Raw genomic sequence first — 256,626 nt, 5'->3', positions numbered from 1 at the left:
CTGAGGTCTTTCACTGTTTTCACTGTTAGGAGTCTCAGAACATCAGTGATAGTTATGTCTGGATGCTGCCAGGATGTTTTTATACCAAAAAAACTCCCCAAAACAGGTGTGAAACTGAAGGTAAAGCAGCCAAAAGCATCTCATCTAATGGCGTCTAACAATTCAAAACCTAAAGGTAAGGAGATGAGAAGGTATGTGATAAAGCCCTTTCCAGGTCTGCATTACAGGTAAGATAATGTTCTAGATTTTTAAAGGGTCTTACAGGTTTCTTTGAATGAATACTGTCATTTTGCCTCATCTGAAAGTATTGGAAAAAGACTGTGCAAAGGGGAGTGAATTTTTTGTCTGGAAAGCTGGTGGTAGAGGGAGCTGGTGCTCCATGCAGTGCTGAGGAAAGTCACCTCTCCTTCCTCAGCAGTCTCACCTGAGAGGAGCTCACGTTCCCAGCCTGGCAAGAGGGCAGGCTGACAACAGCTACATCTTGTGTGCAGTAAAAAAACAACATGAGATTTCTTGGGAAGCATAAAGAGGGCCGTGAAACTGGTCACTGAAAAAAAGGCCTCACAGCTCTGTCAGAACCCCATATGTTTGATGCAGGAAAATGGCTTTGTTAGATTTGCAGTTCTTCATTTATTTATGTTTATTTTAGACCCTTTTTACCTTATAAAATTACACCCAAAACCTGCCAGTGTGAGTTAAAAGAGAATAAGGTTCCTCCAGTGAGTATATTTGGTGGTGGATTTCTCACAGCATTATTTTAGATCTGGAAGAGGGTTGTTGGAACACTGCATGTACTTAGGAGGGAGCCTAAGCTTAAGGAACTGAAGTCAGGCAAGTACAAGTTCCCTGAATAGGTTCTGTTCAGAAGCTCTGAAATATTCTGGCTGGATAATTACGTGTTTCATCCTCTGTCTTGAAGTTGCAGTGTGAACTTGGAGAACAGGGCTGTGATGCTTGTTATCTTTGGTGGTTGTGCCCTGGAGAAAGACACTGTGTACCCAAAAGCTTACCTCTGCTCCCAGCCATAGTAATGACTCCATTCAAATACGTTGTCTGGCCTTAAATCCTTGTCTCAGTGTTTGGTGCTGTTTCTAGGAAAGAGGATCGGAGCTTTGCTGTTCGCCTTTGTTTGGTAATGCAATTACTTTGTTGTCAGTCCATGTTGATGAGACAAAGATGGAACAAAGATACGCGTGTATGTCAGGTCAGATGAGTCCTCCTTGACTGTGGAAGGGCCAAGGGAGGTTTCTGGAGAAAAAAATTAGAAAAAAACTGTTGCTGTGTTCTCTGAGAAACCCTACTGAAGTGTCTTTTAAAAAGCCTGTACAATATTCTTTGTGAATGACACTTCATTGTTTAAGTAATGTCATCTATAGTTCTGTTTGGCTTAACTGTGTCTCCACCTCTCCTGTTTGCTTCCTGTTCTGGCTTTGCTGAAAACAAAGAGATTGTAAGTAAATGAGCAAAACCCAGTAGTGATAAAAGAATTGTGGTTTTAGAAAGGAGGGCAGTTTCCTTCCTAACTTCCCTCTGATTATTAGCCTGAAATGCTGTAGGTGAGGTGAGCTGACCCCCATCCCATTCAGGAATGAGATGTCAGTATGATCCAACACCTTTTACAGGCTGGTGGAGGGGATGCTGCTGTCTGCCAGAGAATTTGACACCTTGCCAGTCCTCCTGGTTGTTCTTTGGGGTTGTTTTAGTGGGGAATCCAAACTCTTCAGCCACACCTCAGTTACTAGGGTGGATTCCTTGAAGTGCAAGAATTTTTTTTTCCTGGACTAAGTGTCATTTTTGGCACAGTTCCATGGTTTCTGGAAAGGAAGAAGCTGTCAAAGTACTGTTGAGTGCGCTGCTGTACACACGGGGGTGCTCCAGCTCCTGTCAGCTGCAGGGCTGCCAGGTTCTGAAATCCAGGACAGGCAGGCAAGCATTGGACTAAAGCTATTTTCCTCCTCTGTCTTTCATCTTGATGCTGTTTCAGAGCTTAATCAGGCTCTCCTTCACAGTGTGCACTTCTTTTCCACCTCGCTGCCATGCCCCTTTGAAGTAATCCAGTGTTCAACACTGCTGAGCTTGAAAAAATGGAAAGAACTGACTTGCTGCTCCCTCTTTGTGGCTGAGGATGCCGAAGGGAAGCGGGCAGGTGTCGGAACAATCCCTGGTTGTCTTTGCAAAGCCCTCCGTTTGTGCAGCCGTGTGGCCAGCTGCCAGCAGGACTCCTTTTTTCACTTGGTATTATTAACCTACCTATATTTAATTAATCTGACTGATTTCTAATGGTAAATAAGGTATTCTTCATTCCTTTGAAGCTCAGCATAGTACTAAAAGCAGCAGCAGCTGCTGCTTTCCTGAGTGAGGTGTTCTGTTCTATTTTCTGGGTTTCAGGGACCACAGAAAAATCCACAGTGAGGGATTAGTGCTTTACATCAATGGCACCTTGATGATTTTGATCCATTTTTGCTGCACAAAACTGGCGTTACAGGCTTTGAGTTTAGGTAGTTTGAAGAAGCCTGTATAAATTAGGTTCATCATTAAGGTGGGTGCACACATCCCTATGTTCCTTTATTCAAGGAGTTGAGCTTTGTGGATTCATTTGTCAAGGTACCTATTCATAATTTGATGGCCTTAATTAACTTTGCAGTTAGAGTAAAAGTAAATAACTTTTTTTTAGCCTGTTTTACTTCATATAATCCCCTGCTTTTGTTTGAAAGCAGAGGAGACCGCTACTGCCTTATTTGTAGGGACTGGGCTTCTGGAGGAAATCTTCCAGCTCCCAGAATCCCTGATACTCAGATCCCTCATGAAAATAAGGGGTATTGTGTTGTGTGCTCTGAGGCTTAATATTACCTGGCCTTTTCAGGCCTGGAGAGAGGTAAGGAAAGCATTTCCCTGTGCCAGGTACCCTGCCTTCCTGCAGGGAAATGACATTCTTGTATTCACACTCGAGCAGTACTTGGTTTTGGTACTTGTTGCTGAGAACAGTGGAGAATTTGGAATGCTGTCACAAGCATTGATTTTGGCTTTACGAGTCCAAGGCTCAAACGTGTGAAATGGAGGGGACAGAGAGGTTGAAAAGCCACTTGGAATGTCAATGGCTACCACACAGGCTGTAACTGGGAAGAATGTTAATTGGAAACAAATGCCGGCCTTCAGCATCATCCATTCCTGAGGAAAAGGGCCCTGTGGAATCAGGAGTTTGGGGCTGAGTATGTTTATCTTGAGTTTTCTGGGGTACTGTTGGTCAGTGGGATGCATTTCTTCCAGAGGGGGTGGAATGCCAACCCATGGTAAATGACGGATCCTTGGAAGTGCAAGAGGGCAAGAAGGTCTGTGGATTGTAGTTAAAATATGCTCTTGGCAGGCAAGTAAAGCAAGCCAAGAAGTGCTTTTCCACTCTTGTGTTTTCAGATGACCTGAGATGGGCCAGGAATCTTCAGGCAGGGACATGGTAAGTTTTGAAATACTTAAACGTGAGCAGGGGAGATGATCTGCTTGGCTTTAGTCCTGCTTCCTGTTTGAGGGCTGTGATGGATTCCCATTTGTCCACAAGTGTGTTTTTCACTTTGGGAATGTGAGTAGGAAAATGGTGAACTGTGAACCTTATCTGACAGGATAGCATTTAAAATATGGATTTCCTGGAAGTTTTGAAAGGCTGGATTTGATTTGAGCAGTCTAGTGGAGGTACCAGAACACTCAAGTGCAGTGATTTTCTTTCAGCACCTGAGCTTGAACAGAAACTGACCTCTGTCCTGCTGACAGAGGTTTATCAAGCATACCTCAGTGGGAGCTGCTGCAGGCAGAGAACACGTTCTTCTGGACGAATTCCTGACCTTGAGCCCTTTCTGTCTAGAAAATAAATTATAAAATCTTCTGCTGGGGGAAATCAGTTGCTTAGAAATGTAGCTAATAAAATATAAATAGTGGCGGTACTCTCTAGGCACGTGCTTTGAGGACGAGTTGGAGATTGAAAGTTGGCTGACAGCAACTTTTTGGGGTTTTCATATCAATGTAGCCTAAACCTTGTGGGTACAACTAAAGGGATTTTAGCTTAGATTTAGTTTAGAACTCAAGTTCTTTGTGCATTTTGTTAAAGTCCAGCTGGACACATAATGAAAAAAGGGGTTTTTTTTTTCTTTGAAGGGTCTGTAAAGAGGTACTTGATACTCACTCAGCTGTTTGGAAATATTTCTGTTCCTTATTTTTAGGACTTTCTTTAATGCATGGCCAGAGTTACAGTTGAGCACTAGTTGAGCACTAGGCCCATATTAACTTCTGTAAGTGGAGAAAGTGCAACTTTGAAAGTGCAGAAGGGAAATGGGGAGGACTGCAAGTGGGTCCATTGGTTCCCAAGTGGGGCCATTTACCAAGAGTCCCTGATTTTTCTCTGTAATCGCTGTGCACTTCATGGTTTTTATTTCATTACTGCCTAAGTGCTTGCTCCAGAGTGCAACCAATAATTCTGTCGTATTTTACAAAGTAAACAAGCTCAGATTAATTTGCTAATAAAACCTTTGCTAGTCTTGCATTTTTCCACTTTAAATGCTCTTGCTGGAAGGCTGAGAGATAAGCTTTGTTTGGAGATATTTAGAGTAATGATTTCAGCAATAAGTCCCCAGAGACTGACTATCACATGACAGCAATCTTTAAAAAAATATATGGTGACCTTTTCCCCTTCAGATGCAGATTGTTTAGAGTGAAGTAATTGTAGAAGTTGAGAGAAAATAGGAGCAGAGATGGTTTGAACTGCTTTAATGCAGCATACCTGTACACTGACAGCTGATCCTGCAGGTAACTCCAGTTCCCAGTGCTGTGTTTTGGTTATTTCCCAGTGTTTCCCGTTGCTGCAGCATGGCACTGTTGACATGAGCATGTCAGAGTGGAGCAGAGTGGAGCTGGCAGACCACAAGAGCTTGGAGCTGCGGCGTGTGCGCTTCTCCAGGGCTGCCAGCTCCCCGAGGACTGGATCCAAGATAAGAATAGTCTGGCTCAAGTGTGAGTCTAGATCATGTTGTTTGCTGCCACGAGCTGTTTGCTCTTGTGGCAATGCAAAATTTGGATTGAAGATGTTGGTGGAAAATCACACTGAAATCTGGGAGGTGCTGAACTGCAGAAGTGAGGCCTTGACTACTAAGCAGGTTCTAAAAACCCTAAAGATAGGAAATACTGAATATAGGGAAAAGTAACTCCATTATTCTGGCCAAATGAAATCTGTTTGGTGCTTTAGCCTTTTGTAATATTTCTCCTCCAGGTTCTGTGAGGTGAGGGGATGTTCTAACGCTGTTAAATAATGCAAAACACGGATTTGTGGTTCAGGGCTGAGCTGAGGAGCTGTCGTGTTCCTGTGCTGTCAGCATCTGTGGATTTGGGTTGGTTTCTGTCTTTCCTCATTGCTCTTTGGATGAGCATCACTGGGACTTGTTGTGGGCCAAATTTTTTCCAAATTTTGGCCAAGTGTGTTATTTTTATGCTTCATTTGAGTGAATTCATCTGAATTCATCCTTTCAGAGAGTCTCTGAAGTCTCAAACCTGCTGCTGCCAGCAGGAATTCTGTGACCAATTTCAGTGGAATAAAGATTTCATTATTTTCTCTGTTTTCTTCCTCCTGAGAACAGAATGATATGAAGATTGTCTCTTTTTTATCCCTTTGCTTATGCCACAATTTGGATGTGTATTCGGACAAGGAACATGTCTCCTGCTTTTTCTGTAAAATGACTGCCAAAAATACTGAAATGATTTAGCAACAAACACTTGTTTCTCTCCACAGTGTACGGGTTATGGCTGAGCATTCCAGCATGCGTGGTAGAATCTTTTCTGACTCTTTCCATCTAAATATTTCTGGTTTATGGAAGGAAGCTGAGCAAATAAACTGCTCCTCATCATAGATCTTTCCAAGTTTAGAATATCCTTCAAATTGCAAAAGGAGACCTCTGAGAGGTCAACTGTGTGAGCTCTGTCTGAAGTTTATCACTGATTAAACCCCCACAGCTTATTTTATGTAGACTTCTTGCTTTTTTTTGGGAGCAAGCCTAATTGCTATTCCAAGCTTGCAGCCTCTGTTGCCTTTTATTACTAAAATTTGGTGCTGGAATGCTGAATATCTTTGTAAACCCAAGGATATACCACCCCAAAGGCTTGATTCTCAAGCCATAAAAGCTTTGTGTAGGGAAGTATAAACAAAACTGATTAAGGAATTTTGAAATGCAGGTTTTATTTATGGATTTTGTGCTCCTTCACACCCTGAGGACAGCCATAAGGCAGGTTTTACTATTGCATGTCACAGGAGTTCACTGAGCCCTGGAAACAACAGGACCTGACCCCTGAGAGCTGTTTTCTTGAGTGCAGAAGACATTTTTGCTCTAAGGAATTTACTCAGGGAACCTCATTAGTGTTACATGTGACATGAATTCACCTCCAGAGACATGTAACAATCACCCTGGATCAGTGCATCTGGATGATTGTAAGATTCTTCTTTAATAACCAGGTACAGCTTGGTTTTTATAGAATTTTACTTTTTTTTTAATTTAAAGACTGCATGTATGTCTGCATCCAGATGCAAAGAGAGTATGTGACCTAAGGATGTACATTTATTTGCCAGAACCTGCTAAAATCTCCTCAGTTTGCAGAGCCGAGTGTTGAAATCGCAGAATTGAAGGTGTCAGAGCCGTTTTCCTCACGCCTGGGTCTGTGTGTCACAGAGCACTGTTAAATGGCCACAGGCAGTTTCATTCCTGGCAGCTGTGCCTCTGTAATGGGGTAATGGATGTTCAGAGGGTTACGGACTGCATGAGGCTCTTGAATATGCTGTAGGAGATGAAGTTGGAATGAGCTCCTGGTTGGGGTTCTAGGATGGCTTTCTTAATGCTCTCTGCCTTCCTTGAGGAGCCATAGGTTGTTTAGCAGCCATCTGGCCTTCAAGCATTACATTCTTTGCCTTAAACTGCTCCCATCAGCTTTAGCTTCATCTTCTAGGAGGAGCTGGTGTGGTGTATTTTTACTGTCTAGATGCTGGCAGCTGCTCCTCACGAGCTTATTGGGCTCATTTAGACCCAAACAGGAAACACTAACTTGCCATTTGGAGTTTCCTTCGTGCTGCTCGTAGAAAAGTCCAGTGCACTCTCGGCTAAATGTTTCATTTGCTGTGGGAATTTGCTTTGGCTAATGCAGTTTTTAAGACCTGTTGGTTCATTCAGAGGTCGAGGAACATTTATGTAAGAGAGTCCTCAAAAACATTCCTTTAACTTGGCAAGTTGAAAAAGCACAGCACCAATTTTTTCTCCTCTTCGGAGTATTAAATTTTTTGCATGGATCCTCTTGATTTCCAAAGAGTAAAATTGCTTTAAAAGTCTGGGTACAGCATCATGTAAAGGTAGAGACAGGCAGTATGGATTAATTTCCACTGATCACCCTATCTCCCTATTAATGAGGGTTATCCCAAGCCCCAGCACACTAGGTTTTCAGGTAGACAGAGGTAAGATTTGGCTAAGCTTCCACCTTTCTTGCTGTTGGGATTTTTCATGCATCCAAACGTGGTGGAGGTAGCAGATGTGAGGGAAAGCTCCGTGTTCTCTGCGTGCAGCTGCTTCTCTTCACTGAAAATTCCACAGTAATTTGGTGGTTTCTATCTCCCACTTGCTAGGCGAATAAATCCTCCAAAGCATTTATCTTCTCTCAAGTCCATTAAAAAAGCCCTCACTTTTTGGTAAATTCCACACTGAAAGCATCAGGTTAGGAAACTTTTGTACTGATTTCTTTCCCTAAAAAGGCAGAAAGATGCAGCAAAGTAGGTTGGAGGCTGATTTTCCTGAGCTGCCTCATGTGAGTTCAAGCAATAGGAAAATGAAATGTCTCTCCAGAGAGGTTTGTTGGGTTTTTTGTTTTCTGGGTTTTTTTACATTAAATGTTCTTTCTTGCCCTTTCATATGCAATTATTTGATTGCGTGGGCACAAAATTCATGTTGGGATTATGTAAAGCTGAAGGATGAAAACCAGGGTCACTGATGAGACACAGGGGGAGATTCCTGGCTGCCTCCTATGATTTCAGGTGTCATAGAAACACTTGAAGGAAAGCTGCCCTTAACTTTATTTGCCTCCTCCTTGCCATTTCCTTTGGGACAGAATGATACTGATTGTTTTATCACCCTGTTTTATTGACAGATCCTGTGCTCTGCAAATGTGAACCCCTGTTTAAAAACAAAAGTGTGTTTTATTGTGGAGTGATGGAGTTGTGTCAAAGCTGTCTTGTTAGGAGAGGTTATTCAGGTTTCCTGAATCATGCTGGGACATTATTCTGTAGAGGGATAGCTGACATGGCAAGGACCAGGGTGAACAGCTATGTGCCAGTGTGTGGACTCTCCTCCTGGAGAGACCACCTGGGCAAGTGAGGCAAATGACACGGGGAAGGGAATTTGAATAATAAAAATTTTTTAAAAATGAATTGGTGAGATGCCTGCATTGAAGAGGGTAGTTCTGGAGTAATATTCAAAATGACTGTGTGGTCAGCTCTGTCACTCCACCACTTCTTTCTCAGGACTAGTACTTTTTACTCACACAGGATTTTTATGATTAAGAGAAATGAGGATGCACTTGTTGGGTAATTCAGTGGCATCACAACATTCCCACTGCTCCAAACTGAGAAGCAATGATGCATGTTTGATATGGCCAGAAAATAGCCAATTCTGTCCCTTATCCCAGGCAAGTTACCTGCTAAAGCTGCTGCATTTTGCAGATCCTATAGGGGGAAAAAAAGAATGGAAAAAAAAATAGACAGTAGATGTCATAATTTCATGTGAGAGAAACCCAGGTGATGAGAAAAAGTTGTTTTGTAAAGTTCTGAAAAAATCTATTTTGACCTTGAAACGTGTTCAGCCTTTTTTGTCTTACTGCAGTCCTTGCAGTTATACCTGTGGTGAATTAATCTCTTAGTTAGCTACGTCTGAGTGCTCAGGAAAATGGATCCCTCAGCTAGGCGAGCATTCCAGCGTTGTTTTTGTGCAAAGAGATGTCACCATTTTTAATAGCACATCCTGGGAGGGTGGCTAAAGCTTCTTACTGCTGAGAGGGACATGGCTGGGCTTTAAATGAGGGTTGAGAACACTGGCACAGTAAGTATATTCTAGTGCCTAAACACATACACATTTGTACACACACAATTCTGTCTCTGCCTTTCTTTTACACGTGTGAACCTTAAGAAAATCTGCAGTTTTGCTGCTGATCTAGTAGGTGATTTTCTGTCTGTAACAGGAAAAAAATGTGATTTTTAACTGTATAGGTGTGGAAACTCATTTCTCTATCCAGAACAGCAAGTGCAAAACTGCTATTGTAAAGAAGGGTAAATTGCAGCTTCAAAATACTTCATACATTTATCCTTTTTTTTTCTTTCTAAAATTTTGACAATTTTGATAATTGCTCTCAAGCCCTTTCTAAGTGCTTTTTTCTAATGACTTTGAAGTGCTTTCTCAGATTCGTTTTCAATATGTTTGTCTTGTAAGCAACACTTGATCCAAGTATTTGACTCCCTAGAAAAAACAAATCCAGGTTTTCAGTAAGCATTCCTGATTTTTTACAAAAATTTCCATACTGCTAGTGTATTGGAAAAACTGCAGTTCTCATGGTTCTTTTTGACTTTAGGCCCTAACATAAAGCTATAATAAAAAACTTGATTTTTAGTTTAGACTTTTACGTGGTTGACCTCCAAATTTCAGACACTTTGCTGAAATTGAGCTAAACCTAGGCAAAATGTTGTGGTAAGTGATGGGAGTAAAGTACTCATTGTGCTTAAAGCTTCTTCCTTGGATGGTAATCAGTTGGCCTCCTAAGATTATTAATGAGGTAGAGAAATTGTTGCTGAAGCAATCAGGGTGTCTGGTTTGCTCTCTGGTGAGAGAATTTGGAGTCTTAAAAAAAAACAAAACACAACCTACATCTTTTTAGACTAGATGAAAGTTGCTGATGATCCTGGCTGATGATGTTAAGATGCTGCTGCCTCATTTCGGCACTATTTTTATCCACTGGAAGTGAGCTATGCTGGCACAGGTGTGCCAGCAGGTAGAGCTCACACATTGCCAGATGTGCACATCTGTTTGACTCTGTGTCACTTCCAGGAGTTTTCAAACTGAAACAAGCAGCTTTCCAAATATTTTGTGGCACCTCAAAACTTTTTTTTTTTTTTTTTTTTTTTTTTTCTCCCAAAGCTGATAGCCTGAAGTGCCTTTTACTGTTTCACAGAATTCTTTGAGCCAGCTGCAAGTAATTTGCCTTTTCTTTCTTCCTGCAGCACCGTTTGGGGAAGTTTTGAAGTAGAGGAGAACTCCAGTTGGAGTCCAAAGTCCGGTGCTCAGGAGAGGGCAGCCCTGCCCAAACGTGTGGGAGCCTTCAGGTGGATTCCCAAGGAGTATATGGGAAATATGCTTTTTTTTTCCTGTCATGGACTCATAGAGTTTTCAGATTGGAGAAACCCTCCAAGGTCTAAGACCACCTATTCCCCCAGCACTGACAAGGACACTGCTAACCCATCTTGTAAGTGCCTCATGCCACAAGTGAGCCAGGAGTAATGCACCTGGTAGCACTAGAGTGGGATAAAAGGCAGTTCTCTATCAAGAGCCATTTAAAAGATGAGATCTCCTTTCAGTGGGATCCGGGTTTGGTTTGGTTGGTTGTTTTTTTAAGGAAGTAATTTGGAATTTAAGATTATTATGCCCTAATCTGCTGTGTTTAGTTTTATTTACTCTGGGCAGTATACAGAGGAAAAAACAAGTTCTCAAGAGGTTCAGTAACAAACTTTTATTTGCAAGCTTGCAAAGGTAAAAGAAGGTACTAAGCGAATTTTAAAACAACATCCAGACAAAGTAAGATGCTTTACAAGCTTTAACTTAGCAAAGTTAAACTCAGCCAACTTTAACTTAGCCAGACACAACAAGGCACTTAGTAAGGTAATGACTGGATTTTTTTTTTGTCTGGCTTACATTATATTTTATTATATTATATTTTGAGAAGAAGAAGGTTGGAGAAGAAAGAGGAAAGGAAAGAAAAAGATAGAAAGAAAAAATATATATTGATCACCCCAGGATCCCATGTGGTCTCAGCTGCTTCTAAATCCAGGCCAGTGGAGTGTCTTAACCCATGTGTCACTTCCTTTTATCTGCTCTGGTCTCCTGGGGCCTCCCCCAGGTATGGATGCACTTTAATGTTCACTGTGGGGCCCATGCAGTCACCCACGGCCATTCTGGGGCTCTCAGCAGCCCGTGGGTCAGTTCCTGCCATTTTGGGGTTCTCAGCAGCCTTTTTGGGTCAATTCCCACCATTTTAGGGCTCTCAGCAGTCTGTGAGTCAGTTCCCACAGTTTTGGGGCTGTCAGGGGGTTGTGGGTCAGTTGCTGCCATTTTGGGGAATTCAGCACGCTGTGGTTGAGTCACAGCCATTTTGTGGCTCTCTGCAGGCTGTGGCTGAGTCACTGCCAGTTTGGGGCACACTATGGGTGATTCACAGCAATTTCGGGGCTCTCAACAGTCTGTGAGTCAGTTCCCACCGTTTTAGGGCTCTCAGCAATCTCTGTGGGTCACTTTCTGCCATTTCGGGGCAGCCAGTCGCCACCATTTTGTGGCTCTCAGCAGGCTGTGGGTCAGTTGCCACCATTTTGTGGCACACTATGGGTCATTCACAGCCATTCTGGAGTTCTCAACAGTCTGTGAGCCGGTTCTCACCATTGTGGGGCTCTCAGCAGTCTCTGTGGGTCAGTCATTTTAGGGCAGCCTGTGGGTCAGTCGCTGCCATTTTGTGGCTCTTGTTCGGCTCTGGTAGGCTCTTGTAGTCATTGCCTTTTTGTATAAGGACACAGTTCCTGCCATTCTGGGGCTCTCAGCAGCCCGTGGATCAATTGCTGCCATTTTGGGGCAGGTCACAAATGAATTTGCCCTTTTGGGGCAGGCCATGCATTCAGCCTCTGCCATTTTGGTGCGGACGAGGGGCTGACAGTGGCTCAGAGGAGCGGGGTGGAGGAGGAAGCCCCGCTTCCTGCCTGGCTTTTTTGAGCCAGTCAGCCATTCCTCTGGTTGCCTTAGAGCCCATGGCTCTAAGCAGTGACCAGGACCTGAGTGATGGGGCCTTTTTTTCCTGTGTTGCTGGTCCTAACCTAGGAGACATAGGGAGAAAAAAGAGAGGAGGAAGAGGAAAAAAGGAAAGAGGATTGTCCTACAGTGACAGGCGCTATTCCTATAATCAAAAATATAAGTCCAGTTAATACAGGTATTCTGCTCAGCTTCTGCTCAAGATTCCAGCTTTGACCATAAATCAGTTCTTCTTTATCCAACACTGTTATCCCCACAAAAAAAAAACCTCCCCATCACTTCTTGAAGTAATCCTCTCTGTGAAGCGAGTGTTAATGCTATGACCTGCCCCTGAAGGTGGGGGTAACTCAGGTTGTTAATTGATCCCTTAGGGTGGATTTGATATAAATATAAATATAAATAAATATAAATATAAATATAAATATAAATATAAATATAAATATAAATATAAATATGTGGGGGTTATTTTAGAACAATTTGCTTGCAGTGGGAAGGAGGTATGTAGCCATTTTGGTTATTATCTGTAGAAATACAGCAATATAAAAGCATAAGAATATATTCCAATGAAATATATAATGAAGAGAAAGAAAGGATAGGAGTAGAAAGATATCCCCACCTGTGGATCCAGCAATGACACGTCATTGTTGTGTTTCAAAAGTTTGTTGGTCAAAGTGGTGCTCCCAGTTGTGAATCCATCAGAGGAGGGGGAAGTCCCTGAAACATAATGTTTGAGTAGTCTGTGGTTGCTGCCAAGTTTTGAAGACAATCAGACTGCTGAATTGGTGCAGGTCCCTGGATAATCACAGAAATTTGACAATTAGTAGGCATGTTTTTGATGACATGAATCTCTGCTGCAGGAGCAGGTGTGTATAATACTTATGAAAGAAAAGGTCCACCAGAAAACTCCACTCCGTGCTCGAAGTGGAATTTTCAGCGCCGTACCCAGTAATCCCAACTCTAACCCAGATTTCTTAAACCTGAGGTGAGAACGGGCTCACTCCACGAGGCCTCGGTGCTGGCTGCTCTGTATCTGTGAAAGCAGCACCGTGATTTATAGCCTTTCTTCGGACATATTTTGGTGCATCCAAGATCAGCTTCCTGCCTGAGTCGCTCTAGACAAGTAGAGAAATCAGGAGATATTCTGACAGTTTTCAGAATGGAAATAAACTGTGTTTGTTCAGGTGGGAAAGGGATGGGCTAGAAGGTGCAGCAGAAGGAGGAGAAAGGCGAGGAGAGGCTGTCTCAGGTGGGAGGGAGTGAGGAGATAGGCAGGGAGCCAGGCAGGAGGTGAGCAGGGACAGAAAACATCTGGAGGGGAAGTGCTGACACATGCTCTTGTTTTACGTGTGTCACCTGGCTGTGAATGTTGCAATAAAAAATAGTCTCTTACAGTCAGGTCAATAAATACCTTTGAAATTGCAGGCTTTATTTCTCAACAAGTAATGCTCCATGTATTTTCATGTATTAAGGATGTAAACATTTTTCTGATTATCATGAAGCTGTTTCTCCAATTCAGAGCAGTTTCCAAGCCGTTCCAAGCAATTTTCTAACCTCTGCTAGAACATTTAGCAAATGTATTCTACATCAGTACTTAGGCCAGCCAGACAAGATATTTACATCCTTCCCCAGCTCTGAGCTTTTACCACTGTCCAGAAAGAGCACAGCAACTAAATCTTGTCGTGAGGAGGCAGAACTATCCCAGCCAAGGTTTTGCCTCTTTGTCTGGCTGATGTCTCTGCAGTAACAATTATTTAAAGCACTGTGAAGTGCTGTAATTCACATGTCTCTGTAAATAAACGAGTATCTTGGGGGAAAGGCTGTGGCAGCGAATGGGGAATGAGAAACTTGGAAAGGACCTTCTAGTCAGTATATTTCTGACTTCAGCAGGACAAAGAACCTACCCAAGAGGTACATATGCAGATTTTAAGAAAAAGGAGAGGAGGTAATAAAAGTTGCAAATGAAGAACAGTTTGATATACATTGAAAGGGGAGAAAACAGATATAAGGTGCTTTATATTTCTTTATATACATTGTGATGTCAAGCTTAATCATTTACATGTTTTAAAATGCTTTAGAATACAGTTCAAAACTTAAAATTAGAAGTAGTTCAGCAATGTTTGTTTTGTAGGCCAATAGCTGGTATAAGCCCATAGTCAAATGAGGATTTCAGCAAGAGATTTTGGGGGTTTTTTTCCCCTCTTTTTTTTTTTTTTTTTTTTTTTTTTTTTTTTTTTTTTTAATAACAGTACATTGGTGTAGAAAATAATCTTAATACCTAGGATCATAGGCTGGTGTATGTTGGAAGGGACCTTAGAGATGATTTAGTACCAATGTGTGTGCCCCTGGGTGACAAGGAATTGGCAGATGTCAGTGAGGAGTCAGGAATTCTCCTTGCTATGGAGAGTTATGATGTAGCAGAGAGAGAAGACTTGGCTTCAAAACTACAGGTGTCATCAAGTGCAGTTCTTTACTAGATCTGCCAGAACTCAGGATTTGGAATAACCTGGAAAGTGGGTAAGAGACAGAATTCTTCTTTCCACTCTGGGGATCTGGCTTGATTGCTGGAGCTGCCTCCTCAGGCTCTAGCCAAAGACAGCAGATGATTTTTAATGGCCACACCTCTTTAGGATTGTTATTTTTTTGTCTCCTCCAATAAAGGATGGAAGAAATGTTGTTCTGTTTCCGAAAAATACGATGGGCATCGTAAGTGCTTCCAAAACTAACAATTCTTTAGATGAATAACCGTGGTCTGGGGAGTAGTGGACTCAAATTCTTTGTAAGTGTCATGTTTGCCTAACAGGACCATTATTAATTTTATTAGTATTTATTGTGCTGACCCAGTTATAAAATGTATACCAGCTTCTTCTGGTTTTTAGCCAGTTCCAAGGAAAAGGAAGCAGTAAGTTCTATCACGAATCACAGAATGGTTTGGGTTGGAAGGTACCTTGAAGGATCATCCCATTCCACCCCCCTGCCATGGGTGGGGACATCTTCCACTAGACCAGGTTGCTCCAAGCCCTGTCCGAGTCGACCTTGGACACTTCCAGGGAAAGTGTTTCTGCAGATTATATTGCTGCATGACTAAAAGTTTGTGTTTACATGTGTTGAATTTACAGATTTACTGTATCAACTTACAGCAAGGAGTTTTCTTGGCTGGTTTCCAGCATTCGTTATGGAATTGTGCTGGCATTCCTAATCATTGAGAGAGCCTGAATTCAGACTAGCACACAGGGTGTTAATTGAAAAATGAAAGCATTCTTGATTTTTCAAGTATTTTTTTGTATGAAAGAGTTTCTGCTTTAGAATGTGGTTAGAGGCTCCTTGGTGTCCTTGCAAGAGCAGGCTCCAAAGCCAGGCAAGCTGATTTAGAGCCTATGGAATTACTGCTGTCCCCCAAACTCCAGCCAGCGCCAGGAAACCACAAGAATCGAACAAACAATAGGATTTGTTGGTAGAAAAGATTTTTTTCCCAACCCCGCAAGATGTCATTTGTTGTACATCAGGGATTTATGGGGAGGGAGGAGAATTCCACTTCTTTGAGCCCAGTCTCAAGGGAATGTATGAGCATGTCTTTGGTCCTGTGAAGAACTTCTGAACTGCTTCAGGGAAGGCACACACAGCTTAGGGACTGGTCAGATCAGCTCCCAGAAGTGCTGAGGAAGTTGAGTGCAGCTCAAGTGTGACGTGACTTCATCTCTTTAGCTTCTGAAATGAATTTTGCTTGTCCTGTACTCATCCAGCACAGTGGTTAAAGGCTAACCTTTCCCAGCACTGCATACACGATGCCGTTCCCTGTATGCATTTCACAGCCTGCTGGAGGCTGTGTGACCCAGAACAGCTTGGAGCTTTCTAAAACTTCCAGGATATCCTGGAAAAGTTTTACGTTGCATGACATAACTTGAATGTTTCCCAGGCATTTTTCTGAAAACATTTTGTCAGATAAAATAGCAGTAAGCAGATACTTATTTTGTGCTAAGGAAAAGAAGATAGTTTTCCTAGAAGCAAATGTAGCTTGAAAACTCCTGTCCCATTTTATACAGAATTAAAGGCAAGCGTTATTGGGACAAAATCGAATCAGATTTCTGATGAATTCTTGATAGTTTTTACTACTCAAAACCCACGTATAGTAAATTCTCATTGGAACTGAACAGCCAAGAAAGACTTAAGCAGCTGGGAGTTTTACCGTTTGGCTTCAGTTTTACCTTTTTAAAACACAGAATTGCTCTTTCAGTTGTCTGAAATTAACAAATAAGTGACAATTAGCAATAATATCAGTGAGATGGTTCTGGAAAGAATCAACCTTACTGGAGCTTCTCCCGTCATGAAAAGGTGGAATTGAAATCTTTTAATACATTTCTCTTTTAAGAAACAGGAACTGCAGTTGCTTTCTGTGGTATCAAGTGCAGGTGAGCATTCCTGGGACTCTGAGGTAGGTGGTTTTCATTTCTACTTGGGTGACTCTTCCCTTACAGACTTTTTGTAAATAATTAAGCTGATAACTGTTTTACTGCTGTATCAGGCATTTAGCAGAGACTTGCCACAGTTAAATGGTGCAAAACCTGAAGATGTTGCACCTGAAATACTTCAAAATAATGGTAAAATACTGGAAACAAAACTTGCGCAGTTGTAGAGGAAAAGTCATTGGCAAGACAAGCTCTTTGCCTTATAAAAAGCTTGAAAATTTAGAGGTACCAATAAAATCTTTAGAAAATGAAAAGAAAGAAATAACAGATTGGCCTAGGAGTTTGGTGTGGACCCAACAGCTTTTGGCTGTGTACAAATTCTTTCAAAGAAACATTTGGAAATGTTCTTTGCAGCGTTTTTATTGTGTTTTTCTTCATCAGTTTTGTTGCCAAAATGATTTAATGTGGGTTGAATACTCACTGTGTCTTATTCTCTCAAAGTTCTTTGACACAAGCATCTCAAAAAAAAGGCAACTTTTCTCTGTTAGACAGCTCAGGCTCGCTCTTTGGAGCAGAGGAGCAGCAGCTGTAATGTACGATAATCCAGATGGATTTCGGAAGGCCTCAGGCCAAGGCTCTGCGTCCTGGCACGCAGGAATCAGTTTATGGCTTTGCCATAGCAATCAGAGATGGTCTGGTTTGCAGTCATGATCAGTGAGGGTGGCAGGAGAGAGCCTGACTTTGAGACATCCCAGGAGCCGTAGGTTGTAGTAAAACCACTGAAATGTCAGTGGTTCAAGTGGTTAGTGATTCATATGGCACCGAACCCAGGAATAATTGGGAATTTCTGTTGAGCAATGGTGTATTTTTCTAAGAGTAGAAAAGTTGCATTAGTTGAGCAGATAACTGTCCATCTGGCCTAATATCCCACTTGTGCATATTTTAAAGCAAGGTGTTAATCTGCCTCTCCTCAATATCCTGTTAATTATCCAACACTATAGCTGCGTTGGGCTTGGAGCAGAGGGGATTTCTTCGTGATCCCAGCTGGTGATCAGCTTATGCCTTGATGGTATGGACTGATAGCCCCAATAATTCTTATATAAGCCAGCAGCAGTTTCAAATTTAATCCTTTTCATAATGGAAATTGCATTTATGCTTTGTAGGCATCCACCAGGCGAGGCAGAATCTTAAATATTCCAGCAGCCTTTTGGAAGTTTGCTGCCTAGTTTGTCTCAGTAGCCTCATTCAACCTCCTGTGAATTTGGTTAAACCACAGCTGCACTTATCCGCTCCCATAACAGTAGGAGCCGAATCTTTTCATCTATAATGAATAAAGTCCTATTATGTCTAACAAGATTGACCCCAATCCTCCCTCATAGGACAGGCAGCGCTCCATCTGTACAAATTTCAGTCACTAATATTCCTCTTCACTCTAAAAAGTCTCTGGTTTTGTGGATAGTTTGAGCAGCCACGAGGTCATGGTTTTGTTATTTGCCGGCCCTTTTCAAGGACGCCCAAAAGTTGTTGTGGGCTTTTGCTGGTCTACAAAGGCTCCAGGTGTTCTTTGTAGATGCCTCCCATTGGTCTGGAAGAAATATTGGTAGCTGGGATTAAATATTTTGGATTTCAAAGCTGGGATTTCTTTACAGAAGCAAGCTCTTGATCTCTCGTTCTAATTTACTAAGGCTCTCACTTCCTTCTGGTTTTTGGATTGCTTCCAGTCTAGTCTGAGCAGCAGCTGTGACCAAATGTGTTTCTTCATTAAGCTCATTTTGCAAATCATTTGTGCTGTATCCCTGTTTGACTGCTGAAATGACATTTGGATCACAGTTGTCTGTTCTAGATTAATAGGCAGCGTGTCTATATTGGGAGTTTTTCTGTGATGGCATGTAAGTGGACAAACAGAACTTGATTCTCTCTCATTTTTGCTTTTGGCTGAAGCATCTGGGCAGTTCCATGTGTATATTTTAAAAGCCCAGTCAATGCCTTCCTTATCTCCCAGGGAATGTAGGGTTGGACAAGGCCCTGTGCCACTGGAATCTAGCACTGCCCTGGCTTTGTAAGAGAAAAACAGGTTCAAAATGTGGCTTTGTAGCATTGGCAGCACCCACTTCAGTCTTGCCTTACGTCACCAAGATCAAAAGAGAGAGCTGTCAGTGACAACCATATTGTTCATGTCATTGCACTTCACAGGCAGCTTCCAGCTGCCTGAAGGGAATCAAAGATGGAAGAGAGAAATCTGGCTGTCTCCATCCTGGAAATTCAACTGAGCTGATGTGGCTGCGGTGTCCGTGAGCCAGCCACATGTCCCTGGGGGTAAGTATTCAGGTTTTTTTTAATTGGTGGAATAAAATGGGAATGTCCATATTGACAGTTACCATGTCTCTCCTGTGGACAAGAGCTTCTCGGGGTGTCCTCATGAAATTCCCTGTAACTGTGCAGTAATCCCACTATACCTGTGTCTGTTAACCTTATAGATCTGATTCTGAGTTGAATGTTTGTTTCTTGCTTGTAAATAGTCACAAACGGGCCTGATTTTAATTCCTGGGAATGTTGACAAACTCTGGTGACAGGCATTGTCAGCTTTCTGACAGAAAACAGGTACCATTTCTCACACCTAGTTTTTATTTTCTATATTTTGCTTTCCTGTATTGCAAATTCAATTCCAGGGAGCATGTTCCAACCCACAGCAGGATTCCATCAGGGCCCAGGCCCATACTGTGTTCTTCTCTATTCCTGGTGCAGCCAGTGTTCAACAAGAACTGGAAATCCGACGTGAATTTGTACCATGGCTATACAGAGATGTCTCTAACTCAAAATGGGGCCCACCATTGTTTGTACATAGTTCTTCAGTCCCCTGCCTTTCTGTTTTATCTTTTCAAACAAGACCCACGTGGGAGGCTTTTAATTTTCCATGTCAGACACGGAGATGGGATCAAATGTCAGTTGTTTGCCTTTTTCAGTGTGTGTTGCATTCATAGACCATGAGAAGTCTGTGTTCCACCAGGGCCATGAGAACCATTGCCAGGTTTGGACTTGATGGACCAATTCTCATTTTCACTGCTATTATCAGAGTGAAAAACAATCCTTTTAGATGCCAAACCTGGCCCTTGCTCGGATTGCTACTAGGGTTGGCAAACTGTCCATGGATCTCATGTTCTGACTTAATTCCAGCATTCCCCAGCGCCTCAGTTATTTCTTAGAAAAACATGTTCCATTTGAAATTAAACACTGGCCATGGTAGTGTGCATTTCTGTAGCAGGAATCACCCCAAAATCTCCCAGTGGATATGTTCCTGATTGTATGTCCAGCATGGAGTCCTCATGGGATGATGGAACCCAGCAGGAAAGCAAGACAGTGCAGTGCTTTGGAAGAGGAAGTAGGAATCTTACAGAAAAGCAGAGTGGAGAGGCCAGGGGTGACCTCTCCTTCCCCTCTCTGTATGATAAGTGCAAGATGGTTTTTGGCAATTAAATGTGATGAGAACCAGTGTTATCCCAGCTCAGCCATCTCCCCTACTTTTCCATAGGGTGTACAGCTGGTTTAAGCACTGCTTAAAATTAAAATCCTTGAGTTTCATGAACTTCCACAAAGTCCAGTCAACAGGAAGTTCAAGGTTTGTTGGGAGTGTGACCTTTATAGAGAGTAAAGAAATAAAACATTCTCTTAATAGTAGGTACTCCTAGGCTGGTCTTTGTTTCTTCCTATTGATTTCTCTCGAGTAGACAAGAAAAATGCCTCTTATTTTGTAAATAGTAAATTCTTTGTCAGCTTTCAACTGTCAGCAATACACTTCTTTCATGCAAATTGCTTTTATATTTAGGGTGATTGATGCATCCATTTATCCTGAGACTGACACCAGCCTGAGGTAAAACATGAAAAGGTTTGTAGCAAATGATTCCTTTCTTCTCAGAATGACGCTCATCACTTAAACACTGCTGCTCTCAGCTGTACCATTTGCAAGGACTGGCAGGATATGGAGAAAAAGTACTGCTTGCTTTATGTGGAAACTTTGCTACTCTGGGGATCAGCTCGAGTAAAGCTGGAAAATATGATCATATTTTCCTAGCCCAGTGCAAACTAGGCCAGCCCAGGTGGCACCAGGAGCCGTGCACAGTGCCCAGTGGCACCAGTGCCAAATAGCGTGGAGCTGCTTCTGGCTGCTGGAAGTGCAAGGGAGATTCAGGGCAGAGCAAATTCCTGCTCCATTGGTGTGCCCGTGGTCTGTCCAAACACACCAGTGCCTTTTGTGTGGGATGGGAGATGGAGCTGCAACAGAGCTGTGAGCTGGTGAGGACCTTTAACAATGCCTAACACTCACACATTATAAGAGGGAAATGGAGTTTAAGTGTAAGTTAATACAAATACCTTGTTTCTCTGCTACATTAGCAATTGAGCACCAAACCAAATAGTAATTTGCCATAAAGCCCCAGAGCTTCTTTGGGACACTCTTCATGTTCTTTACAGAGGAAAAGGTCCCAGCAAAGGTGGGACCAGCATCTCTTCCCCTGATACCCCAAGCCTCTGGGGTTTTTGCTGCGCTTGAGAGAGATTTTATTTAGACTGCAGGTTTGTTATCAAATTGCAAATATGCAAGCTGTCTGCAGTCCTGCTCCTCTCAGGCATTTTTCCTGTTGGTCCTGGAGAAGCAGGAGCTGGGATGGCAGATCAGATATGGACAAAGCATTCTCTACCCCTCAGGAGTGTGTTCTCAGACCCAACACCTCCTCATGGCTTTAGGATACTTGCAAAGGTGAAACACCGCCATCACACATCCTGTATGGTGAACTTGATAAAGATCACAACTTCATCCTCCCTAAAAATGGCTTTCCCTCAGTTTACATAATATTTCCTCATAGATTCTCATTTGAGAAGGCTTTTGGCATTAAGAGAAATGTGTAATCTTTTCTGTGTCATTGCTGGAGCAAATCCAGTAGCAAATTAGATCCTTGGGAAAAGGTTTTGTGGGGTGATGTTCAAACCTGCACAATCTAATTAGTTGTTCGATTTGTCAAGATTTTATCATTTCTACAGAGCCTTTTTAAATCCCATGAACAACATCTTGCTTTCATTCCTCCTAGACTAGATAGGTCTAGGTTGAAAAGGTCCTATTGTGCATAAGGATAAAATCACAGAATCACACAGAATCACTAGGTTGGAAGAGACCTTCAAGATCATCGAGTCCAACCCAGACCTAAATGAGTTGATCTGTTGGAACTTCTGCACTTAACAGGCAATTTCCATTGATTTTGGCATTCCAGGGCAACAGACTATGGCAGAATTAGACAAATTAGACCAGAATTGGACAAAAATATTGATATTTGTCAGTTTAAGGAACACATTTTCAGATTTTTAGCACCATTGCTACATTTTGCTATTGATAAGAAACCTGTTTCAATAAAAAGTTGTTTAAAAATAGCTCTACTAGATAAATCAGGAACATCTAATATCAGGTGAGTGAGGGCAGAGTTTGTATCCCATTATATTTACATGTTTTGGTGATGGGCACACTTAAAATCATGTGGGTCTTTACACTTTAAATCATTGAAACTGGCTTTGGACCTGTTCCCTGCTCTTTGGCTGCCTGAGCAGCATGGTGTGAATTGAAATACTTGGGGTTCCACCTTAGGCAGAGCAGAGCTGTGCTGCCTGGAGATGAAGACATACCAGGAGACACAAGGTTTTAGGTGACTTCATGAAAAATACACACATTAGGTCTTCAGGTTGTTTTCTAAATGCATTTGTCCCTCTGCACCCTCCCCAGCAATGACTCTGGAACATTCCTTTAGCTATTACATGAGGCAGGATCTCCTTTCCAAAGTGTTGGAATGTGCAGTTGATCCAGACATCTGATGGCTGGAAAAAAAGCAGGGGCACTGTGCGATTTTCATTTAAATCACAATAATACTCTGGGTCTGTGGCCTCCAAACCGTTTGTACTCCCTGCAATGAGCAGAGAACTTGTAATTAATGAAAGATATTAATGCAAATCCCAGTAAAATGAGCACATATAAAATTCTTGGGAAACACTGAAGTAAAAACTCTTTCCCTTGTGCTCTTGGAGCATGTCAGCCATCAAGGGATTGATATGATATAATATAATATGTTGACACAGTGAAACCTAGTTATTAAAAGAGGATTAAAGATTCTCTGCTTGAAGACTGAAACATTCTGCCTTGGTTTTTTCAGTCAACAGACAGTTCCAAGATTTCAGAGTTAATTCTAAATGTCATGTTTTGCCACTATTCATTGATGGTTGCAAATAGCTAAGTTGAAAAAAAATAGAAAAAGAGAACAAAAGAGGTTTCAGATATCCCAGTATACTCCAGGAAAGCCTGCCAAATCTCCAGAAAACTGAACTTAGTAACTGAAGCTATTAAAATCAAAACTCTTTGTAGAACTTTCATTTTATTTTGCGTTTGTCCTAAGGTATTTAATAGAAAATGTTGTACATAGGATGTTGTACACTTCCCAGGCTTTATCTTCAAGGTCACTGCTGGTGTGAATACAGCAAATTCACAGCAGATCCCACTGTCATGGAGCAGCAGTGCTTCCCACTGGAACATTCACCGGGCACTCAGGAAGGAGTAGGGAGTAAGTCTGGGTGATCACTTGTTCTCCCCTCCCCACATCAGGAAAACTCTGGGCTCTCACACTGATGTTCCTCACAGCACAGATTTTGGGGGAAGGTAATAAATACAAGGGCTGCAGATGGAGTGTGCCACGCGTTTTTTAATAGTGGTGAAACAAAGGGAATGAAACAGTTTTGGAAAACATTGCTCTTGCTCTGACTGCTGGTGCTTCTAGTAATGCCTTCCTTTTGTGGGAGAGGGGTGTGGGACAGGAGAGGAAACTCTGCCTCTAGGTACAGTAAGTTTTGCCCCTAAGCAGTTCTCTCTGCAAGTTAAAGGTAAAGTGGTAGGAATTATTCTGAAATAAATCCCAAAACAGTGTAAGAATGAAATGATAACCAAGTGGGAGATGGTGAGTAAACAGAGCATGCGACAGACACTCCCTATTGGATTCTCTCCTCTGTCCTGGTGCATCAGGATTTTGCAGTTAACTGTTTGAAGGGAGGCAAAAGTGATTTCCCAGGAGTGGACCTTTCTCCCCATTTGATGTTTGATATTTCGTATTGCAGTGGGCGCAGTTGGAAATGTAAATGTGTAAAGTTTTACTGTCCCACCATGCATAAGAGACCCCAGTCCCCCTCCCTTCCCAAAAAAAGCCTCTGCACATGTCGCAGTGTATCTCCCCTATCCATTTATGGGCAGAACCATGGCTGGAAGTGCTGTTACTTGGTAGTTTGGAAGGACAGTTGCTCGGAGAGATGTTGTACCTTTCTGTTACTGCTCAGAAATGCTCAATGCATGGAGTTTTCAATGATTAACATTTCTGTGTTAGTGTGAAAAACTAAAAAACAAATTTCAATCACAACATTCTGACATTTGCCATTATTCAAAGTAAAGAGACTTGTTTCTTTTAACTTACTTCCCCTTGTCCTGTGCCCCTTATCTTTGACTTATTCATCAGGAAAAGTTTCCCTAATCAGCTTTGCTTCACCTTAAAATTTGTTTGGAAAACTGGTTTCAATTTACAGGGGTCCTGTGCTACCTGGTGAAGTTTTTGTCTGGGCAACCTCTCTTGTGAAGGAAACTCAAAAACAAAAACAGGTGGGTGTGACACTGTTGCTTTGGATGGCTTTGGAACAACCTAGTCTAGTAGCAGGTGTCCCTGCCCATGGCATGGATGAGCTTTTAGGTCCCTTCCAACCCAAACCATTCCAGGACTCTGTGATTATTTTTAAATATTCCCTGTCCATTGCCCACCACTTTCTTACATGCTTTGAAACACCACTGATGTGTAACAGACTCCACACTGGGTGACATCTCCAGTCTTCAATTCAGGACAACCCCAGGGTGCAAAAAATCCAGAGGAGACCACGAGTGTCCTGGGGCACCTCTAGATATCCTTATCTGAAGGGTGGGCGGTCAGTGGGCTGTTCGTCTGCTGGGAGTGCAGGGAGGAAGAGGGAAGCTGAGGAGTTCTGTTGGAAATGTCAGGTTGTTTTGAAGCGCTGTGTGTGCAGTATGTAGGTCAGGGCTGGAGGGATAGACTGGCTCTGCAGAGGTGCTGAGAATGATTAATTTCCCTGGGCAGAATTCTCTGCGATTTTTTTTTCACTGTGCGCTCAAGTCAAGCTGCAATTTCTCATGGACAGTGGGATCAAGTTTTGGACCATCTGCCTAAAGGGGAAATTTATCCTGGCAGCTGCTGAAAGGGAAGCTCTTGTGGATTGGTATCAGCTTGTGCATTAAAAAAACGTAAATTTTTGCTGCATATTGGGAAGCTTTTCAAGGATGGTTTGTTTATGTTGCTGCTGTGTTCTCTGCCCACTTGCATCAGTGTAAGGTGATATTTGGGTGCTTTCCAGCAACTGCCAGGCACCACGGAAGGTGTAGACCAGGCTCCTTTCACTGCCTGAGCAGCAGTACCTAATTTCCTGTGGAAAACTGTGCCCTTTCAGTCCTTAGCCCGTTGTCTGATGCCCAGCTCCAGTCTGTATTGCCAAACCAGAGGTGCTAATGGGGTAGTATTGTTTCAAACACAATAAAATCCAGCCTCATTAAATACTTAGAGATGACTTAATATCTCACTAACTCTTCCTTTGTAAGAGCACAAGCCTTGTTGTTCTTCTTCCCCTTTATTCCCAAGCAGCCTGATCTTCTGTCTCCAGCAAAACATACAAAAATTGGCTGATAAGTAGTTTTAAATGTCAGTAGAAAAAAATCTGGAAAAATTGCTTAATGTTCTAAAATACTAACTTTAGGTATCCTAAACTATTAAGTAGCATTTTGTTGTTTCTTTTTTGCCACTTTGGTGTTCATGCATGCAGGAATGGATTTTTCAAACGGCTTCTGTGATTGTTGCCCAGCCCGTCTTCTTGTGCTTTACAGATGAATAGTGGTCCTGAGATTGTCCAAAGGAACATGTCTCCAGGGCTTGGGTTTTATTGGCATTGCAGGATGCCTGAGCACAAGCCCTGCCTTGCCTCCTACTCGCTCTTTATATTGTCACACACTCCAGAGTCCCTGAGAGATGAGAAGCAGGTGGAGGGATTATGCATAGGGAAGACATTGGATGTGTTCTGTGCTGCAAAGACAGTTTAAAGATGGGTTTGCTCAATAATTATCTCAGCCATGTTTTCTGACACAGCTTGGCAAATTCCTCCAACACTTCTGGTATAGGTGCACGTGTGACTTGTACATATCCTCGGAGTAGAGCTTCATCATTTGAAAGGAGGTTTGCAAACGGTGCTATTTACTGAATAAAATGTGTTTTCCTGGAATCCCGATGGATTGATTTCTTGCCTCTGCAGTTTTTTTCTGGCAGCTGCCCCATAATGGAGTTGTGCCTTCTGGGTCAGAGATGAAAGGAGCTGGCTGCAACCCTGTGCAACTGAAACCCTTTTTCCGAAGGTACAGTAAAATTTTAGCTGTTGAAATGCAGCTCTGCCTGCTCAGTGAAGCCTATGAATTCATATTTTTGTAGCAAAGAGAATGCTTGGATTCTTTGTTGCTGGACACCTTTGGTTGCTGCTGGATTTTTGAGATGTCTAAGTCAAAAATACTTTCTTTTCATTTTGACCTCTTTTTCATGAATCATGGAAAAACCCCCATGATCTGGGCTTCTGTTTGTGGATAAGTGTATAATTTCCAAAGCATTTCTTCCGATCCGGTAGAATCCTGTTATACGGGGAAAAAAATATTGGTAAGGATACTTACAGAGGTTTTGCATTGAGGACTGCCAGTTTTTCTCAAACCTACCTTTAGAAGATTGTCACTCTGCTGACAGCTCTTGGGGTCAAGTTCATAAGTATTTTCAATATTTATGGTGCGAAACGGCATCACAGTGTTAAGATAAATTCATCCATCCTGAAGCAGAGCTTGGAAGTGAAATGACAGGAAAAAATACTGGGAAGTAGATGAGTTTTGTATGTTTTTTGTCACCGCTCAGATCACACCCAAACCTGAGGGCTTTCTGATTTTCAAGCAGAATTTTCAATTCTGCAATACCCTTTTGAAATTCCAGTTTTCAACTGAAACTCAAACTATTAAACCAGTATGAAAGAATCTGTGCTGGAGAGATTTCCAACCAGCTTGAAACACAATCAGTACTGGAATGTTCCTTTGAAAAATCTGATCTTGCAAAACTTCTCTGTGTGTTTCCAGGCCATTACAGTTTGGACAATCTAAGATGAGCAACTAAACTCCACAGATTTCTTGCAGCTAAATCTGACTTGCAGGGACTCACACCACAGGCAAACCTCCCATGTTAGAGGCTTGCAGAGACAAAAAAACTGCTCTCAAAGTTGTTTAAAAGCACTTCATCTGGTTTTAAATATTTTGTTTTTTTCAGTTAGGAACACCCATTTTTTTTCTATTTTTTGGATCAAAGAGTTTTTTGTTATTAGTAGTATCTGTACATGAATTTAACTATTATAAATTAAGATTTTATTTTTTTTTGTAGAAACCACAAACAATTTTATTCATTTTAGAGATTTCAGAATTTCTGGAACTATATTCAGAAATATAAAACTGGTCAATTTTTCATGGATTTGAGTCTCCTCCTACCAGTCAATAAGGGAAAAAATTCTCACTGAAGTACAGACCTGTCCATTTTCCAGGGGATTGAGGAGCTGTGGATGTGTAATCACTTTGATCACATCAGGGTCTGAGTGCACATTATCAGGGAGGAATTCCTTTTTCTCAGAAGTGACTGACATTCCCAAAAAGTGTCCAATTTCCCCTCATTTTTAGGAGAAGATTTTGAAAGGCAACATTGTGATTATCCTTTTTGATCTGCTGTTTCATTGATAGAGGTAAGAGTGGTCATGGATCTCACAACTGGAGAGAGGAAAGTCCTCCAGGAATAGGATATGATGTGTTGGCCTCTTCATTATGGAATTATCAGGAGAAGCAGAAGGAGGGCTCTTCTTCTAGTGTGTTAAGGTGGTTTGTTGGGTGGGGTTTTTTGGTTTGGTTGGTTCAAGTTTTAATTCATTCAGGTTTTGCCTTCCTCTCCTTCCATGACAACAATCTGGAGTTTCTGGGGAGGGGTAGCAGTGTGGAGGCATGGCTAGCCTGAGGAAAACTGGTTCAATTTGTGAACTTCTCCAATCTCCCTTGGTCCATCTGTACAGTGAAGCATTTTATGATTGTATTTACCAGTCTTTTGCGTTTTGAGGGGAACATTCAGAATATCCTCTGAATAGCCTCTGAATGAACACCATGACTTGGAATGTCCCAGTTTTAGGGAGGTGAGTGGTTCTGCAGGTATGCTAGCATTTTTTTTGCCAACAGCCATAACAGCAAATTAAACCGATTTACATTTGATTCTTTCTTCTCTTGCTTTGAGATCAGAAGACATTCCCTGAAATGTCCCTTGAGGAGCTGCATCCAGACAAACCAAGGAACTTTGGCACTAAGGGTTTGTGTAGTGCTGTTGCTTGGGGAATCCCTTCCTCTGGCAGGGCAGGTTCCGTTCTGAGCATCTTGCTTGCTTGAGTCTTTCTGAAGTTCATAGTCAGAGGAACAAGGAGAAATTGCAGTTTATTATGCCCACATAAATCTAAGAAATGACTGATGTAATAGTGTCTAATTTTTATGCTAATTTTTGGGGAAATATATCAGAACTTTGAGAGTTCGGTTCTTGACTCTAAATTTGATTAACCATTTTTCTCACTCCTTGCCACAAAGGAATATAGAGAACCCTGATTATTTTATCTGAACTCGCGTGTTGTAAATTAAATTTGCTTTCTACGGGGAATCCACACCCTAAGTTCCCCCGTGTGAAAAACCTTTTTCTAAGGAAATAAAGCATGTTTTTTAATTCTTGTCCTCTTCAGTGAAGGGCCAGGCCATCATCAAAGCTGCAGTGAAGAGATGTGAGCACCCTGAGCTACCCCAAAGGCAGGGCACGGCAATTGAAGAAGTGATAGATTCAGAAATGTGCTGCTGAACATGGGAAATCCTGCAAATACTGAGATTATTGCGTCCAACAGATATGAAGTGTTTATTTTGCATTTTTTACTTTAAAAGAAGAAAAAAATGAGCATGAAAGAAATCTCAATCTGAATTATGCATCTCATTGTCCTCAAAAGAGTAACCACTTCAGTTTAGCCAGAGAAAAATTAATATTTCCTGCTAAGGATTGTATTCTTGAGATACTCATCAGTGCATGCAAGAATATTACATCGCTGTCCTCTGGGAATATCCATTTCCATCTTTTTCCATCCCATTCAGTAAAACACTCTGTGAGAATGAAACTATTCCCTGAATGAATTCTCATTTTCTTTGACCTCTTCCCTGCTGAGGAATCCTATAAACACAGAACAGAATTAAGTTGCACAGGGGAAATGAAGATATACTTTTATATTAAAAATGTTATTAAGGCCTCTGCATCTGGGGATGTTTATTCCCAGTCTGGAGAGTGGTGCTGGTTTTTGGATGAACCATGTCCCTGCTTTTCATAGGTGTGGCATGTGAGTGATTATCCCTATTGGTTGGCCTCTTCATTTTTGAAAGAAAATATATCCAGAGCCTGTTGAAAGAAAATGGAGCATGGTCAGGAACAATGAACAAGCGTGGTCAGCTTGCAATGCACTGTTCCTTTCACTAGACCACGATGCTCCAAGTCAGAAATGAAGAGTTTAAAGCATGGGTTTGCTTGGATTCTGGGACTTGGGGAGCTTCTGCATAACCAACATGAAATGAAACTAGTGGCATTGCTGTTGCATTTCACTCGTTCTGCGTTGCTGGCACCAAAATGTCACTTTATAAAGAGCAGGTGTTATTGCTATTAGTAAAGGATGCCCCTTTTCACCTTATTTAGCATTCAGGATGTTCCTAGGGCTGGAGTCAGTTAATGGCTTTGTTGTTGTTTTAAAGTTTATAAACACTGGCCTTTAACCAAACCTTACAGCAAGAATGTTTCTGTACTGGATGAAGAGGGGAGTGAGTCAGGCTGTCTGTATACTTTTGTAAGTATTACTGGAATATGATTGTAAGTTGTTCCTGCTGACATCTGAATATAGATAGGATGGGAATGTGGGAGGTCTGATGTTGAGTGGGACCCCGCCTGTGCCAGGACTGTAGGAAAAACCTGTTTCCTCCTCTGCCATTTTTAAAGCACCATGTTCCACATGGAAAAATAACTGGTTTTTTTACGGGATTCAAAGAGAATGGTGAGCAAGAGTTCTAACAACTCCTGGTTCTAACAGCCTTGGAAGCATAAGAGGAGTAGCCTTCCTGGTTTCTTGCATTCCTTCAGTCTTCAAAGGGGCTTTTTGTCATTTTGGTTTGGCTTTTCAGGAGAATATGAACTCCAGTTCTTAATTCATTTGGACTTGGTGTACCTCCTCAGAGTCTGTTCTGTTGTTGGAGAAAGCTTGGAGGTTTGATTCATATGACATCTCTTTTGTACCTCCTTTTAAGCTGATATAGGGACAATGCTGAATAATGCTAAATTCAGAGTTTATGTCTGGCTCCAAAGGTCTCTCTGAACTTGTTTCTAGAACAAGATCTTCTCTGAGGGTCACGTGTATGGGGGTAGGTGTGAGCAGAGGCTGAGGCACAGCACCAGTACAAAAAAAAGAAGGCAGAGTCTATCCCAAAAACATGAGAGCAGCTGCCTGTGGAAGCTGTCCTGGCCCAGGACAAGTGGATAAGCATGGAGAACCTAAGAAAACAAGGTATTGTTTCCTTAGGAAGGTTTGTTTAACTAATGGACTTAATTTGCCAATGGTTATCTAGAAATTAGAATTTACAATGCCTTGCCTAATTGCTTCAAGATGTACTTTGGTTTTTTTTCTTCAAGGACTCTTAAATCCCAGGAGAATCCATCTGTTCTGGCTTCTCTAGAGATAGTGATGGGTGGCTGCTGTGATACTGTAATTAGATGTGGCTCCTTGATTAACTGTGATTCTCCTGTCCACCTGGTAACACCTTTGAAAGGGAGCAGAAAAGTGCATCCCATAAGTGAAAGAACTGCATCTGTCAAAATGTTGAAATGAAATTCAGGGCTTGTTTTATTTACATATCACTTACATTTTGTACTTGTAATTATCTAAGCTCTTTAGTGTATCATCTTGGGAAGTTACCACAGGTTAAGGTCATGGTTTAGTGTGAGTACAAGTGCAATGATTTATGTGCATCCAGTGAAAATTATTTTACCTCATGAAGCATAAAATTCCCAAAATTCAGTACTGATCTAATACTGCTCTTATCAAAGTTGCCACAGGTTTGAGAGACCGTTCTTGTAAACCTGTGTGTCCTTGTGTATTATTTCTTCTTTATGTATTTTGCAAAAACATTCTGGCCATTTGGTTAAGTGCACGGGCCTGCTGGTGTGTAAAACAGCAGCCTGGCTTTATTTAGCAGACCAGGCTGCTGTCGGGAGTGAAAGGAAAAACAATATTTTAAGTCCTGGACAATTATAAATGACAGCTGGATGTAACAGCTTGTCTTTGGATTGACAGGCCGAGTCTCAGACCCCTCAGTTCCTGTGGCTTAATCTATAGATTGATCTGAATGTGTCTGTTCTTGGATTTCAGGTCTGGACCTGAGTCAACTGAACTTCTCCAGTGTTTGTGATCATTAAATTGGACTTAGAGTCATGAGAAAAAGTGCTGGAAAACTTGGAGCCGGGTCTGAATTGCCATTCAAGCAATACATGTTAAAAAAAGGCTGCCAGGCATTCACACTTGACATAGCATCACTTTTTTTTGCTTTGCTGAAGGAATGGATTCCAGGGAAGTACCAGATCACCTGTGCTAATGCCAATGACCAATTTCCATCATAAAGAAAGAAAAATAATACTCCAGCCTTACTTCATTGTGATGGTGGTTGTGATGGGGCTGGTGACAAAGGAGTTAGTTGTGACTTTCTTTTCTGCCGAAGATGCCACTTAGAATTGAGTTTGAGAAAGGATGAAATTCTGAACTACTGGCTGAATCCTCTGCACAGGGAAGCTGGGTTTGGAGGTGAAACACTGAGTTTGTACTCTTCCCTCTCACTAATCATTAAATACACACGAGGAGCTGTGACAGATGGGCCACGTTCCACATTTTCAGAGCATATTTCAGAATTAATTGTGCTCACAACATTTTAGAAAGAGCAGCTCCAGACCCTTCTCTTTGGCAACAGTGGCTTCTGGCTGCTGTCAGGCAGATGAACATGTTTTTCTGGGTTTATTATTTTGGGTTTAGCTCACATGCTCACTGTACTGATGATTAGGGATATGGGGGGGAGCATTACCTATGTTCATTAACCAGGCTTCAAATACCTGCAGCCATCAACAGCTTTTTACCTGAGTGCCTGTGGATTTGGGAGGGGGAATAGCTCTGGGAGCAGATAAGGAAAGGTGGGAGGGAAGCCTAGAACAGGATCCACGCTGTGTTGTTGCTTGTGGCCATTAGAGATGGCTGTCAGGGATCCAGAGGGCTGAGGTCTGGTCTGCAGAGAATTCCAGTGAGGTTTAGTCTAGACTAAACATTTTTGGATGCACTGAGTCTATCACTCTTGTTCAGATTCCTTTGCCATGGACTAATTGGAGCTGATGATCGCCTGCCATGAGAATTGCAAATTCCTTTTCCAAGGTGGTTTTTTTTTTGTTCTTTTCCTTTTTTAAAAAGCAGTTTACAGGTTTTGGCAAGAGGCTGTTTTTGGCTCTAAAATTACAAAAATGCTTCCAGCATCGATTTAGGCATAACTGTTAATATTCTCCAGATTCCTTCATTGAAAAACCATGCCAGTTACAAACAAACAAAAATCCACTCCTCTCTCCAATTTGGTTAGCCAAATATACTTTCTGTTCTTTTATTTTCAGCCCATAAAAGCTCTTTCCTTCAAGCCTTGAAATGCAGAATGCATTCTTTCATTCTGCTTTTGACAGACATCCGTTATATGTTTCTCCCACTAAATTTGCATGCCGTGGTGGGATTTCCAAAGCATTCCCCCTCAGCCTCAGATTTCTGTGCTTGGAGTCAGCAGGATCAGTATTAGACTGACTCTGGACGCCCTGGAAATCTGCTTCTTGCTCGGACACTTCGTTTTTTGTTTGTTCATTTCTTAAAACACATTTTACCTGGATAGACCTTGAATACCTTTACTTCATTCTGAGTTTTCCACGTATATTACTTGTCAGTATGAACAAAAGGAAGATGATATGTAGTGTACTAAGATGGATGTTAGGAATTGTTGACGTTTTTCTTTAATTTTTAGGAGTTTTGAAGCATATTCTCACCCAATCTTCAGCTTTGTCAGGAAGAAACCTTAAGGGCAGATATTTTAATGGCGGCCAATCAATCAAAGGCTTTTTTGAGAAGAGATATCAAAAGCCAGTTGCTGTTAAAATTAAGGTTTGGGGTTTTCTTATGAGGTTTTTTTTTTGTGTTCCCATAATGCTAATTCAGAAACAAGCTGATCTTGTAAAAGCTGTGAAGTTTTTAATAATGCAATTTCATTAATGTACATTTTCAAATTCTTTTAAAATCAAAGCCAGAAGCAGCTGCAAGAAAGCTGCAGAATGGCTGAGAAGGTGAACAAACACAGACTTTGCAGAGGAAGATGACTTATCTGCTGCCTTAAGAAACAGTGTTTATAAGCATAAGGTAGAGACTGGGATTGGGATCAGAATAAGGGTCTGACTGGGATAAGATGAAAAGTTTCTGCTTCTCAAAAATCCACCTGAAGCTAGTCAAGGTTTGAGGACTTGGATTTAAAAGATCTAATAATCACCCTTGCATGCATTACTGTAATAATCAGATAATTATTATCTTCTCTTTGTGTGGTGGAGTTAATTTCAGTATTATTCTGAAAGTCCTAGCTCAGCTGTCTGGCTGGATGGGAAGAAATGCAGACTTCCAGAAAAACTCTCCTCACTTACTCATGGTTTTTCAATGGTAAAGCCTGTTTTGTGATGACTCAGGCAGTTCTGGCTCCCATTTTGTGGGATAAAACTCCTGACATACTGTATTCCTCCTGTTGCAGTAGCAGCCCCTAGAAATCTTGGGAACCTCCAAGTTTATTCCAGCTCTCCTGAGATTTCTGCGGGGTCTTGGGAGCAGCCGAAGCAGATTTCTCTTTGCAGAGAAATTTCTCTCTTTGCAGAGAAATCTTCTCCTGGAGGGCCTGCCTTCTGTGCCCTCGTATTCCTTGGAAAGGCTTCTGAGGAAGTGACAGCTGACTGACCCTAACAGGATCACAGGAATTGGACTCCTTGATGTTCCTCCTATAGCTGAGGGAAACTGTTGAATGTTAAGTACACACAAAGAAGTGAGATGCAACAAGGAATGGTAATTCCATTTTGAGACTGTCGCCTGTCAGTCCAGGTGAAAGTCAAGATAAAAAGTTTTGGTAATTGATTTTGGTTTTTTTAAGATCCAAGGCTGATCTTTAAATAAAGCATTTGCACTCGCTTGTAGGACTTAAGCCAGTTGTGTGCCCTCTAATTACATCAGCCCAGGAATGGAGATGTTGGGAACAGCACCAAATACTACAGGAGCTGCCAAGAGTGATTTATTCCAAGCACCCATGCGGAATCAGCCTGTGCTGAAGTCACAATGTATTTCAGCAGTAATTCTTGGACTCTGTGCTATGGTGTTCTGTCATGGCCTTGTAACAGGCTAAGTGGAAAATGCTGGAGAAATGCCATGTTAAAACACTTAATGCCAGAACTGGAAATATTGGGTTCTTATATTATTGTAAAAATGAGGCTGTAACAGACCTAAAGCAAGAACCCAAATAATTTCTTGTCAAATCATAGAAGCAATAAGATAAATAATATTAAATAGCATCAGTCCATTAGTCAATGATTTTGCCTTGATTTACACCAGCTTAGAGTGACAGCACATTTCTTACCCTAAGACAAGCTGTACCTGGGAGATGTGTGAAGGATTTTTCTCTTAAAGAAACCTGGGATTTAAAAAAAAAGAAAAAAAGTAATAAAATGTAGAAGAGGCCTTGTCACATGGTTTAAATTTACCTGGCCCACAGCCACGAGCCATAGGTTTGATTTGTATCCCAGCAGGTCACTGCAGATCATAGCATTTCTGTTAAAATGTGCTCAAATTTGTTAAAAGGCAGCATACACCCACAGTGTGTGATCAGTTATCAATTTTAATAGTATTTCCCTACAAAAGTCAGCAGGAAAACTGCTGTATGCGTCCCTGTGGCCTGCTTTGCTCTTTCTTATAATACATTTTTTCTTTTTACTGTACTTAAAATAATTACCTATTCTAAATTCTTCCCGAATCACAAATGAGGACATTTTGCATCATTGTAATAAAAGGTGAAATACATTGTAGCAGAATTAATCCACTGTTTAGAAAAATGGTTTAAAAATCAATCAATATAATTATTTTAACTATGTCCCTAAAGGATAAAGGCTCTTTCTTGGCTCAAGTGAACAACCTTACAAACCTATAGCAAGTTTCATCTCTTACCTCAGAATAAGTCAGAGTGAGTAATCTCTGTTTTTTCTTTAAATGCTCAGCACACTATTTGTTTATTGTAATTTCTTAATTTATCTCTGTTATTAGTGTTTGAAATCCTTCAGAGTTTTGCCCTTCACAGAGGGAAGATTAAACCTGCTAAAAGCCAGCAGTGATATGAAAAAAGAGTACCAGGCAGCCTTGAGCCTCTTGGGAAAAGGAATTCCAGTAAGGAGCACTACATCTCAGAGTATCATAAAACCTTCCTTTAAACTGCTGCAACTGATGGAGATTTTGGCACTGTCTCAGGTGATCAGCTCCCCACAGGCTCTTCTTCAGCCTTCCTGCCTGTGCCTTGATTAAATTGATGGATTCTGAAGGGAAGCCTCAGAAAACCACCAAATTAGCTGTATTTATGGCATGGTATTTTTTCAGAAACCAGTTGATGGTAATTAACAGAGCAGCAGCACTGTGCTTCATTTTTGCAGAATAATAACTCCTTTCAGAAGAACCCCAAATTTAAGGCTGATGACAGCATTGTTGTGCAGAAAAATGGATGTGTCAGTTCTCTTCCATCTCTCAGACTGGGAGGGAAATCATTTGGTGCTCACAGCAATCAGGACAAAGTCATTAACATATTAATAGAGAAATAATATTTCCCTGTCTCTGTCCTTGGCTGAGTTTTGGTGCCCAGCCTACCCAGGCTCTGGTGATTGCTGCAGCTGAAGTCCAAATTCAGCCCTAAGGCATGATCCAAGGCGCCCAAAAGTGACAAAATTAGTTAGAAAATAAATTAAAAATAAACTAGTGAGACCTGAAGAGGCTACTGCTGTTCTCTGTTCCTGGTCTGCAGGATTCAAACACCGAGGGAGAGGAGTGAAGGAAAGGATAACCTTGAGTTTACCTGCCTAGTCTGGGAAAGATAAAGAAATGGTCTGCAAGTGATAAGGTATAAAGTGATCAAATGCTTCCTTTTTGGTTCTTTTATCCTTTCACAGGTGATGAGAATAAAGACATACCTGAGAACATACAAGGGGCTTTGAACAGATGCTGACTCAACATCTGTGGGATGTTGAGGAGCTGACTTCAGCATCATGTAATGAAAGGAAATGCTGAGGTTAGGGTTTCTCATGGGATTTTTGGGTGGTTACTGCCTATGTCTGTACCACTGTGATGTGGGGGACAGCTCAGACTCCTCTTTAGGGAATGCCTCGGTTACTTGTGCGGTGTGTGGATGAAGGGTGGGTGCATTCCTTGTCTGGAGTATGTACTGCTCCATTTCCCCAGCAGCCAACATGAGCAGAGGACTGGGAAAATCAGTTCTGGGAGCCAGCTTGGCAAAGTCAGAGTTGGTGTTAATCAAGGCTGCAAACTTTAGAATAAAAGTGACTTTGTGTTATTAGTAGGATGGGAGTTATGGGTGGGATATGTGGTGTTTGTGGGAGAGGCACTGAGAGGAGTTACCTTGGGACAGAAACTCCTTTCCATGTTACATTGCAGAATGTTTATGTCATGTGAGACAGTAAGAGCACTTCAGTCTTCACCCCTTCCCATCCTCAGTCTTTCCAAAGACAGTCCACTCTGCACTGTCTCGTGTCCTTCCCCAGCAGAAAACATCCATTTTCTGTTTGTGCCTTCTTTGGGAGAGGAACAAATTTTTGTGACTGTCACTGCTTCTTCCCTTTGTTCTGACCTGATGCTGTGGAGAGAGGACTAGGATGGAGAAGGACGACTTCTCTTATTAACCTAAGAGAAAAAGTCATAGCTGGCACCAGAAAGGAGAGCAAATCAATGGCTGTGTCTGGTGTCAAGGAAGAGGCAGGAGCAGAGAAGCTGCCTCAGCAGCTCTGCCCTACCTCAGTCTGTAGTGCAGCCTGTGTTGGTGCTGCTCTCTGCCTTTGGAACACTCATTTTCCAATGCACTTGTGGTAAAACTGAGCTTAGCACATGTGGAGAAGGTCAGTGGATTTGAAAAAAATCCAGAACTATCCAGAGTGTACTGGAGTTTGCTGCACTGAAACCATCAGGTTGATCTGTGTGTCTGTGTGAGGTATGAATTTTGCATTAAATAGTCCATTTACGCTGGGTAAGTGGCAGCTAAACACAATGCATATCTAAGAGCAAGCAAGCCTTTTCCAATTTAATGAGAGTGAGGAAATTCCACTATTGCCATTTATAGTCCAACCTTCCAGTAGTCTGATAATGCCCTAAGTAGTCAGTAGTCTCTGAGAGAAGTATCTCATGTTTCAGAGTCTTCATCATGGTACAGGAGCACTTAAATTGTTTCTGCCATCTCTATTTTATTTTAGTGTGGAGTTGCTGAGATCATACCTTTATTTAAGGGATATGAAGTCAGAGTTAAGGAAATCCCAGCTTTAGGGGCTGTTCAGATATTTGAATGGATTCCCTTTTATATAATTTCAGTTGGAGAACTTTGGAAAATACCAGCTGTCTCTCTCCTTATTTTATTTTTCTATGTACTTTTTTTTTGTTTCATTTTGTATTCAGGGTCTTAACTTCTAACTGAGTATCTCTGTCTTTTTCATATTTCAGTCTCTGCTTTGCTATTTCTGTTTCCCTGCCATTCTCTGCTTTTACACTCCCTTCCTAGGGAAGTAGGAAAATTCAGGTGTTAATACTGGAATGATTTTTAGTGCTGTAGTTTCAGCTTTGAAGCTTGCAGCTTTCCCTTGCTTTCCTCAAGCTGATGAGGTCTTCTGTATGAGAGCAGTGCCACGGATTTTCTGTGTAGATCTCAGAGTGAGCAATTATCCTTAATACATGCAGAGTAAAATCCACAGTTTTATCATTTCAACACAGCTCTGTGTCATTCCAGGAGGAACATCCAGCTGAAATAGATCATACTTTGCCAGGATGCAAAAGGAACCTTCCTTAGGACAACATTTCTCCTTCATCTGAAGTTGTTCCCTTTTTTTATTGTATTAGTACAGGTTTTTCAGCTGGTTGTTTTAACTCATTTTTTCTGAAGATCACCAAGATTTCTGTATGGGGTGTTTATTTTAAGTATTTTACAATATATGATATACAGATCCAACTTGAGCCTCATTAAAAGAATGTTGCCAAAAATTGAAGGCCTTCAGAGGCCTATTAGAGTGAATTATCCTAATGAGAAGCATGAATTCTGTCCTGGCAGCTCAAATTGCTTCAGTGGATCTGGAATTCTCCCAAAACCTGCCAGAATTTAAGGACCCGTGTCTGTCTGGCTTCCCTTGCCTTGTAACCAGGACAGAGAGCAGCCAAGTGCTGTCTCTGCCAGCTGTATATCCAGAATATAATTTAAACAAAATACTTAACTAACAGCAGAAACTGTTTTGGCTTTGCTTAGCATGTGTAAGATATTTTTAGATAGATAAAAATTCTCATTATAATTTCTGACAGAAAAAAACTTGCTTTTCTTCCTGTAAGAATTTCCTACAGGTGAGCAATGGGAATTAAAGTCCATACCTAAGTCTCTGTTGTGAGCCATTCAGGAGGATGAAGAGCAAAGACATGAAGGTCCAAAGCAATCAGAACTGTCAGTTTGAATGTATTCTCTCCACTGTTCCTGGCCTAAGGTTTTAGGTGAGTGTTCCCAAGAAGAAATAGTCACTTTGTGTAAAGTATCTCTGCATTGTCTGCTTTAATTGTAAAAGCATCAAGTGGCATTTCCTTCCCCATGAAATTCCCTGGCCTTGTATTGCCAGATGTGGCCATAAGTTATACAGCTGTAAATCAAACCAGTCCCTTTCTTCATCTTGCTGAAAGCTGCTGTTCTCAGATGCTCGTTGCTGTTGGTTCCCCTTCAAAATGAGAAGGTATTGTTACAGTGTGATATAGAAACTTCATCTCCAGTTCTTTTTCCATTTTTCTGACGCTGATAAGCAGTTTGGAATGCTGATGTGTTACTGGCAGGGCTCATCTAGAGCTGGAATGGTGCCCTGGAACTGATTCCCGATGCACCGGAACCCTAGCCCTGGCCATATGTGTAAGTCTCCTGGCACCTCCTTCCTTACAAAATGAAGTAGATTTTTGCCCCTCTGCTTTAATGCTGTTTTAGGTACTGCACATGCTGATGGCATCCAGCTGGTGAGTTACTGTGATCCTGAGACCTATAAAGAGCTGGATATAAAGCTGGAAAGGTAACTAATCCTTTTGAAACCAGGCACCCGCTTGCAAGTTCAAATGACTTTCCATGTAGGGTTGCTGGATAGGCCAGTTTTTCAATTCTAGATTTAACATGGAAACCTCATTTCTTATTTTCAAAATTAGGATGGTGTGTTTTACTTCTTGATTTGCTCATTCTGTGCAGAATAGCATTCTTTCTTGCTGCTGCTTTGGTTTTTTCTCCTGGGTGGCCACTTGCAAAGTGCTCATCTCAGAAGTCATTTTCACCTCTTAGTTGCCAGAGTCTTCAGGGAGCGTCCAACTCTTCCTAAGGCATAAGTGAATCCAGGTTTTCTCTTGAATTCCACCCATGCCAGCTGAGGGTATCTGAGTACTCAGTCCTTCCTGAAGAAAACACTGGTAGCTATGTAAAGCTTTCTGTGCATTAGCCAGATATTGTGTCTGAATCTGGGATCAGGTAGAAGACCTTTTTTCCAGGACACTCCCTTAGTTATGTTCCTTTTGCTGTGCAGTTTTTACTAATAAACAACATTGCTCATGCCCAGTAGTTATAATAATGATAGTAAATTTTTTTTCCCCTGGGTCTGACATTTGTAGAAAAATAGGTTTGTTGCGTTTTCTGTCAATGCTGTTTTAAGCAGAAGTTCTTGATTTATTAAACCATAAGGAGTTAATGGAGAAGTTTCTTCAATTCTATGTCATGTTGGAAATGCTGTCCTAAAAATGGGTGTCTCTGGAAGGGATTGAAGTGATGTACAAGGAGGAGCAAAGGTGCAGATAAATGTAAGAACGCCGTTTTGTGACTGAATGCAGCAGCTATCAAGTGAGTTAAATAGCATTTCTCAATGCAAAAGCTGCTTGGAGCTGATAATTATTGTGCCATTGAGAAAGCACAATAATTATGAATATGTAATGAACTATGAATCCCCGTCTCACACAAAACTATCTGAGATTAGATCTTCTTCCAATTTGCATTGTTCAAATAATTATATCTAGCTAGGGTCAGAGTTTGGGTGGTGCATTCCCAGCCCTCGGGTTTATCCACTGGCTCCAGGACCAGACCACAATGTCAAACAGCTCAAAGAGGTTTCCTATTGACTCTGTTTTGGCTGTTTTCAGATGTGCTGCTCCTTCCTGCAGTCTCACCGATGCAGCCCTCTGAGAAGTCCTTCTCCATTCTGTGCCTTGCCTTGTTTCCTGAAGCTTTGCTTTCCAAACAGAAACATCCACTTAAAATGCAGAGTCTTCATTTAAACTGCATTCCTCAGAGTGATCTCTTCCCAATTCCAAACAGTAAACCACAGCTAAAACAGTAACAGAGAGCTGCTGTGCACAGTGAGGCTCAACTCGGAGAGCAACATCTGGATTTGTTAGGATGAGCAGGCAAAGCACTCTGGAGGGTTTAGGAGCAGTGTTCTCTGTGTATTGAGCTCTTTGGTCACCCTGCATAAGGGCATCATCATTATTCATCCTGGTCAGGTGACAACAGGATGGCCAGGAGAGCAGGGTGGGATGATAGCAGATGAAACCTGGGAAGGGATTACAAAGGGCCTTTGCAAATGCAAGTCCATGTCATTCCCAGCACCTCAAAGATGCCCTGAGGCAGCTGCCTGGAATGCTTGATGATTTCAGTTTGTGTAAATCCATGTTTTACACAAAGGAAGGCCACTTCCTCGAACAAATTATTCTTTTGAAGTACGTGCAAGATTTAAAAGATTTTTCCTCCAGTTGTTTCATTTGGGAAGAAGCTGTTTTCCTCTGCAGAGCTGTGCAGTGATGTCCCCTATGTCATTGTTCCCCTCGTCCCTGTTGGCAGTCGGAGCTCTGATGTTAGAAGGATCAAGGATGCATCAGAAGTCCCCTCACTCTTTTATTTGATCACTTTGGGAGTCACTTACCTTTGGATGGCGTGATGCTGCATAAATGTGAGATGTCACCCAGTGCTGCTTGTGCTGGTGACAGCTGTGTTCTTCCCAGACCTGCCCTGCCAAGCCACTGGAAGTAGCTGCAGAGTAATGAGCTGCCTGTGTGTTTCTGGAAGTGTAACTTGACCTGGATGTCATTTGCTTTTATTCAGCAGCCTGTGCACATGAACTTCCAATGACTGTTCTCTTAAAAAAAGAAAAAAAAAAAAAAAAAAAAAGGAACAGGAACTGGAAAACCAAACACATATGGAGTGAGATTTGGGTTGTTATGCAAATGGCCCAGCATTGGATGAAACTTAAATTCTGTGCACTTCCAACTACATTTTCTTTCTTTTTGTGTCTCTTCCCTATAAATTTTGCAGGGTTGTCTCTTGTCTTTTCATACAGAACCTTGCACAGAGTCATCAGCTGGGCTCACAGGATGAAGAATCACTTACTACCTTCTTCATGTATGGTTAAATGTCAGTCCAAGTACCTTTGCACTGTCAAAGTAGATTTCTGATGAACAAGAGTTAATTTCCTCTCTCGTCCTGCATGTGCTGGAGCTTTTATATGTCTGGAAACATGCATGTTTCCTCTTCCTAGAACACAGATTTCATGGCTTACGTCATCGAGTGACATTTTTTACAGCTGTTTTTGCTCTTTAACAATTCGTTTCTTTCCTCTGTAGCTGAAGGAAATTATGGAAAATGAGCCAAAAGCATCGTGTGAGTCAAGAGGCGCAGAAGTGCTGCCAAGCATTGGTTCCCACCATGGCAGGAACGACTCCTGGGGTGGTGAATTCCAAAGAAATGGCTCTGTGGTGGCTGGCACCGGCTGCAGCAGGGAAGTCACGCAGAGACAGGAACAAGGCAGCAGGTAAGGATCTCAGCGTCTCACTCATGCATCCAGACGCTTTGTGGTTTCCCAGTCTGTGGTGTGGGAAGCATGTCAGCAGGTCATCCTTGGAACACTTGGGCTGCTGAGCCAAGTAGGAAGAAGGTGAGCGAGGAGCGGGGAGAGAGGGAGTTACTGATTTGGGACTGCAGCACTGAGGAGGGAGCCAGGCCTCTGACTGCAAGGTTTTTGCCTCCTTCACTGAAATAAATAACCTGAGGTACAAGATTCTTAACACTTTGGCAAGGTTCCTCTTTTTCTTCTGTTTGCTTCTTCCAGCTTTAGACAACTATCCTTATCTAATTCCAAACTAATTCCAGCCACCACCGCTGCTGTATTGGCACTGTTCCAGTCTATCTATGGCTGTATGTGTCCTGATAATTGCATGACTGTATAGCTCCAAAGGGCAGAAACAACTCCATCACCCTCCACCCCCTTTGAAATCACGTACTTGAAATAATCTTTAGTTTGGTGAGAAGTAGAGAATATTGGATAATAAAGTCAGGCTCTGATTTCTACATATTTATTTTAAAGACAATACCAGCCCGGTATCTTTCTGTGTCCATTTAAATGGGAAACTGTAAAATCAGGCCTACCAAGACTCCTTCACTCACAGGCATTAGCTACTGCACAAAAAACAGTGGTTTCAACTCAGGATTTTCAAGTCACAGTCTTAGCACCAAATTTCTTGTGGTAAAACCTTTTTCATGGCTTGGACTTCACCCAACACTGGGATTATACCCTGAGTAGCCTATTTGAAAGGGCAGAGCATATTGTACTGGTGCAGAAAGAGCAAGTCAGCTTTGCTCTTACATGATGAAAACTAATTTTCTGGGAAGGTAGCTGTACATTTTTTCAGAACTTTAGGCAGTAGAATATTCTGGACACACAGGCTTAGATTTCATTTTTCTTTCTGCTCCTTCTTGCTTGGTTGTAACCCTAAACTTAAATTCAATTCTATGAATTCAATTTTAACCAGTATTAAAATTCAAAAAAGAAGCTCAAGAAATGTCCAACAAATTAAAAAGGAGCTTATCAGTTTGGAGTCCCAGATTAATTGGGAAATCCCTCGGACAGGGTATAATATCAGTAAGAATTTGATGGGCATTTTTCCTGTTGTTTTGCTCCTGGGATAATTCTTAATAAAAAAACTAAACAGAGTTGTTATTAGTATTTGTTTTGCTTTCCTTCATCTGATGGAGGAGCCTTTTTCTTTTCAGTGCAGGTAGTTCAGTCCTGAAGCACCTGTAGAACCTCGTGGATCCTGAGTTTATCAGTGTTGTTTGCAGGTCTAGCTCTTGCCTTTCAGATCTGACAGGTGTCAGATGCTGGGCACAAACCTTGAATTCTTTTGTTTGATCTCCAACCCTTTGTATCTTTAAGGCAGTGTCTTTAAAAATGGTTAACAGTTAAATCATTCCTTTTTCCCATTTTCTGCTTAATTACACTTTGAATTAAAATGATTTGCACACAAATCTCCCTGTGAAGCGCCCTGAGAAGCTAAAAAAATAGGAGCACTTATATGGGATTATAGATGTTTCAGGTTCTTCATGTGCTTAAGTGTTCTACTGTAGCACAGGACTTAAGGAAACATTCTGACAAGTATTTTAGGGATAATCACACTGAGCACTTTTGGCTTGTAATTCAGAGTCATTATTCAACATGTACCTGTGCAGTCAAAAGCAAATCTTTGTATTTTTCACATAGGAAATGTTCCTGTGCATGTGATGACATTGCTTCAATAAAATGTAAGGACTTCAATTATATAATGGAAGAAGCAATTTGGGTATTTCCTTGCTGTATTTTGAAGGATTTTTTTTTTTTTTCCCTGTGAGGCTGATATTGCAACTTTTCTTTTAGGCCACTTGGATAGTCTTCTCCTTAACCTACTGCTTAGACTGCAGAATTTGCAGGAACAAAATCTTCTTAACAAGGAAATTGCATCTTGGAGATCTCTACCTATTTGCCAATTTTTTTTAGAATTGGACAGCAAAAACACACTAAGGAAGCACATATGTACGCACACACAAAAAGTAATTTAAAAAGCCTTCTCTCTATTGCAAATTAGCAAGAAAAAATACAATTATTTGCATTTTTCCATCGTTTAGTGTCAATTTAATCCATTTTCAAGAGATCTGAGTAGCCTGTACATTATTTTCTAAAAAATGGTAGCAGTTATAAAGAGGAAGAGCCTCAGGATACAGCCTGTAGTGACAGATCTTCAGTCCCTTGATTCTTAGATAAATCTGGGAAGTGAGGGAAAGTGACCTTTTTCCCCTAACTTTAGACTTTCATGTTGGCAGCAGTATGGAAAGAGGTTAATTGGAATGTCTTAAAGGGAAAAAAGGCTTCCCCTGTGCAAAATAATGAAGCTTACTTTAAATTGAGATTCTTTTAAACAAGAAGTGAAAGGTTGCTTAGCTTATCAGTCAGACCAAGAAAACCAAGGGTCCTTTGATAAGGACTTTCACAGACCAGTAGTACATTTTCCAGAGGCATTAGCTTGGGCTCTGTGTTTTTTAACTGTCTAAAGAGTCTTCTTTCCTACTTTTCACTCAGAGCCTCTTCCTTTTCTTTCTTCTTGCTGCAACAATATCCTTTTTGAGTCTGTATTTTAGGCTAAAAACCTCTTATCTCTTGCATGTGCTGACCCCTTGGTGCCTGGTAGCGACCCCATGACTTCTAAGGAACTACACCAATTTATACTAAGGATCTCTCCTTTTTCTGTATCACTGTATAAAAATGTGAGTGCTTTGGAATAGATAGAGTGGGATGAATCTAAATAGGCTTCTGTTTGGAAAAGGAGCCTAGAGAAGAGCAGTGTTGTGCTGTTGATTCAGGCAGGATGGGCAGTCCCAGCACAGGCCAGCACAGATGGGGCACATCAGTGGAAGCTGGGATGAAAGAAATGCAAAGAAGAAAGGCTGGGAATGATATTATAGCATAAATAAAAATGGGAATAAAGCATCCTGTGCTGTCAGCACTTAGAACCATCAGGAGGAGCAAGTCAAAGCTCAGGCAGTTCACAGCCTCAGTCACCTGCAATGGTCCTTGGGCTGGACCAACCAAGGGGACTCACTTTTACTTCCAGTGGCTCAGTATAAAGGCACCTCTTATCCTCCAGCTATTTTAGAGGATATTTTGGGCAAAAAATGACAAATATTTTATTTTACAAATGTGATTGTCAGCCCAGAATGTTTCAGGATATTTTCAATGCTGGTTTCCCTTTCTTTCGTGTCGTCAGAGCTCCCTTTGAGCCTTTGAGATATTTTTTTTGCCTACTGGAATTTTTGGGCAGAGAGAGGAAAAGCAGTTCTCTTTTCAGAACTGGGGAGTGGGCTGCTTTTTCAGGAAGATTTAAGGTAGGTTTTAATTTTATGTGGAGCCTCCCATCCTTGAGGTACACTGTGGTGTTTTATACAGTGATGTGATAAATATAGAAAGGTGACCCAGTAGGCAGAACAGAGCAACCACTCAATCACTTCACACATATAACACTGGACAGTAAATGAAGGGCTTCAGTAGCAGCAGGGCTGGGATTCCTGACCTCTGGCAGCTCCCACTGGGGTGATTTTAAGGAGTTACTGATTTCTTTCCACTCTGCCCCTTATCAGAGGGGACAGCTCACTGCTGGCACAGGCAATGGAGAAAGGTAACTTTAAATCATCCCCACATGCCATTCCTGAACTCAGGAGTTAGAGCCAGATTGCAGTGTAGGAAAGCTTTCCTCTAAACTTGGTCCAGCACTTAAAAAACCTTTTAAATGACCTGAGCTGATGAGTGGTTTTGCTGTTTAAATCACATGTAATAGAGACCTTTACGGAGCTGTAAAGAAAAGCAGAAAAAATTCTGCACTTTTTATTGTATTTGTCTGTAAGGTGTTAGATTCAGTAAAACCTGCAAAGGACAAGGAGTTAATCTACTGCAGAAGATAAAAGTGGTATTACCAGAACATGCTGTTGCCAGCCCAAAGGTAGCTAAAAATTCCTGAGAATGACCAAAAGGTACTGAGATTTCAGTCAAGTTTTAGTATTCTGTGTGATTGTTTTTTGTCTTTCCCTAGAAGGTTTTAAGATGGTTGAAGTAATCAAGTTGTAATGTGTGAGCCTAAAGTCTGGGAAGTATTTTGTTTTTAGTAAGGAAAATGGAAAGTCTGCTCCTGTATTTCTTGTAGGGCAATTAGAAACACGATGTCCTATGGGACTGAAGGATGGCTTAATCCTTCATGGGGAACTTCCTAGTTTGCTATGGGTCTGAGGATGACTGAAAGGCACTTGATTTGCTATTTGATACCCACCAAGGAAATTCTACATCACCTGCTCCTGGGATGTTTCCAGGTAAGATCTCTACTCTGCTGGGGAGTGAAAGGACACACCAGGAAGCAGTGCCTAGCACTCAGAAGTGGCAACTTCTATTCTTTTTCCTGGCTGAGTGAGCACCTAGCCTCACCTCCTGCTAGGTGAAGTGACACTTACCTGTGTTCTGCTCTCTCTTCCCATTACCTGGCTGGCTTAGACTCCTTATCTTCTTGCTCCTTTTTTCCATTCCCTCTGGGTTTCTTTGCACTGCCCTGGTTGGTTCACGTGCACCTGCTCCAGCAGCTGAGGCTGGACAATTCCCTTCAGCAAAGTCCACTCTGCCACTGTTACACTGGAGAAACAAGACTGAAGTGTAAGCAGGAAGTGAAAGGGATCAGCCTGTGTCCCAGAGATGAATTACAGAATATGTCTAGTCTGAATGTGGAATCCACAAGCTGTAAGCTGCCACTCACTTTGCCCAGGGTTTGAATTCCCTCTCTCTCCTGTACTGAATTCAAGTTTCAGTTGTGTGTAGAATGAAGCCTGTGAAAAGACTCTGGTATCAAGTGTCCCTCCCACAAAGCAGCAAGGCAGCAAGTAGTAAATTAAGAGACTAGAAAAAGTTTCATGCTACATGGCACTCTAGGAGAATCATTAAATGAGAGCTATTTTATTTTACACTGAATAGTGATAGGCTAAGTCCTTTCTTCATTTGAAATTAAGACAGATATTTTTTCTCTAAAATGCAGTTCTTTGCTAATAAGCTTAGAAATTTCAATTATTTGGATATTTCAGTGAAGGACTTGGTATTCTTCCTCAAGCTTTGACATGGGATAACCGGGTGAAGGATGCTGGCAGGGAGTGAAGCAAACAGGTGATAGCAGTTATGATAATTTAAATTTGGCTTGAATTGCCTCAGATCATGAACTTCCCATTTGAGGCTGAATGCTACACTTGAGTTTTGTACCTTGTCCTGTAACTTGTCCTGAAGTCAAAACCAGCTGCACAGAGTGGGAGGCTGAGGAAAAGGTGCAGAAAAACTGTGGGGAAAGCAAAGATTCCAAATTAAAGCTGGAACAGTTAAGAAATGCAGGTAAGGACTATGCTTTAACTATAATTGGGTCATGATTACTTCAAGTCACTGAAAGCAGCAGAATGCTTGGGCCCCTGGGCTCATGGTTGTTCCTCCATAACTGCTGAGTTCATTGGCTGAACTCTGCCCAATCAATTAAAGTCCCACAGGTATCAGAGCCCCTACAAATGTGTGACTTTGCACACAACTTGAAGCACAAGGAAAAGTCCCAGTGAGGGCTCACAAGCATGTGATAGGAACCTGCAAGGATCGGGCACTTGCCTTTCTTCCCATTCTTCTCTCCTGCTTTTCCCTGCAGGTTGGAGAAATAACAATGTGAGAAGAGACTGCTGAGACCAGACAGTTTAAAACTGCAGTCTCTTGCTTCTAGCTGTTGTTGCAGCTCTCTGAATTTAAACTGAGCTTAAATGAAGCTGCTGGGAAGAAATGCAGGTGAAGCCTAGGAAGTCATAACCCTGATGCATGAGGCTTTGGCTTCAAGGGGAAAATGGTATTACTGGTTAGACTTTGCAAAATGTGCCATGATTTCATTTGGGAAATAAAATGGAATGAGGAGAGATTGAAATGCCTTAATTATGCTGATCTTGACAGTGTGTATCCTATTAGAAACTATACTGGACAGAAGGAAACCTGAGTGTTTCTTAGTCATCAGATGCTTTGCAGTTTTTAATTGTTTTCAAAGTGAAATGTTGTGCTGCTGGGACAGCTGTACAGCACCTCCTGGAGCCAGAGGCCATTAATACTGAATATTCCAGTCTGGATAAAGGTATGCAAACCACATAAATTGATAAATAACTGTATTTTTGAAGTACTTCTCCATATAGTTATACAAAAGCAAAAGTGCAGTGTAAAACCCCCAAAAGAGGAAGGAGCTAGGACAGAGATTACCCCCATTAAAGTGAGGAATTTCAACAGAAGCTGTCTTCACCTTTGAAATTTAGTGCTTAGCTTTTAAAATGGATTTTAATCATGCCTCTTTATAACAACATGGTATTTTTGTATACTTGTCTACTGTGTTTGAGGTCATAAACACTGATGACCTTGACTAACCAATAGAAAAGAAGCAGGAAGCAACAAAGAAAAATATCTTTATACATATTTCCCCACATGGTTTCATGTGCATGCTTACCTATGTGTAACTACACCACAAACTTGAGGTGAATTTCAGGTATTATCCTACAATTTGTTGCAAACAGGCAGGGATGTAAATGAAATCCTAAAATAATACCACATGTAGTGTTGTAGTCCTTTTTTAAAATGCAGATCAGGATGTTTGGCCATCCTGTGCTGTCCCAAGTGTTTCTGGAGCTGCAGCCCCTGTGCCATAGCAGAGCCCTGGATAATGCCAAGGTGGTGCCACACACTGGAACTGGAGCTCTCAGAGCAGCCTCCTTTAACTCCACTGGGATTTCTATCTACATTTATACACTTGAAGCCAAACACGTGCGTGTTCCATCTGCACAGGGTCTCCCTTTTCCTCCTCCTTTGGTGCACAGGACTGGAAGTCCCTACTGCTTCTACTTTTCTTAAAAGTTGCCTAGAAGTTGAGTAAAAATATTGCTGTGGTCGTTTCCCCTCTTAAGCAGCATCCAAGGTATTGTTTCCTCTGCTTTTCCTTTTCCCAGGAACAGCAAGCTGCTCTTTTGAATGGATTTCTCCATGAGGTTATTTTGCAGGTCAGGAGGTTAGCTCACTTTTGTCTTTTTACTCAGCTGCTGCAGAAGAAATCCTCTGTGTGTTCTCCTGAATTGTAAAGGCTGGTAAGAAAGAGAAGCCAAAGTCATCCATTAATCCACAGGCAAAGTCCTATTGAAGCTGCTGCAGTGAAAGCACTCACATGCTGCCCTGGAAATAACCCCGGCCGTGACGTGGTGAGATGACCCTAGGTAAGGTCAGAAGCTCAGTTCTCATTTTCATTTAAGCTTCTGTTTTTTAAACAGTATTTGGGATTGTGCCTTGTGGTTCTGCTGAGCCCTTAAAGCAGCTGGAGCACCCTTGGGAGGGAGCAGAGAAGGGGACTCCGGGGAGGCAGGGGTTTATCTGCTAAACTTGCTGCTCTCTCCTCTCAACTTACTGTTGTTTTGGCTTAAATATTTAATGACCATGACCCCATGTGAGAGCAGCAAGTGGTATCAGGACTTGAGCTTAAGCTGCTTTGCAGAGACAAAGCACCTGTTTTAATTCCTTCTGGAAATGGAAGTGATTTGGAAGTGTCCCAGCAAATTGAAGGCAAAGTGGTAATTCTTGACTCCCTGTACACTTTCTCAGGAAGCATGTGAATTGGAAGGATCTGTGCACACAGCTCCTGGCCAGGATTTTCAGGAGGGCTAAGAGAGCCAGGGGTCTCCGTCCTGGCATCCTTTGCAGGGTTGCAGCTGTAATGCCAAGATGCATTTAGTGGAAAGATAAAGTGGCATCAACTGTTTGTCTCTTCTTTTCATAGACACTGATACAATAAAATGTGATGTGTAGGGTTATGGTTAGGTGGGATGCAGTCTGCATCTTCCCCTGGTCCTGGGAGCAGCTGGCAGCTTCCAGGAGCAGCATTATCCCTTGGGATCCAGCTGCAGTGCTTATTCAAGTGCTGACCGAAGGTGCTGCTGGCAGCTGTCCACTGCTACGTTTGTTCTTGTGTCGTGGAATGACCTTCTGGAATAAATTCAAGGAAATAGAAGTGACAAAAACTACTGACAGGATGGATTTGGAGTGTTTTGTGGGATAATCAGGTAACATGGTAACTCCTTGGAGTAAGGAGCTGTGATTTGGAGCTGAATCAGCCATTCCCATTGACTTGCTTAGGGAACTGATTTTCAACAGGATATTACTGATTTTTACTTTTCATTTTTCATTTCTGTGGTGCAGCTTTTGCCTTTTCTGGGTTTAGGGAATCATGCCAAGCAAGTTGATTTTCATTGCATTTGAGAGGTAAGGGAGTGCTGAAGTGTGCAATCTCCTTCCCTCCCTCCCTCCCTCCCTCTGTATGGAAGTGTGTTTTGTGTGAATCAATGACAGAAAAGCAACCACTGAAAATATATTCCCTTTCTTTCTCTGCAGTCATCCCCAAAAACATCTCTAAGAATGTGACTAAAACCAAAGCACTTTTTAAGTTACAAAGGAAGCGTGTTGAGCTGGTGAAGCCAGCTGGAAATGAACATAGAATCCCAGAATTGTTTAGGTTTGAAAAGACCTTTGAATCACCAAATCCAACTATTAACATAGACCTGGAACAGGTTTATCATTTTTTTGAAGATTCAGGGTGAATTTAATTGCATTTTATTTGGCACACATGGTTTTAAAGCTCATCACCTCAGAGTAGGAACAATTTTATGGCATGTGCTAATTATACAAAATTCACAAACACTGTTTCTTTTAATTTTGATTTCACAGTGTCTTTTTCAACTATAATTTTCACATCTCACATTTTTTCTCTTCAGTTTCCTGTGTCATGTGGTTAAATCTTGACCATAAATCTTGTTCTGCTTTGTTAAAAATAATAGGTGTGCTATATTTTTTCATTTAACAACCTGCTAGATTAATAGTGGCTTTAAAACAATTAAATATGGTTGTGTGGTTTAATATTCCCAGTTTTAATGCACCATGAAGGAGAAGTGAGAGGCACTATCTTTTATGGAGTGCTTGGGTTTCACATAGAGTCTGACAGTTTTTGGCAATCTTGGTACTGGGATCTTCTTCTTACACAGATCATGCCAAGAAAAGCTTTCTGTGCAGATTTGGAAATCAAATGGCAAGTGACTGGATGGCAAACAAGGCTCAAATTTGAACGGTGGTATCGCAGCCAAAAAGGCTTTGGGACCTTTGGGATGCACGGCTGGAACTGTCACACGGAGCAGCTGGAGGAGGTGGGTTTCCGCATTGCAGCGGCACTGTTTTAGAACATAAAATTTGGATCTCATAAATTCTCCTTGTCAGTAAGGCTGGAAACATGAGAAGGTCATGGTCACGTGTTGTGGTGTGTCAGAGAGCAGGATCTGGGTCTGCAGTCACCCTGCCTCACAGGGGATTCCATCCTTGTGTTATATTTCCATCCAGGTAGGCTCCATGGAGAAGGAGAACCCGAGGCATGAGATCTCGGTCATTCAGGGTAGTCAGGTTTTTGACACCAAAGCCATATTTCAGCAGAAAGAACAAAATTGATGCCTTCCAAACTGCCTCCTATTAAGAAAGGTCATCAGATGCATATGTAAATCCAAAACTCAATAAAATGTAATGATTCCTAAATATCAGGAAATGTCACTGCAAAACTGAGCATTAGAACATGTGTGTGGACAGGATCAGCAAAGACTAGGATTTGTCTGGATGATAGCTATTATTCCTAGGTGTTGTAGTTAAGTTACACTATAAATATTCCTGATAGATGTTATAGTAGAGTTTACAAGGGGCTTGTCTCAAAAAATGAATATTTGAAGCTTGGATTAAATAGCATTGCAAGAACTCTTGATCAGTAACTTCTTGTGGTTTCACAGAGCCGATATTCTTTACATTTTCTCAGTTTGAATTCTTGCTCCAATTAAGCCTGACTTTGAAATTGTTCTGTTGCAGACACCTCTGCTCTGAGAGGATGTGGGACCTCATGGAGATTATGTTCCAGATCAAGCAATGCCATGTTTTACTCCTCTGAGTATTATCCCTGCCAAATCCTTCTCCCTGGCCCTGTGCAAAGCCTTCCAGACAGAGTTCAGTGCCTCTTTGCTTCAGGCCCCAGTCTAGGTTCATAAAATATTTGTGGCTGTCAGTCTCGTGCATCTGCCAAAGTTGCACAGATGCAGGAAGCCCGTCTGAGGGATTTTAGAATTGCAAATGCCTAACAGATTTTTAACAGCTCTATATATGTATACACATATGTAAATACATATATGCATATGTATGTGTAACAGACTAGAAATACACACAAGAAATCTATGATTTCTCTGGTAATAGTGTGCCAAACTGGGCTGTTGGAGATGAGAAATGTCTGTACTTGAACTTTCAAATACTGCCTTGATATACGAGTGTTACAGGAGTGGCACTTGCTGTGGTTTCTTATTAGAAACAATTGGCATCTCATTTTAACACCTTATTTTTTCTTACAATTCTGTCAAGCCTTTGGAAGATGACAAAACACAGTATCTGCCCTGGCCCCCAGCTCTGTCAGTTGTGTATCTTGGTTTCTCTGACATTTAGAAACTTTTAAAGCCAGTTTGGCAGAGTTTAATGATTTAAGAGGTCACAGATTAACACTTGCAATAATGTTTTTAAGAGCATAGAAACAGCTTTACTGGAGGCCAGAACTTTGCATCCCTGTGCCTGCGGAAGGTGTCATGACCATGACCAGGGATTGGAACTAGATGAGGTTTAAGGTCTCTTACAACCCAAACCAGTCTGTGATTCTGTAATTCCCTAAAGTGCCCCTGTAATTAGCCTGAACAAAACACCTGGGACTGTGCACGTTCATCGTTTCACCTCACAGAAAACAGGTGGTTTGCAGCACACAGCACTCAGGTGTGTCACGTTACAGAAAACGCACAAGGACAACGAGGTTGTGTGCAGGGTCTGAACCATGTGCAGCAAGGTTGGAGGTTGCCTAGTGAACATCCACGAGGGAAGTAAAACAGGGAATAGCTGCATGGTAAGTGAAATACTTTTTAATTTAGAATTATGGAGCTGGCACCTTACCGTACCTCAGCCTTCCCGATTCTGGGCTTTCCCAGATGTGGCTCTGTGCGGGCTGCTGGTGCTGAATGTGACAGGCTGCTTCATGTTTTATGTGCAGAAATTACTGTACACTTGTAATAACAGATGCATTCCCACTCTCTCAGGAAAATTCCTTTTGTTTTTTTGCTTTGTGAGGGCATATCATGCAGTTCAAGACCTATGTCCTCAAAAACAGCGGGGCTGCTGTGGTTGGAATATTCAAGGTATCTCCTGAAAATCAAGGCTGAATCTCTCCTACTCTTTAATGTTGCTCTGATGGAATTTGGATTTATTAGAACCAGTATTTTCTTTTTCATGTTGATACAATGATTTCTGGCAGGGAGGTCAACTTAAAAATTCTAGTTAAGCTGTCACATGTATTCTGAGAACATTTAGCAGCAGCAGATCATGTGTTTGTGCTACGTGAGGCCAACAGAAACTGATAGCGGTTGGTTGTGATGTTTCACAGGAGTGGTAATGCACAAGGTACAACACAATGGTTTTTAATTGGATTTTAGGATCCAGATCTTTATAACACTGGCTAATTCTGACCCTGAAAAAATTCAGGCTCAGTTGAACCCTGCTGGTGTTCAAGGATGTCAGAGTGGTTGATCTCTGCCTCCTGGAAAGTTGCTTCCCCCTGGGGGATGGCCCAGTGGGGTCTGTTACCAACTGGTTATGCATAGGTTCAACTGCGTAGCATCTCTGGGCAAATGAAGGTGTACAGAGTGTGCTTGTGCAGATTTCTGTCTTTGGAAGGTGCTGTGCAAGTGGATTTTGGGTTCTGCCCAGGCCAGGCACCATTTCCTTTTGTGTCGTGTGCCGAGCTCCCGGCTGGTGGGGAGAGAAATGGCTTTGTGGTCAGACTCCAGTCTAGTGGGACCCTTGGGAACTGTTGAGAAAGGACACAGGGTGATGCTTTTTAACTGAATGAGCATCAGTTTAGGTTAGATGTAGGGAAAAAGTTTTTTTACCATGAGAATGCTGAGGCCCTGGCACAGATTGCCCAGAGAAGCTGTGGCTGCCCCATCCCTGGAAATGTTCAAGGCCAAGTTGGATGCGGGTTGAAGCAATCCAGTCCAGTGGCTCCCATGGCAGGGGGTTGGAATGAGATGAGCTTTAAGGTCCCTTCCAACCTAAACCATTCTGGGATTTTAAGACTGTAGCTGTTGCAGTCTGCCTTGGGTTCATGAGAAATATGGAAGCTTGAGGATGTGGTCCCGGGCTGGGGGATCTGCTCTGGGAGCGCCTGCCAGGGTGTGATGCAGGCAGTGATGGTGCGTGGGATGGATGGATGGATGGACGGCCGGCCGGACAGACAAGAAAGTTTCTCGGTGGATTTCAGGCGCGGGGAGCGCCGAGGATGCAGCGGGAGCACAGCGATAGGATCTGTGCCTCGGTGTGTCTGTGCGCGGAGCCGGGCGGGTTCCCCGGCGGTTCCCCGGCGGGCCGGGCCGTGCCTGACGTGGAGCGCCGGCTCGGCCGGAGGCGGAGCTGCCGCGGGTTTATCAGCGCCGCGGGTCGCGGCGGCCGCACAGCAACAGGCGGCGCGGGGGACCCGCCGCCTCTCCGCCCGCCCAGCCGGCCCCGGCCCCGGGAGCCGCCGCCGGAGGCAGGGAAGGCAGCGGCAGGAGGAGGGAGCGGGCGGAGCGCGGCCGGGGCCGGGGCGCGGGCGGCCGGCTCGGGATGGTGCTCCTGCCCCTCTGGCTAGTGGCAGCCGCGCTCCTGGGGGCCCGCGCTGCGCCCGGCCGGCAGGTGAGTGAGAGAGGGAGGGAGTGCGGGGACCCCTGCCCTCCCCTGCCCTCCACGCTGTCCCACGGGGTCCTCCCTCGTCCCTCCGCTGCCCCGGGGTCTGCGGGCGGTACCGGCCCGGGGCGAGGAGAGGCTGAGATGGACGGGCGGCTCTCCACTCTCTGCTGTGCTGCTGCAGACCGCTGCATCCAAGCAGCCTGGAACCGGACACGGCATCTCCGGCCCGGGCTGGCTTCTGCAGCGGCAGCCCCCCTGGATCCCTTCCCTCTGGATCCTATACCCTTAGGTCCCCTGTCCCTGGCAAGAGCAAGTACCAAGCCGGCTGTGAGCTGATCATGGTATCGGATCACTGCCACCGTCCCTGTGGTCACTGTAGTCCAGTTGGCTTTCCCATTCTCTAGCCTAGATACAAAGAGCTGTCAGCTCCCTGCTTCCTCTCTGCCCCAGCACCCGTACTTCTTGGAGCTCATTGCTTTCCTGCTATTTAATCCCCTCTTTGGCCACCAAACTTACTTTTTGGCACAACGTATAGAACGGGTCATTCAGAATCAGGATTGCTTAGCAGCTCTATTTCTGCTAAACTTGCTGTTAGTATATTGGTGGGAACAGCTGTTTATTCAGTTAAGGAAGAACTGGCATCCCTGGAAACCAAATGAAGGAACATATAAAATAGTGCAGCACAGACCAAGTGATTTTTCAGCCTTCTGCCATTCCCCATTGCATAGTAATTATACTAACAACTTTGTGCATGTGTTTCTTCTCTCTTCTGCAGGCTGGTAAAGAACAGCAGATCCAAAGAGGTAAGTCTTTTTAGCTATTATTCCTGCTATCAAAACAGAAATAAAAGAAGTTAGCTCAAAGACTAGTTATTTCTGGAGAAATGATCTGTATGCAGGCAAGCATTCCCCATGCACCCCCCACCACTGCCACCCAGAAGGGTTTGTAGTTGCAGTGACGTGGCACGGCTTGAATTTGCATGCCCTCTCGTGCTGCAGTTTTGTATCTTTATGTGTCTGTGCTTCCCTTCTGAAATGCAAACCAACCAAAGTTATAAAATCTGTAGCTGCTCACTGTTGCCTTGTAAACTGAGAGACCTGGGTAAGAAGGTGCTGTACAGCGAGTTCAGGGTCAGTGGCAAATGAGGGAGCTGAAGGGAAATGTGCCTCTGTGTGCCCACGGGGTGCTTCTTACTGAGACTTCAGCCTCCAGGACTCTTCCCAAAGACAGGAAGCTTTCTTTAATTGGGAGGATGCACACACAGTTTAAATTTCAGGAGATCTGTATTCATTTAGAGTAACTGGCAGTTGGGTGCTCCACAGGATGGAAGAGGTAGTGGAAGGATGTGGAAGCTGGCATTCCCAGGGCATTAGTGGCAGGGAATGCCATTCTATGTGCTCCTTCCCTTGGCCAGTGTGAAATGAGTCTTTTACCATCCCGGTACTGAGTGCGTGTCCCTGCACACAAGTGATCTCTGGAGCTCTTCTGCAGTGGGAATGGACCCCAGGCAGCTCTGCTTCCAGCTGCCGTTGGACCTCCAGCCCTGAGGTTTTGGTTCAGCTTTTGTTCAGAAAAGAATTTCAGGCATTTCTGTGAATTTTGGAGGTCTTGTCTCAACTTCAGTTCTGGCACTTCTGAGCTTCTGGGCTTAGGTTGGTTTCTGCCTCGATCAGTGAATAATGGGAACAGAGACAGCAAGGTACATTTAAAGCTAATTGGCAAACAGAGGGTTTTTCCAGTGGTATGCTGATCCTGTCTTTTATTTCTAGTCCTTTCCATGAGAAATGGATTGTATTTGAATTTCAGAAACCATAAGCTATATAGGAATGTGTCTTTTAAATTACACAGTACATCAGGCAAAGTTCCTGAATCTGGAAAATAACTTTTTGTCCTTTAACGTCTTCCTTTCTTCCACAGCCCTGGCACTGCTGTAGTCAGGAACATTTGGGGCTGAATTTGATCCTGTAAATTCTGATTCAAAAAGTACAGAACCACAGAATCCTAAAATGGTTTGGGTTGGAAGGGACTTGTACGATCATCTCATTCCAAACCCCCTGCCATGGGCAATGATACCTTTCACTATCCCAGGTTACTCCAAGCCCCTTCCAACCTGGCCCCATTCCAGGAATGGGGCAGCCACAACTTCAAACCATGGCTTACTCAGTTGAGAGCTATAATGACTTGGAGGTAAAACCTTCATTGGAATTGCCTGCAAATGCACTGTCCTACTTCTGGGTCTCCACAAAATATCATTTTGCATTGGTGGTGTGTATTTTGAGTTGGCCCAGGGCTGCCTTCTGACAGCAGCTGATCTTTTCTTGTAGCCTGAAAAGTCACCTAGGGAAATTATGGCACCTAGGGGTTTATTTTTGTTAAATATCATCACAGGCTGCAGTACAGGGATAGCAAGTTAGCACACTTAATTGCCTGCATTCATGCACAAAGCGCTGCAGTGCCAGGGAGCTGTCAGGAGAAAGTCGCTGTGTGTCACTCAGCCAGAAGGTGCTGATGCTGTGCTGCACCTTCGCCTCCCACGCAGCAGAGCTCTGTCCCTGCTCAGTGCCACTTCTGGAAGAAACCTGTGGCACAACTGTGCTGGGCCCCACCGCCTGCAGGAAGCACCTGCAAAACACCTGGAGCTGTGCAGAGGCTGCAGAAAACACCACACCGACCATCTCTTGAGCTGTCTGTATCTCTGGGACAGGTGACACTGAAGTAGAGGCATGAGGTCACCAGAGAGGTGTCCCACATCAGCCTCTCTCCTTGCTTTCATTCATCCAGCTTACAGTGTCCAGATCCCATACAGCCTCATGCCTTTTCAGGTGCAGAGCTGAACGGGAATTCTTAAGGAATCTGTCCCCCTTTCTTGTCTTCTCTTTCTTTCTGGGCATTCCTGCCACCTAAAGGCAGCCAAACAGAGAGCAAATGGTAGTTCTGGAGTGACACAGGTTGTTGAGAGGGACCAAAACTGCTCTGTTGTTTCTGGAAGCCACTAGCCAACAATGAAGCAGATGACAAAACTCCTGCTGGGCTTGTCCAGTTGTCTCCACACCATCCTCTCTTATTAAGCATCACTTTGCTGAGTGACCAGAGCAGCTCTGTGCTCATCCCAGTGTGCTTCTCTGCGGGACAGAAGCGTGATCTCCCAGAACATGTCACAGTCTCTTTATGGAAGCTCTGTCCTCTTCATCCCTATAGCAGCAGGTAACTGGTTTTTCTCCAGTGCTTCCACTGCAGAGCTGGATGTCTGCCATCCACCAGTTTGGTTGTGTCACAGCTTGTGAGTTCCAGGCAGAAAATTCCGTGGTGATGCTCTGGAGATGTCACCCTAGACCCAGTCCTTTTGCTGAGGTACCTGAGCTTCCTGACCCTCGCATCCAAATGCATCTTCCAATGGGGAAGCTCTGGAAGATCGCTGGTCATCCCATCGTGTCCTTATGGAATGGCCTGGGACTCAGCAATAGGACCCTGTGCAGGGGCTGTGTGGATGGGATGTTACCAGGAGTACCCACATTTCTTTTCTTGGATAGTTTGGTCTAGACATAGAAAAGTAATTTGCACTTTGTGAAGTTCTTCCTTTTCCACTGATGCCACTGATTTCCACGTAGACTGAGCCTTTGAAATCTCCTCAAGTGGATGTTTAGGCGTTTGGCATTCTGCTGTGGACAGCCACCTGAACGATTTTTGATCTCTATATTTCAGAGATTCTTATGCATAAAAAATACTGGTTTTCCAAATGTAGGTGATAAAAAAACTTTAGGGTTTTTGAAGCTCTGTTGAGCACAGCTGTTGTACAGTGCAGAGACAACTCCTGTGAGCCAGTGGTGTTAATTCTGCAGTTTCACGGGGTTTTGAGAGGAAGGAAAGCCTGGACAGCTCTCTTCAGAGGCATTCTCTAGCTAATTATGTTTTGGCACAAAATGAAAGAATGTGATCTTCCTTCTTAAGTGTTTCCTTTCAACCTAAACATTGCGCAACTGGAGCGGCATTTTAAGGCCAAATTAAAAAAAGGATGAAGAAAATTTACAGTTAAATGCTTTTCCTCTTGCTCTGGTCAGCGCTGTCAGCTTTGAATTAGCAGAGCAGATCAGCTCTGAAATTTTAGCTTAGGAAAGGGAACACCTACAGCTGGGATAGCATTTCCTCAGAGCATGCAGTTTGTGGAAAAAGGGTAATGTAAGTCAGCAGAAGAGTTCAGATGTCTTTGGGATTCAGTCATGTCCCATTTAATTTTAATTGCCTTTGAACAAAAGGCATTTCCTCTTCTAGCTCAGCATTTACAGACTGGCAAAGGCTTTCGCTGACTCAAAACCTTGACAGTTCTTATTTTCCACCCTTTGTTCCTACCTTCTTGGGGCTAGCTCTTATTAGCCAAATAGCCAGGTTTTTTAACCCCAGCCTGTGGAAATGTGGGAATTCTGCTGCAAGATGTGCAGAGCAGTTTCTCAGCCGTGCGGTGAGCACTGAACTTGATCGCCAGACTGTGGTCTCTGGCACTGCATGTCCTGCTTGAAAGAAAAAAAGCCATGAGGAATCTCAGCAAGGTAGAATGCAGAATGTCAGCCTGGGAATGAAATCCCCAGTGATGAAGCACTGGGAATGTGAGGATCTATGTTTTTACTTTGACCCAGTTAGAATGTACAACCCAGCAGCTCTGTCTCCTGGGCATGACGTGGTGTCTAATTAATAAAAATGACATTAGAGTTTTAATTTGGTCCCTTCTCTAAGGAGACAGATTAACAATCCTGCTTAGAATTCCCAGTGTTTAAAATGGGAATTATCCTAAGGATAATGACCTAATTAGGATGCCACTTTTAGAACCTGATCTTGTGGGTGAATGGCAAAATAGGTGGAGGTGGCTGCTGCTGAAACTCACCCTGTGGCTGCTGGCTGTAGGATGTGGGGTACCAATGGGCTTCAAAATGACTTTTCAAATTCCCAGGATATAGTATTTGTATAGTAAGATATTTGTAGTGCAAGAATTTACATGTGTGCATCCTACTAGTACCATACATTGTGTTTCTGTCAGATTCCTCAGTTACTGGCTGGAAGAATATTAAAAACAGTTCTGTGAAGCCAGTAGGAGCATTTTCCTACTGCAGGTACTTGTTGAACGCGTGAGTCTCTTAAAACCAGCAGCTCTTGCTGCGAGGAGAGAGGAACTGGCTACTGAGCTTCTCCTCTATTTGATTCTCATACCAAGTGTGATGCACACTGGGAGCAGGTGAAATTTAGCTCACTTAATTAAGTATATTTATTTGAGGAATTCTCAGTGGCACTTGGCACTAACATCAAAGCTACCTGATCTTGAAGCCGATTTTTGAATGAAATTGTCAGTAGTATCACTCTGATACCGCTTGCGCCAGCTCTCCCAGGAAGAAGGGAATAAGGAATAACTATTTTTGTGGAAGATGTCTTTTTAGCTCTCACATAGTCCGTTAGAGAGGCTTAGACTTGGGCCTAGGACCCATTCAGAGCAGCGGTGTGGCTCACAGCTTGACCTGGCTCTTCCCTTACAGCCTGAAAATTGGACACCAAATATCCTGATTGCTGCCAGATTACAGAGGTCTCACTGAAAAGATAAACTCATTTGAATGGATTTATTTTCCAGTGGTGTGAAATTACTTGAAGACTTGTTGCCTTAGCTGAGGGTTGTGCCATTGAGCTTCTCCAGGATTACAAACAATGTGGCTTTGCTGGGTTTATGGCTTCTCTCAGCTGCACTAAAGTGCAAGATTTAGGGTCAAATTTGTGCAGATCTGTGTTGGGTTTTTGAATAATTAGATTCTCTCATTAGTTTTGATCTCTGTTATTCAGAGGAAAGGGAACAGCAAGTTGCTTGGTAGGGGGATTTGTAGAGGGAAAAATTACTGCCTTGACCGGTGCTGACATGGATTAATTTATCAGCAGCATGTGATCCTCTGTATTTTTTTCCTACTTTTATTTCCAGAGAAATCAGTATGCAAATTGTGCTTATACCCAAGTTTGGCACTTCATTTTCAAAAGTTTGATGGAAGTCCTGGCACAGAAGCAAGTTCTGTGTCAGGTGCACAACAGAGCTGTGTGGCATTCCTTACAGGATAATTCAGAAGGGTCTGTGCCTCTCCTGGGGCTGTTGAGCAAGCCTGACACCCACAGGAAACTCCCCAAATAAATGTCGGTGAATATTTCAGGCTTTTCTCTGTAAGTTTTAGGAAAATAATTTTTATAATAGCAATTGATAGGAAGAAATCCTTCCCTGTGATGGTGGTGAGGCCCTGGCACAGATTGTCCAGAGAAGCTGCAGCTTCCCCATCCCTGGAAGTGTCCAAAGCCAGGTTGAACCGGGCTTGGAGCAACCTGGGATAGTGGAGGGTGGTGTCTCTCCCTGTGGAAGGGGGTTTGGAACTGGATGGTCTTGAAGGTCCCTTCCAACGCAGACCATTTTGTGATTCCATGATAAAAGAGGAGCAGTGGCACGTGCCTTACATTTCCCCACATTAGCTGAAAACAGGAATAGCTAGCTGAAACAGGAATCCTAAACCGGAATTTTTGGAAGGGGGGGTGTGATGCAGAGGCGTCCTTCAGTCTTTGGGCTCATTCCATGCTCCTGTTCTTACTTTGGTTTTGTTTCTGGGCGTGTTTCTGGGCAGAATTCCGACAAAGCAGAGCCAGGCCGTACGGGTTAGTGATTCCCATCAGCACCGACGCAGATGGAAGCTACGTGTCCAACATCCTGTCGGCGAGTCGGCAGCGGCGATGGGCGCGGGAGGTGCCGCAGAGCCCCAGAGAGCTGTACTTCAACGTCAGCGCCTTCGGGAGGGAGTTCCATCTCCGCCTGAGGCCCAACACTCGATTGGTGGCTCCCGAGGCCGTGGTGGAGTGGTACGAAGACTCTGTGGAGGCTGGGAGCAATGGTGGTAACGCGACTCGGACTGGAAGCGCTACAGAGCGGTTATGGAAGAGAGAGCCCCTGTGGACCAACTGCGCCTACGTGGGGGACATCACGGACATCCCCGGAGCCGCCGTGGCCATCAGCAACTGTGATGGGCTGGTAAGGCTGGTTTCGTGGCATTTGTGTCTCCTGTCACACTCTGGGCACAGCTTTTGTTGCTTTTAGCCACACGTTCCTAATGATGTCATTTGCAGAACTTTATTTCTTAAATCCCTTAGAAAATATTAATGCTCTACTGCTTTGCTTTGGAATAATTTCTCTGAGGTTGATAAGCAAAGTTCTTAATGTCTTAGGTGTGAGAGAGAGAACTCAAACCTACATGCTGTTTGGTTTCCTTTTTTATTTGAATGAGGTGTTACAAATGGGAAGATTAATAATGAAGGCGTTTTCAGACTTAAAAGGTGACCTTTTATTAACTGAATTTAGAATTTGGTGTCCAAATCGTCCCTCTTTGCTTCTCAGGTACCAAAATGATGGGCTGCCCTGTTATCTAAGAATAGCAGCATTAAGTTTTAAAGGATTCCTTTATAAAGTGTGCATGCTTTTTGTTCTCTTAGAAGTAGTTTTATTTCATCGGGAGGTGTTATATGAGAATTGAGTAACGGGTAACGGGTTTGTTTTCAATCTGTCTGCGAACACGCAGGTTTCCCTGTAGCTGAACAGATGCCCAAATCCCAGAACGAAAGGCTGGGCATGTTTGGAGCCCACACACCATTCCTTGGTTCGCTCAGGCAGCAGTGAAAGCCAACAATACCCACCTTGTGCTCCGTCACTGCTGGAACACGCCCGCGACACCCAGGGAGATGGATGTCCTGGTTACCCTCCTGCTGTCTGGGACAGGAACCATATGGAAAAGTCTGCAACAAGCATCCTTTCTTGGAAGTGGGTTTCCCACTTCCCATAGCTGCCACGTGGTCATGATTTGATTCCATGTTGAGATAAGTCCTGGCTAGGAAAGCTCCCACCTCAGCAGCAGCAGCAGTCACTGTGGGAGTACTGCAGAGATGGCTCAGAATCCCCATTCAGACCAAAACTCCTTGAATTCCCTTGCTTAGAGAAAAGAAATCCTGGTAGTGGTTGCATCGGAGGTGATAACTACTGTCAGTTTGGTGTGTTGTGGGGGTTTTTGGTGGGTCTTTGAGGAGAATCTGTTGCCAGTGCACTGTGTTTACAAAGGCCAAGCAGACCCCTGGCTGGCTAGATGGAGCTTCCAATAGAATAGTTCTGATGAATGAGACCCTGGCAGCTGGGTTTTGGCAGTAAGCCTGAATGAAGCTGTTGTGTTGAGACAGCACATGAAGACAAGAAATTGGATTAAATGGAATGAGATTAAGGAGTGTAGCTCCGTCACAGATTGCCGTGGGGCTGGCAAGCTGCTTGTGGTGTGTTTTCAGGTAAATGAAAGCCAGAGGGGGACTTCTGGAGGGGGAGCAGCTTCACAGTGACAGAGGACAGGGTTGGATGGGATATTGTGAAGAAATTCTACGCTGAAGATGATCAGGTGCTGGCACAGGTTGCCCGGAGAAGCTGTGGCTGCCCCATCCCTGGAAATGTTCAAGGCCAGGTTAGATGGGACTTGGAGCAACTTGGGCTAGTGGAATGTGTCCCTCTTTCCCCACAACATTCCCTGTGCTTTACATGCTTTTGGTGGTAACTGGAGCAGGAGAACATAGGCTTTTTCTTTGAGGAGTAGTGGGTAAATGCTCCTGGGTCACTCTTGTCTCTCTGTTCATTTTAACCTTCACTGTTTTGACATCTCTTGGAGCTCTAATCATGTGAGTGTGAAAGAAATAAATAATCCTGAAGATTTGTTTTATGCTTTTTTCCTCCCAGCATCTCCCAGGGTAGCACAAGGAACTTGCAAATACTGTCTCCGGCCTCTCTGCTGCTGTACTTTGTGTCTCTCAACCCAGCTAGAATATTTGATCCTCAGTGTATCCTAAAGACATGAGGAGTGAGATAATATGGGTTAACAGAAACTGGAACAAGAGTGAGAAATTCTAGGGGCACGTGTGTGCTGGAAGGATTTATTTTTGACTTCAAAGGAATTTAGACACTCTCCAGAGCAGCCAGCTAGGTTCTGAAATCGTGGAAAGAAAGTGAAAGGAATCACCAGGGTAGCAGTTTGCACAATGTATAATTTGTAGAAGAGTTTGGATATCGTAAGTAAGAGAAAAAGAGCATTTGGTGCTAACTTTTGATTGTTTGATAGTAAATATGTGGAATAATTGGCATTTGCACTAGTAAAGTAAGATCTTGTCCACAGTCTCTTCCTGAATCTAAACTTACATTTAAACCCCCAAATACTGGAACGCTTTTGTTTTGAAATAGTTTGCATATCTACTTTTGCAGTGGAAGTTGTCTGTCTGCCATCAGTTCTGCAAATTCCTATTTTCACATCTGCTTAATCTCCCTTGGAAATGACCCTGTTTATTTAAAAAAACCCACATGCATGTGCCTGCACTTGTCATGGCAGAAGAACCCTTCATTAGTCACGGAGGAGCTGCCTCTTGTCTCCCTCACTGTGTGTCAGAATGCTGGTGCTTCCACGGGTTTCTGCTGTTGTTTGGTCAAACTAGCAGTATTTATTGTCAGAATCCTTCAGGAGTGGAAGGTGCCAGCCTCGAGAAAACATTACAAATGGTTTAGATTGTAAATAGAGAGAAGGCAGCAAGCCTAACATGTAGAAATAGTGGCTTAAAACACTTTCTACCTGTTAATGTATAGAAAATCACCTCAGTTTCTCAGTTAGCTTCCTGCCTTTGTAACAAATTCTGAGCAGGTCTTAGTGTGTGGTTCCTTTAGCTTGTACTTCCACTCTGGACTACATTTCTGTAGATGTGTGTCTCTGTGTTGGAGCTGGGATCTGGTTTATGCTCACATCTGTGCAGCCCCAAGGGGCAGTGCAGGTCTCTGTTTCTCCTGGAAACCTTGCTTGTTTCACATGAAAGGGCTGGGCCCAGGACATTGAACCTCTAATCTTTGAATTCAGATTCCAAGTAAAATGTGACTTCTTTTTTGTTTGCTGGAAATTATTTGGAGTATTTTTGTTTATTGAAATTCCATGGCCTTCAAGCCCAGGGCAGCATATGGTTGTTGGAAGTACAGCTGTTTGCAAGTGGAAGATGCTCAGGAATCTGCCTGCCTTGTAGTGTTCAGCTGCCAAACCAGGGAAATCCTGGAAGACAGACCAACCATGAAGAATTAAAAAAAATACCCAAATGTGCTTAGATCTGTCATTTGTGACAAATTATTCCTCACTTGCTTATTGCCATCCCTTTTTCCATGGCTATAGAGACGTGAAGAAACATGTCTGTGCATGTTCACAGCTACTTTCCTTTGGCAAATCTTTTGGAAATACAGGCTGGAGTATCTCAGACTAGAGATAATTGCACAGGCTTTAAATTTGGTTCGGGAAAAAGCTTTAAAAATCTGTAGGAGTTGGGGCGTATGGGATCCAAGGAGTTTCAGGGCATTTTGATTTGTTTCAAATCATTTTTATTACCATTGTTTCATCAGGACTGAACTATTAAGGCTTATTTCTTGTTCCTGTGTTGGTTCTAGAGGTACTATTTCAGTATGATTTCCCCCGAGCTAGCAAGACAGGGCTCCTAAATGGAGAAACATCTTTCTAGGATCCAATGGTGTTTTATCCCAGAATAGCATTTTGGAGACAAACACTTGAATTGCTGCAGAGCATCTGATTGTAGAAACTCAGAAACATCGGAAACTCCTCCTGAGTTTGGGATTGGGACTGCGACTGTGGAAGAAACCTGGAGGTTTCTTCCAGTCCAAACTGGGAGCTGTGGTCAAGGGGATGTCTGATCATCTAGGACTTCCTTGGGAGGGCAAAGCACAAGGAAAGCACAACAAACCCCAGGGAGATGGAAGGCAGAGCAAACCCCGGGGAGATGGAAGGCAGAACAAACCCCGGGGAGATGGAAGGCAGAACAAACCCTGGGGAGGTGGAAGGCAGAGCAAACTCCGGGGAGGTGGAAGGCAGAACAAACCCTGGGGAGGTGGAAGGCAGAGCAAACTCCGGGGAGATGGAAGGCAGAACAAACCCCAGGGAGGTGGAAGGCAGAGCAAACCCTGGGGAGGTGGAAGGCAGAGCAAACCCCGGGGAGATGGAAGGCAGAGCAAACCCCAGGGAGGTGGAAGCGGCTCTAGCCGCATGCTGCTCTGGGCAGATGGCAGTGGTATCTTAGGCTGATTTAACGCTCCGATATTCCTGCTCCCTTGCCCTACTGCGCTCTTCCCACAGTAATTCCCTCCTTGCCATGAACTCCCCTGACCTGCTGTGCCTGCTCTTAGCACTGGTGTTTCACTGTGCTTGGCAGCGTGATGAGCTGGGCGTGATGGGTTGCAGCTGGACTCCATCCCCGTCACCTCTCTGCCGTGCAGCACTTCTCACAGCCATAGTAATCCTTAGTAAAGAGGATTTCTCAAAGTTCAGGAACTCCAGAAATTTGGGAATGCAGTCCCTCATTCGGGCCTTGGGGCTTCTTGAGTAAAACCCAGAGGGGGAGGAGCACTGATTGAGAAGGGAGGCGATGGGGACGGAAGTCAAGTGTCACTATAGTGTAAAATGATAAACTCTAGAAATTCTTTAATAGAATTGCTTCTGGTTTGCTTCTCCCTGAAATTTATCACTCAAAGCAAATGAGTGCTTCACCTTCACTTCATAGTCAAAGTTTATGCAGATGGTTGCTCAAGCTCCATTTATTTATTCTTGTTTGTTTTTATAAATACTTCTAACAGGGCTAGATTTGGTCTAATGATAGGTTTGCCTCATTTCTAAGCCCTTGTGTCTTCTCCTCTCTCTCCTGCCTACCTTCAAACACAGAGTTTCGGCCTTAAAAATTATGCTTTGGTCCCTTAAGATGAGCCTTTATACCTCAGAAGGGATGTTTGGAACTTGTAAGGGTTTGTACCCTAAAAATGAGGTTTTTAATCCTAGAGGCAAAGTTTTGAACTCCAGAAATGAGGCTTCATGACCCAAAAATGAGTTAATGAGTTTCTTAGGTCTAAAAGTGTGATTTAGACCCTATGTATGAGGGACTGGACATTCAAGATGTCTTGGACCCTAAGGATTGATTGGATGATAAAAAATGGAGCTCTGGACATGGTAAATGAGGCTTTGGGCACTAAAAATGCAACTTTGAGCTATATCTGTTCAAAAAGGTGGAGGAAGTTTAGCTCTTTTTGGCTCATAGGAAGTGTTTGTAGGCACTTCTTGGTAACTGAAATTAAACTTGTGCTGTTTGTCTCTATCCTCTGTTGAGGAGCAGGTGGCAGCAGGTTATCAGATAACTGAAAGCAAAGAGGAAAGAAAAATCAATCCCATGTGTTCTGACCATTCTGCAGAATTCCTCACCCTCCAAGCTGAGGAGAGATGCAGTGAGTGACCTGTGATGTCACCTAAGGTGCCTTCTAGAAAAGGAGGACTTCTCTGTGGGGCCTCTCTGGAATAATCAGCAGGAATAATCAGCAGAACACCTGAGCTGTGAATTTAACAACTACCCCAGGCTGGGCAAAATGTGCACGTGATACGTAGCCATGAGTGGAAAACATGGTGCTCAGGAGACTAGGGTTGATATTACTCTCTTTTTTCCTGTCTTTAGATTGGAGACAATATTTGAAGGTAAATTAAGAAACCTGACAGTCTAGTGTGGGTGAGGCCAGCTGAGGAGAGCATCCTCTAGGAAGGGGTTTAGGAACAGGCAGCTGGAGAAAGTCTGCCTGGAGACGTTTCATAAAAAGTCTCCACTTTGTTTGCCACAGCTTCAGACTTTTATTTATAGTTTATTTCTGATGTTGAAAAATCGTTCTGTACAGCAAAGCACAGGTTTACATGTAATCCCTCTCTTTTAAGCAATATATTTAGGGGCTGAAACTGCTGTTACAGATCAGTGTGTGGTTAAAAAATGGTCTGGAACAAAGGGCTGGTGGCTGGGTTCTGCTCTGGATATATCTTTTGTAGCTGTTATTTAATCACACCTTGTAGTCCTGGTGATGCATTTTCACAAAACACTGCTTTTAGGGCACTTGGGCAAAGAATTTCCTTTCTGGATTTTTCCCTTTTTGTTTCCAAAACAGCAGATGCTTCTTAAATTTTTAGATTCCTGGAGGCTCACAGCTGACAGTTTATAAAATAGCATAAGCTTATTAAAATGACTAGGTACAGCCCTTTTTTATAGTTTCAGTAATAAATCCCAGATTGTATAACCTGTGTGGACCCCTTGATAACACCCACAGAGTGTATGAATTGGGCTCTCATTCCTCATTCATGTCCTGCCTCCACATGTCACCTGTGGGAAAGTGTGTGTCCCAGGAGAAGAAAGTAAACAGGTACTGAAATAGTCAGGGTTGTCAAAATTCAATCCTTGTAGCCTCTCTCAAAGTTCTCACTGGTGGTGGAGTTGGTGCTGAATTTGTAACTGCATTTGGTAGGGTTGGAGGTACAGAAGCAATATTCAGCAATGGCTTTGTTGATGTTCCATGTTTATTCAGTGTTGTACGTACTTGGATCTGGAATTTAGCCTGCAAGGCACACGGTCTGATGTTTGCAAAGGGGCAGTAAGCAGGACAGGAGAGCAAATACTGTGCCTGGTCATTGAGGAAAAGCGTTGGTCTGCTCTTTCCTGTTCTTAGTTTTCTTGCAGGGTCACACTGCAACTCTAAACGTTTTGCTCCCATCCAGGCTTTGAAAGAGTCATGGAAAGAAGAGTCAGTTGGTTCCATCTCTGGCCCCTGTGTTTTCAGCAGGAGCTTCTTGAAATGATGGGCAAAGTGCAGCACTATTGTTACCATTAAATCAGTCTTTGCTTTCACTTCTGTTTTAAATAGATACTTAGTTTTCATTGAATGCTTCTGCTGCTTGGCTGAGAACTTCAGTAAATTACAGCCGTGCAGCACTAAATCAGCTTCCCTGCCTCATAAAAATCCCTTTGTCATTTGACTTTCTTGGTTTATATGTGGTCAAAGGTTTAAAACTACTACTCCTTTTCCTTTGAGAGATTTTACCATAGTTGTTTTTCTTTTTTTTTCCTTTGTGCAAGGATGTAGAGCCAATCTAAAACTATGAGTTTGATGGAAGTATTACTAGCTTTGGTGCTTCCTAGCTTTTGATCTGCAGAGTATTTCCATTCAGAGGAAGCTGCATCAGTTTTCTGTCCTACTCTGACTTCTCTCCGAGGAGATGACTCCTGCTCACGCATAGTTTGGGCTGAGTTTTCTGTTGCCTTGGAAGAGTGATGATGCTGCAGCAGCATTCTTGACTGTTGTGTACAGGCAGCAGATAAATCAGTATTTCTTTTGTGTGCCGCTGTAGAAATGGTGCTGCTGACATCCAGACCATGAGATCTTCACATTTTGGCATTATTTATTCGCTTTATACTTTTGGCGTATTCAGCACTTGAAGGTCTCATTTCCCCTTCTCTGAAGGTGATCAGATGTCCTCACTTTTTATTTTCCTTTCCACATTTTAGAGGAATCTATGACTGGTGTCATCCCATGACTTCTGGATCTGGGAAAACACCACGTTTACTGCAGAACTGGCAACCTTTGCCGCCTCCTGTACCATTTCTCCATGAAATAGTTCCCAGCAAAGACCTGCTGTAGCTGACACAAAGACAAAACTTGTGCTCAGTAAATATTTCTACAGAGATTTGCTGGGACCAGGGAGGTGCCTGACTGCTCTGAGCATGTTCCATGCATACTTTTCCCTCTTGAATAACTGATATTTTAAACCCACAGCTCCTTCTTTAAGGACAAAGCATTTGGCCTGCCAGCTCCATGAGGCAGTTTGCTGCTAAAATGAATCCTGGTAGGTTTTCCAAGAACAGAAAATAGAGACATATTTTTCCACATAAAGTTTGTTTTTTTTTCTCTGTGCTTTCGTATAACTCTTAAGGGCTTCCATTGATTTTTCTTAGATTTTCTGAAAGGGGGAAAAAGAAAACCCAGCATTTGGATCAAAACCAAGGATGAGAAATTTTAGCATAAAGGAATTTTCTTATGGATGTTTATAGAGGAGACAAAAAAACTTAATTCCAGTCCTGTGCAGTGACCCAGTAAATGCTGACATTTTCTTCTGTGCAAATTCAACAGGGTCTTGGATAATTTGATGGTTCTTCCAAATGCCTTTTGCTCCTTAAAGTGATATCAATTAGTATGATGAGAGACTTCAATTCCTCTGGGCAGATGATTTCCAGTATTTTAGTAAGAGCTTATCTAAGAACCTTATAAGTATTGGCCGTGGTTTGGAAGAGGATATTAAACATTCCTACCTTTTCATCCTGTTTCTGAATCTTCTGAACAAATAAGACTTCTCTTGGCAGAAGATTTTTGTTTTGATTTAAAAATCTGGTATTAATGATTGGTCACAAACTGGTGCTGGGTTAATAATTCAGTTGTCAAGTCTCTGTGCTGCCTGTGTTCTACACCCTTCAAGGATGGAGCCTAAAATGATACAGGAGCTCTTGCTTTAATTCTGAGATGCATGGCCAGGATAAAACATGGCCTAGAACATGGATTTTATATCACACTGATCTTCCACAGATGGAAAATGAGCTGTGGAATTTCTGCTTGCTCCTCTGGGAAGCACTCCAAGGGTGCTGGAGCTGGAGGGTTAGTAAATGAGGATGTTTTACCCCAAAACCATGGTGTTTTCCCAAAGAAAGACACCTCCATGGAGACTGGAGGCCCATCTATGAAGGAGGAGGAATTCCATCTGCAAAGCTCCTCTCTAGGTACCCGGCAACAGGATCAGTAACATCTGTTTCTCTGAAATGCGCGCGGTGCTGCAATATTACTTTTTTCCAGCATTCCTCTAATGTGTAGTATTTTTTCATATGCCCAGTATGTTGAGGCCATAAATACTTTAACATGCAGAAGATGTGAAAGGAGGGAAGTATGTCCATTTGGATGCCTTTCCCACTCCCTGCCAGAGGGACCTGTCGGAGTGTGTGAGCACGGTGGGACTTGGGATGAAGGCCTGGACTGACAGGACAACGGGATTGCCTTCAACTGACAGAGGACAGTTTAGATGGGATATTGGGAAGGAATCCTTCCCTGTGAGGATGGTGAGGCACTGACATAAACTGAAGAGTGGCATCATGGGCAAGCTCAACAACTTGAGAAGCTTCTAGAGGATTTTTGAAAAGAAACCCGGAGAATCAGTTGATTTCTTGCCAAAATACAGAACCTGTGTGGCATGAGAAATAATACCCACCCAAGGAACTGAAGGTATAACCCTGGAGTTACACAAACTTAGAATCAGTGTCCACCCACTATGGCTCAGTTTTGGGGGAGGCTGGCAAAGGGAAATGTGCTGCAGGCAAAGCATACTTCTTTGCTTTTATTTTTCTTCCAATAAATCAACCAGTGTTCGGTGCAACTCCAAAAGCTTTTTGCCTTTGGATTGGAAAGTGGAGCAGCAGGTAGGTGTGACGCAGGTTTTGCACAGTCACCGAAGTGAACCCACCTTAAGCCAACAGAGAGGGTGAAAGGTAGCAGTGTTTGGGGGCTGAATCGGTGTTTTCAGACGAGGCAGCACCTCTTTTATAAAAGCATGTTTCTATCGACTCCTTAAGAAGTTTAGACTGGAGGGCTGTCTCCAGAAGCTGCCCCCTCCCCGTTCCAGGTCCCAGGTGTTTGTCTTGGCAGGAGGCAGTGTCTGCTCGGCCGGGGCTGGGATATTAAATGGAGGGAACACAGAGCTCTTGATGCTTTTCAATAGGGCTTCTATTTAGGTAGGGGCAGGATGGAGCTGTCAGGCACCTGTGATTGTCCAGCGGGGAAAAAAAGGAGGGATAAGGAATGGGGGGGAGAGCCCTGGAAATGTTTTCCAATTCCATCAATAGAATGGTGAGAAGAAAGTGTTTTCTGGGAGGTAGAGCCTTGTGTTGGTTTGTCTGCTGAGTCCTTTGCTGCAGTCCAAGCATTGGTGGATGGAGAAGTCAAGGATGAGACTGGCTGAAACGGTGTGGAACACGGGAAGCACGAGGAACCTCCTGAACTGAACTTCCCACATGTGGAGAGCCTTGTAAGAGATTTAGCTACAAGCTGAATGATCCATGTGTGGCCCAGGTATCCTGACTCTGATACTTGGGATAGTTCTTATTTTCCATATATATTCCAGATATGTATTTCTGCATTTAATTTTTAAGGTGTGTGGGATGGTTGATTCATTTAGTTTCCATAGAATGGAAATGCAATTTCAGTGGCCTTAAGCTGAAGGACAAAAGGTTTGGATTGGGTATTAGGAAGACATTTTTCTCTGTGAGGGTGGTGAGGCCCTTGCACAAGCTGCCCAGAGAAGCTGTGGCTGCCCCTGGATCCCTGGAAGTGTTTGAAGGCAGGTTGAACAGGGCTTGGAGCAACCTGGTCTAGTGGAAGGTGTCCCTGCCCATGGCAGGGGGTAGAACAAGCTGGTGTTTAAAGTCCCTGCTGACCCAAACCAGTCCATGATTCCATGATTCTGTGTGGGAAACAAGGGGAGCCCATTTTGGATGCTTGTAGGAAATGCAGGTGGAAGCTGAAACCAGACCATGGCAGAGTCCCTCTTTATTGGATAAACCAAACCTCTGTTGATCTTCATGAGAGTGAAGGATACTCAGCCTCTCTTAGTCAAATAAAGGCTTCTTCTGCCCTTGTTTTGAAGAATGGAAGGGGGGAGAGAAAGCATTTGGAGAAATCTCCAGGCTTTGAAATTCTTGATGTACAGATCCTGTCTGTTTCCCTGTGTTGGTGCAGGTGTTGGACTTGATCTTGTTGTTTGAAGCAAGTAGGTTCATCCTCCTGAGCGTAGTCTCTCCCATAAAACAGGACACAGGTAGTTCTCCCTTTTCCCACTGAATTTTTCAGTGTCCTTGGATTGGAAAGTAACTGCCTGGCTCTTCTCACGCAAGCCCGCTTCACTCTGCTGAGAGCTGTGATCTTCTCATGCTTCCCTTTTAGGCAGAGTCCAACACCACAGTCCATATTTGCACCTGTGTGTGACTGAAGGGTTCACAAGTTGGAACCACCTTCTGGAGCGGAAGGGGATTTTGGCATCCTTAGATCCCTGTGTTCATTCCTGATATTTTTCTTGCTTGTTTCTTGATAAGGATGACCATTTCATGTAGCCTATGTAGCCTCCTGCTGCTGAGCAAGCTCCAACCTGCTTATTAATCTGCTTCCACTGGTTGGCAGCCTGCTATGTTTGGAGATGAATGTAGAGCCTTGAATGTGATGTTAAGTTTCAATTTTTTAAGCTTATATCTCCAAGGGGAGATATAAGCTTTAAAAATTGAAATTTAACATCACATTAAGTTTAATTTCAAGTCTTCCCAGTGAAGACCTAGCACATGGTGTTTCCAAATTACTGTGTATGACAGAGGGATGTGCACATCCTGAGACAGAGGATGTCTGTAATACAAATGAAGATTCTCATGTAGAGAGATGCAGGGAAGCTCTGTGCATCTTGAATTCCCATATTGTGTTGCTGGTTTGCTTACAGCAGCTTTACAGATCTGCTCTCCCACTGTTCAGAGCTGGTTTAGGAGAAATAGCTGCTAATTAACGCCTCGGCTCCCCAGGGTGTCACATCAGTGTTTGAAAAACTCTTTCTTTGTTGTACAAAGGCATTAAGGACAGCTTAAAAACATAACTTATAACATTTTCTTCTTTCTGAGACATTCTGTGTCTTACAAAGTGTTCCCAATACAGATACCAGCAGAGTTTGGCATGGAAACTGGGAGCAGAAGGTGAGAGCATCCTTTGACCTCGTGGTGTTGACCATGGGATGATAGGATGGGTTTAACACCCAAAACCTTTCCTACTCTCTGGTGCTCAGTTTTAGAAGCATTTGATAATGGCCATCAGTGTGACTGCTGAACAAACTTCCTGACATTTTGAGGGTGGCCTTTCCAAAGCTCACCTGGGAATTAACTGCCTCACCCATACTGCAAACCGCTAGAAAAGGGGGCATTTGACTTCCTAAAATACTCTTGGAAATCCCACCCATAATGTTTAATACTGGAGGTAAATGTGGCCATTAATGGACACTTCACAGCTCTCCGTTGTGCTCTCTGAATGAAGGGCTCTTTCCTCTTTCCCTACAAACACCCCATGCATATTTATAGGGAATCATGTTCCCCCTTAAATACTGTTGATTTTGGCTCAGGAAGTGATTCCTTAGTTTAACCTGCCCTTGTAGGTTATTTTCTCAAGGCTTTATATTGTTTCTTATTCCCTTATGCTTGTCTGCATCTTTTACATTTTGGGGTGGGGGGAAGTATTTCCCAGGTCTTACTCCATCCATGGATTGTCCAGTAAAGGATATAAGGTTCGGTGTCCTCTGGGAAGCCCTCCTAGCTGGGCTGCCTGGGCCAGGCTGGGTTTGGCCCTGCTGCCACGTACCTTTTATTATGAACTCCAGCAGCACTTGCTCTTCCATCTCTCTAACTCCACAGTATTCCCTCTATTCACTCTGCACCATTTCTTCTGGATCAAGGGGGACTGGAAGAACTGCAAGGATGAAAGGAATTAATGCTCAGAATTCATTTAGACAGCTACAGATACTGGGGAGCCAAGTAGATGCACATGGGATGCTGATGGGACCTCGGGCAGGTTTCTTCTGGATTCTCCCCTGGGAGAAGTGAGTCTGTAGGAAAGCCAAGGAGTTAATCCACTTCCCTGAGCCTCAAGGCTAAGGTGGTGCTGGGAACAGGCGGGTTTATTCCAGCCACTATGCCCCAAAGGCTGCTTTTGGATTTTGGTGGTCCTGTTGTCTTCCCTCTTTCACAGAATCCTGAGCATAGCTCTGGAGAACGCCGCAGTAGCACGGATTCCAACCTACCTCCTGCAGTGGATGGAAATTTTGAATGTCATTAATTTAGAAGAAAAAATAGTAAAATTAATAGCATTCCAAGATTGGAGACTGCTTTCCTGGATTGCTCTGTCAGTGTGCTTTTGTGGGAAAAAAAAATTCCACTACATACTTTTTTCTTGAAAATCCACCACAGCCTATTCTCCAAGGGAGCCTTGAAAAATACGTGCTCCAAGCACCTTCCTGGACATCTCTCTGGCTGTGGGGAAGGAAGCACTGGGTTGGCACTACAGTTTACAGGGAGGATTCACTTGAAAATGCATAGCTTGCTTCTGCCCCTTCATCTCCATTCATTTGGGTAACTTTAAGTTCTTTTTGTTGGTGAATTTTTTTGGGGGGGAGGGAAAGAAATGTATGGGTTACAGTAGTATTGCAAGCATTTTATGCTTCATCCCTCTTGGTATTTGTTTTTAGAGCCTCAAGCTGGGTCTTTAGGCTCTAAAATGGCATATGGACATGTTTTCTCTCTTCCTTACCAGGCTGGAATGATAAGAACTGATGAGGATGAATACTTCATTGAGCCTTTGGAACGAGGAAAGCAGATGGAAGAGGAGAAAGGAAGAATCCACATGGTGTACAGGCGGTCGGCGGTAGCGCAGCATCCCACCGACGTGCTCCCTGATGTCCACACAGAAGGTACAGTACCCTGTGGGGGTTGCTTGCAGATCTATTCCAGGTGACTCCAGCCTATGGAAGCTTTTGAAGGAGGCTGTACAACTCCTGTTTAAAGTGTGGGTCCTGTTTCTTTCTGAGTAACAGCAAAATTTTGCCAATTGTATTGTTTTCTTCCTTCTGCTGGTTGCTATGAAGGCAGTTGTGTTGATCAGATATATTTTGTCACATCCAAGAATTCCCCTCTGCCTTGAAGATGATGTGGTTGGTCCATCTGAGAATAATTACCATGTCTGAGAATAATTATCATCGTGTAGCTTAATCCATTTTCTTGTGTGTTTTTTTAATATTACACAAATCCTCGTAAGCCAAGGCCTTGCATGGTGAAGGTTGAGGGTTTTGAGGCTCTGGGCTCAGGATGAAAGAGCAGCTCTGCACCTGTCAGTGCTCTGCCTTTATTTCAGTATCTTTCAGCTTCTCACATTCCTGTGTTTACATTGTGTTCACATCTTGTTGAAACTGGAAAGGGTTTGGGAAATAGAAGAAGTAGTACTTGAAATGCAGAGAACTAGAGGTGCTTGGCTTTTGGTACCCCAGCAAGGCCATTCCAGTTTAGCTCGTGCATCTGGGAGGGGTTTAGCCTGGAGAAGAGGAGGTTCAGGGAGACCTTCTCTGAAAGGAGGTCAAAACTCCCGGAATGGAGGTTGTAGCCAGGTGGGATTCAGTCTCTTCTCCCAGGTAAAAAGTGACAGGTCAAGAAGACATGACCTCACATTGCACCAGGGCAGGTTTAGATTGGATATTAGGAAAAATTTCTTAATGGAAAGCCTTGTCAAGCCCTGACACTGGCTGCTCAGGGCTGTGGAGGAGTCACCATCCCTGGAGGGATTGAAAAGTCATGTAGGTGTGGCACTTGGGGACATGGGTTAGTGGTAGCCTTGGCAGTGCTGGGGCAATAGCTGAATTCAATCTTGGAGGGCTTTTCCAACCTGAAGATTGCTGAAGGTTAAAGCAAGGTGGCCAAGCCTGTGGAGCCTGAGGAAATGTTTGCAGTGGTTGAGTTGTTGGGTTGGTATGAGCTGCACATGAAAACGTTTCTCTTTCTTCTATGTCCTTGCTCCCCCACCACCGTGCTTGGGCTCGAGGCAGCCATGCGGAGTATGGCCTGCTCATGCTTTGGGAGTTCAGCCAACACACACAAGAGTCCAAATTTTCAGTAACAGATGACAGATGACTCAACAAAACAGCCATTAAGATAAAAAAAGTACTTTAAATTGTTGTTGTCAATGAAGTCATCACAGAAGTGGAACCAGTGTGACAGCCTTTCTCGGCAGCGACACAGGACACGCTGTGTCATGTTTTCCCAACAAGTCAGTTTTCTAAGAGGGAAACTTCCAGCTCTAGTTATGTGGAAGGAGCTTGCAGTCTGACAGGACATCTGGTATTCCTGCAGGACTTCATAGCGTTTGGGGATTGGTTGGACATTGCTCAAACAGTTGGACAGAGTGTAGGAGTTGTAAGTAGAAAAGCTGCCATCCTGAGGGCAAGGTTTGAGCAGTGATCACAGTGCTGAGGAGCATGGATTGGTTCCTATGCAGTGTTCTCATGGAAGTCAGCACACCTACCCACTTCTGCTTCCCTGTTTCCTTTAGGACTGTTTTCCTTTAGGGCTGTCCCTTTGATGAAGCTTCACTGAGCTGTCTTAAGTGGGAACTGGAAATGTGTGGGGTTCTGGGGAAGATAGTGGGATGCCTCAAGCTGCCTTCCCACCCTGGAGCAGCACCCTGTGCTGATTTCTATTGATGGTATCCATGGCTCTGGACAGCCTCTTTAGGGAATGACAGTGGCAATTTGCATGGATTGTTTTCATAATTTGCTTTGTGTAGACACTGGTTTCTTTAGAAGCCTTACATTGATACACTCAAGAAATCAGATTGGAAATCCTGCCCCACTCCTGTGGGGAATTTTTCTTTGTGTGTGTGCACGAGCAGTTTAGGCCCCTTGAAGGATTTCTTTCATTAGTTATTGCCTTTTTATATCTCTGTCTTTTCAGTCATTTTGGTGTGAGTAGGATCTCTTGCATATAAATGGACCTGAATATTTGGGGTTTGTTTTGATACCAGGGAATTGTAGATGTTTCATATCTTCTGTGCTTAGAAAATGCTTCTGCTCTCACTTAGTGGTATCAGGGAAATGTGGATAATTTTCCATATTTTGACAGGCTGTTGCCAGGATAGACTATTTGTATGTCATGGGTAATCTGTCTGCTGATTCAAAGGATCTTGTTTGTATTCCTTGGAATCTGATCTTCCTTCTGCCAGGTGAGGTAGTGCAGGGAAGCAGTAGGTCTTGACCACCAAATGTTAAAATAATTTTATTAACCCAAAATCCTACTTGGTCCTTGAGATGTCCATCAGACAGGGTGTTTGCTGGTTTGAAGTGCTGAGCTCAGGTTAGCTCCCCTGGACAAAGGAAGCTCTTCCTCTTCTGTGGGATGGAAGGCAAGGCCTCCCATGGGAAATCCCACCTATTGAAAAACCATTTGAATATAGTGGGATGTGACGCTGGACATTTGTTTTTAAGCATCTGAGATGAGCATCTGGTTAGGCCTGGTCTGGGAATCATATCACAGAGCAGGACGGTGTCTAGAGGTCTCCATGGGTGTAAATACACATGACAGTCTCCTGACAGCTTTTCCATGTCAGATTGTCCTGGGATGACATTTGTAAGCTCGACTTCCCCAGTCATTTAAGTCTTGATCCTAAAGACACTGAACATCTGCGCTTCTCATTTGGGTTGAGTACTTCAGGTAGTCAGCATTTATGTTGTGTTACTCCCGAATAATGTCTCTTAAATAAAAAAATACTTATCCTTAAGGGCAGAAAGGAACAAAGTCCAAGTCTCCATGTTGGGGGTGAAGGGTCTGAGGGACAGAGAGCGAATGAGCTGTGCAGACAGAGCTGAAAGAAACGGAGCAGTGTATGAGGCTGTCGTGTTAAAGCATGATTTAAATAAATCCTTATGCTTTTCTCACCAAAACAGCTTTTTACTCAGGAATGGAAGAAAATGCTCCCAGGACTAGCCTGAGTTTGGGAGGTTTTGGAAGTATAACAATGATATTACTCTGGGTGGGATGAAAAGAAGCTGCTCCCTGTTAGTAAGCTGAGAAGCATCACTGAAATGCGTGATCATTAACCTTATTCCTTGAAAGCGCTCAAGACGCAACAGAAACAGGCAAAGAGCCTGTAGAATTTACGATCAAATTTGCACCTAGGAGGCCTTCTGTGCAAGTTCTACTGGCTCAGGAGTGTGGTAAAATAAAACCCAAGCAGAAACATAAAAACCTGCTCCAAGTCCAATGGAGTCAGTGGGAACACTCAAACTGACAGCAGTGGGACGATGAGGCAGGGTTTGGATCACATGCTGCTTGAGCTGATAACTGATTATTCAATTTGTCTTTCCTTCTGTTTGTTCATTTATTGTTTTTTCTGTGCTCTTCTGTATGGTAGAATGATGACAACCAACCCTGAGCTTAGCGGTTGCACAGCATGGTAATGTACTCGGAGCTTTCCTCTTTCATCCTCCTCTTCAAACCATAGTATTTTTTAAATGACAACCTATTCACCCAGCAAGCACTTGAGATGAAAGTATTTTTGTAATTACTTCCTAACAGTGGGAAACAAGGAGCAGGAGCCTTTATCTCCCAGCTTCCTTTCAGAATTTTCATTTTCCCCGAAGAACCAAAGTGCTTGTGTGTTTGATGGGGTTGCCATGGCGCTGGCGTCGAGTGTCTTTGTCCCAGGTGGGAAACATGTAGGAGGAAGAAATGATTTGGGAATTGCTCCTGGTTGCCTGGGAATGAAACCCTAGAATAGAAGGTAGAAGAGTGGGAAGACTGTTGCCTCCTTGGGAGACCTCCCTGTGCACTTCCCCAGGCACATTAGTGGTTCTCAGGGACACTGTTGTGCCGGAGGGTGTCTGAACTCTTTCTCAGCAGAATTTCTCATGACCTGTGTTCTTATGGAGGATATTTTTGATGCTGCACAGCCCACCACACAAGTTTGTGCATCAGAACAATGGGGAAGATGGAAATGATTTCTGTGTAGACTCATTACAGCATGTTGTGTAACATCCTCTGTTCAGTATGGACATTTTTGTATAAACACAGAATCCCAGCATGGTCTGTATTGGAAGGGACCTTAAGGATCATCTTGCTCCACATCCTACTGTGGGCAGGGATGCCTTCCACTATCCCAGCTTGCTTCAAGGCCCATCCAACCTGGCCTTGGACACTTCCAGAGATGGGGCTGCTTCTTCGGGCAGCCTCTGCCAGGGCCTCACAACCCTCAGAGGGAACAATTTCTCCCTAATATCCAGTCAAAAGTCTCTCTCTAGCTCTCTGGTAGTCCCCCAAGAAAGGGCCAATAACTTGTATTGATGGCAATAACCTGCGTTGTCTAAGGACATCCTGATCTTTGTCCAGCACTTCTGGAGCTTTTGCTTTTAATTTAGCCTTTTTCTCTTACATTGAAACTGAAGTGGATACTCTGAAGTCCTTCACTGAATATAGTTTGTGGGGTTGGGTTTTTTCTTTTTTTTTTTTTTTCCAGGTAGCAATTTGCTTAAGGAAATAGTAATCAAATAGAACAGGAAGAGCCCAATATGGTATAAAAGAAAAGGAGTGTTAGTGATGGTGATAGGAAGCAAAGGGAAACACAGACTTCATAGTGAGGAAAAGCTTACAATTTTTTTTAAGAAAGAAGCTTGAGCAGGAGTGGATCAGAAGGTGCTGTGAAGTGACTGATGTGCTCTCTCTGTGTCGGGGAGGCTGTGCCTGATGATGAGAGCAGGAACATCCATCTGCTTAAGTCATCTTCTATTCTTGGCAATAACAAAGGAAAATGATTTTTAAATAAAACCAAGAATAAAGGCTTCATTCCAACTGCAGGCACCCAGCGCCAGAGTAGTAAAACACACAGAAAAATCTGTATGAAGGGAAAATTGAAAAAATGGAGACAGGTCAGTACATTCAGCTTGTGGCCATTCCAAGGCTCATACCGTTTTCCAATAAAAACTCCCTGTGCCCCCAAATTGCATAGGAAGAAGAATACTTTCAATAAACAGTAGTGCTAACAGAGAGGAGGGGGTTTAAAATATTGTGTAAGCAGCTGGTCCTACGTGAAGGTTTGGTTCATAGATGACATTCTCAAAGTAATCTGGGAGAGACATGCCAAGGTGAGGATCACCCTTGGGTGGCCTGTGTAGGACTGAGGTCCCTGGCTTGGATGTGAAGTGGCTCATCTCTACCGCTGAGTTTGATCGGAACGGTGCACATGAGATGGTTCAAAGTGCTTTTTATGGACCAGGACATAGGTACCAGGATGGCACCCTCTGAGATTATGGGAATGAGAGTCAGAGGAGCTGCCTTATCAGGGGGAGTTTATGTGAATTAGAGGTCAGGAACCAGAGGAAATGAATCCTCCCACAGCTTGCGGGGGCTGAGGCTCGTTCATGTGTTTCACATGCACATCCTACAAACTTAGGGCTGAAACGAGAGCACTGAGAGACTCTTTCACTGGGGGCACAGAGCTGTGTTTAATCAGTCTGAGTTCTGCAGCAGGCTTTTGATGGGAAAATGAGCTAAAACATAGCAGTTTGTGTCATGACATAAAAGGGTAATTTCTGTACCGTAAGACTCTTGCTGGACTTTGTCCTGAATTTTCTGCAGTTTTAGCATTTTACCCCACTGCGAAACACCTGTTTTTTAATGGGTTTGATGCTAAATAAATTTATGGGAAGATTATAGAAACAGCTTAAGAATCCAAACTGAGGGCAATTTAATTCATTTCTGTCTTTGGAAATACCTGGATGAGATGTTGGCATCCCTGGTTTATGACAGAGAAGGAAAACGCATCTGGTGTGTTTTGAACGAGCAATTTGAATGCCATACTCCTGCTTTTGGTAGGGTCCATGTGGGATTACTGTGGAGTAAATCTTGCTGTGCCCCATGTATTACACCAAGATGTCCCAGCTCTCTCCACCTTTCCCTTTATCCCTTCCAAACATGGTGCAAATGATAAATAAACTTATCTGGTTTGTTGTGTGTGGGATGACACAGAGTTGGGCAGCTGGAGCTGACAGGAACACGGATGGAAATGACTAACATGAGAACATCAGCCTCATACTTCACGTTGCTCCCAGTGGATTGAGTTTCTTCAGAGCCATTTCTGGGTTACACAAGTGCATAAATCTTTCCAAAATGCAATAGTAAAACACTGCAGAGTAACAGCATGACCCAGCTGTTGTTTGCTGAGAAAACAGGGTTTTTTTTTCCGGAATACCTTGCCTAATCATTCTTTGGAGTATTCCAATAACATGGGACAGGATCAGCCAGATAATTAGGGTTCTGGAGGTTATTAAAATTCACACAAGTCTGAGTCTGCAGTTAGAGTTGGAAAGGAGGGAATTGATGTCTCAGCGAAGCTGACTTCTCGTACGTGGTGACGGGGAGAGGCTGACCTGTGGGAACTCTGTGTTGGATTCCACCAAATACCATGTGGTTTGGGAAGAGAACCCAGGGAGGGATGAAGAGCTTAGCTGGCTTGTACTTTAGGAGTAGCCAGGGGAAGCGTTTTGTTGGTGTGTCTTCCTTTGCAACATTATTGGCAGGGCCTATTTCTAAGCATTCCCTGGAAAGGTTTGAGGACCTATCCGCAGGAGGCGTGTCCTTGTGTCTCCTTTGGCATTTTACCTCTCCACCCAGGTAACAAGCAGGCTTCTGCCTCCCAGCAGCCAGTGACCTGCCTGCAGGGAATGGGTTTGTCCTTCCCGTTGATCCTGGCAACAGGCTGGGTCCATCAGGTGGCTAGAAAGGGGAGGATCTTCCTCCTTCTTCCATATTTCTGCATAGGATGCCTAGCAATGGACCTAGATATCTGGAGAAGGCTGCATTCAGACACTGCCATCCTCCATGGAGCACAGGGAGTGGTGGGCTGTGAGTGTGTGTGGAAGGGCACACTTGATTAGCAAGTGCTGTCTTTTTGTGTGAAATGACTATCCTGTAGCCATAAATGCAAAATCTGGATCACAGAGTTTGGATAACGATTTGTTTGCCCAACACCTTTGTTCTGTAATCCTACAGACATCAAATAATAAATCAACATCACCTGGTTAGTGCAAATTAGAATAAAAATTTCCAAATACACGGATCATCTTGTGCAAAATCCTAATAATACCTAAAATCTTTCAGATAATAAATTTTCAACTGCAACAGGGTTAAACACAGTGTAAACTGAGCTTTTTTAGTCTCTGCTGGAAACAGTAACAGGTGATGCAAGGCCATCCAAGGAACTTTGTGCTTTCTTAAAGGAGAGCTCTGCTCTGCCTTTCCAATTCTCCTCACTAATAGCTCCAGAGAACATAAAGTCACAATTTCCAGGAGGAATAGTAGTTGTGCTTTTCTCTCCTTGACAGTAAATCTCTTAGAGGTATTAAAGTAAGAGGTAGTAGTAACTGTTAATTATTTACAGAAGTCAGATCAGTGGGAGGGTCAGTGATGGGTCTATGGTTTCCCTTGAGCATCAAAATAACCTCTGGGCCTGAAGGGTTTGGATGTCTTTCCTCTGTTTCATGTCAAAGTTACTGCTGCAATCGTTTACCAGTTTAGTGTATACCCTGTTCCCTTCTGTCCAGGCTCTTCTGCACTGTGTGTCCAAGTGCTGTGGAGTGGTATCGTGAGATTTGAGAAGGTCCTTGCAAGAAGAGAGTGAAAGTTTGTGGATCTGGGGATTTCTGCAGTCTGCAGCATGGGCCAGCTTCCCACTGCCAGAGGGCAGGGTTAGGTGGGACACCAGGAGGAAATTCTCCCCTGTGGGGCTGGTGAGGCCCTGGCACAGGTTGCCTAAAGAAGCTGTGGCTGCCCCATCCCTGGAAGTGTCCAAGGCCAGGCTGGATGGGGCTTGGAGCAACCTGGGATAGTGGAAACTGTCTGTAACCCAGGAGAAGAGGACCCTGGGGAAGAGAAGAAGCTGCTGAGGATGTTTTTTAGGAGCTCTAAATGTAGCTTGAGGAGAATCACTGGGCATGATTGCAGGCTGCTCTGCCAAATAGTGATGTACTTTTCACTTAGGTCTTGGACTTGCTAACCAAGTTAGGGAGCTAATTAGGAGCCAGCTACAAATTAGTGTCTTTTTCTTCTTTTGTTTCTGGATGTTGATTTTCATTTGCCCTTGAGTACCTGTGATTTGATGATGAAGATTCGTTGTGGTTTTTTTTTTTTTTCTGTTGCTTAGGGCAGAAAGGAAACTCAGGGCTAACCCACGGTGAAACTGAGTTCTAATCTTCCATGTTTCCTCATGGCATGGAGGAAATATCTCAAACTCTACTTACAAATCATGTTGTTGAACAGGAAAAATTTGGCTGGTGCTTCTAGACTGAGAGCAATTCCAAGTATATCCCTTGCTTTCATTTGATCTGTGGCAAAACCAGTTTTGAAAACTCCTGAGAAGTACCTCAGAGTGAAAGGGTAACTCATTATACTCTGTGGCTTATGAAGAAACTCTAATTGATATCATCACAGATGATGTAACTAGTAGCATCATAGATGTTGTTGATTTTCAGCAAAAGCCCTGTATTCCCTAGATCTATGATAGCAATAAAAATCCACTTCACAAAATTATTTATTACCATATTTATTTACTTTTTGAATGCTCAGTTCTAACAAGCAGACAGCGAGTATCCAGAAACCATGTAATTAATTTTTAAATCTGTTTTAAGTAGTTTGTCCTGAACAGTCATTGAAAATGCACTACCTTGTCCCTGGGTTCTACTCAGGTTCTTCCATACCCAACTCCATGTTCTTTTTATTCCTGATCACAAGTGAATTTGCAAACAGATGCATTTGAACCTTTGCTTTGGTAGTTTAATGCTGTTTTTCAATTTACTTTTATGGGGTTGCTTCTTGATTTATTTCAAGCCCCTTTCCTTAATCAGAGTTTTCCCTGCCAAGAATAAGTAACAATATAGTTTCATTACTTCCAGCACTTCAAAGCTTCCGAGTTTCTGATGCTGAGAACATTTACTACTAGAATTAAAAATCAGTCTTCCTTTAGTTAACAGTGCTCTTTAATAGGGAACATAAGGGGAGATAAATCAATTAAAAGTGTCTATTTTTTGAGGGCTCATGCAGCACTGTGCCATGTTATGGGGCTTGATTAGACATTTGGTTTAATTGGAGGAGGGCTGATGAAGTTCTGACCTCCTCAGATCTGCTTTGTTTGCTCTTTGTCAAACATGCTCTTTTTTTTTTTTTTTTTTTCTGGTGAGACAGAATCATCATTCATATTTATTTTTTTACATCTGAAGTTTGTCAGGCTGCTTGGAAAAATGGGACAATGAAAGCCATCTGGGCATCCCATCGACTTCCATTTGGAAACATCTGCATCGTTATTAGGAACATCTCACCAGCACTGCAGTGAACAGATGTGTTCCCTTTCCATCTCCAGGTTCACTTAGAATTTCTGATATATAGAGAAATTTGATAGGCTCTAAACCCCAAATGCCTGTTTCTTGATCAGGCCCTCTAATACTACTAATTTAGCATGTTTGTTCCCATGTAAAGTAGAACCTGGTGGCATTTGAGGGAGGAGGCAATGGGGAAAAGGCAGCAATGTCTCCTGCAGGTCATTCTGTGTCTGTAGGATTTAAAGCTGAGCACTTGTGTTCTTGAACCTTTGCCACGCAGGTTGACTCACAGCTGTTCATCAGATGTAAGGCTCCATGGAAATCCAGAGTCCTGTGATTCCAGCTGCCCTGTCCCCATTCTTAAAGCCTTAAGAAATTAGACTTTTAATTTCTTTAAAGAGAGAGGACTCCCTGCATTGAGTTTACCATCCCTTTTCTGAACCTCACAGGTGATGGCACACAGTGTACAGGTGCTCCAGCTGCCAATATCTCCATATAGCTCCATACTTTGCAGTTCCCTGTACAGGTTTCCAATGCCAGGGAAGCTGAGGCAGAAGCTGGAAAGCCAGGGAGAAACTGGAAAGCTGCACTGCTGGACAGTGAGTTCCCCCAGCTGTTTTTCTGTGGAAGAGCAGAACTGGACAACCAAGAGGATCTGTGAAACCTTTTAGGTGCTTAGGACATAATAAGCTGCTTTCAGCATCTTCTGTGAAGGCTTATTTGGGGTGACGATGATATTTGCAGCTGGAGTGGGATATTCAAAGACACTGCAGGTTATTACCCCCAACTAGAAGTGGGTAAGTTGATGCCCACAGTTTGGAAGTGGCTGTTCCACAGTGGCAGAGCTTCTATCCAAATCAAACTTCCCAAGTCCCAAGCAGATACTCTGTCTCACTAATGGCTCGGATGTTATTTGTTTTTTTCAGGATTTTCAGGTCAGCAGTTCGGTGATCTTTGTGCTCAGCTGGGTTTTTGAAGCTGTTTGCTGCCCCGACCCAAGACCCTTTAGTGAATGTCAGCCTGGGCTTTTGGGACACCCCCTTCCTCTGTGGATGTGGTATCTGGGTAGAATGGCCTTGTGCATATTTTCGCTGTTATCTTGGACACTCTCGTGGTCCATGGACTGTTGGGAAATAGCTTGGGCTTGGAGACATTTGTTGCTCTTGGAATGCTGACTTACAGTGCATTCATGGAAAAAAAAGCAGGAGCTCGAGTTCAACAGCATTCAGTGACAGTTTATAGTTGGAGCTTTTCCTTTATATTTATGCCAGTGGAATTTTGAGAAATGGCTGAAATTCCATGTGGCGAGAAAGAGAGGCTTATTATCCGTGACTAATGCTTGGATACGCTTTTTTTAAAAAATTGGTATTATTTGCTCTTGTGCCACTTCTACTCTTCTGCTACATTGGTTGATCCTGTTGCCTCCTAATTTTGAACAGCATTTCTCTCACCTTGGACTGCCACTCTCACATCATTCCCACTGCCATCCTCCTTTGGGAGTTCAGCCCCTGCAACCACACTGTCAGCCTGGGATCCAGAGCCGGGCTAAGCTCGCCTTTGTGTTAGTTAGAGGCTGAATCCAAGGTGAAGGCTCTGCATTTTTGGATGACAGGATTGAAAATCATACTCTTGATTGCTTTTGGTGCATAGGATTGTCTTTCTTGCTGCGTTTTCTGCAACGCAATATTTGACAAAGCATTTCTTCTTTTTAGTTCTAAGTCATTAAATTTATTACTTAGCTTAAGAGGTCCTTTTATATGTCTAAAATGAACACTTGGGCTGTTTTCCCTCCTTTTGCAGAGGAGAACTGTCTCCTTTTTGTCGTATTTCTAGTCAGACCCATTGTATATTCAATGGAAAATTCTTCCTAAATCTTCTCCCCTCTCAGGTTCTTCTCCTTTTTATTATTATGCTTTTTCTCGCTGTCTCTGTTAGCTTTCCACCAGACTGGAGGGCTCATTAAAGCAACACTGTGCAGGAAATGGAGAGAGGTGCAAGAATGGAACCCTGCTTGCCAAAGAGGGAAAGTTGGCAGCTCTCCTCTCACAGGAAAATTCCTTGGATTTGAGGAGTAGCTTCATTGAGAGAGTGCTACTGAAGGGACATGAGATGCTTGGTCAAGTGTCATTCCACAAATAAATGGCATTTTGGATACTCACAGATTGTGATGAGGTTCCAGCAATAACGTTCCAATTTATTTGAATTAATTTGTATATGGGAGTTGGAAATTTATGTTTTATCTGAGTGTTCTTGAGTGTCAGGAGGGAGAAGGTGGGCTCTGGATAGAAAGAAATACTAATTCCCTATGGAAGATGCTTCCAGCAGACCTCACCTCCCATGGTGGACTGCAGGGATGAACCTTGCTGAAAAACTCCTTCTCCTTAGTCACAGCTTTTTCAAGAGAAATAGTCCTTGAAAAAATGGTCTTTCAGGTCACAACAGGAGAATTTATGATTATGACTCTATGCTATTTTGGACGGGATCGGGATGGGGAAAAGGAGAGGGGAATGATCAAAATATCCTGTGTGGAAACAGTGCGAGTTAGATTCATAACACATCTGTGCGAGGTGCAGGCAAGGCTGGCACGCTCGTAGGAATTTGGTGAGGTGGAAAGGAAAAAAAAGTGCTTCGTTGTGTAAGAGTCTATATGAAAAAAGGAAAGTATAAAGGGGGGTGGGTCCATAATGAAAAAAATCTGTGTTGGTTTCTGAGGGCCAGTGTTTGGGCCTTGCAGAAAACTCTTCCCCCCAAAGAATGGCCACAGGAAAGTGTAGGTGGGACCCTCTTGTTTGCAAACCAGTTCTGTAGTGTGACAGTGAAAATCAACCCTCCGAAGCTGCTTGTTTGCTGGGTTTTTTCACTAAAAATAGTGTGATGTCAGTATGTCTAGTGTCAGGCTGTGTGGTTTTTGTAAGTGTATCGCACTTACTCCATGTAATTATAGACACAGGTGTGGGTAGATGAGGTTCTGCTCCGTAAGGAATTGTGAGAATTGAGAGCTGGCTTTTACTTCAGGACTGTTCTCTCCCTGTCAGCCCTTCCAGTTTTAAAATCCTCCCTTCCAGAAAATGCTTGACTGGGAGACAGCAGAGGCTTTGATTGACTTCCTGTGATTTCACATAATCTGCCTGTGTGCCACTGAATACTATTGTTCAACGAAGAATCAGAATTTGTTGGCTCAGCACAGCTAGCTGGAATATATTTATAATAGCCCACTTCATGTATTTTTTTATTCCTAAAAAAAAAAAATTACTCCATAATCATTAATTCAGTCAGTTCTTGTCTGCAAGTTAATTAAAAAAAATCAAGGATTTCAGCTGGAGATAGGGTTGATGGGCAAATGAAACTCTGCAAAACTTCAGGTTTACGTACCTTAATACCTAAATATCATAATCCAATGTGTGTAACCAAATGCAGTGTATGTGTATCATAGGATTGTGGAATCCTGGGGTGTTTGGGGTGGGAAGGGACCCCTCATGTTTGCAGACACAGCTGCTGCCTGGCAGTCGGCTGCAGCGGTGGAGGAGCCCTGCCTTGGACGTGGCCAGTGTCACTGCAGGTGCACGGGCTCATCAGAAGGCTGGACTCCCAAACCCAGCTGTTGGACTTTGTCCCTCTCAGAAGGTCGAATCCACTTAGTGCCAACTGAGCAATTAAGGACAATTATGCTTTCAGCTACATTAACGAGTAACGGGGCAGGAAGACACTGGGAGGAAGTGACCCGTTGTCACACGCCCGCACACTTTGTGACTCACTATCACTGGCAGGGCGTTTGAAGTTCCCTTTGTCTCCGTAATGTGGGCTGCATAAATACTTTCCCACATGTTTTTTCCAGTTTTGCACACTCAGTTATTCCTTTTATGTGAGTGATTGCTGTGAATTCCATTCTCCTGTCTCCTTTAAACGTTGGTCTCAGCAGAAGCCATGGGATAGCTGAGTCTTGCCCATGGTGTTCACATCCTTGGTTTCCTCCTGTGCTGGTGGCCGTGCGAGGGAATCACACTGAGGGTGCTGAAGAATAATTTTGCCTTCCATACCCATTCATTTAGTTTAGAATGGAACCAGGCCCAGCTATTCTTCCTGTTCCATGTCTTCTGTGAACCTTCTGTGAGAGGGGGAAAGAACTGGCTCAAGGCCCACTAAATTCAGAAATCTCATTTGATTTCTTTATATGTAAAACTTCTGGCTTTGGCACTTGGACAGAGCTTCATCTCTTCCCTCCTCCATTTCTCATTTGGCCTTTTAGACTTCAGGTGTCAGGTGGCTGGACTTGAGACTCTTAAAGGTCCTTTCCAACCTTAACAATTCTGTGACGCTGTTTTATTGTAGCAGGTCACAGATTCACTCCAGCCAGTGACCTTTAGATGGATTATCCAGATTCCAAAGCTCCATCACACAGATGGGCCAGGGGAGAGCTGCCAAGGCAGCAGGCAGAACCCAAATCCCAGTGTTAACTGGTCCCTAATTTGTTGTGGTAGTGGGTAGTGGTCTCCTCTCTCTCTCAGATGTTCAGATCTTGGAGCAAGTCAGTGAGAAGTGTGTTCATGTCTCTTTCCTTTACAGAAAGAAACATTTAAAGTACCTTTTTGCTTCTTCCACTGTTGCCACCACAGTGTCCTTCAGCATTTTTGTAGTAGCAAAAATGGTGTTGCTGTGCCCCACTTTGTCCCCACTGGCGTTCTCCCCTTGGATTTTTACAATGTGTTTTCACTGCTGGTCATCGCTGGAATGGAAAAGCTTAGCTGCCTCAACTGCTTGTGGCTCTGCTCTCCAGCTGGACAGCAGTTCTGCTGTCCAGACAAGCCCTTCAGACAAGCTCTTTGGCTTCTCCACAGGCGGGAGAAAGCAAATCTGTCCTGGAAGAGGGCAAAGATTCTTTCCTGAGATTTGCCCTTGCAGAGATCATGGTGGGAGAGCCTTCCCCTTGGCACGGATCAGAGCGGCAAGCCTCCGACGCGGGGCTTTTACATCATTTGTAGGGCTGGACCAGCGCACGCATTTAGGATATTTAGGTGAAGTATTAAATTATGCACTGGTGGTTTGTACAAGTCCTTCCTCAGCTGCTGTCAAGCTCCATCCCTCATCCCCAAGGGCTGGGGAGGATGGTGTGTCTGTGTGCTGTCGGAGCAAGGCGCAGCTCCCTGCTCAGAATAATCCCCTTCTAAGGGAGCCGGGCTCTGTCCGGTGTCCCGCTGTTGTGTCTGGACAGTGTAGCAGGCTTTGCTGACTTCCAGAGGCTTAGGGAAGATAAAGTGGTGATCAGAGGGTAATTGCTGTTGACAGTGGGCAGTGGGCTGCTTGCTGATGCAACAGGCTGTGGCTGGGCCTGCAGAGGATCACCAGCCGGGCTGTGTCCTCTTGCACAGTTCCTGTGGCAGTAAAAGGTCCTACATGTTTAGGAACACATTCCTTACACAGCTTTTAAAAACAAGCAGCTGCATGTAAACACAGCTCTCCCTTTATCCCAAAGAAATGAGCAACCCAGGGAGCAGTTAGTGCCCTCACTGTGGAAACTGCTCCCATTTGCCCCAGTATTTGCCACTGAAAATTCACTTACTGTCTTTTCTCTGGAAGCTGTGGCTGCCCCATCCCTGGAAGTGTCCAAGGCCAGGTTGGATGGGGCTTGGAGCAAGCTGGTCTAGTCAAAGATGTTCCTGCCCGTGGCCAGGAGGCGGAAGGAGATGGGCTTCAAGCTCCCTTCCAACCCAAACCATTCCATGGGTCTGTGAAATAGGAAGCTTGGCTCCTGCCGTGCTTTCAGCCAGCTGGCAGAAGCTGGGTCAGATGCCAAGGCGTAAAAAGAGTGAGAGAATTTTAAGGCCTTGCTATAATGACTTAGTTCATGAGCACTGGGGGGACTGCATCTCTGCCAAAGCAACTTCCTCGAGCATTGGAAGCTCACAGTAGTGTTCTGGTGCTGAAAATACCTGCTTAAAGAGTTTAGACCCTGGAATTCCTGTGAAGCCTGTTGGGATCTCAGGGAAACTGCCTGAAAATGCAGACAGCTCAGGCCATCCAGCATTTTTTCTTCCAGTAAGTTCTGAATTAGCAGATGAATTATGAATGCAGCCTGTGCTTTCAGAATGTAGTGGGTACCCCCCTTTCTGGATTGCTCTGTCCTTTTACAGTGCATTATTCCAGTTAGGAACCCAAGGATGCTTTAAGAGTACTCCTTTGTGAAGTAAAAGTGATTTTCGGGTTGATGTAATGATACATGAAGGCATGAGTGCTTTTAAGGTTGTTAATGCAGAGCTCTCTCGTGTTCCTGGGCAAGTGTCTGACTGGAAAGTCGTGGATTTGATGCTCTTAAGAGCTGGAAACTTTGGGAGTAAAGCCTGGCCACTCTGAGTTGTAAAATCAAGCCCTCCCATACCCAAACTGGATTTGGTTCCAGCACCCCAGGTACCCCAGGTGTGCACCTCAGCAGTGGGCCAGTCTGCACATTGTTGCTGACTTATTTTTCTCATCTGCAAACCAAATTTCAGAGCCTCTATAGATGCTTTTTCCATACTTTTGGACATTGATACAGATGATGATTTTGCAAAATGGGACTTCTTTTCCTTTTTGTTTTTCACCTTTTATTGCAGCTGTGTGTGAAGGGCCTCATTGATACTGAATCAAAGAACTTTGTGTGGTGTAAAGTGAAAAAGGGACAGCCTTGGTTGGTTTATTGTGTCCAATATGTGACCCACAGGCCTCTCCATGTCCCCTGTTTGTATGTAAGCACCAGCAGAAGGTGTAGCTCAGGTCTCCTAAAATGCCAGACCCAAATGCTCAAGTCTTCCTCACACGTCCAAAAAAAATCTGACCTTTACTCAACAGAATGTTCTCCTGGGATTAAAGTAGAAAAATTAAGTTTATTACTATTTAAGTCTCTGAGCTACATGTGTAAGTTGCTAAACTGAAGGAAGAGTGACACCTTGTAATAATGTTTCAGTAAAAAACCTGGAATTGTCAGGAGACTGTTTTTAATACATTTTCATACTTCAAAATTCAGAGTCAAAGCCAGACTCCAGCTCTACCCATAATTAAGTTTTTTTTTAATAATGACACATAGTAAATATATATTTTTAACCTGTTCTAAAAAAAAAAAATCCGCAAACAAAACTAACCACCAAATCACCTGTACCTCCAAAATAAGATTATGATGTTATCCTTGCTATATATAGAGAGCCAAATAATTAAAGAAATGGGGAATGGGGGGATGTCTTGCTACTAGGAAAGCAGGAATTCCAGGAGACATGGTTTATAGTTCTAGGATAACTACCTATTGGCTAAGTTGGCTGTTAGGGCTAAAGCCCAGCTAAAAATAAGGTGCAGAGCAGATGAGCCAGGGCAAGGCCGGGCAAGTCCCGAGGCCGTGTTAGGCCAGCGTGCAGCTGTGATCTGGTATTAGTGGTGGCCAGGCAAGGGGCTGGCACGTCCATGGGCTGTGCAGGGAGCAGCCTCTCTGGCTTCTCCTCTGCTTGTCCTGTGCCCCCCCCCCCACCCCAGCTTTTGATTATTAGAGGGCAATATCTTTATTGCAAAAAAGCTCAGTTTGACCCTGAGCCTTATACCTCTTCTTTTGATTGTATGCTAGAGCCTCACAGCAAGAGTTCCATCCCTACTCAAGTTCCACAGATCCAAAAGCCCTTTCACCACGAATCAGGTGAGTGCAGAGCTGTTGCAGACCGTCCAGGGAGTGTGTCAGGCGTGTCCTCCAGCACTGGGAACTCTGGAACAGGCTGGCGTTCCTCTTTGCTGTTTGTTTCTGGTCATGGGATGGAAAAAGAACAGTTAATAGTTGACCTAAATTCAGGCCTAGTTAATTACAGTTTCCTTCAGTTCTGGCTTTGTTCTGTGTGTGTTCGCTGCCAGGTGAGGATAACCTGCAGTCCTAGAAAGCCTCATGCCAGGGAGGGAAGTGATGACAAGAAAATTACAGGGTGAAATTCCAGCCTTTTCTATTGGAAAAGTTGATCCTGAGTTGGCTCTAAACATAATTGAAAGACATAGAGGATTATGCATTTCTACGTGGCTCCCTGAGTGTGCGGCTGGCACCGAGCCCTGGTGTAAATGAGGGCTAGGAGCTGTTTTTGCTGATGGTGTGTGGAAGGGAAGAGCCTTCTCGTGATGTCAGCACAAGGAATATAGTGCAGGAAATCTTCCATCCTTCCCAGAGTCACCCTGCAGCTGGAACTGCTCAGGTACCAGAGAAGCACATATTTCTTGGAAGCAGTCGGCACTCCAGAATGTTTCCTTTGCTCTTTCAAGTGTAAGAACAAAGTAAGACGGGGTCTGTGTTTGTGGCCCATGGAGTTCTTGCATTTCGTGACTAATCCTGCAGCCTAGGGATTCAGACCTTCCTTTAATCCCTGTTTGTTTGTCATTCTGCCAGTCACTGTCACTCCAAAGGTCCCACTGGAAGAGAACATAAACGGAGGTAATTCCCTGAGCTTAATCATCTCAGGAGGTCTGCGTGTGAAGTCACAAGAACTTCTTCTCTCCCTTTTCTTCATTCCTTAGTGTGGTGAAACTGTTGTGAAAGTGGAGCTGTGTCTGAACCTGGTTGCTGGCATTTTTATTTCCATTAGTAAATTCTTCAGTGTCCTTCTCTTCTGCTAACACCTCCTCTGACACCAAGACACCCTTGCGAGAGGTGACACCACCACCAAACCTTATCTGCCACATCCCCAGACTCACAGGTACAGCAGCACTTCCATCCTCAAGTGGTGGACCACATCCAGGTGACGGGTGAACAGTCAGACTCGATGGTCAGAAGGGTTTTTTGTAACCTGACTCTGTCTTGCGGGCTGTTCTGAGTTTTTCTGGTTTGGTTTTTGTTAATGCTCAAGTGATTTCTTCCACCTGCCCTGACAGTAATGTTAAATCCAATGTTCTCTTTTGTGTAACTGCACTGTGTTTCTGCAGCAGCAGAGCTGGCTGGCTTTGTGTTATCAAAAGTTCATAGATAATATTTATTTATTGTGAAATATCCCAGAGAGACACACTGCAGGGGCTTCTGGAAGCACTTCATGGGTATAGCCTTGAACATACAGGGAAACATCAAGTAAAGCTGTGTATTTTTATGGCCAGCTGGCTCAGTTGGGGTTGCTGCAGAAACAAACTCTTCCCTCAGCCCCCAAAAACAAACAAGCAGAAGTTTTGGCGGCAGTTAAGCAAACAACAAACTCTCCTACAGAGACAGTGACAGTATTAAGGATCCAAATTGTGGAGTCAAGACTGCAGGTCCCAGTGTCAGTGCTCCACATGGGAAGGGGGTTTGGGACAGGGCTGTTAGGACAGGACACATTCTTTTCATGCCACAAAACTCTTGTGGTAGTGGGAGAAAGTCATTTGGCACTTCTGGAGTAAAAGGCAATTTCAGGCAATTCTTCAAGAAAAGATAAGAGAGAATGTGTAACTTGCCAGGGTTTTGTTTTTTAAGGACCTAAGAAATCAAAGCACACGAGTTCCAGCACATCCCAGAACCTAATGAGAACATCCTGTCATCATATCTTCGCCCTGGTGACCTGGGTGGTTTCTGTTGCTGATCCCTCACAATTAGGCAGTACCGGCACCGCCACAAAAATGTTGCGTGTACACAATTTGTGAGGAAATCACTGGGAATTATGTTGGAACTGTTTGGAATGTGCATTTGAACTAAATGATTCTTCTTTTCTTCGCTGGTTTTTCAAAAGGCACACTTCAAAATAAGGCTCAGGAGGCGGTGACAGGATGGACTGGCCTAGTTTCCTTACTTTGGGAATAGCAGAATGGAATTTTTTAGTAGCTGCAGAACACGTCTGTCCCTGGGGACATTTTGTACATTAGCACAGTCTTTGGAAAGGGACTTAGATTGATCTCAATTTATTCCCCACTGGTTTCTCATTAGTTTCATTTTGAATTAGTGAAGGTGTGGATCTTCCCTAGATACTCTTCCTTGCTCTATATCCAGAAAAAGGCTAAATTAGGCAATTGAGCAAGTGAACATATGGGAGGAACATGGATGGATGGATGGATGGATGGATGGATGGATGGATGGATGTAAGGTGTATCTACATACATATTTAAGGAAAGCTTCTATCACTAGCACAGAATTCAGCCCATGTATTTTACACTATATAGTAAGATGGTAAGACTCTCCCATGTGAGTGAAGCTGAGGGTTCTCTTTAGGCACACAGAGGGTCGGTTGATAACAATGTTGATGAAATTAGATTTGGGCAGATCACAGCTTTATTTAATAGCAGAGAAAGAGCTGTAGTTCCATTATTTTACAATCACACTCTAGGACAAGCACCTGCTGTAACCAAGAATAGCCATTTCTCATGGCACAAGAGCATGGGCTGATCTGTTCCTACAGGTAAGATCGGGATGTAAGTGATGCAGGACTAGCAAATTAAAAAAAGGAAGAGGTAACAAACCAGCTAATTCCAGAATGAGATTAGGATGGATTAGTCTGTCTAGCTCAAATCCCCACACAGCCAGACTGGTTCTGTGTGTTTCTTCACCATCGCCCCATGTGTTATCTTTCTCCCAAGTAACAAATGATCTGACAAGAGGAAATGGCCTCAAGATGTACCAGGAAAGGTTTAGGTTGGACATTAGGGAAAATTTCTTACAGAAAGAGTTGTCTGGCCCTGACACAGACTGCCCAGGGCAGCGATGGATTTCCCATCCCTAGGGGGATTTAAAAGCTGTGTGGATGTGGCACTTGGGGACATGGTTTAGTGGTGGCCTTGGCAGTGCTGGGGGAACAGTTGGGCTCAGTGGACTTAGATCCCATATGTTCTGTTAAGTGCTTGGGTGCAGGCTGCATCCTCTGAAACAGCAGTGGGCAGTACCTGTAACGTGGGATTGAGCCTGGCTGTTTGCTCTGAAGTCACTGAAGTGCTGCATTATGGAAATCAGACAGGAGAACAGATAAACCCCTCACGTGACACGGTGTTTCTTGGGCTGGGCACAGCAGTTAGGGAGAGGACCCATTGCCTGACTTCCCAGCAAGCTATGGGAAGTTGGCGCCGTGGGCACCGCAATGTGACAGCATTCCAGCTGGGTTTCCCTTGGATGCTGTGCTTGGCAGCTTTGCCAGCTGGAGCGGTTTTTGGAATTAGAGTGGGTGTATAATTTTCCCACTGTTGTGCTGTCCTGGGGCTGCCATACTTGAGAGTGCCTGAAGACACAGGAAGGGCCGGTTTGTGGACTTACAGCCTTGGCATTCATGAATTCCAGCACAGAGGAGAAGGGTTGGAAGTTTGCCGTCGGAGGGGAAAGTGCCCCGATACCATGTGTGTGGAAAGCAGGACTGTTCTCTCCATCCTGCATGCTGTTTGCTCTAGTTGGCTTCGTAGGGCAGGGAGATCCCTGTATGTTGTTGGGAAGAATGGGGTAACAGGGGTGCTCCTGATTGTCACAGGGACACAGGAACTGTAGCACGAGATGTTCCTCACTGATGTTCATTGCTCAGAATTGTTGGAGTACTGGTGTAGATTTGGGAAGAGCCAAGTATCCTACAGCTGTGAGGTTTTACCTGTCAAAAATCCCTGGGTATGTTTTGTTTTACCACCTTGGATTTTATGTATGGAGTAAGAACCATGGTCAGTTACAGACCCATGTGGTTGAATGAATTTTTTAATTGGTTTTCTGGTGATTTCTCCCAGCCCTATACCACAAGAATAATTTCTTCAGGGTTCTTGATGTATCTTATCCAGAGAAGTGGTAACTCTGCAGGTGAGGATGCTTTGTGGGAAGATGTTTCTGAAATGGAACTGGAATTCCATTAGTCATATAATAGAACCACAGAATGGGCTGGGTTGGAAGAGACCTTAAAGACCACCCATTTCCAACCCCCTGCCAGGGGCAGGAACACCTTCCACTAGACCAGGTTACTCCAAGCCCCGTCCAGCCTGTCCTTGAGCGCTTCCAGGGATGGGATAGGAACTAGAACTCCACTGATGGCAGACTGTCCTTGCAGAGTCCCTCCTCGCTGGCCTCGGAGCACTGAGTTCCCTGCATGGCCACATTGAGCAGCAGCTGAACGAGACCCTGCGGCGCCGCCGCCACGCGGGAGACAACGACCACAACATCGAGGTGCTGCTGGGGGTGGACGACTCTGTTGTCCGATTCCACGGCAAAGAGCACGTCCAAAACTACCTCCTCACCCTGATGAACATCGTGAGTATCGTTTGGGAGCTGGAATGGCTGTTGGGGGCTCTTGTAGGAGCACCAGGTTTGGGAAAAATAGCAACGGGATCGTTCTGACTGCTGCTGGAGAAGGTTTTCTGGTTTTAAGATTTTCCTTTAATTAATCTTTTTTGCAGTAGTTTCCTTCCTAGGGCACATTCAGGGGTATTTCCAATAATGAGGAAATAGTTGAAAAATAGTAAGGGGAAAAAAGTAAACTTGATCCATTCCTAGTAATTCTGAGCTTCTCCCACAACACAGTTCTGGAGAAAAACTGATTAAAGCATAAATGTGTAGAGGAAAAGGGGTTCTAAACCCTCAATGGCTCTCTGACAGCAGATCTTCTAGTAATACCAGTAGATCTGTCTTAGAAACGGTGGAATCATAAGATTTTCCAGGAAATAAAACCAATCTCTTAAGGATGAAGATGAGGGACTAATTATTCCCATAATGATTCCCATTAGTAATGATTTTGTGGATGTAGGAATGATTCTGATATGTTTTACACTCTTTTATTCTTGGAATAATTTAAAAATGATGCCTTGGGTTTACAGAGCTTCTAAATTTGAGAAATTAGAATCTGAGCAGAAAAAAATGATTCCTGTATGAATTTAACCCAACCAATGTGATGTTTTCCAGCACATCACTCAGAGAATCATCTCCTTTTTCCCACATACACCGTGGAACACCAACATTAAATCTCCATTAGACATTATTGCAGAATATTGTCCTCTTGGTTTTAAAACCTTTTCAGTGAGCAGCAGGGTTGATCCATGTCCCAGAGCACTTCCATGTTTTTCACACGCCTGTGGCTCCATCTGCTGGGAGTGGCTGTGGGGCCGAAGGCAGAGTGAGCTGACACCCTGCTGCCCAGAGCTATCCAGAGAACGGGATAAAATAGGGCTTATGGGGAAATCTTGAAGACTTGAAGCTTAAGGTCAGCTATAGGGTCCTTTTCATCTCCAGGGAAGTCATTCCTGTGTCTAGAAAACTCCCCTGTTGTCCATTGGCACAAGGGAAGTTGTGAACATTTATCCTGGCCCAGCCCTTTGTGGGAGCAATGCTCTTTCACTAATGGGGAGAAAATAAGAGAGGAATACCTGACCTCTGGGATGATTGCTTCACAGAACAGGCAGCCTGAGCTCTGTACTCATTCTCTGTCCCACTGCCCTGCTGACACTGCTCTCAGCCTCAGGGATTTCAGGTTTAAACCATGGGCTGAAATCCTCGTGCCAGGGCCCGCAGTCTGGACAGCTCCCAGTGACCTTTTTCCCTGAGGGGAAGTTCTGTTTAGCCTGACTGAAAAATAAAACAACCCCTCTAACTCCTGCTCAAACCCACCAACCTCTGAACTGGGGTGTTTATTTCTCACCAGTTGCCCATAATATAATATTTATTTTGTTTTTAGGGGAATGAGGAGCTTCATTGAGGACCTGCAGATGTTTCACACTCTGGTGCCAGGACATTTCTCACCTTCCCAGACACAGGGAAGGGCCTCAAGAAGGACAACTTTTGGCCCATCTGCATAATTCTGTTTTTCTAACTTCCCCTCCACAACGCCTCTTTTTAGTACAGAAGTGACCACAGAATTCTAATTGATCTTGAAAAAGTAGGGCAGCAGTATAAGCTGCTCCAAAAAAAAATACTCTTCAAAACAAGAAGCACTGGAAATGCTCCAGGCCAGGTTGGACAAGGCTTGGAGCAACCTGGTCTAGAGAAAGGTGTTCCTGCCCATGGCAGAGGTATGGAATGAGATGAGCTTGAAGGTGCCTTCCAGCCCAAATCAGTCTGGGATTCTGTGATTTCCAGGATTTGTACTTGAAGTATTTTCCCCAATCCCCTTTTCTTTGAGCTCTGATCCATGAAACATGAGAGGAGGCTTGACATGTGCTTCCCAATGTTCAGTGTGAAGGGGGTATGTGATGACAGGAAGTGAATCTACGCTTTCCATTGAGCGGAAATGATCCGAGACTTGAATCCTTTTCTGAGGACTGTAGTGCTACAAGCACTTGAAAAAACATCTCCGTGGCCTTGGAAGTTCCCTTGGTGTCATCAGTGGGTTTTTTTTTCCCTTTTTAATTTTTTCTCTTTTTTATCTCAGGTGAATGAAATTTACCACGACGAGTCCCTGGGTGTCCACATCAACGTCGTGCTGGTCCGGATGATCATGTTGGGGTACGCGAAGGTGAGCGAGCCTCTTCTCCACCCTCACCTCCTGGGCAGAAAATCCGAACTGTGCTGAACTGGCTGCCTCTAGGAGCCACTGGGTCTAACGTGTGGCTCTCTCAGTCCATCAGCCTGATCGAAAGGGGGAACCCCTCGCGCAGCCTGGAGAACGTGTGCCGCTGGGCCTATCAGCAGCAGAAGTCGGACCCCAGCCACGCCGAGCACCACGACCATGCCATCTTCTTAACCAGGCAAGATTTTGGGCCCGCTGGTATGCAAGGTAATGCAGCTGACCTGGAGCAGAGCTCTGGGCTCGGTGTTTCTTGGCTGGCATCTGCCAGAAAAGAGGAAAAATTGGGAATTGCATTGTGAGCTCCCCGTCTTGTTCATTTCACAAGCTTTTTCAAAAGCAAGGAGACCTTGTCATGAGTCCTTGCCATTTTTGTCCAACCACAGATTGAATTTCTCTTTTGAGAGTTTTAAATATATACTTCTTAGCTCTCTTCAAACTCCTGTGTGTGCAGGGATCACTGGGAACCTCAGTGCATGTGGCATTCCACCCCCCTTTATTTTGTTGCATTTTTCATCACAGATTTCCATTTATAGACATCCCAGCCACTCTGACACCTGCATCCATCCTCTGGCCTCAGGGAGCTAATGATAATGGGCAGGAACTCCCAAAGTTCAGGGTGTGTCAGAGCTGGCACTGGTCAGGATGAGGAGCCAGGCAGGCTGCCCTGGCCTTAGAGCAATGTTAGCTTTTCCTAAGGAAGTTTACTGGGGGTTCTCATTTAAAATCCATGTGCTGAGCACAAGACTCAGCCCTGATGTCTCTCTGTAGGATATGCTCCTGTGACGGGCATGTGCCACCCGGTCCGGAGCTGCACCCTCAACCATGAGGACGGGTTTTCATCAGCCTTTGTTGTTGCTCATGAGACTGGGCACGTGTAAGTACCACTTTTACCATCAGATCACAGAACGCAGTAGTGGTTAAAGCAATGGAGAGACAAGTGGGGGAAGAAAGGAAGGGGAGGCAGGGTGAACTTGTTTTCTCTGGGGTGAGGGAAAGGTCAGGAAGGGACCTGGGAGGTCCAGGCAGTGGAGACAGGAGCTGGTTTGAGTTTCTTTCACTGCTCTTTCCTCAACCACCTGTGCTGGTGGGTCAGATTTGGTACCTCTTCCATACCTTTTTCCTTACAGTTGTTTTTGCAGTAGCTCTGAGGGGGGGTTCTTTGTTTCAGGCTGGGCATGGAGCACGATGGGCAAGGGAACAGATGTGGGGACGAGACGGCGATGGGCAGTGTCATGGCCCCCTTGGTGCAGGCCGCCTTCCACCGCTACCACTGGTCCCGCTGCAGCGGCCAGGAGCTCAGGAGATACATCCAGTAAGGCCTCCCCAGTGCAGCCAGTCTCTGATCCCTCTTTTTTCAGACCCTCTTTCCCTTCAAATCCCTGTTAGAAAGGCTCTGACTCATGAAGGTTATGCCCTCACATGGGGCTGTTCCATAGCCCATCTGCTCAGGATGAAAAGTCTGTGGAAAGACCCCTCTGACTCCAACGGGATTTGGAATAGACCTCAAATTGTCACAGAATCCCAGACTGGTTTGGGTTGGAAGGGACCTTAAAGCACATCTCATTACAAAGCCCCTGCCATGGATAGGGACACCTTCCACTAGACCAGGTTGCTCCAAGCAAGCCCCACCCAACTTGGCCTTGGGCAGTTCCGGGGATGGGGCAGGAATTAGGAGTATACATCTTCTCACGGTATTTTTTTTCTGTATCTCTTTCCATAGCTCTTATGACTGTCTTCTCGACGACCCCTTTGAGCATGACTGGCCCAAGCTTCCTGAGCTGCCAGGCATCAACTATTCCATGGATGAGCAGTGCCGTTTCGACTTCGGCGTGGGCTACAGGATGTGCACAGCAGTACGTCCAGACACCCAGGCAGAGGCACACAGCAAGGGGCTGTGGCCTGATGGGAGAGCTGCAGTGCCATAATCATTGGAGAGAAGTTAATGGAGTATTTAAAGAGATCTGTAAAGAGCAGAGGGATATTTATGGGGGAAATTCAGTCCTCTGGGTCCTGTGGAATAATGGGAAAATGAGTGGCAGCATGGTCCACGTGGCACAGACTGGTGAGAGCAATCCCAAGAAAGAAAAGGAAAAAAAAAAAAAAATATCATTTTTGTTCCACTTCTGGGTGTCTTCTTTCCTCTTTTCACTAGCCCAGGGCTGGGGGATGCAGGGGATAAGAACTGCCCTGAAGATGCTAGGCTTATTGGGTTGTGTGAGATGGAATCTATGGGAGTGGGTTAGATCCTTTTCCAAAAAGTAGAAATAAAATAAAAGATACAAATAAAGTGTAAAAAAAAATACAAAAGTACTTGCTCATCCAAAAAGTATAAACAGTCTCATGTTCTGCATTTGGTCCCTTTGTGCTTTTCAGTTCCGAACCTTTGATCCGTGCAAGCAGCTGTGGTGCAGCCATCCCGATAACCCCTACTTCTGCAAGACCAAGAAAGGACCTCCCCTCGATGGCACCGAGTGTGCCCCAGGAAAAGTGAGTCCGGCCTTCGCTCTCTGCTTGTCTTGGGAAAAAGACCAGCAGTTACATCCATTTGGGCTGAAGGGCACAGAGGGGAGCGGGGAATTGCCTGGCATTCCTGGGGTGAAACAGGAGCTCTGCTTTCCCACTGGGATATTCTGGGAGCTGTACGAGGTTTGCCGTAGCGCATTTTGGGCAGAGATTCCAGCTGAGGTGAAACCTCTTCTGTGACCTCTTTGTTACGTTTTTTGGGTTCTGTCTCATCTGCAAAGTTTCTGTCAAGTGCCTTTAGGAATCCAGGGAAGCAGATGATGCTGTTACTGTGGGATGGCCGCTCAGAACTCACTGTCCAGACACCCTGTGGCAAATGTTTGTGTAGGCTGAGGATTAGCAGCCGATTTTTCCCGTTAATATCGCCATTAGTGGGTGTCCTGCTGCCAGTCCATTTTCAATTATAAAATTATACTCAGATACCTGGGGTTTTTTTTAGCAAACTCCCTTTATTTTGAAATACAGGAGACTCGCTTGTACAATCTGAATGTGCCCCAGGCAGCAGCAAAATGTTGCTGTACTGTGCCTGTTCTCACCTGTTTCCTGTCCTAATTCCCTCAGTGGTGCTACAAGGGTCACTGCATGTGGAAGAACACCAACCAGTTGAAGCAGGATGGACACTGGGGACCCTGGACCAAGTTTGGCTCCTGCTCACGGACCTGTGGGACTGGGGTTCGCTTCCGCACGCGCCAGTGCAACAACCCAATGTAGGTGTGGGAGTTGCACCTGCCTGGGTGTCCTCAGAGGGGCCACTTGCAATGGTATTTGGGTTTTGGGTGGACATTCTGTTCAGGCCCCTCGAAATGGGGTAATTTTTGAAAAATTCAAGAATTCCATAGAGTTACAGAATCCCAGACTGGTCTGGGTTGGCAGGGACCTTAAAGCCCATCCCATTCCACCTCCTGCCATGGGCAGGGACACTTTGCACTATCCCAGGTTGCTCCAAGCCCTGCCCAGCTTGGCCTCGGGCACTTCCAGGGATGGGGCAGCCACAGCCTCTCTGGGCAGCCTGTGCTAGGGCCTCAGCACCCTCAGAGGGAACAACTTCTCCCTGATGAAAATCTCTGGAATATTTTCTTCTCACAGGCCCATCAATGGAGGTGACGATTGCGCCGGGGTCAATTTTGAGTTCCAGCTGTGCAGCACCGAGGAGTGTCCGAAGCACTTTGAGGACTTCAGGGCACAGCAGTGCCAGCAGCGCAATTCCCACTTCGAGTTCCAGGGCAGCCGACACCATTGGCTGCCCTACGAGCACCCCGACCGTGCGTCCTGCTCTGGGCCTTTAGTGACACTTGAAAGGGTTTGAAGCCATTCCCCTTGGCCTGGATATCTCAGGGACAGGCCCAGAACACCCAGAAAAGCAAATAAGTTGGTTCCCACCCCATCCATCTGTCTGTTTTGTCTGAAAATCAATAGTTTTGCCTTAAATCCGGATTTTAATACCCAAATTCCCTGCTCTGACTCAAATTTTTCCATTTTAGCCACAAACAATCCATTTCTCTTATTTATCCCTAAAATTCACAGTTTTGACCCTAACGTAATACATTATATGTAAAAAATAGCAGACTTGCCCTAAATCCCTGATTTTAACCTGCATTTTCCCTACTCTGACCCAAATTTGCCCTTTTAACTGCCAATTTTTCCCCCAAACATGTCCCTTTATCCCTAAAGTTGACATTTTTGCTCCAAAGTTGCAGAATTATGTCTCAAAATCACAACTCTTGCCCTAATTTCTCCGTTTTCACCCCAAATCCCCCATTTACCCCCAGACCTTCAGTTTAGCCCTACAATTCACCTTTATGACTTCAAAGTGCTTGTTTATCCCTAAATTGGATACTTTTTACCCCAAATGGCCACACTGTGTCTCAAAAACACCAGTTTTGCCCTAAATCCCCAGGTTTCTGCCGAAACCACCGCCATTTTCCCCCCAAAATGCCCATTTTCCCCCAAAAATTCCCCACAATCCACGCGTTCCTTCCCAAACCACCCCATTCCACTGCTCGGCCCCCATCCTCACCCCCAAACCTGACTGTCCCTTCTCACTCCTTGCTCCACCGGTGGGGTAGTTGTCGGGAACACGCCTGGAGCACTGTCCTCCATGCAGCCCTTTCTTTTCCCTGGCTCCACAGCTCCCAAGAGATGTCACCTGTACTGCCAGTCCCGAGAAACGGGGGATGTGGCTCATATGAAGCAGCCGGTGCACGACGGGACTCGCTGCTCCTACAGGGATCCCTACAGCATCTGTGTCCGTGGGGAATGTGTGGTGAGTGGCACCTGCTCTGGGGACAGCTCATGGGAACAGCTCACAGGCAGAGAGAGACTTTGCAGATGTCTCTAAATTCCTTATTTGCAGCATTGTATTCCTCTGATTCCTTGAGATTTAAATTAAATTAGAGAACGGCACAGACCTGTTCCAGGGAAATGCTCCGCTTGTCTTCCACTCATTGTTTCTTATCATAGAATCCCAGACTGGTTTGGGCTGAAAGGGACCTTAAAGACCATCAGTTCCGCCCCCTGCCATTTCCTTCCACTGGCCCAGGTTGCTCCAAGCCCCATCCAACCTGGCCTTGAACACTTCCAGGGACGGGGCAGCCACAGCTTCTCTGGGCAACCTGCGCCAGGGCCTCAGCACCCTTATAGGAAAGAATTCCCTCCTAATATCCAGTCTTGCCCTTTTTTCTGCAGAAAGTGGGCTGTGACAAGGAAATAGGCTCCAGCAAGGCTGAGGACCAGTGCGGGGTCTGCGGCGGGGACGACTCCCACTGCCGGACCGTGAAGGGGACCTACACCCGCACTCCCAAAAAGCTCGGTAGGAATAACAGCTGCCTACAGCTGGCTGGAACTCCTGCTGCCTCTGGGGTTTGTGTGACACTCACAGACACGAGATAATGGGAATAATGGATGTAGCACCATCCCATGAGGCCCGTCTCTGAGCCTATTCAGGACAGGCTGCTGCCCATCGGCCTCCGATTGTGGATGGATATGGAAGTGATGGAGGTGTTCAGGGAATGCTGATAGATTTTCCCTAGCCTGGGTAACCTGGTCATTAAGAAGGCTAATAGACCTCTTTCTACAGGGAAACATGTAAGCAAGAGGTGCTCAAAAAGAGTTCAAGTCTCTAGAAAACAGTTTTTGCAAGTACCCAACCTAAAATCCTGCCCGGATTGTCTGACTTCCATGGAGTGGTTGTCTTGCCCAGATGTGTCCAAATCTGCTGTAAATGCATTTGTCTATGATGCAATTTATATCTTTTGCTTGTAAAGAGCATCTGGGTGACACCCAATCAGTGGAATGACCAGACTCGGCTCTCAGGACACTAATTCCAGGTGTTCTGTTTAAGGGAAGACCAGAGGAGCCTTTCCCTTACCCAGAGGAGCTCAGTGTTTCCCTTTCTGGGACAAAGGAGGCTCAAAACATTCTGGGTAAGTGCAATGGCTTGTAGGGAGAGAGGCATCCATGGGAATGGGAGATCCTGTCTTCCTGTAGACACGGACAGGTAATGCCAAACCAGGCAAAATCTTGATGTTCCCTGTGCTCTAAAGGTGATGGAGGAAAAGACTGGAAATGCTGTTGGGCACAGGCACTGCTCAGCTGGGACTCTGATCTTCCCTGTTCCCAGCTCTTCTGTTCCTTCACTTGAATTTTCTCAGGAGCTGTGGGTGTCAGGGGCAGGACAGAGTGCCAGTACATCCAGTAGTCCCAGAATCCAGTGATTTTGCTTAATTAAATCTGCAGTTGTTAAAAAGAAAATAACAGGACTATGAAAATGCCATGCACTCAGAGAACTTAGGGGGCTCTTGATTAAATCTTGATCTGTGACCCATCCCTAGAAGGGATTCTAGTCTTCCTAATGGCAGTGCTTCCTTAATTTTACACCAATTACCTGTGATTTGCACTGGTAAATAACTGAAATTGAAACTAAGATCACTTTTCTTTGGGAACAACTTTTTACTTTCACTGCAGACGTGACCATCTGAAAGGGCAGTCAGTAAGCTCCAATCCAACAACCTGGCTGAGGACTGATTTGGGAAAGTAGTGAGAAAGACTTGTGCTTGTGTCCTCGTGTGCTGAGGAGCACAGGAAACATCTCTGTGCCTGAATTGTTGATAGATCCTGCTTGGAGCAGCACAGCCATAAATATTAAACTGATCCCAGGTGGAAAGTGGCAAATCCACCTGTAACTGGTGTCCCTTCTCTCCCTGGAAGAGAAGAGCCCAGGGAGGGCCTGTCCCACCCTTTACAAACCGATTGGTTCCATGTCTCCTGGCCCTGCTCTTCCGTGGCTGCTGGATGCCCTCTCCTGCAAGCAGAACTGGGCGTGCCCTGCGCTCCTGACCATGGCTGTTCCTTTCTCTTTCCCTCCCTGCTGCCTCCACTGACCCTGCACGTGCCAAAGGGTACCTTAAGATGTTTGATATCCCTCCCGGGGCTCGACATGTGTTTATCCAAGAAGACGAGGCCTCTCCTCACTTTCTTGGTAAGTGTTTTTCTGCTCAAGTTTGGTATGAGGCTTGAGAAGAAGCACGGGGTACTCATGCCGGAGAACCTGAGGGATGAGAGAATCCAGTGAAGGCGTTGGGTAAATGTGGGCTTTCCAAATTGCCTGGTCAGGGCTTAGTCCTGCAGTCCTACAGCTCAGCAAACAAACATCTCCTTATGTGAATTCTCCAAAATATTAAACTGACCCAAATTTGCCTGTTTACTAACCAAGGATTGTGATGACTCACATGAAAGTGGGAACTGCCAGGATTAATCTAATTCAGTATCTTTTAATTATTCCTATGGTGCATTGCAAAAAGCTGTACAGAAGAGTACACTGAATGATCTTTAAGGTCCCTTCCAATCCAAACCATTCTGTGATTCCAGCTCTTAATGAATTGGCTTCTAATTGAAGCATCATCATCGTCATCATCATAGTCTCTGCTGTACCTGGCTCTTGAGGTGGGCTGTGGAAGCCCAAACCCAGGCAGTTCCACAGGGCTCCTATTCCTCAGCTCTTCACTTAGAGATTTTAGCATCACTTATGAATTTTAGCATCTGGGACACACCTGTGTGCAAAGTAAAATGTGATGAAAATCTGTTATTTTCATAATCTGATGGAAATACCCCTCCCCGTGCCACCCCGATTGCTGCCAGTGCGGGGGAGGCACGACAGGCTCTGCTCTCACTCCTCCCAGCAATCAAGAACCAGGCTACAGGACACTATATCCTGAATGGGAAAGGGGAGGAGGCCAGATCCCGATCCTTCATCGATCTGGGCGTGCAGTGGGAGTACAGCATCGAGGACAACACGGAAACGCTGCACACGGACGGGCCCCTGCATGATGCCGTGGTGGTGCTGGTGGGTGACGCGTTGAGCTCAGCCTTAGGGGCTATCCCAGAGCTAGACCTTGGTGTCTGTACTTAGCAGAGGAATCAGTACCAGTGCTGGGTTTGTGTTTGCTTATTCACAGATCATTCCTCGGGAGAACGACACCAGATCCAGCCTGACCTACAGATACATCATCCACGAGGATTCGGTGCCGACCATCCACAGCAACAACGTGCTGCGGGAGGACACGGACACCTTCGAGTGGGCCTTGAAGAGCTGGTCCCAGTGCTCCAAACCCTGCGGTGGAGGTGAGCCAGGGATGAAGCACCTGTAACAAGTGACAAATTGCCAAAAAAACGGGGGAAGGGAACGATTTAGATTCTTGGCTTCCCTTTTTTAACAGCGGTTTGTTATTTTAGGGCTCAGGCTTAAAATACCTGAAGTGCATGATTGTTCCCAGGTGTCACACTTCCAGCCCAGGAAGAAAAGGGCTTCTTTTGGTGTTTAAATTCAGACCCCAAAGCTACTTTGGATGCCCAAACTCAGGCATTGATGCTCCTGAGCATTCCCTGTACTCATGGTCTGTCCATGGCTCTTAAGCAAATAATGGGGAATGCAAATACCAAAATACCTGTCTTGTAAACCCATTTATTAGGCCACAAAACCCTATTTAAGCCAAACATTCTAACAAGGACCTGATTCTTCTGATTCCTCTGACATGTTTCCCAGGGTTCCAGTACACCAAGTACGGGTGCCGCAGGAAGAGCGACAACAAGATGGTTCATCGCAGCTTCTGCGAAGGCAGCAAAAAGCCAAAGCCCATCCGTAGGATGTGCAACCTGCAGGAGTGCACAGAGCCCCTGTGAGTGCAGCTGGGCACGGAGGGCAGGGATTCCTCCTTTGGACAGGGTAGCCACAGCCAGATTGGGTGGGATGAATTTGAGGGCATGCTGACAGCTTGCCAGCCTGCAGTTCCTGAACATGGAGGGGAGTTTCTACCTGTGTAAGCATCCATGCTAATCTGATTGGGTGGTTGTAGTGTATATATATATATAAAATAATGGAATAGATTGGGTTGGGAGGCACCTTAAAGCTCATCTCTTTCCAGCCCCCTGCCATAGGAAGGGAGTTTTTCCACTAGATGAGCTTGCTCCAGGGATGAGGCAGCCACAGCAGGACAAGAAGGTTAACAGTTGACGGTGTCTGACTCCATTTCCCTTCCCAGCTGGGCAGCAGATGAGTGGGAACACTGCACCAAAACATGTGGGAATTCCGGCTACCAGCTCCGCACAGTGCGCTGCATCCAGCCTCTTGCAGACGGCACCAACCGCTCCGTCCACGCCAAGTTCTGCAGCGGGGATCGCCCCGAGAGCCGGCGGTCCTGCAACCGGGCGCCGTGCCCCGCGCCGTGGAAAGCCGGGCCCTGGTCCCAGGTGGGCAGCGGAGGCTGGGGGCAGCCCCAGTCTGTCCCAGAAGCCATGGCTGGCACGTGGGAATTCCTGCCAAGTGCTGTGACACAGGATGCCCTGACCTGTGCCCTCTGTGTCCGACAGTGCTCAGTGACCTGCGGGGAGGGGACGGAGAGCCGGCAGGTGCTGTGCCGCGCTGGGGATCGGTGCGAGGGGGAACGGCCGGAATCCGTGAGGGCTTGTAAACTCGCTCCCTGCGATGGTAAGAGAATGGCAGGAATGGCTGCAGTGGGGGGCGTGATTCCTCCCTGGAGAGCACCGTGCTGGCACAGGGGTCACACGCAGAGTGCAGCTTTTCTCTTGTGTTCAGTCCAGCAGTCTCAGGATGTCACAGCTCCCCACGCCGGGGTCTGTCCTGTGCATGTGCTCAAACAGGGTTTAACCACATTGGCCCAAGTCGTGTTGGCACAGACTGGGGCTGGAGGTGAAGGTCAATCCAAAACAAACCCTGCTTGACCTCTAAATCCCAGGGTAAGTTATGCAAGCTGCCAAGTGAGGGAATAAAAATACATAAACATGGAACCAAGAGCATTAATGAGGTTCCAGGGAATCCATTACATTGTTTCCATAGAATTTTAAACAGGTGTTGAAGCTTTTTATGACAACAATGGATTTCTTCCTTTGGATTATTCACTCTGTAGGATTTGGGGTTTATTGGGGCCTCTTGGTGGCCCTGAGACTGTTCAGGAGCTGATAGGAAAAGCAGTCAGAGCTCCTGGCCAGGTGCAGGTGTTTTCCCCAAGACTGGACAGCTGGGATCTGCTTTGGGTCCTTATGGAACCTGCTGGAAGTGGAGAAGCATAATCCCAAATCTCCATACTGTGGGTGGAGTTGTGGAATCTAAACCAGCACAAATGGATACTCCAAAATGAACCATGAGAGGACAGCACCAAATGAGGGCCACTGTCACTCTGGTAAGGCAAAAGGAATTGTAGCTGTAGCCCAGAATTCCATGCTGAGGCTGGAATATCCTCACAGTGCCTCACGGAGCGCAGGTATTCCCATGCAGAGCTGCTGCTTTTACACCAGGCTTGTCAGGAACCAGTAAGGGTTCTGAGGAAGCTCAGCAGGATCAGGACAATGACATGTCTATATTCCATAGAATTTGCTATTTATAAGCCTCATCCCCCAGCTCCACTGGTGTCCTTGTGGGGTATTTTACTGAGTTCCTTGGAACTGAGCTGATTTTCACCCTGCCTGAGCTCAGGCTCCAGTTGCTATTTTAAAGCAGGAGAAGGTGGTGGCTGGATGCACTTCTGGCCCACGGTGAGGCAGCTCCTGTGCCCAGGTGAGGAAATCTTTCTCTGCAGAAAGCTGATTTTGGTTCAAAGCTTCCAGAAGAGCCTCTGGAAGTTCTTTTTCCTGAGGAAAGGGATGCAGATCCCTGCCTTCAGGGCACCTCAGGTGTGACCCACTGTTACAGCTTTCCGTCAGTTCTACAGTTCCATTTGGTCCCTGAAAAACACCAAACTTAATATGAACAAAACTTCATCTGACTCTAACTTTCTATTTTAAGGCTTCGCTGAGGGCTATTGCTTGGGATTTAATTTCTGGGAGGGATGATTGCCTTGGCTTTAATGCTACTGATGGATGATGTCCTCTCAGGCTGTAAAGGAAGGGATTTGGGGTGGGTAGGACATACCCAGTGTGTGAGTGAGCTCTGGGAGGTTGGCACTGGGAATTTGCTGTCTGTGCTCCTCTAAAAACACAATGCGCTGACATTTCTCAAGTGCCCATCAGTGGGTTCCCATCCCTGGGACATTTGTTTTACAGATGAGCCTTGCCTGGGAGACAAATCCATCTTCTGCCAGATGGAAGTGCTGGCCCGATACTGCTCCATCCCTGGCTACCACAAGCTGTGCTGCGAGTCCTGCAGCCGGCGAAGCAGCAGCTTCCCGCCACCCGGAGGGGCTGGGACCGAGGGGGATGCAGCACTGGATCCGGGCAAGCTGCCGAGGGCTCCGACGGTGCCCACGCCCGCGGTGCCCGCCCAGGCTCGGCTCCTGCCCGGGAGCAGCTCTCCAAGCCGGCTGCCTTCGGAAGCACAGCAGGCTGAGCGGCGCATCCCGCCATCCAGCCCCGAGCCCAGAGGTGCCAGCGTTCCGCACTGGAGAGCTCCTGTGGCTGGGAAGACTTCACGCCTGTTGGCTTTCCTGCACCAGTTCCCTGCCAACAGCAGCAGCCTCAGCTCTGGTAGTGCCCCGGCACTGGCCACAGCTCTGCCTCTGGTGCCAGCAGAGAACATGGCAGCGGGGGCTCCTGCGCCAGCCAGGACCACCGGGAAGGGTGAGGGGCGCACAGGGAAGCGATGGCCTCCGAGGGCTGCCCCTGTGGAACGATGAGCAGGAAGGCTTGTGCAGGACAGCCACGGAAAGGGGCTGTTTGGCACTCTGTGTGTGACTCCCTGACCTCTGGACGCTGCGGAGCGCGCTGCGTGCCCCGGGCAGGGCACTGCAGGGCACCGGTCGTCCCCTGTAAATACAAAGGACAAGAAGTGCTGGTTCACTTTCTGGTGCTCCCGGCCTCCTCCCACCCCTCATTCCCTGGCCAGCTGGGACATGCAGAGGAAACACTAAAGGAACCCTCCTGGCAGTGAGCGGGAGTCACTGAGGGCTCCGTCCAGCTCTGGGCCCAAAAGTTAGCCCTAACCTCAGCAGCCCTGTGGCTTTGGGCTCTGAACACCCCCATTGTAGGAAATGCCCTACTGCAGGCAGGACCAGGCATGGACACTCAGTGAAACACTTGCCACAGACCGAATGAACCCTTAGGACTCCCTGGAAGTCCTGGAAACAGACGAGCACCATTGCAACTGTTGGGTAAATGCAGGAAATCAGCATTATTGTAAGAGTTTTGTGCTGTCCCACAACTGTTTACCTGTATTGTTCCAGTGCCAGGTGCCGACCATCAAGTTCTGCCCTGTGAGCATTCCAAGGGCTGGTGTTTAAAGCAGTTTCAAGGTGGATTTCAAGGTGTGAGAGATATTTATATTTCTGGCGTGGATCAACTCCAAACCTCCCCGCCCACGGCGCATCCGACTGCAATAATTAATTTATGTCCATCCCCACCTTGTCCCAGCCCAGCCGGCCGCGCTCCTTCCAGCACGGCGCTGTAAAGTACTTGTGTATAGGAGTGAGAGCTACAGATATTTATTAAAAGTGGGTTTCTTGACAGTATTTTGTGTACTAAATATTTACACTGAGGGCAGGTGACTCTTCCTTTTGCCAAGATCAAATCAGGAGATGGAATTAGATGCTGTGTCGTATGGATATCGAAGCTGCTCAACTGCTGTAGAGAAATTGTTGATCTTATTCTTTAAGAAAAGGTTTTTTATCACAGGTCTCTCTCATTTCTCAGTGGTCATGGAAGTTTCATGTGCAATCGCTGCTCCCCTGTGAGAAGTCCCCAGGATGGAGCCATTGAATGCTGTGAGGGGATGGGGGCCCCAGAGATGCAATTCTGGGAACATCCTGGCGGCCCTGGGGGGTCCCTCGGGAGAAATAAGGGTGGCACTGGCATTAGCAGAGGTTTCAGACGTGACAATAAAACAAACCTTGGACATCCCGAGGCTTTCCCTGCTTTGACTCACGTGGCAGCATCTGGTTTTGCCATTTTTAAGTTTTCTCTTTTTTAGCCATTTCCATCCCAGGCAGGACCTTCCCCGACTGGAAATAAAGATTAAATACCTTAACGGGATTTTTAAAAACAGAAGTTTTGCCATTGGAGAGCGTGATGTGCAGAGAAATTGAAAGGAGAACATCAGATTTCACCTGGCAGCTGTCAGATGAGCTGCACCTTATTGGTGGCAGGGAAAAAGTCGCTGTTCGAAACTCCCTAAGTTCCGAAGGCACGAAGGGCAGGAAACGCTGAAGGCAGAGCGGGGACCACGGCGCGGTCAGTGCCACCTCCTAGGCCAGGTGTGCTCGTGGGGCCACCGAGGGCGGGCACGTGGAGGGACAGACAGCGGCCGCCCTGGCTCCCGGAACATCGCGGGCACCCGGGAAACGCCGCTGCCGCCGTTCTGCCGGGCCCCGGCACGGCCCCGGCTCCCCGCATGCGGAGCGCGACCGTGCCCGGATCCCCGGCCCGCCCCGGTAGAAGCCGGAGCGGAAACGGCAGGCGCCGAACTCGGCTCCGGCCCCCGCCGCGGGCTCGGGGGTGGCGGAGCGGGGCGGCCGGGCCGGGAGCGCCCCGGGGCGCGGAGCCGGCCCTGCCCGCGCACCGCGCTCCGTGTCCGCCAGAGGGCGCCGTGCGGGTGCCGGGCCCTCCCGGCGGCTCCGCGCCCGCCCCGGGAACCGCCGCGATCCCGCAGCCGGCAGCGCCCGCCCGCGGCCGGCCCGGGCCCGGCACCGATCCCGGCCCCCATACCAATCCCGGGCCCGACGCCGCTTCGATCTCCCGACGAGGGAGAGGCGGCACCCTCGGGAACGCACCGGCAGACCCGGCAGGATCCGAACGCCCCATCCCGGCTCCGTCTGTGGGCTCCATCACCCGCTTTCCGTCAGCCCCGTCCCGGCATGGTAGCAGGAGGGGGCACCGAGTCCAGGCTGGGGTTTGCCCAGTCCTGGCCCCAGTGCGGCCGTGGTGCCCCGTCCCCGAGACCCGCAACCCGCCCGCCGGGGGAGAGGCAGCCCCGCTCCGGGAGCGGACACCGGCGGGACTCGGTCTCACAGCCCCGTCCCCAGGCGCGGCCCCGCCGCAGCGCTGCGGGCTCCGAGCGGTCCCCGCCGGGAGCAGCCCCGGGGCCGGGGCTCGCACAGCGCCGAGCGGGGGTCCCGGGACAGCGGCGCACTGGGGCCACGGAGTGCGGGACGGGGCCGGCACAGGTGCGGCGGGGCCGCGACCGGGGCCGGGGGTGGGGGCCGAGCGCCGCCGGGGTCTGCCGGGGGTCCCGGGCGGTGCCGCCTCTCGCCCGTCGGGCGGATGGAGGCGCCATCGGGGCCGGGATCGGTGCCGGGCCCGGGCCGGCCGCGGGCGGGCGCTGCCGGGTGCGGGATCGCGGCGGTTCCCGGGGCGGGCGCGGAGCCGCCGGGAGGGCGCGGCACCCGCAGGGCGCCCTCTGGCGGACACGGAGCGCGGTGCGAGCGCGGCGCCCCCGCGTGGCCGCGGGACGGCGGTGCGGGGGGCGGGGCCAAGGAGGGGCGGGGCCGGCACAGGTGTGAGGGGCGGGGCCACAGAGCGCGAGGCGGTGCCACGGAGCGCGTGCGCAGCTCGGGACAGCAGAGCGCGTGCGCGGCGCGGGGCCGGCACAGGTGCGCGGGGCTCCAGGGCGCCTGCGCGGGGCGGGGCCGAGGGCATTTAAAGCCCGGAAGCCGCCGCAGGCGCCATTTTCTCCCCAGCGCTCGGGTGTGCCGGCTGCGGCCGGTGCGGGCTCCCCAGGCGGGGCCCACGTGAGGTTCTCTCTCCTTCTGTCTGCTCCTTCTGCTTTTCTCCCCTTCCACCTCTCCCCCTGTACCGCCCTCCCCCGTCTGCCCCGCAAACCGCCCGCTCCCTCTGTCCCCTCCCTGCCCTATTCCGCACCCCGACCATTCCCTGCCCCTCCTGCCTGTCCTCTCCTCACCCACTGCTGAACCTGACCCCCGCCTCTGTTCCTGCTCTATCCATTCTTCCTGCTCCATCCTCACCCACTACCCAGCCTGACCCCCGCCTCTGTTCCTGCTCTGTCTCTCCTGCCGGCCCCCTCCTCACCCCGGTCCCCAGCCTGGCTCTCCCCTCTTCCCCCTTCTATCTCCCTACCTTCCCCTGCTCCTCCTTTTCTCCCCCTATCTCCCCTACGCACCTCCTTGTCGCCCCTCTGTCCCCCTTATCCCCTCTTGGGCCCCTTTATCCTCCCTCTGTCCCTTTTATGTCCCCTCTCTGTCCGCTAGCTCTTCTTTATCTTGCTTCTCTCTCCTTTATCCTACTATCTCTCCCTTATCTCCCTCTCCCTTATCCCCCTCTCCCTCTCCGTTATCCTCCTGTCTCTCTCCCTTATCCCTCTGTTTCCCTGCCTTACTCCCCTGTCTCTCTCCGTTGTTCCCCTCTCTCCCTTATCCCCCTGTCTCTCTCCCCTGTCTCCCCCTGTCTCTCCCTTGTCCCCCTGTGTGTCCCCTGTTCCCCTCGCTGTGTCCCCGCAGCCGCGGGGTTCGGGGTGCCGGATAATAAAGCCCCGAGGGCCGGAGCCGGCGCCCCTGGCTTGGTTCAAAAGGGCCGGGATCCGCTCTGCGCTCCCCCCTTGCAGATGCCACCAGTGCCCGCAGTGCCGGGCTCCGGCTGTGCCTGCATCACACGGGGCTCAGGGCGGGCCCTCCTCAGGAGGGGTCCTGGGCTGGGCTGGGGGAGCGGGGCTGGGGGATGGGCCCCTCATGGGGAGGGGGTCCGGGGGGCGGGAGGGGGGTCCGGGGGGGTTGGGGTTGGGGGGCGGGATTGGGGGGAGGGAGGGCGGGGGGGGGGGGGGGGGGGGGGGGCGGGAGGGGAGGGGCCCCTCCGGAGGAGGGGTCCCGGGGAGGGGCGGGGGGGCGGGCCCCCTCCGGAGGGGGGGGGGTCCGGGGTGGGAGGGGCTGGGGGGGTCCGCCCCCCTTAACCCCTCCCAGCCCGGACCCTCCCCTCCGGACGGGGTCTGCCCCGGCCCTCCCCGGACCCCTCCTCCGGACAGGGCCCCGGGGGGGGGGGAGGGAGGGGCGGGTGGGGGGGGTAGCAGAGGGGGTCACGTCACTCTGGGCCGTAGTTGCACATTTGTGTCGCACAACAGCAGTCTCCCTCCTTCCTGACACCCCCCCCCCACCCGCCCCTCCCTCCCTCCCCCCCGGGGCCCTGTCCGGAGGAGGGGTCCGGGGAGGGCCGGGGCAGACCCCGTCCGGAGGGGAGGGTCCGGGCTGGGAGGGGCTAAGGGGGGCGGACCCCCCCAGCCCCTCCCACCCCGGACCCCCCCCCTCCGGAGGGGGCCCGCCCCCCCGCCCCTCCCCGGGACCCCTCCTCCGGAGGGGGCCCCTCCCTCCCCCCCCTCCCCGCCCCCCAACCCCAACCCCCCCGGACCCCCTCCCGCCCCCCAATCCCACCCCCAGCCCCACCCCCCGGACCCCCTCCCCATGAGGGGCCCATCCCCCAGCCCCGCTCCCCCAGCCCAGCCCAGGACCCCTCCTGAGGAGGGCCCGCCCTGAGCCCCGTGTGATGCAGGCACAGCCGGAGCCCGGCACTGCGGGCACTGGTGGCATCTGCAAGGGGGGAGCGCAGAGCGGATCCCGGCCCTTTTGAACCAAGCCAGGGGCGCCGGCTCCGGCCCTCGGGGCTTTATTATCCGGCACCCCGAACCCCGCGGCTGCGGGGACACAGCGAGGGGAACAGGGGACACACAGGGGGACAAGGGAGAGACAGGGGGAGACAGGGGAGAGAGACAGGGGGATAAGGGAGAGAGAGAGGGATAAGGGAGAGAGGGGAACAAGGAAGAGAGAGAGAGAGAGCGACAAGGGAGAGATACAGGGGAGTAAGGGAGAGAGACGGGGGATAAGGCAGGGAAACGGGGATAAGGGAGAGAGGGGAACAAGGGAGAGAGAGGGGGATAAGGGAGAGAGAGAGTGGGATAGGGGAGAGACAGGGGGGATAAAGGAGAGGCAAGATAAGGGAGAGAGCGGGAATAAGGGGGCTAAGGGGGACAGGGGAGCAGAAGGGGAGGGTAAGGGGAGACAGGGTCGGGATGGGCAGGGAGGATGCAGCGAGAACGAGGAACAGAGGCAGGAGTCGGGGTTTGTAGGGGAGCAGTGGGGTACAGGCGGGAGGAGGTGTGGGGAGAAGAGCTGGAGGATTAGAGGGGGGGTCAGGCTGGAAAACAGCGAAAGGAGGGGACAGGAAGGGAACGACGTGAGGAGAGAGGAGAGAGGAGAGAGGAGAGAGGAGAGAGGAGAGAGGAGAGAGGAGAGGAGAGGAGAGGAGAGGAGAGGAGAGGAGAGGAGAGGAGAGGAGAGGAGAGGAGAGGAGAGGAGAGGAGACGATAGGAGGAGTGGGGGGTCGAGGTGCATAGAGGGGCAGGGAGAGGAGGAAATGGGGAACTAGGGAGGAGAGGGGTAAGGGGTAGGAGGAGGAGAAAAGAGGGGTAGAGGGAACCTCACGTGGGCCCCGCCTGGGGAGCCCGCACCGGCCGCAGCCGGCACCCCCGAGCGCTGGGGAGAAAATGGCGCCTGCGGCGGCTTCCGGGCTTTAAATGCCCTCGGCCCCGCCCCGCGCAGGCGCCCTGGAGCCCCGCGCACCTGTGCCGGCCCCGCCCCGCGCTCCGTGGCCCCGCCCTGTTCGCACCTGTGCCGGCCCCGCGCCGCGCACGCGCTCTGCTGTCCCGAGCTGCGCACGCGCTCCGTGGCACCGCCTCGCGCTCTGTGGCCCCGCCCCTCACACCTGTGCCGGTCCCGCCCCTCCTTGGCCCCGCCCCCCGCACCGCCGTCCCGCGGCCACGCGGGGGCGCCGCGCTCGCACCGCGCTCCGTGTCCGCCAGAGGGCGCCCTGCGGGTGCCGGGCCCTCCCGGCGGCTCCGCGCCCGCCCCGGGAACCGCCGCGATCCCGCACCCGGCAGCGCCCGCCCGCGGCCGGCCCGGGCCCGGCACCGATCCCGGCCCCGATGGCGCCTCCATCCGCCCGACGGGCGAGAGGCGGCACCGCCCGGGACCCCCGGCAGACCCCGGCGGCGCTCGGCCCCGGTCTCGGCCCCGCCGCAGCGCCCCGTCACGGCGCGGTCCCCACGGTCGGCCCCCGATAGGGCCGGCCCCGAGCCCCGGAGCGCGCTCTCGTCCCGCCACTTCCCTTCCGCCGCCCCCGGGGCCGCTGCGCCGCCGGGGCAGAGCACGGCGCGGCTCCCTTCCCTTGGCCAGGGCCGCAGCGCCGCGGGGCTCTCCCCGTCGCGCCCCTCTGGAACCAGCGGGGCTGGATGGCCGTGAGCGGGAGGAGCCGCTCCGGGCCTCCACCAGGACTTTCCTCTCCATGGTCTCCACCTGCTGCATTTTTCCCATGCCCATTGCCTGCTTCTTGAAATAGGTGAGACCTGTCAGACCGCTGGGCTCATCTACGGCCCCGGTCTCCAGGGAGCTGCCCACTCTACCAAGAGTACTTGCTCCAAAGTTTCCAGAGGCACCAGAGCTGACCAACAAGGAGCTGAGTGGCAAGGAGGTGGCTCTCCATGCCACCAGGTGAGTGGTATTGCCTTTGTGCAGGTTACAATCCCAGAATAAAACCATTTGGATTGGAAACGAGCCCTAAGATTCATCCTGGTCAGTTCCTGACCCTTCCTTCTCCCCTTGGTTTGGTGATTGAGGAGATGATCTTCAGTTCCCTCAGGGGTACCCATCCCAGGGGCTGCGCAGATCCCAAAAGCAGCCCGCAGCCCAGCACTCCCCCAAGGTGCCTTCACCTCTGGACAGGCCCCGGGTGAGCTCAGAGCTGGGAGAGGCGTGCAAGGAGGATCCAGGGGCCCAGAGGGCAGTAGCCGGTGCGGTGGGGGTCCAGTGGGCACACAGGCATGTGCACTCATAACGCTGCTGCAGCCAGAGAGGCTCCAGAGGTTTTAATGAGAAGCCCAGGCACACTGGCCTGCCTCATCCTCGCTGTGCACAGGTGACAGGAGTTGGACAGAGATGCTGTGCCATGCCCACACCTGCTGCCCACTCTCCAGATCCAACCGCTCCCCCAGGTATCCCAAAATATGCTTCAGTGGGTCCAACACTAGGGTGCCAGGGAGCCCCTTCTATCACCAAACTGATTCTGGGATCTCGATTCAGTCAGACAAGACTTGGCACATAAAGAGGGAAAACAGATGCGAACTCTCCCATAAATGCATAAAGTTACTTTATTTTCAGTATACATTTATTTAATTTTGAAAAATATAAATGCTAAAATATCTCATCATCTTCATCTTTTGATTCCATAAAAGTCACAATAGAAAGCTTCATAAAACTGTAAAACACTATAATGTTATAAGGAATTTCATTTTTTATATTACTGGAAAAAAAATCACTTTAATATGTTTGAAATGTTTTCTGCTTTTTTCCTTTTAGTTCCACCATCTGATCCACTTCATTTCATCCTAAGTCCTTGTTCTCTCCTCCAAAGAAAACACGGACTTACAAGAATTAAGAATAAAAGTATCTGAAAGTGCGACTTGATTCAAATACAGATCCAAAGGTGCATCAGCCCCAGGAGGGGGCAGCGCAGGCCGGCGGCCACGGCGCTGCCGGGGCTGGCACAGAACTGGCTGTGGCCAGTGGCCACGGCGCGTCCCGCCGTGAGCTGGGACCTCGCATTTGCTGGGGGAAGGTAATTTTTGACGGCTGCCTCTGATCTTGGAGGGCTTTGGGTCAGTCTTCACACTTATTCCCTGAAGCGCCCACCCAGGCTTTTCCGACAAAATACCTAATTTGGATTGAAAGGACGTTCTAGTTATTCTCAAAGGCATGCTGCGCGCAGAGAACCTTTCCCTGTCATGCTGCAGGCTCTTCCCTGCCGCCAGAGGTGGCTGTTTCTCATGGAAAGCTGCAGAACCCTTTGTCCTGTCGGCAGCGCTGCCCTCAGCACAACACAAAAAACACAACACAGAGAGAAAGATCTAGAACAGCAGTCAGGACACTTCAAGTGTATTTAACATGGTTCAGAAGCGAAGACCTCATTTTTGGGGAGACGGGTCACCAGGCACCAGCAGATGGAAGCTGTGCCCGTGGAACTGACCGGGACAGCCCCTGCAATCCACCTGATGGCACCTCTCCTCCGGGATTGCTACACACCCACGGTCTGGGCAGGATGTGCAGCAATCCCACAGGCAGCTCCTGTGTCCCCACTGGGTGCCAGGACTGGTGTTCACCACGGCACGGAGAGCATTGGCTAAAGCTGGCACCACGCTTCCCAAGTTACCTGTCCTCCAGCAGCAGAAGGGATCCCAGAGCTGCTCCTCTTCAGGCCTTTCCCAAGTCTCCCCAGAATTTTCAGAGCAGGTTTCAGCCAGGTTCCTGGGATACCCAAGACAGATTCCATGGAAACTGAAGGGGAGACCCCTCAAGAGCAAGCAGGGGCTGTACGGAGGTGGTGGCTCCTGTGTGGGAGCAGATGCTAAAATTTGGCATTTAAGGTCTCAGCACCATCAGAAAATCCTCTTGACTTCACCAACCCAGACTTTGGTTTCACAAGGACCAAGTGGCAGCACGTGCCGTCCTCTGTGCTGGGATTGTCTCCATCAGGGAATTCGCCTCGAGAGCTGGGGTACTTTTTCTTCTTGTTCTGTTTTTTATTTTTGGACGAAGCTTTCAGTGTGTTCCCCTATGTCCTGGTGAAGCCCAGTTTCCCAAACGTGCCTTTAGATGCACATAGCAGTATGAACGTGCTACAGAGAGAAAAACCTCTCGCCTGATGTGATGTCCACTTGCTTGGTTCCACCCCAAAATCCTGGGATGCCTATGCCTGGCCTGCTTAGCCTTGCTGAGTAGCCAAGGTTTAGGGTAAATTCTGTAGATGATGTTACACAGGGGTAGGATGCAGGAGGATGTGAATGTTGTGAATCCAAGTGTCAGGATGAACTTCCCAGCAGGCCACCTTCATCTTCCTCCTCATCCACTGTGCCTGAAGCACACCTCGGGTCTTCTCACTGCACCCACACACACACCCCGGCATTCCAAGAAAATCATGGAGCAATCCCACGTCAGAAATCAACAGCAGGGATATAACCAGCCACATATAATCTGTCCATTTAGACTCTTCTAAGATCACAAGAGATTTAAGTCTCTTTGACAGCAGGGATTGCTCATCAAAAAAAACTCCAGAAACCAACTTAACCCTAGGAAAAACAGATGCTTCGGAGCAGAAGGTGTTAATTGAACTGATCCAGCCCTATGCCACGTCCTGGAGATTGTGGTATGATGTCGTGGGTTTGTTTTTTGTAAAAATCACATTATGTATGGTACAATACATTTTTTACAGAAAGCCTGGCATCTAGAAATAAGAGGTAGAACTACTCATAACTATATGTTTCCTGCTGCAGGAAAAAAATTCATTTTTCTTTACAGTAATTAAAAAAAGGTTAAAAAAATTGTCAAAAAAAAAAAAAAAGTCGTAGGTTAGGCCCCCATAATTTAAACAAAATAATCTAGGAAAATAACACTCTTCCATGTACCTGACGGATTAAGTCCATTAAAGTGTTTCTTTAAAAAAAATTGCATAGGAAAGGGACATTTCCAAACATGCTACAGCGATGGCAATGGTCTGTCTGTGCTGGGAGTGAAGTACCTTCTCTTTTATCTACAGGTGAGAGCACGTGAGGGTTAGCAGCACATTCCAGCATCTCGGAGCAGCAGCGGGAGCAGACATGGAATTAGCCTGGAGGTCAGCTCTGTTCTGCCAGACAAACGGCGGCTCACAACAGCCAGTGCCTCTGGCGTTCCCACAGGGCTGACGTGAATCCGGAACGCTCCTGCCCTCGCAGGAGCCACGCAGGAGGCGGCCCGAGTCCCGGGCAGCGCGGCCCGGAGAGACCGGCGGGGGCGCGGGCAGGGCGGGGCAGCGGGGCGGCTCCATTGCCTTCGCCGGTGGGAGCAGGGAGCTTCTTAACATTTGGCTAGTGACAGAATGAATTCGTAAAAGATCAGACAGACAGACAAATTACAAAGTAGTTTCTGTTCCCTTGCTCCTCCAGAAATAACCATTGTCTTCAGGCTCAAGTTCTATTCTAATTTGAGGCACAACTTTTACTGGAGTTCGTGGAGGGCTGCAAAGAAGAAGACAGACAAGGTCAGGGCGGCACGAGTGCTGGGCTTTGGGAATACACAGCTGGATTTAAGGTAAGGCCCACACACAGCTCATCTGAACACTGCTCACAGCAGCAGGCAAACCCACCCAATTTCACTGACCACGGAGCTCCAAGTGTCCAGCACTTGTGCCTCACAGAATCCCAAAATGTTTTGGGTTGGAAGGGACCTTAAAGCTCATCCATGGACAGGGGCCACCTTCCACTAGACCAGGTTTCTCCAAGACCCATCCAACTTGGACACTTCCAGGGATGGGGCATCCTGGTGCTTCACCCCAGGCTGTGACAATACCCCTCAGCTGCCATTGAAATAATCCAGGCATCGCCACGGGGAAGAATTTCAGTGCCTGTCTAACACCTGTAAGCACAGACACATCTTTGACATTTCAGAGGAATAAACTTGCCTTGCTCCACATCACAGTCCTGCTGCTGGGAGGCCGAAGCTGGCCCCAAGAGACTGGACTTTGAGCAATTATTACTTGCTGCAGTTTAAGATTATTATTTACTCTATTTTCCACCACAGATATGGAAAAATGGATTATTTCCCCTTGGCAACAATCCTCTGGGCTCCTCCCAGTAGCTCCATGTCTTTCTCCTGGTCTGATTCCCAAACCAGTCCTCAGTGCAGCAGCCAGGAGGCCAGTGGAGCCTTCAGGTCTCTCACAGGTTCCCCACTCCCCATCCCAAGCACTGCCAGGGGCTGGAATAACTACAGAATCAACTTGTTCATCATCACCTTGGGAAGCAGCAACCCAGTGTAGGGAATGTTCTGCAAGTGTTTTTTAAGAACTCCCTGTAAGAAGTTTACTGTTCTGAGGGGGGCAGAGGAGCACTTTTCGGAATCATTCCGAAGTGTGTTTCTGGGTGCTTACCTTGGCATGGCGTGTGATTGAAGGAAGGGAATTGTATCAGCACGACGTGTGGCGTTCAAGGAATGTTGGTGATTTTTCTCCTGGGGGAAGAAAGCCTCGGTGTCACTGCTGCAGCAGCCACCACGCCTCGAGCCCTGCCTCAGCTCCTCCACCCCACATCCATGGGCCAAGCTCTTTTCCTGTGAGCTGCCAGATGGATTTAGAGCTTGTTGAGGAAACACTCCATTCCCATCTCTCGTAAAAGCCCTTGGGGTGTGACAGGCCCTGCTCCCCAGGAGTTCCCCCCGTTTTGGGCCTGACACTTAGCTGGGCCTGCCCCCCTCGGTTACCCTGCACTCCCCCTGTCACACCCCAGGAGGAACAGGGTGGCTTCTCTCTCCTGACCCTGTGGGAGCCATGTTCTCTGGGAGTAACAGGGCTGCTCCTGCTCTTGCTGCAGGAAAGCTGATGTTAGTGGTACTATCAGGAATATGCTCTGCATCGCAGAGTTGCACTCAAGCACAGTCCCACAGTGGTGCTGGATTCCAGCTTTTTTTTTTTTTTTTTTTTGTTATTCCAGTGGCCTCATGCGTTTTAATTTTTATTTTGCATTGTTTTTAATTAAAAACCAGCAAGTAAAATACTAATACTGGATTATAAAAATGTATAACTACACAGACCAAGTACAGCTCAGCCCATGGCTGATTTTCTCTGTTCCATCTCCAGGGGCATCCCAAGAATCAGGTTGATGCCACAACTACCTTTTCCTTAACTATTTTAGCCCTTAAGATCTTGGAAAAAAAACATCTGATCCTAAAATCCTGAGTAACAATATTTAGGATGCAGTTTGTTTTTAGTATCAGGAATGTACTAAAAACATGGAATGAGGAGGATATGAGGTTGCCTGTGGCTGATTTTGGATGATGTGCTGACATCAGCAAAACATTGAGAATATCCAAATAGCCAAGAAAATGCCTCCTTTCCAATGGTTTTATTTTATAATCCCAATCTCTGAGTGTTTCTGTATCTAAAAGCCATAGGGTAAAGCTTACCATTCCCTGAGGCCTCTGTATACTACCAAAAGGAAAGGAACCTGGCTCCCAGCTCTTAAGACCTACAGATAATTTAAGGATCTAAAGATCTGGGGGTTTAGATCCTGCTCCTAGGAAGCACTAGCCAGGCAGTAGCACTAATTTATTACTTTAGTTAGTACTTCTCCCCTCCCACCTCAGAAGAAAAGGGCATACGACACCCTTAGTATGTTAAAAAGTCATCCCAAAGGCAAAACCACCAAGGTCAGCTGTGATTCCTCACTTAAAAGATGAAAATGTAAAGTGGGAATGACTGAAAATAAAGATTAAATTCAACAATTACAGCTATTAACATCAGAAATTAAAACCAAAAAGAAGAGCACAAACCACCTAAGAAGGGAAATATGTTAATGGCCAACTGATCTCTGCCTGTGCAGCTTAATGACACAAATAAATAATTTCTCTGTTAAATGCTGATTTTTGCAACTGCTTGGCACCTAAGGGAACAAACAGTGACAGGACAGCGCTGCAAATCCGGAAAACCAGGCTCAGTAGGAAAAAAAAAAAATAAAAAATCCCACCATCAGCAGGTTAACACCAAGGGGGAGAGGGAGAGGAGAGGAAGAGAGAGTGGGTGGCCAGGAGACCTGTCAGGAGCTGGAGAAAAGCACTTAAATTGGAGGCACCAGAAGGAACAACATTCATTTTGTAACCAGCAAAGAAAAGAAAAGCTCACAAAAGCAAAATCTGTCACAAAGTAGGGGCCTGGAAGTTAAAAAGGAGAGGAAAAAAAAAAAAAAGAACAAGAGAATACTTCTGAAGTAAAAGGAAAGATTAAATTTTTTTAAAATCACTCTAAATAGACATAGATATATTTTTGTAGTGCAAGTCAGAGTCAAGCAGGCATGCAAGAGCTTAGTTCTACTCACTGTCAGCAGGTTTGCTATCACTTAGGAAAGGTTCCTGCTCCATGATGTCCATTGGTATTTTAATACTTGGGACTTTTTCTGAGTAGGGGCAGTCAGACTGTGAAAGAAACGTGTAAAAGGTCTTAGAATATTCCCACTACTCTCTCTCTCTCTCTCTCTCTCATCATCTCCCACACATTAAAATTATCCTTCACATAGTTCTGTAGGAACAGGTAAAAGAAAAGAAGGGAAAAGAGAAAAGCATCCTTCAGCTTAGCTGCCTGATGGATTCCACTGGCTCCCCACTGCATCCCACTTCCCTTGATTACCTTCATACTCCAAAAATAAAACAGAGAAGAATCATCTTGTGGAATTGTAAATTGTAATACATCTCCTCCTTTCCCACCCCATCATCTCAAAAGAAGCCATCCCATTCTGCCTGGAGTCGGCTGCAGGAAATAGAGATGGAAAATGCATTTGTGGGCAGACACAGCAGGGCACTGCCTGCTGGAAAAGCTCCTCCAAACCCTTTATCCTGCTGTGATTCTTGTAAGAGTCCTTGGTTGTTCTAAATTGCTCTACAGGGCCCAGACAGGACATGGCAGAGGTTCCTTACACTCAAGTCTCAGTTACACCTCTGTTTCATCAATTCCAGAGCCCTTGGAAGAATTCTGTAACCCTGGTCCAGCCAGAGAAATAACAACCAGGTCAGGATGGGGCACAGGGAAAAGCCGGGGTCCCCCAGAGCTGGGGCACTGGCAGGGTTTTTCACCCCACTGCCTTCTATCACCCACCTGCTTCTGCTTAATAGGAGGTGCTTGGAATTGTTTTGCTTTTTTAAAAAATAAAGGGAACTCCTCATAGCCAAGGAAAGGCTGTTACTGCCTAACTTGGCAAAGGCAGGAAGGTGGGATTTGCCAGAAATGTTGGGACATCTTTGTTCCTGAAGAGAACCAGACCTACAACACCAGGGTGGAGGGAGGAGACCTTCTAGTCAGGGCAGGAAAACACTAAGGAGGAGAGAGACTGGCTCTCCCTGGATTATTATTCTTATTTTTAATCTATTTTTTAACAAAACTGATATCCAGTGCCTTATTTCATACTCCAACATCAACATGTTTCCTTAGGACTATTTTTATGAGGCTGAGGGACAAGCATAACTCAAATAAAGCACAAGCAACACCCAGCAATTCCCTTGGCTGAACTCGGATCCATGCATTGCCACCCAGATCCCACAGGATTAACTCTGGGGGTGGATATTTCTGGAAGGGAAAGTGTGAAAATAATCCAGTCAAGTGCTGTATGTTCAGGAAGCTGGTAAAAGCAAGTGCTGAAAAAAACCAGCAAGAGTTAAGAACCAATATTTTACATAAAATGTCTTACCGATTAGAGATTAATTACTGTACCTGGAATTCAGGAAAAGCCTGGGAAGAGAGGAAATATCTTCAAACGTACTGGAGAGAGGGAAGCCATGGCTTGGGATATGCTGCTGGGTTCACACCAGTCAGCAGGAGGGGATGGAGTCAAACCTTTGCTGATTACTCAGCAGGGCCTCTTTTACTCTCATCTGGGTTTGCTCAAAGGTGCTAAAGAAAACCCTCGCCCTGGGAACCAGAGGAATGATGGGACAGGGCAGTTTGCTGGCTGAACTAAAAGCCAATCCTCCCAGCTGTTTTTACTGCTGTGCTAAAAGGGGATTTTTCTCCCGCTTCATGTGACCTTACCTCTCCCTACAGCCCAGGAAAGGCCCTTCTTCATGGACATGAGCAGAAATGACACCAATCTTAGAACTCACCACAGAGTGTATTTAGCACTTCAACATAAATTTAAAGGATTTGAGTTAGACCTGAGCAGGAGAACATTTAAAGGCACCAAGACTACGTTTCTTCTTCTTATATATACAGGAAGAAAGAGAACAGTCAAAGGCACATGAGTCTGGTCTAGCTTGGTCACTTTTCACTATTTAGGGCATGCTGCCACCTGAGGTAGGACCAGAGTGCACTGCAGAGGGCACAGATGCTTGGGAAACATGTAGGTGGTGAGTTTTACCAACACAAAGCAGTTTTTTCCTGCAATATGACAAATCACATCTATTTTGTGCTTTCCAAAAGAGCCATTACCAAAAAAAAAAAAAAAAAAAGAAAGAAAAAAAAAAAAAAACAGTAGGACCAGAGCTGCTGGTGAAAAGCATTCTCCTCCTAAAATGTAAGAGACAACGAAGGGGAGAAAGGCGTAGGAGGGAAGCTGGAGGAGGCAGGGTGATGAGAGGCATTCTAGCAAGGGGCATGACATCTCAGCAGGTACCTGGTGCTCTTGGAAAGTGTGATTTCATTCCTAGCAATGCACAAACCACCCACCACAGGCTAGAAAAGGGAAGGCAGCGTAGGAATTAAGTTTTCTTTGGGACCCATTTGCTGCAGCAGCAGAAGACCGAGCTGTCAGCTCCACAAGTGGCTGGCAAATGTCCAGCTTCAGCACTGGGCAGGGCACAGAATGTGCAGGGGATTAGCTACCTAGGAAGGAGCAATGTGACAAGAGCAGGAAGCTCCTTACATCATCATTGTCACTGTCCATACTGCCCTTCTTCTTTTTCTTCTTCTTCTCATCCTCTTTCTTCTTCTTGTCCTTTTCTGGAATGACGTCGTCAAGAAAGCTTAAGTCATGCTGGGAAAAGAGGTAGTCCATGGCTTTTCTGACTGCCACCAGGGCCAAGATCTGCAAAGGCAGAGAGGGATTCCCAGTCACATTTTACCTTTCACTTGGCACACTGCATTCCTCTCAGTTCTGCTTCTAAGCCCACACTCTTGAATTCTGGCTGTAAATGAACATACAAAGAAGGTGGTGAACACCTGGGACATCTCTGTCTCCTTAAGAGGTTGTGCTGTGACTGCCTCATGTCAGAAAAAAATCAGAAGCAGTAGATACTTCTGTATATAATACTCCTGTATTAGGAGTATGTATTAGGAAATAAATAGAAAAAAAAACCCGAGAACTTTCATTTACTTGTAGAGGCAGGTTCACAGGACAGCCTGAGTAATAAGACCTTGACTTATTTCTCACCACTTGGCCAGTTGAACTCTTAAGTAATCAGACAAGTGCCAATCCACGCCCCCAGAGTTTGCAGAATAAAGTTTACTGGGATTGTGGCAGCAGGAAACTGGAGTAAAAGCTTGTTCTGTGCAAGAGTGCAACGAAAGCACTGGGAAAAAAGGAAGGGACGTGTCTGAAACGGGTGCTTACATGGACACTGGGTCTGACAGCCCCAGCAGAGGCCACTGAGATCCCACACAGGCTTTGCCAGTGGGTACAGCAACAGGCTGGAAGCTGTAACCTATTCCCAACTTAAACCCTTAAAGGCTGCCTTTAAGGACAACTTTGTCCCAAGCAATCATGATCCAGAGCACAAACAATTCCCAGGAAAAGATCTCAAGCTCTGACTTGCATAACTTAAGACGTGATTACAGACTCAGGGGTGGAAAGATGCCACACAGACACCCGTGACCATCCCACTATGAATTACTGTGTTGACAATGCCTTTCCTCCAAATAAACAGGGAGCTGGCTATTGGCCAAATCCTCACAAACTGAAGTTTGCAGTTTTTTGCTCATCAGTGCAGAAAACTGAGCTTTTGCCATCATATCCAGCTCCATCGAAGATGTGGCTGTGCCTTCCCTGAGTCTGCACCATTCTAACAAATTTTGTCAGCCTTGGGTTTCACTCAAATTCTAACATGGGCGAAGAGATTTTAGATTCAGCTTCCAACATCAGTGCAACACAGCCATGGAGTTGCAATGGAATGCCACATCAGTGGGAATTACTGTTTTTTTAACACCCTTCACAGGAACATGTGTCTCAGCAGGAACATTTGGAGGATTTTTTTAACTGGCATCATGTTTTCTCATTTCACCATCTTGTTCTTTACCTGGGTTCTGGCCTCCCTCCTTCTCTCCCTTAAATAAGCACTGCAGCTGCTACCTGCCTCCACAATTCAGATTTTACTTATCCATAAACCTGAAATTAAGTGACCTGGGATCAAGATTTATTCAGGAGTTTCATAAAGCTTTGCCTTTGCACAAGTCAGGCCCATCTCCAAGCCAGAGTGCCTAGCTGTGCCTATAGATCTAGTAATAATATGAATAATCACCCATAGATGGTAAACAACATTAGTGTCTTTTTATCTGAGTCCCAGGAAAAGAGACATTTCCTCTCCCTCCCTTTGACACCTCTTGTAGCACTGAGCCTCCTCCTTGGTTTTGTCAATTTGTGCTATTTAAAAGCCAGGGAGACATCTTGTACCTGGTAGCTAGCATGGACTAAACCAGAAAAACTATGCCCCTCTCCTTGGTTCACGCAGCTCAAGGAGAAACCACAGCAAACCTAACCTTGGCAGGCAGGAAAGGTCAACACTAACTACACCTCCCTGGGAAAAAATTAACTTTCCAGGCTCATTTTCCTCCAGAGGATTTATGGAGAGGCAGCCACGGCCACACCGAGCCCGTGCAGTCCTACACGAGTGCCATGAGTGGAGCTGTGAGCCAGAGACTCGCCAGGGAGACGCTGGATTTACACATTTACAGGAGTGTACAAGCGGGGAAGGAGCAGGCTGTGGTGAAAGGGAGGGATGTGAAGGAGAGCACCACCTACCATGACAGGGAATATGATAGCAGCCACGGTGGATTTGAGGATCCAGAGGAGGGCCAGGCACAGCACCTGCAGGAAGGTGAAGAGGTGGACCCTGCGCAGCGGGACGTGGCGCAGGTAGATGAAGTCAGGCTGGTGTTTTAGAGGCATCAAGAGCAGCTTCAGCCGATCCATGAACTGGAAATTAAAATGAAGAGATGTTGAAATGAAACCCATGATGCACAAGAAAAAGAGAAAACAAGATGAATGCCCAAACCAGGGTCAGCATCACACTCTGGGGCATTTTTGCTGTCTTCCCCTTCCCTGCGCCTGCCAAGGAAAGACATTCAGCCTTTAGGAACAATGCTTTTGTTTTCCCCAAATAAATCAGGAGCAGAGGTCAACAGAGGCGAGGGCAGACATTGCACTGCCAGAAAACAGAACAGAACCTCACCGAAGAGCAAGGAAGACAGGCAGCTTTCCCAGCAGTGTCCCTTTGCTCTGTGCTGGAGCTAAACCAAAATGGGGATTTCTCACCGAGTAAAAAACACTGTTGATCCCAGTCCCCCCACCACCTGGGTCGGGAGCAGGGGAAATCCCCTCCAGGAGAGCCAGCCCTGGGGCCAGCAGGACAATCCCCTCGTTGTCCCCTGCCGGAGCACGGGCTCACTGCCCACTGCCGGGACCAGACGGAACCCGCACCAGTGAATGGAAGCTGGAGCTGTTTTACAGAACGCCTGAGGGATTTCTGGGGCTCACAGAACAGGCAGTCCCTTCCCCTCAGGGCACAACCCGGCACGAAAAAGAAAGGCCACAATTAACAGGGTGCCAGAAAGCAACAAAACCACTTCCAGCCTCCTTGGGCCAGCTACAGGCGCTGGGCATGAGAATGGTTCCTTATGTAAGATTTCCTCAATGACAAAGAGAGGGGCGTGGCTTCCCCTCCCTGGAGGACAATGTCCCTGCTCCTTAGCATTGAGGAACAGCCCCGCTGCCATAAATCATCCTCCTTCTTTGCCTTCAGTCTGCGGCAGAGGACCCAAACTACCCTGGGAGTGAGCCTGAGCTGGGGCAGAAGCCTGTAGAATCCTGGAATTGTTTGGGTTGAAGGGATCCTAAGGGGATTCTCTTATTCCACTCCCCTGCCATGGGCAGGGACACCTTCCACTAGACTATGCTGCTCCAAGCCCCACCTTGGTTGCCAAAGATGGACCCAGGTCTTCACAAAGCACCCCTGGCACTGCCTGTGCCCACCTGGCCGCTGTCCCTTGGTCTCCCATCTCAGGACACCCGGGCTTGTGGCAAAGTTTGCCAACAGCTGCCACCCTTCATGGGCTTCTTAGGAAGGAAAAGGAGGCAGTGAAGGAGAAGGGTAAAGCTGGAGGGTTGTGGAAGAAGCCCTGTGCTGGTTATGACTCACCTGCACGCCGTTGAGGGATGCAACTCCCATGTAGAGGAAGACACCATAGAGCACGGGCATGGGAATGAACTGCGGGACGAGAAGAGCAGGAGAGCCCAGGTGAGCAACCACTGTTAACCACTGTTAATATGTAGTGGGACAGCATTCCCAGCCTGTCAGCAATTCAAACTGTACCCATGACTGGACAACATGGAGGAATGAAGCCATAGAAGTAATAAAGCAAAATAAAGCTGAATAAACAATAAATCCTCCTGCTGTGTTCTGAGAGATGCAAGGACATTTGTGCAATCACACTCTCCCACTTCACCAGGACTTGGATATCTTGTCAAGAACCAGAGGGAATGATGCCAGTCACTCAGTAAGTTAAGGAACAGGTGGGCAAACATGTTCCAGTGAGCTTCAATCTGCCTTTCACCTCTGATTTGTGGTGTGACTGGAAGCAGAAGGCAGAGAAGAAGAAAAGGCAACACGATCCTGTAGTTTGTGGCATACCCTGTTTTCCCAGGTAACAGGTGACATAACAAGAGTAAAGTGACTCAAGTTGTGCCAGGGGAGGTTTAGGTAGGATATTAGTAAAACACATTCATAGAAAGGGTTGTCAAGCCCTGGCACAGGCTTTCCAGAGCAGTGCTGGAGTTGCCATCTCTGGAGGAATTTAAAAGCAGCACTTGGGGACATGGTTTAATGGTGACTTTGGAAGTGCTGGTGGAACTGTGTGATCTTAGAGAGCTTTTCCAATTGAAACCTGTGAATCCATGTCCAGCCCAGCTCAGTAAGCCATGCAAATCCATACAGAAAGGATGTTCTTTGGAGTCCCACCTGAGCAACAACAGTCATGCCAACCCAATCTCTGCCTGCTCCATCTCTCGCACACATTAATGCAGAATTACTCCCATATATGGGACTGACTTCCCTTCTTTGTTGCCAGGATGTGTCCTTTCAAACATCACTTTCTGCTCCCTCGAAGTGCTAAGTGCTGCCCATACCTCCATATAGGGCACATCTCCCTTTGGCAGTGGGGAAGGTGCAGGGGAGCTGCAGACAGGCTCCCTGGAATGAGTCTCTGTCCCTCACCAGAGAAGTGGGCAGCCAGCCTGGCATGACCTGAACAGGGATGCTTGGAACAAACCACAGGCAGGGGCTGAATAACAGCCTCTGTGGGATTTACTGGTGCCCAGGGAGGATGGGATGAGCTCCAAAGGATAGTCCCTAGTGCAGTGCCAGGGGGCTGCCACTGAATGGCAACCACAGCCAGGCCACAGCACCCACTGCTCCCCGCACCCCTGCACTGGGAACCCTCCCCTTCTGACCCCTGCACTGAGCTCATTAGAGAGGCCAGTGTTTTAGCACATTCCCCATCACCTTGCTCATTGCTTCCAGCAGGCATTTCCCTGGGGGCACATGAGCACCAAAGTCACCCAGCCATATGCTATCCAAAGCCTCCCTGCCTGCATTTCTCCTTCCTTCCTGAGTCTCACTTCCTGTCCCCTCCTGCGAGCTTCTTAAGTGCTAACTCATCCTTGGATTTATTTGCTCCTTCCCGTGAGCCGCACTGGTATTTCCCATTCGAAGGTAAATGCTTTTCCTGCACCATGGGCTCTGCCAATGCCTTTGCTGTGAGAGGGACGGCGATCCAGCGGGGGGTTCACGAAGCTGTGGCTGACCATGGGATTCAAAGCCCTCACTGGATCTGAGGGATGACACAGGACACAACAGTAGCTACAGTAAGCAAGAGTTGAGCCTGCCAGCTCATTTTCACTGCTCTCCTCTCCTTTCCTGCCCTTCTATTTATTTCCATGGGGTTTTTTAAAAATAAGAAAAATGTGTGAGTATTATTTCACTATTCCATGATGACGAATCCTATAGATCACCCCGAGGTGAAACCTCAGTACCTTAGGGTGCTGTCATTTTGGAAGACTTTCTCTTGGCGAAGTATTCCCTAACGATGGGGGCGCTGGCTTCAGCACTCCAAGCAAAGCTGCTGCAGGCCAACAGGACTAAAACTGTATTTATAGAAAAGTGCCTGTCACCCTCCTAGCAGGGCCAAGGATGTTTCTGTGGAGATGTGCCTTGGCTGAGCAGAAACACCACCATCATCCAAAACCAGCACAACCACTGCAAAGCCCTCAGCAAACAAAGCTGGGATTATTCCGTGGATTGCCTGGTTTATTAAATTTAAGTTTGTCAGCATTCAATTTGCCGCTGGCAGGAGAAGACTGAAATGTTCTGCAATGCATTTAGCAGCGCAGCTCCCTCCAGGAGGACCCCGCCACTGGAATTTGCTAAAGGTCCTGAAATCCTGCCAGGTCCTCCCCACTGGCACGTGGGCCAGCAGCATGCTGACTTATCCTCAGGCATCCTCCAGTGAGGATATTCCCCACAGATTATCTTAGGGGAAGCACAGACAAATAATTACTGACTGAAGCAATAACAGGGGAAGTAACAGACCCCAGTGGAATAGAGGAAGAGGGATCTTGCAGGGAAAGGTGACATAAACTAAAAAACAGGATTATCACAGTCAGGCATTAAATTAAAGGCATGGAAATGCCTCTTTGTGTGGTAGTGGAAACTGTTACCCAAGACACCAAAAGGCTGTACAAACGGCCTTAGAAATGAAGAACAGGAACATACTGGCTTGGAAAGCCACTGTCTCCACTCCCTCCACGGGCAGAGTTGCTGCTCCCTGCCTGCCTCCTCCCCTCAGGCTCACATCACACCGTGCCTCACTGCCCCTGCAGTCTCCAAAAACTCATGTGCAGCCTCCAGAAACGCTCCTCCAGACACCCATCTGCTCGGCCCCATGGTTACACCGCACGGTGCTGCTGTTCTGACATCTTCTGCTCCTACCATCAGCCTGTGGATCCATGGATAAGGGCTCCTGCAGCTACATCTCCTGATCTCCTGTTGGACAGTATGTCCATGCTTGGCACCACTTCCATCACTATCCCCAGAGAAGGCAGCACCCTCCAAAGAGAGGCATAAGCAGGTTTTCCAGTTTCCTTCTACAGTCTGATGATCCACTAAGGATGCATTTCTCCATGGCTACATGTCACCAAATCTCTGGTCTTGGAAAACAGCAACCTACATAGATGCAATGGTCCATCAGCAGCACATCTGTCCAGAGCCTTGGCTAAACTTACAGGAGAAAAAGGGTTTAGGAGATGAAGAAATGCCCTTTAAATGCACTGCTTCCTCCAGAAACATGTTTTCCATACTCTGAGCTTTATCCAGAATATGTAAAACAAAGGCCCAGTAGAGGTATAAAAGAAATCATAAAAGAAAAGGGAACTTAACTTTATGCAAACATGGAAAAATAACCTTAAAATGAGAAAGACCACAGCACCCAAGAACCCCAGCCCTGAACTTGGTCACTGTTCCGGCACACTACAACCACGTTGAATGTTTCCTTCCAAAGGGTTTGGATTTAAGCCTTGAAAGAACTGTGAACAGTCCTTACCTTCAGGATGGGAGCCATGAAGACAGACACCCCGGTCAGGATGAAAACAATGACGCCGGTGACTCTCTGCTCCCTGAAACAACATCACTGAGTCAGGACCACAACAGGAATCCCCAAATCTCATTTTTTGCAGCCAACAGCGTCAGGCAGGTGGCTGGATCCTGAGCCAGACCTCTGTTTTAAACCCCCAGACAGTTTTGTTACACCGTATGGGGATCAACGCAGCGCTGCAGCGGAGCCTGGGGCAGCGTGCTCACATTTAAGCGCCACAAAAGGCGCGGCAGCGCTCCCAGCTCCCTGCACAGCCGTGCTCAGGGCGTGCAGAGGGGCAGTAAATCATCGGCCCTCCACGCCGAGATCGGTAACACCGTGTGAGCCCCACCCAGAGCACTCCGGATAAATCATTCACACCTTCATGGGGTGCTCAACATGTGCCTTCAGCAGCACCCACAGGGCTTCCCACATCCAAAAATACCTCGGCCAGTAATACTTCAGAACGCTGAAAGTCAGGCCATAAAATTTCCATCTAGTTACCTAAACAAGCTGCCTGATTTCCAGGAGTAATCCCACTGGAAGCACTTCAGACCACTTAATTAAGGCATCCAAACACAGGAAAAGATGCTTCATTAAGTAAAGCTGGTTGCACTAGGTATGACAGGTTTGTATGTTTGACCATTACATTTGCTATGGAATTTGCTTAATTTCCCTGGATAGAGAAGTCTGCAGGAAATTTATTTCCTTTAACACAGGAACACTGCGTCTCACGTGGCCAAGTAAATTTTGATGTAAAAAATGCCACATGGGGGCTTGCCCAAGGAATTGGCTTTGGAAATAGGGAGAAGGCAGCACAAAATTCTTTGTACAAAGGGATGTTGCAGGCAAACGAGGTAATTAAGTCTTCCTGGTCAGACATACCTCACTCCCAAAAACTTGGGCTGTTCTCCAGGGGCTGAAGTCTCCGTCTCCATCTTCAAGCTGTCGATGTGAGCGATGGAGATGACGGTAGCAGCCACGTACCAGGGCAGCCCCATGAAGGAGCAGACAATCATCAGAATGGCCACCCAGAACAAATCCAGATGATATCCAGCACCTTTCTGTGGAGGGAGACAAACAACCTTCAGCTTAATTATTCCAAATGCCCCCAGAGCAGGGCAAAGGCACACTGGACAGGCAGCATTTCCTCCTGCAACATCCTGGCCAACAGAGCCAAACACCAGAAATACATCAGATCTTGTGAATAGCATAAGGAAGCATCTCCCTCAGGACACAACCCAGGCTTCTTCAGGAGTGCAACAAGAACAGCTGAGACCTCATTCCCTACCCAAAGGAGAAAGCTGCCCTCAATCTTGACTCCTTTTCAAACACCTCTGATCCTCTATTTTTAAAATCCTTTAATGAAATAAATCAGGAATTCCAGCAGTCACAAGTGCCAAGAGATGAAAAGAAGAAACAAAAGAGCCACCAAGAAAAGAGATCTTCAGAAAAACAGCGGACAAACCTCTAAAGTTTGCTATTTTAAAACAGATTAACCTTTTTAAAATCCCATTCAATTTGATTTTATTGGAAAAAACAAATGATCCAGGCCTAGGATGACCCAGGAGGAAGGGCAACCCAGCTTCTCCTGAATAGTCCTCACTGTTTTCCTGACACGTGCGCTGCTTACCTTGGCTGGCTGGTGCCACCGGGATGGGCACCCAGCAATACCCTGCCAACACTTCAGCAAGGGATGAGCAGAAAAAAACACTTTTTTCCTACAGCAGATCTTGTGTATAGAAGTGTTTTTTGGTGTGGAACAACAAGATGGGGCTTGTGAACCCTCAATTCCACAGAATACCATACTCACACCATTAACAAAGGAAGCAGGGAATACATTTTTTACATCAAACAGTACTTTGCTGGAGTGTTTATAACTTTGTTACTAAAAAAGTACAGCCAGTGCTGACAGCACAACCACACTCAGTGGTTCATAAGCTGCACAGAAGAGGGGCCTCTTTCTCATGAGGGAAGAACAGTGAATATTTTTTTACAATGTTGAAGAAAATGCTATGTCTGCTTGGTTAGGTGCAAGAGACAGATCTAAAACTGTTTAGCCATCTCTGAGGAACACAAGGGCTGAGTATTGAATTTATCTGCTCAGATCCAGGTAGCAAACAAGGATGTTCTGAGGTTTTTTTTTAAACTATCAGCCAGCAGTCATCACTGTGCATAAGAAACCTTTCCCATTCCCTGGTACTTCAACTCTGTCCTCCAGGTTGGGCTCAGCATGGTCTTAAATTACACATTACTTGTCTAATGTTTACAGTGACCACATGAATTGAAACATCCTCCTCTTTTCCAAGCAGAAGCTCCCTTCCCATTTCCAACAGCTCTCCCGATAACTGATAAAGCAGGTATCGAAATAATGACCCACCATTCATTACCTGTGTTTTGAGGGAGCCATTAATCCCACGGGTCAGACCATTTGAAACATGCCCTGTTAGCAGGAAGGGAGAGTCTTCTTTTACAGGAATTTAATATTTTTCAATAGAACTGACTGTGCAGGGAAAGGAAAAAAACCCTACAGGCATGAAAAACTGCATATCACTGGTCTGGAAAGTTTGTTTTAAAAACATGACTACATCTTAGGCTGTTACATATCAGCTCTTCTTTAAATAACATCCATCTGGGACTATGCCCTTGCTATGTCCCAGATCTCTCCAGCTTATTGCTGGTATTTGACAGCACCATGCAGCTTTGGCCACAAAGCCACTTTTCCAGTGCCAGGGAATAAGCTCATGTCCACGAGGGACGAAGGTGGCAGGAGGAAAAGCTGTCACTAGAGGACACGAGAAAGCACGACACAGTCACTGCCACTGTCACAATAAAGAGATTACTTTTATTTTCTCTGACTCTAATATTTATAGTTTTCTAAAGGTGACTGTAAAATTGGAGGGTGAACGTGCCACCTCTCCAACAACACTGGACAAACTACTAGTCTATCAAATTTCTCTATCTCCATGAAAGAATACAAAACAATAAGTTATTTACAAAAAGTTGTGTGAGAAAGTTTACTACAAGAATGTGAACTCAGAAGGCTTTAGAAAATCTTAAAAAAATCAGGGTGACAAAAAGCCCCTGCACATGCACCAGGCACACCCACCTTGAGCTTGTGCTCTTTCCTGTTGACAATGACAGCGGTGATCTGCTGGTCCATGAAGATGAGGATGGTCACCAGCAGGGCAGGGATGGCTGCTGCCAGGTACACCCACCACGGGTTCCCTCCAAAAGGTGGGATAAACCAGCCCCTCTCGGGACTGGTTGGCTTTGAAGGGCAAGGAAAAGAAAGCCTGTGTTAGAGGCGCAATAGAGGGGTGATGACATCCCAAAGCCAGGTTTGCTTCCAGCAATGGAGCTCCTGGGAGACACTTCAGGTTTGTGGCAATTTCATCCTTCCCATTAACACCAACCAAAGGCTCCAAGTATGGAGGCAGAATTTAGGAGATAAACCAGCCAATGAAAATGATGCTAACGAAAAGCCTCCTAACCCTATGAGTAAAAAGGCCCTTTCCAGACCGCTGACTACATTCCCATTCTGAGGGCAAGGCACTCCGTACAGGGTAGGTGCGAGGGAAATGGAACCTCTTCCAAAAGCCAGCAAACAAGCTGGTAACAACATACCTTGAATTCACTTGGCACAATTAGTTTTGGTGTGTCCACACCAACCAGGGCATCTATTCCACAGAAGATCAAAATGGACAAGATAATGGCAAAGTCACTGATGAGCTTCCGGGCCTGAAAGAGACACGGTATCATAACCACAGGAGTTAGCACCACGGAACACCATTTCACCCACGCTTTAGTGTCTACATGACAAACCCTGGCAAGAGAAGCTCATCATTTCTTCTCCCACAATTATGCCCAGCGTCACTTGCCACACATGCCTTGGTACTTTACTGTGTTCTCTGAAAGCCTAAATGGAAGCACGGAAACAACACAAACTTCCACAAATGAGATATTCTCAAGAACCGGCAGAGATTACGCTGTTTGCTGTTCAAGTAATAAGTCAAACTAAGCAGACAGGAAAACAAACCAGGCTTCTCAGCTAAATCCCTAAGACTGGAGCTCTCCTGAAATCATTGGAATACAACAACTTAGAGCTGCCACTGATCAGACCCCAGAATTTAACCAGACAGGAGCCACCGCGATAGCCTGGAACTGTGTGAGCTCTCTAGAGCTGTTGTTCCTTCCAGGTTTCCTGGGTTCGCATGGTTACAGATAAATTGAGCTGCATTCCAGCCCGGATGGAATTTGTTTCCTTTCTATTACAAATAAGAGAGGTTCAATTGTAACACAGTGGAACAGTAAACATCCATGCAGGATAAATCCCTGTGTGTCGGAATGCCAGAAACGGGGCAGTCTCAGAGAGAGATGGCTTTGGCTCGCACGCCTGGCCGGGGACAAAACAAGCAGATGCACCTGAGACGTGCCTTTAATCTTGGAAGGGTTGCCTTCAGCACCTTTGAAATCCCTGCCACATTACCCAAACAGGTTACGGCTCCTCTTGGCTCTTCTGCTGCCTTACCTCTGCTCTCCAGAACCACTGGGAGCAATCCCAGGCATACCTCTCATAACCAGATCCAACAACCAGTTGCACTTTTATCCCAACTGCTTCCCTGCAGAGCATCTCTCCCCGTGTGCAGGACAGCAACTCCAAAAGGAAGGCTGACCTGTGCCCTCAGAAAGACTGATGGCATGACAGGAGATACTTACAGTGGTGGGAAAGTAGCGACTGGTCTTGAATTTCTTCAGGGCCATGGAGCAGGTGTAAGTGCCAAAGAAGAGGATGAAAGACATGAGGGTGATGTCAGGGACATAGTCACAGTTGTTGCCCACAAGCTGACCCCCATACTTCAAGCAGTCCTTGGCTGTCAGAGCTGCCCAGTCAATGGTAGTGTTGGCCTGCAGGAAAAAAGGAATGTTTCCATAAGGCCGTGTATGCTCAGCCCATGGTGGGACGGGAATGGTGACAGAGTATCTGAGAGAAACAGGGAAGCATCACGCAGAAGCTAAAAATCATGGAGGCACAGAATGGTTTGGGTGAGACCATTTTCCTGCTGGTGTTTGACTAAAAGGGGTTGTTACTCTGTGTCTCAACTTCCTTCCCCCACACATGGAAGTCATCCATCAAGCTCCACTTGTTCTCCTCACTATCCAGAGCTCGCCAGCAGAGTGGCACCACAAGACTCTGCAGTCCATGTGATCCCTGCCTTCCCAAGGGGAACTCACCAGCTCAGAGGAGGGAGAGACCAGCTCATAGTCTGACAGCACCATTGTCCTGTTAAGTAATGAGCTATTAACTGCAAGAGAAAAGAAAAAAGGCAATATGGTGAGCAGGATTTAGGAAATAGTTAGGAAGGAGAGCCAATTCCAATTATTAAATAATTTCTTGACTCCGTCAAGCTGTTTGCCACCTCTTTGCTCCAGAAAAGTGAGTCACAAGTGCTTCAGAGAGACTCAAAAGCCTCAATCATCAATCACTCACAAAACAGAAAAAGAAAAGGTTGAGTGAAACATAACCCAAACCCAACTGGGATTATATTTTGAGTTGATGGTTAAAAAAACCCACAAAAATCAGACAGACAATATAATATTTCATAGCTTTCCAATATTTTCCTAATGATTTCTGGATTAAATTAAATACCCACAGAGCACTCCTAATGATTAATTTCAAATGCAAGCACAACGCCAAAGATACCCAGAAAAGCAAAATGTGATTCAGTGTCCAGCATAAACACAGTCTTGAATTAAAAGCAAGAAAAAAGAGAGCAAGAAATTGAAATCAACAGGATGGGGATAATTTCTTTGAAAGAAGGAGCAGCATTCCCTGTGGCTTCTGAAGCATTAGGAATCATGAATTTGAAATTTCATTTAGAAAAGCAATCCTTCCTGCAAATGGGCTCGTGGCCCCTGTCCTCATGGCTTACTGAGGTTTTGTATAAATAAACTTTTTTCACTTGGATGTCTGGAGAGCCACAAGTGTTTCAATGGGAAGTGGAGACTTCCAATTTGGCATTGACCATTTGACATTCCTATCATCCTAGTTTCAAAAAGTAAATCACTCTGCCATTCCAGTGGAGCATCCACGTGCTCACCAAGGTCCTGTGTTTAATAGGGAAGGCAGGCACCCAGCCCCAGGGAACCAGCTCCCAACACCTGCGAGGAGCAGCCACAGCAGCTTTTCCTGTTGGACAGGTGTGCCAAGATAACCTGCAGTTTACTCTGGGCACAGATCAAGTTTCTTACTCACTCCCCATTGTTTGTGGGATCCTAGGAGTGGTCCCCCTTTCCTAATGGTACAGCCAGCGTCTCTCAGTTTGGATTTGGGTTTTGTAACCATAGAGCCATAGGTACACTGGCTCTATCTGCTGCACAGCCCACGCTCCAGAGATAGGCTGCCCTGGGGATACACTTCCCTTCTTGGAAGGGAAGGAATTGTTTGTACTTTCCCTCTCATCTGTGCAACCAGGAGGTGGGAACCACCCATGTTTGGGTAAGGCCTTGAATAAATCCAGCTCCTGAAACAGGAGTGGCCTGAGCTCCATGGCAGTGACCTGGCCACCACTGCTGCCCCTTCATGGAATTCTTGGAGGAATGCTATTTGGAACAGGGATGCAAGGAGACTCGGGTGCAGAAACAGCTTCTCCACTGGTCATGATGCTCTCTGGAGGAGCTCCACTAAGGCCAGCTGTACTGTGACACGTAGGTGTAGAAGAAGGGTCCCAAGAAGGGACCTTGCCCCTGAGAAGTCACAGTTGTACTAATTACCAAAGAAGAGGAACAGCCTTGCCCTTAATGGGTCACAGCTGTGACTAATAAAGATAAGTGTGATAAAAGGGGTGAGTTGGCTGGTCAGAGGGGGGACCTTGAGGAGGAAGACCTGAAGGAAGATCCCTGTGGAAGAAGGAACTGAAGGAATAACCGCAAAGAACTAGAGGATGGACGAAATAAGAAAGAGAGTTGCTGCTGAAAATGATCTGTGGTGAGGTTAGCGAGGGGCCTGCAGTTAGAGCCTGCTGCTGGAGCCTGCAGTCATATTCTAGCAAGAACAGCCTGTAGAGTCTGCAAACTAATACATGCAGTCGTAGTTGAGCAGGAAATAGCTGCAGTCAGAGTCTGCCAGGGAAGCCAACAGTTTGCTGTAGTCAGAGTCAGGATGGCTCAGATGCAGAAAAGAATAAACTGGGACCCTTTTCACACTGTTGAACAAGAGTCTGTGTCTTGGCTCATTTCTACCCCTAACGAGAGCTCTGCTGCAACACTGACATTCCACTTGGGATGAAGTTTACCTCTCAGCTTCCTGAGACTAAGACAGGATATCTGAAGGCAACCGATAAAGAAGGAGTAATCTACCTATTATCTGGGCTGCAGCACAAGGGAAAAGGAGAGCAAAGGCCACCTCCTATCTACAAACTGGAGAGGTAATGAACACTCCCTTACCTGGATCTAGTGGTTTACAGGCACAAGAGTAATGAGTGATATAGTCCACCTTGAACTCGGAGTTGATGGGATAATGATCTGCCAGCTTGATCATCTTCTTGAAAGCATCATAAATGAAGATGAAGCTGATCAGGGAGGAAAATCCTTCTTCGGTGAAGCGGGTAAAGTACTTGACCAGGAAGCTGGCGTCGGTGGCCACAAGAACGAGACACTGGAAGGCTGACCAGAGGCCGATCCAGAGGCGGAACTCCAGGTAGTCAAAGCCATTGTCCCTGCAACAGAACAAGGGTGGCGAGAAAGGAAAACATTGGGTTAGGTAAGATCAGGAAGTACAAAGCAGATGTTACATGGAATGAAGCTGAGTCAGGGGAAGTTGAATCACAGAATCACAAGGTTATAAGAGACCTTCAAAATCGAGTCCAACCCAGCCCAAACACCTCAGCTAGGCCATGGTACAGAGTGCCACATCCAATCTTTTATTAAACACATCCAGGGATGGTGACTCCACCACCTCCCCAGAACTTTATCACCCTTTCCGTGAATTTTTTTTCCCAATATCCAACCTATATTTCCCTTGGTGCAGCTTTGACTGTGTCCTCTGGTTCTGTCAGTTGTTGCCTGGAGAAAGAGACCAACCCCACCTGACTACAACCACCTTTCAGGGAGCTGTACAGAGTGTAAGGTCACCTCTGAGTCTCCTTTTCTCCAGGCTAAACAACCACAGCTCCCTCAGCCATCCCTCACAGGGCTCGTGTTCCAAGCCCCTCACCACCCTCGTTGCCTCCTCTGGACGGGCTCAAGGGTCTCAATGTCCTTCCCAAACTGAGGGGCCAGGACTGGACACAGCACTCAAGGTGTGCCCTCACCAGTGCCAAGTACAGGGAAAGAATGACCTCCTTGCTCCTGCTGGCCACACCATTCCTGATACTGGCCAGGAGCCATTGGCCTTTGGCCACCAGAGCACACTGCTGGCTGATGTTCAGCCGGCTGTTGACCAGTACCCACAGGTCCCTTTCTGCCTGGGCACTGCCCATAGTATTGCAGGGGGTTATTGTGGCCAAAATGCAGGACTGGGCACTTGGACTTGTTAAACTTCATCTTATTGGACTCTGCCCATCCATCCAACCATTCCAGGTCTCTCTGCAGAGCCCTCGTACCTTCTGACAGATCGACTGAGATTGGACATAAAGGAAAGATCTTCTCCCAGAGGGTGGTTGGACACTGGAACAGTCTCGCCAGGGAAGCAGTCATGGCACCTAACCTGATGGAGTTCAAGAAGCATCTGGACAGTGCTCTTAGTCATATGGTTTAGTTTTAGGTAGTCTTGCCAGAGAGAGTTGGACTTGCAGATCCTTACAGGTGCTTTCCAAACTGGGATATTCTATGACAAACCCTGGTGTTGGGAATGGCAGGGGATGGAGAACCATGCACCCAGCTGCATCATTCCCTTCTGGGAATGATGGCCTCCCTCGTTTGCTGCTTGAGGCTGAGGTGCTGTGCCAACACAGAGTCCAAAGGTGGGCTTTTAGGAATGAAAAAGTGCCTAAAGGGAACACTGGAGCAGATGAGGACCTGCCAGGAAGGCCACTGCCTGTTCTGTGGAAGGATGCAAGAGCTGGTGGGACTGGCAGGCTCAGCCAGCTGTAACTCTCTGGAAATCAGAAGCCCTGACTTGGAAGAGGGCGAGGAGCAAGTAAGAAACAAAGTGATTTAGAAAAAGAGAAGGGAAAAAATAAAAATACAAGACCCGAGTGACAACTCTGAAATATCCAGAGTCAGTGCCTGAGGGGGCAGGAGGTCCCATCCATCTGAAGGCAGCTGGCAGAAACCCAGGTACACTGACGCCACACCATTGAAGAACTTCAAAAATGTTAAACTGTATTATTTTGGCTTTTACTCCTTAAATTCCTGCAGTGCTTCTGAAGCTGAAAGAGCAGGTGGAAAAGCACCGTGTCCTGCAGGATTGGCCCCCAGTGCCAGCACCACGGAGCGCCCAAGGCCAGACGCACGGCTGGGTCTGCAAGGCGTTCTCAGCGATCTTTTCAGACGCGCACGCAGAGTCACACTTTAAATGAGTCAGGAGATGGGAAGTTTTTCTACTTTTGCTCCTAGCAGGGAACAGTGTGTTGTGAAAATGAACAACCACAAATTCATTACTGAAAAATCAAAGCACTTAGTTCCAATTTCCTTGTAAGAAAGGCCTCCTTTGAAAAGTCCTGCCTTTCTGCTCTGGCAGGTTGTTAGGACAATGGCTTTTACAACCACCACCTCCTCCTCAGGTTAAAAATAACCACCTTCTCCCTCCCAAATCAGTACAAAGTGCTTTTCCATTTTGCTTTTTTCCTGCTGCATGCTGCACCTGGGCTTTGTCATGCTTGAAAGACGCCAACAGGTGCAGCGTGTCCAATCCTGACTCTAGTCATTGATTCCAGATGAAGGAAGAAAGGAAATTTTCCCCCCTCTTGCTCCACTGTGCGACTCTCACGCTTTGGTAGTTTCCAGTTTCCCACCCTGGGATAATCTAACTTTCCAGCCATTTTTTCTAGCCCCCATCCCTCCCTACATGTAGGAACACAAGTCCTGCGCAACCTGCCATGCTGAGAACACAGACATGAGGGATTTGGGGTATATTCTGTGTAACCTGAAATTATCTCCTTGCAAAACACCAGCCAAAGGGTCACCAGCCCCATGGGTGAAATCATCCATGACACTGCTGATTCCTTTGGGGATTCCAGTGTATCTTCACTGTATTGCAGATGTGGGAATGGTAAATGAGCACACCTAACAAAATGGGCTCCCTTTAGCTCTGGGTGTCAGCTGTCAACAATGTGGAGGGAGCAGAACTTCTTCATACCAGTTATATGGAAAAGAATGCAGGAAATTATAATAGTGATTATTTCAACTGGACATACTCCTGGCAACCTTGAGACCCATGGGATTTTGTTAGTGAAGAGTGGGATTCATTCTTTGCTCCTATGGGAGTCAGAGAAGCAGTGATTTGGAGAAGCAGCACACTGCAACTAGAGCAAATTCCTCACGGAGGACTGAAGTGGCCAAGGTTGGTTTTTTTCTCAGGAGGCCCCACAGAGACAGGCAGCCACACACTGGGCAGCGCCCTGGGACATGCGTGCCGGGAAAATCCCTGATGTGATTGCACTGGATCTCAACAAGGAACGAGACGTTTCATTTTGTGCACTAAATCCCCTCCTTCCCCCCCAGCAGGCAGCTCATTCCCTGGCTGGGGTTTCCTTCGTGTGGGACATTCCTACCCTCCGCCCTCTCCCGCCACATACTCACTTGCTGAAATTGAAGAGGAGCCGCTCAAAGACCAGGACGGGTCCTGTGCTGCTCAGAATGGTGAGGGGCTGACCAGCCAAAAGGCAAAATATGGCGCCGGTGACAGCGGTGCCCAGGAAGCTCTCCAACACGCCCTGTGGAGACACAGGAGAGGAGTCACCCTCTCTAAAGGAGTGCTTCTGTTGTGACTGTGTGCTGCATGGCCCCGTGACCAAGGGGACAGCATCCTCTGCCTCCCCTGCAGCTCACACCACGATGCTGGTCCCACACAAGCCAGAGTTACTCGGGATAACCACACGTGCTGAGCAGCCGGCGATTAACGGCACAGGTCGATCCTCCCTTCCGCCCAGGCTGCAGGGATGGGGCTGCAGCTCTCCTGACTTGCCAGGGGTACTGCAAGAATTGAAATCCAGTTTTGTGTCTCTCCTCCTTGAGGAGACACGAGTTAGTGTTTACACTGAGGAAAGCAATAAGCTGGCTGCCTATGGGAGACTTGTAAGGATGAGCCCAATAATCCCAGGGCAAGGAAGAGCCTGCACACAGCTGATCCCCTCCACTCCTCGTGTTACTCATGGAGAGGGCCCTTGTGGCCAGAGCATCTGGAATCTCTTTTCCTTCCATTCTTCCATGTGCCTGTAGCTAAGAATAGTGTCTTTTCTTGGAAACAGAGAACTCAGGAGTGAGCTGTGAAGGCAGTGCTGGCTGGGGCAGCTCCCGGGACAGGGAGAAGGATGGGCCATGCTCAGTGCCTGCCCCAGCAGCAGCCACATCACTGTTTACAACAAACAAGCTACAGACACACAAACTGTGATGCAGTAGCCCCCAAAATACTGCTGCCTGGGTTTTTTGGTTTTGTGTGGTTTTTTTTTTTTTTTTTTTGCTACTTGATAATAAGTATTTTTGAGACTTCTGGCCACAATGAAGTGATTCTCAATTTGAACTAGATTTGGAATCAGGTAACATTTCCCCTTCCTCCTGTAATTTAAAGACTGCACCTTGTGCAGAGCATGCAGGCTTTGCTCTGCTACCCCATGACAGTCCAGTGTTGCTACTGGTGGGACCTGGAGGCCTCTCCATTCCTGACTTCCTGACTTCCATGAGTTTCAGAAAAGGAAAACTGTTTGTACAGGAGGGAGGGGAGCTGGGCACTGCACAGGCTGCTGGATCTTACTCTAGCCTGTAATTCATCACAGGGGAGTGCAGGGTTCCAGATATGTGCCCTCATTTCCTATGTTTGACTTAATTAAACCTGCATAAATTAATAATTCAGTCATTATCATTATGAGCTTGATTATTGCTAGGAGATTTGACTGAACTGGACTGGCTGAACTGAATATATCTAAATACAACCTCCTATTATTCCACTAACAGAAAGCATCTAGAGCACTGTTAATAGAGAATCCCTTCTCTTTAGCCTGAGCTAAGCCATTGATCCAGCCTGTCCGTGTATATGTGGCCAGTTCTCTCATGTGCCCTCCCACTATTACAAAATTCATCTTTCTAAAGACCTTACATTTCTCTCCTGTGTTACTCATTTTCCTAATTATTTTGGGATTTTCTTTTCACCAGAGAGGCCAAAGCCCAGGTATTTTAGGAATCAGGCAGAGGATTCAGACTTAGCAAACTTATATTGGACTAAAATGGTACAACTGAGAGCAGATCAGAGGAACTTCTCTCTACAGAAGGAGCAAAGACCTTCTCTGTCTCTTGGGCCTGCTTTTATTCACCATTTAAAGAACTGCTTCACCATTTAAAGAACAAGTTGTCAAAGGACAGCCACAGCAGCAGAGAAAGCAGTGAAAACACAGAACACCTCCATTACTGACCAAGAATTCCAGCTTTGCCAGTGCCCAAACATTGCTCTGACTGGACAGCAAAAGGCAAATGCTGGATTTGCTAGTTCTGAAAGCTCTTGCCCACCTGCATGTTCTCCGTAGCATCCCCAAGCAATCCCCCAAAAGTGATGGCATTGGTGACAGTGGCCAGGTAGATGAAGAGGATGGCTGAGAGGGCCTGGATGTTTAAAGCGTCGTAGAAGTCGCTGGCGAAGAACGGTGCTTTCCTCTTGATGTCTTTGATCAAGCCCCCACAGAATCTGCAGGGACAAGCAAGAGGAGACTCATGCAACATGTTTCACAGTGGAACTCACCACGCTAAGCCATCAGAGACACTGCCAGCAATGAAGTATTATCCCAAAGGAGTGAGATCACCGCATTAAAACAGTCTTATCACAGCTGTGGCTGTCCAGGGATCTCAGAGAGAATGTTGCAAGGAAAGATAGTATCTCAAACATGTGATGTATCTGGAAAGGGATGAATTGCAGGACTACAAGCCATGCTTCTGCTGAAACAGACCACCACAGTTTTTATTTCAGGAAGTTCATCTGTTGATTTTTCCCCCCAAATATATTAGTTGATGTAATAAAGTAGATTAACTCTGGTCTAAGTCCCTCCCTGAACTTCTCCACATAGCAGACACCATGGCTGGGCGAGCCAAACAATCTGCTGCATGGAAAAATGCTTCAAATTAATAACCAGCAAAAGAACTAGAAGTAAAAACATAAGGGAAATACTCTTGGACAACAAAAGAACTCACTCGCAAACATCCCTTTTTGTATGATCATAGACAAGACAGTACTTAAGTCTTATAAACTCCACATGGCACTGACACTGCCAGCATGAAAAATGCTTGTTTAGCCTGCTGCCCTGCTTGTTCCCCTGCTCACAGCTCCCCACCTCTGCTGGGACTGCACAGACACTGTGGCAGGCAGGCACACGCCACCTTCTGACCCCAAATCAGGACACTCCACTGCCTTGTACACACCAATGCAGTGTGAAGACTTTCAGACTTTTCTCCTAGAATTTAGACTAGAACTAGAACTGAAAAAGAAGATGCAGAGTGGGAGGGAGGGCACAAAGCCACCATGAAGCCCTGTGCACTCATCTTGAAACGCTGAGCTTGCTGTTTTGTGGCCACCTGAGCTGTATTCTCACTCCAGTAGACTTTTACGTGGCACAAAGCAGAGTAATAAAGCAGAGAGTAGGGCCTGGGGCACTGTTACCTTCTCTATTTCTATCCCATAAAAGCTTTCAGCTGTTCAACTGCAACACTAACATCCAGAAAAGGGAACATCTCTGCTTTTGGCTAAGGCACCCCTTCAGCAATCCAAACTGAGGCTTGTACCTGCCATGTTTTTGTCCCCTACAGTTCATCTGACTTCACAGGCTCCCAACAGGCAGCACCTACCTGGGCCTTCTGTCCTTTTTAATGGCTCTTTATCATTTACTGAGCACCTGACTCATGACCTTCTGCGATTCGCTGAAGCCGGATGCTCTGAACCCTTCAGACAGCCTGATCTGGGCACACAGAGCCCCCAGGACACATTCTGGGGTCACACCTCAGCCTGTACAGCCAGTCCATCGGGGCAGGAATGTTCTGGCAAGGGAAGCATTGCAGGGGTGTCACCGACCTGCCCGTGCGCTGCAGCTCCTCGCAGTCGCCGTGGCCGCCGCCGCCATGGCCGCCGTCGTGGGGCGTGTCTCCGTTCATCTGCAGGTTCTCCCCACCCGAGTACATGTTTTTCCTAGGTGAGGACACAGCACATCATGAGGACCAAGAGGAGCCCTGAAGAGCCCGGCTAACTACCAGCTGTGTTATTATGTGCCTACAACATCACCTCAAAAGGCACAGACTTTCAGGAACATCCTCCCTCCAGCTACTAAGGAAGGTCTGAAAATATCTCCAGGACTTTCTAAATAGCGATAGCCAGGTGCAGGTCACTCCATACACCTGGCACAACCAAAACACCGGCTCTTCCCATCCCCTTTCCACACCTCATGACCACTGTCCTTGGCCACAGAGCCCCTCTCCTGCTATTACCTCTTATCCGAAGAAGGGAGAGACTTGGGGGGCTCTATCCTAATGGCTGGATCCCATTCTCCAGGGGGGAGCACAATGACTTCATCCAGAAATTCATCGATGCCTGCGATCAGGTCCTGACGGTCCTTGGCTTTATAGGCAATGTCATGGAATACCTGCAAGGGAAAGAGACTCCCTGTGGAAAAGGTTTGCATTTTCTGTGGCCCTGACTCCAGAAGCAGCTGCTGAGTTCTACAAAATCAACTTAATTCCTTCTCAGAAACCTCTGAAGAAGTATCAGGACATGTGGCACAAGGAGGTTTCACACTCAGAAAGCCCCTTCCTTTGGCTGGATAACAACAGAGATTCTTTCCTTTTAGGCAGATATCTAATTTTAAGCAAACCATCTATTTCTAGCCTTTTAAAATGTTAGTAAAGCAATTATCTATATCTTTAGTTCAAAAAAGTTTTCCTCTACATAGGGACTTTCAATTATACTTGGAGAAGACAAGTGCAATTGAAAGACAAAGCCACCTACTTCAGATTCATTTTCAACCCAGTAACACAGAACTGATGGCAATATTTACTCAAAAACAACATCATAAACTGGTTTTAGTGGAAGGCCTGGTATTAATCACAAAGAACAAATGAGAAAAGGGGTGGGGGGGAAAACATTAATGCTGACTTTTATAGGAATCTTCTTGACTGTGTGGAGAGGAGGTGGATCAGTGCATGTGACAGATGAGCTGGTGGCAGGAAGGGACTCTGGGGTTTTGGGAAGCAGACCACTGAGTGACAGAAAGCAGGAGAGCTGGGAGCAGCTGAGCTGTAATGAAGGAGCAGTAGGAGAGCGAAGCAATGCCAAGAAGCAAAGCTGATGTGAATGAGCCCCGGCACACAGGGCCCCAGGGACGCTGGAAGAAAGGAGCCCTAAATGAATCCTGAAAGCCCAGCCAGGGCAGCAAGGAGGGGCCAGCTGCTCCTGGCTAACACTTAAACACTGCCAGTGCCCGGGACACAGTGCCACACATGGCACCACAGCCTGGGGGAAACGGTCCCGTGGGCATCACCTGCGGAAAGGGACCTGCGGGTGCTGGTCGACAGCCAGTTGAATATGAGCCAACAGTATGCCTTAGTGGCCAAGAAGGCCAATGGCATCCTGGCCTGCATTAGGAATTGTGTGACCAGCAGGAGTAGGGAGGTCATTATTCCCCTGTACTCGGCGCTGGTGAGACCAGATCTTGAGTGCTGTGTCCAGTTCTGGCCCCTCAGTTTAGGAAGGATGCTGAGAAGCTTGAGCGCGTCCAGAGGAGGCAACGAGGCTGGTGAGGGGCTTGGAACACAAGCCCTATGAGGAATGTTTGAAGGAGCTGGGGTTGTTTAGCCTGGAAAAGAGGAGGCTTAGAGGTGACCTTATTGCTCTCTACAACTCCTGAAGGGAGGTGCAGGCAGGTGGGGTCGGTCTCTTCCACCAGGCAGCACTGACAGAACAAGAGGACACAGTCTCAAGCTACGTCAGGGAAGGTACAGGTTGGATATTAGAAAGAAATTTTTCACCGAAAGAATAATAAAGTACTGGAATTGTCTTCCCAGTGAGGTGGTAGAATCACCATCTCTGGATGTGTTTAAAAAAAGACTGGACATGGCACTTGGTGCTATAGTCTAGTTGAGGTGTTAAGGCATAGGTTGGACTTGATGATCTTAGAGGTCTCTTCCAACCTCATTATTCTGTGATTCTGTGATATCCCTGGCTGTGCGATACTGGGACAGTAGAATGGGACACAAGGAATAAATTCAACAATTAATTCGCAGTTGATATGAAAGAGTGATCGCTAGCAAGAAAATACACATGGCAGACAAACCTCTCCTAGAGTCACACTTTTAAAAAACACAAAGCCAGAGGCAGCAATTATGTCAACAGATGGAATTAGGAGGGTAACGTGGATATTTCAGCTTTATGTGAATGCTCCTTCCTGTTGACCAGGCTGGAGGGAAGGACATCATGACTTGGGAAAAGCCATTTCCCACTGGAGATGCCAAGACACCTACCTCATCCGACATCAGCGTGGCAATGGCTCGGCCGATCTCATGATAGGACTTGGCTTTGCCCTTTGGTCCCAGCAGAATGAAGAGAAATCTGGCAAAACCAAGAGATTGTTCCCATTTAGGATGGCAGAACCAACTGCTTATTACTTATACAAGACCTAGACAGAAATTTGACTTTAAAATTTGTGGTCCTTGTTAGAGATCTGGAGGCTGCCAGAGGTCTCAAGCTAACTTTGGAGCAGAGGTTACACCCTGTGGCCCACCATGCCCTGTGCACCACGAAAGCCTGTCCACCTCCATGGGCATTTATTTCATGGAATCACAGAACAGTTTGTGTTGGAAAGGATCCTAAAGGCTATCTACACCCTCTATTAGCCAGGTTCCTCCAAGCCCTGTCCAACCTGGCCTTGGACATTTTATTTTTCACATGATCTCTTTGAGCAGCAGCTACATCCAAGTCACTGCTGAAGGGTTTAAAAAACAGCATGATATGAAACCTTTGGAAGTGCAAACATACAGATGAAATAACCTTACCAGAAGCACCTATTCCCTTCCAAGGGCTGGATTAAATATTATTTTATCTCCTAACTCAAATATGATGAGGTCCTAAGTTAAATGGCCTATGAGGAGTATTATATCCAAACAAGTACTTTCTGTTCAAGAGAATCTAGAGTCCTAAAAGAAAAAAGGCAGCAATTTAGTAGGACAGGATCCATAAATCCATATTCATTGGCATTACTACATAACACCTCTTAATCGAGTCCTTCACGAGGTGTTTGAGTGTTTTATTTGAGGTTCACAGGGAGGTGAGTAAGCCACACACGCCCAGGTCATGTCCTCTGCTCTCCTCCCACCTCCTGGAACTTTCCTTGCTTTACCAGGTCTTACAAAATAACACTCAAGAAAAACTGTTCCTCAGCCAACTCTTTCCAAACTCCAGGATGCAAATTAGCCAAACATATTAATATTAAAAAAAAAAAAAAGAGGTTCATAACTTCAGGATTTGCTGCTTGGCATTCTCCTGGTTTTCCAGGAGAACCAGGCACTTCCATAACCCCCTTCTGCAATAACCCCAACCAGCTGGCTCTTTTCCAGCACAGAGCAGCAGCACCTGAATGCTCCTGCACTACTAAAACACTTCTGAAAACAAGGAGACTGGGGCATTTTCCAAATTCTTTGCTCTAATTCAGCTCAGATCTGCCTTCAGTGGGTAGAACAAGATCTTTTCACGGGCCAAACATTACAAACACAAAAACATTAATGCATTTTAGTGGCTGTAGCATTAATATGCAGACGGGACTACGTTTCTTCATGCAGAAAAGCCCAATCTTAATTGTATAGGTCATATTTTATAGGATTACCAGAAGGCACTGTGTCAGATCTTATTGGTGGACAATACATTCACACTCAATTTATTGGTTAGTAGATGGTATTTTGCATGTCTATCAAACTTCTGTATTTATAGTTAGTTTATATCTTTTTTTTCTACTGATTTTCATGAGACAGATCTTACTGTTTATATTGGTGCCAGTTGTTTTTCACCTAAGAATAAGTTCTTGTGTTAACAAAACTTTCATACCTAAGGTTGTTTTTGCATGGGAACTTGCAAATTACTTAGCTGCACTTAGAAGAAATGACAGGCTAGCCATAAATTTAACAGAGCAGGCCTGATTTTATGAGTCCTTTCTTTTATAAATCTTCTACCTGTCTACAACAAGTGGCCTGAACTAGAGTATATGTGCATAGATTTATAATCATTTAGTTATGAACATTTCCAGCTACAAAAGCCCTCACTCCATGCTGTGCCGTACTCCTCCTCTTCCTCTGCTGAAGGCCACTCAAGAATTCCTCCCTGCTGCACACAACACGTGCTGAGTTATCCAATGCTCATTTCTGATACTTAACATTGCTAATAATGCTCCAAGGCAGGGAATGTGAGGTTCCACCAAGCTCAAAGTCTCTCAGAAGTAGTAACAAAATCCAACGTTTCTCTCAATGCATTCCTAGAACAGCTAGAACAGCAACTCCATAAGGGTTGAAGGCACCTGAACAAAGGAATCTCAGCTAAGTCCTGGAGGAAAAGTCCTTTACAGTGAAAAGCCTCTTTTGGGAGGCCAGGGAGGACCAGACCCCTGGATCTGCCCCCCAAGTGACCATGGGCAAGTTACCTCACTTCATGTGAGACCTGCAGACACTGGCCTTTCCCAGCTCTGCACACCAGACTGTGCAAGTCTGTGCAGCTTATCTCCCAAAATCATCTTCTCCTGGTTCATTCTTCATCTTTCTCCCCATCTTCATTGCATTTAACAGCAGCCTTGAACACATGATTGTGCATTGCTCTGATGAAAACACAAAGCCATTCCCAAGCCATGTTGCCAGATCAGGGCTTTCCCAAATGAGGAGTCCCAAGTACTGTGGGATTAAATTTGACACAAGAAAACCAAAGGCCTTAAAGGTTTTTTTTCAATCTGACCAGTAAAAAGAAAACACTGGAAAGGCTGGGATATCTCTGTTCCAACTGCATATCCCTGATTTTTCTATTACTAGCCCCTGTGCTCTGGAGCAGGGTAGGAGAGCTGGCAGTGATCAGCCTGGAGAAGAGAAGGCTCCAGGGAGACCTCAGAGCCCCTTCCAGTGCCTAAAAGGGCTACAAGAGAGCTGGAAAGGGACTTGGGACAAGGACTTGGAGTGACAGGACAAGGGGCAATGGCTTCCCACTGACACAGGGCAGGGTTACACTGGATATTAGGATGAAATTCTTCCCTGTGAGGGTGGTGAGGCCCTGGCACAGGGTGCCCAGAGAAGCCATGGCTGCCCCATCCCTAGAAGTGTCCAAGGCCAGGTTGGACAGGGCCTGGAGCAACCCGGGATAGTGGAAGGTGTCCCTGCCCGTGGCAGGGGGCTGGAATGGGATGGACTTTGAGTTCCCTTCCCTTCCAACCCAAACCATTCCCTGCTTCTCTATCTGCAGTTGCTTAAGAGCAGGAAAAGTTCACCTAACAGGGCACCCCAGACAGAGGGGCTGGACTAGCCCTGAGCCAAAACCTGCCTGTTTAACCCCCATCCTGCCCTACATAAAACCAACGAGAGAAGCACACAGGTCACACTGGCAGTACTGAGAGACCTGGCCCACATCAGTCCTGCAGCCCACAGCACCCCAATATCGGTTCCTGCGGCATTGGAAACCCTGGGAGGCTGCGTGGTGCCCAGCTGGGACCGTGTGGCACCCACAGTTTTACCAGGGCATCACGAATTGAACCAAATAAAAGGAGAGGCCCCACAGGACAGAAGGCTGGGCATGCCAGAAGCTCCAGCATCCTGCAGTCTGCGGACTTTAAGTGCAGGCCCACGGAACGCCCGCCGGCACCGGAGATGTTCCATCACATCTCCTCCTGGCCCTGAGGGGATTTCCTTGATTGAATTTCATAGGATGCAGCTATGGCAAATGGCTCTTCATCACTCATGAAAGCCACCTAATGAGCCTTCCTGCTTTGATTAGGACCAGTATTTGCTTTGGAGAACAGCAAATGGATAATACTATTTCCTGGGAAAAGCGCTGGCATGGAAGGACATACTGCCTTGATTACTGCTACTGAGTAATGAGGCTGTCCAGCAATCCTGGATCTAACTTCCTGGCTCCCACCACCACAGCAAACAATACCTCATCTTACAACTGCTGAAAAGAACCTGGAGATATGTTTAAAAAATAGTCAGTGGGATTAGAGTTGGAAGCTGCAACACTGAAGCACACAGAGGCCAGGAAGGCTGAGGAATGCATAACCTGCTACAGAATGAAGCCCCATCTGGGTCCCCACACTCCTACCTGAATACCCAGCATGTGCAAACAGCTGTGGATGTGGCTGTAAAAAACCACTTGATGAAACTCCAAGAAACACAAACTGCTACTACCACTAAAGAGCAAAGCTAGAGGTGCAGCAAAAGCTGGTCTTTTCCCTTTCTTTGGTACACAGAAAGAGGCAAGGATTCCAACAGCCATCTAACTTCCACTCCATACAAGGGCTGTGATACTGCTATGAATTCACATAGGGCAGCTTAGACAGGCAGGCATACTCAAGCAGTGACTTCAAATATTTAAGAACACAAGATATATTGCTATCTGTGAGACTAAGATTAATTTGCAACATGAGTCATAATAAATAAAATATTTCTCTGACATTTTTCCTTGAGCCATTATGCATTACAAAGCAACAAGCCCCAGTAGAATTGTACGTCCAAGTTCACCTGACTTTTTTTTGTCCCAGGAGGGCCAGAATTGAGTTTTCCATTTGATCTGAGCTGAAGAGGAATAATACGTACAGCAAAAATGCGCAGAGGGAATCTGGGATCGGTACAGAAGGGGCAGGAAAAAAGCCCCAGGACTTAAATTCAACACTGACAGTGCCCTTTACTGCTGAGTTGTTAAGTCAGTGTGTTTGTGTAATGGTTTACTTATAACCAAACTCAGCACCTGAATATGATGAAGCAGCGTCAGTGAGTTTCGTTACTTTGCACCACCAATCCTGACGGTTCTGCATGTCACGGCATGGAAGGCAGTGGAGAACATCTTCTGGCCTGTATTTTTTTTTACTTTACCAGGTGGAAGTGCAGGTTCCCTGTGTGGTGCCCTGCCTGGGGCTGGGTTTCCTTACCGTGTGGGAACAGGGACCTCGGTGAGAGCTCCCAGCATGACCGCCTGCTGCAGCCGCACGAAGGCAATGAAGGGGCTCTCCAGGAAATCCACCTCCCCGACCAGCACGTTGGAGGCCTCAGCGTCACGAGGCAATTTCTTCATGAATTTATTCTTCAGCTGCAGCAGTGGAAGAGGAAGGAAAAGAAAATTAAGTTGCTCTGGGCACGTTCTTCTCACCTCTGTGCAGCAACTGTGCACGCTCATGGACCCTGCAGTGTGCACCCTTGGTCTGGATCCAGCCATGGAGAAATGTCATCACCAGGGAATGGGAAAACACCGCAGCAGCAGCCACTGGGTTCTAAAGCGCAGCCTCTGCGAGACGCCTTTGTTTGAACTTCAGCAGCGGCAGAATTAATTTGGAATTGAAGGCTTTTGAAAACCCTGCCCTCAGCTGGTTCCCAATCTGCCCCCTCTCCCTGGGTGATCTCTGGAGATGCTCTGTGTGTGCCTGGCAAAGGGTGAATGGAGAGGGAGGATGTACTGCCAGGAGCACCAGCGAGAGGGGGGCACTGAACTGGGCTATGAATCCCTAATGAGCTGCATGAGGTGACTCAAGGAAGGAGAAAAATTGAAAAAGTCTCGAGAAAATACATGAATTGACTGAACAGGAAGAAAACTGCTGGAACTAACCTACCCCTGCATGCTTCAATCAAGATTACCACCAGAAGAAACAGTAAATAAGCATCAAGGAGCACTGTGGAGGAAGTCTGGAAAAGCCCTACCAGTTCTTCCACAGACAATGTTTGGGAGCATGGTGGTAGTAAAAAAAATAATAGGAAGATGGCAAATCGACAACAAACACTTTATTTACCTCACCAGGCTGGCTGTGTGGCTGAACAAAGATCATTTGGCAACACCTGGGCTGGTTTGGACACCTGGCCCAAACTCAGCTGATTCTCTGAGCCAGGACTCACCTGCAGGGCTTCCTGTGGCCACCCTGCTCCTGAGGCTGAAGGCTCCAGCCCCTTCCCCCTGCCCAGCACAGCAAACCACTGTCACTAATTTTGAAGAACTGCCATTATAGTGTTTTTTTTTTTAATTTCCAAATGAGTTTTGCAGCACCACTCAGCACTTTCTTATACCATTTATCAGACAGGTAATGAGTACAGTCAGCATTTAAAATCCATTCTGAACCATTCCCCAAAGAAGCTTTGGAAAGATCTGACTCCTCAGCAGCATCCAGGAACAAGGGAGGAACAAGGGAACTTCACTTTCCCCTGCCAAAGTGAACATCATTCCACTCCAACCACTAATGTTATGTTAAAAGCCACAGGTCTCCAGCACTGTACTTGCAAAAAGGCACAGCAACCTCAGAATCCCAATTTCCTTAAATGTACTGTAGCACTCGGATCATCAACACCACTCTGGATCGACTGGAAATGAAAGCAGCTCCTAAGTACACACTCCAAAGCAGCACTTATGGAAAGCTAATTCCCCTGGAACTTGAACCTCTGTCTCTCTGGTTTTTTTGTATCTGCTCACACATAGGTTTAAGATCACCTGATCACCTTCCCACAGCTCATCCCTTGAACACCTGCCAGCAGCGGTACCTTCCAGGTTCCAGGCTGCTCCATCACCCAAGGATGCCTTAGAGGGCCACTGTGGATATGGGGAGAAACTAGGCAGGCAAAACTGCCCTCTGCATCAAGAAAAACAGCAAAAGTGAAGGAAATTCTGGTTGACTAAACTTTCTAGAAGCTTTTCCTTTCCTCCAGAAGGGTGGTATTGATTGTATTGGAAGAGTCATTTTCACTGGTGTTCCGTGGAGTGAAAGTACGTCACCCAGGCTGACAGACCTCAAAAATGGGAATGTCTGCTTGCAAGTGTGGAGATGAGAAGATGTTCCAACAGGAAAAGCAGCAATCACTCCCACAATCAATCACAGGACTGCATTCCCAAGAATGGGATCCAGCCAGCGCCTCCCCATCCATGGTTCCCCAGGAAAGGCAGGAGGGCCTTCTCTAAACAAGGCCAATTTCTTTTTTTAACTTAAGTGCTGGCTTTGGCACAGATCCCCTGTTGACATGGAAACACTGGGTTGAATACACAGTGTCTACACCACAACAAATAAGAAGGGTTTTGTGCCTCCCTCTGACTGACCGTATTCATTCAGAGCCAGGCTCGTCCCACATCCAAGCCCTCTGGAAACACAGATAACACCAGGTCAGGAAACTCCCCTTATACCAACATACATTCCCTTTCTTTATGCTGTTGCATCAGCTCAGGAATAGCAGGTCCCTGGGAAAACAGATTTCCTTTCATGTCCCCTTTATTTTACATGTTGAGCAGTAAAGGAGGTGGTTCAGCCACTCAGAACTGCCAAGGACATTCTAACAGAGCACAGCCAAAGGATTTCTTGCAGGAGGAGAGACTGGAGTGGGAACAGCAGTAGGAACTTCCCCAGCTTCCTACGGTCTGCTGGCATTATAGCACCAAAGGGGCTGAGAAAGCATCTACCTGACTCTTTTCAGTCACTTTCCTTCAAAAATAAGCTGGGGAAAAGAGTTTAAAATGCTTTTTAGCTATTAAGATGTGGCTGCCCCATCCCTGGAAGTGTCCAAGGCGATGGGTGGACAGGGGTTGGAGCAGCCTGGTCTAGTGGAAGGTGGCCCTGCCTGTGGCAGGGGGTGGAACAGGATGATATTTAAGATCACAATCCATTCTGAGATTCTGGGATTCAATGAATATGGTGCTGGGGAAAAATTTGATCCAACAACTTGATGTTCAGGAGCTGGAGGAATTCTTCAGCTGTGAGAGGCCCTGGTTTTATGGACATAGCTCCAGCACACTGGTGTATCTGGCAACAGAGAGCTGAGAGCCCAGGAGAGGACAGGAAGTCTAGATGGTCATTTATTAACTTCTGTACAGAACAGAAGAATAAATTGTCCCAAAATGCCACTGCTTGTCTCTCCAGCTGCAAATGCCCAGGGCATTAACTGCAGCCAACACCTCCTAAAATACGACAGATGAAGGCAAATCCCTTCTCTGTGCTGCTACCTCAGGAGCAGTGCTCTGCCAAAGCAAACGTAATGAAAGGGAATACACCTCCTCTTCCCTAATTACCTTTATAAAATGCCAAGCAAGCCCAAAGCACAGAACATGACAAACGAGCAAAGCCCAAATGCACGGGTCGTTACTGAAGCTGTTTCTCATCGGAGCGGTTTGAGTCGGGGCCCCGGTGGCTTCTGCAGGATCCTGAGCCAGCCTCCTTGCAATCCCAGTGGATCCAGCCACCATTCCCATGGCAGAGAGAGCTGGCTGATGCAAACTGCCTGATTCAGCAGTCATAAGTAACACTCCTGAGCCAGGCAGAGCTGTCTGGGTCCCTGGCAGTAGGGATGAATCCGGGAGGATTCTCTGACATGCATGTGAAACCTGAACCTTACAACATCCAGAGAAAAGGAGCAGGAATGCTGCAGATTAAAGGAGTATGCTGGCTATGAATTCCTTAGATTGTTAGCTGCACCATTCCAAATAGCACTAAAGGTTGCAGAACTGAATATTAAGGACATAGCAAGACAGGAAAATCACTGAAGGTACAAAGAAGTTTGGTCAAAGCCTTTATTCCTCTGAAACACAGGCATGCAATCCTCTACCTGTGTAACACCAGGGATTGATGAAGGATGCAGGAAGGCAGTCCTGCTCCACACAGCTGCTATAAACTGACCTCGCCCCTCACAGTTCTTACACAAATAAATAAAAACTGGGATGTTCTGTGTCTCCAGCAGACTCCCCCCTGCCTGCATGGCCTTACTAACTGTCCAGCTTCCAGATGGGATGCCCAAATAATAACAGCCAGTCTCCCTACTGCCAAGGCAAGTCAAGCTGCTCCCCTTGCAGCTCGTGTTGTGGGAACAGGATGGATTATTGCTGAGCCTCCTGTATAGCACACTGAGTCCTGCTCAAGGAAGCTGCCAGGCACCACCACAATGCCACAAACTCAATCAAGGCAGAACTTTGAGTCAATCAGCCATGAAAACTGAGCTCTAAGGTGATGTCTCAAGGTGCAGGAGGACAAGGCTCCCACTTTGTGCAAAGTTCATCAGCAGGACATGGGCTAATTAACTGAGAGGATTTTTGGAACTCTACACTTAGCAAGAAACAGTTCTCAGTACCAAGAGCCAGTCATTATGTACACTGGAAGTTAAGAACTTTGGAGGCAGCTCCCATCTGCATCTATTAACAGATTTCCCTATTAGTGCTACCAAAACATCTATTTTTATACCCAATTCTCCACAAAAGTCCATTATCTGAATTTCCAGAGACAGGAGGGGCAGTGGAGACAGTCTGCACCGCTGAAAGCTGCAGCAACGCCCAGCCCCAGCTTTGGGCTGGTCTAGCTTTAAAACCCCAATTACAATGGGATTAAAAATATAACACAGCAGTTTGTCCAATGACAAAAAAGCTATTTAACAATCCTCCTTCTTCCCCAGGTGTGGCTGTGTGTACTAAGGGAAACAGGTACTTTGGCAACACAACCAATACAGGTGATATTACAACATACTACAACACTGCATGACAGAGGTCAGTGCAAAACACACTGTTCCCCTTCTCTTTCCATGGAAGTGTATTTCTTTAGGCAAATATCAATTTCTTTTTAAAATATTTAGTTAGTCTGAACTCACTATTCTACCTCAATTATGTTGCTGTGTCCCTTTCAGGACACACTTAGAGAAGACTGGGACCAGCCACTGTTGAAGGACAGGAGTCATCCCCAACTGGCCAGCAGCACTGTGCTACCCAAACAATTTTCCAAAGTGACTCTCATTTGCATTCAGAATCACCATGGGACTAAGGAATGCTGGAAGATGCAGACAAAAAAAAAGAGATTCTCCGAAAGAAACAGCCGGGCTTTGAGAATAACCCACTTTTTGAACCCAGACAAAGGTTTTTTGAAACTTGCACAGAGAACTCATTCAGCCACCAGTTTTTCTAAGAGTTGGAATAAACTTACTGTTACCCCTCCGAACCGGCAGCCTTCAGAAAGGACGGAAACACACACAAAGCCAGCCCGTATGCCATACCACAAACATTACCCTAGTCTAAGAAAGAGGTCAAGTCCATGGAGATTTGTCACTGGAGGCCAATTTTAACTCAATGACTGACTGCATTTTGGAGCTGCTCTCCCACATTACCTGTCAGCACAGCCACCTTCCTGCTGGGGTGTACAGGGGGAGGCAGCACCTTTGTTCCACCAGCTGCTGCAGCAGGGACACGTTTCCCTGAGTGCTCCTGCTCTACCCCATAGTTCCTGTGAACATTCAGCCCAGGGTGCTCCTCTGCAGACCCTTGTGACCCCTCAGCAGGAAGAGGATCCAAAATCCATCACACCTGGGGTATTTTCCCTCCTTTCTCACAGGAGTCAGCAAGATGCCATCTATGTGGTGTCACTTGCTTCAGACCTTGTAAGAGATTAACTTGCCATTTCCAAGGGTTGGTACTTAAAGAGTGGAGGAACCAGTCACAGGACTCAAAAATACTCACTCCTCTTTGTTTTCAGGGCTAAGGTACAGAGGAGCCCTTTCCCCAGCATGCAGCTCCTCTCCAAACACATCCCTGAGAGAAAGCTGGGCCTGGAGCTTACCTGGTCCTTCTCAGGCTTGTCCGAGATGTCGTTGAGGCTGGTGGAAGTCAGGTTTCGGTGAGCCATGGCTGGGCTGCCTGGAAGAACAATGTCAACACCAGTTAAAGCACCTGCTTGGATCCAGTCAGAACACAGAGGCTCAGGCTACAGCAACACCTTTCCCTGAGAGGCTGATGTGGGGAATTCCAGACCCTGACAAGCTGCTTTCTGTCACTCCGTGTGGCACGGGGGGGATTTAAGAAGCTAACGCTTCGTCACGTCTGACCCAGAGCAGTCCAGTGACTCCCAGGACAGCAAAAGAGTCCAAGGACTCTCCATAATTCCTGCCTGTGGGAGAAAAGCAACGTAGCACCACACTGCTGGCCAGCTCACCCAAGACCCACCACAAACTCATCCCTCCACAGAGTTGGGAGCTTCCAGAATGCAAAGCCCTGGCATCTGCCCTCCTCAGCATCCCAGGCACTGCACACAGCACAGGCAGAGAGGGAGGGTGGCAGCTCCTGCTCCTTTGAGACAGCCCCTAATGAATGCCTCCCTCGCTGCAAGTAAGCTCATTAACTAAGCTCAAGAACCTTAAGCATCTCACTGATTAAAACAATGTATGTGCCACACTGACAGGCCAGGAGTCACCAACTCCTGGCACCAGATTCTCCAGAGAGGTGAAGAAACTCTCCAGAGACACAGCAGAATAATTAAATTTAAAACAACCCAAAACACAAACAAACAGCAAACCGATAGCAAACAAAGACTTCTGGGATGGATACAGGATCGGAAATCACATTGGTCGGTATGAACTCTTATAGATTATCCTGAAATGTTCCCATCCCTTCTCATCACGTTTGTAGGAACCTGGAACACAGCACCAGGAGCTTTTATGCCAGAGTTTCTGACCATTAACTTCATTGGAGAGAGAGGAAATACTAAGGAAAGAAAAGTGGCAAGGAGGCATCTCCCAACTGAGGCTGTGTTTTGAGACAAAATTTATTTGATATTCTTATAAGGAATATCCAAGTTCTCAGTGTTCATCAGCTCCCAGCACAAACAAGCTCAATAATAAATCAGCATCAGGAGCAAATAACCAAAGGAGTGGGAATAAAAAACTCTGGACTCCCCAGAGCTGGGTTTTCTTTACAACATATGTGGGGATAGATTCAAAGTAGCTGTACCTGCCGTGTGTTACTGCCACTTCCAGTAACACCAGCACAGCCAAAGCCAAGCACAATTAGACAAATCATGTACTAGGGGATCCCCAGCTTCAACTCTTCCTGCTGTTATTTAAGACCCCACTTAGCTGCTATATTTTCCAGATTACATCACTTGTTTTCTTTGTTTATTAGATTCCAAGCTGACTGTTCCCTGGCATATAATGACCCTTCTCCCAAGAGGAGGAGGCTTTGTGCCTTTCTCTCCCCTTGCCAGCAGCTTCCTTCTCCTGGGGGGTCAACATAGCCACACAAACTCAGAGCAGCTCCAAAAAAGCATGTGGAGTACAAAGTTTCGGCCGCTGAGACCCCCGTGGAGGACTTCTGGCACATGACACTCACCCTTATGGTGCTTGCTAACAAAGGATAATTTCCTGACCCAGGCCCAATTCCCATTCCTGTCTCTCTGGCAAAGGTGGCCTGACCCTGTCCATGCCGTGCTCAGCCAAGGACTCGTGAGGGAAGTATGTCAGGCAGTCCAAACCCCTCCATGCTATTGCCTCGTCCTATGAATCAGCTCCATAGTAATCTAGCAAGGGGAATACCCTGGAATTCAGACTTCAGTCGCTTGTCATGGTCACCAAAGAATACCTCTGTGCCACCAGTGCCATAAGCTGTGCCTTCCTGGGAGGAGTGGTGTGCTCCTCTGGGATCAGCAAGGCTCCCTGACACAAGAAATTAGACAGGAGCAGTGCCAGAAACCTGTCCACCTCACCCCAGAGAAATCAAGCTGGCAGACTATTTCTGAGGATAATTTATATGAAAATTAAAATATTTAAGCCCCTTTAACAGCCAAAGGCTACTTCAAGAGACAAAAACAAAAGTGCCAGCAGCCATCTTAGATGACCCTTGGAAGGGGAGTATGGCCTGACCTACCTGCTTCATCCCAGATGAAGGAAAGAAGGAAAACAGAATGAAACAGAGCCATGGAAGGGACCATGGGGATAATACAGACAGCCAGAGCAGCACCACTCCCCACAGAACGCATCCACGCTCTCCCCACTGTTAATGCAGCGGCAAGCGTTAGAGCCCGGCTGGTGGAATCCCCTCTTCCTCGTGCTCTGCTGGCCCAGCCCGCCCGCAGCGCTGCCCGGCACTTACTGAGCCATCCCACGCTGGGGCTGCGCTGCACTCCCAGTTCATCGTCCAACGTGCGCGTGGCCAGGCAGGGCACGGAGCTCTCGAGCGGGCTGCGTGCTTGTGCCAGGCAAGCAGGAGACAGGAGCAGCAGCAAAGAGCAGGAAGAGAGCAAAGGGGAAAAGTTAAAAGAAAAGAAAATAAAATTATGCCAGAAAGAAAGGCTCAAGCGGTGGTACAGGGAAGTCAGGCAGGAAAGAAGGTTTGAGCTGCACAGTGCAATCACCAAAGCCCGCTCATTTAGATCCTGACATCTCCTCCGCAGCTCCACCTCGCAGCGTTCACTTGGCAGGGCTGGACACAGCTTTCCATCCCTGGTGTCTGAAATTCAGGCATCTTTGAAGCAGATCTCAAGGAAGTGAGTGAGCAGCTGCAGTGCTGATGGCACTGAGCAGTTCCAGGCTGCAGCACCATCAGTAACAACAGGTTTTTGAAAATAAAGATCAGGTTATGTCCCAGGAGCCAACTTTGAGCATCCTGACCCCATCTGTACTCACTCAGGCACACCAATCCAGACTTGGAAGTGCTCACCTTAGTCTGCAATGCTTCCAATGATGCCAATACATACATGGATAGGGGTTTTCCAAGCATTCCTTGGACACCACCTCATTTCTGGTATTGTTCAGCTGATGCCACTGGTCAGCTATAAAGGTACTGAGGTCACAGTTCATGTGAAAAGCACTGAACTGATTAATGCTGAACCAGAGGAGCCATGGCTGCCCCATCCCTGGAAGTGTCCAAGCAACAGGGCTTGGAGTGACCTCAGCTAGTGGAAGGTGTCCCTTCCAGTGACAAAGGGGCTGGAACAAGATGGTCTTTCAGCTCCCTTCCAACCCAGACTCTTCTAGGATTCTAAAGTAGAGTAAAATCTTTCTCCCCCTGCAGCCAGGTACCCTCCTGTCTGTGCCTCAGCTGACACCTTGCCAACAGCCTGCTATTCCCACTCAACTGTTTCCAAACCATGCTGCCAGCACAGTGTGAACAAACAGTGCTCAGGAGGTGTTTAGGCAGCACCCACACGGTGATGGGACTGTGCCATTATTTATGGTGGTTAAACACACACACTTAAACACATCACAGTTTTCTACAGGCTCTGCCAGCTTGGGTTTAGCAGCATTTGATCATTTCTCACTTGCCAAAGGCTCCCACAGGTGTTAAATTATACAAAACGCTGGCAGGCACAAAGCTCTGAAAGAAAAATCTCAAAATGGAGAGCAAATATCATCACAGAAGGCTGGTAAATATTGGTCAGTCCTCAGGCACCTGCAGAAGGGATGGGGACCACAGATCCCATGTTATAGCATGGCAAACCCCAAGGTGTGCCAGCTGGAGAGCTGCTAGCCCAGGTGTTACGTACTGCTCCAGGGGTGCAGGACAAGGGCTGTGCCAGGAAGGGATACAAAGAACTCTTCAAAAGCCACTCAACAGAACCAGACACACACAAAAACCTGGCAAAAACCCCTGCAGGAGTCCCATCAATATCTAACATGGAAATATCCTTGCTGAACACTTCATACAGCTCAACCTTCTACCAATGGAAGCAAGGAAAAGGGCTGTGTCTTCACAAGATAACGTGGACGGATTGCTTAGTCCAGCTTTGTATGCCCAGAATATTGGCAATCATCTTTTTCCTACTGAACAGACAGCAAAGGAGTGTTGTGATTTATCCTCCTCCATCCATGGCACACAAGGAACTACCCTCTTTTGCCCAATTCCCTTCCCAGAGCAAAGGGATTCCTGACAAAACATCCTGCCACAGCATGACCCACATCAACCTCTACGATGCAGCGACAAAGAGCAGGTGTCAGAGCACACCTTGGCCGTGTCTCTGCCTATCTGATCACTACCTTACCTTCAAACAGAGCAGTGACATGAAAGATGGGGCTGAGGATGACTTGCCCAGGGACCACAGAGCCACCCCCATCCCTAGGGAGGGTTGGGAAAGAATGGAGATGCTCCAGGAACAGTTATAGCAGGGAGATGGGCAGAAACATCTCTCTTTCTTAGGTTCCTGAATTTCTAAAGGCATCTGAGATAACTTCATGGGGCTCATTCATCTCAGAAGTCGAAAATAAGAACATTTTGGAGGCCCTAAGACTTCAGTTATTTAAGAGCTCTGAACCAAGTGCAATAGAGGCACCTCAGGATTTTTTTGAGCCACGGCCCATGGTATATTTCCAAATTTCAGATCTAGCAAACAGGTCCCACCCCTGGAAGTGTTCAAGGGCAGGTTGGCTGGCTTGCAGAGGGTGTCCCTGCTGAGCCAGTCAAGCAGGGGGCAGCTACACCAGCCTATAAAGCTGTTGTGCAGAGGGCAGGCAGATGCTCAGACCTACTGGATGGAAGTTTCACTGACACTGAAATGAAAACAAACACCTACCTGGAAAGAAACTCTAGGGAAATTTAGGAGTGCCTGGGGCTGGTGGCACAGTCATTAGGGTGATTAGCTATGCTAAGAGACAGCTGCACTCCTGCTGGCCTCATAAAATTTTTATTGGTCTAAAAGACACTCAAGACACCCATTGAATTCAAGGTACAACCTGATCAATACATTCTGTAGTTACTTTTTCATTAAAGTGTAAATAATAAATAACAGTAATGACTATTCATGAGGTATTTCCCCCGTATGTCAGTCTCACCCTCCTAAAGTTCAATGCACTTGTACTGTCATGGAACAGAGTGTGTTATACATCCTCAGAGCACATCAATATCCCAGGTGGGAGAACAGAGACAGAACAACATAAAAGGAGTGGCTGATGGCCAGACCAGGAAAGAATTCCTGGAGAATCAGTCCAACTGAACCAGGACCTGCACATCCCATTCAAACAAGAACAAGAAATTAAACTGAAATCACTTAAAATCCAAGTAAAGAGGGCCTTTAGCCATGAAAAATGAGCAAGGGCTGAGTGAGAATTTGAGGAATGCCCTTTTTCAGCATCACTCTTCCTGGGATAAGCTCTGCCTACGTGCAAGAAAAGGGGTTTGCAGCCGAGAACTGAGGGCATCCCCTACAAGAGGCGACTGAAACACCTGAGCAGCAGGAGCTGGAGACGTGTCTGTCTGGTGTTCAGCCTCCCACACACCGTGGCCACAGGCCAGGGTTCTGCTCCCCACAGCAAACCCAGCCACCAAAGGTCCAGAAAGGGTCGGAGCCATGGAGGTGGTAACAGAAAGCAGATGCCTTCCATCCGAACCGTGGGGAGCACACCATGGGAAGGCATCCAGAAGGCCAGGCTGGCTGGAGCTTGTAGCAATGTGGTCCAGCAGAAGGAGTCCCTGCCCATAGCTCCTCCAGCTACAGGACTCATCTGGCCATGCTGAGCCCCTTCCCTAAAGCTGTCGTTTCCTCCCAGTGCTCTCCCTAGAGTCCAGTCCTTCTCCTCTCCATTGGCCTCCTGCAGGGATATTCACCGAGAACTCTCCCTTGGTTCACATTACTGCACCTTGCCTTACTCGCTCACTCACCACCTTGTCAAGGAACTTGGACATGACAAGAGGCATCACCCAGAGCGAGGAACAGTCTCCACACACACACACACTCCTGCTGCAAAATCAAAGGATGATCCAAGGTAGGAAATATTAATGAAGTGTGAGAATAGGTTAGGGAGGAATGTTAGGGTGAGTTTTAGAAGCCAAACACAGCAAGCTAAGAGGCCTTTGGTGCAGCAAGAAGAAAATAGTTTCTTCCACTGCTTTTATTTCTGGGTATTTTAAAATGGCAACTTTTAGCCCCATTTCCAGACTGCCACAGGAGACAGTGAAGAGAACTCCAAGGCACGACAAGAGGCATAAAACTCCTCTTTTTTTTATTACCATGAGCAAGAAGACCCCAAATCTCCACCCAGGGGCAAGCACTGAGTCAGTGCCCAGGCCTCTGTAGCTGTCTGCATACATACACACACACACACATTATTTAGGGACACCACTACCAACATGGCACTACCTATTACACCTTTTTTAGAGAGAAGAGGACACATATCCACAACACACACCACAAAACTATTTTAGGATGAATAAAGCAAGATGGAAATCAGCTTTACCCCACTGGACAATGATTGTATGGCAATAAAATGCAAGCTAGGTGTTACTGCCAGGTCATTTTTGATTCACAGTGCCACCGACACTGTCTGTTACAGACACGGAATGTGCACGGAAGCTTTGTCTCTGCCCAAATGTTTCAGGTGATCAGCCTTTTAAGGTTCAGGCCCCACCAAAGTTTTTGGTGAATCTCCTATCGTTGCTCCTAAACCATCTCCTAGACGCCAGCTGCAAGAGCACCCCCCTGCCTGCCTCTGGAGTTCCTGTCAGTCCAGTGAAGGTGTGGTTAGAGCGCCGTGCCAGGGCCGAAGCAGCCTGCAGAGCCCCTGCTGATGTGCCATCAGCACGGCCTCGCTACTCCACGGGGTTAGGAAGCAGTGTCAGGGCCACGCAGTTAGTTCTGGGCGGGCAGGTTGCTGTGACAGAGAAGGCTATAGCCAGGTAGCCTCTGCATTACCATTATCGGGGTTGGAAAACATCCTACTTGCACTGGAGACGGTCTTTCCAATGTCAGCCAGCGAGCGCAGGTTGGATTTCTTGGTCTGGTGCCGGTGCTTCCTGAGCAGTGTGTAGGTGACCTTGTCCTTCAGTTCCGATTTCAACAGCCCCGTCTCGATCTGATTGTCAACGATCATCTCTGTGGCCGGCACAGGAAAGGGGAGGGAGGAAGGGGAGAGCAAAATTAACCACAGAGCTCAAAACCGCTTCCAGGGAGAGTAGAGAGAGAGAGGCTGGAGGCATTTCCACCCTGCCTTTTTGAAGGCTTTCTTACCATCTCAAAGCCAGCTTTTATTTGTATGAAAATCTCTTTTAGGCATTCCTCTCGAAACAGAACATAAGCATTTCCATCCAGCATGAGCCACTAACACACACCCATTGCACTGAGATTCCCTTCTGCTATTTCCTACATGTCACAGAGCCTATTTCAAAGACCAGGGTAAGACGGTTCTTAGCTCAGAAATGGAATCTCCTCTGAGCCTGGACTTTCGGGAAGATACTATTACTCTATTGTAAGTTCCATGATGCTCCAAAAAGCACTCAGAAAATCTTCCATACAGTTCAACAAGGCCTGAGTTCACCTTGCAGGCCCCCAGTAAAACCTAATCTAAAGATAGGAGGAAGTCCTGGAGATGAGCCACTAATTAAATCATGCACTTGCAGGACTGAAGTGACGGCAACTACAAGCGGCAGAACTTGCTCCAGTTACTACAAGATGTATTATATGGCTTTACTTTTCATGGAGTCACCAGGAGAAAAGGCCCCCAGCGTCCTCAATGCCTGCTCACTTCCCATCAATTCCCTCCTCTCTCCTCCCTTATCCCAGAGGAAAAAGGCAAAAAGGTGGCCAGACTTATGAAGAATGTCCCCTGTGCAGTAAGTCTCGCATGAAGTTGTTCCCTTGGTGACTCGAGTTCACGCGCTGTCCCCTGAGGGCAAGTGGCAGCTCATATTTGTCTGCTGGTAACTTTTATTTGTGCTAATAATAAAAGTTATGGCAAGGGGGAGGCAGGACACGCATCACATTTGCTAACTCAGTGAGTCAGAAAGTCATCCTCTACGTGCTGCCCAAGAATTAATGCCTCTTCAAATCCCTAAGGAAGCACCTAGTTCTTCCTCTCAAATTAAGACAGGGTGGGTATATGCACGTAGGTACCCTTACACAACATGCTTGGCAAAAGGCTGACCTTTGTTAAATGTTATTTTAATGCAAGCTTTTCTTGCTCATGGTTTTGGTTAGTGATTTTTGGAGTATTTCCTTCAGAACGTGTGTTCAAGTTTATCCTTCTCTATCTGGTACTTCCCTTCCCTGTTGCTGCTAAAACACGAACAACAGAGAGAGCTTTTCTTTGGAGTTTTCCTTTCTTGTGTGTCACTACCAGACACAAGTTAAGTGATCATGATTAAATTATTCTGGAAATCCAGTGCTGGCTATCCCTACCTGTCTGATTAAGGCTCTGGACCAGCAAAAACACCCCGCTCAGGACAGTGTCACAGCAACAGCAGCCACCGATGTGTAATTTAATCTCCTAGGAATTAGATTTAAATTGGGGGTTGATAAGGAGATTGAAGGTGACATCTCGAAGGGACTTCAAAAGAAAATTTAATGTTTGAGGGTTTAAGGCTTCAGACTATGAACATCAGCTTCTGAAGCAGGTTCACATTCAGCAGAAAACTTGAGAGGTTCTTGGGGGATTTATTTTGTTAAAAGTTTGCAAAGCTGTGCACTCTAACACCCAGACACAAAAGCAAAGGAAGATAGATGTCACCATAATCACTTGAAAAACTAAGTTCAAAACCCTGTATTTAACACCAGAAGTAGCTGTAATTCCTAGTCTTACAATCCAGTGTATGGGAGAATTCCGTGCCAGGATAATTTTGACCTTACTTCCTGAGATGATCATTCAAAGCACTGAGTTTTGGCAGAGGAAGTACTTAATTTTGCTCTTTTAGATCTCTTCATGTAAGGGCTCTTGAATTCAGCATTTTGGTTAAATGTCCCTCCACTGGATGGCTCACTTGGAAAATTTATTTTCTCTTAAGTTCTCACACACCATGGGCAACATGATCTGGCTCTCAGCATGTCACAAAGTGTCACTCTGGTCCACAGCTGATTTGACTGTACAAAACCTGCCCTCGCACTCTGCAGAGCAGAGCACCAGCTGGTGCTGGGGGTGCTCTCCCCTCTCCTTTGCTGGGGGCTCCTAAACACAGCCCCACGTGCCCTCAGTGGGCAGCTGAACACCTCATCCAAGAGCAGGTCCTGGCCCGAGTTGTTCTGCATGAATGGTACCTGATGGGTCTCTGCCCAGAGACGTGGCCCTTTCACATGTCACCTTTTCAACAGTGAACATAAATTAAACGGATGTCTTTTACTCTTCTTCCTAAACTGAGAAGGACCCTTTTCATCTATCTGTTATTTTTTTTCCAGGTACTTTCTAGTTTTTCACTCTTATTCCTTGTTCTTTTTTTTTTCTTTCTCTTTTATTGGAAAAGCAGTGCTTTTTCATTAAAACCACCCATAAAGCCATACCAGAGTTAATAAAAATTTGTGGGGAAGTGGTGAGAGAAAGAGCCAAGACAGGTGTACTCACCCACCACCTGTGGAAGGGAAGAGGCCTCCATATCCAGCATGATGGAGCCCTTCTCTATGCACGTCCTCAGCTCGAACAGGCTGTGCAGAGACAAGGTGGCCACGTGCGGTTTGCTCCATCGCTCCCCACCTTGTTCTACCTTCTCCTCAAACTTGATCCACCTGCAACAGGGCAGAGCAATGAGATGGGGTTAAGGCTGTTGCCTCCTTGCAGGGAAATAAACCAGCATTTCTGGAAATAAGGTGATTTGTCCTTCCCTGTCTTGGCAGTTCTGGCTTAATGGTTGGACTCTATTGTCTTAGAGGGCTGTTCCAAACTAAATGATTCTGTGATTCAATTTCAGGCAATAAAATATGGAATCAGACACTGCCAAGATGGAGGCAGCATGGAATACTGCTGTCCCATGCCCACAGGCAGACAAAGAGGGGAAGAGAGGAGCACATCCCAGCCACCAAAGGAGAAGGCACATATTAAGGAGCTCGTTCTTTCCCTCCAGCTGCTGTTTAATGATTTAACCAAGGTCTGAAAAACCCAGAAAACTTATCTCTGATGGAAGGTGAGAGCAAAGGGTAAATCCTGGTTGTGCAAAACACTCTTCACACCCCTAAAACCATATCCCAGCAGCAGGGAAGCAGGAGGCTCCATGTCCCTGCAGCCCACCCCCACTTCCCCCTGCAGCCTTGACCCTGCCCTTGGCCCCGCTGCGCCCAGCCCGGAGCACACAGGGATGGGCAGCGGGGATGGAGCCCAGGGCTCCTGCGAGGGCTGGGGGATCTCAGCTGGCCCACACCTTCTCCCTCACCACAGCAGCCAGCAATGGCTTTGGTGCAAGCTGGGGGTGCAGGAAAAGGTGGTTCAGTACGCCCTAATGGCAAAGCAGAAATGCTTTTTAATCCCCTCTTGAGACACCATTTTAATATATGTGGAAAATGAAAATTCCAGTGACTAATATAAAGAGATTATTAAGAAAAAAAACCCCCACACATAAGGTAAGGAAGCTCATAAATCTGTTCAAAAGACTATTATTAACAGCAAGTGAAATTATCTTTAATCCTGAAAAATGTATTACTTGAGGATTAATCAATTATGTTTCACAATTGCAATAATCTCTTTCTGAGACTTTGTTTTTTTAAAGCTGCTTTTTAATTCAAGATAAAAGACTGATTTTCATCTCAAATTAATAAGGTCCTTTTAGTTCACAAAAATGAAGTGTTTCCTAGGACGCCTGAGGGACCTGGTGGATGCAAATCTGTGCACTTGAGGGGCTTTGTGCGATGTGGGACCGAGTTACATTTACCCAGTTACATGAGGAAGGCTGCAAATTACCAGTGTTTGTCCTTCCAGGGAAAGTGATTACTCACAACTATCAATATTTGCTTTTTGTTTACTTTTCTCACTACAACCCACAATCCCAACACAATAAGCCAAACATTAACTTGCGAACCTGGGTGAAAAAATGCCTGCTCAATTCATGCAACCAGAGAGTGGTGTGGGTTGGGAGGGACCTCCCAGCTCACCTAGTTCCAAACTGCTGCCATGGGCAGGGGCACCCTCACTAAGCAGGCTGCACTACCATGGGAATGCCTGCATTCCAGAGGTGTTCATAGGACACTGAGTGGAGCAGAAAAAGGAGAAGATCTGCAGCAGCTGGAGGGCCCCAGCCTGTCGTGAGGCTCAGTGAAGTGTCTTTGGGGACCAAGACATGTCCACCATAGTACAGGGACTGTCGCCTTATAAAGCAGAGGGATTGCAGGAAAGTGATGGGATTACAGAGAAAAGGAATGACAGTGCTGGACTGTGAGATGGTGGATATGGGATTTTTAAACTTCTGTTATGATCTTTTTTGTTATATAAGCTGTGCCAGGAATTGCATTTTTATCCTTCACCCTTTTACACCCGATAATATCAACACAGCTTTCACGGGGCTGTTGGGAGTGAGGTGAAGGAATGTGTAGATGTCAGAACAGAGCAGGAGGGAGATGAGGAAGGTAATTTGATTGTTTGTTCTCTCAAATATGAGTGCAGCCTTTAGCCCTGCCCCAGCGTGCAGGTAGCGTTGCTCTCCCAGCTGGGAGCTGTGCAGTTCTACACTGGGGCCATGGGAAGCATCAACCTCACAAGGTCTCTTCTGTCCTCTCCTCCACCCACACAGCCCTGCACTTTTTCCTGTGTTCAGCACCAGCTCCTGCAACTTGCCAGTTGTGGGAAGAGAGCGTTCTGCAGCAGCAGATGTAAAACAACCCCAAAACAGCTGGCAGATCCTGTGCCCACTGAAGCACTGCACCAGCCAGCTCTGGATACACTGGGAGATGCTCAGGAGCTCTCAGGAGGTTCTATGGTGCAAGATTAAGTAAATTCAGGAATGTACTGAAAAATCCTGAACTATCAGACACTTTGTCAGATTATTATCTACAAAGGCAAGAGGTTGAGCCAATTTAGAAATTTAACAGCATTTCAACAGGGTGCTTCGTTACATTCTGTGTCATTAATACAAAGAATCAGATTGGCAAAGTCCTCTGAAATCATCTAATCCAAACATTAATCCAGCAAAGCCAAGGTCACCACCAACCCATGTGCCTAAACATCACAATCTACACATTTGTTAAATCCCACAAGAGATGAGGACTCCACCACTACACTGCACAGACAACCCGATGGGGGAAGAAATTTTTCCTAATAACCAACTTAAAACTCCCCTGGCACAACTTGAGGCTGTTTCCTCTCGTCCTGTGGTCTGCTACTTGGGAGAAGAACCCTGCAGAGAACCCCACACACAGCTCAATGCAGCACTCCTACCAAAGACATGTAAAAACACCTAAATTAGAAGTGTGGAATTCATGGTAAGAGGAAAGAAGAGCAATAAAGGGAGAAAAAGGATGAGCAACAAGTCAGAAGTTAGAGAGCAAAAGGTGAAAAGTCATTAAGTTCCCCAAGCGACTGAGAAGCAAAAATAAATGAAGATAAGAGGTAAAGGGGTAGAGCAGCTCATTAAATCACAGGTAAAGAAGATTAAGGTGACCAAACAGGGGCTAACTCTGAACACAGACAGTGCCCTTAAGAGCGGGAGGTGGGGAAAGAGCTTAGCCCAGCCACTGTACAGGAAAAAAAAAAAAAAACAGGCTCAGTGAACGGTAATAGGGAATAGGTCAGTGGTGTTCAGATATAAACTACATGTAACTTGTAGCAGCCAGACCCCAAAAACATTTTATCATGGCTTTTTGACCAAAATAACACAGCATCAAAGAACCCAACCAAGGAACTCAAAGCAAGCAACTCCATTCAGCATTTAACATGCACCTTGAATAATTTCTTCACAAGAAAACACCTGTTAGCTTTTTTTCCTATTTAAAATTAATTCTGTCAGTAACTCACTAGGACAGGGACAGCCTGTCCCTGTGAGGTGGGACCAGGCTCAAAAGCCACTTTGGGGCAATAGTACTGAAGCAGTTTTGACTCAGCCAAATTGGAGTTGGCAACTTCTGCCAGTTCCGGCTGAGACACGTCTGCCTTTGCAAAGCACCACTGAGCCCTTACTTTTCTCTCCAGAGGCAAACTATTGCAATCAATCTGGCACTCTCTTGTTTTCCTAGTTTTTCTTTTGGCATATTTAAACAAACCCTAAAATTCTCTCATTTATCAAAAAAATAGTAATTTGAACTATACAGGCTCCTTTCTGTGGCTTCCCCATGCTGCGATCCTGCAGCACAGGTACTCCCCAATGGAATGCTAAAACAGGAATTTCCCATGGAAAGCATTGCTGGCTGCCCTTCCCTTTGAGGGTAAAGGAAAACCAACCCACCTTGCAGTCTCCTTCCACTCCATCTCCTGTCCATCGACAGCCAGAAGCTCGTCCAGCTCGGTGAAGAGCTGCGGGGGCGCGGGGCTGTCATCTTCCTCTCCGAGGATGAAGCGGATGCGCTCGGCGGCGGGGGAGACTGCAGAGGTGAAAATACTGCGGTTAACGGCCTGCGAGATGACCAGGGACGTGCGGCTCCTCTCCTTGCCCTGCTCCCCAAGGCCATTCAGCTGTTTCTCCAGGCTGCCTCTGCCATCTGACATCCTCGTCGCTGCGGACGCAGGGGCGTGAGCGAGGGTGCCTCTATCTCCCTCTCTCCCCTTCCTTGCCTCTCACTGAACTTCTTACAAGTTCAAGCTGGGAGTAAAGTTCAGGAAAACTTGTCTCTTCCTACAGACCTTAACTATGTTACAGCAATTTGCAGTCCTTGTGAAAAAAAAAGCACTATGGAGCTCAGAACCAATGTGCTCTGTGGCGCTGCCCGAGGACCTGCCGCTCTCTGAGCAGCCCGGATCCTTCACCCCCTTTTTTATATGACCTAAAACCAGTTCCAGCCAAACCAATTGGGGGCTTGCTGGCACAGCATCCCATTGCTGGCTTTCCCCTCCCTCCCTGCCAGCCAGGTTTGGGAGCCCATTGGCCTGCAAGGCAGGCTGGAACCTCCCCAGCCCACCACTGGAAAACACAGGAATACTTAACAGAAGGGTTGTCTCGTCTATACATGAAGAATGCAACCCAATGCATTTAGTCAGGCACCAATGCACTGAAAAAAAACAACTGGTCCTGGTTGGAAAAGACTGCCTCTTTAGGCAAAAGAACTACATTCAACACACAGCACAAGCAAAGCCTGTTTGCATTATAAGCTTGAGAAAAAGGACAGAAACCCTTTCCTGGTTAAGGGTTCAAAATTCAAATCTGAGAACATCACTGTCCCCATCATCCCAAGGCCTGAGGGCATCTCCTAAATGTAAGTGGAGCCCACAACACCAGAGTCACCTTGCTGGAGGGTTCCTTAGGGTCTACAGCCTTTTTCTCAGCATATCACTTTAAAACAAAGGTGTGACCATGTGAAATTTTAAGACAGACATCCTTTCTGCTGGATGTTTATCAGCATTAGAGATACACAGCAGACTATGAACTTTGAACAGTTCTGCTAAAAACTCCTTTCTTTTCAAAAGATCAGCTGGCTGTCTCTTGCAAAATAATTAATTACATCAGGTGTCCAACCACATTGATTTTTCCAGGGTAAACAGACTCTCAATTTGCAATGGGAAAAAAGAAACCAGTAAAAAACATGCCCTTTACTCCTTTTTCTTTTCCTTAAATAAACTTTGATCGCTTTCTTCCTAAATTACTCAGAGTGATGATGCTTCAGTGATATAGATTTCTTTTAGACTGAAAGTATATTTGTAATCTTAAATGCCCTTGGAATCTCCTGGGAGCCAAGGACCTTGCCCTGCTGCTACAGCAGCTTCCCCATCACAAGGCATTCAGCTTCCTGCGGGCTTCAGGAGAGCTGGAGAGAGACTTCTGACAAGGGCCTGGAGTGACAGGAGCAATGGCTTCCCAATGACACAGGGCAGGGTTAGATCGGATATCAGGTAGAAATCCTTCCCTGTGAGGGTGGTGAGGCCCTGGCACAGGGTGCCCAGAGAAGCCATGGCTGCCCCATCCCTGGAAGTGTCCAAGGCCAGGTTGAATTTGGCTTGAGGCAACCTGGGATAGTGGAAGGTGTCCCTGCCCGTGGCAGAGGGCTGGAGATGCCATACTATCCATCCATATCATGCATGTTCCATCGTCCTCTCCCTTTACCTGCATTAATGAATCTCAATATACTTTTTTATTCCAATAGAATTCGAATATCACATCTAGAAAACACATAAGATACATGTCCATCTTACTGCTTCAAAAAGCAAGGTGGACCACAGAAGTGGCTGCTGCTTGGAAGAGGCTGTAAGAGAAGGGACTGCAGAGCTTCTTGAACTGTTGAAGGTATCCACTGGAGCCAATGGGAAAAGTCTCTCTTGAGTCACTCTGAAGTGGTTTTACTATATGTGTTACCCTGATACTCCCACCCATAAACTGATTATTCCACAATATTTTGCACACTGAACCTGGGTGTCCATTGTCCGTTACCCCTTCTTTCTTGCCTGCCTCCTCTCCCTGTTGCTAACTTGCCATTATCCGCACTTAGGGCTGATGATAAGGTTCACAATCCCATTAGGGCGCTTGCTGGGTCACAGGTCCCTGATGCTTGCTTGACCACATGTTCTTTATTGCGATTTTGTGGGTTAATGGGCCGTTTATGGGTTGTTTATGCGCTCTCTTTAGCAAGGAGAACAGATTTTCATCTTAATCTCCAGGCGAACACCGTGTGCTTGGCGTGGGCAGCCAGCTGAGCACTGGGCTCAGGGACTGGAGAGTCATTAACCCAGGGGGTGACCCCTCAGCCCTCTGCCTGCCCGACCTTTGAGCACCACCTCGCCAGCCTGGCCCAGCCTTGGCCATCACCTTCACTTCCACCTCGGCCGTGCAGCTCGGGAACTGCTCAAACCAGCACTGCTGACGCCAGGAGCAGCTCAGGCTGCTCAATGCTGTTTTCCTTGCGGTCTTATTCAAGAGAACAACCTGATGGTCAACAGACATTTGCAGCAGAGAAAAGGCTAATCCACAAATTTAGATGGCTGGGGTTATATTTTTCCCCTGAATGGGAGAGGAATTGACATATTAATTGCAGAGGGTTGAGTGTTCCAACACAACATGGATACAGAGGCAATGCGATCTATGGGGGATGTCTCTCACTTGCCCCTCTTCCCTTCCCCTCTTCCATTCAGCCACACACAGTCTATGAGGCAGCTTATAAAATGGTAACTTGCACAAGAGCGAACACATCAGCAGTTTCTCCAAGTTCAGCTCAGGCCAATTCTGAGCACAATGTATACCCTCGGGTTCCCAAAGGCAAAAATCAATCTCCATCAAGAGAGAGGAATCTCAAGGAGTTCGGAAATAGGGAGAGACACATTCTAGCACAACAACCTCAAATGGGGCATGGTTGAGCTTCCCAGCACTGCTCAGGCAATGGCTTTGGTGGCAGCCATCCCTCACTGCCTGGTGCAAGGGCACAGCCACATATGGAAATGCAAGGGGGCTTTGTGGCACTGGCCCCTATCTTAAAGTCACCTCCAGCTTTGGTGCCAATGGCCTGGCTGGTGGTGGGTGGAAGGCAGTTTCATCCTGCCTCTCTGGGTGTACGGTGCTGTCTCAGGATGGAGGACAGGGGGTATCTCTGTTGATGCGCAAGTTAAACAGCCTGTTCTCCATTCAGCCAACATGCTTTTCCTCCTGCTTTTTCAGCTGGCTGTTATCAGGGACACTTCTGAAGACCCTGGGGACCTGCACCTCAGTCAACTGCTTCCTCCATCCAAGGAGGACCATCAGACACAAAGCTCTCTCTTACTTCTAAGTGCATTGGCAGCTACAGAAATCCCCAAGAGACCTGGTGCAAATCCCTCCCCAGAGCCTGTGGAACCAGTATCAAGGAAAGCTGTTTGTCAAATGTGCTTTCCAGGCAGGCTTATTAAAATAGGACACGATCGCACTCACGTTCCTTTCTGAGGCTGCCCTCCCTCTGCCAAAGCCTGGGTCAAAGCCATCCACAGTCAGAGCAGTGACACACTTGTGCAGACACCTGTAACAGATCTAAACTTGTTTCCTTTACAGTTCAACTGACTTCCCTTCCAAAATTCTCCATTACCAAAACCAACTTTAATTGTGTTTCACTGTCAACACAAGACACCAGCTAAAGGCACACGGGGAGGCTTTGGTGGCCCACAGTCCCACCAGCTCCCTTTAAAGACAAACCTGAATGGAATGCCACCTAAAACCAGGAGATGCTGAGAATAATCACCTGGGACACCTCTGCTGGTTCCTGCATCGCATCCACACACTGGGCCAAGGCCACAGGGTAAGACAGGTGATGCTCTCCTGCTTTACCAGCAACACTGTCCAGCACTTCTGGAGCACACAGACCCTCCACGCTGTTGCTGCACCTTTACAGGTAAGAACTGTTATTTTCTTTATGGAAGGGAGAATGATCACTTCAGGTAACACCAGTTTGTGCAGAACACCCCAGGTGAGAACTCATTTCCTGATTCCCCAAGAGCTCCACCAAGCACAAGCATCCCTGAGCACCACCAAAGAAGCTGAGTGCACACAGATTTACATGTGACACCTGCTTTTGGAAAGGCTGCTCTGAGTTTTTGGGAACACTGCTCTGAGACCACACAGTGGCCTTTCCCAAGGTCCCACAGAACCACCCCTGGGTGATCCGCTCCCCAGCTAATCACTCTAAGCAAGCGTGAGAATTTCTCTTTCGCTTGTTTTGCGTCTTTGCTTATGACCGATTACTTTTTGACCCCGTGCCGGGGCTGGCTGTGAGGCAGATTAGACTTTCCACAGGCAGGACTTGGCAGCCGGGAGGGAACGCTCCCCACAGTACCTGGATCCCACCCCAGGCCTCTTCTTGCACAACTGTGGGGTGCAGAGAATGCTGTTCGAGGTGCCTGATCTATCTTGGAGCAAATCTACCCTATCCTTTGATAGTGCCCCTTCCCAGACATAATGAACAGCACTGACTGCCTCTGGAATAATCCATTTTTTGCTGGACTATTGGACTGCATGATAGCACATGTTTTGCTCTAAGTTCCTCTGCAGCATGTGGCATATATTGAGTTTGATCTGCAAAAAATCTTCGGTATTGGACAAATTCTTACTAATATTGTGTTCTCTCAAGTGCCAGAAGAACAGCAGCATCTACATAATGCCTTGCTGGGAGCTCCCAGCTCCCTTGGTCTTTGGTGCTGTGCCTATAGACACTTTGTTAAAACATTCCTTGGAGGTGCAAGGAGAGGAAAAAGGACCCTTCTTCAAAAAATGTTTCACATCAACTCATCTACAGATGCAGTGTGAACAATCAGTCTGGGAAACTTCTAAACAAACCCAGCACTATCTCATGAAAATTTGGTGACCCTTATCCTAAAAAGCAATTCCTATACAAGAAGACAGCCTGCCAATTCTGTCCACGTGGCTGTGATGGAGAGACCACCACATGCTATATCCCAAGCCCCATGATGAGCTTTTTCCAGCACTGCTCCACTCGAGGGAGACTCTGTCTTCAAAGACTATTTTTCCCAGCTGCAGCCAAACCCAGTAATATCTACACAACCTGCCAGAGGCAGAGGCAGCTGCAGAATCCCAAGGAAATGGGAACAGATAGCCTCCCACAGACACACCATTAGCCAGTTGAGCCAAACTAAGCATTTTACCTATTAACAGTGTGATTGAGGCTCTGCCTGCTCACATCAATGCCAGGCTCCCCTGATTCCAAGGGTGCCAAATTGGGCATACATGCACCATGCAATTCCCCGTGCGTAGGCCACAGCTAGATGCTAATCAACAGTGACTGGCTCCCAAACTGATAGAAAACCAGGAAATTTGTCTTTCTATACCACATTTTTAAAATTTTCTAGGTTCTCCGAGTGCCCTTCTTAATTGCATTAAAGGCAATTAAGACATTTGCCTATGACATTTACTTTTACAAACCAACTAGTCCACAGTGACAAGCCATACTGGTTATAAACCCTGATATAAACTACACCACAAGCAATTCATTGCAAAATATGGATAACAAAGGTATTTTTGGACCAGTCCTGGAGGTCAGCCATCGTACTTCCAGTTGTGTCAAACTGCTACGGCAGCACATTTTTAAGGAGCTATTCCCAAGCAGTTGCCAAGAAGACTTTAATAAAGAAAGAGCAGCACCTAGGGAAAGCCTGGCTTTCTTCGGAGCTCTGGAACATTTCCTGCTGTCACACAGACAGAGGATGCTGTCTGGCGTCACACCTCCATTGGATCTGAGCTACAGTCAAGTCCCCAGTGAAACAGCAGCACAGCAGCTGCCACACAGAACTGAGTTCAAAAATCACTCCCTAATTCTCATCATTTTCCTTCTTCGGCTTTTCTTGGTTTCCCTTTTTAAAGCTGTGTGGATTTCACAGTCTCCTTCCTGGAGAGACTGGTGCTGTCCACCTCTCTGGGATCCTGGTACTTTAAACACTGGGAACCTGGATTCCCTGCATCACTGGAATCCTCTGGGATTCTGGTACTCTAAACACTGTAAGCACACCATGATCACACACAGCTCCTCCCACACCTCCATCAGTATCACTGCACCATGTGGCCACAAAGCAACTGCTCATAAGCACAAGGGAAAACTCCTGCTCCTCTGCCAAACAAACAAAAAAAAAAAGCCCTTTTCTTCTCCAGCACTGAAATGTTGCTCCCCAAAGATGGTTTTAAAGCAGGTTTGATGTGCTGCAGTCCCTGTAAGCAGCATTGTTTCCTTGCATCAGCCACAAGCTCTCCTGTCAAACTATAACTCAGTCTACCACTGCTCATTTACCCCGTTTAGGTAACAGGGAGGGTACAGGGACACTTCTAAGGACACAGCTATAACAACTCTGGGCTCTTCTCTTGGGTTTAAATTTCCACGCAACGACAAGAGGAAACTTCCCTCTCTGCGCTTCCCAACCAGCCCTCCAGCTGCAATAGCCAATTTTCTGCCTATTAAGCTCTTCTCACAAGCAGGGTTTCATCACTGACTATTTGTCCTGTTCAATCAATCTCCGCAGCAGCCCTGTTTCAGCACTTCTGGAAGTCTCCTTCAGCAGGGGCTCAGCAGGATGGAACCCACTCACAGAGGGAGGAAACTACACACACGTGGGTGAAGATTTTCCATAGTTATTCCCACAGTTTCCGTGCATGCCGAGCCCTTTGCCCCGTGTCTCTGGCTGCAGTGGAGCCCACCTCCGTTGCCAGGCAGTTTTTCAAAGAGTACTGAATGTTTCTGGCGTCCACACTTTTTGCTTTCAGCTCTTTTCATTCTGTCCCCCCTGTTTTCGATGTTGCCAAACACCTCATCCATTCCAGGCACAGAGGGAGACGTGTGTTATTATTCCTCACCATCCTTGCAGAGACCAACTGGTGCACGAGAGCTAAACGCACGTGCTGGGGACTTTTGCATTGTTATTCCTTCCTGATCACCTGTCCTGGTTCAAACTCCACGCAGGAGAGGGAAGCTACAATGTAAATATGTATTTTATGGAATCCCAGACTGCTTTAGGTTGGAAGGGACTTAAAGATCATCTTGTTCCAACCCTCTGCCACAGGAAGGGACACCTTCCACTATCCCAGGTTGCCCCAAGCCCCATTCAAGCTGGCCTTGGACACTTCCAGGGATGGGGCAGCCACAGCTTCTCTGGGCAACCTGTGCCAGGGCCTCATTGCCCTAACAGGCAAGAATTTCTTCCCGATATCCCGATATCTAACCCTGCCCTCTGTCAGTGGGGAGTCATTCCCCCTTGTCCTACACATACCTCCACACTAAAAGCACTATCACAAAATCACAGAACTGTAGGACACCAGGTTGGAGAGACGTCAAGGATCATCTGCTCCAACCAGCTCAGAAGCCAGAGCTCAGGAGGCCACTTCACCTTGACTCGCAGCAGGAGGAAGGTGCCAGCCTCCTCTGAGATGCTTTGAAAAAGGTTTCTCTATTTTTCCACCACCTAAAAAGCTCTGCTCAGTGACAAACTGCCATTCTGGCTCACAACAGTTCACAGCCACTTATCTAAAAAGCTGCAAAGCCAGCCTGAGAATCCAGACAATGCTTCCTTTGACTAGGAGAGCACCAGGATTTGGCCTGAGAGGGTGGTTACAAAACCAGTTGCTTTCACATCTGGGTGCTGGTTTTCCTCACATTTCCCTGCTGCTGCAAAGCAAGCTCCACCAAGTGGATCTTGTCCCTTTGGGTGCCTGCATTTATTCTGTATGTTAAATCCTGACAAACACCACTTCCCTCACTTGGCATCCCTGGAAATGTTACGACTATCCCAATGGAACTGTCCCCACCAGGTAGCAGCGTGGCAAAGCAAAGTTTTGCGTGGATAAATCACCTCTCTGAAGGCATTTTCTTTTTCTCTCTGGGTCGAGTCAAGGGAACTCAGCAAAGGGCTCTTGCAATGTCATTTGGGAGCAGAAAGACCCTATTGAGACAAAGACACAATAACCAGTTTCGGGCCTGCCTTTAAAAATTAACCACCATTAACTCCGGGCTCGGCACGGCTCCAGGCTGCCAGCTGCACACTCCTTCCAAGCAGCTTCCCAGAAACTCCCGATTCAACTCCTTCTCAAAAGCCTGCTGACATTTGGGCAGCTCCTGCTCTTCATCGGTTTCCCCTTGCAACAGCATGTGAAGTTCAAGCTTCTGCCTCCTTTTAACTCTGAGTTTCACAGACTCACCCCCACCTCCTACACAAGCACCAAACCTCCAGGGAACATGATTATGGTGGAAAAAACCAGTGGATTTGCTGGGGTCTCATCCATGCTGAAAGGTAGCTTTACAGCTTTAAGCAAATTTCTGTAATTCAATCAAGGAAACAGAAGTATAAAATATTTCCACTTTCAGGAAAGGAACATGACCAGGATCTACACTAGCAAAACTGTGTACAAGAAAAATAAAAGACCATTATCCAATGGATTTATCCAGGAAAATTAAGCACGGGTTGCCTTTCAGTAAGTGAATGCACTGTAACTAAGATCAATATACTCCAGAAAAGGCTACTGCCAAAACTGAGGAAGGAGGAAAGCAAGTTCAAACAAACCCAACTTGTTTTTTCACTGAAAAATGAGAAATCTGGTATCTAGAGACACATTTGGTGACTCCTTATGGAATGCAACATGAGCCAGGCAGAGAGATACTTTTACCAAAACAACAAAGAGGCTCTAAAGCAGCATCAAAGCACAAATACACAGAATAAGGAGGCAAAGCCACACTTCACTGCCCCATTTCAGAACATCTGGGTCTGACAGAAGCCCAGGTCAAAAGAAAAGTACCAGAAATGAAAGATTTCACTAAACATTGGAGGATAAGTACGTGAGGCATACAAGGAAAATGAATTATTTAAGACCATTAGCAGCAGGAGCTTGAGAAGCAATGGGTGACCTGGACCACCTTGGAGTGAGACGGCCAATTAAGGGGATTAAAAACTGTGCAGAAAAGCAAAGCAGCTTCTTCGAGTGAAACTCCAGCACACAGGTGGGTGCACAGGCACTTAGCCTTTTCCAAAGGTTAACATGGGAGGAGGAACAAAGAAGAGAAGATGGAAGTGAACCCAATGAGTGGCGAGGCTCTTTGTGCTCACACCTCACCAGACCCTGTCCAGACCCAAGGTTTTAGTCAGGTCTGGAATGTTTCACGCAGCCTGAATCTGAAGAAAACCATCATCAATCCACAGAATTACCTGGCACTACTATCCAACGGGATACCACCTACCATATTGCTACCATTTCTTTCTAGACTCCAGATTGTGCCCTTTGGAGGTTTTCCTTGCAGTTTGCAAAGGTGTACAAGGTTACTATGCCTTTATTTTTCTTACACAATTAAAACCACATGGAATCTAAACTGCCCCAGCCAGCTGGGACTTACCCAGACAGGGAGGGCTGCAGTTAAAAACAAAACCATTAGCAGAGTTCTCCGAAGTGCTACTTAAGCAGATTTTTTTTTTCTTTCTTTTAAGCTCCTAAATGCAACTTTAGCAATTATTGGTTTATGTAATTGCCTAACATTTAATGTTTACAGCAACATTTTACAACTAATTTATATGTAGTTCACTAAATGCTTTAGGGTTAATTGGTCTTTTGCTGTGCATTAAGCAGCTTGCTAATGATTAGACAGTTGGGAAGAAAACATAAGTAGGAGGTCAGTTTGGGGATGGCTTGGACCAAGGGAATGGCTGGGGGGGGCGTTTTGCAGAAGCATTGACCTTCCTAATGGTCAGGCCCCAGCCTAACCCCGAAGTGGCACCATATGGTGTCTTTTACAGGGTCACATTGTCCCCTTTGTGGTACATGTGAGGAGGAGGAGGAGGAGGATACAAGAGGATCAATCTACTGCAGGTGAGGGGAAGATGAAATCACAGCAAAGGAGAGAGAGAAGATGCAATTCCTTGCACTTGGCAAGAATAATGTTGTACTGCCTGTGCTTAAAGGACGCCCCAGGAGACCTAAGTATTCCCTGTCCTGAGCATCCAAAGGTATCAAGATGCTTCCATGAGTAGGAAAAGTAACAGTGTGCCTCCCTGGGGCCCTGTGTTACTGCACTGCCATCTAAGGACAGAGCACTCCAGACATGACACAGTAACTCAGAAAGCAAAGTCAATAACTTAATTACCAAGCTGGCCCTGCTTTGAGCAGAGGTTTGGACCTGCTGATGGCACCTTCCAACCTCATTTATTCTATTTCATTAGTGAGCTTCCCAGATAGGTGATCTCCACTCCAGCTACCCCATCTGCTGCCCAAATGTGACCACTTTGCCACAGCTTCAGAGAACTTTTAGCAATGCAGAGAGACTGGAAACCCCACGCTGGGTTTAATGACCTGCTTGGCATCCTGGCCTGGAGAATGAGAAAAGAAAGGAGAGTAACAAAATGCCAACTCTCTATCAGAACTCTTTGGAAACAGCAAGGGCTGCACCAGCACAACCAAGCCAAACAGGAAAACAGCAAAACAAAGCTGAACTGCTTCCTTTGCACTTAGGGAATCGACTGTGACCAACCCAACAGGGAGTCAAACTCTACTTTTTAAATCCTTCCCCAAGCACAAAAAAACTGGCAGTGGCATCAAAAGCACTGAGCACCCAGCTGGTCTTAAACACTGTCCAGGACATAGGAAAAAAAAACTGAGAAAAAAATAAGAGGGGAACAAATCAGCCAGGTACTACTGGTAATCTTTTAAACTTAAGATGGAAAGAGCAAAGCAAAAATGAGCAGTGTTTTCCAAACTGTATTCCATCAGAACAGCATTGCCTCCAATGTAAATCTCTTTACAAGCACTGATTTCCTTAGAGTAGTTAAATGCCATCTTTATTTCTTTTTAACTGGTCCCATTGCATTTAAATTTTTTTTTAAAGTCTGGCTGGAGCATATAAACATGATGCGTTGAAACACAGAACTGTTAAAATACAGGAAATAAATTTGAAAAGTTTATGGTTTTACTGGTACTCAAATTTCATTACCCAGAAATAAGGAACGTACTCATTTTAAAACAAAAAGTAGTTGACTATTAAGAAAGTCTCCGTTTCTGGCAAGTTTCTGCAGATGATTAATTATTACAACTCAGCAAGGGGTGCTGCTGCTTTCCTTCTGACCGTGCACACACTCCAGGTGGGTTTAAGAATAGCAACAGCCAAACGTCACCCTTCCCCACTTTTATTGTCTTCCTGCTCCCAGCACTTCAGCTCCTGCTCCCCCTTCCCTGTTGGGATCAGGACTCTGGGCTTGGACTAGTCTGTTTTGCTGATTCACCTTAGTATGCAGCCACAAAACCAGCTAGATGGCCCTGAAACCAGTCAGATGGCCCTGAAACCAGCTAGATGGCCCTGAAACCAGTCAGATGGCCCTGAAACCAGCTAGATGGCCCTGAAACCAGTCAGATGGCCCTGAAACCAGTCAGATGGCCCTGAAACCAGTCAGATGGCCTTGAAACCAGTCAGATGGCCCTGAAACCAGTCAGATGGCCTTGAAACCAGTCAGATGGCCCTGAAACCAGCTAGATGGCCCTGAAACCAGTCAGATGGCCTTGAAACCAGTCAGATGGCCCTGAAACCAGCTAGATGGCCCTGAAACCAGTCAGATGGCCTTGAATTTTTTTACAAAGAGAGTGGAAAACCATTGGCACAGAGAAGTGGGAGATGCCCCATCCCTGGAAACATTCAGGGCCGGGTTGGATGGAGCTCTGAGCTATGCAGTCTAGGGGAAGGTATCCCTGTCCATGGCAGGGGGCTGGAACAAGATGGCTTTGAAGGTTCCTTCCAACCCAAGCCATTCTGTGACCATTTTTACGATTCCATGGAACGAGTTAGATGGCTACAAAACCAGTTAGGTGGCCACAATAGCGAGAGGGGGGAGGAACAAAGGAGTTGGGGTGAGACGAGAGCCTCATACAGGAGATCTGCCTCTGACAAAAAGCTGAAGTTAGGGATAACCCCTCCGTGGAGCTGCCCAGAGTTGCCAGCCCAGCAGCTGGGCCAGGCTCAGATAATGCCGAGGATATTCAAAGGGCCCTGTCGCCGTGCCAAGCACGCAGCTCCCATGACAAGGGTCGCTTTGTCTTGTGTCCCCCTCCGCCTCCCAGCACATGGGAAACTTCAGAAATTCCCTTGCTGAGGAGAACAACTAAGCTGAGTAACTTGGAATTACAGGCTTTTAAGGTTAGTTTGCTGCTGGAGCCAAGACATATTTCCAGAGCTTCTCAGGACTGAAAACAACCTCCTACTTTTAATGACTTGCCTTTTATCTTTAATAAGGGATTAGGAGCTATTTTTCCAGCTAATACCTTAAAATCCAGATAATCATAAAAGCAATCAGTAATACCCAATATATGTTAATTACTCATTTTCTTCTCGTCTCTGGCTGCCCTGCTGTCACTCAGAGCCATTAATTTGTCTATAACAAGGCTGCAAATCAAAACCAACAAAAGGCTTCAGGTCCTCTGGGGAGTCACAGGTTCGGACTTGAGGGATTAACCACAGATTATATCTGCAACAACAGCAAGGAAAACAACATTATGGCCAAAGAGGTGCTGAACTATCCCACCAGCCATTTACCTACGCCTGGACCTGCTCATTCCCACAGGAGTCAAGCAAAGCAAAAGACTGATTTAAAATAAGGTAACGAGGCACGGAACAAACTTGACAGCACTAAGGGGAGCCAAAGCTGCACTCATCAAGTAATTCTTAGTGAAATGTGACTCTAAAATAATTTCACTTTTTCCACATTAAGCTACACTGGCGTTTCCAAAGGGAATTTACAGGAATAGCAGGTGTAGAAGTTTTACATTCAAGATCTCGTGCTGGAACAATGATGCTGATCAGCACATTGCTCAGACAGGTAATACCTATGACTGCTCACAGAAGAGGAATTCACAGTTCCTTGGATGCCATGAATTTGAAGGATGCCTTGGATTTATCAGAATATTATTTAGGCCATAAGGAAAAACTGAAACAGGAGCAAGGATGGATGCACCAACTTGGAATTACATCTAGCCTTTATGTTTTGCCCTCCCTGCACAGTCATTTCTTCCATTCCTGAGTCCTGAAGAGCTCTGCACTGCCCTGAAAGGAGTTTAATCACTCGTGCCTCAAATCCAAACTCTCCATCACATCCTTTACCGCACCTCTCGGTTTCAAGACGATCTATTTGCAGTCCCGGCCCCCTTGCAAACACGCACGTCCCGCACAGGTGATTTCCTGACACCCCAAACACCTTCCCCGTAATCTCCGGAGCCACAGTCACGTAACACGAGCAATCATCTGCTTCCCAGCTCTATTAATAGAGCCTCTGCCTGCAGCCAGCGCCGGTGGCCAGGGCTGCTCCTGGGTCACGTAACACCGTCCGTGTCTCCTTGCTCTGCAGCATGCCGTGCCCGCCCTGCCCTGCCAGCACCTGCAGCATCCCAGGAGCGCACACGAGGTGTCAGCACCCACCGCTGCCCAAGAGACAACAACCAAGGCTCTCACAGGACAACAGCTTTCCATCCCTGCGAGTGTCCAAGGCCAGGTTGCACCGAGCTTAGAGCTACCTAATCTAGCGGAAGGTGTCCCTGCCCATGGCAGGGGATGGAACTGGATGGGCTTTAAGCTCCCTTCCAACCCAGGCCATTCTGGGATTATTCTATGAACAGAGAGCACAAACTACATGTTTGATTCCGAAGACTTGAGCAGATCAAATTGCTTAATCCAAACAAGAATCAAAACCTGGTAATTTCAGCCCAGACTACACAAATGTGCTAATCCAGTTTTTCACAGTGGCATCTTCTACAGGGCAGAGGGAATATTACTGTTGGTTTACATTATTAAATTATTCAGCTCAATAAAAAATTAAATACCATGTGACAACAGGAGAGGTTGTTTATTTCTTCAGAATTCTCAGTTAAAAGGAAGGGGTGGGAAGATGAGATCTAAGGAGAAGAGGGAACTAAGCTAGCTCATTAGTTCAGATAATGCTCCCTTAATTCCTAAAGGGATTTCAACTGGGGAAAAAACCCAAACACCAAGTAGTTGCACCATTACCAAAAAAGACAGCCTTCCCCTTGGATATTTTTTAAGGAATTTCAATTTCCATCCACATGGAATTTGAAAAAGATGATCCAAATGGAAGTCCTCCCCATCTCCAGGTGAATACCAGCATGAACATCTGGCCATCCAATGCACAAAACTCAGGATGCTGGATGCCTGCACATTATGATGTCAAATTACACCAGGTATTATAAAGTGTGGCTTGGCTACCAAGAGGGAGCAGCAGATTCAGGGCGAAAGAAATACTAATGGCAAATCAAGGAAATCATGACAATGATAATTACCAGATGAAATCCATTATTTAAAATAAAGTTCACCACTTGCTGATTCAAATGAAGCATAATTTCTTGTACTCTATTTTTTTTTTTTTCAGGCAAACATGAAGAGCTGATGAAGTGTCTCATGCATTACTTCACTTACTTCACCCACTGAGCTAAACTCTCTATAATGAGGTGCACATTTTCATGACTCCAGGGAAAGGAGAACCATGACCCCAGTGAAGAAGGTACATGGCAGTCTGGAAGTGCAAGCACTGAATCACAGAATCCCCTAGGATGGAAAAGACCTTTAAGAAGTGGAAGCTGCAGTATGGAAAGGAATTCCCCAAGAATGTGTAAAACATGAGTCAAGGTACACATGGATCCTGCTCAGACATTCTGGATTGCCGAATTGTAATTGATTTATTTGTGTACACACACCAAGAAGGGATTTTTGTATTTCTTCACAAAGGTTTGTCTTAAAGCTTATTGAACTTGGGAAAAAAAAAATACAGGAATACAATGTTAAGAAATACACAGGTGATTTTCTGGGAAATTAAATTCTCCAACTTCTCCTGCCTCCCAGTTCCAAGTATTCTTTTAAAGCCCTAAGTTAAACCAAGGTGCTGAACACAGAGAGATCCATCTCCTCCTTTCCCAATCCTCCACCACACAGCACTAGATAAACTTTGCCCAGGATGCAGGTGTGAGCAACAGGAACATATGCTCTGAGAATCCCTTTTCCAGCAGCCATTGTGCCCTGCTCTGTCACTACAGCAAAGAAGTTCTGAACAAGGAAAACGAACTTGTAAAGGGGCTCCATCTATTGCAGAGCAAGAAACTCCATCAGGTGGAAAAGAAACCCCAGAAGAACCAGGCAAGGACTGTTTGCTACATACTTCCATTAAACACATGCAAGAAAAGAAGATGTAGAAAAAAATATTGTTTTTCCAGTTGTTCCTCAGCTTTGTGGCACCAGAGAAGCTATGGAACAGAGAACAGCTCTCTCATATATACCTGATCCCTCAACTACAACCCAAGTTCTTCTGCTTAATTTTGAAATGAAGTCAAACCTCTGCCTACAAAATCACATCACAGATGAGAACAGTACAATGCACTGATTTAGATAAAATAGCTTTTCTTCAAAACACTTTTGTTTTTTATTCCCCAAAGAGACAGGAAATTGTGAGCAATAAACCTCAAGGATGTCTTTTCCAAGATTTGAAAGCTGTCCTCCAGTGGAGATTCCCATTTTAAGCACATGCTTTGCATAACTGAAAGAAAATACGTGACCTTGATAGTAAGCAAAATATTCCTCGCAAAACATTTACTCTTTTTCTTGATGTGCAAAATCTGTCTGCTCTTCCCAAATGAAGGACACCAAACCCACATTCCTCAGAGAAACATCACACCAGATTTCATTGGAGGAGGATGTTTTTACAACAAGTTCAGCACTGACCTTATGTTTCTGAAGCTGTTAGCTTCCAAGCAAAGAGCATTTTCCCGTCTGCATCATGTGCTGCCTCGGCTGTGGGGGCTTTTCCAGAGCCAGAAGGATGTTCTTCACAGATATCACCACTTCCACATCAAGGGCAGCTGACAGAGCACCAAATACCACCTGACACTGTCCCCCATCCCTAAAAACGTCTCAGGCACTCTTAAAATGTGTATCCAGGGTCTCTCCTCTTACAACCTTAAGCTACAGGAGGAGCAGTGTCCCCATCATAGAACCCCAAAATGGTTTGGGTTGGAAAGGACCTCAAAGTTTATCTCATTCCAATCCCCTGCCATGGGCAGGGACACCTTCCACCATCCCAAGTTGCCCCAAGCCCCATCCAACCTGGCCTTGAACTCTTCCAGGGATGGGGCAGGCACAGCTTCTCTGGCAACCTGTGCCAGGGCCTCACTGCCCTAACAGGGAAGAAGCTTTTCCTGCTCTACCATCCAAGCCTGCCCTGTCAACCTGAAGCCACGATGAGCCACCCTGCCAGGAACGAGTCACCAGCGGCAGTGGCTCCTACACACACTGTGTCCGTGTAGAGCTGACCTGGCAAAATCCTGCCTTTGCATTTCCCACAGGCACCGAGTTCAAACACCTGCAAACACCCCGCAGTGTCATCGCCGCTTCCAGACACCTCAGACAAGCAGAGGCAGCAAGTGGAGCTGCTCACAGTAAATACTAAGTGCCCGACCCACAGAGACCAAAAAGATGTAAAATTCCAGCAGATCTCCCAAGATGGCTGCACAGGCCAGATCACAGATGTCACAGGCTTAGACAGCTGTCACTTCCAAAACTTTCCCCTTGCAACCTCTTTTCCAGATGAAACCTCAGAGGAAATCCAAATCCTTATTTCCAAAAGGTGCTGCAGACCAGCGGGCTGCAGCCAAAAAGGAGATCAACTTTCCAAGTCTCCAAAACTCAAAGTAACCGCAGAATAAATACTGTACTTCTTCATTTCAGGAAAATTAGTGAAAAGAAGTACACATGCTTTTCTAGTCAGTCTCAGCCCCACAATCCCAAAATTATTGTAACACAATGGTTCTCAAGGGGCTGAAAATAAAGAGCCACTATCAGCATGTATCAATGGAAGTACCACACTGTATTCCTGTCATCCATGAACACATTAACTCTTTTCCCTCCCAGGCAGCAACCTTCCCTGTAGCTCCTTACATCTGCATATTAATATTATTTTGCCTTTTCTCTCTATCTTCAAAGGCTTCCAAAGCAGCCACATTCCCTTTTGACAACAGGAATTAACAGGTTCTCCCCCAGAACATCACACCTTCCATTTCTTTGCCCTGCTCACGCCTGTCCCAAATTCCTTGGCAAAACCAGGCATAAACATGGGAACTTTGATCAATAGGGCTTTTTAGCACACTTATTAGAAGTGTGTAATAACCACTGTGGAGGAATGAGGCAAATGTCCTGGTATCTTTCCCTTTTTAGAAAAGCCCATCATCACGCTAATGAACAACAAAACTATGAGATTAGTCACAGCACTGCAGCAAAAACAGCCAAGTCACCAACCTTGGATTAGCTGGAGAGATGCAACGAAGGCAAACTAAATATTTTCCCAACCCCAAAATAACGTTCAATTGAACTTGAAGGTGATCTGTGGTCTTCCAAAGTGTTTGGAATTTGCCACAGAGAGAGAATTAATTGCCTAAAAAAGCTCTGCTTTTAGCACAGAACGGCAGGTTTGGCAAATCTAAGGAAAGTATGTACCAGACAATTTCTGCCTGCAAATGATCTATCTCCTCTTGTGCAGAAGGGCAAAGAAAAGCTCCTTTTGTTGTTTATAGGTATTATATCCACTTTGGGAAAGCAAAGGAAAGAAGACATCCCCAGCCTCCTAAATGCTACCAAGTCTCAGTGACAAGCCTACAGCTCCAACTGCTGTGAAATATGGGATGTCCTGAAAGCCAACCCTTTCCACGGCTGGTACCAGCTGTGAGCTGTAACAGCATGCAAGTCATCTCCAAGACTTGGCTTCTCCATAAAGAATTCACGAGGATAAGGCTTGCTAGAACCTATTCTGCTTTAATGACTGAGGAAGGACATTAGGCAGAAGCTGGGGAACAAGACCTTCTTCATCCACAAACGTTACAAAGCTGCTGTCTTTTTCAACTTCTTAATACTGAACCCTCTTATAATTAAGAAGCACCATAAGCATGAAAAACACTGTATTCCACAGGCACAGGTTTTTGGACAAAAATCCAAGTGTTACCACTTTCACACAGGAGAAATGGTATTTTGAGACTGGAAATGAAACCTCAATGCAAAGAAAATGTTTTCTGGAGCAGGACAGACACAGCTGTCCAAGGCAGCTCCAGAAAAAAAAAAAGGTGAGCAGGCTGCTGTGACCACCAGCAGCAGCTCTTGACATTTTCCAGGTGGGACACGTGTTAGTGCCTGACCTCCCACGACAGGTGGGAAGTCTGTCTCAGTTGTGACTCAAGGAGAAGATCTGCAACTGAATCACTGCTTCCAAGGGGAACTCCAAAGGGAGCTGTTCATCTCCCTAACTCTGACTCAAGAACAATCCCAACCCAAGGGAATGACCCCTTTTTTATGAGCCTATTTTCAGAACAGTTGGGATAAACTATGAAAACACCTGGCAATTCATTTACTGACAGCTGAGCTGGCATTAAGGCAAGTAAAAATAATTGGGAAAATGACAATGTTCCTCCTAAGTACTGCTGGGGGAAGAAAGCTCTTTCACGTTACTCCACTTCCAAAGGGACAGCAGGACAAGCCACACAGAGCATGCTGGCTGCTTTCCCAAGAAGACTCATCCTCCTGGGATCATTTTACAATAAAGCTCAGTGAGGGGGACAGCTCTGACCAGAGCCACGCTTTGGGAAAGCCGCACAACTCCCAGGTCAGCCCCAACAGTGGGCAGGGAACTGCCAGTCCAGCTCTAGTCCCCTGTGCTCTGATTGTCCCACTTGTGACAAAGAGAACAGATACCAGGAATGGTCATCCCAGCACAGCAAAGCAGCTGAAAGCACTCCCTGAAACCTTGTCTGCTCCCAGGTTTCCCCATGCAGCCAGAGCAGCTCCAGTGCTGGTAACTATTTATATCAGCAATCCGCCCGGCACTTCAGCAGATGCTCAGCTTTAAATATGGCTTTAAATCTTCTTGCAAGCAGCCAGGCTAAATATATGCTTTGGGTTAAATTTATTCCTGGTGCTGTCCTGGGTCACAGCTCTCGTTCTGCCCGCGCTGTTCCTATAGATAGGTGCTGGCACAAGGTGTCCTGGCAGCCTGTCCCTGTCCCACTGAGGTCCCTCGCATCCTTAGGCCAAAGCAGGACCAAACCCTCGGACAAGGTGATGCTGGAACATCCAACAGTCAAAAATTGCTCACACTTAACCCCAAATGTGGTTTTGTCTGCAGCTGGAAGCTTCTTATTTATTGCCAAAACCCTAAAGGAACCCACAAGACAAAGACCAATCTCATTCCAAAGGCAAACAATTCATTACAAAATACTGCCTGTTTTGCATATACACACATATGTATTTTAAGCAGACGAAGCAAAAGATTTGGAAATCTTCCCTCTTCACCACTGAATTAAAGTCACATTGACACAGCTGGAACAAAAACCAGACTGGGCTCAGTACAAAGCCCCCAGCACCATTTTTCTGGGCAGATCCCAAGGCATGCTGCCCATCCCTAGACCTTCATCAGTTTCCTGTTCCCCCTTCCCATACCCACACATAATATGCATCACTGGGAGCTGCAACACACTGTGAAACCCTTGGGCCAGGCCAAAGGAAAATCAAAATGATTCCAGGATTAGTCTACATTGGGAATTTAGAGCACAAGTTTGATATCTGATCTGCACAACAGACAAAATTTAACTCTAAAATAGCCCATGTAAATAACTGTAACCAGCATGTTCTGTGGCTCCTGGGCTGCTTCTTTTGCTTCCAACCAGCAAATAGGATTCTACAAGCTGTAACAGTTACTTATCTAAAACAGTCCATCCTCAAATAATCCCCATTTCTTGCAGTAGACATGAAACAACTGTTCTGGATGACACTATCTTCCTGTCACTAGGAATGCAGAGTATGCCTCAAGCCCAGTTTTAATGCTAACCCTAGACTAATCCTGCCCGAGAGCTTTAGGTAGGCTTTGCCAAAGGAGCAATTGTTGCCACTAAATACATTTATACTGTTTGATGGTGAGCAGTTTATTCTGCAGAGTGAGCTCCCATTCCCACGATGAAATCCAGGCTGGAATGAAATCACTTGAGCGAACTTCTTTTTTTATACAGACTCATCCTTCTAAAGTTTCCCATCCTTGGCAATTTCCCTTGGAGCAGGCTGGGACAAGAAAACCATGATATACAAAGTAGGCAGAACAAGTCCCACACAGATAAAGGGAAACCCAAATAAGAGCAAGTCCAAAAAACGGGGTCAGGCATGTTCTCTAGGAATACCCAAAGTGCAAGGAAGACTCTGTGCCCAGCTGAGCAGCCAAGTCAGTACTCTGCCTGGGAGCAAGGAGCAGGCAGCAGCCTTCTTTTCAGTGTCTGGAGCCTGATAGGTTTGCAAGATAGCCCAGAAAGCTTTGCAAGGCTCAAGGACCAAACACCACACATTGAAATTCTTCCATATCCATGAAACTCCTCCCTAGCCTCAAAGCTTCCATTGCTTTCATGGACTTGAAACCAAGCAGTTTCAGGTGACTTCCGTAAGCACATTTCCTCATCAGGATCCCGCTGATCTACCCCCCCCCCCAAACTGCCCCCAAATAACTCCAAAACTCTGTGGATCCATCATTTGCCATGTCCCCAGTTTGCTGTTTTCACACAGCCTGCTCCACAGGCAGCATGGAGTGTTTGACTCTGAAATACAACCCACAGGACATGGTTACCACCCTCCTACTGGGACAGTACTGGCACACCACATCCAGCCCATGGAATGTGAATGAAGGTACAATGTCTCCACAAGGGGTTTCAGTATGGCCCATCAGGAGCTCTCAGGCAGGGAATACACAGGGCCTCATCTCTCTTGCAGAGAGACTCACTCGTCTGGACCACAGCCCATGGAATACCTTCCTCTACCTTCTCCCAGTCTGAGCAACACCCATCTGTGCCCAGATTTGGTGCAGGACACTTGCTAAGTGCCTTGATATCTAAATCTTGTGGTTCTAAGTGTTATGGTTTCCGAATAACTTCTCTGCCCTCTCTGCACCAAGCACACCAAGTTTCACCACCTCCAGCCAGCTCTTTCTGCCGTTCTTCCCTGTGAGTGGTTCTCTTCAGTCATGTCCTTTTCTCCTGACTGCTGACTCACATCCTAAGAGCTCCTTATGTGTCTGAAAGACACCCCCAGGGCCACAGTGCCACCAGCACTCCCCAGCCAAGGACCTGCGGCCGCAGCCCTGCCAGCCTGCTGTCCTCATTCCCTGTGTGGTGCACACAAAGCTGATCCATCCTCAGTGCCATCCATCCCCCCTCAAACCATGCCTGCCCGCTCCCACGGGGCCAGGCACTCTGAGCAGACTCCTGTGGGTGGGTTTCCAAGGTGCAATGTCCAGCTGCCTCACAGGGAGCAAGCAGGCTCTTCCCTGTGCTGTGCCAATGGGATTTGACACCTACGCTGTCTGCCTCCTTCAACCCCCCCAGCCCCTTCCACTCAGCACTGCTTGCAGGCAGGCAAATGGGCTGGTTCCAAGGAAGCAAAGCATGGATCTGAACTCCTGCATCGCTTCAACACGATGGAGCTGGGTTATTATGGAGAGCCTGAAGGCCAAGCCTAGGCAGTGCCAGTGTTACAGAACTGCCCTCAGAGCAGGAATACAGAGGGTAACTGCTGGAGGTCTCCATAGGTCAGGATGCTCAGAACACCTCTCCTTTCCTGCCAGCCATGCAATTCACAGGCTGTCATACACCCTCAGCTCAGAGCTCAACCAAGCACCCCTGCTCCATCAGATGAACTCGGTTCCCATTACTATATTTAAATATCAAGGTCTCCACTTGGAAGCAAGACTTGAACACATCCCAATACCACATTCAGGCTGGGACTAGTCCACTCCTAGGCTTCCTTACAAAGAGCAGGAAAGGCTCTGCTGATTTATGCATACTTTTATTTCCATGTAACTGCTGAGGCCTACAATGCCCTTCCAGGGGTATCCAAACATAAGGAAAAGGCGCCACAAGGGCTCTGCCTTTTCTGAGACATAAATCCATCCATGCAAGTACAAGCACATCTATGCAGAACCACTTACATTTCAGTTAACATCTGCTTTCCTCTTTAGCTTGCAGATGACCAAGTTCTTCCTACACGTAATTTTGATGTGCTTAATACCATTATATTGAAGTTCACTCAGTGGGTAAGAAATCAGCAAATAAATCCAAGCAAAGACTCTCCCCTGCTTGAACAGATGTTGGATCAGGATTCAAAGCTGAACAGAACAGCCCACAGCTCTGAAGGATTTTGTTTCAGATATCATACAGATTACTTTTAACAAATACACAATTTTTCTAGGAAATGGCTGACACTAACAAAGTGAAAAGCAAATGATTTTCAATCATCAAGTACTAGAGCAGAGGCTTCTCCACCCTATCTTGTTTATTCTTCAGGATTTTGACATGGAAATCTCAATTTCCATTTCCTTTCACAGTGGCCCTTTGGCTGCCAGTCCTTCGCATCACAGCTAAAAATTTTGGCTCATCAGGAAGTCAAAGAGATAAAAGTTAGAAGAGATAAAAGAAGGGCACTTCTTGCCTCCCGATAAGTTGCTGTTTCTTCAAGGCATGAACACATTCACCACACAGCATCTGCTCCAAACTTCAAAGCAAGATCACTAACATCACTTCCCCAGAAAGAGAAACCCCGGAGTGGGTCCTTGGACTTGACCCACAGCTGCAGAAGAGACAGCCTGAACACAGGCCTTGCCTCAAGGGCATTTGCAAGGGCACATTGAGGCTTGGTGTTCCCGAACCACGACAAATATCTTTATTTCAGGGTTCACACTTCCACAAAGTCCACACTGGAGCCACGTCCATAGAGGTGCAGAGAGAGCCCTCTGCTATCAGCTTGGTATTCTGTATGGAACTGATGGATTCTTCTTCTTTTTGAACACTCCCATGTGGTCATTCTAGCCTGCTAGCACTAGAGTACAGCAGGTTTTTGGCCTCAAGATTTCTGGTTCCCCCTCCAAATGTTTCTTAATCATGTAATTCCCTAACAGCTTCCCCCTCCAATCAAAATCATCTGCATTGTCATTGTGCCAGCTCGAACTGGAGGAGAAGATAAATTGGGGGAGCCAAGTGAAAAGGAAAGGGCTCAGAAAGTACTGGTATCAGGGAGAAGGGAGCAGCCCTGTGCTTTGCTTCCACAGACACCCCTGCACTGCTCTCCACCACTCTGCTGAAACGTCAGTCGATTCCACTCACTGGATCAGCAGCATCTGCTGCCATCCCAGTGTTGCCATCTGTGCACTCATTTCCCAAACCCACAATCCCAACTGGAGGTTAGTAGGTCACGGACATAATTCTCTGCCCCTCCTGGGATGAGAGGAGACTCGGTTCCAAGCGCAGTAAGCACTGAGAGCCCCCCTGTTACCCATCCTGACCCTCTAAGCCTTCTCCTGCCCCTCCCAGAGCGGCCAAATGCCCCTTTCCAAGGGCAGAAGCAACAAGTGACTGGCAAACCTACCCTAGCTCTGCTGATGGGCAATTTACTGGTGAAAGAATAATAATAAAAAAAGGACACTAGCTTCAAAGAACAGCTAGACCAAGGATCAAATCTGAAATGGTACCAACAGGAGAAGTTCAATGAGGTTCACAAGAGGCAACTGAAAACACAAAGAAGGGTTCAGAGAAGAAAATCCAGGTGTTGGTTATACTGACAGTAAAAGATAAACCCTTGTTTATATATAGAGAAATGCAGAGTTTTAGGATGGCTTGCTCCCACACTGTCCAACAGAATTACATGGAGTTTAGTGCAAAAAGGGCAGCTTTGCAGTACCAACCATCATATCCCCAGTTCAGCCCTTCTCAGCTGGAGAAACAGCTCTGGCTTCAAATCAAAATGTTTCTAAAAGAGATTTTTTCCCCACATGGTAAATTCCTTGGACTTTTCTGTCCCTTAGCAGTTTCACGTGAACACAGGGAACAGAATTAGGCAAAGCATTAAGGTGGCTTAGGTAATTATAGTGGCACATGCTATCATCAGTTCAAGACACAAGATTAACACAGCAAGCTCCAGTTAAAGCAGGTCTTCCCCATACTAGGAAAGAAAGCAGCCTCTTTTTTGCTCAATCTAAAACATAAATAGCCTACCCTGACAAAGTGGGAATAAAGGCCCCATAAAATCTTCCCAAAGGCATCTCTGCTGGTACTGAAACACAGAGGAAGTTTCAAGCTGAAGCTGAAGAACCACTTTCAATCCACCAAGTAGACAGTTACACACCCTGTGGCTTAAAATATCATGTGTAGGTTATATTGAATTATTTTCTTCTACATCTACATGACTAATTGTGTCCCCTTGGGCCAAGGAAGATTTCTAAGAGAATTGTCTGGTCAGGAAAAAAGCAGCAAAGACCATTCTCAATTAAGGAAGACTTAGTCACAGATCTAAGAAAACATGCAGTTAATTGAGGCAGAAGTGACCAATAAATGAAAATACTGTGTCACTTCAACCTACCCCAAAACCAAAGGATTTTGAGACTGAGCTTGCTTTTTCTCTGTTTTTTTGCATTTTCTCTGTTTTGCCCAGACCCAATTTGTCAAATAACTCTTGCTATTTTACCTCAAACTTTGCCACAATTAATTTAATATTAACCAGCTGGAGTTTAGGAATTTAACTCCTCTCCCAAGGAGAGGTTACAGCTATAGAAGAATCTTAAACTTTGACTCACCCCAAAACTATTTCTATCAGTTCTTCAAATTGTAGAGAAAACTCAGAGGTGTGGCAGGAGGGTGGCAGCATTCGGGTGTGAGAGCCAAAAGGGCAGCAAGAAGTGTTTGTACTTCTTATTCAAATTCATTTTTTTACTTCAGGGCTGTGGATCTTGATCGCTTCAAGTTGACAACAACCTAAGTGGAATTGCTCAACAGCCCCGCTGTCTATACTGGTGTCACTGCCATGGCAACTGCTGTGGTTGTTTTTTAAGGATGGAAAGAGTAGAGGCAGGTTTTAAAAGCTCCCTGAAGAGCTGGCACTGTGCCTTTAAATGCACTGCCCTCAGGAATAATCCTCACCAAAAGCCCATTATCATTTTATCATTTCTCGATTTCATTCCCCCTTCCTCCCCCAGGGGCTGCTGCTTTCAGACATATCCAGACATCTCTGAAGAATTCAGACCAGAACAATTTCATCCTGGTTTCTGCACAGGTGGAAAATACTCCCCTCTCCAGCCACAATATTCCATGCCCAGGCACTTGGGACAGTTTCACATAGCACGTGGCAACAGACTCCCTTTCACCCCCCAGCACTACTCTGACATCATCACGGTCCAGGAACACTGAAATCCTAGGAATACAAGACTCTCTAGATCCTACGTGACACCTGAGGCACCCACCAGCCTCGCTGCAGCTGGAGGTGACTGACAAACACTGAGTGACACAAGTGCTGCAGGAACACAGTACACAAGGAACAAGTCAAGAAGAAGGGAATTTCAGCCTACACTACTGATTTCTTTTGAGGAACCACGCACGATGGCAGACATATAGGGCTGGGCTGGTTTATGTGGCTGAACAGCCCCTTCCCAAGAGCGTCTGGTGGCACTTCAGAGGCTGGGGAAGGACAGAGAAGACAGAGAGCATGGGGAACACTGCTGCATTGAGGTGAGATGCATTTTCACTTGCACGAGGCCCCTGACATAGCTGTCCCTCTGAAGACTTCCAACACCAGCTCCCAGGAGTAGCCAAAAGGCAGCTGGTAGCAGGGGGAAGTGCAGATGCCACGTGCCACCTCCGAGCACGTCCGCACACGTGCGCTTCTGTCGCAGCATATGCTGCAGCATATGTCACAGCCGAGACAGCCACAATACACAGAGTGCCACCATACAATTGCAGAGAGCTTCAGCCCATACACAGTAACACCACTGCAGAAGGCTGCAAGCATCTGCCCTTCTTGTTCTTTAAACTCAACCTTCCATACCCCTCATGGTCACACATCGCACCTGCGTGCCCTCTGTTCCCTTTGTTGACTGGGCAGCACACCTGGGCACTCCCTGTCTCCTTACCTGCAATGCTGCTCACCTGCCTGTCACAGCTGTAGCCCGCTGCTCAGCCACAGCCCCACTCCCAGTTCCACAAACTGTGTGCCTACAGGCTTTCTACAGGTACCTGAGCCATGCCCAAATTTAATCAGTCAGTGCACATAACTCATCCAGGGACAACTGCTCCTGTTCCCCATCCCTCACTCTGAAAAACAACTTCAGAAATTACCCTGGAGAGAAAAATCCCAACTCTCAGACTCTTTGGAGCTGGAAAAGAACAAATCCCCTGTACCTGAGGTGCTCGGCATTTGTCTTAACTACCAGATTACTTGCTGGTTTTGTGTTTGGGAGCCTCAGGGCACACCTAAGGAGGGAGGAAGTTTAGCTCTACCTTTTATCACACCCATCAGAAATCTGGACTTTGCAAGTGAATAAAAAAATCCAAACCTGACCTCCTTTCCAAGCTGTCACGTGCAGGCAATGAAAGCTCCATGCTGTATATTCTGCATTTATCTGAGGGAGATGGACGTTCAGTGTAAGGGAAGTGCAAAGTGTTTTAAACAAACAGAAGTGCCTGTAACAAGCCCTGATGTGATTGGCACATGCACAAGTCAAAGTAAAAAAGAAAAAAATCTCACAAGTTTAGGCAAGGGTTATTGCAAAAACAGCATTTTCTTTAATTAGATGTCCAAGTGAAAGCCTGTACTCTTGCTAAGAAGAAAAGGAAAGCCTTTGCCTAGGGTGAAAGGTCACATCTAGACCCAACCTCCTATCAGCATGTCCCTTCATCTTGCCCCAGAGTCTCAGTGGGAGGTGGGGGGCTTTGCAGTGAGGCCACAGGAACAAGAAAAATGCCATCCTGACCCTCTCCCGGGAAAAGAGCTGGAGGAAGAGGTGAAGGCAGCTGGGCTTAGCTGCTGCTGGAAGCATCCCCTCCAACATCTCTGTCACTCCCACACCTCATGAAGTACTAACTGCCACCATCGGCACCCTCGTGGCTTCACACTGCCACAGGGCAGGGTTAGATGAGGTATCATGGAAAAACTCTTCCCTGTGAGGGCGGTGAGGCCCTGGCACAGGGTGCCCAGGGACACTGCAGACACCCAACCCCTGGAAGTGGTTGAAGGCCAGGCTGGACAGGGCTTGGAGCAACCTGAGTAATGGAAGGTGTCTCTGCTCATGGCAGGGCCTAGAGGTGGGTTTGAGGTCCCTTCCAACACTAACCACTCTGAGCCCGTGGCTCTCAGGCCCCTGCCCACCGTGGAAGCAGGGTGGGCTGCAGGCAGCCAGACACCGATCCCAGGATCAGGAGTCTCTGCCGGCGTTACGCAAGCCCTCCTCGGCAGGGTGGGAACGACCGACGCACCGAGGGCTGTGTCAGCACCTCCTCACCTGCCCTGCCCACAGCCTGCCTGCCCCAAGCACCTTCCCATGCCCTTTCCCATGGACACAGCCAGCTGCACCCTGCCAGGCCCCCAGCTACGCAGAGGGCACATCTGCAAGCCAAGCAGTTGTGTTTAATTAGTTCTGTGTTTAACTCACCTCTGCACTTGCACTACAGTGGACCTAAGCATGCTCCCTGCACCACTGGAGGGGCAGAAGAAGGCCTTTTTCAACTGACTCCAGCACCTGGGACCAGTCCAGAGCCTGCTGTGCAGTTCTTGAAGACCAAAACAGCAAAATTCCCTTCTGCTTAGGGCAAAGTCTCCCCGACCACTTTCCCCATGTAAAAAGCCAATACAAAAACAATTAAGCTCTGGCCATCCTGCCTGGTATTTCTCAACTACTGTCAGTGCCCTCACTGTGGTGAGCTGAGGATAAAAGCTTTTGGAAAATCCCAGCCCATGTCTTGAAAAGTCAGGAAAGAAATTGGATGGCTGAAAAATCCAGTAACACGAACAGAAAGAGAACTCTTGGCACAGCCCTGACTGTGCTGCATCTGCTCTGCTAAGTAGGTTCATTTATTTCCATCCTGTAGCTCTCTCCTGCTATTTATAGCACCTGCCTTAATGAACTTTCAAGGTAGACACCAAGCTTGAGCGTTCCTAAAGAGATGTCTAAATATCCTTGTTGAATTAATTCGATCTTTTTATGAATGGACCATTCCAGTCAGACTGGCACTCCTCAGTGGAAATCACAGAATGGTTTGGGTTGGAAGGAACCTTAAAGATCTGCTTATTCCAACCCCCTGGGGCAGGGACACCTTCTTCTACCCCAGGTTGCTCCAAGCCCTGTCCAATCTGACCTCGAACACTTCCAGGGATGAGATATCCACCATTTCTTTGGGCAACCTATCAAATGGGACATTGTCCACAATAAACTCTTCCTGCAAAGCAGGCACTCCAAGCTGGGAAGAAGGACCAGAAGTTTACCTGCTTCCAGTGCAAATCTGATCCATCCAACCAAAACCTCACCTTCAGTGGGAGAGATGCACTCCATGTGGAATGGCAGCACAAGCCTCAAACTGCACCTTAATGGAATGACTCCCTGCAAACAGGAAAAGTGCTTCTCCAAACCCACAATCTGAGGGCTCAAGAGAGGATTTTTACTAAAACCCTTAAGAACTATTGCTGGTGGGTGCAAGAGGAATTCTCTGAGCCAACTGGAAACCTTTAAAACTCTCTGTTATATCATCCCTCTCCTCTCTTTTTATATGGGTCCTCTTATCCCTGCTTTTAGTTATTCCAAAATTCAGATTCTGCAGTTATATTTATCAACATGGCAACATTCTGACACCTCGCAAAAATCAGGTTTTACTCTCTTCAGGGCTGCAAGCACTAAGAGAATTCTATTCTTGACAGTAAGAATTTGTCAGACCCACAAGTGGTTTTAAAAAGTCAGTAAAGTATTGCAGCACCTGGGTTTGAGCCAGGGAGGTGAGCCAAAGTGACTTGGAGGGCTACCAGACAATGAGAAAAAACCCCTTCTCAGATCAAGTAGAGATGCATTTCCTCATGGGAAAATCTCTGCACACCAGTAATACAGAATGAGGAAGACGGAAATGGACTCAGAGAAACTTCATCTGCCTTCCTTGTTCCTCCCTTGTCTCATCCCTTGCGAGCAGCAGCAAACTACATCATCCTCTTTGTGCTGACACAAGCACCAGCTGACCTGGTGAGGCAGAGCCTAAAAAGCGTTTCCTCCTGACTGGCCCTAAATGGAAACCAAGGCTAGGCTGGTTAAAGGAGGTGCTTTTAGACGAGAGGTGCTGGGATGTTTCACCTGGAAGAGGGATTTGTCATAGTCTGCAGTCCTGCCCGAGAACCAGGGTGTGAATGCCAAACTTCCCGGAGAGCAGAGACAGCCCCGCAGGCCTGGAATGTCCTGAAAGGGCTCTGCAGAGGGAACATTGCCTTCCTGCCTCCTCCTCAGTCTGTCAAAGTATCCCTGTCTGGATTTGTGAAGGAGGCATGGTTCCCAAGCAGTAATTTCCTTAGGATAAAACGTATCTGTACACGTTCCATCTGCCCAGCTCTCTCCAGATGGGAGAGCTGAAGGTTGTCTATAACTCCCAGAGTTTGGCTTGTTTGGCTCAGCTGGACACAGACTAAGAAAAAAAAAAATAAGGACTGACATTTCCAGACTGCACCAATTACCAAACACAGAGGCACAGCTAGACTGGTTTGGAACTGGAACAAGACTTTTCTAGGGAAGATTTGCATTTCTGGACCTGTTTATTCTCTTGCTGGTATCAGTGGACATGTTCCATCAGGTTCGGTTGCTGTGAGAAGCTTGACCCAGTGAGTCAAACCCAGACTTGGTCCAAGTCTAATTGCAGAGTTTTCATCCAAGAAGCTGAGAAATCATTTTCAGGTAAGATACTGAAGCTTAGGCTTGTGGTCCTTAGGGACAGATCAAGAATTCCAAGTGAAGTACCAAATCACAACTAGCTTAAGCTTTCTACTCAGGGAAAACAAAAGTCTCGATATACAGGACAATCAAGTTGTTCCCTGAACTTCTACAAATTATTTTAACAACTACATTATTAAAGATTTTGCAAATAAAGCTCTGTATACTCGTCCATGTATTAGAAGATAAACTAAATCACCAGTTATATACCCAAGCTGAACTGACAGTGTCTAATACTGGCCAAGGTAATAATTGCAAAAATCAACAAAAATCCTGTATAAATTCAGGATTTCTTAAAATGAGATATGTTGGACCCAAAATCACAGTGTTTGAGATTTCTTCATGTCAGATCAGATTTTCCTTGTTTTCAAACACACATATTTCAGCTTCTGATATTCCACACTGACTGCCTTAAATATAGGTAATACAGTTCATTTCAGCTTCCTCCCAATTCCATTAAAGTTGCTGGGCAATATTTCCCAGCTCCTTATTTCTAATATTCTTTTGAAATTGAATTTGAGGCACCCACCCCTCAGTCAATGCCTATTATGGGATGAAGATTAAAACCCCAGGGCTCTAACTGAGGTTTCTTGCCAGGATTGCCAGGACTGGACACCAGCCTAAGCTGGTACCTTGCTGCCTGGAGAGAAATGGGCTTCTGTCAGACACACTTGTGTGACAGCTGGTGGAGAGAAAACAAAGGCATCTCAGAGAGCAAAAGAAAGGGTGGGAATCACAAAATTCAGGTCAGCTCCGAAGACAAGAGTTTCAGAAGAGGAAAAAGCCCAGGGATATGAGGTAACTTGTAATTCAAGACAGTAATCTGAACTACCCCTCTCCTTTACAGAGCTCCAAGCTACATGAGCCAGCTCGTAAAAAGATCTGGCCACCAGCACAAAACAGCAGGTCCCTGCAAGGACCTGGAAAAGTATCCGGATACATGAGATGGTGAACAACAGAGAAAAGGGCCCAGGGATGGGATATGAATGCTACTGCATGAGACACCTGGAATATTTATGTGATTCCACTCCAAAAATCTGCAGTGCAAAGAGGTCAGGGTGGAAAAGCCTATGGGAAAACTGCAGATGGAAAGGGATGGTAAGACTGCATATTCTTACCTGCAGGTATAAGTACAGATAAGAACGTAGTACTGCATAGAAACAACAGAGGAGAAAAAACACCACAAACCCCTCCTCAAATGACACAGACACAATGATGGGCAAAATTAAAGGCAGGACATGAAAACCTGATGGAAGAAATGGGTTTTCAAACATAGGCACACTTAGCCCATGCAAACAATTTCCCTAGGATATGATACATTCAGAAGCAAAAAAGGAATTTCTACAGGCCTGGTTACCTGCATGCTAAAGAACACAGGTGTAAACATAAAAATTAAATTTAAAACATTTGAGTTTAAAACATTTTGAGATGGGTAATGACATCTTTTGGTATAAAGCCAACTCCTGGTTTCTGAGCATTGACAAAAAACCTTTTTTGGGACAACCAGGGAACAAGAGCTGAGAAGAGCAAATGGAATCTGTGACTTGCCTTCCTTTCTGGGTGTTGTTCTCTGAAGATGGTAACCAGGCTAAAGACATGACTGATTTGTCCCATGTTACTGTCTCTATCTACAGCTACTACCCAGCAACAGGACTTCAAAATGAGAAATAATAAATGTATTTCTTCAATCCAAGATGCAGTTGTATGGATCTCTCACACAGGAAGCATTTTTCCACTTACAAATGAAGCTCCAGCCATCTGGAATTAGCCTCAGTAATCTGAGCTTTATCACATGCTGGGCTGCTCTGCTATACTCAACCCCGTCAGCCTTCCCATCTCCCCCCTGCTCCTACCAAAGCAGCAATCTCACAGATTTCAGGACAAGCTTGTGGCCAACAGAGAATACAGCAAGGGGAATGCAACCCTGTGACAGTCTCTGCACAGTGATGGCACTAGCCAAAGGCCTCTGTCCTCTGCTTAACAATTCTGGTGGGAATAGAGGCACAGGCCATCCAAAGCAGACCTCACCTGCCTGTCAATAATCAGATATTCAATCTCTACAGATACTCAAACATACAGCAAAGTTCCATTTGAGTCTTCTTTTTGTTTTCAAAACCTAAAACTGGTTAATTACTAAAGGGAAAGAAGCTGTTAGCACTGCAAGTTAGTGACACATGAGGCTGAAACCATTGGGTACTGGAATTCCAGAGTGTGTGCACGTCCCAGAGCCAGGGCAGAAGCTGCAACAGATCTACCCAGGCACTACTCAGTCTTTGCCCTTGCTTGCTATCTCTTTACACACAGTGTCAAATTGCTTTTTAAACATTCGGCCTGCTCCTGCCTGGCATCCCTCAAGGGCCAACTCAGGTGATACAGAGGGATGAAATGTCTGCTCCAGCCTGTGCCTTTTCCAATCCACAGAGCTACCCCACAGCAGCTGGCTAAGACCACTCCAACCCTGCAACGTGAGACCATTATTTTCGTGGATCAAGTTTCGTCCTCCGTAAGCAAATCCCTAGACAACAGAACGTTGTAATGACTGACAACTGGAACCAGTACTCACTGAGTGGTTTAAGGATGCTGCTGCTTGTCTCATCAGCGTTTTCTACGTCTGATTTGTCTGAGTAGTTCTCTGAGATTTTCTCCTTTTCTTTCTTTTCTTTGTGCCCAGGTCTTCTTCTGTGACGCCTCCTCCGCCTGTAGCTCTTCGGCACATGGACCCCGATGTAAATCGTGTGGTGACCTGGGGAACACAAGCACACCAATATTAACTTCAGCACTCTGCAGTTTGGGCACCACGGGCCAGCACAGCTCATGCTGCATTTATTTGAATCCCAAAATGGTTTGGGTTGGAAGAGACCTTGAAGCTCATCTCATTCCAAAACCCTGCCATGAGCAGGGACACCTTCCACTATCCCAAGCTGCCCCAAGCCCCGTCCAACCTGGCCTTGGACACTTCCAGGGATGGGGCAGGCACAGTTTCTCTGGGCAACCTGTGCCAGGGCCTCACCACCCTCACAGGAAAGAATTTCTTCCATATATCTAACCTAAACTTCCCCTCTTTCAGTTTGAACTCATTACTCTTTGTCCTATCCCTGTTCCACTCCAGAAGGCAAGTGAACTATCCCTCTTTGCTGGCCTAACGTTAATTAGTCCTGTTTTTCTTGTCTCCAGATGTGAGCTTGGAGCTCTGTAGCTACCATTTGGAGAAGTATTTTTATCCCATCATTTCTGAGAGCACGTGCCAGTGCAGACTCAGATAACTGTTGTCCTTGTGACTCATTTAAATACAAAAATAAACCCCACAGAAGGCCATCATACTCATTTTGTAATATCGAACAGAGTGCTTTTCAAATACATTCTATACTAATTTTTCCATTTGTTTTACCAAATACACTGGCTGAACTTAACAACTACCTCATGCCAAGTGATTCAGTTTAATTGAAGAGCTTAGACCAACAAAATCTACATCACTTGACTGTGCAGTCCGTTGTATAACAAGAGTCAAAGTACCATTAGGTACCTTACGCAGGTGCCACTATAGAGGTCCCATGCTCTAAGTACCATTAGGGTGTTATTATAACACAGCAGAGGAGGAAGGACTACTCACACAAGTTCCTATCAACTCCTACTTGACACTTTCCAAAATAAAAATTAAAGAGTAACAGAAGTGCCAAATTTCATACGTTGGCTATAAATCCCAAGGATGCCCTTGCACTGAGACTGGGATTTCAAACTAAAGCACTTCAACCACATTTGCTAATGATTATGCCTATTTGTGTCTGATAAAAATGTTTTCTTCTCAGGGCTTTCTGCACTTCTGCCAGCTCGGGATGAATATCCTGTGCTTACAGAAAGCACTTACATGTTGTCTTCTCTGCCCAGATCATTTAGACATCTCACTGTAAGCTATAAAAGCAGCTCTTACAAAAGTAACTCCTGAGAAATGAGAGATGGATTCTGTACTTTGGACCAAGTTTGGACCTGTTTCTGTCCCAGAGTGGTCAAATCAGATGAACAGACTGCGTAAACAAATTCATGTGAATGAATGACCCACAAACTAAACGTGTCACTAATTCCTCCTTATGATAAATCCAGTCTTGGCTACCGAACAACTGAAAATTCAGGGACAAAATAGTCCATTTCTGTAACTAACTGATTTGCCAGTGAAAAACAACCCTGCATTTGCCATTTCAAATTCCACACACTCCTGAGGCCAGCTGTGAGGCCTTTATTTTGCATGTTTCAAGCTTTATTTTGCACGTTTGGTCATCTTGTTCCAGCCCCTGCCACGGGCAGGGACACCTTCCAATACACCAGTTTGCTCCAAGCCCCATCCAACCTGGCCTTGGACACTTCCAGAGATGGAAGAAAGAGGATTCTGGAGCTGAGCAGGGCTCAAACTCAGGCAGTGGAATAGTGACAGAACAGGGTCCTGTGTCTGCTGCCTCTTGTCAGAATCGCCATCTCCAAGGAAAGGGATCACACTGCAGAGGAAAAGGGCAGAGCCACAGAGACATCTGTAGCAAGATCTCCCAGACTGACACGTGAAGATCCAGTTTAGCTCTTGCGTGCCAAAGGAAACCCAGAAAGCTCTTCCAGCAACTGGAAACATCAGCTTTAACGTGGCAGATGGCCTGAGCACTGAACAGGGACTGGGAAGGGGAGATCTTATCTGAGCACGAGCAGGAGCTGGAGGGTGGGGGGTGACCCCAGACAGACAGGGCAGTGGTAGCCCTCCCCAAGGGATTCTCACAGCCAAAACTCTATTCAAAAACCTGATGCAAAAGGTATCTGTATTAAACAACATTCCCCTATGAATCACTTGAATTCTGTGGTCAGCTTGATAATAGAAACACATCATAGCGAGCCTGTAGTCTTAATACTTTAATATGCTGCCAACAGAACTGGACAATCTCTTTAATCTTTGGACCACGTGTGCACAGCAGAGATTTTGGTAATATGAAACTCACTTGTATATACGCAGGCAAGCATCTGCATTACTTTGCTGCTTTTGCCTAGTCTGAAGGCAGAGACTTATTTAATGTTCCTTGCTGCGCCCCCACCCCCACTCCCCCGACTGTTCAGGGAGGCCAAGACATTTTCCTTCTCCATGTACTTGAAGTGCTTGGCATCTGTTTATATTGTTCCAAATGCTGAGATAATCTTCTAGGCTCCCTTCCCAAAGCGCCTGGGAGGAAACAATTGACACATACTCTCAATGCTCTGGGCTCCTGGGACATTTCCGACTCACCGGGGGAAGCCAGCCTTTCCCATGAGAACCACTGCCTGAGAAACGCAACGTGACACACACGCACCGCAAGGATCCCACAGCCTGGGGAGGACGGGAAGCACGGAGCTGAGCTCAACTTCGGGTAACCCAGCCCTGCTCTCTTGCACACCCAGCACAGCTCCTCCTGGGGGGCTGCTCCCACGGCCCTCCCCGCTCTCCCCAGGACATCCATGATCCCCTGGGCCCTCATTACACCAGTGTTTGTTTCACAACACTCAAACCCCACCCGTACAATGCACATGCAGAGCTGCAGGTCCCGGTGGCACCTGTTCTCTTAGAAGTGACACTGGGGCTTCTTTGGACTTACACTGACTGTAGCTGAAGTCTTTGACTTTTGTGACCACAGAGAATGTTTACTGTGCCCCAAGTTCACAACAAAATAGTTTCATCTGATTATTAATAAAACAAAAGGCAGTCATCATCAGGGAGGTTCTCCTGGAAAAACTCCGTTGAAACCACACCTTTTGCTTTACTAAGAGCTAGTAAATAAGAGTAGTTCATGATTCAGCACCCAGATTTGGAGTTTGGGCATAGGAAACTCCCTGAATCAGTTTTACTGATGAAAACCCACTTCTGTATCACCCAGCTGTGAAATGCAGCATGGTTGTGAAACCCAGCTGGTTCTGTGAAATGCAGCATTCCCTCCCTGCCTGCAGGAATATCTGCTCATTATCATCAAGGCCAGGTTGGACAGGGCTTGGAGTAACCTGGCCTAGTGGAAGGTGTCCCTGCCCATGGCAGAGGGGTGGAATAAGATACCCTCAAGGTCCCTTCCAATCACAACCATTCTGAGAGACCACTTTATTATGATCCTCTCCATTTTTAAGTACTAGCTCTTTTTAAAAAAGGGTACTAGGGAATGGTTTTTGCTCAGCAAAACAAAAACTCAGTCACTTGGAGACAGGAGTTGAAAGTTATGGGATCAAAGGATAAAGTCTGCCTGCTGCATCTAAGAAAGAATCCTTTCCACATGACTGGATTCTTGAGACTCAGAGCGTGGTAAGACTAGCCCATAAAGAATCTCACACCAGCACCTTAATAAAAAACAAGATCAAAATCTAATATTAAAAATGTACAAAGGACTGAAAATAAGCTGAGCATTAGCAGTTTTTACCCAGCCTTTGTTTATCCCTTTAAAGACTCCTTTACAAAGAACAGGGAGAGTCACATTAAATCTGATCAGATTGCGACAGGCCCATGTGGTTACAGTTGGCTACAAAGCCAAAATCTTCCCCACCAGCTTTGGCCAAATATTTTGGGCCACCTGAAAAATGGGCTTTGCTCAGGATGCCCTAGCCATGTCACTCAGAGGCTTATGGCATGGGGGTAGAATGTGATGACCTTTAAGCTCTCTTCCAACCCAAACCACACTGTGATTCCATGAAAGGTGGGACCTTCTCAACCCATTTTCACAGCCCAGCCATCAGTCATACTCCCAGGTGGAATGGAAAGCCTCAGGTAGCCCCCACCCCCCGCCATCCAACATCTAGAGATCTGCTCTGCAGTCACACCAGAGGGGCCACGTGCTTCGTCAGCAGAAGATGGCACGGCTTTGTGCCCAAGGAGGTGTCAGCACACAGCCAAGCCCACAGAGAGAGGTGGCACCAGCCAGGACATGGCCAGGATCACAGCCAGGTCAGTGGTCTTTAGAGCACCTGCTTTTCCAGCCTAGGGTTGGTGGCAAAAGGTGCTTCTCATTTTGTGTGAGAATCAAAGAAAATTAACAATATAAAAAAAGCCCATGGCTCAGAAGGACAAATAAATCAGGGGGATGATCCATTTTAAAGGGAGATACTAAAAGTAGCACTAAGGAAGTCCCAAACTAAGCCCGGCTTAGTTTCAAATCAGCTCAAGAAGTAAGAACAAAAGGCCATGTCGTCACGTGCCAGGTGCCCTTAGCTCTACCTGGCTATAGAGGGGTTTGCAGGTGCTGGCAGCAGCAGAGGGGCAGGACCTGCACCCCAACCAGCTCCACCTTCCAGGCCACAAGCTGTTCTGCACTCCCAGGATGGGGTGCACAGCCAGCAGGACACCCCACACTGGAGAGCTGTTCACACCAGCTGTGGAAGAAACAAGGAACACAAGGACCTCCCCCAGCACTGTGCAAGAGCCACGTGCTACTCCCATTCATGCACACGGACAGAAACACTGAGTCTCCAGGGAAAGCCAAACCATCATCAGTCCTCTAGACAGGCTGCCCAGGCACAGTCCCAGGCTCAGCCACCAGTCCCCAACAGGGTTTTCAATACATGCTGGTATCCAAGTGACTCATTTTCCATGCAAGTAAAAATCCAGCAGTCAGGGAAATGGCAGAAGGATTCAGAGCACTTTGTGGAAATCTGAACAAAACTGAATGCACTAGTTGGAGACAGATCAGATCCAAATCCCCTCTCCTATAAAGAACAGTAGTATGCAATTAACCAATTCTTCTGTGCTGTAGCAGTTTGCCAAGGAAAAAGGTCAGCATGAATCCATCAGGCGATGGGAACAACAACCATAAGCTGAGTAGCAGGTTCACAGACCTGTGATAAATGCCTCCTGATAAATGCCATCAGGAGATGAGCCTGCCATGGGGGAGAGACAGAAAAGGGCAGAGGCTTCAGGAGAGACAATCCTGAGCTACTATGCCACAAATAAAGGAAAGAAGAAGGAACAAGATTAGAAACATCAGGGATCTCTTTCAGTCTGCCACCTCCAACAGAAGAACCCCAAATTCATGGCTAAGATTCAAGTGATGATCACCATCAGCAAGGAAGATGCAGTTCCTTAACCAAACAGAGAACTTGTGCAAAGATAATTTCATATATTTGCATTCCTTCATCTCTTAACATGCAGTCAATTGACTGAAATGCCTATGAGGGTCAGGGAATGAGCTGTGCAGGGGAAGACAGTGTGGAAATTAGAGACCTTTGTCTCTTATTCTGTAACATCAGGCTTCTAGCACTTCAATATCTTCAAAAAGTCAGCATGGGATGTAAAGCATTCCCATGTAACAAAGCTATAGTTAGAAGAGAAGTCTGCCTAGCCATTTGCCTAAAGCTTGCACTCCTCTGTTCCAAACAGATGATCCATGACCCAGACTGGACCTGCCAGATTCCTAACAAGATTCAGAGGCCACTCCAGCAAAGCATGTGCAACAGGTGAGTTAGAGCTGAGCAACGGACAGCTCACATAAAAGACAGAATTCACATAAATTCAAGTAAAAAATATCTGAACAGGAAAATGAAATGAAATGAAATGAAATGAAATGAAATGAAATGAAATGAAATGAAATGAAATGAAATGAAATGAAATGAAATGAAATGAAATGAATAAAATAAAATAAAATAAAATAAAATAAAATAAAATAAAATAGTCTTCAATTTTCTTCCTGAAGATCCTGGAAATCCTGCTTGTGTAGATGGGACAAAGTCAGTCAGCAAGGTGGCAATGAACAAAGGGGTGGGCATTGTTCAGACAGAACAATGAACACGTGGTGGGGGTATTCTCCCTGAACTTTACATAAGCCACTGCGAGACTCTTACCCACAACCCCGTAAGCTGCTTTTCTTTCTCTCTTCTTTGGAGCTGTGAGAGGTTAGAAAAGCCACTGAACCTATCCTGCTGTGATCTGATCTAATCTGGCCAGAACTTCTTGCCTTCAATAGAAAGAAGAGTTGAAGAAAACTTGAAGAACACAGGGCTCTGAGGAACAGGGCAGAGAAGGGGATCTGTGCCAGACTGCTGGATTTAGCTCTTGGGAAGCACAGTACCTTTGGATTTTCTGGCATCCTTTAACATTATGTCCCCTTCCAAAATGCTCCAAACGACCACTCAGGAGAACTGATCTTGGCTGAAAATCTTTTCCTATTTCCATCTCATTAATTACCAAGACTGAATGAACTGACTACCGAGCTGTACTTGACACTCTCACGCTCACAGAGGCAGGCAGGATTTAGACTCCAAGAGAAGTAAGAGCTGTGGCATGATGACTAAGGCATCCACTGCTGCCTCCATTCTCTGGGAAAAGCCTTAGAGCGACCCTCGATTGCAAGGCTGCAGTTTTATTGGAACAGGTGTCTGAGGGAAGGGCCACACTGCAAATAGAATGGTGCTCACACAGAAGTACCCACACAGAGGCTCCCCACGCCTCCCCAGCAGCACACCCTTCCTTCAGGGAGCCCCTTCCGAGTCTCTGTTTCAGTCTGGTGTTCTGCTACCAGAGTAGGAACATCACCAGAAGGAAAGGAGGGGACAAGATTCCAGGAAGGCTGGGATGGTGCTCAAACCAGCAAGCTACAGCCCAAGCACCAGTTTCCAGGTTAAGCCCAGCTCTGGCAGTTCTGGTACGAGAAGCACAGGTAGGAGAGGGAACAACACTCCTGTGTTACCTAGCCCCAGCTCAGGCAACATGACCAACACATTTTGGGTTATCTTTTCATTTTAAATGTCCTGGAAAAATCCAGGAAGGTTCACAAGCACATCTGGGACTCACATCTGACAAGTGAGCAAAGCCTGTGTCTGATTTTCAATCTCCATGCTGAACTGTTATATCCAGTGTTACTGAACCTTAAAAAAAAAGAGCTGTTGGGCAGAGGAAGATGGGAGCAGACAGTCAAACAAACCTAGACTTGAATTTTGAGTGAAATGAGAGCAGTTGCTCCAATCCAAGGCTGCAAGGTGCCATGTGAGGGCCACCTTCCTAGCTGACCTGGGCCCCAACAAAAGTAGTTTCACTGCCAGGTCTGAGAACTGATGATAGTTTCCAGTCAGTTGGACTTGGTGATCCTTAAAGCTCTGTTTCAGCTTCAATGATTCTCTGATTCTAAACTGACTGGAGCTGGGAAAAAAACGAGTCACTGTCAGAATGGTATGGAAACACGTTCCTTCACCTCGTGCTCAGCACATGCTGGCACAAAACTTATCACCACTGCAAAGAAACCACCACCTTTCCTTCACCACGGGCCAACCACACCAGCTATTGACTCAGCTGCCCTTAGAACGTTTTCTCCACTTCTCCTGCCTGCACAGCCAGCTTATCGCTGCCTTACATAAAGCCAGTTATCACCTCTGAACTCAGACTGCAGCTTTTCTCTCTGAGCATGGAGAAGGCAGGCATCAAAAACCTCCTCAGCCCACCCAGCAACCTCAGAGCTAACACTGATTCCTGACAGCAGAGGAAGGACAGTGGCAGTGACCAGAATGATATTCCATACAGTGATCTGCTGGACACTGCCAAGAGTAAGCACTCTCCTGAAAAATGCCATGGGGAATTAAAGCTGGAAAGGAAAGAATCTGAAGACCTGAAATCTTTCATCACAGTGTTTCAAAGCTGGGAAGATCTAAACCACCTGTCTTGTTTTTACTTAGCTGTGTGGAGCAGCACTGCATTCCAAAATCCACCTGCCATTCCCAAGTGCATAGAATCATGGAATGGTAAGGGTCAGAAGGGACCTTGAAGCTCATCCAGTTCCAGCCCCTGCCATGGGCAGGGACACCTTCCACTAGCCCAGGTTGCTCCAGGCCCCGTCCAACCTGGCCTTGGACACTTCCAGAGATGGGGCAGCCACAGCTGTTCTGCGTAACCTGTGCCAGGGCCTCATCATCCTCACAGGGAACTTGTGCCAGCTGCTGTATGGAAAGAGAGCACAAAGGCACTCTGAGCACAAAGGTCCTCTGAGTTTGGCTTTTGCAGGAGTAGAGCCTAGTTCAGTTTTACTGAAGCAAAACACAGCATGGTTTGCTTCTACACATAAATTAAAGGTACCAAAGAATATTAGTGAGCACATTCTGTGACCAGATGTTACCTGATTAATTTTTAAATCACATTTATTTCAGAAGCAATTAAAGACTTTGATATGAAACAGGTCATCTGGTTACTTCTGAAAATGAAGGAGGGTCTGCCTACAGTCACAGATCAAAAACAGACGGCAGGGATGAGAGGAGAAAAAGAAATCCAAGTATATGGGCAAATACAGCTCATTTCTCCCACTGTCAGCCTGCTGTTAATACAGGTAAAGATGTTCACAGTTATCTCTGCCCTTTTAACCTCTCTCCTCATTGATCCAACCACCAAGGACTAATCTTGGGCTTATGGCATCACACAGCTTTCTACCAGCAAAGTGCAATGACACAACCGGGTCGAGAATAGAAAGCAAGGAGGAGGAAAGTGCTAAAATGGAACAAGTAGTTATGGAACATTGTTACAAAATCCCTGGGTTAGCCTCTCTGCAGAGCACAACAGTAAATGCCACAATGATAACAGGACCTAGGAAAAGTTTCCCCTAACAGCATATTCTCCTGAATTCACTCCCACAGCAGGGCTGAGAGGTGCTATTGAAACCTTTACATTGACCATCATGTGGAAGGCAGGACAGGTATGCTGCTCCTCATTTCCTAACACATGGAGCTGGGGCGCTCCTCAGGCTTTGCAGTGGAGTCATCAGACTTGAAACCCAGCATCCTCCACCCCACCACAGAGTCAGGGTGGCAGCGAGCCCGGGGGAAGTTACACTTAGAGAGCCAAGAATACCTTATCTCGCAGGATAAGGTGGAGCTTTACTTTTCCCCTCTTGCAAAATCGGTTATTAAGTAATCTGTTTATGTCACACATACCAGCACTCCTCACAGGGGCATTACAGCAGCACGGCATTACCTTCAAGGAAAGGAACGTGCAGTGCTCTAAATCAATGGGAAGGGTCCTCTCGCACGGCTCAGGGCAGTGCCTCTTCCTGATTTCCCCCAGGAAAGCCAACTCATACTTGCTTTCCTTCATGCTCTGCCCTAGACCCAGGCAAATCCCCTGGCTCGCCAGGTCACTTCCAGCCAAGCAACTCCTCCTAACTAACATGCACCGAATCTGCCACTGAGCCTTCTCGTGGATCCAGGCAGTAGGGAGGAGCTGGAGTGGAGTAATTTCCAAATGTCAACAGCTGATATCACAGCAACGCATTCCAGTGTAGGACCAGGGTGAGGTGCCACCTGAGGGACGGACTAAACCCCTGGAAGCAGGCCCAAGGGACATACTTCTGTCAGGTATGTACAGTTTCTATTAACACTACATTTACTCAGCGAGGGCACGAGGGACAATTGTCCCACCCTGAAAATTTCCCAACATTTTCCTGACCAGAAATGCCCATTTTCACCCCTTCTTAAAAAGCCAAGTCCTTCCCTCTCCCCCACACCACTACATAATCAAATGAGTGGGTGATGCGGTTGTGCAAAGTTGCTATCTCCATCCCACAGACATAACCTGTGGGCATCACTGACAAAGTGAATCATGTTCCTCTCTTCTCCCAAAGAACATGCCGAAGAGGGATGCTCAAAGCGACACCTTCAAAATTCTGTCTTCGCCTCTTTGAACTCAAAGCAACTTACAAAGCAGCAAAAGCAGCTTGGTTCCAAGGCATATTATAATGATCTGCTGGAGAGTTTTCCCATTCTCTCCTGCTAACTCCTGCTGCCCTATCTCTTCTTATAAAGGTTAAAACTCCCCTTCCTCTCATGGAAGGAAAAGAAACAATCTCCTCTCTGCTCACTTTCAGTGAAATTAAGTCTCTTGACAGACACTCACCTCCTTTAAAACACCCCACTGTAAGTCCAGGAATCTAACAGGGACTTAAAAGCATCTGCACCAAGTGCCAGCCGAAGGTCTGCAACCTGACATCTTAGTCCTTCCACAGGATCTTAAACTGACAGAAGGCAGGGTTAGATTAGATACTGGGAGGAAATTCTTCCCTGCGAGGGTGGGGAGGCCCTGGCATGGGGTGCCCAGAAAAGCTGTGGCTGCCCCATTCCTGGAACTGCTGGACAGGCCTTGGAGCAACCAAGTGGAAGGTGTCCCTGCCCATGGCAGGAGGCTGGAATTAGAGATCAGTTCCAACCACAACCACTCTGTGAGCATCCAGTTCATCCCATACATGCAGACCATGACCGCACCTGGGGTGCACATTGGATACACACACGCATTACGCACATGGATCTCTGTGGAGAGACAGACGTAGCTGAGGACACACAGAGAACTGCAGAAACACCGAGGCTGGAAACATGGAGACAAATAAGATCTCTCCAAAGTGCCAAAGCCTTTAATGCTTACAGGCGCTGCTGCAGTGCCCCAGATTGCCAGGCATGCTGAGAATTCCAGGCTGTCCCACTCTGCGCAGAGCGGAGCGGCTGAGCAGCGGCTCCCTGGCCGACCCACCCAAGCACCATACGTGCCCTGTGACCCTGACAGATGCCACGGCCTTGGATTCTTGGGTGATTTAGCTGGGCTGCTCCCAGGAGCCTGGCAGGAATCACGGCGCTGCCTTCAGCACCCCCGAGGGAATTAGCTGGCTGCACAGCTCCGGGGCTCTCCGGAGGCTCAGCCGAGCAGCTCCGGCTCCAGAGGCCTGTCGAGTACAATCAGAAGCGCTTGTTTCACCTCCGCTCCTCACTCCCCCAGCGAGATGAGCTGCGACGGGTCTGTTAGCCCAGCTACACCAAATGAGGATATCCACATCGGAACAAAGGATATGAACACACCACAGCCACGAATATTACTTCAAGCAGTAACCACACTCCCTGCAGACAGTCAGAAGGACCCTCCTGCGCTCATCAACAACCACCACTTGTATTATATTCCTGGAGCATCACACGTGGCCATTGCACCTCAAACCAGCACGTAGCAACATTTAAAACAGTAAAACATAAAAAAATACCCTCTCTTTCCCATTCCTCAAATATTTCTGCTGTGCCAAAGTGTCAATTATTCCACAAGCAAAAGGCTAATACAAACCTGACCCTGCAGACAGCAAACAGCCTCATTAAACCCAATATGGTGATTTATAGTGGCTGAGCACAGATTACTTCGTTCCAGACAGGAAGAAAACACAGACTTTTCAGTGGAAAGGACTGGCTTGGTTTGCTGGAAGTGTTCTAACTCCTCTTTTTAGAGACTATTTCCTCTCCTACTGCTGGATCCTTTCCTGTCCATTACTGTTGACAATGACATGGCTGTAACTCTACACCTTTCAACACATTTTCAACTGAAAAGCCACAGGCATTTGTTTGCAAATAATGTTAGAATAAAATTATATCTGAAGTCAGGAGGGGAAGGATAGTTCTGCAAGGTAAAATCCTCTGCCTTCTAGGTAAAGTCCTACCCTAGCCTGCTCTCCTCCTTCTCCCCTACTAGTTTATCAAGCCCACAGACAACCAATCCTCAGAAAATGAGAAAAAGAGAATTTGCTACCATTTACTCACTCCTATCAGTTTCATCATTTTCCAGGAAGAAACTTGAAGTAAATTCCTTTAAATTCCTATTACCTTTGGGATTTCACAACATTTTTAGTTAGAGAGAAAACAAAAACACTTCCATGGGAGTCTACTCTTTCCCTATGAAGTGAGGAAACTGTTTTCTATGTTAAAAAGTTCTTCAAGGGAAAACTCCTCTTTGTCCTCCCGAGCCCAAAGGATAACCCAGGCAAATGTTCACTTCCCGCCTTAAGTCCACCCTGACACTTGGTACAAATTCTGCTGGTTTTTCCACTTGGCTTCTCCACCTGCCTCCACATTTCCATGCTCATGACTGCAGCAGTGATAGGCAAGCATTGCAAAACTCTATTCCTAGAGGAAAGCAAAGCAAACAGCTCTGGAGCTTCCCAGCCATTAGGCAAGGCACAGCAAACAGGACTCTGGGGGAAGTGGAAGCGCGTGCCGGCAGCACGCAACAACGTTCGCTCCCGAACTGAAATAGAGGATTTCTCTAAAAAGTCACTTCCACCCTGACCAAGCCTACTCATGTTTCAGTCAATTTTAGGATGAAGTACTGGGCAAACCAAAGGCACCCTGGTTCTCTGCCCATCCTACGTACAAACACCAAAGCAAAGGCACCCTTCCTCCCCAGCAGTCCAAGTCTCTTACCTTCCACTTCTTCTTCATCACATACATGTTTAAGGAAGGAAGCCCCTCTATCCAGTACTGCCTCGTCCTCCATCCTATAGTAATAGAAAAGAAAAAAGGAATGCTCAGACTTCTCCTGGAGCGAGCTGTTTGAACCAGCCCAAGTCCTGGGCAGGTTAACTTGCAAGCTGTTGTTCATGTTCCTGTGGGCACTCCTGTCCTCCTTCCAGTGCCTGTTGTTTCTTCATAGAGCTCCTTTCACATGGCGTTTGCTTTAAGCTGGCCTCACGTAGCTCCGATTCTGACCTTGAGAGGACATCAGTGGTGACAGGTGTGAACAAGGTAATCCCAGCTACAAGTCTTTGGGGGCTTTCCTGTTTCTTGTGTCTGGCTTTTTCCCCCCCCCACCTCCTTTTTTCATAAAGTACAGCCACACGGGCAGGCTTGGGGCTGTCTATGCAACAGCCAAGAGTTTGTGGGATCGCAGTTTGCCTTTGATGCCGCCCCGGCAGGCGAGCGGGCACACCCCACACGGCCACGGGCACGCTCCAAGCGCTGCCCGGGCTCCGGCCAGCCCCTAATACCAGCACAGCACACTTGTCTGCTGCGAGCCCGGCTTTGTGTCACGTGTTGGCCTTACAGAAATCTGACATATGAGGATTATCCTGAGACCGAGCTTCAGTAAGTCAGATCATCACAGCAGTCATTTATGTGTGTCACCCATTCATTCATCCATTTGGGGAAGGGTTTTAGTGGTTGCCCTCCTTCCCCTCCCCTTTTCTCTCCACCTCTGATCTGTCTCTGCGGACAGCAGAGACTCCTAATTCCACGCTTCTGCCATCGCCGTGCTTCCGCAGAGCTGCCCAGAACTCCTGCTGCTGTGGTTCCCCCACAAAATCAGATCCTGGCTGCGTTCTGAGGGTACATCTGCAAATCCACTCTTGACAAGCAAATACAAAAAAAAATAAAATAATAATAAACAAAATTGGAACTGTGTTAAATAATCTCCTTAGAGGCTAAGTACACATTTGCTGCTCACTACTGGGCAGTCGCCATGGGAGCTTTCTATCCTAATACAGCTGAGACCAAGCTGGTCACTTGTTTTCATACCAAAAATCAGGCATAAACCAACACCTTTTCCTTATATTCCCTCAGGGGAATAGGGACAAACTCGGCTCAGATTGAGACAAGGCCTTCAAAACTTCTTCCCATCCATATTGCTTCCATTCAAGATCCTCTGAGAGCAGTAGCAGCAAACACTTGTAGATTATCTTAATGGAATACTCAAATTCAGGAGGGTATAAACACTGAACAGATTAATACCAAGAGTTCAGAATGCCTTAGGGTGTCTACCTCGCGTGCCAGTGCCTGGCTACCTAACTAGAAAATAAAAAAGGAAGTACCAGAGTCACATTTCACAAAAGCTGTACCTCAGTAGCCACTCTCCCACCTCTGCCAAGTTCTCCACCGCTTTAGCCAACTCCTCCTTCACACAGGTTGTTTCTGCCTGAACTCCAGGAGCCAGAGGATTTGAAGCAGAAATTTCCCCGAGCTAGGAAAGGTGCCATTCCCCAAGCAGCTGCTGCTGGGTGCGGAGGGGTGGGACGTGCTATTTGCCAGCACAGCACACCAAGCCAGCACTCAGGCACACACCAGCCTCCCCTGAAAGCTTCAGCTCTTCATTAAATTATTTAAGGCTATTTACGCATCTTTTCTAAGGCAATAGAAGGGAACATATTCCATGGATACCCTTGCCTGTTTGCAATGATCATAAAGGCACAACCTCATATTTTTTTAATTATTTTTTTCCTGCAAAGCAGCAGAGTAGCTCCTTGCTATAAACTCAGCTGGAAACAGCTAGAACAGATGGGACTGGATTTCCAGACCAAACCCAAACTACAGGACCTTTATTCCTCTGTAAAGTCTGTACTTATCCTAGCATTCAGCTCCATTCCCTGAGCACTCACACATGTGCAGGTGTGTAACCCACCTGTGTGTCCCACAGCTCTGCTGAAACCGTGTCCCAAGGCCAGCTCCTCCAGCCTAGGCAACATTAGTCCAGGCATGGAGCAACTGAGCAGCAACAGTGTGATAGAGCAGAGAAAGGCAAAGGAAGGGAGCAATGTCCACTGCCTGCAAGGGATACAGTGCTGAGAATTCACCAGCTGCCATCTCCTTGGGCGAATGTCTGCTCATCCTCCCCATGACAGCAGAGCATCCTCCCAAGCATCATCCTGCCAGTGCTGAGCATCCACAGCAGTGGGAATGGCCCCCACCTTCCCAGGAACATCACACTGCGATTTTAGCTCCAGAGGGCTGGAAAACTGATCAGCAAGGCTGATGCTTTCCCTGAAACTTGTATCCGAAGGAGCTGGGGGGTTTAAAGGGCCAGGAATAGAGCTTGGGTCGCCTTGGCACAGCGCCCCGGCTCTAATCCACAGGAGTTTAGTGATTAGACTCCAAGCACCACCTCCCTTGACTTGGTCTTTTCTGCCCTTCTCAGATTATCACAGGATTTCTGTGGGCCAAAATCTAGCAAAAAAACATCCTTTACCACTTTGCATGGGGAAACTATTTCAGCCTCCTGGAATTTTTCAAATACCGTGAAATGGGAGTTGCAGAAATTAAAAAGAAAAAAAATAGTGATGTGGAACAAGAAGAAAATCTTCCCTTGAGTCTTCAGAGGAAAACTGGCAGACTCCTGTTGGTGAAGCACTGCAGCAAGACCATTATCCCATGGAAGACACACATGGACTGGAGAGAAGAAAGCATGTAAAAAATTTTAGGGTCTCTGAAGAGAAATGTGCCATCAGTGAAGCCTGGTTTACCAACTCCTTGTTGGAAGGTAAAGGGGTTTTCAGGCGTTTCTTGTCTAGATCCACACCCTTGTGACTGCTGCTTCAACATTTTGGAAACAAACCTAAAAAAAAAAATTAAAAAATATTGGGCTTCTATTTTCAGGGTCTGACAGAATATGCTCCAGTGAAAAAACACGAACTGCTTGAGTAACTGGCCTCTCTGGGCCGATGATTAGATCAGTGCCAAACATTTTTAGAAATGATGTTATGTGTCAATAGGATTTGAACAAGAGTCACACACGGCCAGCAGCAACTCTGCTCTGCCTGCAAAGTGCCAGCAGATACAGCTCACAGAAATATTCTGCCCAGCTACTCGGAAAGAACAAGACCAGTTTAGTACTAGTAGGGATCCCAGACTTGCTAATGGCTGCGCTCATCTGCCAGCATCTGTTCTGCTCATCACAACATGAATTCTTCCTGCAGGTCTCTGGTTGCAGCACCAAACACTTGCACTGCATCTTCCAGGCAGTGCAAAGCAGCAAGTAACCTCGGAGTTACTGCTCCCCGTGCTACTCCAGGCAGAGGCAGGCCGCCAGCTCCCCTGGGAGATGGAGTGCTGCCACCGCCCGGCTGCTCAGCTCCAGAGCTGTCAAACTTGGAAGACTGAGGGCTGGAGAGAGGGAAAGTGGTGTTTGGCGTAAATAAAAAGGACTGATGTGGCAACACGAGATGTTGCGCGGAGTTACAACTCGCCAGAGTGAATAAATGCCTAACAGAGCTGGGGAGCCAGCGGGGAGAGTTACTGCTCGCTGATAAGCTTTTACGATTCTGCCCATTTCCAACGGCTTTTGCAATCAGGAAGAAACTCCAGCAAACTCTGAACTGCACAAGGAAAAGAAACGAAGCCAGTTCCGTAACTGGAGCGGCGTAACACAGAGCCGTGAGAAAGTCACATTAAAGAGCAGCCCAACGAGCTGGGGCGTGGAGTGGGGTCAAGGGCTGAGGGAGGAGGGAGAGCTCCAGGTCACAGAGCAGCAGAGCCGGCAGCAGGGCTCCCGGTGGGGTGCCTGCCGAGCCGCACCACACAGCACCCGCTGCGCCACAGCTCTGCCAGGCAGCTGTGGGGAAGCTCTCCACTCTCCCAGGAAAGGCAAGGGAACTAACATCTTCCAGAGTGTGCAAAGTAAACCACCCTGTCTGCTTCACAGAACACAGCACTAGTGACCTGTCAAGACTGTTTTCCTCAGAAAACTACCGTGATCTAAGTGAATTGGGAAGGTATGGATGGGGATGCTGCGGGAGAAAAGACAAACCCAAACTTACGGCGCACGAGGCATTGTGGGCTGAGCTGTTTGGCAGGTCCCAAATCCCACAAGATTTACCCTGGATCTACCACATACTGCTCCCCCTCACCATATACCTCCCAAACACAAAAGGGGAGACTTGTTCTGGTAGGATACATCCACAACCTGACACTGCTTCCCACAGGTGTAACCAACACTGCTTGTGACAACCAGCATCATCCAACCTTCAACTACAGATGGATCAACACAGATGGATCGGCCAGACCTGAAGGCTCCCACAGATGGGACCTGGACCTGAGCAGAGAGAAGAGCCACCAAAGGCTTCCCTGCCAGTGACACCCAGTGCCCTCACCAAGCCACCCAGGTTAGATGCCAAGTGTGTGTGGGTACGTGTATGAGCATCCCAAAAGGAACGAGTCAGCAAGCCAAACAGGCTGCTTCTGTCAGCGGGCTGTGGGGAGACAGAGATAACATTATTCCTTCTCTCTGCAACCTGTGAAGCATTCAGACACTACAACTGTAGTGACCAAGTAAACAGGAAACCAGGAAGGAGACTTGGTCCCAGCTGATGCTCTCACAGCCTATATGCAAATGCGTGAATAAACAGACCTAATGTGACCGATTCCTTTTTAGGGCCCTGATGTGTTCTCGTTTTCTCACATACTTGCATATGGACTCTGTCACACAGAAAAAAAGAGCTTCTGACTATACTGAGCACAGCCTGGTTGATGCACTTTTGGAACATGTTGCCAAATTTATCCTGGATGCATTTTCCCCTGTCAGCTCTAAAGCAGCATTTATTTACAAGCTTTCTCAGCAAAAGGCTGTACTCACCGGAGCAAAGCAGGACAGAACCCCCTGCTTTGCACACAAAGAACTTGCACCGTAATATTTATAAACCAAATAAATTCCCAATTAAGTCACCTCATTAGGTGGAAATGTTTCCCTCCACAGAGGTGTTCTCAGGAATTGAAATTAAGCCCCATGACAGGATTTAAATAGGAGTCTCAGTTCTTGACTAAATCTTGTTTTCAAAAACTCTTACAGACTGGAACGTCAAGAACTCTAAATGTTTTATCTTAACTCACAGGTGAAGTCTGTGAGAGCACCTTCCTGAAACCAAGGTAACAATCATTTGAATTCATTATGGCAATATAAGTTCCATCACCTGGATTTCAATTTTGATACCAAACAACTTCTGAAGAACTCTTGAAGTTGGATAGGTTCCAAAAATGAAGTAACTACTAGGAAAAGCAATCAGGAGTGAATGAAGTTACAGCTTTCTTCTGCACAAACAATAATGTAACACTATCAAAACACACGGAAATAAAAGGGGAACACTGTCACTGGATGCCAGGGCAGGTGTAACAGTTGAAGCCTTTGCTTCATTGTGATTAAATGACTTACCATAAAATGACATGACTATAAAAACTGATAAAGTCAGCTGCCTCTTCAGCTGGGGACTCTGCAAGAAGAAGGCTGCCTTGCACTCCAGCTTCATTTGAGAACTGCAGGATCTCAGTGCAAGCCCCTCTCCAGGACAGGGTGAACCTCTGCTGCCGAGCACCTGGCTCCTGACACATCCCACATCCATCTGCTGTATTTCATGTAGCTACAGCCAGGAAAAGGTACAGAGACACCCTGTAAGGAATTCAAGCTTGCTCTTTGGCAGGAGCTTTGGGGGATGGAACCAAATGAGATGAATCCACAGGAAGAAGTGATTGTGGACTGCAAATATTATGAATGTATCTATTTGAGGATAACATAAACCAGACATTTTTGTAGCTTTGTTTTCTGGAAAGGATGAAATAGAAATCACAAAAAAAAAGCTTTCTCTAGAGGCAGAGTGGCATTAGGTTTTAAACCCATGAGCAGTAGTGGATTTTTCCTAAAAATTATTATTTCAAGGCAGCCTGTGGCATCTGAACTATTTTTGGCTATTTATTACTGTGACAATGTTATGTCCTGCAATATTTTTGTTACAGTTTTATGCCTGAGAGGCAACCTCTTACTTGACCATGTGTCTATTTGAAACCAATGCTGGTTTCTACAGTAGCCGCTCCTTGTTCCAGCCTCTTGTAAGAGCTCTTTTTAAGGAATCTGGGACTAAGTGTGCTGTGTCACACACAGGAGCAGGTATCATGGGCTAGGAAGCAGAGCAACGTTTCAAGTGTGTATTTTACATCAGCTCAGCACACAATTTTCAAAGTACAGGAGATCTGGATACTCCTATAGAGAAGTCTGGACAAAGAAACAGCAACTGCAGGAAACTTCCAGCATCTACTGCACATTGCTCACCTGGAACCTCCAAAAGCAAGGCATGGGAAGCCTGAGGCAAATTCCCAACTATAAATGAGGATGTTAGAGTGAGCAGCTTGGTCCTGTGTCTAAAAGCAAAGAGTTATCTGGGCTGGGCGGTGCTGGGTTTAAGTCCATTTCCCACTGAGCAAAGGAACAGGCAAGTGTGTACAATGAGGGGTGGGGCAGCACACCACTGGCACCACTCACCCAGGGCTGCTTTTCTCCAGGGAAAACAGCCTGGCACGCTCAATCCTGGCTTTCCAGCAAGCAGCTAGCTCCTGCACTTGTCCTCTCCTGAGACTGCTTTGTGGGGGGAGTTCACCATAGCAATCACACCACTCAAAAGGTGTGAGACCAGCTCATAGCTTAATTTCACCTCTGTAATTACAGTCTGAAGCTTTTCCCTTCCCTCAGGCTTCCAACTGTCAAGTGCACAATTCCTAGAGCTGCATATTGTCCCACCAACTAATTCCAAAATGCTGGAGCCCTTCTAAAAGCATCATAAATCTCTGGACCAGTGATGGTAACATGGGTACAGAGTGTGTGCTGGCTTCCTGCTGCAAGGAGGACAGACAAGACCTGATCCAGCACAATCCAGACTTGAGCTCTGGCTGGCAGAGGCAGAAAGCCTGGTTGTGTAAAACCTTTTGGACATATCTGAAGCAGCCAAGGGAGCTAATGCACTCTCAGCACTTCCCAGAGTGCAGGCGCAGCGTTTCTGATCCAGTTCTTGGCATTCTGAAGCGATACGTGGATTCACAATATGCTGGTTTCAAAAACATAATCTAGCATAAAGGATGTTTTTAACATGGATCATATTGGGAATCTGCTTAACCACTCGCATGGCAAGTTACACAAGCAGGAACCTCTCAAAGTGCACTTACCCCCAAATGATGCAAACTTTACCTGGTTACTAGATTATGGTCTCTGTAAAATTGCAATGCTTCCACGTTGGAGCAGTTGCTTCAATGTAAGAAAAGATGTGATACCATTTGAGTTCACCTCCAAAGGAGTGTGGAGAGAGCATACAGCTGTAAAACTAAAACAGAAGGGCAAAGCCATCCAAACCATATGCCAACACACACAAGACTCAGGCAGAAGAAAGGACTCCAAAAATATCAGACAAGGAAAAAAACAGTGGGCTTTGGACCTCATCTTCACTTGAGTGCCAACTGTTCATCCAGAAGACTTTATAGTGACCATTCCCAGGGGTGATGAGACAAAATCTCTGCTGAGGAAGGTCACTGGCATTGGTCCTGGTGCATGCATCAAATCCTAATTCAATAACAGACACTCAAAACTAATGCAGACCTGAGAGCCAGAAATGCAAACAGCCAGATTTCAAACTAAATGCCCTTCTTGCCTTCACTGGCTGCACTGGGAAGAAAAAAAAAAAACAAAAAAACTAACAACCTAAACTCAGAGAAAAAAACCCAACAAACCAAAACACAAAAAGCCACAAAAACACCCCAAAAAACACAAACCCACAAGCCCGTGGAAGCTTACTGAAGATAAAGAAATGTTTCCTGACAGAAGAGGAGAGAGGGGAGTGAAATGCAAAACCAAGTTATTTTATAACTTGAGACTGAAGAAAAGAATTTCATCACTTCCACCAATTTAAGCTCTAGTCAGAAGAGAGTCAGTCACAGCCCAGAGCAGCATGGACCTGGGTAGCCATTCTGCCTCCCAAGAGTGCCAAGTGCTCAAGAAAACACTGATTACACCAGCACAAGCCACAGAGCCAGAAGGATACAGGTCCCTCACAAGTGATACCCACGAGGATCACTAAGCAGAAACACAACTGCAAGTGACAATTCAGTTCCACACAGCCACAGATCGTGCTCCAGCTCCTGGGAGAGCATTTGCTGTGCCTTCTGGGGACTGTGATCAGGCTGTTGGGACAACCACATGTGTGGTGTCTGGCTATCACGAACCAGTGATATTATATATTAAACCTACAGTCAGGAAAACTTCCCCCCCTCAAAATTTCACGTGGTATCAGAGGGGCAGGTTGGTAGGAAACAGCTGTTCCAGAGCACTGGCAGCCACTGGGATATAACACAGTCTGGGGGAACCTCACTGCCATGGCCACTAGCCCACAGAGAGCTCATCCACGCAGCCACACACTTGCAAGTGCCTACAGAGAAAGCAAAGGGGGATTTTGTACACTTCTAGGGAACAGCTCACAGGAGCACGGAGCAAACCATCACCTTCAGGTGCCTCTTGCTCCTCCGTGCACGCAGCTTGTGAGAGCAACACGTTGTGGTGACCCACTTGATACCTCAGCTCAGGCGCGTGATACCGGCCAGGAGCAGGCCGAGCCTGTGATCTTTACACTCAGCCCTGCAGACCAATTAGTCATTAATAAGAGTCTGGCCCAGAGCAGGCAGGGGCACATGATCGCGTTCTCACGGCATTAGTCAGCAGACGCAGCGATACGGGCTCCTTCACCAGGACACCAGCTCCACCGGGACGAACATGATGCAGCATAAAAGCAGAGTGGTATGAGCAGACAACACATGATCCTGCATAAAGGCAATCCATTTAGCAATGTTCAACTCACCTCACCAGCAAAATGTCTTTGCTTCTGGACTGGCATTTTGCTCCATGGAGAGTCAGGTTCTTAATTTGGTTCTCAGTGCCCTAAAGCTGCGATTACTGTATCCTCCAACCACGGCCAAGAGCGCAGAACCCAACTGCTGAGCAGGCAACTCCCAAGTTTTAACAAGACTGTCCTCTACGTGACATCCATTTAAGGGCAGCTCAAAATAGACTTATTCATATCAGCCTAAAACAAGACTGTGAAGAAAACAACAACCCGAGAGCTGAAAAGTAATCTCTTGCCAGAAAGTACTCACAGCTACTTCTTCTGAACTCCTTCCTTGTGACCCATCAGTGTTGTCCGGAAGAACAACTTGTGGGACAAAACTGGTAGGAACACAGCGATGCTGATAAGCAGCGCTGTTGCAGGACGTCCCGTGGCCCCCAAAGTAACCTAAGCAGCAGTATAATGACTACTGAGCTTGGACAAAAGAGCAAGCAGACTTCTGCAAGAGAAGAGAAAATGAGACTTTACCATCAGTCTTTCAGTGTCTGGAAAACTTCATCTGCCCTCGGAATGGACTATGAAAAAAGCATCTGGATAGAGGAAACCTAAAAAATTAAGATCACTTGCATCTTCCTTTACCAAAGGAAGGCTACTCAGCCTCCTCTGCTGCCACTTACAAAAGTTTGTCATTGCAATGAGCTCCTCTCCCTGCATGGCAGTTGGCTCCCTCTGACTCCAGATCATTAGTCTATAAACATGAACTTCCCAGGTATTCCTCAAATGTTCTCTTCAGACTTCCCATGTGCCTGTACAATTCAGCCCTTTACCCATTAGGGTTTCAAGCGATAGCGTTTTGACATGAGCAAGCGCTATAAAAAAGATTTTACAGGTCCCACATTCTCTCTCCTCTTCCTCCAGAACTCTGTATAAAGCAAGAGTTGCTACTTCTGCTTTAGGAACTATAAACTCAAAGGCATCCTCAAGAACCACAGCAGATATAACATTCTGTGTTGTTCTGTCTGGGGTACAGCTAATTTTTTTCTCAGTATCTAGTACGGGGCTACGGCTTGGATTTGTGCTGGAAACACACAATTCACAAATGGGAATTCACCAATGTTGTAGTTACTGCCCTGGGAGCGAGCAAGCAGTGGTGCAGCACTTGGTTGCCAGCTGGGGTTAAATCAGGACGGTCCTTTTTGGCGTCCAGTACAGGGCACAAAGGGTTCAAAATAACGGTAGATTTGATTGGAATGTGCTAGGTGGAATTCACAGCTGTCATAGCTGTATGGATACTAATCAGCAGGCTCCTGTCTTGCCATGGGCACGCTTGCCTGGCTGCATGTGGTGCCTAGAGGTCGTCAGGGGCAGCTTTTGCTTTCGGTGCTCACCGTGGTGCTTATCAGGCTGCTCTGCTGGGCCTGGGAATGCTCTGATAACAGCAATGATGACGACGTGCCCAGGCTGGCGGGGCCCAGCACAGGGCTACTGTGCTGCTGTCCGGGGGAGGCTGCAACTTCAGTGGGAGCTTGAGCCAACGGGCTGTGACCTGTGATGATATCCCAAAGGATAACTCCAGGCTGGAGAAGGTACATCTCAAAGCATCTGGCCAGGCCCACACTGCAGCAGGTACATCTTGAAGCATCAGCAGCCGTGCATGAGGACATGCTGGAATCCCTCACAGCTCATGGTGATCACCCACCATCTGCTTTCATCCTCTTTTCCACATGCATCTGCCTAAAACACTGGAGGCAGCCATCCTTTCACAAGAAGTCTTGGGAGAACAACTTTCTGTAACAGGCCTGAAATGGTTGACTTTGGCAATAGATATTCATAAAAGCACAAGCACCTTTTCCACTCCTTTTTTAAGCTGTCAGGGTCACCACGGCTGAACCCAGACATGGTCATCAGTCACACATTTCTTGGAGACACCTGTTAACAAAGAAGGGCTTTATGCCCAGCACCTAATTGCAACATGGCTGTTTAAAGGTAAACCGGAATTGGGCTACAGTAATATTAAATCCCAGTTATCTGCATCCATTATCTTGCTTTTTTTTATTGCTAAGTGGAATGACTGGTCTGGGAAGAGAGCCAGAAAAGTTGGGCTGATACCACAGATCAAGACTTCATAGATATTTCTGAGAATTACAAGTTAAGGGTCACATCCAGAACTGAACTGACTGCTCCACAAAAACCCACAGGTACCTCCATTGAGTCACAAGTCAAGCCTTTCCAGGAAAACAGAGCTGTTGGCAACCCAAGACATTACTAGACCAGGAATACTTAATGCAAAGGTGTCCTATTCACCACTTAGAATTAAAAAGGCAGAAACAGGTTCATTCAAGAAGAGTGGCCCCATTCATAGAAAAGTTATTACAGAAACTTTCAGAGTTCACAGGAATCTCTGCACACCCACATTTCTGAAGATTCAGGGGACATCCAGGTTACTTGCTGGGAGAGACATTTTGACCATGATGAGCTTACGTTGTTTTTTCAATGCTTTTTAACAAATTAAGTTGCATAGCTAATGTTCAGTGAACTCGGCTCTTTTAGCTTGATCTTTAATTCGAGTAATTATCTTAAAAGCTGGAGACACGATCTCCCTTTACTCAGTCTCTGGAGAGGATTCTGACACTGAAACACACAGTTGGGGTTTTTTCACAGGGTTGTTTTGCAGCATATTCCCTTTCAACAAAATTTATACACTGTATTCCTGGCAAAGGGAAGAGAGCCATGATCCAAGCACAACTTTGGAAATACAGAGGTCTTCCTTTTGCAGCAATTCCTGCCATTCCACTGTTTTGTTCACAGGTCCAGAGTGTCCATCCTGTTAAATTACAGTCCAAGGACGGCAGTTACATGCCTGCTCCTTCAAGTTCTACTACAAATAGGTGCAAGCCATGAAGCTGAACACTCAGAGCATCCTGGCTGGAGCCCCATGCCCACAATAGCCGAGAAAGGGCGCCTGGGCTTGCCTTGCCGACGAAGCATGGGCCTAAGCCCACGCTCGAGCCCAGGCTTGCTTGCATTCCTTCCATGCTAGCAGGCTCTCAGGCTGAACTTCAGAGCGTTGCCGAGGTGGCAACACAAAGCCCAGCAGACCCAAAGATCAGCAAGGTGCCTCATACAAGCCAGAACCCTCCAGAATGCCATGGCTGGAATTGTGCACCCGCCACGTCAGGCACAGTGCAAAACCTCTTCCCCAGGCACAGGAAAGCCCAATGGACACAGAAGGCCTTCTCCAAGCTTGTATGACATGGGAGCTGTACATCATGGGAGACAGCCAGCCTTTGCTTCTAAAGCCCAGCATTGGTATAGAAATTGATCATTCACCACTGATTAAAAGGGAGAAACTTACTCTTTCATCCTGCATGAGAAGCGCTCACAGTGTTACAGGGAATCATTGCATCTATCAAGTTCCAGTAGAAGCAGTTCTTGCTCTTGGGCAACAATAACCTCCTTTCCATGCACATTCCGGTGATGTGCCAATAACACAACAGAGACACAAATGCACTCTGAAATGGAGAGCATTTCAATATCCATTCAAGTTATCTTTTCCAAAAGTTCACAGAATGTCATCCGAGAGGTGAACTGGGACTAAAAAGACAAGCTAGGCAGGTGGACAATTGATGGTTCTAAGTTCATTCCAACTCTACTCTGAATCAATACTCTATTCTACAGCCTCTCTCTAACACCACCCTCCAAGTGCCTATCAAAGATGCACTCAAGACTTTGCACTGGTCTTTCACTGATTTCCAACCCCACCCCGCAAGCAGCTCATGGCTGCAACCCAGACTTTGTCCCTGCACCTCTCTGGCCCCACTCGATTAATTCTCCCCACACACTGTCCTATCTCAGCACACATTTCTTCCGTTCATGCCGGTGGAACTACTCGTGCAGGACTCACCCCAGCACCGCACTTCAGCATGGCCTTAAAGGCCAATGAGTTGAATTGCCTCAAGGCCAGAAGTCACCTGCACTGAAGTATTTTGTGGGACTAAGGCAACAGCTCCACATTTCCAACCTTTCTCACTGCACTGATAGAGGTGTCGCTGCGCTGAGACTCCATCATCGGCACTACAAACACGTCCGGCACTGCTCCCATGAAATGCCACACTGACACTTCTACTGGGACAATACTGCTCAAACCCCATCACTGCTCACCTGAGAGATCATGAGATGTCAAACAATGGATGTGGAACACTCCCACGGCACCACACGCTGGCTTGCTGTGCCATCGAGGCTCTGGAACGGAGCTTTGCTGGGGACACAAGAGAACAAAGCCCCATCTATTTTCCCCTGGGGATGATTGTTCCTGCCCAGAAGAACACACAGGCAGCTCTGTTGAGCAGGGCTGCTGGTCTTGAGCCGTGCCCTGTGTCTGCTGAATGCACAAAGTGTCAGCCAGGGAAGTGAGCTCAGACTAGACAAATTTAATAAGAATTTAGGTAACATCCGCTTCAAGATGACCACATTTGCTAACTCTGAGACCTCAGCAAAATGTGCAGGTCCAGTTCCTGGGTATAAGAAATATACCTCAATTCCAGTGCAATAGACAGGTTTGATGTGCTCTAATGCCACTTTTCCTTGAGCTACTGAGCAACTATTGCCCAGCTTCATTCTTATCAACCTCATATTTAGCAGCCTTGATGAAAAGACCTTTACGCTTACTTCGAAGGGCTGACAATGTGTCTGAAGTGTTATACAGTCACTGGTACAATAAAAGCAATTACCTTTTGCAACCTTCTGTTCAAGGTTAAGAGTTGAAATGAGCTCAGTAAACCTTCAAGATGTGATTAAAATGAAGTAAAAACTTATTAAAAAACCTTAAGAGGAAAACACCATAATCTTCAAGTTGCACACACCATTGAAAGAGAGACCCAAGTTCTCTTTCTGCACCTACTGTGCAAAATAGAGAAAACTGAAAAATTTTAGTAAAGATGAGTAGTTGGCATGCAAGACTTCAGTTGTCATCTTTGCCATCAGATTACACATCTGCACAGTCATCAAAATCAAAGCGTTTGCATGTTTTGCTCAGAAAAAGCAGCAGAAAAAGACAGAACACACCACAGGAATAACTCCTATGTGAAAAAAGGCAAAAATTTGTTGGACATGCAAACCCACCAGGACTTCTTGCATAATACCAGCTCATTGTAATAACTTTCAAAAGAAAGTAAAATTCAATCTCCCCCGGGGAACAATCACATCAAATATCAGCAACCTTGTGGATGAGCAGCAGTCACCTCACAGAGGTCAAAAGAAGAGGTACCCTAGCTCTGTATTATTTATAGATTATATATGTTTATTATTAATAATAATATATTACTAACTATAATTTGAATAAAATGAAATAGCTTTTATAATCATCATTAATAACAGAATGAAGTGATTTGAGTAATCCTCAGTTTTAAAAAGTCATGGAACAATTCCCACCACCAAGTTCTTCAACTCACTTTGGGATGCCAGAAGTATGGATCAATACTTATGAAAGGAAAATTAAAGCTTATTTCAAGACAGAATTAATACAGAGTATTTAGCAAGTATTTATTATATGCTAGTAAAACAGAAATATGATCCTGTTCCCCTATAAAGGTAGTTATATAATGCAGCTAGGATGTTAAACACTTGGAAAATTCTCTCCCCCCACAAAAAGAATTTCCTTAGGAGTCGAAAGTATATAGACCAGTCATATTCTTTCTCTCCATACATATTTATATATATAAATAATAAATCTATTTTATATCCCCCCATAGTCTGTGCTTTACCTTGGCAGCAGACTAAAACAGAATAGTCTCTGTTTTACTAAGAGCACACGTTTCTGGAATTCAGAAGCTGAAAGTTCATTTGCACCGCAGACTCAAAGGATTCTGATATTAGTGACAGGGAATCAGCTCTTCTGGTTTTTCTGGTGAGAAAATGAGATAAAACCAGGGCCGTCTGCAACCTCCTCTGCTGTGCTCAGAAGGCTCAGCCATACTCCCACAGCATGGATCTACATGCCTATTGAATTTGGACAGAAATCCACTGTTCCAAATCAAAACTGAACGCCAAGAACTGAGATGTAGCTTTCTCTGATTTTCAAATTTCTCATAAATCTCTGTGCAACTCCACCGCACTGCCAGTCCCTATGGCAAGTTCAAATACGTTCCTATGTGAAAGACTCATAATTGTGTGACAGTAATTCAAAGACATTTTTATCTCTTCAGTTAATGTAATTAAGCCATTGAAAAGCAAGAGCTCTGCAGCTTTTTACTTATGCTACGCACTCTTTTATCACTCAATTATGGGTGCAGTCACTGTCTTTGACACTGTCCAACAGCAATAAAAAGCATTCCTGCCACAAACTGCGCACAAACCTGAGCAAACTCAGGAGAAACAAGATGCTACAGTGACTCAAAGTTCAAGGGCAGGGAGGCAGAAGCCTTGCTTTGAGTGGTTGTGGGAATTCACTGCAACCTTGACCATTTTATAGCTGTATTTTCATTTCAACCCACACAGTGCACAGCTTTCTTAACAGAGTTTAGAGAAAGACCTCTGCCTCCCCATCCAAGTCCTTATGTTTTGAGGGAGCACAAAAGAGGAGCTTTCCTTCCACCAGACGCAGCAGAACGACACAGACACGTGCTCCTTTATCAATATTAACCATAAACTGCTATTACTGGGTTTTCAAAGAGCACTCCCCCCCTTCTGAGCCTTCTAAGTGGATTTGAAGCCGGAAGCAGCTAATTGACTTGGAACGAGGAGTTATCAGTACCCTTTTAATTTGCTCAAAGCAAAAGTTCAAATTCTAAACCTAATGCACACAGCAAATACTTGCAAGGCGGATCGCTGGAGCGTGACAAGGATGCTCTCGCGGTGGGGCCATGAAGGCATCTCACCAGCACCGAGGGACCCAGCGGTGCCGCAGCGCCGTGAACGCTGCTGCCAACAAGGCACCCTCAAATCCTCCTTCCAAGCTCTCTGGTTCTCCCAGCCCGTGGGGAGGAACTGGAGTGCAGACCAGTAAAAGCCGTGCTATTTTGATACGGACGTGTATAACAACATCACGGCATAAAATCCAAAAAATTAAATTAAAGAAGAGAATTTGATTTACTAGCAAATCCGCCCTAACAGATGGCATGTACACACGCAGGAGCATCACTTGCTGAACCCACATGGCCCATTTTTGGGCACCCACCTCCCAAAACAGCATATTTCCCCCAGCATTTCCTTTCTCAAAGCAACACCTTTCCCTTTATGACTGCGTCTTTCTGGCAAGGCAGCACCTCTGACTGCAAATAGCTGTTCGCACACTTACTGGCAGAAAAATAAGAACAGGTCTTTTTTCTTTAGCCTCTCACGCAGCTATTTTCCTTCACAACCTTGCCCAAAACCCCTTCCAGCTTATTAACTACAGCTGTCCAGTGTGGCAGCATTAGAAAACCTTCAGCCAGAGACATACTCAGCTCCTCCACCCTCTCTGTAAGCAGGTAGATCTGAAAACAAAAGGAGTTATAGATTTTTCCTTGTCACGGGGATGTTTTTCTTTGAACTGCACTTCGTGCATAAATTCAACCTTTTCTTATCTGCCTAAGACATCGCTAACCGAAGCATTTACCCTGCACCCACTGCATTTTAAAAGCTCCTCTTAAAACCTGCTGCAAGCGATACCACAAGACAGCATCAGTACATGAGGCTGTTTTCTGGCCGCAGAGAAGTTTCAAGACTTAAAATTGTAACATGGAAGTCTAAGGCAAAAACCTGCACAGTTCTGAGCTGCAGAAAATCCTGCCAGACCTTGCTGGGAGCAGACCGGATGAGTGCAGGGTGTTACCTTGCCAGGAATGCCCTGTGCACACAAATGAAAGCTTCATCTCTCCTCCCCATAGCTGGAAAAAGAAAAAGGAAAAGGAAAAGAAGAAAAGATCCATAATTCCTTCTCACCCCAGCACCACACCTTGCTCCCCACTCATCTGAGGTCAGCAGTGTACAGTTGCCAGTCCCTTGAAATCTTGGGAATGGAGGTCCCTGAAGCCAAGCAACTGCTTTTGAAAATGTGAAATTCACACTCAGTAGAGGCAAAGTGTAAGTTACAAGCAAATCCTCCTATTTTTCTTTGGAACTTGAAAGTCTGTGTTTCCTTCCTAGGAAGCTGAAGAATAATCCCTGCAGATTGCACTAGCATTTGCCCTTCCAATCCCACTGACCCTCAGCAGCAGGTGAAGTTGATGAGAGCTAAAATCACCAGCTGAAACCAGGCTTTGCAAAATTAACTCTTTCAGGAGTCATCAGAAAAAGTCTTTGAGCCTGGAATGGCAGTTCAGGAAAGGACTAGGACATATCAGCTTATGTACAATGCTCTGAGCAAGCACAGATGCAAACAGTCCCGTTTAATTACTTGGCACAGGACTGGAAATTGTGAGAACAAAATGAAGCCTCTCATTCAGTAGTTGCTGGGGTTTGGGAGCCTGAAGGTTGCTTTGGTCAGGGGGCCTCTGCACAATTTCCTACTCATCTCAACCAGAATAAGAACTAGGTGTATTCCTGCAGCCTATCACACCAACACTTAGCAACATACTCTGTCCCACATACAATATATACAACTCTGCACTTTTTGTTAAATCCAACTAGTGAAGTTTTTGTGTGGGTTTTTTTTGGTTGGTTGGTTGGTTAGGGTTTTTTGTTTTTTGTTGGTTTTTTTGGGTTTTTTTGGGTTTTTTTGGGGTTTTTTTTGGTTTTTTTTTGGGGGGGGGGGGTTTGGTTTTTTTGTTTGGTTTTTTTTAAACAGAAAATATGTACATTATAGGAACAACCAGAACGAAGTCCCTAAGCTGGAAGCACGCACACAAAGTCAAGTTCAGATGCACAGTAAGTGCACCTCTCGGACACAAAAGGAGCAAGTACCTATATACAGTACATGGAGCAGCTCTCCGAAGGAGCTGCTACTGCTCGGATCTGCCCCAGGGCCCGACCTTGCTCCTTACGCACCCAACTTTACTAAAGGGAGCAGCTTTGCGGAACGACTCCACGGAGCTGCCGCCACGCACCCCGAGCCCCGCTCTCCTGGGAGAGCCCGGTGCCTTTTTCCATCATGTCGTGGGAGCTCCCTGCACATCCGAGTGCTCCTCCTGAACGCGAGGGCTAAAGGGATGCGCTCCGAACAGAAGAAAATCCGTTAGTAACTAACGTTGTAAAGAAAAAGGAACAAGCCTAAAGATGGCTAAATCCTCGTTTCCCCGTGTGCTCTCGCTCTGGATGGCAGCGCTTCACGGGAAGCACAGAAAGGGCAAACAAACAGCGAAGAGCTGCTCTTGGATAATAAAACACTCCATGCGACCATATACCAGGTGGAAAACTGGAAACCTGGGAAAGACGAGGCTGCCTATTCAGCGGCTGCTAACAACTCATTGAAGATGAACTGAAACGGTAAAGAAAGTTTTCAAAGACCATGCAGCGTTCTAAAAGTTGGCTCCAGCAGAGCTGGGCACCGGAAAAGACACCGAGGAGGGAGAAATGTAGCCCGGCGTTTCCACCCCCGTTCCTGCTCACTCACCTCCGGGGCTCGGGCTTGCGGCGCTCCTCCAGCTTGGCGGCGGGCGGCGGCTGCGGGGCAGCCGGGGCGGCGGGCGGACGCTGCGGACGGGCTGCGGACGGGCTCAGTGGGGCATGGCGGGGACCCTACACCTGCCCCTCCGTGCGCCTGTCCGTGTCGGTGAGCGCCCGCGGCAGCCCGAGCGAGCGGCGCGGCTGTGCTGGCGGCGCCGGCCCGGGCCCGCATTTAAAGCCGCCGGCGGGCTCGGCCGTCCCCTCACCCGCTCCCATCCCGGCCCGTCCCGTCCCATCCCATCCCCGGCCGCCGCTCGGCGTCACGGGGCCCGGGGCGGGGAGGCCGGAGGAGGAGTCTGAGGGCCGGGGCTGCGGTTCCCCGCCCCGAGCTCCGAGCCGCGTCGGGGCAGGTGCGGACTTCCACGGCTGGGAGCGGAGGGCGGGGGCGGCCGCGGGACACCCGCCCCCCGCTGGGACTGGGCCACGGCCACCCTGTGCCTAAGGAGCAGGGGGATGCTTTCCCTGGGGCGGGTGGCACCGCCGGGATACGGCCGCGGGCTGCCCACGGCTGCTGGCAGCCTGTCGCACTCCCACGGCAGGCTCCCTGCCCCTGGAAACGCACGAGCCTGGGCGCTTCTGGGCCAAAAGCACGTAGCACTGGAAAAAAACCCAAACAAACAGAATCCGACCAAACAAAAACCTCAAAAACATTAAAAACCCAACAACAACAACAACAACGAACCCAGGAAAAATACAGAAACCATAATTTAGTCACTTCATTATAATTTTCCAAGGAAATAGTACCTTACATGTTGCTTCTCCTTAACTTCAAGCATGGCAAGGCTCACCTTGCTTGCCAGCGCAGTCCTACTTCCTCCTCTCTCTCCTACACAGACACTTCCATGGACATTAATTGCCCTTCCATAGGTTCCCTCCAGACTGCTGTTGGACAAGAGAAGCAGTGCCAATATCCCACATCTTGTTCAGTCAGCTGTAGCTCCTGCACTCAGCTTGACTGTCCAGGCCAAGGTGACGAGATCCATAAAATATTTTTAAACCACGGAGCTCTGCAGAAGGCTCACAAGGAACATGGCAGAACAGCAATCCATCACGGGAAGTACACGGACTCTCAGGGGAACAAAGGAGGCTATTGTAGCTCCACAGGGGGAAAATTCCCCTTCTTCAGCAAGGTTTATGATTACCACACAGCAACTGCCCCTTCAGCTGCTCCTCAGCTACCAAGCTCCACCTTTGTCACCCATCCAAACTCTGTACTAGGGAATAATATGCAATCCATTGGCCAGGCAGAAAAAGCAGCAGCAACAGAAACCACAGCACTTGCAGAGCAGAGCGAGAGCGCTGCAGAAGGATCTCCCTGCCAAATTCCTCCTCTCCTTTCTGCTGCTGCCACCCCTGTGCTGTCCCCAGACACTGAGAACAGACAACTGGCTTTAAGTCACTGTCCCCTCATGCTGTTTCATGTTTTCCTGGAAGATGTCAGTCTGCACATGAATGGGTCAGGGCTTGGGCTCCTCTGTTCCCTTTAATAAATCCAGTTTTTTAAGAACCTGCTTTTCAACAGCCAGTGAGTTTCCAGTGGGCACAGTGGTACCTCCCATCACTTACAACTGTATTTCATTTCAATTAATAACAGTCTCTGTGTTAACAAAAGCAGAGCACCACATCAGTTGAGAAGCTTTGTGTGCTCAAGTCCTAACCCAAATAACTGTACATCTTCCCTCTTCCAAAGGCTCCAAAGCAAGGACTGCTGTCTCCATGCCCTAAATCCTTAATGATGTGCCAGTTAGTCTGTACCTTCACTTAATTTTTATATAAATTAGGGAGCTCCTGAAGAAAAGACATGTTAGCTACTTGAGAAAATTGCTGTTGTTTTTTGCCACTTAGATAACTCATAGGGGTTTTGGGATCCCCCCAAGCATTGTGAGCCCTCAGTGAAAGCACCTCATGGATGCTTCTCAGTAGCCAGCTCTTAGCTCACTGTTTCAGAAACAAACCTAAATAACTGTACCAATTCCAGTTCCTCACAATTCACTGTAACTTCAAATACTGTCATTTTAAACCTGTGCATTGAATTTTCTGGCTAAAAAAAGTGTTTTGTTATCAGGATGCATGATTCCAAGTCAGTCTTTAAATATCACATTGCTGCGTTTAATCATCTAAAACGCTACCACAGCCATTTCCAGAAGTCCTTAAATCAAGAGCCAGGGCAGTTGTCTTGACCAAGTTTAAAAATGAGTACGCTCTCTGTGCAGAGAAACACCCAAGTAAAGGGCACTAATAATCCTGTCTGTCATTGTGGCTGACAAAATAAAACCCGCTGGCTAGAGCGGACTTGTCCGGCGCATGTATCTGTGTACCTTCTGGCACTGCTGGCACACCTCGGCTCACACGCTCCCTTGCCAAACCTCCCCAGCCATTTGCAGTATTTTCCTCTGCTTGATTTAATAACCGGAGAGGAGCTCGTCACTCAGCACAACAGCCCGCTTGCTTTCCCCTCACTGCATAGGCCACAGAGAAGCAGCTGGATTTGGGAAGACTTTGGCTGACTGTTTGAACCTGCCTTTTGAGCCTGCTGGCTTCAGTCCCGCTCACAAAGCTTTGGTGAGGAAAAGCTGTGCCAACAGCCTTCACCAACATCCCAGCCAAGGCAATGCCTCAACAGGGCACGGGACAGGACCCCACCTTCACCAAAATGCCTGCCGCTCTACAAGAATTACTGGTCTGCCTTCTCATCCAGCACACACGCATTTTCCTCACTCAGCTAACTCAGGAACACGTTTTCCAGCGAGGTCGCACAAGGTATCACTGCCAATGACAGTGTCTGACATGTGTATGGGTAACGAGAACAGGCAAAGTTCTGACGGTAAAGATTAGAAAACACATACATGCGCATGCTCGGTGGAACTGCTAGGGTAAAACTTTCCCTGTGGGCAGGTTATTCCATAAATATATATTGCAGCATTTCTGGTAGATTCCTCGGAAGCTGCTCGTGCTGACCACAGCATTGTCAGTCAGAGGCAATGCTGAATGAGATGGAAACTGGCAGCTCCTGCACTTCCAGGGGTTTGTGCACACTACCCAGTGATAAAATATTTGCATTGGATTAAGTCAGAAGTAATTCTACCTAAGTCAGGAAGTTTCAGAGGATAAAGATTGCAATGGAAGGATCTAGGTGCAGAGAGACCACAGCCATACTTATCACAGAGGCTTTCAGTATCTTTTCCTTGGCTGACAAACGTCAGTGCCAAGTCATCATGACAAAAGCGGCTCACCCTGAACACACCTGTGCACACAGCAAATCCTTTGTACACCAACAAAATCCCTCACCCACGTTTTCAGGACGCAATCCTTGATCACAGCTATTCCTTGTGACCTTGAGGTTTCAGGGGTTTTTTGGTCTGTTTTACATAGACATGGGTACTGCAGCGTTTTAGCTGCTGAACTCAACAAATTCCTGCAGTGCATTCCTTAGTATTACAGCTGAATTAGTACAATAGGACTGATTTCCAAGGGAACCACAAAAAGCAACTCCGTAGCTCTCATATTTGTATTCAAGTCACCAAGAATCAGGACTTGTCCATCCTTTCCATCCACTTCCCAAGAAATCTAGACAGAACATGGCATCTCAGCAAGCACTCCCTGATAGCTGATTAGTCAAGGTGTAAGGTGAGCAAACCCATTGCTTTTGGAAAGTTTTCTAACAGTGCTGCCTCAGTTAGTAGTGAAAACAACCTGCAGTAGGGTGCTGGCTCTGTGAGAGTACCTGCTCAGCCCTGCCTGCCCATTCCCTGTGAAACCACTGCAGGGCCCTTGGAAGAAAAACTGCCAAATTCCCACTGACTTCCCTGCCCTGGCTCAGTCATTTAGAAGAGGCAGAAACAGGAGGTGCTGAAAAACATTAAGCTGCGGTAAGACAGAGCAGAAAACGGGAGGGTTAAGGGGGTTTTTGTGAAGTGCTTGATGTGCCTCTCATGAATAATGCACCATGTCTGCTTGAGAGCAATGAGCCATCCTGGAGCACTTGGAGAGCCACTTAGGTCACAGCACTTCCTTCACTGGGGCACAGGAGGAGCCATGGGGATTTCATCAGCTGGGGCTTAGCTTCTGGTACCTTCCAATGCTTCTGCTAGCTACTGAAAGCATGGCATGTTCACCTCAAGGGCTTAGAAAACACAAGTTGTGTTCCACTCCTCTGGAAAGCAACACAGGTTTGGGCTTTGCAGACCTGTGAGCAAGCTTTGCCAGTCTCCTACCAACTTCCAGGACTGCATTCTCTAAAATGCTTATATCTCCTTGCAGAAACTCCCCTTATCTTTCCAGCAAGAGCAACTCCTCCAAGAGCATACCAAACTGCCATACTTGGTGCATCCCTCTCTGCCAGGAGCCCCCGAGCTGCTGGGGCCAGGAGAGAGCAGGCCGGGAGCTGGCAGTGCTGCTCGAGGGCCCTCTGCTGGGAAGCACCCCTGCTTCCTGTCCCCCCCAGCGCCCCCAGGTCCGCAGGCAGCCCCAGGCGCAGCCCCCCTCGAAGGGGTGAGCTGCCAGCGTCCCCTCAGCAGTGAGCATTGGGGCAGCTCAACACCTGGCCCCAGGGAGAAAGCAGATTTCATTCGCCTCAAGCTGTGTCCTGCTCTGTGCTACAGGGAACGAGGCCAAACCAGCCTTTGGTCAGAGCCAACAACACAGGGCTTAGTTGAAATACAGCAAGTGTGTTTGTTCCTACACCCACAATACCCACCGGAGTGTAGGATGCCAAAACACACGCTTCCGCCACCTCCAACTGTTGGGACACTGGGACAACAAATACTCCCCCTCTCTGGAAGAGAAGCACCAGCTGACTGAAGCACTTCCGTGCTCTCAAACACATCACCTGCTCTCTGCTTCAGAGCGAGTTCAGACAGAAAGCAGGTCAGAAGGTACACAAATCCTTTCACTTCTCAGGGTAGGAGGGAAATCCAAGGCTGAAGTCAAACCCCTGGAGCACAAGGCTCATTGTATCCACATAAAAATGGGGTACAGACCTGATAGGGGTGATATGGATGGGCTGCAAATGGGACGAGCAGTATTTACATCAGAAGGATTTCTTCTTTTCCCAGTTTGTCCCCAGCTGTCATTTTGATGAGTTTCTTTCTCTTCCTCATTCCTCAGCTATTGGCATCCTGTGCCAAAAAAAAAAAAAAAAAGCCACGAAGAAAGCTCAGAGGGATAGGCCAAGAAGCCCTTCAGCCCTTTTGCAGAGCACCTCTACTGTGACCCAGACCGATTCTTCTGAGCGCCGAATCCTTACAGCGCAACAACCAGCATTTTTATCAAGATCCTCCTCACCTCCTGAGCACCAGCTCAGGAAGGCTTCTAATATTTTATCACTGACTGGAAGGACGAGGAGGAATCTCACTCACTCTCAGTGGAAGGCCAAGTCCAACAACATGACTAGTACAGACAAAAATTACAACTTACTTGGATTTCTACTGTCAAAACACAGCAGCCCCCCAACCAGCCTTCTTACCCTCTGGTTGAAGATAACTTCCCACAAGCAGATGGTGACAGGCATCAGGATTAGAAATGCTTTCCCTAATGTACACTACTTCCTGCCTGCTTCTCTAAAATTGAATCCTTGCCTCTACAACACAGAGCATCTGGTCTTGAGCATCCAATATCCTGAAGGAAAGAGTAACTTGAATGGCAGGTCACTGTGATCCTCTTAATTCAAGACTACATCTTTTCTTGATGCTAAAAAATGCCATCTGGGACACCTCCACAGGGCTTTGGATATGCTAAATGCCAACTGCAGGAAATCTGAAATACACCATCAGTAACATAGATAAATCACCGATTTCTCTGCCTCATCCAACCATATACACACCTGAGCAGCCTTCTCAGATGATGTCAGACAATGGATACTTGGGAAAAAAGCTATCGAACTACCACCACAGGAAACTACACAGTAAATCCATGGACATCAATATTGCTCAGCTCCAGACAACCTACCATCGATTGATTTACAGTGCCATTTAGGTTATTGTTCTTGGAACACTCTTTTCCCCTCACTTTGCCAATTTAAACACCACATACTCGTCTCAATGTTTCTTCTTTTTCTCAGTTCATCTCAGCTCCTTGTATTTAACCATTTTCCTATTGTGGTAATACAGACTTTATTCCCAGTGAAAAACGTGCTTCCACTGGTTAATTTTTCATGTCTTCCCTCTGCAGGCCCTCTTTTGATACGGAGAAAAAGGCTACCCAGGAGCGGCTGGTACTTACAACGCATCTTATTTTCTCGTCTGTCATTTCGTTTCTCAACTCCTGATATTTTTTAATGAGGACACAATTTGTAATGCCACACAACAAAGGATGGCTTGGTTTGTTGGTTTGGGTTTTTTCCTTCACCTAGGGCTTCAGTTTATTATCCCATTGTCTATGCTGGATCATCAGAAATGTTTTCTTTTCTTTTCAAATAATTAAACAGCAGCATCATTCATGGCTTTGGATTTTCACACCTCTTGTTCTGTCTCTCATCTTTTATATCAACATTTCCTAAACAAAATATTGAAAACCAAACATTGGCAGGTCACATTTAGCCAGAAATTTGTACTGTATAAATGAAGCTTTGAGAACTTAATGACTTTTAAATTATTTGTTAGGTAACTCCAGCAGAAACAGTCTAGTTTAGAGCAAACAACAGTTCCCCAGGAGCATATGTAACTCCAAAAGAGCTTTGCCACTTTAGGGCTGTTTGAAGAGCAAAGTGTTCTAGGGAAAAAAAAAATCTGAGTGAAAGTGAAACTGGAGAAATGTGTTGTCCAAGCCAAAACAAGGCCAAACAATAAGAGAAAAGCACCCCTGAGAGCTGGCTGCTCTTTCAATGGTCTTTCCAGCTCTGCAGCCTTCTGCTGCAGAAGCTCCTGCAAGTGCAGGCAGATGAGGAATACCCCCTGCATGTGGCCTCAGATCTTTGGGATTCTTCCCAAAGAAACGGAGAAGCAAGCTGAGCTGAAACCTTCCAGAAGTGACACACTGCACTGGAAAACCTTTGGGCAGATACCCTATTGGTATGAAAACCTTGCCTGCCACATATCCAGCAACCTGGTTTAGTGGCAGGTGTCCCTGCCTATGGCAGGGGCTTAGCATGAGGTAACTTTTAAGGACCCTTCCAACGCAAACCACTCCGTGATTCCATTATATTGACAGTTGCTCCCTACATTCAGCAATCACTAAGCTGTGCATTTTATGTGAGGCAGCACCAGGAAGTTTAGATGAGAAACCTGCCCACAAGACCTGTTGCTGAAACCACCTATTTAAATACTCTTGTGGTTACCTCCAGCAGCAGTCCCTAGCAAAGGCTGCAGCCAACAACCCACATCCAAGCTCCTCTCCACAGGAAGGAGGCAATTTGGTGAGCAGGGGTTGAAGGCTAAGGAATGCCTGGTGCTCTGGAAGCACTGGGAAGGGCAGGCAGTGGAACCTCAAGAGCACTGACCTGCAAGAACAGCCATGAGGACCAAGCTGCCACACAGAAGAGATGAAATGTCCAACTGGCCTCAGCTTCTCCGGCCTTCCAGCAAGCAAAATAAATCCAAGGCATATCAGCTTAAGACTAATAGAAATTAAGGCACTGTATGAAATAAAAATGTGCAGAAACAATATCTTCTGCCTTGAAAACTAATAAACTCAGGCTTCACCTCAACATTTGTGTAGCAACAGGAGATGACTGTCCTGAGACAACATCCCACTCTGTGTGCTTTAGGGTTCAGGCATGACAGAGTATCCACAGATATTTGGGACAGCATGTTCTGGTGGAGCGTTTTAACAAAACACGAGTGCTGTCAAAGGGCAGGCTTTCATTTTATGCTTGTACAACTCCAGAATAAAATATTGCCTTTGGAGAATCTCACATATCATTTGATTAATACAAGCACATGAGGACTATCTCCATTTCTCAAAGCCTTGAACTTCTGGCTACATTTTCCCCCACACACTTGGTCCCACCTCAAAGCTCCCATCCATCTTGATGGCTCCTACCAGCTTATCCTCTGAGGCCAGAGCATTCTCTTACCAAGCTCATACCAAGTGGAGTGGGCAAGAGCTGCACTCCGGGGCATGATGTCTTCACGTACAGCCTTGCTTGTGGTGGAAAATGCAGCCTGGGGCACTGACATCCTTTGTTTCTCCCCTGCAGCAGAGGCAGCATAACCCACATTCAAGCACTGGTGGTATTCCTAGGCCTAACATGTAACTATTCCAGGTGCCCTACCCGCGATATGGACAGAGGCAGTGAGGATACTAAGGCAGCAGAAGCTGAGGGACACTGTATTCCTATCCCTCTGGGCTTTTCTTTCTCCTTTCCCACCAATCTTACTGTGTGAGGTTAAATTCCAAGACTCCTCACAGAGTTGCTGGGGAGATTCCAAGGGATATTAATTGCTGTTTGAAATTATTTCAAAGGACCTTTTTTCCGTCTCATATTAATAGCCGGAATGAGGAAATTGGTTTGGATTTCATACCTACATCTGCTCCCCAAGTCTCTGCGCATTTCAAAACCCCATCTTAACCCAAGCCTCCTGCTATTAAGGGCTCCTACTCCATCCAGGCACTCACACCCATCCCTTTCCACTTCCCCACAGATCTACAGCCCTGAATTCCAGTTGGCAGCCAGAGGCACCAGAAATAACCACAAGAAAGGCTGCCATGAAACCTCCAGCCAAGTTTTAAAAATCCAGGCACTTGACACAAGCCTCTATGCTTAGAGGCTTCAGCTGAAAGCAACCTGAACTCAGGCTCAAAAGGTTTGTGTACCAGGGATCAAATATCAAAAAAATGTAAATGCAATTACCTTTTTTTTCCCCCATAAAAGCATGCAGGATAACAGTTGTTCTACAAGGCTGTTAGTGCATACTTGTAACAGTCTGCTGCTGCTCCTGCCCCTCCGGTACTAGCTAATGGCTGGTTTTCATTCCTAAGTGGTTCCCCCAGCCCCCCCTCGCCAAAGTCTATGCTACAGTGATTTTGGAAACTGGGTCAAAATGCAATTACTACATTCCCATGCTTTGGGGTGGGGAAAGAAAATAAAAGGAGGAAGAATGGCAAGAAGTGATGGCATTGGCAGCGAGCCAGCGCTGTGCTCCCCACCCTCTCACCTGTGCCGCAGCCCCGAGCGCTCCCACAGCTGCTCTTGTTTCCCAGCACAGGCGTCAGGGAAGTCCCAAGGCAGGGTCTCCTGGAGGGACCCTGGCCATCCCTGCCCTCACAGCTGTGCTGGAGGTCGGGAGCAGGTGGAAGATGCAGCTGGGGACAGGGAAAAGACCCTGAGCCGGGCAGCAACCCCTGCAGATGACAAGCGGTCTCTGCCTTGTGATTCTTGGGGAAAGCTGTAGCACCCATATCAACTCTCCAAAGCTCTCCCCTAGGATGTCATTCCTGTCTTTTCCCTTACTGTGGCATAAGCAATATATCCCAGTACTTTGGTTCCCCTGCCCCACTGCACACATTTTCCACGGGAGAAGGAAAATACTGTGTTTAGACATGCCCTTACTATTGTCACACTTCGAGCACAATCTCTCATACCTTATCAAATTGCACATCTTCAGCATGCAAATGGTTTGTGGCAACACGTTCACGAGGCTTTTCAGTATGGAAAAGAAATGACTCAAAGATTTATTTATGCCACATCTTTCCCAACTAGGTCTTTCTGAGAAACACAGAGCCCATTATACACATCCCCTGCCTTCCTCTGTCCCTCATTGTTCCTTGTACAGCCAGTTAGCACAAACCAATTGCCTTTGCTGCTCCTCTCCTTGGCTTTCTTTTCCACAGTTCTCAGAATATCAGCTCCAACTCTGCAGCATTTGCTGGCTCTGCTCCCAATTAATAACTGCAGGTTAGAGTTGGGTCGTTATGGCTGCAGATTAATGCAGAAAAACATTCAACAGCTTCTGAGAGATACAGAGAGACACACAACCTTTCTCTTCCTGACACGGAACGTGGTTTATCTTGCTATCCCAGTGTTCCAGGGAGATGTTATACCACTTATCTGAATGATTTAAACAGATCAAAAAGTTGGCTCCACAAGAGCATCTGCTGCTGACAACAAGCCACAAGGCTGATGTTATCCGAGAAGTAACTGTATATGCTAGCACAGGCTAGACAGATCGCACGTGGGATAAAAAAAATTAATTTTCATGAAATCACTCAGTCTTCATCCACATACGAGCAATTAAGCAAGCAGGAACACACGGCAAAGTGACAGGTTTCCACTGGATATCTGAATTATTTCAGACTTGTTGCAAGGCACAGAATTGTGAAAACCCCAGAGCTGGTTTTCTGAGGACTCTCCAGCTCCTAAATTCTCCAGAAAGCTCTCCTGTTACAATAATGGAGCTGGTGCAAAAGACCTTGCACCTGAGAAGAGTCTTATATGGGTCATGACCCGTAGCAACAGGAAAAACATGGTGAAATACCAAGTCTGGCATAGAGAGAAAAGGAGGAGCTATGATTTCAGACTGGAGATCATTGTATCCCCTCCTGATCAATTCTGCCTCTCAGTGTCCCATCCCAAACCAGGCTGCCCAGACCTACCTCCAGTCCCTCCAGAGATCCAGCTGTCCCATGGGTTCCTTGAGCAGGAGAACCAAGGGCTCGCAGCAGCTTGCCTTCCACATTTGCTCCAGTTCCGAGAGTCAGAGCCCAGAAAACGCTGTCCCACTTGAAGAGACACTCTAGCTCCAGGCCTCTATGACATTTACTATAACCCACTTCTTCCCGCCCCTCTGCCCCCCCAGTGAAAGGGATCAAAATAGTTTCCCCCCGTGACATTTTGCTTCATTTGCCTGACAGGCTGTGGGAGCGTCTCCATTAAAACCTCTGAAAGCCAAGCAAGAGCAGCAATTCCTGCCATCCCGAAGTGGGGGACACCCCATGAACACCCAACCTTTCTGCTGCCAGCACAGAGGGCATGAGGTCCGGGACAAACTGCAATATCCCACTGCTACAATTTGCTCTGCAGATGCCACAGGTGAAAGGCGAGCTCTTCACCCAGTGACGCTGTAAGTAATACGTGTTGGCTGCCTGTCTGTGGGCCAGACTGCCCATCTTGGGGCTGACCCAAGCACCTGACCCTTCACCCCGCTCACCTCAGCCCATCCCTCCCCTCATGCGTTTTTTCTGGAAACATGGTCCCTCCACAAGCCAGCCCCACGTCCTGCTGCCTGCCCTCCCCACACTGCTGCCGTGGGACCCCACCTCAGGGCAAAATGCACGGACGTGAGGACACGGTACAACCGGGATCTCGTGTTTCAGCTCCAGGCTGCCAACAAGCAGAAGCAATAACGAGAAGGGAAAGCTGCATCCAGTTCCAGATGAAGGCCAGATAACACCTGCCACCAAAAAGAAAGAGCTGGCATTGGGAGCCAGGATGTACATTTTCTTGATGTACAGAAGCACTGAAGACATTGGAGACCTGTAGTTCAGCAATGGACTTCAGTGTTCTTCCCTTGTTCACCTCTTCACTTGGGTTACTATTCATTGCATCTACACTTGCCCTCATCCTGGTTCTGAACCCAAAAGCAAAGGCTTGACTACTCATTCAAAATGCAATATATGCCTCCACAAAATCCTTATCTCAGACACTAAGATGGGTAAAATTTTCTAATTATATTAAATTTCCACAGCCAACTTTCTTGGAGCACCTTACTTCCAGTTGTACCTAAACCTATCACATTCCTTACTCAGCAGTCAGAAGCAAACCGAGCATGTGCCTCCCTTTTCAAGGCAAGCATATGAAATAAAATACCAAAGCCAAAAGCCATTCCCAAGGAAATCCCTTTCCCCCTCCATCTCAGACACTGCAAGTCTCTGGAAAGGCATTAAGTCGCAGCATGAATCAGCTCAGGTCACGTATGGCTGAAGCACTGTTTTTTGCTTTCCCTTTGAAGTCCTGCAGCAGGCGTAGCTGTGGTAACGCCGGCGTCGGCTGCGCTGTTTGGCTACTCCTGCGCAGCACTTGCCAGCACCCTGCTTTGCCCCAGAGCCTGCTGAGCTGCACAAAGAGGCTCACAGCCTCTGCTCCCAAATGCTTAGGATGGAAGCAGACCAGGCACATGGGGAGATGCTCTCACCTGCGACGGACAAGTACAAAGAGGAAAGGACTTATTCATCTGCCATCTCCAGCATGGAAAAAACAAACCAGTTTAACCCCATTCCAGTGCCTTTCCCATTCCCTTCTCAATCCAATGCACCTCCAGGCAATGGAAACTCATTATTAGCCTCCAGTTAAGCCTCAGAAGAGATTTTCCTTCTGTAATTAACTCTTCACAACACTCACTTTTTCCTGCTACCTTTTTGCTAGGACTTTTGGGAAACAAGTCTGAAAACAATTTAAAACATATTGATTTAAAGAATGGTACTGAGTGATAGAAATGAGCATGGAAATAAATTCTAGAAATAAGATTCAGACCACCACATTAAGTGTGCAGTCCAGGAAACTTAGCTGGGTTTTTGCTCTCTGAGTTATCCAAGGACAGTGTCCACAGGAAGATGTATTCTGAAACATGGCAGTGTTTTCATACCTGGTCCAAATGAAGTCAGTACTGCCAAGTTACCTGGGACCATACAAGTCTAGTACACCTGAACGGGTAATCACAGCCTGACAACCAATCCATCAGGTTAATCTGTTTTGAGTTTTTTTCTCCCTTTGGAAAGATGGATTGTCACCCTCTTACATTAACTTGTCTTTGGGAACAAAGCCAAAGCAATACTGCTCCTAGTCCAAGAATACCTAATGAAGAACTGAATCCTGTTCAATTCAAAGGCACAAGGTAGAAGAAAAAGAATTAAAAAACACAGAAAAAGAACACAGCAGAGTACCCAGCAGTTATCTCTCTTTTAAGTCTTAAGGATTTCAGTACATTTGAAAGAACTTACTGTTGATGTCATTAAAACTCTGTTTTTCGGAAGGGACAATATTCCGAATTCAGGGTGCAGCCATTGTGGAAACCAGGAGAATTTTAAATTCTTCAGCTCCATGGAAATTAATACCAGGTAGGGGAGGGTGATTTATAACAAACCAAGCTATTTTTAACTGCCTCTTAAAATGTACATTTCTGGCTTCTATAGGTAGCTCAGGTGTCAGACAAGTAATGGGTCATACTAAAACACACTATAGTACTGAACACTCCAGATGTGCCCTTGAAGATAAGTTGCAGAAGGAGATGTAAAGGTTAAGTGAAAGCCAATTCCTTCTCTGGAGAGCCTGCTTCCAGCACAGGACATACAAAACCTGCCCCTGCTCAGAAGAGCACACACCAGGGAGCCAGTGCAGAGCTGTGACAGGAATACACTCCAGAGGGGGCGGTTGATCACCAGGACCCTAAGACAGAGCAATGCCAGATTCTACTCCTTCCTCCGTGTTCCATTCCTCCTTTATCCGAGGCCTTCTTTGGGAAGAGGAGCCTGGCCCCATCCTATTGACACCCATCCTCCAGACACTTGTATGCACTAATTAGATTCCCTCTCAGTTTGCACCACCCGGTCCTGCCAAGCCTCTGGACATCCTACCAGAGAGGCATGAATCTCTTCCACGGGAATGATGGGCAGACAAGTCACATCCCTGCTCAGGCCAGCTCAATCCCTAGCTTTCACCACTTGTCTGTAAGGCCCTCTAAATCACTATTGAAAACATGAAGAAGCACAACATGCTCTTGGAAAAGACACAGATCGGTCTTGAACATGTTTGTTTAGAGGTGTTTCAGAAACAAAACAAAATAAATATCTTTTATCTTTTGGAGTTGTTGAGGCAGTATCGCAAAAGTCTTTAAAATACACTACGATTTGTTAGAAAATTAGTAGCTTATGTGGATCCTGTCTACAAGTCTGAATACTTGAGCTGTGTCCTTGCTGAACATATTTCTTTGATGCGATTTTTGGCCTGTATTGAGGGAAGGCTCTCAAGAGGACTTGTTGCCACTTGTCCGGCACTTCAGGTCTCTCTCTCTCTCTGGGTTCTGAGATTTAGCAATTCTCTATCTAGCAGTTACTGTTACTTTCTGCCTGTTGCTGATCCTCTTGTTAGTAAACCGATTTTTTTTCACTTGTATCCACTTGTATTGGTTCCTTATTGGTGGAAAGGTATTGGTTAAGCCCGGACAGAATGTCCTCCTTAAATTGTCTTAATCTAAGACTGTTGTGGACAGGTAGAAAAATTATAAAAGAAAGGACTCATAAAATCAGGCCTGCTCTGTTAAATTTATGGCTAGCCTGTCATTTCTTCTAAGTGCAGCTAAGTAATTTGCAAGTTCCCATGCAAAAACAATCTTAATATGAAAGCTTCTTAACACAAGAACTTATTCTTAGGTGAAAAACAACTAGCACCTATATTAACAATAAGATCTGTCTCATGAAAATCAGTAGAAAAAATATATAAACTAACTATAAATACAGAAGTTTGATAGACATTCAAAATACCATCTACTAACCAATAAACTGAGTGTGAATGTATTGTCTACCAATAAGATCTAACACAGTGCCTTCTGGTAATCCTATAAAATATGACCTGTACAATAAGGATTTTGCATTTCTACAAGAAGAAACTGAATCCCGTCTACATATTAAGGCAACACAAGAGAAGCCCCCAAAATGAGCCCTGGTAAGGAAAGGAGGAGAAAAAAAAATTGAAAGAACACTTTTGCTGCTGTCTGTAGAATGAGGATCCTAAAGAAAGATCCTAAAATCCTCTTTGAAGGCATTTTGAGAACCAAAGAAGAAAGGAATTAACTTCTTTCTGTTACTAACTTGCCTCTTGGTTGATTTGCCAGTGGGACTAGGGTTAAAGACTCTGACTTGAAATTTGGAAAACACCACTGACTCACCCAGAACCCTGCTCGGGTTTCTTAAACTTCTCTATGCTTTGATCTCCACAAACGAGAAGCCAGGAGAGCTTCCTTCTCAGGGAGCCTGAAAACTGACAAGCACAACCACCCTTGAAGCTGAGGGAGAGCACTCACAGCCTGCATTTCAGCCATTCCAGAGGGAGCGCTGAGCTTAAAGGTCCAAGCTTATTTCCTGGAAAACTTGGCTCAAGTGATCCATTTACAAGTTCAAGCCTTTCAAAATGAGGGCTCATTTTAATTTTGAGAATTTTCCTGTTAACAACAACAAATCATCTTGTTCTTCAGTTACAAAATTACTTCTTTTAGCACTTCCTTTTTGACAGAGGAAATGGCAGGAAGAAGAGACATAGGAGACTTACAGCTAACCACATGTCCATGCATCCTGTCCAATACCTGCCTCACAGGAATAACACCACTCCCTCCTGTTGCTAATGCTACAGGAGGCACGGAATGGACACATTGTTTAAGCAGGTAATTTTGCAAGACCTTTTATATAACAGTTTCCTAAGAACGATTTCACATTCAGGATATAGAGCGGATATTTGAAATGGTTCCCACTCTCGTATCACCATGAGTTTAACCAAAATTCCTGCTTTGTTAGCTGCCTCATCAAGTTCCCAAATATCAGCAGAACACTTAAAAGTCCATCTATTCCAACACTTCTTTATGCTTTATGGTTTGGGGCCCATACCTACATGCTGCAGAGACACATGTCCCTGCCCACAGCAGGGGCTTGGAACCAGATGAGTTTTAAGGTCCCCTCCAACCCAAACCATTCCAGGATTCTATGGTTTTGCCTGCAAAGCAGCACTAATCTCACAGAGTGTGTGCATCACTCACTTAAAATTTCTTGCAGGGGTTGCTGCAGGATCTAATTAAAAGTGATTATAATTAGCTCTGTAGTATTTCCCCTCACACTTTTGCATGAGTAATCAGCTGAAGACGCCAAAACTCAAAACACAAGGGGACTTATCTGGGATGCAAAGACATGAAAAAGGCTCCTCCTCTCGGAGCTGACACCCCGTTGTCACATTTGTAGAACTGTCACCGGAAGCCTGCAAAATGTTACGTGCCATGAATGTCACAGGCTGAAGTAGCCCAGCCTCAGAAAATAGGGTTCATTTGTCTGAAGCCAAGGAACTTGACCACTGCTTCTTTCTGTCCTGCTGTGCATTAATAAAAGGTCACCAGAAACAAGAGCTCTGAAATGGTCTCTACAGTTCTTTTTAACAGGATCTTTCTCCTCCTTCCTGTATTGAAAAGCAGGGAAGTTTTTAACTCAATTTAGTAAACATTATCTCCAAGTCAGAGCTGGCACCCAGTGAAATCAGTGGGGGAATCCATTTCTCTCGAAATTCCTTGCTAACTCAGACAAACACCAAGTTGAAAAACCTGCCAAAGTTTTTTCTTACTCATCAACCAAAGAGTTGACATTACTCCATCCTCCTTCCCTCTGAGTGGTCAGATATTTTCCATGGCCATTTAACAAACAGCTTGCTGGAAAATCCCCCTACTTCTGCCAACCTGGCAGGTTCTCTCTCTGATGACCCTGAGAGCACAGAGCGAAGTTAAACTTTTTACCAGAGCACTTTTCCTGGGTGGGATGGAGTAATGTGCCTCTGGAAAAAGAAGAATAGGCAGTTGGCCAACGCAGGAATGCTGCTGCAGGCATGAGTGGTTTATCTTCTGTTTGATCTCTTCTGCTAAGGGATGACAAGAATGGACTTAATAAATCTGCATAAACACATGAAAGAAGCACGAGTGTAGGGTGATTTGGTAAGCAAAGACAACTCTGTGTTGTCAGCCTGGATGCTCTGGCACAGTCGAATATTCATGTTATAAAAAACATAATTACAAAGACAGCAGTCATTCTTTTAGGATGAAGAAGCTCCTAACTAAGCAACAAGATGGAACAAAGTAAGAAAAATTATTCAAATTTTTAAATATTTCCCATTAATTTTCTGGTAGAAATATTTTGATTCCTTTGCATGGAAAGAAGAAATCCTTCTAAGATACCATGAGATCAGACTAAAGTACCAGGCATGGAGCTTCCTACAAGAATTTTCACCAGTGTTTTAACTAGGATGTCTGTTCCTTCCTACCTATGTGGCTTCAATGCTGTTTTCCAGCCTCAGCTCTCTACCCCTCCCCAAGTCTCTGCTAGTGCCACAATTACTTCCATCCCTATCTCTACACCTTACTTGATCTCTTTGATGAGTTATGCAATGTTTATCCACCATTTGATCTTCTCAGATTGTTTCATAGCAACAGACAACAGTGTATGGCGGATAGTGTGCAAAAACTCTCCAGCAGAACATGCCCATGAGTCCTGCTGGTTTCTTGGACAATATTACGGTCTTCGGAACAATAATGCTGGCCAACAAGTTATCTTAATTTTATGCTAAAATTAGAGCAGTTGAACATTATTTATTTCAAGTCCACTGGTTTTAGTGAATAGCAGGAAGCAGTGAGAATGTGTCCCATGCACTGCAACCCATACAACCTTATCCATGACACTTATGCAAAGGCACTTGCAAATCTGAGCAGTCAGAGCAGAAAACACTGCATGGCAACTACACCAAGGAAAACTTCAATGTGCCCACCACATTCCTTGGACTGAATACCTTTAGTAAAAGGGAAACCCAAAACCTTGGGACTTGGATTCAAAAGAGCTTCTCGGAGTCATAAAGCAAACCACGTTCAAAGACCTCCAAGGTAGTATGGGAAAACGAAACCAAATTCCTCCAGCTAAGTCACAAAGTGTTGCAGTTTTGGCAGCTGCTGCCTGAGCTCCCTCCTGTCCCCCAGAACAGGAAGCAAGCAGAGCAATTCAGGCATTTCTTACCATATCATGCAGGTAAAAGGCTTAAGTGACGTTTAGCATCCACATTTATTTTGTGACCAAGCATTCCTGAAGTGTCAAAACAACAGCCTGTCTGGTTTTATACGGAGAAGTGCCTAGAAGTATAAAAGTGTCCAGACTTTGCAGTTTTGTAACCTTTCCTGGTAAAGTCCCATCAGCTGCTAAACAGCATATTCCCTCTCCCTTGGCAACTGAGCCATGTCCTTCACAATCCTTGCACGAGCCTCTGCTTACAGAAGGGTCCCTGAATCTTTACTGCAGGCTCTAGGAGAGATCCTGAACTTTGACTTTGTAATCCAGTGTCTTTCTCCCTCACTCTGTAAGGGCTTGCTTCAAGTCTGGCTTCTATTTATGATGTCTCTCCCGTAAGATCTTTCTCAATTTACACATCATTGGTCATTTTCTCATGTCCAACAAGAAAAGTGAAGGTTTTGCAATGTAAGACTTCACCAGTATATTCAGATTTCCTGCTGCTACTTAATTTGACTTGTTTGAATAGGTCATTGACTTCTATATTTATATTGCTTGTGTTTCAAATGAAAATGCAGTGCTCTCAATTAATTTCCAAATTAGCTGCTAAGATTTTAAAACAGAAGGGCTCAAATATACAAAACAACCAGGCACAGTCACGTTCACCCATTTAGTTTTTCAAAGCACGCTTGGTACACAGGGTAAGGCCACCCATGAGATTCCCGATTTCCTTTCTTCAATTTGGACTGGCACACAAAGTAAAAAATGCACTCCTGATCATCTTACAAATAATTTGATAGATTTCTATATCCACTGCATCATTGTGATACTTTATAATATGGAATATCCTCCCAAAATTAGATTTTACCCCACCAATATTTACAATTTAATTCCTTGCAAAGAAACAAAGGGTGAAACCATTCTTTCTGGCAACAGTATAATCTTAGATAAGGAATATCCCATTCCCCTTCTATCTTCCGTTCTAAGATCTTATGCCATCAGCTCACAAAGGGGAAGGAAAGGTACGAACTGTTCAGATACATAAACTCCTTTTACGGGAGAAGCCCCGGAGCTTCCGACCGTGTAAATAAATACCTGACTGTTATAGAAGAGCACGGACCAGAAACAGGTTCTCTGACACACTCCAAAAATAAACACGGCTGTTCCATCCCCATTATCAGACGTACCTGATCTGAGTCTCAGCAGGGGCCACTTGTCTGAGCAAGCAACATCACGTCTCAGGATGGCAGAGCTCTCGTGACCTTTATTGTTATTACTGTTATCAAGGACATCACAAAACGCTCTTCCTTGGAAGTGCAGTTCGGCTCTGATTTTCTGCTGGAGGAAGGATTCCATTTTTCCTTTTAATTGTTTATTGTTGTAGGGATCAGTACTTTTAAGGGGTTTCATGTTACAATTTTTCACACAGAAATAGATACTGACTCACTGGAAGAAGACAAAAGCTGAGGAATCTGAAAACAGGGCTCTTAGTATTCCTAGCTACATCTCCACCACCACAGGCTACAGATGTGGAATTCTAAGCCCCTGGAAAGACTCTGTTTTCATGTTAGGAAACCCTTGCTTTCCACTTAACAGTTACTCTGACTACATTCAGCCCTTCAAATCAATAAATACAGGGAAACAAGTGGAAGTTCCTTCTCCACTGGAAAGAGCAAACTTAGTTCCAGTGCTAAGGATCTGTTGGCTGCCTTTTCTCTCCCGTTAGAAGGCTTCACTCTA

General features: G+C 46.3%; 3 protein-coding genes across 7 annotated transcripts; 1 reads left to right on the top strand and 2 right to left on the bottom strand.

Moving 5' to 3' along the window:
* The first annotated feature begins 51,074 nt into the window (after nucleotides 1–51,074).
* On the top strand, nucleotides 51,075–111,480 carry ADAMTS3 (ADAM metallopeptidase with thrombospondin type 1 motif 3). 2 transcript variants are annotated; one of them, XM_053975128.1, is made up of 22 exons: nucleotides 51,075–51,137; nucleotides 55,493–55,520; nucleotides 61,350–61,750; nucleotides 75,005–75,161; nucleotides 96,557–96,756; nucleotides 98,867–98,950; nucleotides 99,055–99,211; nucleotides 99,773–99,878; nucleotides 100,173–100,316; nucleotides 100,725–100,857; nucleotides 101,378–101,491; nucleotides 102,089–102,234; nucleotides 102,614–102,789; nucleotides 103,657–103,790; nucleotides 104,213–104,336; nucleotides 105,924–106,004; nucleotides 106,705–106,868; nucleotides 106,981–107,146; nucleotides 107,568–107,700; nucleotides 108,064–108,271; nucleotides 108,392–108,509; nucleotides 110,081–111,480. In XM_053975128.1, exons 1-22 carry the CDS (start codon nucleotides 51,099–51,101, stop codon nucleotides 110,647–110,649), a joined length of 3,582 nt encoding a protein of 1,193 aa, XP_053831103.1. In that variant the 5' UTR covers nucleotides 51,075–51,098; the 3' UTR covers nucleotides 110,650–111,480. The 2 variants fall into 2 exon arrangements, with proteins under 2 accessions (XP_053831103.1, XP_053831102.1); XM_053975127.1 differs by lacking the exon at nucleotides 51,075–51,137 and adding an exon at nucleotides 54,549–54,723.
* Nucleotides 111,481–112,971: 1,491 nt separating this feature from the next.
* On the bottom strand, nucleotides 112,972–120,820 carry LOC128806190 (collagen alpha-1(I) chain-like). The gene is made up of 4 exons (XM_053975576.1): nucleotides 120,700–120,820; nucleotides 118,435–118,566; nucleotides 116,389–117,377; nucleotides 112,972–113,772 (listed from the first exon to the last, which is right to left on the bottom strand). Exons 1-4 carry the CDS (start codon nucleotides 120,818–120,820, stop codon nucleotides 112,972–112,974), a joined length of 2,043 nt encoding a protein of 680 aa, XP_053831551.1.
* A 100-nt stretch (nucleotides 120,821–120,920) lies between these two features.
* On the bottom strand, nucleotides 120,921–237,288 carry SLC4A4 (solute carrier family 4 member 4). 4 transcript variants are annotated; one of them, XM_053974898.1, is made up of 27 exons: nucleotides 237,164–237,288; nucleotides 218,705–218,778; nucleotides 206,094–206,273; nucleotides 173,556–173,691; nucleotides 169,757–169,917; nucleotides 167,122–167,301; nucleotides 162,591–162,686; nucleotides 160,288–160,364; nucleotides 154,663–154,820; nucleotides 150,017–150,104; nucleotides 147,989–148,143; nucleotides 147,579–147,692; nucleotides 146,030–146,204; nucleotides 144,110–144,243; nucleotides 140,813–141,084; nucleotides 138,602–138,672; nucleotides 138,086–138,274; nucleotides 136,994–137,107; nucleotides 136,476–136,637; nucleotides 134,252–134,430; nucleotides 133,337–133,409; nucleotides 129,880–129,948; nucleotides 128,484–128,657; nucleotides 126,393–126,554; nucleotides 123,861–123,957; nucleotides 121,922–122,001; nucleotides 120,921–121,010 (listed from the first exon to the last, which is right to left on the bottom strand). In XM_053974898.1, exons 2-26 carry the CDS (start codon nucleotides 218,775–218,777, stop codon nucleotides 121,958–121,960), a joined length of 3,333 nt encoding a protein of 1,110 aa, XP_053830873.1. In that variant the 5' UTR covers nucleotide 218,778; nucleotides 237,164–237,288; the 3' UTR covers nucleotides 120,921–121,010; nucleotides 121,922–121,957. The 4 variants fall into 4 exon arrangements, with proteins under 4 accessions (XP_053830873.1, XP_053830870.1, XP_053830871.1 ...); XM_053974895.1 differs by lacking the exon at nucleotides 162,591–162,686 and having other exon boundaries at nucleotides 237,164–237,240; XM_053974896.1 differs by lacking the exon at nucleotides 162,591–162,686 and having other exon boundaries at nucleotides 167,149–167,301; nucleotides 237,164–237,240.
* Nucleotides 237,289–256,626: the final 19,338 nt, after the last annotated feature.

Source organism: Vidua macroura, chromosome 4, assembly GCF_024509145.1.
Source record: "Vidua macroura isolate BioBank_ID:100142 chromosome 4, ASM2450914v1, whole genome shotgun sequence".
NCBI classification, from domain to species: Eukaryota; Metazoa; Chordata; class Aves; order Passeriformes; family Viduidae; genus Vidua; species Vidua macroura.
The sequence above is the reverse complement of the archived record's forward strand: the minus strand, read 5'-3'. Positions and strand labels throughout refer to the sequence as shown.

What these genes read in the sequence shown, in the direction of transcription:
- ADAMTS3 (XM_053975127.1), top strand. Translation starts at nt 54,655, where the DNA reads ATGGTGCTCCTGCCCCTCTGGCTAGTGGCAGCCGCGCTCCTGGGGGCC. An exon ending in TCATGTTGGGGTACGCGAAG is followed by an intron (nt 98,951 to 99,054) that starts GTGAGCGAGCCT and finishes TGGCTCTCTCAG; the next exon opens with TCCATCAGCCTGATCGAAAG. An exon ending in CCGCACTCCCAAAAAGCTCG is followed by an intron (nt 104,337 to 105,923) that starts GTAGGAATAACA and finishes CACGTGCCAAAG; the next exon opens with GGTACCTTAAGATGTTTGAT.
- LOC128806190 (XM_053975576.1), bottom strand. Translation starts at nt 120,820, where the DNA reads ATGGAGCCGCCCCGCTGCCCCGCCCTGCCCGCGCCCCCGCCGGTCTCT. An exon ending in CAGGAGCGTTCCGGATTCAC is followed by an intron (nt 118,567 to 120,699) that starts GTCAGCCCTGTG and finishes ACCTTCCCCCAG; the next exon opens with CAAATGCGAGGTCCCAGCTC. An exon ending in GCTGATGCACCTTTGGATCT is followed by an intron (nt 117,378 to 118,434) that starts GTATTTGAATCA and finishes GAAACTTTGGAG; the next exon opens with CAAGTACTCTTGGTAGAGTG.
- SLC4A4 (XM_053974898.1), bottom strand. Translation starts at nt 218,777, where the DNA reads ATGGAGGACGAGGCAGTACTGGATAGAGGGGCTTCCTTCCTTAAACAT. An exon ending in GAGTGGAAGGAGACTGCAAG is followed by an intron (nt 169,918 to 173,555) that starts GTGGGTTGGTTT and finishes GCCCTGTTGCAG; the next exon opens with GTGGATCAAGTTTGAGGAGA. An exon ending in CTCCCTTCTTCGGATAAGAG is followed by an intron (nt 147,693 to 147,988) that starts GTAATAGCAGGA and finishes GTCCTCACCTAG; the next exon opens with GAAAAACATGTACTCGGGTG.